The 288358-nt window shown below is 39.6% G+C and overlaps 1 protein-coding gene across 4 annotated transcripts; it reads left to right on the forward strand.

Moving 5' to 3' along the window:
• The first annotated feature begins 81538 nt into the window (after window positions 1–81538).
• LOC132336690 (uncharacterized) lies at window positions 81539–219133 on the forward strand. 4 transcript variants are annotated; one of them, XR_009488922.1, is made up of 5 exons: window positions 81539–82077; window positions 192013–192061; window positions 196140–196217; window positions 198848–198897; window positions 218291–219133. XR_009488922.1 is itself a non-coding variant. In XM_059864460.1 (4 exons), the coding sequence occupies exons 1-3, from the start codon at window positions 81539–81541 to the stop codon at window positions 196182–196184; spliced, it is 633 nt and encodes a 210-aa protein (XP_059720443.1). In that variant the 3' UTR covers window positions 196185–196217; window positions 198848–201348. The 4 variants fall into 4 exon arrangements, 2 of the variants coding, with proteins under 2 accessions (XP_059720443.1, XP_059720444.1); XR_009488923.1 differs by having other exon boundaries at window positions 196140–196198; XM_059864460.1 differs by lacking the exon at window positions 218291–219133 and having other exon boundaries at window positions 198848–201348.
• The last annotated feature ends 69225 nt before the right edge of the window (window positions 219134–288358 follow it).

The raw sequence follows: 288358 nt of genomic DNA on the forward strand, positions 1-288358 counted from the left end.
CCTTTCCTTAGGATTTTTCCCTCCTGAGAAGCTGAGAGGCCTCAGGAACAAACTGTAAACAATTCTTATCTGCTGCTGTGGAATGCAACAGGGGGAATCTGTGATTGGTCTCATCTGGTTGTTTCCAATTAAGGGCCAATCACAGTTCACCTGCCCTGACTGTCTTGGTCAGAGACAAACCTTTGTTATTGATCCCTTTTCTATTCTTAGCTTAGCCTTCTGATGAAATCCTTTCTTCTATTCTTTTAGTATAGTTTTAATGTATTATCTTTCATAAAATAATAAATCAAGCTTTCTGATACATGGAGTCAACTTTCTCATCTCTTCCCTCATCCTGGGACCCTTGTGGACAATACCACATATGTCTGTTTGCAGGAAGGGTTGTGCTTTTATAGAAAAAAGTTTTTATTTCTTGTACATTGTGTACAAAGATAATCTTCCTCACATACTATTTCCTTGTGTAACAGTTTCCTTCATCAAGCAGAAATAGAATACAATTCTTACCTCCTTCATCCCTTGGGCTCAGAAGAGCTTTTTTATATCCTTTAAGAGTCTGTCACAGACTTTCACCAGTGATGCTGAAACAAAGGCTAAATATTTAGAGCAAGTAACACTTGAATTTGTCCTTCAGTCTTTCTGGGGAAAAAAATACGTGCTCACCTTATGCCCTCATTTGCTATCCCCTGAGGAAAAAAGAGTATTTTTTTCCTCAGTTTAATGGTCCAGCCAGGGGAATGTCATTTAGCACCAAAGGATGTCAACATCACAGAGTATTTGCTAATTTTATCAAGATTAATATGATCCTTGGCACTTGGTCCTAAATCATTGCTGACAGCTCATGACAAAATGGGAAATATCACAGGGACCAATGACACTTGCTCCAGCTTTCCCTTCAGCAATAGCACTTCTGATGTATTTATCTTAATTAGCAGCAGAAGGAGGAAAAGGAAGAAATAGAGACAGAGAGAAACTCAATTGAGTTTGAGTAAGATCATAATTAAGAAAGCAGTTGCTGTACAATTCCAAATGTAGATTTCTGACAATGAGAAAGGCAGTTCACTTACAGAAAGGCAGAAATGTAATGAAGTTTAATGAAATATTTGTCATCATTTTTCCTTTTCTAAGCATCAGCTCTAAATGCCATTCCTGTGTAACTCATTCATAAAAGCTCATGTTCCTTTATAGTAAAATCTTCCTATCAATGGAAAAAAATAACAAAAGTAAGTAGCATCATTGCTGAGAGATGAAAGACGAATCATTCAAGATGTTTACGCTGAAAATGCCTTTGAAAATTATAATTAGATGGGTAGAATTAAATATAAAATCTATTTTTCTAGCTTGTTTGATTATTACCCTGTTTTCTGGGTGGTTGCATTATCTTTACCTCCAGTAAATACCAGACCAATGTGCTGAGTAACTCAGCAACACCAGTCTGGTTGTCCCTAGCTTTGTGCTTTTGAAAATGAAAGACTCAAATATTTATTTTTATTAGTAAAGTGCTCTTTATAATCTAACAGCTTATCACTAATATTTATAAACCATTATAAAATTTATAAATATCTCTATTTTTAAATTATTTAAATTAAAACCAGGAAATCTGCTGCTTCTGAGTATTTTGTTTTTCTCTTCAACAATTTTACGTGAACTTTGCTCATAAATTAGTGTTCTCTAATAGTTGATGTTTTGTGGGTTTTTGTAAACCCCGTTAAACTAATGGAACAGCACAAAAACTGTTGGAATTAGTTAAAAAGGTACTGGAGAGACTGGGGCTGCATGACCATTCATAGAGGAGGAAATTCTGTCCCAGATTACTGGAAAAATGTCTGGTTTGGGTCTTTATAAAGATGAGAGTGGAAAAACTCCAGTAGTTCAAGATACAGGATAAAATTATTGGGAAAAGCAACTGCCAAAGGACTCCACAACAATAATGGCCTTGAAATATCTTCTTTTATCTATTTTTTAATTGCTTATTCTGACAAATGCCAATACAAAATTAGTACAGTATCTTTTTAGGGGTTCTTATTAGACTAAAGGAACTTTATGCACAAAAACCACATTTTGTGATTTGGAGGGGTAGTTCCCCTGTCTCACATGATAATTATGTGGCCAAAATATGAAAAACTCTGCACTCTGTAGGAAAACTGGAGAGCTGAAGGCCAGCTGAGTGTGCAGCAGTGCTGCTCATTCCAATACCTCTGCTCCCTGCCTAACTGGATTGCTGCTGGGATGGCAGCAATATTAAAGTCATCCTTTTTCCCTGCTGTCACCTGCATCAGGTGCAGCTCCCCGGTATTGACAAGTATCTAATAAGCTCAGATCTGCTTACTGCAATTTTTTGGAGGTACTGTGCTTCCAATGAAGGCTATTTGGTCCAGCAGATAGATTTACCCTTTTGTCACTTTCTTAGGAAACAAAATGCCCTGTTCAGCTTTACCTTAGAAGGCAGATATTCATCATTACAATTTATCTGACAGAAGAGCACTTGCTGGCTGCAGAACCCGTCTCAAATTTAAATATGTATCAATAATCTTTGTGAAAACCAAACTTTCCCTGGGGGGAAAAAAAACCAACCAAAAAACCCACAAACCAGAATGTATTTGAGAATTAAATGTTTAACAGTGTAAGTTAACTATTACTAATTCATGAACTGTGATTATTTTAAAACCCCCAATAAAATCGTTCCCAAAAAAAGGAGGAAAACCCCCAAAGCTTGCAGAAATATTTGGTTGTTCTGAACTGACAACTGGTTTTCACAATCATCAGTTTGTGTGAGCAAAGGAGAAACTTCAGGCTCAAACTATCCCAAATTCTTCTTGAATTGAGCAGAATATTTAGGTATTAGATTCAAGATCTCAGTTGTTTGTAACACCCTTACTGGTGGGTTCACTTGGTGGGTGTGAGTAGACAAAATTTTGAGCAGGCAGCTCAATCTCCCTTCAAGTGATAACAAACTGAATTTAGCTACCTTGCTAAAAATGTCTGTAGGTAATCTGGACAGGCTGTGTCGTGACTCATTCTTAATCCCTCCTGAGGAAATAAAGTTGTGGAAAGCCCTGGGTGACTCCTGCAGCGCCTGAGGAACCTGAGCTGCTCTGGACAGCCCTCACCTGTTTTAAGTGAGGGTGAATATAGGGTTGGATGCCACCAACATGAGTTCAAAATGTGGGTTTCAGCCATTTCTGGAGCTCTGGTTCCTTTTAGCCAAATTGTTTCAAGAAGTGATGAGTTAAATTTCACAATGCCAATCCAGCAGAATGGATGTTCTAGTGATGAGAAGATCCTGAGCCCAGTGATGTCTTTGTTAAGGCTGAGGCAGTTTTGATGCCTTTACTAAACTCTGTGGATGGCAGTGTGTGGAGAGGAAATGTGGGCCCCTGCTGCTTTTCTTGGGTGCATTTTCCACAAATATTGGCAAATCCTGGATGTGTTACTGGGCAGGGCTGTCTCCAGCTGCAGGTGGGGTGATTTTGGTCCATCCCTGGTGTGTTGGACCCATTGTGCAGGTTGGGAGAGTTGTTCTGTACCTGCCCATCCATAAAGCAGAGGTGTCTGCGCCCTGCACCTTTGGAATACATTGGATAATGAGATACTTAGATAATTATCCCACCTCAGTGTGTAACTGGGGTTAGAAATACTGAACACATGTAAAAGGAAAGGGGAGATGTTTTTGTGTATCCTTCCTGAAATATTTTTAATTTTCCAATTTGGCACTTTTTTGGCATTTCTGCTGAGAGACAGCTTTCCTTTCTCATTAGACTCCAGATAAATGTTCTGCTTCCACTGAGCCAGGTGACTTTGTTACATCTTAGTTTGAGATTAACACACAAAAAAAGCTCTGCCATCTAGCAATTAGTCAGATGAAAAAATTGAAACCTTCAAGACTTGTGACAGGACTTAAATTTTCAGGGGCCTTATCTCAGTCTTAGACTCAAATAAGCTCACGTAACCTAATAGCAATGATTAAAATCTATTTTTTAGAGAATGTGCTCCCGTTTATCATCGTACTTCTCTTCCTGTCCTGTTTCTCACTTCGGGCTCTTTTTTCTCTCTTTGTGTGAGAGCTGAACACCTGTTCCATTCTTCATCAGTAAAATTACTTCTTTTCCTGTAAAATGGTAATAAGGTCCTTATCTGAGTTCTGCAAATGGGTAGAAGAAGACAACTGTATCTGTGTGTGTGTGTGTATGTGTGTGTTTGTGTGTGTGTTTTCAGTGATAAAATATTTGGTCTCCTTTTTGGGCATATTCTGTTTTGGTTTCCTGTATTTGGTGCAATGAGTGATGAAATTTAATTTGTCTGCAAGAGGATACTTCCACAAGCCCACACTAATCCAGAAGCAGCTACAGGACTTGATGAGTGAAAAATAACTGACATAACACAAAAAATATTTAGAAAGAGACTTTGAACTTTGCTGATTAAATTCAAGTTATTTGAAAATATTTGTAATTTTTGAGATCAGCAGAAAATCAGCAAAACTACTCTTACATTTTAAAAACTATACATTCAGGATGTTAAAAGTAATGGTTTTTCATGTCAGGGAAGGACAGGTCAAAGATGTGCTCTCTGAAAAAGAGAAGTGCTGGGAAGTTACTGCAATAGAATTGATTTGATGGCTTACACCAGATTTTGGTGTGGCTCATATGATCATCCTAAATAATTCCTTATTATATATTTTATTTTATACAGCTGAATCCCCCATATGTCAGGCACAGCCCAGCCCACTTCTTAAGTGACCATTTAAAATGGTCAGAATCGCTGCCCTCTGTGTTCCCAGCACAGTCTGGGTCTGGCTCATCAACATTTACCTTTACAAACACCAAATCTGACACAACGGGTAATGATTTGAACTATTCCCTTCTGTTATTGCATTAGGATCTCAATTTATATTATTTCATTCTCCAACAGTTTTCATATTTCTGAAACTACTGTGGCTGAGTTTAAATCTCTTTATTCTGACTTTGTTTTAATGACTAGTTTGATATTTGATTTTAATTTCTTAGTGAAACTTCAGTATTTCTAGCTTTAAGATTATTACAGTGTTTCAAGAATAACAAAAAAATTGATGTCATATTTCAGTATTATTTACTGTGACATCTAATGTGAAACTTGAGTGCTTTCACACTCACTGAGACCCTAATTTAGGAAAACACTGGAAGGAGTGTAGGCTTATATGACATAGTTCTTCATAGTTATGGGTCCAGTAATCCTGGCCCCACCTAAAATATTTGGGTTTTTGTTTTCCTTCAAGACAAGCATTTTGAGGATTTCTTCTGTGGAGCTTTTCTGGCTCTGAACTGGAGTTTCTGTGGAAGAGGAGCTGCTTTATGCAATGATAATGTTTTGAATTATCTTGCTGTGAGCACAGTAGAACTCTGTCAGGTAGGAGATCATAGAATCATGGAATGGTTTGGGTTTGGAGAGGCCTTAAAGTTCATCCACTTCCACCCCCTGCCATGGACAGGGACACCTTCCACTATCCCAGGTTGCTCCAACCTGGCCTTGGACATTTCCAGGGATGGGGAATCCATAACCTCTGTGGCTAACCTGTTCCAGGACCCCACTATCCTAACAGTAAAGAATTTCTTATTGCACATAATCTAAATGTAATCTCTTCACCACAATGCCATTCCCCCTTGTCCTATCACTGCTTGCCCATGCAAAAATTCCTTGCAAAAGGAGACATGGACAGCATATCTCAATGCATCCCATATGGTCACAAATAAATACTGACAAGTTATTTTTAATGTTGTTTGTGATCTGCTGGTGGTTCCACATTTCAGGTTTCTCTGTGCAATACAGGGTGTGGGGAATTTTGTGTGCCCCTAAGTACCGAGACATTGCTCCTGATTACAGCTGGTGGCTCTGCCTTGTGTAAATCTGTTTGTACTGCTTGGTTATTCTGTAATTTCCAAGCAAAAAAAATTATAACCTGATTTGAAGAAGAGAAGGAGGACAAGAAATTAGTCTGGCTTTTGTAAAGTGAGCTGTGATGCCTTCTCCAGAGGCAGCACCTTGGTGGTGTTGCCTCTGGAGAAGCCCCCTGAGCACCATGCTCAGAAGCCAAGGTGGATAGCCAAGGTGCCCTTGGTCCTTTGCACAGAGATGAATTTTTCTTCTGACATGGAAAGGAGCTACAATAGCTGCTACAAATGTATTTGTTATTCATCTTCTGGTATCTTCATGCCTCACAGGTACTCTGTGGGGAGCCTCCCATGCTGTCTGCTCTGAGGAGTGGAAGGTTTGGTGCATATTTTAGGTTAATTCTGAAATCTCAGATGTCACCTCCTCCGTTTCCATAATTACTTATATGGAACCAAATCAGGCAGCCATGATGGAAAAAAAAAAAAAAGTTAGGAGTTAAATAAAATAAAGCAAAATAAAGTTAAATGAAATTAAAAATTTCAGAAACTCCCTCCCCACCACCCCCCTGCCATATCTGTGCCTTCCCAAAATGTGGGCCTGATCCCTTGCCTATGGAAACCCATACAAAAATCTTAGTTCTGTGTGTTTTTAGGCTCTTTCCAGAAATAATGATTTCAACTTGTGTGTGATAAGAGTGTATGTTTTCCAGTGTACTCTTATTAGCTGTGGTCTTCACAACATTCTTATTTATCTGTAGCTCTGATCTACTGACCCTCTCACAGTGTGGTTATTGGACTTGTCTGAGGTTTTTTATTTGTAAGACATGTTTTCCTGGGCTTTAATATTTAAATAGTCATTCTCAGCTCTCTGAAATGCCCACTTCTACACTCCTTGCCCCCTTCCAGTTCGTTTATCCTTTCATAGGGGCTGAACTCTTGGATCTCTTGTGCTTTGTGACAAATTTCCCATGGGCTCTCTGACTAATCCCAGTCTTCCAAGGGTGTTTCTTGCTTTGGTGTCTGGTGGCAGCTGAAAAGCAGGCACAAGATTTTCAAAGTGAACTTAGTGGACAATACCTGCCTCAGCCCCCTCTCCTTCCTTTCATTTGAGGGTGTTTTGGGGTTTGTTTTCATTCAGCCACCATCCAGTCCTATGACTTGAAGAACCAAACTGGGTGAGGTTTTTTTGCTGATGGGCTGAGTAGTACATAGCAAATGTCTTCATTTTGGACTTTCTTTGAAGTCATTAAAGAAATTAATTCACAATTAGTTATACAAAAAATTGCCTAATCACATTGCATTTTTTCCTGAGATGACTGAGAGGATATAACTCTATTATTGTCATTGCTCTGTAAGGGAAAATGTTTGCCTTATCTCACCTAAACTTAGGAGTTTATAGTCTTGTTTTATTACATATCTTGCAAACATATTTATAGTTTCCTCCAGCTCTAGCTTCCTTCATATGAGGCACTTCTCTGCAGGGAGTGGAAAAAATACTTCTAAGGCTGTAATCTTCATCTTTCTCTGACACGCTTGGTTGTGATAAATTAATTCTTTTTAAATACCATTCATTAAAACTGTGCTCATTGTTTCAAGATTTTAGAATCGATGTCAGAGGAAATGAAAGCCCTTGTTTCAAATTCTCTTTCTGATTATTTCCCCTCTAATTGACTTTTGCTCATTTCCAGTCACGTTTTATTTCCTCATGTGGACATAGAATTCTGTCTGTTTCTATTTTTCTTTCTTTTTGCCTAGCTTTGCCTTTCTGGCATAATATTGTCTCACTTTGATTAGTTTCCATCACATACTAGGGGCTGTGCATAATGAAGACCCTAAGGACTACATATAGAAAAGTCCCACTCAAGGTGGGCTTTGCTTTTTTGAGAAATTCTCAGTATTTCCCCAAACACCAGCTGTTACAGAGAAAGCTCAAGGTTATTTTCCAGCTTTCATATTTCACAGGCACCATGTACATTGCTGGAATCTGCTGGGGACAGACAGCCTCTCATTTTTGAGCAATCTTAATTTGATGTCATTTCTCAATTATATATATATAATTCTAGATGCTTTTACTGGTTTCTGCTATAATACCAAAGTTCAGCTCCCTGGTGAGGAGGAGTGCATGTATGAAAGTATTTAGTTAACTGTGAGAATACCAAGACATAGTTTAGTTATATTAAAACTTTATCAGGTCCACACTGACAAGAATTTGATCACCCAGTGCCACTTAACAGACTCTCTCCCAAAATTTTATCCTGTTTTTTGGCTGTGTTAATAGCCTGATAGAGATTCTGAATTACTGCATGTTTTGATGACCAAACCAAAAAAACAAAACCTCCAAACAAAACCTCCAAACTAAAACCATAGCAGCTTCATTGATGCATCTGGTAAGCTCAACTATTTTAATTACCTTAGTTATCAGTATGTTTGTAGGACGGTAAGGGAAGGAAAACACAGTCTGAGGGTGGAGCTGGCAGAAACCTGAACTGGGCACTTTGATCCCTTTGCCAGGGAGACTTCTCTCATTCCTCATGAGATGCTCTACTGCATCTCCTGTTACAGTTTTTTCCTGACTGCTGATCAAATGGAATGTTTAAAAACAATCCGTACACCACCTGAAAATGTGATAGGAAGATATTTGTAAGAAAGCAGAGAATTTGCCATATTTCAAGAAAAGCACAAGTAAAGCTTGAGAAAAGGCTGTGTCAGAGAATCACTTAAGTCCCTCTTGTTGGTAAATACTGGCTTCATAAAGTACAGTGCAGGGTGCAGCATCTCCCTGGAAGATTTTTTTTAATACTTTCCTCAACATGAGAAGGAGCTTTTTTGTCCCACAATACATCAGATATATGTTTGCCAGAAGACTTTATTAACTTATTAAATCAGCAAGATGAAGTAGCCACTTTGTTCTATTTAATTTAAAACAATAAACTAAATAATAAAAATTGTAGCTTCATAATGTAGTCTTGTGTAAGATAAGAAAGTCTTTTATTCATTATTAGAATTTCTTCCAGTGGTATTTTAGTTTGCTTTCCATCCCTATGTTTAAGTAGTGACACTGCAAAAGGGTCTGTATGTTTGACAGCCTGTGTCATATAATTAAATGTGAAACACTTTTGCTGATGCAAGTAATGAGAGTATGAATTTAAATGCACACAGGTTTAGAAATGGAGATTTATTTTAAAAAGAAAGGATAAAAACACCAAAAATCCCCGACCAAAATTGCATATATCCTACATGGAGATGAGTAGGACAACCCAACTTCCCAATGATAATTTCTGTATTAGGCTGATGTTGCCCATGTTGAGGAAATGTACATTTATGAATAGGAGTTCACATATTTAATGCAATGCAGAATAGTCTTTTGAGCATGTCCCCATAAATGGGGGTATTGTTGAAAACCGAATTTTAAGAATGAAGTGATGGATTTTGAAACTGAGGATTTAAAAATCTGTCTTCTAACTAAGCAGGGCTACTCATTTTCAGGTTACTTCAGTTGTCCATTTCTTGCACCTACCTAAAAGTTCTCCTTTCTTGATCTCGTGTTAACCCCAGTTCCTCTTTAGGATAACCTTGGTCTGGGCGCCTCTTGCTAGGCCAAGAAAAGGCTCAGCCCTTCAGGTGAAACTCTGGGCTTGGATTCTTGGATTGTAAATAAAGACAATATTGTCAAATATCTAACTTTAAGGTCTGAGTGTGTTTGTAATTTTTTATTCTTCAACACATTTAGAACAGCAGTTTTTTGAACTGGCAGAGCCTTTTAAAGTCACCATCAGTAAGAAAGTTGGTTTTGAATGTGATTTCAATGTCTTCTGTCAATTTATGAAACAGCTGTTATATTTTCAATTTTTCTGGTTATTTCAATGATTAAATTTTGCATTTGACAGAAATATCTTAAAAATAACAATTTTTCCCCTTAGATTTTGTTGTTGTTATTGCTTGGTTTTATTTGTTTGCTTGTTTTTAAAAAATAAGCATTTAAACTGAAAAACAGAATGGACAGAGAAATTGAATAGCCACAGTCCAGATTGCATCTCCATTTCCTATAATCATCTGCAAAAGATTTAGCAATTCTTTGAGACATAATGCCATTATTTGAGCTTAAAGCAATTATCTGTTCTCAATAATCACAGTGGTCTACACCAAAGCCCAAAAGTTTCTGGAAAAATTTTTAGCCAGAATCTGTTGATTTTTTTGAAGGAACACTTCCTGCTTTTGTATCAGTGCTTAAATTTTACCTAATCAACTTGCTTTTCTGCCTGTGCATGTAGAGGAAGCTTCATTGGGTACAAAAATTCTCAAGTTCAAAATCCCTTGTAAGAGCATAAAAACATGGTGCATTGTATCTTTAGTTTTTGCAATAATTTTATTTTTGATCTGGTTTTTGATACTGCCCTTGGTAGGGTAGTTTTTAATAAAGGCTGCAGGAGGCAAGACTCCCTGTGTACTACAACACATGCACTCTAGTCTTCTGCAGAGTTTAAGGAAATGTGAGATCCTATGAGATCCAATTGCTTTGAAATAGCTGCTTGTTGACATTCTTGCATTATTTTTCTTTATATGGGAGCATGCAGGGCTCAGAGTCAGGGCTGCTGACAAAAGCTGTGGGAGAGATTTCTTACCAGTACATGGCTTATCAAAATATGAAACACAGAATGCTGAAAAGGTCACTATGGCAAACAGCTGGGTTATATTTCATGAATATATAAAGCATTTCTTTTCTAATGTCTCATTCCAAAGACAAAGATTTTAATGAAACTGGAAAATGGCAGGGAGCTGCTTTTTTAATCTGGCTGCTTTTTGAACTGGCAGTTTTAAAGTCAGGTTGCCATTATGCATTGAGAGTTTTCAGGGTACATAAAGTCTTGTTAAAACTGGCCACAACTTTACTGAAGTACCCAGAGATTTGATTAATTTATTGCTATTTTATACAAGTAGAATAATTAACACCTGCTGCTTACAAGAGTTCCCACTTCCTTCTTGTCTGTACTGTTCAAAATGAAATATTACCTCAGGAGCCACAGCCCATAGAAGGAGTTCACTGTGGGTCTGGCCTTCAGTGGGATGATCATGGAAGAGCTTGATGAAAAACTGGGTGCTCTTTACAGTTTCAGAACTTAGGGAGAGCTTCTCACATTTTCAGTTCAATTCACTATCTGAGTTTTATGAGTACATTTATGAATAACATGGGTTTCCATGATTGAAATTAAATGCCTTGAAGGGTATATATTTTTAATTTGTGCTGAGATTTTACTTAGTACAAAAGTTATCTATCAAAAATTTTTATTAGGATCTTACTGTGCACTGTAGCCAGCCCCAGGACAGCAGGACAATGATGGTCACTGATGGTCAGTGACTGGTCTTCAGAAAAGGAATATTAATTATGACAAATACCATGGGATAAGGGAATACTTCAAGCAGCAGCACATGAATTGTAGCTCAAAATGTGGAGTGGGGATGGAACTTTTTCCTTAATCTGCTTTCATGGCTGGGTCCTGTGCTGGGAAAAGGACAGATTTGACACACCCTGTATAGATGGAGGATCTGGATACATGCCTTGCCCTGCCCTCTGTTCTTGCTGTGCCCAAAATTAGGTTAGAATTGCTTAGGTAGGAATGATGTGGGTAAAGACTCTTGGTGTGGAGTACAGTACCAGTACTGGCTTGTCTTCATCCCTGTGAATTTGTGCAGTTTTGAGGATGAGACGCAACACTTAAAAAAAAAAAAAAGAGAAAATATGTTTTGGTTTATAGCTTTATTTGTGGCCTTAGGTTATAGACTTGTAAGTGGAAAGAAATGTGGTGAGGATGAATTTCAGGCCTATGCTAGGCCATTTAAAAATACAAATCTGAAGTTTCTTCACAAGATTCAGCAGCTGTGGAAGGGGGATACAACACTAGTCAGTGTCTGTCAGATGTTTAATTAGATAATTTCCAGGAGAATAAGGTTTATTTTGAGTAGTCATTTGACATCTTCCACTGTATGAACCACCAAGAACCACTCCCCCCTCCTTTAACTATGTAAGAGACTTGATTTTGTGTCTAATAGTTCTAATCAGGAGTTCAGTTTGTGGTGGCTATAGATTATTCATGCATCAGGCCCTTCTCTTTTGATGGAGATAAAATTGTGCCACCATCATAAATCTTACAGCAAATATTTCACATTCCCAGTCCTAGTGGGACAAATGAAAGGGGCAAATATTTATTTTTCTTGCAAGCCAGAGAGCAGCTGTGCTGTTGGGGCAGACAAGGCAGTGACATGTGCTCTGTGCCATTTGTCATGTCCCAGGCTCCAGGGATCCAAGTTCTGCTTGCTGGGTAAAGGCATCCAGCCATGGATTTGCTGGTTGCAAAGAGTGAGGGATCATTTCCAAGAAAGCTGAGCATTTCAGCACAGTTGGTGTGGGTAGGTGTGCTGGAATTACAGGTAAACAACAGCATATGGTTTAGCTTGAGTATCCCAAACCTTTCAGGATTTGGGGACCAAGGACTCCTGTTCCAAGTTACTTTCAGGAAGAGCTGCTTTTTCACTGCCTCAGGGAGATCCCAGGGGTATGGCCAAGGTAAAGTTGGCTTCTCTGAAACCCATCCAAGGTGTCCCAACAAATTCTGTGTACTCAGAATCTTTCATCCTTAAAGAGGTCCTGTTGCAGTTCTTAATGTGCACAGAAAATTTCCATCCCATTTTTTTGCCTGGCTATGGCTCTTTTGGGGACTGTAATGGTTAGTGTGAGGGTACCATTGTTTTGTTTTATTTGTCTGTTGTAAACTCTGTTGTAGTTATTTCTGCACTGACATTTGGAGCAGAGAGAAAGCAGGTGTGCTAACGTAGATAGGATTATACTCTAAATAGTGAGGAAAGGACACAAATTCTGAAATTTGTGTCTTTGTGAGATTTGATGACCGAAACAGTCCAAAGAAGCCTGATGAGCCTTTCATTACAGGAGGGCTGATCCCTTGAGAAGTTGGTTAAGGTCTAAGAGAATCTCTTCAATGTGGAGTTTTGGACTTTTATTACTTCTTCAAAATGCATTTTGTCACAGCTTTCCTGTGCAATTATAAGGTTTTTTTCCTGAAATTTAGGATTTTTGAGTGTTTTACTGAGGGGTAAAGAGTACCCCTGCTTTCAGGTTTTCCATTTCAAATCATGCTTCCTTTCTCCCTATCCTTCCCCCAAATCTTCCTGGTTGCCCCAGTCTCCACCAAAAGACCAGTCTTCAAAATGTGACCAAAGCCCAGCTGTAAATTAAAAACTGGAGCCCTGAATGGAGAAAGCCACAACAACTAAAGAAAATACAAAAAAAGCCTTCCAACCCAACAAAGCAAACAAAAAACCTCACAACAACCACAAACAACCAAATATAAAAAGAAAACAAGCAAACAAACTCAACCATCCTACCCCATGCCCCTGATCAATGAGGAATTCCTCTACAGCTGAAAATTTGTTAAAATTCTGCTTTTGCTTTAAGATGTTTACTTATTCCAAGGTTTTTTCTTCAAGTGAATGGCCTTTTAGATGAATTATGGTTCATTTTCTCTCTAGCTGAGGTTTGCTGTGTTGCTCTGCTTTACCATCCCCTGGGTCTGACCAGTTCCCTTGACATTTCCATGCAATAAGTTGATATGGTGAGAAATAAGTGTTTGTTTTTCCTGCTCAGCTGCTAAGATTTGTATATTGAGATATGCATTTGGTGTCTTTTCCTCATGCACCAACAGTTGTCTGTAGTCTGATAAAAATGTGAAATTTATCCTTCCATTAAACTTTTCTACTCTGGTTTAGATAAGTGGATTAATTATTAAATTAGGCCAAATTTAAGATCCAAACTCATATTTTCTCATTATCTGTCTTATCCATATTACTTATTTTACTATGTTTAATGCTGGAATTCAGTAACTCAAAGTGTAAAAGAGATAGATGTGAGGATGAGAGAGAAAAGATAAATTTATACTGAAATTATTAACTATTACTTTATAAGTGAATATTTGTAGGAATTTGGACTGAACAAATATATATAGGAAATAAGAAAAAGTCAGCATGAAAGAATATTTTTTATGATTTTGGCAGAAGAATTTCGTTAAGTTTCTTTAAAGTTTCAGGTGAAATTTTAAAAAACACCCTTTGAATTTAATACAAACAAGGAACCCATCACTGCAAAAACTGATAAGAATTGTGTTAAAAAGATGTGCTTCTTACATATAGTTAACTATGCTTCTTACATAGAGTTAACTATTCTTTTTCCTTATGTCAACACTAAATTCTGCAACTCCCTTTAAATTTTAAGAGATGTTTTTTGGCAAATAAGTGAAGATCTGCACTGTGAAATATTAGAACAGATGCACTATTGCCTTGATCCTGCCTGCTGCTTTGTGTGGGTTGAGTTAATGTTGTCTCTGTTCAGAGACTTTGATGTTCATTTAATATATTAATTTGTAGGTTTGAGGTATAAGATTGTTCATCTTTCATGCTATCCTGCAGGCTGTTGTTTACTTCCTTTGGTACTAAGTAACCATGCAAGTATAATGAGTGCATTGATTAATCATTTCAGTGGAAATTATTTCTATTCCAAATTAAGTAGCTTGAAAAAGAGCTGAGAACAAGGGGTTTTTTAATTCCTTTTGCCAGAGCCTGACCTGTCCATCCCACAAATGCACCCCACACCTCCTTCTCCAGCCCAGTTCCTAAGCAGGGAAGTCATAATAGAATCAGGGATAGCCTCCAGATATAAATTTACATATTAAGGAAATTTTTAAATATTAAAGAAACATTATAATGTTACTGAAGCAAAAGAGCATAGGATAATACAGGAGAAAGAAAGTTTCTTCTCTTTCTTGTCTCCCCTTTTTCTCTCGATTTTGGAAGAAACACACACATAGAGCCTGTCCCCTTGGGATGTTTGCAGCTTCCAGAAGGTCTAAAGGTTCAATAAAAGTGTTGTCCTGCAGACTGGGAGAGTATTTGGGTGTTCAGCAGTGCAGTCCAGAGCCAATTAGGCACCACTTCCTGCTGCAGATGGACTCTCCAAGCCCTTTCAGATCCTCCTGGAACACTCTGCTGCCAAAGCTGATGGTAATGAGCACTTCCCCAGTGCTTTGCAGGGGAAATCAGCGACATGATGTGCACTCCAGCTGGGGAAGCTGAGGCACAGGAGGGAAAAGGGGCTGTGAAAAGAGTTAGTAGTAAAGTCTTGACTCCTCACCCTGGGCTCTTCTGGAATTCTGCCAGGCAAATTGACTCTAAACTGCTGCTATATCCACAAAGTCTTCTCAAATCTCTTACATCAGCACTCAGTGTGAGGGATATCAGAACTGGGATGTTATATCAGCCTGTTTGTCTGGGACTCATGAGCCCAGCTGCATAATCAGGGCAGCAAAGACAGTGGCTTCCTTAGAAACCACTATTTCACCCAACTATTGCTTTACAAAAGCAAACAACAGCTTTTATTTCAGAAATCTTTACAACCAAATGGACAAAATTTATCTGTAGCCTGACAGCCAATGTGCATTATCCTCAGGTTCCCTGCTAAACTATTAAAATTAATCATGTACCAAACTTGCATTATGCCAGCTCTAATAAACAAGAAATCCAGGCTCTGAGCACTGGCAACATCAGTAAATAGAGCAGTACAATAAAGTGGATGATGAAATTATCCAAAAGATAGTCACATCAAATTAAACTGTATGTACACCAAACTATTTTCTTTTGTTTGAATTTTTCATAGAGAAGTATCACAATCAATTGTGATATTGGTACATTGTAAAGTGTGAATGCCAGCAGCTGTGGGTGAGGCTATGCTGTGTCCCTCTTTGGTAGCTCCATTAGTGTTGATGGTGCTACGGGGGAACCAGCATCTCTGGGTAAATTAGGGGGAGGTTTGGCTCAGAGAACTTGCTTTTCTTGTTAGTTAGATAAAACAAGCTGAGGCCATTTTGCCTAGGATTAGACTGTGACATGACACAAGGTCTGAGCGTTAGGAAAATGCAAGGGAAATTAGGCAGGAAGCAGTAAGAAATTCATCCAGGGCTTTGGATAAAAATAATAAGAGTTAAGGAATAGGTGGTCACGAGCTTTTCAGTTCAGACAGATATGGAAAGAGAATAGAAAAGCTGAAACTGCAGCAGCTGGGAACTGATAGGATCAAATAATTTGCAGTATTGATAGTGGGGCCCTGGAAAATGTTAAGATAGACTCTGAAATGTTAAGCTTTGCATTACGTGTTATGCATTGCACCTGCGTAAGTAGTATGACAAATGATATAATTGTTGGATGTGATGATTGTTTAGTAATTAAATAGAATTATTGTATAATCATAAGAAGAATCATGAGAAACTATGTGTTCCTAATCTAAGGAGGCTATGCTTGGTTGAAATCTATGTATACAAAAGAACAATGTAAGTTTAATAATTAACATGAAAGTTATATAACAGTAGAATATAAAAACATCCCGAACCAATGGCGGAGTCAGCTTTGGGTTTGTACCCCTGACACCCAGAGCTCTTCAATAAAAGCACCTGCATATAATCATTTTTTGTGATTATGTGCTCCTGAACGCTAACAGTATGAGCTGCCCATAACTTAGTAGCAGTGAACTGATCAGCTACTGAAGCCTTTATTTGTTAAGCACAAGTGAACGGAAGAGAATGGACCAGGGAGCATGGAGATACTGAGACACCTGAAGGTTGTGTTTATTTTAGATTCCTGAGAATTTATGGAAGTCACTTGAGAAATACAACCATGTCTCCAGAGTATGAGGAAGAATAGGCTGCAGTTTCTAAAGGAGCATGGGCAGCTGAACAGCAATTCTGGTGGTATTTGGACACAGTTTCCTCAGGCTTTTCTGAAATTTCCACAGGGAAACCTCATTAGGTTTATGGGATCCCTGAACTTAACAAGAGCAAAGAAAACAGCCTGAGGAGGAACTGTTTCAGAGTAGAAGCTTCTGGTGTGCACAGACAAACTGTGGCCATCTGTGAAGGCAGGATCCCAGAGGCTGGGTCAGGGCTATGCTGCCTGGTGCTTTCACAGGGCAGATTGGGAAGGGAGGTTTTATCTCTGTGTCTGAGCCCAGCAATCCTTTTTTCCCAAAGGTAGTAGACTGAGCAGCAATGCATTTGTTTCTGGCACAGATATGAGGAAACTCATCTCTGTATGTGCAGCAGCCAGGACAGGATGTAGGCAGCCCTGTCACCATCTCCAGATCCAGAACAGGAGCTCTGCAACAGAACTGTGAGACTTGTTCACTAAACTGGGATTAGGCTCAACAGCTGTGAAGTCTTTGTGTTTGGCACTAGGGGAATATCAATTTGCTGCAGATGAGGGCTCTCACCTTGCAAATTAATTTTCACTTTTAAACTGATCCGCCCTGCAAATAGTCTGGCCCTGGCTGAGACACAGATCCCATAGCTGTGAGCAGTGGATGCTGCTTGGCTGCTGCTTGTGCAGCCTGGTTTGGAATTTGTGTAGAAACTGCCTCACTGAGTATTTAATGACTGATGTGTTGGTAGAATACCTTTTTTTTTGTTTCTCTCAGTACATTCATATTTGGGCAATTTTGCTCCTCCCTAACCACTGTTGAGGGAGGTGGTGATCACTTATCTAGTCACCTCTTGTTTTGCATCTGCCCAGGGTCTGTGCTCTTCCCAGAAATCTGTGCAATCCCAAATGTTTACCCAGCAATGCAGAGCCTTCTCCAGAATAATCTGAGAATTTTAGTAAAATAGTATTACTGTTGTAATTAAATTGTGTTATTTTTTGCATTCTATTGGTAGCCAGGCCATGCAGAAACGTAGTTGATAAGAAATATCTCTCTGATTTTAAGGAAGTCTTCCTATTCCCCCTCCCCTTTCCTTTTTCTTTTTGTTTTCTTTAAGTAAATAGAAGTCTAAAAGTACAATCTAAGGATTAGCAGCTCAATGTAGTGCTCTGCACCTCAGCAGGCAAATAATCAAGGTCTTCTCCCTTCCTGTGGCTGCATGCTAAGTAAAGCAAATAATGGAGCTCATAAATTAAACAGAGATGGCCCTGCCAGAACTCCTTACCTGAGCCCATTACTGTCTGCTCTTTCATAACCTAAGCATGATGGAAATTTCCATGTTCATACAGTTTGTTTCAGGGGCTGATGTTGATATTCTGTCACGTTCCAAAATCCTTCTTGCTTGCTATTCACATAGGTGATGAGGGAACCTTTGAGTTTAATGTGAGGCTGCCCATAGCCTGTGTCCACCAGATCCCAAATAGGATCATTCCACAACTCAGTTATCTTCTGATGTTTCTTGAATCTGTAACATGGAAATAGAAGATGGAACATAAATGCAAAAGGAATTTTTAAGGATGAAAAAGGAAATCATAAGGATGAGCCTTATAGAACTTTTTATGGTCTACTCAGTAGCTCATGGAAGAGTTTAGTGTTCGAGTTTTTTTGTTTAGTTGGTTGTTTTTTGTTTGTTTTGGTTGGTTTCTTTGGTTGGTTGGTGGAGTTTTTTCCCCCCTAAATACAGACTAGCTCTTTTGTGTTAGTTGCAAAAGAGATTCTGACAAATGTCTTGAAGAATGGGTGAGTGAATAAAGTGACATTAGGAGATTAGAATATTTTAGTTTGGTTTGTTTTGGACATGAAACAAATCAAATGCTTCATTAAAAGGGGACTGACTGTTATTTTCAAACTGAACATGGTAAAAAAGACTGCACTTCATCTTCCACAACCTCCTAAGCATATCAGTAGCACAGGCTGACCCTCAGCTCCTGTGAGTGGTTTGGGAGGGACTTTGTGCATGTGCAGGAAAACCCATTGCTCCCTGGTCGTTTTGTACCTGAGCCCCTGCACAGACAGGTTTGGAAACTCACCTTGTGGAGCAGACAGAGGCAGAAGCACTCCTTAAAAAATTTATGAGCCCTTGAGAACATTTTCCTAATGGGTAATGAAACAGAATCCAGAGAGTTGTGAGTGGCTTCAGGAAGAGGTATGTGTTTGAGTTTCCCTTTGAACTGGAATAGAAAGACTTTAGTTGACACTGGAAAGCTTTCATCTACAACCATCAAAATCATTTCTAGATAAAGAGGGAGGTGGTTGGGCTTTTTAAATAAATACATCTTTCAGTTGCTGTAATGAAATAAAAATAGTGGAGAAATATGAAGTACATGGGATTCAGTATTAAGTTGTCCTGGCATTACAGTTTCAGACATCAGTTTTTTCAGGTGAGTCAGAAAGAATATGCAGGACTGAAATCAAATAATATATGGTTGCTAAGAAGGAAATGTAGGCAGATTGGAACCCGAAAGGTTTTTTGGAAGGTCCTTTTTTCATATGTGACTTCTTTTTTTCTGGTCCAGGAGGAGCCATAACCATTCAAAGCAGCTCTTTCCCAGATTGAACCATGTGAGCTTGGTCCCCCAGTATAAAGGAATGGTCATTTGTTTGGCTACCAGCTGGTAAGTCCTGAGTGAAGAAGACTCTGTCTCCTGTGACAGTGGCAGTTCTGCTGCTGGAACCCTGAGCAGAACTCAGGTCTGTGCAGTGCAATGACATTTTCCTGTAGAAAAAACACACAGCATCTGGGAACTGAATTCATACAGTCACACATTCAGCCTTGAGCAATGGCCTTGGCAGATCTCAGATATTAAATAACTTGAAGTCTATGTGAGAGCCTGGGAGAGGAAATTGGTGGGGAAGGAAGGCAGGCAGAAGGTTCAGCTCTGAACCAGCTGTTCTGGTTCACCAGCTGTGCCCCACTGCTAGGATGTCACATCAGGTGCTACTCTGCAGTGCAGGTCCCTGCCCTGTGTGACTGTGGCACAGCTGCACATGGGGCAGGGTTGTTTGGTGTCTGGATATTGATATTGAGTTGTGACTTGAGAGAAATGAATCTGATTGCTGGCTTTCCCATGGCTTCCTGGGTGAGTGCTGCTTACTCACTTTGGGCCTGTGAGGGGCTGCTCAGCTGGAAGAGCTGTGTTATCTTGAACTACAAGTTTACTACTGATTTCTTCCCTTTCTATGCCAATCACAATGACCAGCCCAGAAGTGTTATTTTTATTATGGTGGTATTAAAGCTGCCAACCACAAATGAGGCCCTAAAAGACTGGGAACAACACAAAGGGAGAGTGAAACTCTCTGTTTGCCATGGTATTCATTGTTTTAAGGGCTTGTCTAAAGCAGTAAGCTATTCTAGTGTCAGATGAGGTGTGAATAAATCCACATAAACCAGTACAGCTTCTTGGGTCTCTTCTGATGTCAGAATAAAAGCAACTTCTCTTTGGTTGTATTTTTTAGTTTGGTTTAAACAACTGTAATTTTATGTAGGGTTTCTAGCAAAGAAACATTTTAGAGTATTCTCTTGATCTCCTAAATTTCAGTGTGTTGAGCAGCTGCTTTCTATTTATATATAACTATATAACTATATGGATATATTTATATGCTCTGCATCCTTCCAGAGCTGGCTGTGAACAAAATGATTCCATAAAACAGAGTCTGTAAAGAACCTGGGATCCTGGGAATGATACATGTTCTGTAAATGTGTGGCCAGTTGCCACAATGGGGTTTTTTGATGTGTGAGACCAACAAGGTGAATCTCTCCCTTGTGCTGGAAGGTGGAGATGGAGTGTAGGGAATGACAGGAAGTAGGTGGTACAGAAATTGAATGAAAGGAGAAGGATGTGTCCTCCAGGGATGCAGAATCAGCTTCATTAAAGTTTCTCCAGTTAAAGATCTGGCCCAGAAGGTATCCTCGTGCCATAATTGATGTAGAAACTATTTACTGAACCTGTTGCTGTAGAAACTGCTGAACTATTTGCCAAATCTTCATCATTATGATCAGTGGTTGGAGCTCCATCTATATTTTTATGTACTTATGATATGATTAAAAACATGAACTTATGGAATAGAGAGAAATTACTTTCTTACTTTGTTAGTAAAAAGACATTATGTTTGACCTAGTTCTGCAAATATTAGGAAGGAAATAGGTAAGGAGGAGGAAAATGTGGCAGCTGATTTTTATATACTGTGAACTGCTTATAGGGTGGGAGCCATTTGTTCCAGTGATTATTTTCTCATCTCATATTCAGCTGCATCTGTTCCTAAAAACAATTCACAAACTGACTTAATTGTTTCTAAGCCTATAACTATAAGGGGTGTATTTTAAAAAGTAAATCCAACAGTACATTAAATAACAACATTTTAATTAACTCAGGAATGCTTTCCCTTATTTGCTGTGATTTTTTTTTTCCCTTCTTACCTAGCACTTAAGAGCAGAAGCCTATGGGTTCCCTATGGAATTCTGTTACTATAGTGAAGTTGTTCATTGAAATTTGAACAGACAAAGCCTTGAGGGTATCAGAAAGTTTCCTGCCAAAAATTTAGTATTCCCAAGAATTAATGGGAACAACTATTCCAGTGATCTGCTAACTGCTGTTCACTGTGGTTTTAATCCCTCAACAACTTGATTCAGATTTTCAAGAGTGTAAAGTTCTGTTCAAGATACTGTTGAGATGCTTGTTTAATTTCACAGAATAAATATATTCAAATAATCCATAAGCACAATTAGGGAGCTTTTTTACTCTCCCTGAGATACAGCTAAAGGACATAATCCTGAGAGAAGGTAAATTCTCAGCTCACACTGACTTTTGGTGCTTCTAGGTAGCAAAGGCACAGGGACATCTGACATGTAGACAGTAAAAAAGAGAATTATTAAGAAGGCAGGAATATAAATAATTTTCTCAAATTCCACCAAGTAGTCAACTCAAGTTATTTAATAAAGCACCAAGGAAGACTTGTGTTTATGGCTGTCACATGGGAAGGCAGAAGAAAATTGACGTCTGTGTGGTTCTACAGGGCAAATTCTCAGAGCTTCATTAATGGGGCATTAATGAGCAGAAGAGCAATTGTCCTGGCTGATCTGTGCCTCTGGATCCTGCATGTCAGGAGTTTATGATGGACCCAATCTTCCTCTGGAGCAATGTATCTGAACAACTTAGGTCACATTGTGCACCAGCCATACTGCTTGTAGTTCTTCTTATCAGAGCCCTCTGGAATGCATCAAGGTTACTAAGACATAAACTGCTCTAAAATAAGAAAGAAGAGGCTGAGAAACAACACCAAGACCGAAAGAACCAGGTAACAGAGAGCTGTGAACCACCTGGACTGTAACCCATCACATACTCTGAAGAGGGCATACAGAACACGTGGACATGATAGAGGCACCAGTGAAGAAATGCATGACTAGCATGTTCAGTAGTTTTTAGACTCTATAAATAAGTGCATAATGTAATAAAGGGCTTCTCTTAATCATATTGGTTGGTCATACAGGAATCCTGTTTTCCTCATTCCTCTTCCCGCAGTCCATGGCACTGCAAACATCAATTATTTGTTACATTCCTCATCTATAAAATATCTCTGTACTTTAAACAATTAAGGGCTTATGAAATATCCCAGGCTGACAGCCTTAGAGACTAGATTCTGTTTATTTGCAAAGTAGGTTGAGTTCAACCAAGAGTGCTTCTGGAACTCCATGCTGTTGCCCCTGGACCCTCTCTGTGGGTAAGAAGTTTCCTCATCAGCAATTTCCTTTCATTTATGGCACTCTAGAAATGCTCAGCCAGACATCTTCTACCCACTGAGCACTGCTGTTTTACCTGAGTGAAAAACAAGAGCAGATATAAATGACTGTCTGAATTTCATTCATGACCAAATGTGTTCTACTTATCAGCAAGAAAAGTGCCTTACTTCTGTTCATATTCCATCCTGTTTGGAGGAATTTCCTCTGTTATGTCCTCCATCTGACTGCACTAGAAGTTGAATCTTAAAGATCCAGGTTTGCAGACCACTGAAGAGCCCTCAAACGTTAATGAGTTTCAGTGGTGGTCAGCAAAGGGCACTTTGGAAGCAACAGCCTCTGGGTGAAATGTTCAATATCCTCTTACCAAACTTCTGAGGCTTCAAGTCATGTTGATGGATTTCTTTTCTTGTTGCTTAGATATTAACTCTGCATACTAGGGAATAAAAACATAAGGCATAGTCTGAGAGGGAAGAAAACTGTCTTTAAAAAGCAGGGAAATATTAACAATTTTTATTAGTATTTCTGAATAATAATAGTACTGTAAAAGAGGCCATCTGCAAAACATTAAAAATCATAGACATTTTAAATTGAGATTATATCCTTGGGGAAATCAACAGGAATTTCTTGCTATGTATTTAACTTGTTCTGTTTCATATGAGGCTATTGGTTCAAACAAAATTTGAAGCTAGATGCAGTATGCCTCAGACCAAAAAAAATCATTCGTCCTCTGCTAATTTTCCCTATGGCATAGAGCACAACGTATGAAAATTTTTAATGAGAAAAAAATGTATTTAGGAAAAAATCATCTGGGGTTTTATGGTCTGCAAAAAGTGTAGTTGAAGCTGTGACATTTTACTTGGAAGCAAGGAAATAGAACTCATTCAGGGGACAGGATTTGGTAAGCATTAATATATACCTATAATCTATATAGAAAATCTTCTTCATTAAGTCTCTGGCTGATCACAGATGATGTTTGGAAGGGATTTTTTTCTACATACTGCAATTACATCCAAAGGGTGGAGCAGTTCTGAGGCCTAATATCAGGCATTGCCAGTTCCAACATGTGCCAGCACTTACTCACAGGAGAGGCCTGATCCAAAGAAATGCATTTCTACCCCCAAAACTCAGAGAGCAGTGTCTCTCAAATGGAGCTGCTGCTCCTCTTTATTTTTATGAACACTCTGAGGCATTACATGAGCAATATGTATAAATAATCCTCCTTTTGCTACAGTTCTCCAAATGCACTGAATAAATGGCCATATCTCTTTCTAGAAGTTGAGCCTAAAATGAATAAGAAGATCTTGCTACCACTCAGGTAATGGAGTTCTTTTTTCACTGTCAGTGGAACTGGGCTGGTGTTCCTGGCATACTGACAGGCCATAATAAAGGTCATCATACTTGCTGTCTCCTAACTCCCAGCACCTTAAATAGGAGTTTCAAGTGCACAGAATGGAGCCTAAGAATTATGGCTTAAGAGAAATGTGTCTGCTAATAGTAATTTCTGATGAACACCAGGTGAAAACCAGTCCTAGCATTGCTTGGTGGGGAGGAAGAATAGGGGCAAGCTGTGTGCAATTTCCTCATTTCTGCTAATAAAATTAATACTTGTGCTGTGTGTGTTTTATCTGTGGACTTCTGATAATAAAGATGCAAGTGCACAGAAATAATTTTAGGCACAGGGAAATGAGTTGATTAATTCAAGTCCTTTGATAGAAACAGGAACCTGTTCCCCAGCTTCTGAACTCTTGTGTACCCCTGAGAAATAGCCTGGGATTTCATTGCTTCCTGTGCTAATTTCTGCAGAGTCAAAATGAAATATTTTGTGACAATCTGAACTTGGTTTAAAAAACTTTTATGCAGAGATTTTGCTCCGTATAGAAAGGAAAACTTTCATTTTATTTTTATATATTTATATTCACATATATTTACATATCAATTTAAATTTCCATTTTCAGGCTTCTTTTTAGTGAGGTGTATTTTGTTCTGAGCGGTTAAAGGCAATAAATAATTAATTATAAGTATGTTAATCCTGTGAGATGTATTTAAGGCATGATCAGGATGGCAGTGGGGCTAACATGTTGTGCAATTAAATTATATTTGACAAAAGTCCTTTGCATTCATGGGCTTTGTGGACAACAGTGACTCAAAGATCTACATGAGTTTATTCCTACACAATCCAGGATGAGTACAAAAGCTACTACATTGCTGATTTAATCATATTTAGCTTGTTTTGTACTCTACCAACATACTTTTCAAAGTTTGCTGTCAATGTTCTCTCTGATTCCAATTGTTTGTCACTGAATGTAACTTATTGCAGAAAACTGAATATTTTCTCAGAATGTTGATGGGAATGGTAACAAAGTTGGGAGTAATGCTGCTAAAACATTTCCATTTTTCAACTGGGTTTGTCACAGAGCCACTGATTCTGATTTGTCCTCCCTCCTTCCCTCTGTCAGGCCCCACATCAGACCCAAGGCCCTGGCCAGAGGGGAATCAGTAAAGTTTGGCTAAATTTGGGGATGGAAAACTAAAGAATTGAAGGAGAATAAAAATTTCTCCCAAAATGTGAGACAAACTTTGTCCCAGCTCTCTCTGAGAGCTCAGCAGCAGAGACCAGGCAGGATGGACAGGAGTAAAGGAGAACCTGTGGTTTCAAGCCAAATTTATTGACAGACCATAGGGAAAAAAATAAATGGGAATTTTATTGAGGTCATGCAGTCCCTGAGCGAGGTTCTGGGAATCTCTATTCCGAGTTTATTAAAGGCTGTGATGTGCCCCAGAATGTTTTTTTCCAACATGAATAGTTACCTACCCAAACTGCTCTTGAGTGGCTGCAGGATTGAAAGCCCTTGCATCCACACAAAGAACCAAGAGCTTAGTGCTCAGGGAGAGGGAAAATCAGCTTACAGTAATCACCAGAAGCCAGCCAGGTAAATTAGTAAGTTTGTTGCTGTCAAAATTGGTGGTAGTGGGGAACCTTTTAAAACCAACCTATTTTCTCTTGCATGCAGTGTAATAGGGACTTCTTTTCCCAGTGAACAGAATTTCTGAAAAAACCCCAGTAATTTTCTCTTTTGTGACATTATTATATTATATATTATGTGGTATATTTCATTATATTGTAGATTATCTGGCATATTTTATGATGGCTGTCTGCCTACCTGGTTCTTCCTCTGTCTTCAAGCAATTAATCTTTTTGGTCCCTGGTGGTAAATTAGTTTGTTTCTTGGGACTCATATTTTGTCAGAGGGATATTTTGGCATTCTGCTGGGCTGAGTGAGATTATCCCAATTACATTTTACTGATAATGTTTGGTGTCTGATGTCTTCCACATGAATACTTGTATGGGATGAAATGCTGCCTTTCATTTCTATGTGATCTGGCTTTACTCATTTGTAATCTGTACAGAAATTACAAATTCCAAAGCAAAAGGTTAATTATGAAAATCAGTTCACTAATGGAACTATCAACATCTTAATCCCTAATAATGGGAGTATTCAGTGATGGTGCTGGGTTCCAGAAACCTGTGCTCATGCCTCTTCCACCTTTATGGATGGCCTGTGGGAGCTCTCTCAAATTCTTTGCCCCAAAAGGCAACTTTTTATAAGGGTGAACCTTCTTTATCTATAGGAAGGTGAACTTTCTTCTTCTCTATCTTCTTATCCTCTATGCTCTCTTTATAGAGGACTTTTGAAAATAAACCCAATCCTAGTCTGTGACAGCCAAGTTGCAAGAGGTATAATGTACAAAAATTTTTTTCCTGGTTAAGTTTGGATACCCCTGAGGGTGATCCAGGTCATCTGCCAGGATTCACGATCCCTGTAGTGTGAGGTCCCAACAGGAAAATTAGCCCTTTCCAGAATGAGACAGATAATTCATAGGAATCCTATGAATACTCATTTCCCTGTCCCTCTCCTAGGGGAGAGAAGATATTGGAGACTAAATTATTGCATCTCTGTTAGCTTTTCCTGGCTGAGAGTACAATTAAAAAACGTGATATTATTTTTAGAAAGTTATTGCTAACTGTTCTTTTCAGCAATCACACTTTTCATTTCCATATTGTTGTGACATCTCCTCTCTGGGCATGGCAGTTGCATGAATTAACTTAAGTGCTGTTGTTCAGCTTGATTACAAGGAAACTGAAATATGGCCCTCATGGGCATTATCTGTCACATTGCTGAAAACAAGACCATCATAAAGCTCTGCTTGTTGCTGTAAAAGCCTCACAGTGCATCCATCTCTGTGAGGTACCAAATGTCTGCCACTCCTGCCAGAGGCCTCTTGGAGTTACTCTGCTGTCCTGTGACATGGGAATTTTGCTATGTTCCAGCCTCCTGGCATTGCTGCAATCTTTCCTCAAATTCTCTACTCCAGTCTTCTCCAAAATGAGAAATTCCTATACTTTTTATATCTATAGGCACATGTTCCTCTCATTTGTAAAGTGTGACAAATTCATAATCCAGTTGCTAGAGTAAAACAATACACCTCCTGTAATCAGTAATTCTATTTATGCCTCAATTCCTCACATTTGTGAAACACACAGAGGTAAAAACAGAGAGATGGAAATGTGATGGTTAATTCTTCAATGCACGGTGTCTTCTCAAAACTTCTGTGCCATTGTTTCCTTTCTGGCCTCCTTGTGTCATCATGAACATAGCCTGTGTGCTCCTGCCTTCTGTGCATTGTTTATTTGACACCTGTCCTTCTTTCACTTGTACAACAGAAGAGCCTATTTTAGGCTTCCTCAGAAGCTTTTCTCTAAGTGGTTTGAGCCTTGTCATTTTCATGCCCTACTTTGAAAACATGTGACTCAAAAATTACTGAGGGTCTTAAGGAGTTAGAACATGAAATAATATCATTCTCTTAGATTTAATAGGAAAATTGGCTGCTATCAGCTGTAGGAGCATGCTTTTGCTTTTCCACTTGTATAGAGTGCAAGCATCAGCTAGTCTTACACTTTATCAGAAAAATTGCACTTTCTGTGTACTTAGCTCTTTCTTTGATTAACTCCATCACTTTTATAAAAGATTTTTTTTGTTAAAGAGCACACAACACTAAAACAACAAGTAAACTATTCTTTTTATCTTATCTCTGTTTTGAATGTCCATTTTTTTTCCTCGTCCATATCTGTCATCTCCTTCCTCAATTAATAAGCCATGATTTCATCCCATTCCCAATCAGGCATTCCCAGTATCGTGGACATTATCTGGTTTTCAGGGTAGGACTGAGACCTGAACTATGAGTGGCTCTTTTAAAATATGTTGACTAAATTGGTTGACTCAGACTGCCTTGAAGAACATCTAAGCTGCTCAGAAAATATGTCACTGTATGTAATATACATAATGAAAAGAGATTTTTGTCTCCTAAATGCTAGGATTCCAGGAAATGAATATTTCAGTAAGACCTGATTAGAAACCAACTCGTTCATTTAAAGAAGTTGCAATTGAAACAAGCTTTGAATTTCTTTATTAATTTCATACTTTGACTTTTCTGTGTGAACTGCTTTCATTTTTGACTCTGTGTGGTTAATAATAGCTGGGCAGACAGCAGCTGTCCAGTCCTATTCCCTATTCCCTATTCAGGGATTAATGAGCAGTTCACAGTCTAGTTTTTAGCAAACATTGTTGCTTTGTTTGTAAGTCAGCCCCTGAAAAAGGCTGTACTGAATGAAGTCACTGTCTCCTCTCATATCTCTGCTTTCCCTCTGGAAAAGGAGGAGCAGCAGATCTTGCTTCTTCTATCTCTGTGTGTGTGTGATTGTGTATGTGTGCTGCTCGTTGGTCAGAGGCCAGAGCAGGGAAATTCAAGATGTCCCTGAGAGCATCTCAGGGCGTTTATCTCCAGGCTGTCCCCTGGATATGGGCTGATGGGTTTGTGATGGGTTGGTACCCTGTTCCACACACTGCTAAGGGTTGCCCTCAGCACCACTGGGCTCTGGAGTGGTGCTTGCTGGGGCTCTGTGAACACAGTGACTCAGCCTTGTCTGTGAGGAGCAGGGTGTGCTGACCTGCCAGGCTCCTGCAGCAGTGCTGGGGATGCTCCTCAAGGTCTCCAGTGGTCCTGTGTGTGCTGTCACTTGTCCCAAATCACACTGCCAGGCTGTACTGGTTCAGCTGCTCCCTGGCTCTCCTGTTCACTGTGATTATGCAACACTTCTGTGCAGCGTGTCTTTCTCCACCTGGAAAACAGGTCTCAGTCCCTCTGCTTCAATCAAAACCCTCTTCATGCAGTGGCAGTTCCAGATGTCCTGGATGTGGCAAAGAAACTAATATACAGAGTTACATACTTTTAGACTGTACCCTGTGCTTTAGTAGCTTTAAAAGTAACAAGTGAGGAAGAAAGACATGATGAGTAAAATGTTGAGCCAAAAATGAATCCAGAGTACTAAGGTAACTTAACATGCCTCAAGACATGGTTTTTTGCCACAGGACTAGGTAATCAAAATACTCTGCTATGCAAAATGCTTTGTTTTAAAAAGGAAAAGAACAAGAAAAAAATCAGTTTAGGGAGAACATTAAACTTGTGCTCGGCACATGAAGGTTTCAAGGCTAGTGATATGCACAATTTATGTCATTAATATTCTTGCTTTCATGCTACACTCTGTGTCCTGTGACCAAATAATTGGAGTACATTTTACACACCATTATGCAGCAACATAAGAGCAGGGTATACAGTTTTTCTGAAAGCTTGTCTACCCACTGTTTGCATTTTTTATTCCTTTTATGAACTATTCTGCAACATAAAAAACACACTCTATTCCCTTTATAGTTGTATAAATACTGAAGTTTAAATTGTACAAATGGTCTGTGTCTAAACACTTGATATCAAATCTACACAGCTTAGTGAGGAGGATGCTAAAAAGAACCAGATAAATATCTGAGAGTGTTGATAAAAATCCGGCCTGTCCTGGTGTGCTGTGCATGGACAGGACCTGCTCTGTCCAACCCCTGGGCATGATGGCTTGGGGAGGACACCAGGGTTAAAGCAGCAAAGCAGAAGTGCTCTGTGACAATTCAAATATATCCTGAGCTGATGCCATCCTTCAATAAATAGAAAAATTCTATTTTCTGTAGTAAGAAACTCATTTCACCAAATGACAGGAAATTGAGATCCATGGAAGCTTGACTTTCTCATCAATGCACTTTGTTCACAGTTTGAAAAGTTGTTTTTAGAAAACATCTTTCATTACATTGTGGGAGAGAGAGCTCATTGCAAGGAGTGTAGAGTAATAGTGAAATAAAATTCAGCAGGTGTCCATTCTATTCAAGAAAGAAAGAAAGAAATTTACTGCTATCTGAGTTACAAAGTATTCCCTGAAACTTTCCCTCTGTGGTAAATAACATGGGGAATATATTCTTTAATAGTTCTTGGTATTGATTTGGTATTGGTTTTCAATGACAGGTTCTCTTCAGGGTACAAATGTGTAATATTATTATTAGTTAATAGTTTTATGTTGCATTCCAGGTCGGTGAAGGGTTAAGGATGTGGAGACTGGAATGCCCTGGGAGGACACTCACTTCTGAGACAGAGTGACACAGTGGGACACTTTCCCACAGTTAAGAGAACTGCTAGTGATTTATACATAGCCCCGGCTGGCGATACTCTTCTCCTTAATGGCCCTGGTTACATCACCCCTGTTCTCCTCCCCAGTTCTAGAATGTTCCCTGTTCCCGCTTTCCCTATTGGTTCCCATTCCTTGCTACTCCTCCCCTGTACTCCTGTTGGTTGTTTCCCTCTGACCCCACTTTTGCATTGCCCCTAATCCCTCTACCATTGGCCCTCAGACCTGATGCTCCACCTCCTCATCCCATATAAAAAACCCTGGACCCTCCCTTGTTCTTGGTTTTTCTGTCCCTGAACCCCTTTGGTGTGCCAGTTAATAAACTGCCACTGGAACATCATACAAAGAACCCCTCCTGCCTCTTCATTACGTCAACCTGCATTTTCCACCTAGCAGCACAAGTGTCTGGTGCTCATCCTGAGCTATCTGTCTTTTCCTACGGGAGACGATCTTGGGAAGGCAGTGACCTCGGCAGCTTCTGCCGTGTCGCTGCAGTTTTTTAAGTTGTTACGTTTTTCTATGTAAAATTCTTTTGACATGCTCTCCTAGGAGTTATTTACATTATGGAAGATATAAGCTGCTTCAGCGTGGCTTTTTATCTACATTTTTTAAAAAGCAATTGCACACGCAAACATTTAAATAACTGCCTCATTTAGAGTGCGGCTGTAGCTAACAATTTTAATTTATAAGCCTTATTAATTTCAATGCTGTTAATGAATTTTGGTAAAAACATAACTGATTTCGGTTGTTTTACAGAGTAATTTGTATGCTGTAGTTAAACCAATCAACTTTTGCAAAAAGAATCTGACCATAGAATGATGTATTTTACTCTGCTAAGCCATGAGGCACAGTCCAGCAGCAGATGACAACTGTCTAATGCTATCATTTATATGCACTTCATAGAAAGTTGCTTTTTAAATTGATTGTAATCAGGAGCAAAACAGAGCCTAGAAATAAACAGCTATTGGGAACATGAAGCAGTGAGGCTCCCAGCTCCAGCAACAGCTCCCAGAAGGATTCCTTTTGATCTCATTCAGATCTAGGTTAAGGGTGTGGATGTGCAGAGTTCTTAGAAATCTTGTGACGCTCAAAATGACAATCCTGCTGCCAGTCGTTAATAAATAAATAAATTTATTTCCTCCTCAGCTAAAATATGTGGTGTCCATGCCCTACAATGCAGGACTTGACCTGACATTTGATCTTTGAAGGAGAACCAAACTGCCCTGATTGTGAGCAGTACTTTGCTACAGCAGCTGGGAACGTCAGTATCTGTTACATTTCAGTGCTGTTGATTCAATTTATATAAATGAGCCTAGGAACTGACACTGGAGGAGTACAAAAAAGCACAAAGGCATTTCAGATACATCAAACAAAAAAGAGTTTTCAAACCTTGGCTCATGAGGCGCCCTTGTAGCTCTTGAATTCAGCTTCTGACTTCTCTCCACAAGTTAGAGCAGAGCAGTTCCTGAAACGTGGTACTGCTGTTTGAAAAAGAGGGAAGAACGTGAAAAAAAAAATATTTTACACAATTTTGCATACAGGTATGGGGATAAAGGTAGATGTTAAAGCAGTTTAGTGCTCTAGGTGAAGTTTCAGGGGGAATAATGTTCTTCTTCCCTCCTTTTAACAATGCAGATCCAAACACATCATTCTGTTTCATAAATGAGTTTAGCATGGCACATAATCCAACCAAAAAACCACAACGCATCTATGATTTATTTAGCTGAGATCAAAGACATACAGCTGCAAAGAACCTAATGAAAATTTGATGATGCAGCAGGCAGGCTACATCTATTATTTAATTTGGAGGTTGTGATCTTACACAAAATTAGCTTCCAGATTTCTCTTGCACTCTTGGGCTGCAAATATACTTGTACTCTATCATTTTGATATGGAGTTGAATCACCAAGATTTCGCAGCTGATCCTTAGATGTCCTATGCTAAATTTGATATAAAGAAAGGAGATAATAAATTCTAGCTTTGGTTTAGCACAGATACAGTTCTGACATCCTGGTGCTCAGCACTTGGACAGTTCAGCTTGTTTTACTTAAAGTATCAAGACTGACATAATTTTAAAACATGATTGATTATTGAGGTGTGTCCAGGGTGGACACAGACCCAGCTCTTTGCCTACTGAAAATACCAATAAAGAAGTAATCTCTAGAAAATGTTGACAAAAATCTATGAGATTTTTGAATTATTATTTGAATTGTCTTTATTTTATGAAACAAAACAGCACAGAAGTAAGTCTAATTAAAGTTCTTTTGTTGTTTCTTGTTGAAAATAAGAGAAATCATGTCCTTTCTGTTATCTTGTTGATAGAAGGTTGGGTAAGCAATTACTAAAATAATTTCATTGGCTTTCTTTTACAAATCAACCAGCTTATCTTTGTTGCAGCAGACCTCTCATTAGGGGTAGAAATGAACCAAGACATGGACTCTCATTTAACAATGTGAAAAGGGTCCCAGTTTATTCTTTATAGCTTAGCCATCCAGACTCTGACTACAGCAAGCTCCTGCTGTTGGCTTCTCTGACAGACTCTGACTGCTGGCTATTCCTGCTGGAGTATGACTGCAAGTATTTCCTTGCTGCCTCTGACTGCAGGCTTTTACCTGGCTCGACTATGACTGCAGGCTCCAACTCCATCAGAGCCAGACTGACCTCACAGCAGATCTTTTGCAGCAGCAGCTCTCTTCCTTATCTCATTCTTTTCTGTGTCCCTCTGGATGGTTCCTTCTTCCTCAAGGCTCCTCTACCTCCTCAAGGTCTTCTCCCTCTAGGTCCTCTTAAAGGACTCTCCCACCAGCCAACCCACCCCTTTTATCACACCTATCTTGATTAGTTACAGCTTTATTAGTCGAGGCTGTTTTTCTTTGGTAATTAGTACAACTGTGGCTTATCAGGGGTGAAGTCACTTGTAATCCCTTCTTCTACACCTACATTTCTTTATTAAAATAAGAATGCTTTAGGTTGATGTTTTTGACTGGAATTTTACCTCAGTACAAGTTCTGGACATTGAACATGCTTTTGTCAATAGCTCTGATTTCTGCATGTGAGTATAATGCATTCATAGAAGCAACATTTGGCTCTAGTTTTATAGTAGCAATCCCAGCCAATTTACCTAATTTGGGTGTGTGATACTGAAGTTAAAGATGAGTAAGGTAAGTCCAAAAACCCTGACTGAAGTACAGGAAGCTCTATGGAAAGCGACTTTCCATCGTCCCATAGCCTCACACTCCAAGTCAAACGTGCTAATTGTGTCCCCACTCCCTGTTTGTTGCCCACCTTCAAAATTATTACAGTTTTCATGTTAACAGTGCAACTCTGCACCTTTCAGGGAGTGAGAATCTTGCCTGTCCTATTTCACACTGAGGCTTTCCCTTCTGCAGCCAGGAAAGTGATAGAATGACTGCAGAGAAAGGTGAGCAGGCTCAGCTTTGAGGAGGAGAATTAATGTAGGGTGAGAAATATTGGTCCCACTTTCTTTAATGCCTTTAGTCTTTGGTCTGGAGAACTGGTGTAAAATTCACACTTCCAGAATCCATAGGGTTTACTTTAGATTTGGCACTTTTGCTGAGTGCCTCAAGGGAGTCTGGAGAGAATGTCTGTCCTTGGCTGTGTTCTGAGGTACTCCTCTGTATATCTCATTTCTTTTATGCTAGTGAATATGTTGGCACTTCTCCTTTTTGAAATACCCAGGGGTCTAATTCTGGCTTTCTTCAACTGAATAAAACATCAAAATCAAACCCAGAAGCTAAGTGATAGATTTTTATTTTCTTTTTTAATAAATAAGTTAGACAGAAAGCTCTTAAGGTTGTTTCACTACTGAAAATTTACCTAGAATGTATCATGAACAGATTAAAAGATTAATTAATTGTATCACTAACAAAAAGTTTCAGATTTGAGATTCACCTGCTCTGAATTTGCATATTCTTGGAAGGTCATCAGGTTCTTGGTGTTAAATGTGTCAAACTACAGCAGAAGGCAGAAATGTCCCTAGCATGGCACTATAAAATCTGTTTTGGGTTTGAGCAGAATTTTGTTAATTGGCAGATAGATTATTTCTAAGTGAGTCTACTGCTGGTGAAATATCATGCAAATTATTGAAATGAGAGATTTTAATAATGCAGAGTGGGCATAAGATGACACATACCTTTGATTATCGCTTTGTCTCTTCGGGTTTCTTAATATAAACTTTAATCAAAGAAAAAACCAAATTTCAGGTAATGAAAGGAAGAAGAATGTGATCCAAATCTCTGGGGAGATATAACAGTTAATTGGGTTTCAAGTACTGTAGCTCCATTCTCAATAGTGTCCATTTTCTTTGCAGGATTACAGTTGTTTAGTTTCATTAGCCTAAATGTACAGGGTCAGCTTTTAAATTATACTGCATTATGCTGCTGCTCTCTTTTGCTTCATTCCTTCCCTTCTTGCTGCATGGCCTCTCTCATGGCAGTGACCCTGCCTTGGAAGAGGTCACTTGTTACTGCCACCAGAGAGCTGCCACTGGAACTGGCAGTCCCCTTCCTAATGATTCCTGCCTTCTTCCCGAGCCTTCAACTTGTCCCTGAGAAGGCAGAGCTCTGCATGTGACTCTCAAAACAAGGCATTGAAGCTCCTTTCTGCTTGTTAAAATCAGTGTTTACCAATAAACTGAGCCTTGCAAAAAAACCCCCAAAAAACAACTACCCCAAACCCTGGAAGGACTTCAGTTTGCAGCAGTGTGACTGCAGAAAAGAATTCAGCATCACATCAGAGTTTATTTTGAATTCCAGATTAACAAAAAAACTTATTATGGATGATGCTGGGATAAATTTATATTCTAAGGGAAATGTTTTCCATGTTGGGAAGGAGAGGTTATTGAGCAGGGCAAGCTGTTTTATTTGCATAGGATGAACTAGTTTCTTTCTCAGTGACTGAAATTTCAGCTTGCAAATATTGGTGCTATGTGTGTCTAGAAAAGCAAATGTTAATGAATTTAGTTTAAAATCAGTGTTGCTAAATGTAGGTGGAATTGGGTGAAAAATACAAGTACTTGTTATGGCTTCCTGCATAATGAGATTTTCTAAAAGCATTGACTTTCCTTCTTTGAAACCCATTGGTATTTGATTTTGATGAGTTCAGGTAGAAAAACACCAGGTACTTTGCCAAATTTTGATATGAGCTTCAAATCTGGTCCATTAAATTTGGTTTGAATTGTGAATGCATCCTCCTGGTGGAAATAAGCTCCTTTTGCAGTGGAGAAATGAGCAATGGATGAGCTTGGCCATCACTTTTGTATGTCTGGATTAATAGCAAAACAGTGCAATAAGATGCATACCAGATTTTTCTCTCAATTCTACCCTTAAATTTCCACATCCTTGAAAGAAGCAAAGCATTCCAGCAATATATCTGAGAGTAAACACAGGCAGTGATGGAGAGAAGTTACAGAAGTGCTGTTGAAGTGCCAACCTCTAGAGACAATATTTCATTTACCCTAAGTTTTAAAAATGTGTCAGCATTGTTTCTCTTTCAAAGAAACATACAATGCTTCAGTGAACCTGACATCTCTTGGAGCTGACCCTATTAATTATTTTTGACTTACTGTGTGCTATACATCCACAGGGATTTGCAGAGAACCAAGTACACTATTGTCAAGGGCTTTTATTTCTTCTTTCTATTTCCTGGTGTGTGTAGAGAGTATACAGGTAAGGCTAAATAGCAGGTACTGTGTGATGGATTTGGAGATAGAAATGAATCTGTCTTGAGGGGGGGAAAAACAGGCAGAGCACATTAGGGAAATGCACTCTAAATTTTTTATCTGCACAGCTCAAAAATTCAGACATCTTATATTCCACTAGGCACAATACCTAATTTTCCTGCAGATCTTAAAAGGGATGATTTCTAAGGACAGGTTCCAAGCCTGGAATACACTCTCCAACAGGGAGGACCAAATTTTTATCTTGATTACATGAAAATTACATTTGAATTCCTGCACTAAATGTGCAAGGCCTGTTCTTCATCTACATGGCATGACCACGAGAGCAGCTTCCCTCCCTGTGCATTTGCTCTTTGGGACCACTGACAACTGAAAAGGTGGGAAGGGAATGCCTTGTTAGGCTCAGGGTGAAGGGAGAGGTGTAAACATTTGATGCAAGTAATGAGTTGAGGAGAAACTAACACAGATGCTGAGGAATTTCATTATTTTCCCAATTCTTCTGCAGTCATTCATGGGAGAAAAAATGGGAACTGTAGGAAGAAAGACAAGAGGAATAAGGTAAAATAATAAAAATAAGCCTTTGTGCAATGAAAAGTCATTTCCTCTTTGCCCACACATGCACAGGTTTAAAGTACAGAATATATTGTTTCACGTAGCAAAAAAATATGAAAGAATGGAGAACAAAATACTGGGGTTTGTTGTTTGTGGTTCTTTCTTTGTTTGGGGTTTTATGCTTAGTTTGTTTTGTTTTTGTTTGTTTGAAGGGTTTTTTTGGTAGGGTTTTTTTGTTTGTTTGATTTTTTTTTTTTTCTTTTAGTGGTCTTTGTTTGTTTGTGGTTTTGGTTTTGGGGTTTTCTTAGGATAAATCCATAACTTTTCAAATTTGGTTTTATCAGAAATCCAGCTGAGCTCTTTGGCTGCATGACAGAGACAGCTGTACCCAGGATGGCTCTGATTCTAAGGGAGAACCAAATCCTGCCTGTGTGGAAAGACTTGGTATAGAAGGTAACAAAAAAATTATTGAAAATCAGACAAGAGTGATTTTCCTAATCATTAACGTAGATTTCTCTCACATGACTGAATTTAAAAGAGAGTAAGGGAACACCATTGCCCTGATTGATCAATATTTAGCACTGTAATACGTGCACTTTTTTTTTTTAATTCTTTTAATTCAATTGACAAGTCATTATACACCTGTGTGACTATTGTCAGTTGTCAGGAATGTGAAAGTATAAATGGGTGTGTCAGTATAAATGTGCTGGAACAAGACTGACTTCTAGAGCAATATATTCTTGTAATACAGGCTGCAATTTGGCACTCTGCTCTCTGTGGATAAACTCTAATAAGAGTTGGATTGAATCGGATTTCAGTGTTGGATTCCTCTTTTTAGTTGCTCTTATTTCCCTCTAAAGTACCATTTCCACCTCTAACCATGAGACAATCCAGCATTTAGAAGCAACTGACTGTTCTAAGCAGAGCTGCTACCTCTGCTCAGCATTACCTGTAAGGTAATTTGGCTGTGCCAGATTTTGACCTCCTGAAAGCAGCAGAGATCAATGAAAACTGAGTGCAGCTGGAAGGAAAACATGGATTATTACTGGGATCTTGCTAGTCAACTCGAGGAAAGATATATGGTATTGGAATCATTGCATTGTTGAATGCAGGGGTTTGATTCCTGTGTGCTGTGATGCAGGAGGGGACACCACTGTGAAGGGTGGTCCCACAGTGGATCCACTGATCCAGGCTGCTTCTGGTGACACAGGGCAGTAACTGAAGCACAGCTGAGTAAATCAGAATCTGCTTGCCGTGAGTATATTTTTACTAAGCTCCACAGAGAAGTCCAGCATTCAGCCACTTTTTTCAACATCTTTTAAGCTGTTAAACTGTTGTGGGCCAGGAATAAGCTGATGCTGAGTATGGAGCAGGGAAGAGCTGCAGACAAAAGGCCACATCTGGGTTGTAGTTCATCTCTTGCCTATCTTTTTGTTTTTACAAGATTTGAAATAAAGGAGGTTCCATCAATAACATTTCACCTAAAAAAATGATGGTAAAATAGAGAATGAGAGTTCTGAAGAGGCACATTTGAAATGTTTGAATTAGTGGAGGGATCCTCTCTGAATTCAGATAAATCTCTACAAAAGCCACTCAGAAAAATTAGCCATAAAGAGCATGGTGAAGATAGTTATCAAACAGCTTCCCACCTGAAAAGGGATCTCAGCCAGATTATAAATTCCTTTGGAACTTTATATACTTGAGACTTTTTGTCAGGCACTTGTCATAATTGCTGATTCTTTTTAATTCAAGAAGAAAATATGAGAAAAATGTTGCCAATAATACTGTGTGAATCATTGGGTGATTTTTTTTTAGGTTCGGCATATTCTTTTAAATAAAATTAGCTTGACAGAAAAACCATTCTTTGTATTTTTTTCTTTGCTTTTCCCTGTTGGAATATAACAATCCCCTCTTACTTTATATCAAATGTTTAGCTATGAAATGTGGTATTGTGCTTGGGATTTATTTAATATTTTATTTAGGTATATTTTACAATTTGAATTAAAAAGTGGAGTTTTTAAGAGTAGTGGGGGTTTCAAAAATGTTTTTTAATGATTCTTCATCTGCAGGAGTTTGAAGAAAAAAATTTCCTGAGATTGTGAAACATACATTTTTTTAGCTGAAGGCACAGACTGAGTGAACAGTGTCAGATCCTGATCCTTCAAAGGTTGTGCATGCAATTTTTCACTTTGGACACAGCCCTGCTCTCTGCTAATGGAATTTTGGTAGACTTGACATTCCTGTCTTCCAGGAGTGGCTCTATTTGCAACAAAACACATAAAACATTTAGCAGCATGTGTTGGTGGGTTAACACAAGGAGATGGTTCTGTTGCCATCCCAGAGTATTGAAGGATGGGTGTCACCCTGCACACCTCACCAGGAACAGAAAGTGGGGACAGCAAGGACTAGTAGCCTTATTCCCTGAACAAAGGGGCAAACCAGACCAACCCAAAAATTCAGCCTAATCCCAAATTTTTCTGCCTTCCTCCCTGAGAATGACTGCTTGGGCATGGGCTGTATCCCCTACAAGCAGGACCCACTGGCTTCTGGTGATTTCTGTGGCAGGGCAGACTTGTGGCTGGACATCCTTTCTTCCTTCCATGACTATGCCTTCATAATTTCTGCAATTATGAAACAAATTCTCCTCACGGCTGCTGAGTCCAGTGCCTTGAATGCAGGAGACATAAAATATACCAGCAATAGACTTTTTTGAAAGGTAGAAAAAGCTGCCTTCTTTCACTCTGTAGCAAATTTTCCACTTGAACTCAGCTAAATAGCACAAAACTAATAATCACCATAAAATAATATGATGGCTCAATTTTTAAATTTCATTTATTTTTGCCTGCCTAATTTAATTTGCCTGCTATTATTATTTGGTAAGGAAAGGCAAACTGAGCCACAGGAAACAGCAGCACTGTAGAGTTGTCCTAAAATCATCAGAGTCTATATCAGTTCTTTCCTCACTGACAGGGTAATTTTTCTTACTGCCACCAGTTGCAAAAGAGTATAATTTTATTGATTCTTTATTCATCCATTTATATTATTTGTACTCTCTAAGTGAATCTCCTGTGAGAGTTTACTTTTTACAAGGCAATACCATGTCACCAGTTTTCTCTGTGATGGATTTATTCCGCCTGATACAGAGCAAATGAACTCCACCTGCATGTTAAAAAATAATATGTAGATTTTTCTCAATAGTTTTTCCACTAGCATATTGCTGTGCATGTTTTTGGTATTGGAATGTCACCAAGCCATATAAAGTTTGATGGAAAATATACAGACACCACCCCCATCCTCTCCCAAAATCCAACCAGATGAACTCCCCTGAAGTCAGGAAGGTATAGATAAAAGTCATTGGCCTTTTATATGAAATTGAAAGGACTGGGCTGACTGGTAACTCCTGGTGCTGCAGGAACTGCTCATTTGTCTGAACCTGAACTTTCATCTGTTTTCCCTTGTTTCCTGACAAAATGGAAGCAGTTTGGGAGCCAGTGACAGTCCATTTGAGCAGCTCTTCCACAGCAGTTTTAGATCAGTTGAAGCAAAAACTGTGTTGGTAAATATAAGCTGGTCTTTCTCGGGAATTTTTAACTAAGTAGCTCATTCTTTATTTTGCATAAATAAGCTAATAGAAGAACTTAATTATTGGAATTCTAGATTTCAATATAAACACTTCAAATAAGTTGTGGACAGACAGCAGAACCTCCTGTTGAATCATCCTTCTATTTGAATCCTAACTCTAAGCTATAAATAATCTCATTTCTAGAGGAAAGGAGAATTCTTTAATACTTTATCTTAAAAAATGGGCTTAGAAACAACACTTAAATATAAAATATCAAAAATATCTAAACTTACAGGAAATGGAAGAAGAGAATGCATTGGAAAAAAGTATAGAAACATCTTGTCTGTGCCATTGTTGAGTAAATTTTCAGATTTCCTTTTGAATTCAGTAGACTTCAAACTACCCTGAAATTATGTGCCATTTTCATTATGCTTTTAATCAAAAATCTATTTAAGGTTGCTTTTTTGAAGTATTTCCTGCTTTCTTTTAAACTGGGCAAACACATGAAAGATAATCAGCTAGAACCTCAAGAAAATATTTTAGTTCAGAACATCTTTAAAAAATATTAAAAGCACTTAGATACTCAGAACTCATTTCTAGTCACCATTCCTCTTTTTCAGTTCTTATTGTCCCACAAAATTCTGCGTTGTTGTTTTAAAGGGGTTGAGGCATAAAATGGATTTTAAAAGTTGAGTGGAAATGGGGGCTTCTATTGTTGTTGTGTTTTGGATTTTTTTTTATTGTAAATTTATAAAGTGAATCCCTTCTACATGGTAATTTACCTGTCTCCATATTACAGCCTGCAAACTCTGATCAAAATCCTTGACTCCCTTGATTTTGCTTTATTTTATTACCTCCAATAGCAGCTGGTGAGATCATGCAGCTCTGTGGAGGCCATTCTTGGTATATGAAAACCAGCTATGAGACGTGTCAGCTCAGACATGAGGACCCCTGTCCTTACATACAAAACCACAGAAACCTCACAGTGTATAAAGACATTTGCAGGAGAATTCCCTCAGCACTAGGGAAAACTTGAGCATGATTACAGCTTCCAGGGGTACCTGAGACTTAAAGGCAGCCTAAAAATGCATGTTCATTACCCCAGAAAAGGAGAGTAATTTCAATGAATATGTAAAATGCAAACACCATGACATCTGCAAGCGGGAGTTGTGCGAGTTTCTCAAATTAGTTTAGACTTCACATATTCCACCCCCACCTTCTGTTTAACAAATGTATGCATAGATGAGAGAAAAAAAAAATGAAGTCTACAGGAAAAAACCCCAAACCATGGGAATGAACTAATTCTCCTGTCAGTCAAGTAGTTATAAAACAAGCCAAGCATATACTGAAGGTGAATGTTAATGACTAAGGAGGCAGACAGATGGTCCGACTTTTCTTTAGGTGGTTCATCATCCTTTATTATTCACAGAAAATTGTCTTCGATAAATGCATTCACTGTTAAAAAGATATTTAGGAAACATATGGGTCACCTTGAGATTGTGGCCAAGCAGAGTACAGTTGATAGATTTCTGCCACTTTATGATTTTATTGCAAATACATGGTGGCGGTTTGATATTTTCTTGTGGGGCATGTGTCTTTGTTTTGTTTTATCAGAGTTTGTCACCATTAAACTCCATGTTTGTTTCCTACACTTAAAAGCACAGTGTCATTCCCCAGGAGTCCTTATTTGTATTGAAGTCTCATGTTCCCTCCACAGTAATGACATTTCCTCACTAACATAATTACTGAGAGCTCCACTTCACTGCTGCAGGCACTGCCACCTTGGGGGAAGTTCAGTGTTCTGGGTCTTTCAGGAAACCCTTCAGTGTCTCTGAGGGCTCATCCAGCTCCAGACATGTTTTTGAGGAGGAGGAGGAATTTTTTCTTCTGTGTTGGCTAACAATTAGGAAAGCTTTATGCATAACTGACTGAAGGAAACTGAAAATTAGCTGGCTAGACACCGAATGCTGATCCTGATACAGCCAAGGCTTTTCTTTGCTCTGCAGGCATGAATATACTGATGTCTCAGGAAGGGAAGGAAGCTTGTCCCATGACATCTTTGCCTTCCAAACCCCTCACCATTGCTGAGTTCTGACTGAGGGTTTGGACAGGCAGTCATTCCATGACACCATTTTGTTAATACAAATTTTGGGGTACATAGGTTAACAGTGACCCACTTGGTAGAAGTTTCCCTCTCTGCAATCAGACACAAGGCCCCTCATTGCTGCAGTTGTATGGAAATCATCCTTCCAGCAGAGCAGCACTTCCAGGAGTAAGTTTTGCATGTTGTGTGAGTTCCAAACTATAGGAGCAACAATTGCACAGATTGCAAGTCAGCTTTTTAACAAGCTCCTCTCACCATATCCTCTGACTACTGCCCACTTGATTTGGAAAAAAGCCTCTATTAACCTCAATTTTGCACTGTTGCAATTCAATATGCCCTCAGCAGTTGTGTGCTATTTACCCAAAATATTAAAATATTGCTACTGCATAGTGTGTAACTTTTAGACTTCCCATTAAGGTGTAATATTGAATCAGGCAACTGTGCTTTGAATTCGTCTCTCAACTCACCTGTGTAATCCACCAGTGTCTCCTGGGTAAGGAGACAGGATTTCAGTGGAGTTGAACTCCAGCAAGGTGGACAGGGAGATAGTTCTGGCCAATGTAATTATGCAAATGGAAATTCAGTTTCTCAGGACTATATTACCAGTATTACTTCAAAGACTTGCACAGAGTTCTCGCCTATCATCTTTTTTATGAGTTCTTTTTCTTTGTTGCACAAGCAAAAATGAAATATTTAAATGCATTGTGAAAGTTTGGAGAAAATGAATGAGCCCAGATCCATTTGCAAATGCTGCCTGTTCCAGTTGGAGACTGCTTAGCCAGAAGTAAGGAGATAGAAATTGTGTTCTTTTTCTCCTCCTGTCTTGCAACTATGCTTTAGCAGAAAATTTTTTGGAATTCAAATGAAAACAGCATTATGTGTATTTTAAATAACATCAAATAATTTAATAGAATGTCTAGGTAGTACCTTTCTAATACGTATCTTAAAAAAACTGTTGTAAAAGGAAATTTTCTCATAAAACCTTTCACTTGGAAAAAATATTTTTTAGCACTTTAAAGGATTTTAAAGTGAACCTATAAGGGTAATACAGCTCAAATATTTTACGCCTTTCAAAAGTTTCTTTTGTGAAATTAGCAGGGAAATTGAAGAATGGCACTTTGCACTCTCCATGAAAACTTGGAAATTGTGCCCATGTAAATTTCAAGGCATGTAAAGTTCAAGGCACGTGAATGATTCTCTTTCCATATGAAAATAAGTCTAATTGAGGACATCATCCCATTGGAGTCTCTCTACTGTAACGAAATTAAATAAATAGAAAAGTTTAGACTTTTAAATTATTTACTTTTATTTTTTACAGCTTATATTAACATTGATTATTTCCTTTTCCCATCTTTTCAGCCAATTGGACTTTTTCTTAGGTTCACTAGGAGGAGACTTGACAGCAGCACTTGAGTGCAAGAATATTTGATATATTGGGGCTGAAGGTACTTCCCTACCCACTGACTCTTTCTCTGCATTAGTATTAGAGAGATGCCCAAATGTCTGCTCAAAGTGGACTTATCTCTGGGACCAGTTTATGATTTTTAGCCTTTTATTTAATTAGTGCATAATTTCCTTTTGAAAGTGAATCCTTTGAAGTAATTTCCAATATCTCACGGAAGTGGACGTGGATTTATAACTTTGGGTCTCATTCCCAAGGAGTGATGGCAACTATAATTGTGAGTGCAGATCAGAGCTTATAACACTTCCCAATAGGTTTATGTTTTAATAAGTCATAAAGCAGCTTCACATTTCCATTTTTATTGTGTGAGCAAATCTTTCTACAGTGTAGGACAGCTTTTGGTGATCAGCCTATCTCATGATCTCAGTCAAGAAATGGACTTTCTGAACATTTTTAAAGGGCAGGACCACAATGTTAACTCAGGGCAAAAGCAGTGTTTTGCTGTCATGAAGAATAATGGAATTGTCCTGCTAGTGAGACTGAGCTGACTGAAGCCTTTCTCTTGTGATCTGTTTGCGTAACCTATTTTTGACTAATATAGCTCTGCACTGAAGTCAACCAATAAAAGTAAAATTAATTTTCTTTACTTTTAGTGATGTAATAATAAATTATCTTTAAAAAATTCTTAAACTCCCTCTTTAGTCAAAAAAGAATTATTCACACCTCCAATGCATGAATAATCTCATCTAGAGAAACACCTATGCCATCTCTCTCCATTAATTCCATAGAGAAACTAGATGAATAATCGGGACTAGGATGCTCCCGTTAGGTGAAGGGAATCACTCCTAAATGAACAGATCTCTGCTTTGGATAATGCTACAGATAAACTACTAAAGATTAATACCCTGTCACCTCTCTTTAAGGATTGTACTCAGCCAGCCCATCCTCACCTTGATATATCAGCATTTTGTTGTGGTTTAGAACCAAACAAGATGAAGAAATGTAATGCAAGTTTCTGGTCTGAGGTTTCTGGCCTTACTCACTCTATTCTAAAATAATAGAGTGAGTAAGAAAGAAGTTATTTAACATGAAGATGAGATTAGTGAATAAGACATTGGCTTCTGGGTCCTTTTTCCTCCCTGCCATAAGTTGCCTTTTTATTCCTGCTCTTCTTTGTCTCTTTTGTCTACAAAGCATGAGATTTTCAGCACAGTGAATCATCTGGAGTACTTAGTCTCTTCTGGGCTTTTAATCAATCATCCCATTTTTATTTATTAGTCCAGGTTCCATTGATACTGCATAGCATAAGGTCTTTCCCAATGAGCTTCTAATAAAACCAGGAGGAAGAGTAGATAATCAGTTCTTGTTTGAGATGTAGTCACTGCATCCAGGAATTGCACTAAAAAAGTAATTATAGCCCAAACTGTGAAACTCTCAAAGGCTTTTATGAACACACTATTCTGGATGCACATTTCAATTTACAAGGTTCATTTGAATCAGTGGCTGAAAGAACAATGTGTAACATGGGTGACAGGCAACCAATATTTCAGATTTACACATTTAGTTAATTCTTTAAAATCACTGTTCAGTGACACCATCCCTTTCTTCATTGTCTAATTCATTGGTTTTATATTTTTGATTGAAAGACAATTTGACACCCTTGCTTTTGCCCTGCATAGGATTCTCTTTCTGTCTCATCCTCCCTGTTTCAATTTCCCACCAATACAAAGTGCAAAGCTGAGTGAGAAAAGCACAAAACTCAAGCCTCATGAATACATGACTGGAAATGCTTTCAGTGTTGAAGATCCAGTTACTGACTGCAGAAGCTTTGCTGGTGGGCTGCTTTGTAGCACTTAGAGCACAGCCTTTGCCATATACATTGTATGGAAAAATATCCCTGCATTGCCTGGAAATGCATCCTCTTAACCAGTATTTGGTTATTGGTATGTTCAAACAAGATTTAGAAGCCAAAACCTGCCTACCATTTAAAGTAAACTGCATGTACAACTTAAAGTAAACAGCATCTTAAATAGCATTGCTGCCAGCCTTTAAATTGGCAAACATCCCCAGCCAGCGCTTGTTAAATATCATTAAAAAATTATGGTCAATGGGAAGTATGCACATTAATACTTTATGATAGCACCTAGGAGTGCCAGACTTCAATCTGAATGTAATTTACCCAGCAGTCTAAACACAGACCACAGAGAAATACCTGTCTGGAAGGGCTTACAGACTGCAGGGAAAGCAAAAACCCAGACAGGGAGCAGAGGGAGATTCAAAAAAATAACATCAGTCAGCAGAGTGAGTGATGACCTGGGCACAATCATTTTCTGACCTCTGGGTTTAGTAACTTTAAGTCTTAACCTGGGAAATTTTGCTTAATTTGTTGCTAATCAGCCCACATTTTAGAGGAGGATGTGCTCCAATTTGAGCTGCCCAGTGGGATCTCCCCTAGAACTCACCCCTTGCGCGGAGGCTCTCAGTCAATCCAAAGGTGGGGTTAAGGAGGTGAATGGAGAATGGAAAGAAGAACAGGGACTATGAGGTGCCTAACAGGCAGCAGGAATTAGGAAAGATTCCAGGAGGCTGACTAAGAAAGGAGCTGCTGTTGATTGTAAATTTTGGCAAACAACTCTCCCAATGGAAAGAATAATCAGACAGTAAATATTGGACTATTTAAAGGCTTTTTCTTTTTAATTTTTTGCTTTTAAATTGTTTTTGTCAGTACTACCTCAAGTACCATTCAGTTGCATTTGCAATGTCTACCTTAAACCCCATTAAAGAAAAGAACACAGAATCCAAGATCAAGCAGTACCTGCAGTCCTGCCCTGGCCAGCTGAGATGCTGTAGCTGTTCCAGGGACAGACTGCGCACAGGAGAAAATAATCTACCTTCCAACAGTTGCCTCCTGTAACAAATATCCCACAGCACTAGGAGTTGAGGGAGAAAATAACCTGAAATTCAGTTGTAATTACTACAAAGAATTTAATACTTGAGCTTACATTTTGCATGTTGCAGAGATTTTAATGTCTTTTTTTTTCCATTGTCAATGCATCATTAGATTAATATTGAGTATTAATATTGATCAAAGGCTTGGTACTCATTTCAGTCACACCCTACTGGTGATGCATGTGATGAATACTGTAAATACCAAAAGAAGACAATTTATCTTTAATAGGATATTTCAGAGTGCCTTGGCTGAGCAAAATCACTTTTTAACCCTAAGACAGACCAGTGTGGGAGGAATGGAAATAGCAAGAGGGGAACAACAACATTGTATCAGTTTAAATTGAGGTGGTGTTTTTTATAGCATTGAAATTGGCGTTCTTGTGACGGTTATTGAAAAGGGCACAGATCAAGAGATTGTCCCCACCTTGCCAAACTTACAAATTCAAAAAGCAAAACAGACCAAGGGCCAGAGACAATGTATTGTAAGGAGACAAACTGCAATGCAGAGAGATTTAATTACTTGCCCTTTACTGTCCGGAAAAAAGAATTGGAGCTTTTCCACTGCAAATTGCAACCAGGTGCTGGGAACCTTGGCTCTCTGAGCTGTAAAACATCCAAACCACATCCACAAGCACTTCTAAGACAGAAGAAAAGCTCAACACCAGTGTGATAATTCAGAATTTATTTTAAGAGAAATGGTAAAAGATACATTGATTATACTGTTTTAGATAATAATAATAATTGTGAACCAGTAGACCATGAGACAATTACTTTTCATACTTTAAACATTTCCTGGTAATTTTTACACACATTTCAGCAGCATCCATTGGCCTCAAGTGTCATCATGACACACTGAACACAGGCACAGCATAGTAATTAATGGGTCCTGCTCTGAAGACTCTATAGAGAAGTTATAACATGAACTAGTTAGAAGGAGAAGCAGCAGAAGTTGATGAAGAACTACATGGTTGAACTACAGTTGGGAAATATTAGAGCAGAAATGGTTTTCTTCATGTGTATTAGGCTCTTTGGTATAATGTGATTCTGCTGCATGTCTGGATGGCTTTAAAAATATGTGTATAATTAATAAAATTATTTATTACACTTTTGAGCTAAATTATATATATTAACATGTGAAAACTGAATTGACTAATGTTTACATACATGTTATGGTAGTATTAAATAATACAAGCAGTTAATTTCCACTTATATTGATAAAACGTAATTATGAATAAATTTTTGTATCATCCATCCAGGCATAGACTTATAATCATTAAAGATTTCCCATATTTATTTTAAAATAAAGAAGAAGGAAATATTATGGAAAGATTTTCAATGGCCAAGAAAAAGACAAGAATATATTGTAGAGCTTTTCAAGTGTATAGTTATATTGATTTAATCAACCTTTAAAAAAAGAACCCTAAGAGCAATGATACACCAGCCTGAGTAGCAATTGTATATTTACTCCAAATTACTCATGCTTCCTTCTGAAAATTCATAACCCGAGGTAGAACTGAACAATGAAAGCGAAAAACCAAGCATGTAAAATCAATTGATGTTCTGGCAAGCTCCCAGAACATCTTTATTTTCTACAGCCACATTCAAACATGTTTTGTATCTATTTATCACAGAACTCATTGGGCAGAAAAATGAGGCCAATCTTAATGCCTCATGAATATGCACATAAAGTGTTCTTTTTTGCCTAAATATCAACATTTCTACTAATCTTTTTGTTCTTCTGTGTTCAATAGGAATGGGAGTAGGTGCTGTGTGCTAAGATTCTTCATTAACATTGTTTTCTTGGTTATTTTTGACACCTAATTTCAACAAACTCATTGTGGTAGATTGTTTTTCTGTTGTAATTTTAAGATGTTCCTTATTGTGAATTTATAGTGGTTTGTTCCATGTACCCGGTTCTGTTTTCTCAATGGTTTTGCCCTGAAGGTTACTATTTTCCCTGCCTAATCTTATGTCAGTCCCCATGTCAATCTCCCTTGCACCTCCCTGATTTCCAGACCCTTCCATGCCAATCATGGAAGTACTCCCCTCTTCCCTTGTTCATCAAATGTAACCCACCCCTTTCTCTAGAACCTTCCTTGTCTCTCACCCTTCCCTCAAAGTTCCATTGGTTACCCTCCCCTAGTACCCTCCCCTGTTCTGAGGTTGCTGTTATGCTGCTGGAGCTTTGTCACTTGTCACTTATCTGTGGACTCACTCAGAGGTTAAAGCCTCTTGAGATCTTATACAAGTGGCCCCTCTTGTCTCCTTTGTTCTCGCTTCCTCAACACGGGATCCCTATCAGCAGCCTCACAGAGCAGCTTTGCTGCCTCTGGGAGTTGGCCAGCCCTGCTTCACTGCCCCCCAGACTGGCCTGAGGGGTGGACATGGGACAGCCACTCTTGGCCTGGGCCAGGAGGTGGGGGCTAGCCAGAGGATCACCAAGCGTCTGCCCGTGTCAACTCATTAGAGGAATGTAGATCCTGTATTTTGTTTTTACACATTAAAACACTTTTGAAGCTTGGCATGTCCTCAGAAACACCACACACTTTTTGAAAGCTGACCCTCATTTCTGGGGAGAAACATCATCTGATGACAAAAATTAATCCTCAGAAAACCTGGCTGACATTCAGAGGATGAGATGGGAGCTCCAGGTGAATATTCCCACCAAACTGAGGTACCTGCTTGGGCCAAATACAGCCCATCACCATCAAATCAAGCCAGCGCACACTCGTGTCACATGCCAGCAAAACAATTTGCAGTTTGGTGTGAAAAGTCACGTGAACCTATGGAAAAGTTGTGGATTATCTTTTGGGGTACAAGGCAAAGGAGCAGATGGACAACATCAAATGATGTCACAAGTTATAATACTCCATGGTCTCAGTTCTGTGTTTGTTGACTATTATCTGTATGCCATTTATCTCATGCAATCACGTTTGTGGCTGTACCTGTAAATATTTTATGGCACATCTGGGATATTTGGTTTTTGTTGTCCTGAGTATTTTGGTCCATTCCGGTACATCTACAAAGTTTGCTACTGTCCCCTCCATGAACAGACAACTTGTAGGAATTCCGTGGACTCTGACAGGTCATAGAGCCATGTGCATTCAGTGGAAAAGTGTCATGCTTTGGTACAAGGTATTTGCAAAACCACTTCTGCAGTGAGGAAGTGCAAAGTCCAGTTCTAGATGTGATACAGAAAGCAACTCATTCTTACCTGGATTTTTCCTTAGGTTCTTCAACCTGCTTTATGCAGATGTCTTTAGGGTGGTTAGATGTGAAATACCCATTAATCTGCTTTATCTGTGTTTCACTTGATTTCTGGAGCAGTTCTTGGAGGAATAATGAACCTCGATAATTGATTGTAAAACTTTATGTGTATCCCAAGGTCTTTAATAATTTGGTTTGTCCCACAAACTCCAGTAGAATTTTTAGTGACCACATTTTAATCTTTCACATGGGGACTCCAACCATGTTTTCAAAACCAGACTGAGCATTTAGAATGAGCACTGGCTTGCTGTGTATCTGATAGCTGTGACCTAACAAGTGTTGACAAATCAAGTGTTCTCCTGAAAGAGAAGATAACTAGCATTAGAAAGTTGTCCTTACTGCAGTAAGCTTTGTTTTTATGAGTTCAGAACTAAATTTAGCAGATGGCCCTGTGATGTAAGTACTGCTACTTTCAACAGACTTTTTATTTTCCAAAATTACGAAATTTCACCATTAAAATTATTTGAATGAAAAAGATTTGGAAGACTTCATGTTCTTTCTACTTAAAATACACACATAGTTTACAGGAATTATTACTCTCCTATTTCTTAATATTTTTAATGGAAAGAAAAGACTTGATTCTGACAATGTCTTGTGCATGGGCTTGTCTTAGGTGAATGCTCTTGTGTTCTTGCATCTGTTGTACAGTCTGCTAGCTCATATGAAATGAACATACATACAAATGGCATTGTGTTTCTAACTTTTTTTGAATAATCTAGGTCTTGCTTGGTAGCAACAGTATTTATTTCTGTTGTATTTGATAAAAACAACACAAGACAAAAAAAAACCTTAGAAAAGTGTATAAAGCACTTAGAGCAAGGTTAATAAAAAATTCCTCAAGGTGATACAAAGTGTTGCCTAATTTTAACAGACAGCCATATGTCAGGATATATTCAGATACCAGCTTTCAGCAATGCTTTTATTTCCAGGCTTCTGTGTTTGCTTTCTTTTGCAAAGATCATCACATTCTCCAGAGGATTAACTATTACTGTTCTCATCCTCTTCCTGGGAAATCTGGGCTTTAGTATTTGACAGTCTAGAATCAAACTTCACCCTGGAAAAAGAGAAGGAGTATTAATTAGCTGGTAGCCCAGATGTCTGGGGTTTACCAGCAGATTCCGAGGCTCATATTTAAATGAAACCACCAACACTAGGTGCTGAAGTAATTTTTCCTAGAAAATGAAGCCAAATGGATACAGTTGCATGGGATAGAAAGAAGAGCATTTGGTCCTGGAGCTCCCCCAGGGGTCTTTGGACCACAGGCAACTGGAGGAGTTTTTAACATTGCAAGGTTCATATGGAGTAGACTAGTTTGAGGCTAACATGAGTTTGGAAGCTGGTGATGGAGCAGGCATGAGGGGATTATTTTCACAGAGAGAATTCAAATAATTTACCTCCATATTCTCTCTTTACTCCCTGTTCCACCTTCTTCAGCTTGCTTCGAGTTGATAAATAAATCTTTGTCATGGAAGCACGTGGGGAAAGGATCAGTAGGGAAACTTTTTAATTTATGGTAGAAGGCTATGAGAAAGATGAATAAGTATCAGCATAGGGAGGAAGGTACCATGACAATGATGTCCTGCAATAACCAAGTCTTGGCCTGCCTGAGGATGCAGTGCTGAGTGGGTTTTCATCTAATGAGCAATCAGAACACCATGTGTGAAAAGAAGTGCTCATTGATGATCCAGAGATAGAGGAACCAGTGAGGTCAGCAGGTTTTAAGGGAAATAAGGGGAAATTGTCCTGCAGATGCCACTGCTTCTTTATATGCTTCTTTATATGCTGGTAAGATAAAATGAAGAGTCATGTCAGTGTGTGACCAATATATTTGTGATGAGTAATGTCCTGAAAAGAAACTTCATTGCACCCCAGCAGAATTTATTCATCTTATCTGTGGCCTCCGTGTAACCAAATCCATCAGGGTGGTTGTGCCCTGTGCCCAGAGGGTCAGTGCTCTGTGGCCTCTGAACCACCTTTGCCATGGAGCAGGGTGGAGGCTCAAGAGGCAGGTGATAGTTGATCACAAAATAGAGATCAGTCTGTAATGGGGTGGGAAATCTGACCAGAGGCAGGGAACCTTGAAACAAAAGTGCTGCCACTTAAAGCCCTGATTACAGAGGGTACAGTTGCTGGGGCTGCCTAAAGGGAGCCCTGGAGGGCAACAGAGCAGGAGCTCTGTGCGGTGACAGGGACTAAAAGGGGACAAGATGTTGGTGAGAGACCAAGGGGAGCCTGGGATTTGCACCACAATCCCAGAAAAATGTGGGTGAAGCACATTCAGAAGCTTATGATTATAGGCAATAGGGTTTTGAAAATTCCTTCTGAGGAATTTCAAAGGCACCAATACCTGTTGGTTTTGTCAATAACTAGCCTAAATGAGTCTTGCTATTCCAACCAAAATTTTGGGCTTTATTTTGTTACATAATGTGCAAAACACAGTTTGGGAAAGGCAGAGCCCATAACATTGTATATGGCTGTGTTCTAGGCAAGAAAAATACTTGCAATCCCTTAGGTTTAAACAGGTAACAAACAAGTGAACTGGAGAATGTCTCGTGGGGGAAAGCAGAGAGGCATGTTTTATAGTACTTTTCTTAAATGGTTTCCTAGGAGGCCTGAGCTGTCTATTCCTAAACAACAACAGATGTTATGGCCCTGGGTCCCCTGCCTGTTCCTAGCAGCCATGGGAGATTGCCTTTGTGCCTTACGTAAGACTGTTCTGGAATGGAATACCAACATCCAGGCAAGGGGGGCTCCTCTCTGTGGGCCACGAAAACCTTGTGTGAAGATTTGTAAGAGGAAACAGGGGCCCTACAGTTTTCCTCTTTCAACTCTTTCAGCTGCTCACTAGCAGAGGATTCACAGAACGCAAGACAGAGGCAGATAAATTTTCTGGCAGAAAAAAGGGAATTAAAGTAAAACTAGGAACTGGGGGATTAAGAAGGAGTTTCAGAGGGCTCTCTGCACACTTTAACCCTTGTGCCAGAGGCTGTTCACAAGGCAAGATGTTTTTATATCAATAATTCAAGGTTATGCCTGAAGACACCTTTCAGAGTTATCTATTTATACTAGGGCTGCACACCTGAGACAACCCACAACAGTTGAAAAGATTTCAGAGAGGAAAATAACAGTCTGCATGTGGATTTCTAATAACAAAGAATAAAATACAGCTGGCTTGTTTATAAAGGCTATATGTCCCTTAAAAGCAATAGTTGCTGCTAGTCTGGATTAAAACAGATTCTCAAAAGCAATTTTAAACCAGTAATGTATTGTCACAGTTAACGTCCCCCATTCTTCAAGAAATGGTTGTTTATGCATGTTTAAGTTTGCTAGATTTCCTGATGCACCTCCTTCTAGTCCTTTTTTAATTGTACTTGTCAGTTTGGAGCTAGATTTTTGCCATCACCCTGCTACTATAAATCAGGTCCTTCTAAAGAAGCATCACAGAATTTAACATTCTGCCATCTGCTTTACACAGAGTCCCTTTCCTGGGGAAAAGTCAATCAGATCTCTTAAATGTGCTTTAACAGAACTCTGAGGATTCTTTCTTGTGCTTCTGCCACTTTCAGGAAGGTTTTTAGTTGGCACTTTGTGCTTATGCTGTACTTAGGTGATTTGGAGAAGAGGCTCTTGTGTGATAGTGCTAATTTCTCTATATGAAGCAACAAGAGATAGATCTACTCAGTGAGAAATTCTTCTTAGTACACCAATTTATAGCTGAGCCATATTACAAAATCGTCTGACTTATGTGAGAGGCCAAGGTGCATCAGCCTTCAGCTGCCACAAATCAGTTGTTGAGATGATGGGAAGCAGCAGATCAGCTGCACACTCCAAGCCTAAATTTGAAGGCAATTCTTGATTCAATTTCACCAAGGTTCCTTGGAAACTAGATTGCTAGTTAATATCACGTGTTTGTCCCAAAATAAACAGTGGTGCAAAATTAGTGAATGTTGGCTGATAGAATTGAAAAGATGATGGGCATGCAACAAAATGGTTTCCCGGACTACAAGTTGGGAGTTGTTGTTCAGAATAAAATAACTTGGTATTGATTCCTCCCCAGCTGTGGTAGCTCTATACTTTATTAGTATTTCACCTGTGCAGTGATGAGCCTTAGCCGGGGCTTTGTGCTCCTCCAGGTACAGAGGGTTTAAGGTAGGACAAGATGATAGGGAGAGAGAAGTTCCTCTTGTGAGGAGCACAGCTGGGTTTTGACCACCCAGAATATACCAGAGGCAGGTTTTACTCAAAAAGCCATCATGAACATGAGAAACTTCACAGTTTGATTCCTCAAGTGTGTGTGGTTTTTAACAGTCAATTGCTGTTGCCGAGCTGGCTCTTTTTCTACACTGTTAACTTGTGCCTCTTCAGTGATGTGAAGCTCCCAGTTCTGATGTGGCACCCTTTCCCTCCCTGAAGTTCTGGTGCTGCTTTACCCTTTGGATGGCAAGAGCTAAACAACAGGAAAAATCCCTTTGTGCTCTGTAAATATCTTTGTGCAAAGTGGTAACAGGGCTGTTTGATAGGAGGGAAGGGGTGGTAAGAAAATAACATTCTTCAACCTAAAGCAAGTTTCATATCATTGTTATTACCAAAGAACTGTGGTTCCTTTTGTTTAGGGGTGCCCAAAGCATTTCTTAGCTTTACTGCAGTTTTCATGGGGATTTTTGCTACCAGTGTCCCTGAAAACAAGGTGTATGTGTGAAAACAAATGGATATAACCAAATCAAAAAAGCTCAACAAAACAAGTGCACGAGGAAAAGAGATTCTCTTAAGTCAATACATGGACTTCAAAGGACTTCACTTCTCTGAAATGGTGCTAGCAGAAATGAAAGAAAACAAATGGAAATAATATGGTCTCTGTGCAGCCCTCTTTGCATACCAGTGGAGACACACTGATTTTCATTATTCTCACAAGAGCAGAAGACTTCAGGTTGTGATAACAGGATTATCTCATTTCACAGCTGAACCGGAATTCCTTCTTTGGCTTCTCTGAGTCCTGCCAGGACAGGGCTGCACAATTCCTACTTAGCAGAACAAAAGTTCTCTGTCTAGTTTCATCATCGTACTTCAGGAACAAAACAATATTATTGCCTTTTCCTAGGACCCCCTTCAGCCTAGCTGGGTTTGTCCCCTGCACTGTGAGAATTGCACTCAATCTGAAGTGACTTCCCTGAATTCTGATGTCTTTTAAGGTGTACTAAGAGATGAGAAATAGACCTTGTGGAGTTAGATGTCAAAAGGGAAAGCTAATAAAAAGAAATGGATTCCAAGGAAGAGTGTAAACATGCTGGATGCCTTGTGAGAAATGCTGATAGAGAGGAGTAGGAAAATGAGCGGAAAACACAGAGTTGGCTGCTGCTGAATGCAATAATGGTGGTGCAGAGCTGTGCAGGGGATTAGTGGCAAGAACAGGTTAAAACTTGGCATGGAGAGAAATAAAACAATAGTAAAGGTTTGAAGGGGTTGTATGCTGGCAAGGAGAGAAAAGGTTCTTCAGTTTCTCAGCAATGCTGGTCTTCAGGGTAACAGTGCAGCCAAAGGATGGCTCAGGAGAGGGAATGGAGGAGAAATCAGAATCCCATTGCAACTGCAGAGCATGGATGCCCCTTGAGGTGAATTTAGCCATAGAATCTAGGGATTATCCAGGGTAATGAAGTAAATGAAAGGATGATGGTATTTGCTGTTAGGTTCAAAATGACTAAATTCCTACTAGCCTTGTGCAAGTCAGATCATAGAGCTCTCACAGCCCTTGAGGCAAGGGGCTTCTCAAGGCCAGCATGCTGGGATGACTGTCAGATTTCTAAAACATTTAAATGGTGTGCAGCTTTCCAGGATCCCCATATAAATGCAAGAGCATTTCCTGAGAGCAGCTATGCTAAATCACTATTCTGGAGACTTGTGTTGGGAAGCTGAGCTTAAAACATGGAGAAAAAGAACGGAATGCTGACTGGACTATGCCCTTCCCCCAAAGAATATCACATTTTAGACTTGAGTGAGTATTCTACTCCCCAGATTAAAGCCACAAAAATTTTTGAGTTCTTTGTGCATTGAGAGTGTTTTGCACCATGGCAGATGAAATGAAATAGATTATTTTTGTAGGTTTTTAAGAAGAAGCTGCCTCACGTAGCAGGAAGACAATAAAAAACCAATAAAAGAAACCACCCCAAAAGAAAACAAGCAATTTTCATTCCTTTTTTTGCCCCTAAACAGTATTTCACAGAAAGATAACCTTACAAAACACAGTATTTCTCCCATCCTGCACAGAATGACTTAGGGAATGCCATATGGTATATGTGTGGTGGCTCACACGCCACATTCTTCCTGAGTAATTTTGAGGATGCCATGCTCCAAACAGGTGGCCTCTTGAGCTCAGCATGTGACAAATATAGATGTGTGTAAAATACTCTGCTCCAGAGAACTCAAAAGATAAAATGCTGGATTGGAAAGAGGAACTCAAGAACCGGCAGAATGAAATGACATAATTTCAGATTGTTCAGTGCAAAGAATGTTTTGGGTGGAATATTTATTCCACCCAAAACAAGTTGTATTTTACAGTTACTGTGGTGTTAAGTGCTGTTAGAAAACCCCAATTCTTTACAAAGTATATTTTTTTGCAAGTCTCTGTTCCAGATGTGAAGCAGCCCAACCTGATGGCTTTGTGCTAAAGATTCTTACTGAACCAGGTCTTCCTTTTACATGTTTTCTTTGTATATACAGTATGTTTTCCATACACAAGTTTTGTTTATTTTACTGAGTGAAGTAACTGCAGTGTCACATTAAATCCCACTTGAAATTGCTTATCTGATTGGGCTCAAGTGGGCTGCTAAAGAAAACAGGCTTTGAACAAAGATCTCCGGAAATTATTTGCATCCTCTGTAAGAAAATTACTCAGTACTAACCAAGAGGCTCAGAAAACATTACCTTACACTGTGATTGTATTTGTTGTAGAACTATTCCAAATCACCCAGTTCTGGTGTTGCTGGTACTCACTGCTGGTTTTGTCCCCGAGGTGTACATTGAATTGATAACTGCAGAACCTTTGCACCTCCACTTGGAAAGTACCACTGGACTCAGATTCACATAGGATTCACAGAAGGAAATGACTGAGCTTTTACTGAATTTTAAAACTGTTCTGTTGAAATTGCTCGCAATTACCAGATTTTTCTGGTCTTGCTTCAGCTAAGTATGTAGAGAAGAGTTTTTGCTGTTTGGGTTTAAAAAGTAAATATATCTGATTAAGGTGACTAAAAGAATCTCAGTGTCCTGAAACTGACTCTCTTGCTTGGACCAATGTTGGTCTATTGACAGAAATGAAACTGAAGAGACCTATGGGTTGAGAATGCTGAGCCCTGACTTGTGTAACAAGTTTCCTATTGTCTCCTTTCATTCTGGAGGGTTCAGTCAGAGAATTCTCAGTAAGAGCTCTGAGTAGCGTAGTGATAAAACTTGTGTTGTTCTTGTGCCTTCTCATCAAGCTCTCCTAGAACTTCTTACAAGCATAACAGTCAAGGAAAGAAGGTAAACATTGTCATAATTGTTGGGACCTCCTCCTTGGCATGAGAAATAATGTGGGGAAAAGCAGAAAAATACATTGTTTGAATTTATATTGTTTGAATTTCCATCACAGTGGGCAGTAGAGGTGGCTATGGTGAATCCATCAGAGATAAGTGTAATAGGCAGGAAAAGAGCACAATTTTAGTCCACTATTAATCTGAGAAATTAATTTACGGTAACTTGCTGAATTCAGGACTCTGGACCTCACCAGCACCAGCACCTGTGCCATGAGGTGTCCTTTACTCCCTTGCTTTCTCCCTCAATGAATCTGAGTTTTACATCTCCTCTGTCTTTATTCAAGGAATTCCCTTCAATGCTTGATAAATAACAGTACTCATCAACCTACACCAGCAGTGCTTTATGTGTTATTTATTGGTCACTGGATGTGTCCTTTGTGGTTCTCTAATTTAATTTGATTTTTTTTTCAATTTATCTTTGTTTGTCTCTGGTATATTGTAAACAGAGTTAATTGCATGTTGAATGATTTCTCCCAGAATTACTGTATTAAAAGCTGGAATATTATAGCTGTTTTCTCTGTCTACTTATCAGACAACAGTGGTTTTATGTATACTTTTTTAACAAGCAGTAGCACAGCATTCTGTAGGATGTGTAGATGTGCCATAAACACAGATTGTGTTTCTCTATTTAGATTAAAATTTCATTTTGAAGACTGCCTTTCATATTGTCATCTAATCCAAGCTCACCTCTTTGCCCCTTTTCTCTTGTGCTTTTCCAGTTGTGTGTCTGAGTTCCATTTCTTGGCCAAAAAACTTCTGGTTTGGTGACTGGTATACTTAAGATTGTCTGGGTTATGATTTCCCTGTCCCTTATAGCTGTAGTTGTTGGTATTATTTTGTCTTCAGAAGTGTGGTTTACATGACACTGCTCTCAAGGACTATTCAATTCTGCCTGTGTTATGCTCTGGTTTAGGACTTTGCACTGAACACAAATCTATTGTCACATCTCTGATGTACTTAAGGTGCAGATCCTAGACTTCCATGAGGCTTGGAATGTCCCCATGACTTGACAAATGCATAATCTGGGTCTGAAGCAGTTCTGGCTTCCCAGAAATTCCATCTGTTGTTACCATATTTGTGCCATGGATTTAAGGAGGAAGCTGTACGTCATTCTCGACTGGGATGGACACCATGAGCAGGAAAGCACTGATGCTGTAATTTTTTTGCTGATATCCATTTCTGCAGGGGAAAAATCTCAGAAGGGTCATTTTTTACTTCTCCCCAGTTTGCTGAGTGTGTCTGTTTCCCAGTCATACTTGAAGATTTCTGTCAGTTGTGGGATTAGACTGGGACTCAGAATTTTGAGAGGAAGATGTAGGTCAGGAGATTCTTGGCATGAAAATATCTCAGATGTACCTGAAGAGTTGCATACTGATATACATTAATGGAGATTTCAGCCTATCTGGTTAGATACTTGTTTGGTTGAGCAAAAATTATGGTATCTAAGGAAATTTTGGGGGGGGGGGGGGGGGGGGGGCAGAAAATATTTCTAAAAATACCCAGTGAGCTGATTCTTTATGTTGATGTATGTAGGTGTGCAGAAGAGGCAAAAAATGCAAGGCAGGTGTGGCAGTTGGTGCAGCAGGATCAGAGTAATGGAATAAATGTCCAAATGTATTCACCTTTTGCCAGAAGGTGAGGTTAAAGATAAAAATATCAGGAAACTGCAGTCAGGGTCTGGTGGGAGACTCATAACATTTGTCATTCAGCCCTCTTGGTGTTTTTAAATGACAACAGGGAAAAAAGGAGGTGGAGCAGTGCTTTCCTGAATTTGGAAAATTTGATTCTTGAGGTGTTGCAGCATTATTTACCACAAGACACCTGCAGATGCACTCTGTATGCTGAGGATTTTAGAGTTTTTTAGACTAACATTATATAAAATGAGGAAGCCACATGAATTTTTAGAAAGTTTTACTGGGTCTCAACATAGCTGGAAATAGCTGCTGACTAAATCAATCTTATGAAAATGACAAAACATTAAAAAAAAACCCTTTCCTTAAGCCCAGGCAGCCCATCAGCCCAGAGGTGATCATTCAGAATTAATTTATCTAGCAAATCCTCTTAGTAGAAATGCCTTTAATCTGACAAATGGAAGAATGTTCACTACTCCGAAGTTTTTCTACCACATATTCTATCTCTATCACAAGGGGAATTGTCTGGCTTGGAGCTTTCAGGAATTCAGGAAAATAGTTGTGAGGTCCTGTGCTTGTAAATTTGTAAACCCACATCATTTTTGTAGTGGTTATTCCAGGAGTTTTGAAGACTGGGTCAATGTGCCTTGAATAAGACATTTATAAATGATGAAAAGTTTTGGAAACTTTAGATCATCTGGTTTTTGAGGGATCAGAAATAAAACAGCCTTTGGATTTGAGCTTGCTAAGTAAGAAGGAGCTCGCTTTATCTGAAAAAGAACTCCAAATATCAAACCCTGTAACTCAAAGTTCCACTCCCTTCCTCTGCACACACCCTATTAATTGATTCCTAAGCAGAGCTTCCTGTGTCTTTTTCACCAGTTCAGTTATAAGACTGAAAATTGACTGGTTATTCATTGTTAGGATTTTTTAAATTATTTAAGAGTGTTTGCTTTAAGAAGGAATATAAAAAATAACTTTTTCTAGCTGGATTGACATAATACCCAAAAATCCAGACGATCAATCCCTGCTTTGAACTTCTGGATCTAGGGCAGACATTCTGTCTTGATAGAAGACAAGGTCAGCTCCTTTGTAAAACTGGGTTCCTCTGTAAATACAAATCTAAGTGGAGCAAACAATGATTTTTTTTCCTGATTTATGGTGTGACCCAAGTCCTGTAGTGTCCTTCAGTTCTGATTTAGTGCTGGCACAGTCTCTGGCTTTGACTTCCCAGTTATTGGCTGTTCATCAAGGAAATGGATGAATTTGATCTAATTTTCTCAGGTGGGCCACTGCTCTTCCTGTAAGTGTCACAAAAATTCAGAAGCATTGAAAGCCAGATTTTCTTTTAATTTTCTCCCCCTATTGCCTTAGATTTTTCAGTGTGGAGGGTAGAAGAAAAAGTCAGGAGAAAAAAATGTCTTCTAATGTTGAGTTATTGTCAAAAAGGATCAGGCTGAAGATATGCTGAACCACAAACACTCTGACAATTCAATACACTTCTGGAAGGAACAAGCAGGAAGTGGTGGAAAAAAAAAAGAATTACAAAAATATACAGGGATTTTAGAAATATCTTCTGGTATCTGAGTGCACAGAGATGACCTCTGAATAATGTGAAAGATATTGAAATGTCATATGCTGATTCTGGTGCTGAGGGTAAGAGCCCCAGGTATCAGGCAGTGAAGTGAAGCCATTTCACCCTGTTGTCTTCAAATGAATCATTGACACCCTGATAAATATGCACAACAATGAGGAGGCTACTTAATTTGACAATTAAACTGAAATGCTTGGGAAATAACCTGCTTGCTCTACCTGGTTTTAATTATCATTTAAATGGTTGGGAAGCTCACTTCACTTAAGAGAGGGCAAAGGAGAGTGGAATGTAACCTGCTGAAATGATGACTACTCCTCCAGCAGATGGAATTGAATACTCACCTGGGATTGTTCCAAACACAGCACAAGAGCTGAAGTGAGAAGAGTTGCTGTACTAGACCATGGTTGAAACAGACAGTAGATTTCACTGCTTGTGTGCATCTTTCTCAGGTAGGGATGTGACCTGGGGAGAGAGAGGAAAAGAGGTTGAATATGATTTCAATTTCATCCAGGAGAAATCTGCTACACCTGCTCATGCCTTGGAGTGGCTACCTCCAAGGCATGAGCAAAGGCTTGACAAGGTCAGGAGAATTAAGGTATTTCTTAAAGGCCTTCAACAGATACACCTTGGGCAATCAAAAGACTCCCAGAGGCTATACCCAGGATGGACAGTGGTCACAAGTTTTTCAGACAGAAATAAGTGTGGTCCATTTACATAGCAATGGTTAATTCTCCAATTACAGCTTCAGGTGATGAAGTCATATTCCCCCAGTTGCTCCCTATTCACTTTTGTTTAGACTTTTTGGGGCCTGAGGCTGTAGGGTGTCCTTGAGTTCCAGGCCCAAAGGAATTGTCTGACCAAAATGTGAAGACAGTAGTTAACACTTTATATGGAGTTTGGAGTTAGGCACTAATGCAGCTCAGGATTTGAAAAATATAAAGGCTGAAATCTTAAGGCATCACTACAACCAGGAGGTCCCTCCTAGCCCTTGACCAGGATGCCTGCAAGGCTCAGTGCTGATAGACTGCATTTGTTTGAGGTGCTGAATGTTTTCCCAGTGGCTCCGTGTACCTCAACAGGGAGAGCCCTGCAGCACTGAGCTCTAAATCATCATATGCATTGTCACAGCTCCCTGAATGGATGGGCAAGTCATAGCTGAGTTTTATTAACCTTGCCTAATTTTAACTTTGGGCCAAACTCTAATTCCTTTGTGTCTGTAAATGATCCCATTGGTTCCACCTCATCTAAGTTGCTGGAATTACTTGCCTTTGAAATGGTAATTTAAAAAAAATGCATTCATTGGTTATAGTTAAATATGAAGTATAAAAACTATTCAGGAAGTGAGGGAAGACTTCGTGAGAGAGACTAAATACTCTAGTTACAAATGCCATGCTGCCATGGAAGTCAATTTTGTAAATGAACTCTCATTTTTTTTATTGTTTAAAAAACTACAGTATCAGTTGTGCTGGTACAGTCATTGGAGCTGTGACAAAACAGCAGGTTTTGAGTGAGCCTGATGAATACTGAACTTTCTGAGGTAGAGGATGACAGGGGGTTCAGCTAGCCCTGCTTGGCATGGCTCTGGATGGCAGGGGTGGGGGTGAGGTGGCCAATGTCACTGGGGGTGACAGGGCAGGGAATCACACAGGGCTTTTCCTTGGGATCTGTGTCTGCTTCTGCCTGTTGAGTACTGATCATAAATTGATGTTGTGGTGTGAAGCTCTGCTTCCTTCTTGCCCCTCCCCCCCCCCTTCCTAATTGCTGTCTGTCAAGTTCCACATTCCAGCTAGAGCATTGTATGATTAGCAGAAGTTCAAAAGATGCTTTTCAGACCTGGGGTCGTTGGCCTGTCCAGGTGTCATTGTCCCCTGAGACCCTCCCCTCACCTATCCTCTCCCTCCCACCTCCCTGTGAGTTTAAAAGGTGCTGGAACCATGCAGTCGGGGTCTGTTGGAGCTGTTACTGAGATTCAGAACTGTGTCACCCTGGAATAAACTCTGGGTTTAACTCTCCAGCAGAACCCACTCTTTTTCTCTTCACCATCACCTGAACTTTTTCCACTAGAGGTAAACTGAGTTTCTGCTTCGTGTGGGTCTATTCTGAGTGCCTGCCTGCAACTGCCTGTGAGCTAAAGGTGTCTCTGAGGAGAAATATCCCCAGCAGTCATCTCTAGCACAGTGCAATCAATAAATTGAGACCTTCCTGTCTGTGGGTCAGACTGCCAAAACCAAGCTGAGGAGTGAAGTTTGTGTCCTAGCCATGCAAGTGACCTGTGGAATGGGATTTCTCATTACTTCCAGTCCTTTAGCAGCCAGTTCAGATGATTTTCAGTTCAGTTAACACTTGAGGCTCTATTTATCATCCTGCAGGATTCAGCATTAAAGAAACTTTGCAGAGATCCATGTGGTGGGCTGTGTTATTTGGGGCTAAAATGCAGAAAAGCATTAGGATAGAAATTGCACCTGAAGCAAGCAATGTCTCTGCCTGAAACTTGCTGGAAATGATACTTGAACTTTTTCTGCTGCCTTTAAAGTGGTGTTACTATATTATCTGTTGTGGCTGTTGTGTTACTCCTTCAGTAGGCTTGTAAATCTGAGATTACAGGCTTAGAAGGCCTCAGAGATTTAGGAACTGCACCATAAAAGAGTGACAGATTAAGAAGGATTTTTGCAAAAAGAAACAAAACAAAAAAGATTCTTTGACTTAACCTGAGGCTTAGATATATTGTTCTAAGGATATATGGTTCTAAGGATTTGTCTAAGAAAGCTGCATAAGGACCCCTCTCAGCTGAACCGCACTTAGTGGCAATGAAAATAATTTTACCTCCTCTCTGGAGGAGCCTAATTTACCTTTACATACTGTCCATGAAAAAATACAATTGCTCTGGATTAAGAAAAGAAAGTCATTTATCTGGCAATATTCGGGTTTTTAATGCAATTTGACCCCACTGCATATATGCAGAGAGAAAAGCATTCAGTTTCTTTGCCAGCAGTCACAAAGGTATCACCTGCTGAGTCGGAGATTTACAATTTGTAGTCAAAATTCTGTGATAAGGAACAAGCTGCACACAGATGGCAGAAATTAATAGTCTGATCCTGCCATCAGGACACATAAAAGAAATGATCATCCATAGAAGACAGAGCAGTTCTGACGGCTTGGAATAGATCTGTACTGCCCTGTACTTTGTACCCTCATTTATGTAACAGTGTTATCGTCCTGTTGCACACAGTATTATTTTTAAACTGACATAAATAATTCCACAGGACTGAGGCTAATGGGACTGCAGGACCAAGGTAAGGAGTCTGTTGCACTAAATCCTGGAAGGAAATGCTGCCAAGCCCGATTTCAGCTGCAATTAATGAAACTATTGCCATGGCCAAAGCAGTAAGTGAATCTGGTCTCAAGGATGATGCTGCTAAGCTGTAACACAACTGGTGCCCAAAAGTTTTGTAGCATATAGAAGTTTGCTCCATTTTCCATACTGCGGGATACCTGTTGTGTTTTGCAATTAAGATGTTACCCCAAAACCTTCTCAGTTTTGGAGTCTTGAGCCTTATTATAGTTGCAGAAATTTTTTGTTCTGCTTTGTGTTTCAATTAAAATACTTAACATTGTGGTATCACATTCCTATATCTCAACTATTTGGACTATTTTTTTCTTGTAAATAAATCCTCTGTAAATGTAAGAACCCAGTGGAAAACATATCCATGTCCATGCTTAACCTGTTTAGCAAGACAGCAGTTTATTGTGTAACTGCTATATAGCACGAGTAATCCACTTATACCTGAGAGAGGACAGTTGCTAATTTGTATGGCTTTCAAAAACTTATGATGTTAAATATATTATAAAAATATCATTAAAGATAGGCCTGTACCTGCACATTTTAAATGATAGGTTAAAATAATTATACAAAAGAGATCTACTTAATATCTGACAAATTTAAAATACGCAAAATTAGTTTATTTTGTGATTTATATGGGTTTGCAGCACTCTGAAGAAATAGAATGATACATATTCAAAGCAAAAATAACTGAGCTGGGAGCTGGGGCTCCTATTAAAGTACTCCAGATTTTAGAGGGTGTCAGCTAGGAGTCAAATAAGACTTTTCACTTGTAGTTGTGATGCAAGGAATAATGTAACCAACACGTCAGATACTGATCTCAGCCATTCATATGCCAACAGTTTTCAGAGCATGGAAGGAAAGGCCCTTGCCTGAGCCATTTTTTTTTCCTTTTCTGCCTGGCTTTGACCTTTGCCCAAAAGTGATGGGTTAGTTGGGCACGGCTGTGTTCTCACGGTACTGTCCTTATCATCTGCCAGGAAGTGGTACCCTTGCAGACTTGGGGCTTTTTTTCCTTTTCCTTGGAAATTTGATTGTGAGGCATCCACTGTGCATAATTCTCTTCTTACTTAAACTTGGCACTCACTGCCTCCCCAGTCAGTGTGCCTGGAATTCAAGGTGTGTCATGGTTTGACCCTGGCGCAATGCCAGTGCCCCCCATGAAAATACTTCATCCCTGGTGTCTGCTGGGAGATGTGATCAGAAATAGAGCAAAGCAGGCCCCTTAATGGTTTTTAATGATGTTCCTTTGAAATGAGTATTTAGAACAAAGGAAGTCATTGAATGGGATGGACATCCCATCTTAGATTGGGACTTAGATTGAAGGCAAGTAAGACTTTGGGTCAGAAAATCAAATGTGATTAATTTTTGGGTTCAATTGACTAAGGTCTAAGAGAAGTTGAGGGCTGTAGTAAAGCTAAAGTCCTAAGCAGTGAAACTCTGCATCAGTGACAGATTGCCAGCAGTGGGAATGTGAACTTCAATCCATATCCCAGTATAGGCTATTCCCTCTAGACTGACTCTGGTGTGATAAACCTCTTTTTAAAATTCCCATCTGACACAGAGAACAGATTCGTCCATCTTACAATTAAGGATAAACATTGTATTTCTTCCCTTAGTTTATGACAATGTGCACTTATTTTACCCAAATTTTCTAACAATGCAGTTCCAATATGGACTGCAGAAGATTAAGTCCTCCCCTTCATCCTCTGGAAACTTGAAAATATTGTAGGATGAATGTATAGGCTGCCAAAGATGAAGCTGGATGTAGAATCTAGATAAATTTTTGTCAGAAGGATCAGAAGGATCCATTGGTCCCCAGAATAATTATGTTCTATAAATGGAATTATGTAGGTATCTGGGAAGCTGGGGAAAAAAAAAAAAACAGAAAAAAGGAGGAATTAAGAGCAAGAATAGACTGAAATCTTACACGGTACCTAGCATACAAAGTTAGAAATAGTCTCTGGGATAAAATTCAGGGATCAATTGGTGAAAGAAGCCTGGCATTAGAAATATCAGTAGAAATCCAGGATTTCTAACAGTACAGATGGGGATATATTCACTCTCCTCAGAGCACATTCACTCTTTCCTCTCTGCTACCAAGCTAGGCTGTGTTCCTTTCCATAAGTATGCGTGTCAGGCCATACTAGCACAGATAGTGGGTAGCCAAACAGATGTTCCCTGATAAATTACACTCCTGGGCTTGAGCTTTTATATTGGAAACATTTACTTCCCTGATATTTGTAATGCAGCAAAACTTCTATTGCTCTTGTTTCAGTTCTTATCCCCCTCCCCTTTTCCTCCCCACTGCTTTATAGAGCAGTTTGTCTGGTAATCTTTTCCTTATTGCTGGAAAATTGTCCATTTCAAGCCCTGATTCTGCTATCAGCTATGCCAGATCAAGTCCAGAGCAGCAGCCCTGGGGACAGACAGTCCAATCTGAGTGCTGCTCTTGTCATGTCAGGGTTGTGTCCTGTCCTTTTTATCAGCGCTGCCTACCGGGAATAAGTCAATAAACATCATTCTAAAGCATTGCTTTTCTCTTACTGATTTCATTCATTATATTCAAGCAGATTTTCAGGAAAGCTTTCCTGACCACTCTCAGAGCTGTCTGCTTTATTCAATTAATAAATCTTTGGGTATGCTAGCTCAAACAATTCCCATCATGTTAACTGCAGTACAGAGTAAAAATAATTAAAGCAGTCTGATCTTTTTATTGCAGGAATTATTTCACTTTGAAAACCTATGTTACCCATGAAATGGCAAGATAATTTGTGTAGTTTCAGTGAACAAAACAAGCTAAATTTTGTTATTCTTTTAAATTAAAAGACACTGACTTTTCCCCTTTCAGGTCCCATCGAAATACTATGACCCTGTCTCTTCATTTGGCTCACCAATGCAATCTACAGGTTAGTTCAAGTAGGGACATTTGCTTAAATTAATGTAAAATTAACTCTACCTTTTGCAGACCTGCAGAAAATAATCCTCTGGGTGTTGCTAAACTTCCCAGGTGATGGAACATACAAATTTTCTTTTGAATAAGAAATATATTGCAGAAAATCATACTCCATTCAGGTGCAATTAAAAGGCAGAATGCTGTCATTTCTAAAAGAAAATATTCATTTTAAGTAATTTGTTTGGCTGTCAGCCAATTTACCAGCAACATCATCTAGTGAATGCTGTGAAAAAATTACTTTAGAACTATTTATTTTCAGTATGCTATAGAGGTATTTCTGATAATGAGTTTTTAATAATATTGTAATTGTTGTAATCATTATGCTTTTGAGTCCCATGGGATGGGATATCCTGGGAATAATCCTGGGATATTCTCACCTGTTTGGGAAGAAAAAACTCAGCCCTGTAGGGGAAACCCTTAAATGCAAATTAAATTGCTGTATTGTAGGAAATGCTTGGACATATTAATGTCCAGTTACTTCAGTGTAACCATCCTAATGCCTCTATCTTGAATTCCCAAACTGGAGAAAATATTGTTCCAGTCATGCTTCTAATGTTTTTATTTTTCTAATTTTCATTGAAAACATGCATCTGGATCAGAAATGCAAAGTTAGGGCTCATTCTTGCTGAGAAACAGAATCTTCCACTTCTCTAAGAATTATTTTAAAACCACTTTTCTCATAATCTGTATTATTTGAACTTTACTTGGCTCACTGAAATTTTAAGCCACTGCCCAAATTACTTTGTAGGTGTGTAGTTTGTAGTCCTTTTTAAAGACAGGTTACAGCAGGCATTCAGGACACATCCCAGCTGCAAAGCTCACACAAGGTACACAACACTTCCAGAAGCCTGGGACCAGGAGATGCAGGTGAAGTCTCAGGCAGACATGGAATAAATCAAGAGCAAACCAGACCAGCTTAATGAAGCAAGAGAAGCTGAATCAATGTTTATGTTCATCAGATAATGAACATTCTGATTCACAGTCACAAGGTGATGAAGCCTGGCAGAGAAATACCAAGTGAAGAGCAACAGGAATACAAAGACAAGAAACCTGAAGGGAGTAGGTTGTTAAAGTCTGGAATCTGGTAGAATACCAAATTATCCTGAAGCCAAAGATCTGTTTTAGTCATGCTGACAATTTCAAACTCTCTATTTTGGTGAATTTCTGTTTAAAACCTTAAGAAAATCAATAAAATGGAATCAAATCACCAAAATCTGCTTTGTCTGTCAAAGAGTTTTTTCCATCTTTGGTGAATTGCATAATTTAGGGTTTTGTTATGCTTTGAGATGAAGCCTCAATTGGGATTACAGAGTCTTATTAGTGTTATTTGAAAGTTATTTTAGTTTTTCTTTACAAAACTTTTATAGCTGCTCTTCAGCTTTACCTCTTTAACGAAGCTCTGATAAATTTCTTTCCTCTCTGTTGTTGTGGATGTTTTTATAACTTTAATGGTCCTGCTGATAGTGGTAAAAGAGTTCTTAGTAATACAGGAATGCAAATTGAAGGAAGCAGCTCCCTAAGATGGGCAGCTAATTAGGAGCTTTGCTGTTTTTTATTGGGGATTGGACTCTGGGAGACAGGATGTACAATAACTTGCTTTGGACAGAGAAGATGCTATTGTGAGTCTGTGTTAATTAAGGGATAGGGATTGTTACTGCCTCATGTTAATAGCGTACATATGATAGCCAGATTATTTGTCTGGAATGTACATAGAATGAATACTGAGATTTTTTTTTGGTACATCTTGATAAGAAACCTGTAAGGCTAAAATGTAATAACAGTGTAACCATGGTGATGCTGTTGAATTAGGATTGATGTAATGTTAAGAACAAAGGTTGATGTAATATTTGATTAATAAATTTTTCCCCAGCACAGTAACATTCCTGGTTACTGTTGGGGGCTCTGATGTATGATGGGGCAAATTTTCTGGTTTTATAGGTTCTGTTTACTTGTATGCAAAGGAGAATTGGCAGCACAGACCTTTTTTCCTCTGCCTTTGCATGTGTGTGGGGCAGGGGGGGTAGAATATTTGGGGATCTTTGGTCCCTCCCTGAATTTGGGTGGGAAATTCTTACTTCAGAGCCACAAAAATTGAAATAATTTACAGCAATGCATGCTGCTTGAGGAGGTGGGTAAAACCTTTTCCTAAGTACAGGTTTTGCTAAGTTGCTCCCTTCAACCCTAGATATCTGATTTTTGTAGGACATCGCTGTCTTCTCATTAGTTAATGTCAGCTCCTTTCCCTCTGCAAAAGTAAGCTGTAACAATTCAATTCAATAGTACTGTCTGAAGAAAAAAGCCTTTTAGTCTAATTTATATTAACCTACTCTGTACTAATATTTGGCACTTTATAGTACTACCTACCTTTGGAAATGTAGAGATTTCCTATTTCCTGCTGCATTATATATTTTGCCTCATATTCAGGGTACATCACCACAATTATTTACCTCTTTAATTAGGTGTGCATAATTAATCTAGGCTGCATCTTAGGGTGATCTTTGCTAAGCAGAGTAACATTTTGCATTTCTGGGAGAGTAAAAGAGTTGTGGCAGCTGGAGTTCCCTTGCCATCTCACGGCTGATATCTCATGACATGGTTAGAGCTCTGTGCAATTTACTCAAAGTAGAGTCAGCGTATTTCACCCTCAGGAGTTTAACATCTAAAATACTCTCATGAACCTAGATGATTCTGCAGTTATTTTCATGCACATACTGATGTGCTCTCTCTATGAAGTTTCATGTATTTTTCTCCATCATATTTTTGCTGATGCAAAGCTGAGCCTCCAAAACAATTGGGAAAGTGTGGAGTTATAGTCTCCATGGAGTTTAGCAGTTGTTGGATATCTCCTGCTACAAGATGTTCAGTAATGACAGGGTTTCACCCCATCCTTGGACTTTGCTGCTTGAAATTAAGACTCTGTTGAACTCTCTGCACCAACACACAGCTACTACTTCCACTCCCTGCTGTTGGTTTTAAGGGATCACTTCATGCACACTAAGCTGGGAAACTTATAACCCATCCCTCCCTCCAGCCTGACTGTGAAGTCCAGAACTGCTTCTGTGGGGTCACAGTTCCCTCCTTCCCTTTTGAGCAGGGTTGCTCTTCCCCAGCCAGCTTTATCTTCACGATTTGGGAAATTGCATGTGACAATAATGTCACAGACTTCTTGCCTGTATGAGGAACTGTGCCATCAACATTTATGCCTTCTTCTTCAGCTCAGCTTTTTTCAGTGTCTGGGTAAGAATTTTGTCTCAAGTTTTTCACTTTGTGAGCTCTGTCCTCATCTTATTCCTTGTAGAGTTGAAAATCAGGAGACAGTAGAGTGCTTGATTTTCCTTTCAAATTTTATTTTTTTCAAGACAATAACTTTTCTTTTGAGAGTCCAGGCATCCAGCTAAACTTCCACCATGCTGGGCTAACATGTAATTGCAGTTACATGAAGTAATTGGGTAAAGGAGGCTTCTGGGCACTAATTTTAGTGACTGTGACAAACTTTCCCTCTTTGAAGAAAGGGACATGCTGCTGGGAAAGAGCTTGGTTCTACCTACAGATGAAGAATGAGAAATGCAGGACATACTATCAATAGCTTCTCCCTTCTTTGGTCTTTGAAAATTATTTACATTTTGTAGAAAGAGCATTTTGATTCCATTGATTTGTTCTGACACTCTCAAAGTGCTCTCAAAAGAATGAACATGCACAGTTCCCATTAATGTAAACTGGAATTGCCAAGAGTTAGGTGCTTTAAATGCCTTGGGAAATCAAAGTTTTGTTGGTTTGGGTTTTAATTATTATTATATTATTATATTTTCTTATTATGCAACATTATTTAATGCAATTAACCCCCAGAGTAGGAGACCCTGGGCAGGTGCAATAGTGATTTGTGTAAGTGACAGGTCTTTACTTTGACAGTCCTGGCTTCTTTCATGGTTCAGGAGCTTCTTCATGGCCCAGGGTAAGAGGTAGCAGAGGCAGGGAAAGGCTGCCCTGGGAGGTCAGTCCTGCTAAGGGATTGCAAGATTTGCACTCTCAGCTCAGAGCAATTTCTTTCAGCCACTGTAGGTATCCAGTGTTGTGGACCAATTTTTATGTTTAAATCACATTTATTTAACATCAAAGATATCAATGCTGTCCATAGCCACCTTTTCAATGTCTACTGCCCATAAAACTCACCTGTGCCCACCTCTTGCCTCTTGTACTGATTCTTACCTGGGCTCTGTCTTCTTTTGCCTATTGTTTCTATTCCCCAGGAATAAAACTGCAGACACTGAAGCTGTACCTGTAGCTTCCTGTAAATGGGCAATGCTGTCATTATGCTAACAGCTCAGGACTTTAGAGACCCCAATTACATCCCCAGCTTCTTGGATAATCTTTGGGAAGTCAAGCTCTCCATACTTGGACACCCCTCACAGAAGCCAGGCTCCATATATAAATGAAAGGGAAAGTAGAAATAATGTGCAAGGCTCTGACTGAAGCTGGAGGCAAAGTCTTGTCTCAACATCTAGGGGAGTATCATAAATAGTACTGTCAGTAGTGATGATAGCCAAATTATAATTTTTTGCATTTCAAGTAGATGTCTGAATTTGAAGCATTTTTAAATTGAAAGTTCTTAACAAAGAATATATTAAAACCATAATTAACTTAGTGTTTCAGGTGTTAGATGTTTTGAAAAATGAGCAAAAGAGAATCCAAGAAATGCATTCCAGTGGAACTGCCTTTCCTCATCATTTCACTCAGTTTGCCTGATCCCAGAAGAGTAAATCGTGTACAGGGAAAATCATAATTGTTAAACCCTCCCCAGACATTAGAGAAAAATTGCCTTGGAAGATTAGGAATATTTGAGAGTGGAATTCTGTATGAGTGGTACTCCAGGTAAGTCCATGTTGACAAACCCTTTATGTCTAAATTACTGGGGGAAATGGATGGGCCCAAGCTGGGCTGAGTTAACATCAGAATACATTATTTCCATAAAAAGGCTATAGTCTAGAACAAGATTTTGCATCATGGTTATAATAGCACTACTCTGGAAATAAGCACATTAGCTCATGCAGATTTCATAGCATCAGCTGTTCCATCCTTTTAAGCCACATTTCTGATAGTACATTTCCTTCTTACAAATCGGGAATTTGTTCTATTTTTATAGAAATGAACTGATTGTAAAAGAGCATCCTATGCAGTGTTCACAGCTTTCTCTGCCACACAGGGACCACAGGGTAATTATCAGAGGCATCTATTGAAGCACTTGAGTTATCTGGCAAATGTTACTTTGTTTTCAGATAAAATAAACAGTTGTAGTACAGAAGGGCATTTTAAGTACTCCTCTTTTTGCTTCCTTCATTTAAATTGTTTTGTTTCTCTTACCCCTTTAAAAGCATTTCTCTGTTAACTGTGTTTTCCATTTTGATGTGCTCACAGCCAGTTCTAGGAATGATTGCCTTTAAAGTTTTCTATGAAGCTGAGCATATGGGCACTTACCCCAAGGTCGAGCAGTACAAGGATGTCAGTTCAAAAGAGGAGGTCAGTGAAAGACCTAATTAGCAATTTAAAAGTACCAAATCCTTTGTATGAGAAACAGAACAATGTTTTTGGCAGCTCTGGTGTTCCCCTTAAAAATAAAGCAACTTCTCATAGGCATGGGTTCACCAAAGCTTGTCTTCTATTTGTAGTGGAGTATTCCTTGTATGAATCTGCTGATGCACTGCAAAAAAGATACCTAGTCCTACATCCTGCACATCCACCTCAGAACAGGAAGACTGGAGTATGTACCTTCAGTTGCCTGTTTTTCCATAACTCCAGTAATAATGTGGGAAATGTGGATTACAGGCCTTTCAATTCTACTCTCTGCTTCTGATTTAAGTGTTCAGCTTCTCAGTGATATCTTCAATGGAATGAGCACTGGCATATGTTGCATGTGTGTTAACAGAATTTTCCAGTAAATCCAAGGCATTCCTTGAGGACTAGAGCTGATAACCCTTGAATAGAGCTGATAAGCTCTTGGTTGTTCTGCCCTGTTTTCTGCACTCAGACCACAGTAAACCCAGATAGGACCAGGGGTTCAGTGATAATTGCTGGGTGGGTGAACATCCCCTCTTGCTTTTAGAGCACACCTTGCCCAGCTCCAGCTGCTCTTTTTATTGTGCTTTAGGAATGCAATGGTAATTCTGGCTGGCCAGGTCCAGAGACCTTTGCCAAAGACTGGGATCTTAAGAGCCTTGTGTCCTTAAGGAACCCCACTAAAATTTCCTCCCTGAACTAGGAAGGAAAATAATTGGGTCATACTATTTAATGTGTCTCCAGGAACTCATGAATGACTGCCTGCTTTCATTACCTGCAGCAGTCAGTGCACTCCCTGGCCCTGTCACTGTGAGACTGCCATGGATTTCCTACACCTCCTGATTTCTGGAAAGGGCTACATATCCTGCAGTGCTGCACGGCTCAGCTTTGCCAGAAAGATCACCTTTTAAAATTCATTTTCCTCTTTTGTTTTTCTCTTGTTGGTGACCATTAATTCTGCAATAAGAGTAGATTTGTCACCATTCCCTATTGGTTTGCAGAGAAGAGCAGACAGGGAAGACAAGGGACAAGGGAAATGATGGAGAGCTTTCTGCAGCTGACTTACTCTTCCCTTTTGCTACTGTGCAGAGATTTCTCTGTGCTGGCTTCTTCACTCTGCTTTATCACCTTCAACAGCCAGCCTTGCCTAATCCCAGCCTACATCAATCAATGATCCCTCTCCTCCTGTGCTTCTTTTCCTTACTTTCAGCTTCTTGCTGTTTTCAACACCTCCTTGTGTCCCTGCTGACAAGTGCCTTTGAAGAGATCCTATGCTGCATCTTGTCAGACCTGTTCAGAAGCAGACATCTAAATGGCTTTGCTACATGCAAGAAACAGAATTGGCATCCTTGTGTAGTCTCCTCTGTGTACAGCAAATCATGGATTCAAAGTAGTTTAACTTGGAACTCAGTGTGGTGATTCTTGTGAAACTGATTCTTTGCTTGTATAGAGTGCAATGAAATTATAATCATCTGCATGTTTTTATATAATTACTTTTGGAACAAGTGTGACATGGTGGAACTGGGAAACAGTGTTCACCACTCCTGAAATGTCAAGGTATGTCTCTGTCCATACCTCTCTGTGATGACAAAAGTAACTACACCACAGCTGCTTTTTGAGTTGTAGGACTGATTGCTCTGCTGAATTCTCCCCACCTCAATGCTGTGTGTGCTCTGCAAGTTAATTACCTTTTCAGTCTTGACCAAGTCCTCTTGTCAGTCTTTCATTCTGCAGTAAAACAGTGAGATGCAGATATTTAATGGTGACTTCCGTCTGAATATCTGAACATAGAAAAATGAATGAATAAATGCATTCCTCTCCCACTTCCTTTCAATTTTCATCCTCTGCTATACCAGTGATAGCTTATGGTATAAACTTTGTTAGTTTTTACAGGTGTGTCTAAATCTTAGCGGTGTTAACATCAGATTATCTCCAGCTTAATACCACAAGTTGAGAGCAGGATGAATGAATCCTTTATCTGAAATATTTCCCATTTCACATTATTCATCTCTGGCAGTCTGCTGTCTCCCAGGATTGAGGTGGCTGGATTGCTGAATGTGGAAAATCATCAGCCCCTTTTGCAAATAGGTCATAACTGTGTGTAATGCCTTCGTGTATGTTTGTGTATGTTGAGTATAATTTTCATTGTCTTTTTTGCCACAGCTGATTTTGGTCTCAAACTTGCCTTAGCTTTCATCCCCTCTAAAGTTGTCTTATCACAGTCTTTATGGTTACAGAAGTGAATCCAGTTTTTTCTACTTATCCTCTCATTGGTAGTTTTGTATTGTGCTTTTATGGAATGGCTCATCATGGAAAAGAAAATTGTGACTGGCAAGCTGTTTTCCTAAAAACAATGCCCCAAATAAACCCAAAACCCAAGAAAAGCCCAAAAATCTACCTAACAAACCAAAAAAAACCCCCCAGGTTTATTTATTTTTTAAACAGGTAAAATGCACTAATATAACCATCAACCTAGAAAGCTCTTTAGCTTTTTTAATCTCTGAATTCCATGTGTGGAATTTAGACTTTCCAGAGGCATTTTACTGCCTTGACATTTGCTTTTAGACAAGTCTTCTGCTGAGATGGGACAAAACTACACAGCCTGGTACTGTGAATGAGGTTTGTCTTCTAAAGTCTCTTCACTTTGGACTCTTGTTTTATGTGAGGTTACTTGTCCATTACTATTGGAATAAAATCCCAATATTGCTGGGTGGAACATGCCTGGGCTCATCTGGCTCTGCTCTGGACCAAAGGCGGCAGCTGTGGTGTTTCACTTCAGAGACACCTTTGGCTGGCTGGAAGTTGTGGTTAGGCACTTGGAATGAGTCCAGGCATGGTAGAAACTCAGTTTACCTCTAGTGGAAAAAGTTCAGGTGACAGTGAAGAGGAAAGGGAGCAGATTCTGCTGGAGGGTTAAATCCAGAATTTTATTGCAGGGTCACAGAGCTCTGAATCTTGGTAACAACTCCAACAGAATATCGATCGCATGGTTCCAGTGCCTTTTAAGCTCACAGGGAGGGGGGAGGGAATGGATAGGTGAGCCACCAACCAGGTGGGAGGGGGAGGGTCTCAGGGGACACTGACACCTGGACAGGCCAATGACCCCAGGTCTGAGAAGCATCTTTTAAACTTCTGCCAATTACATGATGCCCTTGCTGGTATGTAGAGCTTGACGGACATCACTTCGGAAAGGGGGCAAGAGGGAGGGGAAGGAAGAGGTTGGCACACCTGAGAGGAACTGGGACAGGATATTGCTTCACACCGCAACACAATACCCTTCAGATAGTTGAGCCTCAGTACAATCTTAAAATCTTTCATACCATTTCATGGATTGTGTTCTGGACCTCCTGTGCTGACAGACACCTACATTTATTCCATAGATTCTACTCTGGAGCGGTGTTTTTTCTCATCACATCTTGGAGCTGTTTTTTTGTTGCAGTGTGTTTCTTGTTAATGGTATGTTGTTATTGCCCCGGTTAATGGTTTGGTCCAAATTATATCCTCCCACCCCCACTGTCAATTTACCTTGATACCTGCCCCTTGCTCCAGTGTGTTCCCTGTCAATCCTACCTTGTACCAACACCCTGCTTGGAAATCCCCTTTGGAAATCCCCTAAAGTTTAACGTCCCATTAGTCCAGGTGACTCAATCCCCACCCTGCTACTTCCCTCATTGGCCAATGATATTGTGAACCCTGCCTTTAACTCCTCCCCATGATATTCCCGATTAGTTGACAATTTGTACCCTCCCTTTGAACCTCCCCCATATTTAAGTTACTGCACCCTTGCCTTTTTGTCTTTTGCCCCCAGATTCCACAGAGTGATAAATCCTCTTTTATCCTATGCAAAAGGCCTCTCCCTTGTCCTTGCCTCCTCAGAGGCTGACTGACAGCCAAAAGGCCGTAGAGGAATTGCTCTAGCTGCACCTCAGGTAATTCTGCTCCTGGGTGTGACCCACTCTCGGCACCAGCCCTAGTGACAGAGCCAGTGCAGCTCTGGCCAATGTGTCAGCTTTTATTACTGTTTGTTTTGTGGAAGGATAGATACATTACATCTCACAGCAGATCTCAATTACCACCTTAAAATGGGCAATAAAAATTGTTGCTGTTCTTTATTAATTCTTTAATTTGGGAGATGTTTGAGAGAATGGCATTTATAAAAAGACTCCCTAGCCTAAGTTCCCTTTAGGCACAGAATTGAAAGGTGGTGCGCTTTGATTTCATAGTGTGATAGTTGAAATGTAACAAAAGTCATCTTAATCCTGAGAAGAGGCATCAAGGAGCTGTAGAGTGTGCAGTTCCCTCTCTGTATTGGTGTGCATTTGTCTTGGTTTACAAGACAGGTGTCTGCTAGGGAAGGCAGAAAAGCTCCCTCGGAATGGAGAATGGAAACCCTCTCCCTCCCTCCAGATAATTATAATTTTGAAATTAAGGGGTTCTCAGGCAAAGATATGGGAATAGGAATACCAGTTCTTTACTAGTATGTATAACAAGGCAAAACCAAACAACAATAACTAAGGCATTAACAACAAACAGAACCAGAGACCCGGTAACAGTCGCCTTGCCTATAGTCACTCCCCCTTTGGTACAGTTACCATCGCAGCCGGCAGGAATGAGCAAAAATTGGGCTGGTGGGTGAGATACATCAGCAGTTTTGTGGTAGCTGGAACTGTGGGGACGTGCCGGCCAGGCAGCAGAGTGCGGGCTGCGATGTGCAGAAGATGCAGAGCAGTACAGAACCAACAGCGCGGGCGGGCCAGAGACGGCCCGGCTCCGATCAGGGCAGGGAGAGGTGAAGTTCAGGATTCCTGGGGCACACGAGCAGAGGGTGATCGGTCCCTCAGGGCTGAGCTCCAGCGGTGCTGGTGAATTCTCCCCGCAGTAAGCGACAGCCTGGCCATCCTCCTCTGATGCCGAAGAGCGAGTGTGGCTGCTCCCAACCCGTCCCCTTTTTTACCTACCCCCTTCTCATAGCATCTCTCTCCCCCCCGCCCAGCCCCCCAGAGAAACTGGCAAAAACCAAAGGAGTTCCCCCTCCCTGCTATCTCAAGCACTCAGCCATCATGCTTATTAGTAACTCAATGGGAACAAAATTCCAAAATTCCACAGGTAACAAGGAAAGAACAGAAAAAAACCCCTAGACCCCAACAGCATTTCAGAGTGATGTATGAACATCTTTGGAGCAGTTGAGACCACACACTGGAGTTGTTCCAGTGTTCACAAGGCCATTAGGAATTTCTGATTAAATAAAACAATGCCAAATAAGTCATCCTTCACATTGTGAGGTTTGTTCATACGTCTGTGCAGAGTTGGAATGTCATGGGTAATTCCCTGAATCCCTGAAACCGGGCAGGGTATTACAGTTTGTTTCAATGGGTGACTGGAGTGGGATATAAAGTACAGGCTGCAGTAAGAAGTTTGGACTGATTGTCTGGTTTTGGATATAATGAAAAGAGAAAATTAATTAGAGGGAATTTGTCTAGAGAGCAGTGTTTTGTGGCATGTTCTGGAGGTATCAGAGTCTATACAATAGAAGCTTAGCTGACTGACCTTTTTAAGTTTAACTTAAAAGTTTTTCTTAATTCTAGAAACTGCTATAGAAAACATTTTTCCAAGAGTGTCTTTTTTCTTAAAATTACTGTTGTACCAGACACGAGGATTCTAATTTTGCTGACAGAGAGAATGGCCAAGCCTCTGTACCCATAATGGCTTGGTAGGCTGGAGCTTGAGTTCATTCAGCTGTAATATCTGATTCTTTAAAAATTTTTTATTCCTTATTTGTTATTTTTGTTAAATGCCTATTTAGAAAAACAAAAGTCCTCGAGCTTTAAATGTAAGATTTTGGATTCATCTTAGGAAACTGAGCTTGCAGCTCTTGTGTGGAGCCCAGATTAAAGTAAGAGGGGTATTTGTCTGTGTCTGTTTACATGGGACAGCATTCAGGACTGGGCATCAGTGTAGTCCATTAATCTACAAAAAAGTTACAGATAAGTTCTCAGGTAAAATGAATGGTCCTGGTCACCAGAGAAAATGTCACTCAATGACTCTAAATATTCACATTAGGGGCCTTGCTCTGGACACCAATTATTTTTCTAAAAACAAAAGGGAAAAAATGAAATTTTCTCTTGCAGCCTATGCCAGTGATGTGTTCTGTGCACTACCTTTGCAGGCAGATAGAGACAATCTGCTTTTCAGATTGAATGCTTTGCTTGCCATTTGTAAATTTGTGGCTTTCTCATTTACCTAGTTGCTAAACAAACAGCCATTGAATTCTCTTGTATATATATATGTTTTTAAAGCAGCAATGCCCAGGATTTGACCCCTATGTGGAGCTTGTCTGCTTTGTGACATATCTATCTTAAAATTGAAAACTACTCAGAAACTGAAAACAACCCTTTTTATGGGATTGATTCTGTTAGTAAGGAAAATGAACACATCTGAAGAGAACACTGTCTTGATTTTGGAGACAAATTTCACAAGAAAATGCTCTGGAACTCTAAAGAGAAAGGGCTTCAATAATGCCCTTTTCTTCTACTAGTGAGAGAAATGGCTGCTAGGGGATGAAATTGAAAAAATAGTAAAACTGTTTATTAACTGTGAGAAACAGTGCTCACCTTTAAAATTTCAAAGGTTTATTAAACCTTAACAAAATACAAAAAAAGCACTGAATAAGGAGAAAGAGCAGCACTGAGAGCGTGGAACTAAACCACCACGCGTTCACCTACAAAACCACAAAATGGCTTCTCCGCCTTTTATTCTCTTGGTGTTGCATCAGCCAACCCTGGAACCTCCTGAAGTCTGCCAGTCAACTCTTCTTTGCTGACCATTGATGCAGACTTCTTGCAACTTGACTGGAGGTCAGATGTTGCCACGCTGTGCCTCCTAGTAGCCAGCCTGCCCTCCTGCCAAATGCCCCGTGCAAGGGCCACAGGTGTGCACCCTCCCTCCACATGTTCCAGCTACCAGGGTTGTCTCTTGGCAGCCATACAAAAGGGAAAAAGGGGACTATGGGGAGAACAGAGGATGTTGAAACAACAAATCAGACATATTCATAACTATACATCAATAACATAACTATACATCAACAAAACTTCTCTCAACATACACACAATATTCATCCCTTAACTGCGAGACCCAACCATTGCATTACTGACCTGTAACATTAACAAAACAAGATAACTGCAAAGCACAGGAAAAAAAATTAACCTTACGCCTGACCTCCCAGCTTGCCATGTGGCCAAAAAGAAAATATGGTGACTGCCCTTCTTTCTCTCTGTGAGGGGAGGAGAAAAGAGTTCACAGCAGCTGGGAATCTGCTGGATTTCTGGTGTGGTTCTTCTCCTTGCTGCAGTCGAAATTGGGGGATTTTACTGGTTTTTTTCTGTGTTGGTTCAGATCTTCCAAGGTCTTGGGTTTGGGGTGGTGCTGCCAGCTCCCTGGATGGGCCAAAAGAGAAAAACAAGTCAAGCCTAAAACAGTTCAGTGGAAAAAAACCAGAATAAAGCAAAAAGCTCCTGAGGAGATTCCCGTATAGCCTCCAGGCTAGGGAAAGATAAGAGTTAAAAAAAAAAAAAATATTGCTTCAAGCTTGCAAAAAGCCCCAATCCAATAAAAGGAACAGTGCAGATGCAATGTCCTGGCTGTGTGCTGTCCAGAGCACACTGGAGATAGGGAATGAACAGAGCCTGGGCCCGGTGTTCCCGTGCTCCCACCCCACCCTCTGGTTCATCTTTGAGAGATAGCAGACATTTCTGGGCATAAAGTAGATGACTAGGGAATAAAGTATCTTCATAAAATGATCCAAAGACAAACACTCAGGTTATTAATGCACACCTGCTTTCAGAAATGTGAATTTGTAAATTAAATGTGAATCAATTGTGACTTAAACATAAGGGAAGAATAGCCTTACAGCAGGAAAGTGGTTAAGGCTCTATGGATGTATTTGCTATTTCTTTCATTGGAGCATAATGAACTGCAAACCTGCTAGTGCCAATGTTGGGACAAATGGCAGTCTGCATAATTCTGGAACAGGATATGTGTTTTCACAAATAAGAAAAGCACAGTGGATTTATCAAATATGAATTTTGTATTATGTATATCCTTAAAAGTTTGTGTTATTATTTTGCTTGTTTTCTGTTATTTTTGCAATGTGTCCCAGTTGTATTGGTTCAGTTCTGTCCCTGCCTGATCAGAATTCCTGCCCTTGCACCTTTGATGTTTTGAAGTAGAACTGGGAGGCCTCTATGTTATCCTATCATATTTCATACTTGCAAATATTTAAGACAATATAAGCTTAGTTTCCTTGTAATACCATAGCTGACACAGAAGACCAAGTGTGGCTAACGGAAATTTAACTGAAAAACTGATAGCAGAGAAAAGTACAGACTTAGGCTGTGATTTTTGTAAGGAGGTCAATCCCATTATTGTAATTTTTTCATTTTTGAAAGTATCAATACAAAAAAAAAAAAAGTCTGCTTCAAAATGACATTAACTCAAGTGTTGAGTTTGCCTTCAGAAAAAGAAGTTCACTGAGCATTTTGGGCTGAACTGTCCCTTAATATGGGCACAATAAACTCCTCTGTGACTCATCTGAAAAAGGAGATGCTGGTGTGAGACAGCAATGTGACAATATATTTAGTGCCAGCATTAAAAGGTGACTTTGAGTCTCTCTTCCTGAAGTTAGTGGTATTTGTCACTCACCATGAGAATACCTATCCTCATATCCTTCTGGGAGCACAGAGACTTCCCTCCTGTGTCCAGGGAATGCATTTCATTAACTATTCCACACTATAAAGTATGAAGGATGTTATGGCATTTTCAATAGCTTGCCCTGGGCCATAAGTGACCATCATTCCTTCACAAAAAGGCTACTCAATGCTCTTGATGTGACTAAACATAATTAAGGCATGGGGAGTTAAAAGCAGTTCTGTCAAAGAACATGTAATGGCATAGTACACTTTCCTTTAAAAGTGGGCTGCATTCTCCCTTAAACAGATATAGAAGAGATACAGAATAACATATTAATTAGTGTTTGACTGTTAATCACTTGACTCCAGAGGAAGGGTCAACATTTTTCCAATCTTGAATCTGTGGAAATCCGCTAAGGATATTGTCCCGTTCTGCTATATAAGGGGGACTCGGGGAGGATTCTTTTTGATAGATTTCTCGGACGAAAATAAAGTGCAAACAATTTTATATTATAAAGTGCAGCAATATTATATTTATCTGAGAACCGTTAATTGGTAAAAAAAGGGTAAATGTTCCTACTAGAGTGGAATAGAAAAAGAGAGCAGATAGAGTGGGAAAAAGAGAGACGGAAAGAGAAAGAGAAGACAGGGACAGCGTTACCACAAGAACCCTGTCGCTCTGTCAGCATCAGCTCGGCAGACGGGAGTGTGCATGCCAGAAGCTGCGGTGAGTCTGCGTGGCTCCCGTGGCGGGCTGGGTGCGATTCCCGAACAGCAGCAGGCTGCGTGTCCCTTCCATCGGCGGAGAACAGGCTGCCCTGGCCACAGGCGCGCTCCTGGAGCAGCTGCAGGACCCAGGGTCACCGGGGCGGCCGCCACGGCTGGGTGCGGCAGCAGCGACGGGCCGGTCCCTGCGGGCTGGTGCTACGGCTGTTGGTGGAGGCGGGCAGGGCACGAAACAGCGGCGGCGGGGTCGCGGCTCGGGACGAGCAGGCTGGGGTCGTGCTGCGGACGACGGCGGCGACGGCAGGCTCGGCTGGCTGCGGGCGGGCGGCGGTGGCGGCTGTGCCGGCAAGCACGAGGGGCGGCTGAGCCGCTCCAGCGCGGAGGCAGCAGAGCACGAGGTCATCGCGGTGGCAAGCTGGTGTGCGGGAACGATCAAGAGGGAAGCAGGACCACAGGGAGGAAAAGGCGAGGGAGAGGGGAGAAGGATAAAGCGGACCTTACAGGCGAGGCCCCGCTCGCTCCAAGGTACCCAATGAAACTGGCTCTTTTTGTATTGCAGTTGGCTGCTTTTTTGTGCTACGGTTCGTTCCACAGTTTGATTCCTGGGCACTTTTCCCAGGGGCGTCCGGGGGTCTCCCCACTGGCGAGTGGGGAGGTCGCTCACAGCCCCATCGTGGGAGCTTCTTTTGCTTGGGCTGGCTGCCCGACGAAGCCTCCCCAGGCTCAGGGCTGACAGGACATCTACAGCCTTTACAGGAATTCTTCAAATCATATCTAACATATGTTGAGGCATAAATAAAAATCAGATTGGCCCCTCTCAGACATTAAAACCAGTCTGATTTTCACCACCAAAGAATGAATTGCAGTTTTTCTCTACTTTGGATAGTATTGCATCGTTTTGATTATAAAAACTAATTTTAACATATTTGGAGCATTCCACCAGCTCCTGCCACCCATGTGCTGTCTAAGCTGTTTATCTTTTCTGTGATTCTGACTTGATCAATGCTGTCCCTGTGGGGATGTTCATCACAGACTGTACTTGGCCTCACAAGCGTGTGGACACTGTGAACTGCCTTGAACAGCCTTCCTCGGGTGCAGTGGTGCTGTTCAGGCCAGAACTTTTTACACCCAACTGCAAGAGATGTAAACCTTGGCCCTTAATATGGATTATATCTATCTAGGAACAGACTAGACTTAGTTCCATTTCTAAGGCCATGTCTGTAGAGTCACTTGCCTTATGCAAACAGTGTAATTTCAAATACATCAAAATAGTAAATTAACTTATAGCTGTATCCTTTAAAATTATTTATGCTATGGAATTCTTCATGTGTCAACAGATTTTTACAGCAGTCTTAGGAGAGAGAAGGTGTAGTAATGCCCACAGGGGTCCCAGGATGAGGGAAGAGATGAGAAAGTTGACTCCATGTATCAGAAAGCTTGATTTATTATTTTATGATAGATAATATATTAAAACTATACTAAAAGGATAGAAGAAGGGATTTCATCAGACGGCTAAGCTAAGAATAGAATAGGAATGAATAACAAAGGCTTGTCTCTCACCGAGACAGTCTGTGCAGGTGATCTGTGGTTGGCCCTTAATTCCAAACAACCAGATGAGACCAATCACAGATTCCCCCTGTTGCATTCCACAGCAGCAGATAAGAATTGTTTACAGTTTGTTCCTGAGGCCTCTCAGCTTCTCAGAAGGAAAAATCCTAAGGAAAGGATTTTTCATAAAACATGTCGGTGACAAGAAGGAGGATGAGGAAATGGTTTGGAAATGAAAAGAACTTTAAAGAAAATTATGCAATTTTACCACAAACTTTTCTTAAACTTACTATTGAGATAAATGTCAAGATGTTTCTTTCTTAAGTCTTGCCACAGACTAAGAAGATAAAGCAAAATTGAACAGCAGTAGGGCACTATGAGTTTGGGCTCCTCTTCTAGGTCTAGCAGTGATTGACCATCACAAATTGTTGCTGTCACAATGTTAAGTAATACCTGAGAATGCCTAATTGTGTCTCTTGTTCCTTAGCAATTAAAAGCTAAAGTTTTAGTTACGAGTATTACGTGTATTCTGCAGACATCATCTGTAGGTGCCACTGTTGCAGTTGGAGGTGCTGATTGTTTCAGTGAAATTCAGCTTTTGCTTGCCAGGGACTGATGAGGCTGGTGCATGTACGTTTACCTTCTGGGCTTGCCATTTAATTGAATCTAAAATCAATTTTCAATTAGTAGTGGTTTGGCACCTCATATTAGCTGTTAGAATTGTGAATAAGGGTGTAAAGAGTAAAGCATGCAAAACTATAATTACTTTTACCTTAATGAAATGAACATTAGCAGCATTAGGAAGAGATGTGCTGAGTACTTAAAGAGCTCAGAAGGAGAGTTATCACTGACATGTCCAGAAATGCCAAGCATTGCCAGGGCTGACCGTAAGTATGGTGTTCCTGCATTTATCACACTAGCACAGCAAATGGAAATTATTTTGACTACAGATGGAGAAGCAGGACATTCCTACATAACATCCCTACGATCTAGGTCATTTTCCTTGAAATGGGAGCAAAATCTCGCAGTATGTCAGTCGACACTTATATGTCAAATGATCTCTACTGTGTGAAAAAAAATTAACCGGGAACCTCAAACTGAATTGCTCTTTGATAGATTTGGTAGGTCTGAGACAAAACTAATTTTAAAATGTATCTAAGGCATGTATGTCTGTCTGAACACCCCAGAGAATACTATTTACAAATGGCGTTTCCATTACTTACTGTCTTTAGTTTCTAAGATCTGTGGTTTTCCAGTCAGTGGTTGATTTCTGTCTTCTAGAGCAAGAGCCCTTGGCCCCTTTCCTGTCAGTGCAGCTGCATCACCTCACAGTGCAGAACTGGTCAATAACTTTGCATTCTGTTCCATTCTGTGAGTCGATTCCAGAGTGACCGCTATTTTGCAACCTTTTGGGCTATTTGTTTTAAATTGTTGCAACACAAAATCGATACAACAGAGAAGGGCTCAAATGGTAAACACTGAAAATGGGAATGCAGTTTCTCCTGCTAACCTCCCCCCTCAAATCCCCACAACATGTGTTTTCATTATTTTTAGCACGGAGGATTGCCTGTTTCTTTTCCCCTAATTTATGAGAAGTTTTACTTCTGTGAAGAGCCCAGGAGATTTTCTTCTAAGTATTTCTGTAGAAAGTCTGTGGAGGTCTTCCACAGAGATGAGCTTAATTACAAACAGTGGAGAAGTAGTTGGAATGTTGTAAGGACAAACTGGATAGTCTTCATATTCTGTTATGTGGTCTGTCTTTCTGGGGGACACATGGACAGCACAAAAGAGGAAAAACAAACAATAAAAAACCCCAACCCCAAATCCATGAAATTTCTGTTAGTAAGTCACAAGTTAGAAAAGTAATTTCATAGTGTGTGTGATATCTGAAGTAGGAGTTAATAAAACCTTCTCTTCAAGCAGCTGATTCTAACACCACCTGATGTTTGCTCCTTGGAGTGTCAGAGGAGCCCCAGAGCTACTCTGATTTGGTCTGACTGCTCCAGGTCCTGGGACTGTTCTCACCTGGATATTCCCCCCATCACTTTTGCTCTTGCTTGGCTGTATTCCTTATCCTGGCTGTCCCCATATTGATCCCTGTCTGCCAGGGAGGTCCCTGGAGGATGGAGTGAGTTGCCACGCTGATGTCCTTTGGTCCTTTTACTCCCAGTCAGTAAAGGAAGTAATGGAAAGCTTGCAAGAAAGTTTGACTGCTGCTATTGATTTTCTTTGCTCCTTTAAGACTGACTAATACATAACATTTTCTACAGGTATAAAATGGCTACAGATGGCCTTGGTGTTTAGCATCCTTGGTTTTCCACTTATGTCAAAGTTCTGTTTTAAGACTGGGTCTCAGTTTTCTGACTCAGTCTAATTTCTACCATTTGCAGAATTAATTATAGTAATTCCTAGGAAAAAAAATTATCTGTTATGCTGTACCTTACACTTGTTTCCTGAAAATACTTCCAAACATGTATCGAATAGTATAATGTCTAGATTGTTTTAGAGATTCTTTTTTTTTTATTATTTTCGAAGTTCTTAGGAGAAAATAGTGTTTCTTTTTAGACTTAGTAGTTAGGGCTGCTTGAAGATGAGCATTCCTTTGGAGTCAGTGGCTTTTCACTACTACAATGCTAATTAAGCTTGCTGGAGGAGAAGAAGGAGGTGGCTCTTGATCTTCTTTATTATTTTGTGTGGTTACTGCTGTACTTTTTTTTCTTCGCTGCTCCACAGACCCAAAAGACTTTGGTTTTAAATTAACTTTTGTTAATTGCCTTGTTTGTACAACCAAAAGTGGGATGTTTGGCCCTGTTCCATTGATTTGAACAGAATCTGGGTGACATCCTTAGAGCTGGGATGAGTAACCTGTGTCATAGAGGTGGCAGTTGTCGCACATCCCAGCTAGATGGTGACAGTGGTGGGGGGTGACAGTCCCCCTGTTTCGGGGCACCACAGAATCACAGCTACCATTGGAGGTGCATGGGGAACAAAAGGGACCACAGCACAGGCCTGGGGTGGCACTGGGTTACTTTATTTGATGGTAAACTCCTGAGTCCTGGGGTCCCAGGCAAAGAACAGGGGGCAAACAACAGCTTATAAAGGGGGGCAGGTCTCCAGGGAGGATACAATGTTCAACTAATCAGGAGAGCTGGGGGTGGAACACAAGGCGGGGAATACTATCTATAAACTAGTGAAGGATTTCTAGGGAGGAAAACTGCTTGGGATAGGAGGGGTTAACAACTGGATGTGGCATGGGAAGGGGTTTGAAACTTGCCAGGGAAGTAGCTGTTACAACAGGTAGACCCGCCTGGCTCAATTGAATAACAGAGGCAGGTCTGTGTCACTCTAAAACAGGGGGAGGAAAAAACCCAAAAGGACTACCAAAGCACAAAGCAAACAATAAACCTGCCAAATAAAACCACACTGCAACAGCAGTGGTGAACATAGAGTGTCTTGGCTTGGAAGGAACCTTAAAGATCACCTGGTTCTATGCCATAGGTAGGGACACCTTTCACTAAACCATGTTGTCAGAGTTCCATCTAGCTTGGGCTTTACACTTTGTCTTATCTCCTGAGATTCTCATGTGGCTCTCTTCTGAGCTTGTCCAGGTCCCTCTGGATGACACTCCATAACAGGATGCTCTTGCTGAGCTCTTGTCTGGAGAAAAACAGCTGCTGTGGAGGTGCAGCCTTCACCATTCATAAGATTTCAGCACAATTTTAGAGGCAGAGATCTGACAAACCCCTGCTTGAAAACATTGGTCATATATGAGACACTTTCTGGTGTGTTGTCTATTATATGTCCATGACTCTGTGTTGTTCCATGGTAACTCTTCTGTGTTGATACTGTGGGTCTTCAAAGGCACAAAAAATCTATCAATAAATGCTAACAATAGTATGGATTAGGTAAAACAGAATATGCAATTGTAATAGGGAACAACGTGGGAATTCATGGGTTTGGGTCGGGAATCCTATAAACCCCCAAATCTCCTGAGTCTTTACAATAGGGAATGATATAAACCCCAAAATACTGTTGATCTTAACAAACAAAACAGCATTAGCTATGCTAAAATGAGTGCTTGGAGTTGTTCCTATAACTGTCTGGATGTTTATGGACATGTTAAATGGGCTTTTGTGTGAGAAGCCGTTGGCAACCCTAATTAAAACTTCCCCAAACATATATTATTTATGGCACACTTAGTCTCTGTAGTAAGTAAGAATTTAAAGGCTTAAGGAGCTTCAGATGAACTGCAACAACGTGTTAATAACCTTCTATATCTTATTGAGTACCTCAGCTGTCTTTAATGACTTTTACTCTTGAAGTGTTCTGGAATTTTTTTTACCAGTCTGTTTATGGTTATTAGTAGAGTTGTTTCACAGTCAAAATATTTCCAAGTACTTTAGCTCAAGATATCTTACCTTACATCATTTTATAAAGTTCCTAAATGTATTGTCTCACACCAATGTTGATTGCTGCAACTAAAACCAAAAATGTATCTAATTTGTCTCTTAGACAAACAAAATGGGCTGTTATATAGTGTTGTGAGGAAAAATCACCAAAAGGAAAACACTGCAGAGAACTCCCCGTTCAAACTTCTGGTCCCTCAGTGGTGGGGGATTAATGAAAGTTGTGGTCCCAGGGAGGAGGCTGGTGTTGGGCACATTGAATATCAGACCCTAGATTGAAGTTGTGCTTTTCCTGCTGACTCAGAAAAGTATGCTGTTCCAGGGCTCTCTCATCCATCTGCTCCTAGGTAATGCCAGAGTTTCCAAAATATTTTATAGGGGAGCAAATAATGTGACTGATGCCTCTGTTCTCTCAGAAAATGCCAAGATAAAGCAGGAAGTGTTCTGTTCTCCTGAACCCAAAATATTTCTTTACATATGCAGAAAATCTTCTCAGAGGACGTTGCCAGAGTGCTGGGAGTTGTATGTAAGTGAAATTCTTGAGTTGACTATGTCACTTAATCCATATTATGTAACTCTTCTTTTTTTTTTTTTTTTCTTCAATGCTTTCATTGAGAGCATTGTTATTCTTGGAACCTTCAGCTGTCCATGGTAACTCCACTGAAGAAGAATCAGTCTGGAAGTTTTATAACTAGGCATAACCCTTTGCAGCCCTTTTTTTTATTTTCCAGCTCTGTGTGTTGATTATTTCTTCTTAACATTTAAAGATAAACTAATGCTGTGGCAGACGAAGCTTAGCATAATAAATAGGAAGATTGCCAAGCCTTTCTTCTGGTTAAGGAAGAACCAGCCTGTGTGCAAATCCTGCAATTTGTGTAACATTGGGAAAGAGATAATAACTTGCAAATGCAGAATAGGCACCTTTATTATTATCTTCTGGCAAATTCACTAATGTAAAATTTTTATTCACCAGAGACAGAATGTCTTGGATCATTTAATTCTACGTTTGAACCTGACAAGCCTTTACAAGCAGCTCACCAGTGAATATTAAAAATATTAAAAATAAGGAAGTGTTCTTTCAAAGGGTAATGTCACGTGTTATAACCTATAAACTGTACCTCTGTAAATACTTGAAAGGCTGTCAGGATGTTTAAATAAAAACTTAATGTTTCCAACAAATAAATTTTTATAATGTGTTGACCCTCTATTTTTCTTGAGCCTGTTCAGCTCAAGAAATCACTGTTACCAGGAATGCTCCATCAAGCTGCTGTTTTTTGTGACAACAGGAGTTTGTCAAACTTCTGTTATATCTATAGCCTGAACTTCAAAATACACAGTGATGCATAAGAAGGGCGTCTGAAAGCTCTGGAATGCTGTGAGTCATCTTTGCAATTGTCTGGATGAATATCTGCCTTTTTAGTGCTTTCTAATATCACAGTTTCCAAGGAAAAGTAATGGTTCTACATAGAAAAGTACTATTGGCAAATTTCCTTTACATTGCTCTACTTTGAAACACTTCATGGGTATTTCAGGATTTACTAATTGTGAGCCAGCCAGGCAGGTTAATCTCGCCATTTGCAGCCACAGCAATCAGACAATGACAGTGAGATTATGAATCCCAGGATCAATAACAAATGAACCCCAGCTAATTGCTGACTTTATTTGATATGATAAACCCACACCTCATGGTTGGTAAATGGTCTGGACACTGTATCTAGACTACAGTTTGGGTCTTTGCTCTATGTCCAAATAAATGAATTCTCTCCATCTGCAGTCTTGTGGTGAAGGGTTCCATCATTTACCTGTATCTTTTGTGCAGGGGAAAAGTACTTCCTTTGCCTTCAACCTGCATCCCATTAGTTCATCTGATGCCTCTTCCATACCTGTGTGTCACCTTTTGTGACATTGTGACCTCATGTCATGCTGACCAACAATTTACTATTTCTCTCTGCTCACTTTTCAGCTTGCTTATATTGACCTCATGGCTGCCTAATGTGGCACAGAAGAGTCAAAGCTCTCTGGGTCAAAAATCTTTCATTTTTGCACTTGAGAAGGACTTAAATAACCAGTGCAGTGATCTGGTCTGGCTGTCTGCAATGTACTACAAGTAACTTGTAGACAAAACTGTCTCATGAAATCACATTTCATGTAAGGAGTTTATATTTTTTAGCTAAGAATTTTAAATCGACTGATTTATTTTTATATTTTTCTGTTTTGCATAGTAAAGTAATCAAATCTTGGCTTACAAAACCAAACAATGCCAATCCAGGTAAAGCAGTAAGAAGACCTAGAGTTTTTCACTCTGCTTTGTGCTTTGTCGGCTGTAGTGGAGGGGCATACAAAAGTTTCTTTAGTAAATTCCCACCATGAAAGTGGCTTGTATGGCCACACTGGCTTTTTCTATTGCTTTTTCTTTTTACCTGTTTAGTCATCACCTGTCAGGACACACTTCCTGAATGGCAAAAGAAAGAGGTTGAGAAACTGAATTTTAAAGGAATGATTTTTAGGTAGAAGTACATACAAGACATTAGTGAGGATGAAAAAATGCATCAGCCAAAGCCTTTCTGACAAATACAAATCAGGAAAACTCAGAAGAATTGAGGTATTGACATGTGGTTTGCATGTTGTGTTCTTCTCTAGGCATCTGCAGGACAGGTTTAAAAGCTGAATAGGAAACCTGAAGATGTCTGGGCAGACAGATGGAGGCAGAAGAGGTTGAGTCCTCTTTGCCTGGCTGCTGAGGGAAGCTGATTTATGTGGACACCACAGGAGGGGAAAGTGGTAGACATAGTTTGGAATTGTGAAATGTGGATATTTTTCGTGGTTTTGCAGTACAGTGGACAAGGTGCTTTAAACAGCTTCCTTCACTCCCTCTACAAGTGACTCTGAAACCTGGTGTACCAAAACTATTAAGACCTCATCACAAAAAAATGAAAGGATGTTCTTGAATGCAGAGTGTGACATGAAACCCAACGAGACCCACAGTCTGAGAGGTCTCAGTTGCTGCCCAGGACTGGTTAACTGAGTTGCACAGTGGCTCAGAAATGCAGGGTAAGAATGTGCTGAGGTGTTTGTTACAATAATGAATTCTGTGTACAGGAGCCACATGACAAGGATGAGTGATGGTTACTTATGTTACCTTACTTCTGACTTTTCCTTACCTTACAGTGCTTGGCTTTGCAGCCTTGATTGCACTATTTAAACAAGGGACATCTTTGTAATATTTTTTTCAGGAGGTTCAATGGATGATGATGAATAGAGCCTTTTTTTGCTGGATTTTGCACACAGTTAAAGAAATAAATTCCAAGAAAGCTTCCCTAAATTATTATTTTAAGTCTATTTGGCTTTGGCAAATTACTTCTTGTAAGCTTGAGAAATTAAAAATCTAGTTTCCTGGAGTGATTTGATTGGCAAATTAGAGATGATTTCTTAAACTGGAAGAGTGTATTTTATAAGTTTAAATATAAAATTGCAGAACAGCTCAAGGCTGTAATTGCTCTGCTTTCTTCTAGAAGCACTGTTGTGCTGGATATGTATACACCAAACATGTTCTTCTGACACTGATACTGAAAAAGAGACACAATTTCATAGAGCTAAAATTGGTGAGTGCACTCCATCCTTATATCTGTTCTCAGCTGCAAATCCCAAAGTTTTCTTGTCAATGAACTAACTTTAAACCACAATCTTAACATATTTGTAGACAATTGATCTCTGTTGCATCCTTTAGGTTATCTGGTGATAATGCTTTTTTGTTTCTTAACCTTCAAACTCATTTTTGTAATATGTGTAAAATTTACTTAGTAACAGGAACAAGTTGGTGGGAGGAAAAGGGGGATAAAAAATTTACTAATAAGAATTCTGAAGAGACTCTGGGAGGTTTCCTCTTTTACAGAGTGAACTCTAAAATAAGCTCTGTAAAGGAGGGAAGGGCACAAACAGATTAGAGATGTTTCGGCTGCAAGAACAGGAGCTGGACTTTGGGAATATAAAATGGAATGACAGAGAAAGGCTGCAAATCACCTTAGGCAAAATATTGATACAGGCCAGTATGTCTCTCATACTTCATGCTAGAACTAATTATTAATATGTTGCATCTCTCTTATTTGACTTGATAGAGTCATTCACAAGCTGAGGGTCTGTCAAGTGGGTTACCCCTTCAGTTCCTGGGCTGTCCAAGTGCAGCATCTCTGCTGATCTGTGATCACTTATTGCTTGGGAACTTTAAAGGACTAAAATTCTGTTTCAGCAATAGCCTAAATATTACTGTTGGTAGAGCACTGCATCTGTCCCTGTTAACTTAGCCAGTTAGAAAAATCATTGATTTCCTCTTTTCTTAAACTTTTGGCATCCTTTATGTACCCAACTCAAGAGTTGGTCATTCTTTAACCCTTCCCTGTTATACTGAGACCTTCATCAAAGCTCTGTGATTTTTTTTTTGACAGTAATGAGACCAATGCATCACTGTTCATAGCTCTGGCAAAAGCCTCAAGTATTTGATGCACTGACATTCCCTGTTGGACTCAAGTCCGAAAATCCACTACATTCCTAAAACGTGTCAAGAAAAGTGCATGATCCCTCCTGTACAGATAAATATTGAGTATTTAGTTCTATAATGGACAGCATCTTTTGGGTTCTAGACAGTTACAATGATAAAAAGGTCTGTATTTTAAATGATAGCAGAGTACTGCTGAAAAACTATCACTCATTTCTAGCATGGCTGGTGTACTGAGTGTGGGGAGATGAACTGGTGTTAGCACAACAGGCTGATTCTCTTAAGCCTTGGTGTCTTTTGATAAATCTTATATTTTGCTGTGAATTAAATTAATATGTTCTCCTTGTACTGTGCATCTGAGAACTATGGAATTTGATAAGAGAATGTAAGAAGCCATTTCAGGTTTCTCATCGTGCTCCAGCATCTCTGTGGAGCTCTACAGTGCTCAGAAAAATGAGCAGTAAACGCAGCATCTCCTATCACACATCACAGACCTTTTCTTGCAAGGGACCTGCACTGGGAACATGTTGCATCCAGGCCTGTGATGAATCAGCAGCCCAGCTGTGATAATGGTTTTTGGGAATGAAAAAAGTCTGTTTGTTGGGGTTACATTGAGCAGCAGTGGCTGTAATGCAAGAATGCTCATCTCAAAATAATCTGGTTTGCTTCATGTGGCTTTGGAAGCTGGCGAGGTAAGTGTACTTAATTCCTGCAGAGGCAGGGAAAAGTTTGCTGAGAGTGCTTTTAGTAGCTGGCTTTGCTCTGATAGCAGCAACCATTCTGGAGTGATGTAAAAGCTGTGGCAAAAAGTGCCTGGGGCAGTTTTCCTGACTTTCTACAGCTCCAGTCCCTAAGTGCATCTATTTCCTTAAACCAGGGGGAGTTAAATAGTCAAACTCTTCTGTAATTCAGCAGTTTCTCAGAAATTTGACCCCAGGGTCAAAGCAATATTTGTATGTCACCAATTGGTGTTTTTCCCTTAGCAAGTTATGTGCCTTTGTCTTTGCCAAATTATCCAGTGCTAATATATGCTATTTATGGCTTTAGGGATTTGAATACTGAAGGAAAAGATCCTGGAAAAGATGGATTTTTTGTGTGTGTGTGTGTCCCATGTCCTGACTGGATTTTAGAACTGGTATGTACTTAATTCTCCTTAGGTTACAGAAGTCAGTGTTTCAAAAGAAAACTCATGTTGGGATTCTCATGGGAGTTGGTTTTTTTTGGGTCTTTTGATAGGTTCCACTTCATCCCAGCCAAGCTCCCAATTCTAATTCCTAATGTATCCAACTGGGAATTTTTCCCTCTGTATCCAGTAAGGGAATTGCAGTTTCTTGTGCTGTTCGGGGATATTTGCTGTAGACAACTTGATGACTAATTGAATTGTTTATACCTGAAGGTTGCTCAAAGCTAATACAGTAGTGCCTATGAGACTTTGATAAGAATACATTTCTCACATAGGGGTTGTATAGATGAGTCATAATTCACCACTGAGACCCTTTTTCCATGTTGCTACAACCAGACTGTATTGGAAGAATGCAGTGTGGAATCTACCAGGCTATCTCAAATCTTTTAAAAGCCTCCTCATTCCCACTGCTGAGGTTTCTCTCTGTTGAATTGGTTTTCCTTACAGAAATGGTGAGTGCTACTAGTATTTCTGAAAAACAAAATACAAAGTTGGTGTGCAACATGGGTAGCTTAGATCAGTCCTGAAGAGAAACTCACAGCATCTGAGACAACATATTCAACATAAAGAGAGGAGGATCCTCATGGAGCTGAATATAAAGAGAGAGTAGAGAGGTGTTACAGATGGTAGGAAATAAAGCCCTGAGGGCTCAGCTGGCATGGCACTCAGGAAGAAGATAATGCCATTTTCTTGCCTCTAACACTGGATTTCTCATTGTGTATGGGATAGTTTCAGTAAGTGCTCACGAAGAGCTATAAGATCTCAGCTCTTCAAGGGTCTGGCTGTTTTATAAGGACTTCAAAAGAAATTGGAAAATGAGGTATGAACAGAAAAATTTTTGTCTTATGGGACTTCATTTTGGTCCAGAAGCTACAAATCTCATTGCAATTAGTATTGAAGTCCCAGTGGATCTGATAAATAATTGATGTAAAGGGGCTGTTGGTAGAGCAGAGGGTAATAGAACAGCAGTAAGGTCAGCAGCAGGTTTGCTCAAATACACGGGCAGTGACAACTTCAGAGCTTTATTGATCAGGACTGGTGGAAGCAGAAGATTTGTGGGGGTCAGGAACTGCATTATGAAGGGTATAAAAACCTCCTTGGCTTTAGCCCTGTGAGATATGGAAAGAAAACAAGCATTTAGATTTGATGAATCACCAGCACTTGGGGAAATGTGGGCCTTGGCACTGTACCCAGAAGAGAACACTTTTTTATGGTAAATGTTGAAGGGAAAGAAAGAAGGATCAAGAGGTTTGAAAGAATGGCTGAGGAGCCACTTAAATGAGTGGGAAAGTGTTGAACCCTAAGCCCTTGTAGAATTTTGCCTTGTGATCTAGAAATATTTGTCTGCTCTTGGCCTATATGCAATACTGTAAGAACCTACAGGACAAGCTGGGTGTTCAAAAGTCAGGAGCAAGAAATTGCACTGAAAATATGTCTTTAGATGATGATGGTAGCTCATATATCAGCACTATCCATGACATGGTGTTCTTTCTTTATTGCAAAGGTGTCTTAGGTTGCATATGCCAGATGTGGCCGAGGGTGTGTATTCTATTGCCATCTATTAGACATGGGACAGTTTCTTCTGTTAATGGACCACCTCTTAAAACCAGGTGGGGCAGTTTTCTTTATCTCTTTCACAACCCATCCTCCCTCCAGGGATACCTTCTGTTAATGGACCATTGAGTGTCACTGCATGACTGATAAAATTACATCATCCCATTGGGAGATGCTCTGCCCAGGGGGAGAAGCCAAGCATTCCTAACTGGATATAGTTGAGGATTGTAACACCACTGCAGCCTTTTCCCAGTGGATTCCCAGAGGAGCAGCTTTCTTTTCCACTGGATTCTCAGAGGAAGACCAGACCCATATACACCACCACTGGACCTTCAGAGGAAAAATTCACCCTTCTCCAGGATCCCTGCTCCAACAGAACCACAGCTGGCACTGCAGCAGGGCTGCAGCCTCCAGCAGGGTGATGCTGCCACCACCCTGACCCACAGGGTGTCAGGTTGTATTCTGACTCTGTCAGTGTTGTTTTCTATTATTGCATTTATATTTTTCCTGATAAAACTGTTATTCCTACTCCCATATTTTTCCCTGAGAGCCCCCTTAATTTCAAAATTATAATAATTCAAAGAGAAGGAATTTACATTTTCTATTTCAAAAGAGACTCTTGCCTTCCTCAGCAGACATCTGTCTTTTCAAACCAAAGGCAAAAGGCAAGCAAGTGGGCTTAGTATCTGGAAACTAAAATCTCAAGGGGTTATTCCATTAGCAAGCCAAGTATCAGCATTAAAAACTTCCTAGTGTTGCCTAGCCTCTCAGTTTTGTTCATGGAGAGGCACTGCCTAGCTGCATTGTGCTTTCATGGCATGAGAACTGAAGAATAAACTCCACTGTGCAACATTTGTTTGATTTAGGCATATAATAAGTAGTTACAGCTATTTGTTCTTTAAGGAACCTGAAAGATCCTGCAGCAGGTAGTCTTGGGTGGCCAGGAGTCATGCTTGGATGATACCCCAGATGCCTGGAACACCCCTGGGGCTTGTCAGGCAGATGGTGGAATCATACAGGGCAATTTCTTTCATGGCATCTTCATAGTTAGATTGGATTTCCCTGCTCCCAAAAGCTAAAATAAGGGACTATGAATAAAACTCAGAACAGGACAGAATTTATCAAAGCTTGCAGTTATGAAAGGTTCATTTTAAGTCTAATTTGAGGCAACTGCTCAAAGACTCTGCGGTGCTGGGTAAAAATTCAAAGTAGAAGAGAGTTTCATAATCACCTTTTTTTTTTTTTTTTTTTTTTTTGACAAAAATTATACTATTTCATCCTGTTCTGAGAGTTCTGGAAAAAACTGAAACACTGTAGCTGAAGAGACCGAGAACTGAATTGGAGAGATTAAATTTCATACTAATATAAACTAGCACAAATTGAGTGTAGCTGCACAAAAACTTACTCTAGCAGCAATGGTATACTGGCAGTCCAGGACTGCACAGAGTAAATACTCATTCACTGCAGCAGCACTGGGGTCTGTGCATCAGTTTCCTTCTCCTTGGATGACCTAGACAAGAGAATTGGAGAGAACTGGAGCTAAAAAGCAGGGACCCTGTTGGTGTTTAGAGACCTTGTGGCAGTTTGAGTTTCCTCTGTCTCTGCTTTTTACTGTCCTATCCATAATCTCCTTTTCCATTCCTGCCTTGTGTCTTACAATCAATCTCAGAACAAGAAATTACTCTCTTCCCCTTTAGGTGCTCCCTTTAACCCTTCACAGTTCTTGAGAGCAAAAACTGTACCAGATACTGTACGACAGGGGGGTATTTGTGTATTTTGACATCTCAAGCACAGGTTTGTGTGCCTGCACTGTGGTTTATAAATCCCCTGAGTTCAGGACCTCTCCCTGCTGTGTGTGTGCAGCTCCCAACACAATTTCCTATCAGCCTGGCTTGGTCTGTAGGTGCCACCTCAGAAATACAAGTAATAGAAGTAATGGCAAAGGAATCGCCTCATCAGTCTTGAAGTTATCCAGAGTATCACCTTCAATAAAGTGGCATGAGGTTTCTAGTTTATGAAATTTATCTGAACAGCAAGGGATAGATAATCCAAAAGAAAAAAAAGTATGTGCACTAACATCAGAACATTTTTGATCTTGAAACTGGGACTGTGCAATTAATCTGGTTTCCCAGAAGCTAGCAGAAACTTCCAAATATGAAATTATTCCCCTTCTGCAGAAATGAAAGGATTCAAAAGATCAGCCTCAGCAATTTCTGCTGGGACTGTGCCCAGGGTATGTCACTTATTTTCTAATTTTTTTTTCAATTAGATTATTTTTTCTCTTTCAAAAGAGAGGATGTCCGACTATTTAATCTAATCTCGTTAATTTATTGTCTTTATCCTGCTGAGTGTCTCACTGCAAATCCAATAGCGCTCTTATAGCACAGACCTTGGGAGACCTCCAGGGAACTTTTGCACTACTTTTCCAGTAGCAAAGCTTACTGGAGTCAAGAACTTTGTTTTGGTTGCAATGTACAGAATATTTCCATTACCCTGTCCCTAGGTGGGAAAGATCTGGGTGGAAGACAGGGTAAGAAATGCAGCTACAATTTTCAAAACTGAGGAGCATTTAGGAGATAATTCCTTGAAGGTGATCTTCATCTTTCTTAAGCCATTTTGTTCCACAGCCAGGTGTTTGGTGTACTTTTTCTTGTGGGAATGCCATGTTTTCAGATTTGCTGTAGGGATCTCTGCTGCTGTTTGTTCAGGGTATAGAATGTTTCGTACATTGTGTTGTACAACTGTTATACAACAAAACTGTATAATTGTCTATACAACAAAATATACCAATGAAACATACTATCAAAAGATACATCATCGCTCACTATCTGCTTTTGGATGTTTAATGAAGACCACTGAAACTACAGCATGCTGTGGTCCTTTTTTACTGTATGTTGTAGCAAACAAGTAAACTGAAGATAAATCCAGGCCATGTGGAAAAAAGCTGAAAGATTCCTATTAGCTCCTGTGAGAAGTGGATGGGTTTTTTGTAAGAAGCTGAAACAGCTCTTGAAAACAAGATTGACCCCAAGATCAGCGTCTAAGTTAAATCTTCTGTGCAACTTTATCACCATCTGCTTTGAGTTCTGTTCCACTGCAGAAGGTCACACACAGAAACTAGCAGTAGACTTGAGAAGTGTCTCTCTGTGCTTAAAAGTAAAAGGTGAGACATGGAAAAACAAAGGAGGCTTTATTGCCAACTGGTGCTGTTTTAAGGGGTGAGTTATACATCAAGGTGTGCTCCTGGATCTGCCAGGGAGATTGTTCTAAAGTCATTGTGCTTGGATATCTACATTCTTTTCTTCTTGGTTGTTAGAAGTAAATGATTCCCCATTCTGGTGAGATGGACAGTGAAACTTGCAATAAATGTTTATTGACCTTAGTGAGAAATCCTTGTACCAGTTCTAGAATTACGAGTTCAATAAGCAGTAAGGTTGTTTACTGCTCTCTAATTTTCAAATAAAAGGTGCAGTACATGTTGATCACTGTGTTTAATAATAAACTATAAGCAATAACATGTGTTTAGCCTGATGCTCTCAAACCACACACAAAAAAACGCCGACAAAGTGGAATTTTGCAATGCTCTGTAAATTAAGGAGTGTTTTGTGATACTCAATTCCCTGGTCAGGGACACACAGACTCCTCCTGACAGGGTTATTCACTGTGGGATGCAAATCATAGGCATGGGGGCACTAGTTTGATTCCTCAGCTATCTGCTGACGTGTTTGGTGTTCAGAAAAATCACAGCCATCTATGAAAGAAAATACAAATAGATACATCAGCAGTCTGAATACCTTAGCATTTTTGTGTTTTTTTCTTTCAGGAGGTAATTCTTGTGTTGTGTTTATAAAAAATGCTACTGTTGACAACTGCTGATTATATATGGCAGTGTGCTGGCAGAGTGAATCTGAAACCCAATGCCTGCTGGCAGAAATCTTTATTTTCCTGACCCCTAGGGATTTGGAACTCACTTAGGCTTTCTTGCCCAGGAGTTGCACAGTGCTACAATATGAGGACTGATTACTGCTAATTTTACACAGAAAGGCTTCATGCAACCTAGAGCACGCAACCTAGAGCCAATTAGAAAGAAAGTAGCAGGAAACATTTGCACTTTTGAGACAATACCCTTCATTTCTTCATTTTTGAATAAATTTTTCTTGTGATATTCAGGTGTAAAATTAAGGACAGAAAGGCAAGCAATTTGCACTTGTCTAAAACTGAGAGATTAATACTGAAATCTGTGATTTTTTAAAAAAATCTTTTCTTGTTGAGAACAGGCGCAAAATGTTTCTTTTGTGCAATTCTTTCCCTTTTGATTCTCTCCTCCTGTCATTTTTCTGCACAGGTTTCATATAAATAGGACATGAATGGAGTTGCCTGTTCTGATCCAGATGGAAGGATGCAGGGCTGGTATAATTTTAGTGTGGAAGATGCATTAACTTTCATTTAAATGCTGTAAATATGCATCTTCTTCACTGAACAAGTGAAGACAAACCGGGAGGCATCAGTGATAATTGTACATGGAAGGCAAGAGCCCTTGGCATTGGTACCCACACAAGCTTTTCAGTTTTGAACAGCTTAATGTGGATGAATCACTGACCTGATCTTGCAAACAATTACCCATGAATTTAGTTTAATGCACTTGTGCAGAGCTGTTGCAGGCAGCAGGTTAATTGAATTTTGGAGTAAGTGCACAATCGATAGATCAGATTGGAATAGAATTTTATGCTTGCAAACAATTTCCTTGATGCTGTATATATTTGAATTCAGGTAATTTAGGCTCTGGTTTATGAAGCTGCTCCAATTATTGCAGAAGTTTTGTCCCCCTCCAGATAATAGTGTCATCAGAGAGCAGGTAGAAAAAGCAGCCTTAAGAATAAATTTACTCCAGGAAATGAAGCAAAATTTTACTGAGGCATTGAGGCTCTGAAATTATTTCTTTCCTCTGCTTCTGACAGAGTCCAAACTGAGGTAAATGGATGGGCTTGACAATTATACGCTCACGTTGCCTGGTGTTTGCTAACCATGGAATACAGACAGGAACTTTACAGAGGGCAAAAAAAAAATTATTTTGAAGGAGTCAAATGAGTGCAGTGCTGTGCCTAGGCTGGAGTTATTATGAAGTACAATATGACCCATGAGCTGTAAAGGGACTCAGGCTCTTTCATCAGCAAGTCCATTTGTTGGGAGGGCTTGGAGAGAGCTATGCATAGGTGTGTGTATTCATGTTCCTCATTAGAGAAATAAAATGTTCTCCCTTATTCTTAGCTGGTTTATTTTTATTTTTCAGAGCAATACTCCCCAAAGAGAAATAATTCTGGTCTCCATGTCAGCAGTAGTAACAGCTCTGTATTCCTCAGCTAGCTGGGCCAGCAATAATGAACATTTGGTGTTCATTTAGGGTTCCACAGCCTAAAATAGTGAGTATCTCCAGGCAGCTTAGAAAGAAAGACTCATTAAACAATTACAGTATGGCAGAGACCACTGTAATTGTATTTACATAATTTTAAAATTTTTTTTTTGTTTAATTAGAAATTGCTTTCTGAACATGTCTGGAAACTTTTTTACCCCTGGTCACTCTGTTATTAATAGTTTTTCTAAAAGTTACAGCACATGTTTAGCAAATATCTGAAAACATTATGCATATTTTCTATGGCATACTCACTCACTTATAATTTATAACACATGTTGCTAAAAGAATTATTAAACATTGATAGTTTCATGTTACTACTGCTATATATTATAAACACAATAAAATCACTCAAATGTTCCCACAACCTTTTCATCAACACTCACTTGTTTTTAATATTTTTGGAAACTATAGTAGTGTAAAAAGGGCTGTAATGCGCATAAATGATCCATGTCCACCTTCTCATTTGTCATTTAGGCCACACATGAAATTATTGCTGAACCTCTATGTAAAATATACTCATCTGCAGGGTTGGAGAGAATCAGCTGTGCTTCAAGGAAATGCCAGGACTTTCAAAGAAAACTTGCTGGTAACCAAGTTAGTCACTGAGCTGGGATGACCTGGACTTGGGCACAGCAAACAAGTCTCTGACTCCTCTTACCCTGGCCCTGAAGGGCTTTCTGCTGAGTTGGAAACCTCACTCTGCAATCCAGCCCTCACTGCTCTTTTTTCCCTGCTTTGGTTGTGGTGCCATCACCTTGTCTCTTCCCTGACAGATTTGGGAGTAACTGGGGTGGTGGGAAGGAGGCTGGGGGGCTTTTGAGTGTGAGCTGGGCTGGGCCAAAGGCTGTGGGACAGGAATCCTTGTTCCTGTGTGAGCAGACTGCTCTGGGCAGAGCCACAGGAGAAGACTGCTGCTCTCTCCTGACCACCACTTGCTTGAAAAACCTATTTAGTATAAAATGTTCAAGCAGTTCTGGAGCACGAGGTAGAGTTTAGGGCTTCTCCTTTCCAAGGTACCTGGGACAGTGACTCTTAATTGTTGGTGTGAATCAGAACCAGCTGCACTTCTCCAGCCTGGCACGTGTAAGATTAATGATCTTCCTTACCTGGCAAATCCCTTCAAATATCTCACTTGGATACTGCACTCTGTATTAATTTGTGGCCTTTGCCCATACCTATAAATCTTGATTTTTGACTAACAGCCTTTGAGCTTTGCTTTAATTTGCCTTTGCAAGTTCAAGTTGTTTTGCTGCACTTGAGATTTTATGCCTGCACAGGAGAGAGCTCTTCTGAGGCCTGGGGAAGTAATTGGAGAATGCTGGAGGAGAGGTCTTGGTTAAGTGGCAGCAGAACTCTTCCCTTGCATCCAGTTGTTCATTATTGCCACATCCCCTGCTGTGATCTCTTTGCAATGTGAATTGGTATTTTGAAGCAAGGTCCCTGGATCACAGGATGGTCTTCCTTCCTTTTGAATATTTAAACTGTGCCTCTGAATCAGTACCAGCCATTATGTGATAAGGCTTCAAAGTATTCTGCTGGAATTCCTTGAGATGCATATGGCATATTATTATTATTTAAATTGTATTTCTATTTTTGCCTTGACTAATTGTTTTAATATACTCAACAGTTTTATATAATATACCCAATTGTTTTAATATACCCAACAGTTGTGTGCAACTTAATCTCTTCTGTTCCATGTGTTCTTAACCCAGCTAAGTTTCACTCTCTGAAGAAGACTGCTCAGCCCTTACAGTTATATTACAGCTGCAATTTCATGTATATTCTATGCATTCTGAGATACTGCTGTGCAAATACAGAAGTTACTCTATTTTTGGTGCTACAATAATAACTAGAACTAGTAAGTAACCCAAATGGTGTCGGAGATACAAAGAGGATAATTTGGTGCTGTGGATTCTCCCTAGCTAAGTGTAATATTATTGCTCCATTGTTTGTGATCTGTAATTTGCCATTCTGAGGGATTTTTTTAATAAAGGGGGAAACTTCTAAATTCTTTTAAAGATATGGTAAAAGCGGGCAAGATATGAGAATAATTTTGCAAATAGCGCTTCTTGTGTCTTCTGTTTTCCAATACAGATCTACAAAGCCATTGATCCTTAGTGTCTGGGCTGTGCTTCAAATCAACCTCCATGGTTCTCCAGTGTTATCATGGAGAGTTCTAAGGGCTGCAGCAGTGATATTTGTTTTATTGTGTGTACAGCTGCTGCTACCAGACTTCATTATTTCATTGTTACTGTGCGTATCTTGATTAGAAATAAAAGTAATGCTGTCCTTAAGCACAGGAGTCAGTGCATGTGACTGGAGTTTGTACACATAAATTATACATAAATATGTCCAAAGATTAAGGAGATTGGATTTTTTTAGAAATTTTAAAGAGAAGAATCATAAAGAGCTTTTAAAATTTGGTTCCTACCCAGTTCCTTTACAAAATCTAAAGGCCAAGGCAAGCAGTGAAAAATCCATAAAAATAAAGCTTCAGAACCAGAGTGATGTGATGCAAACATCCCGAGGCAGTGTTCTTTCTGCAGGAAGCACTTTTAAAGTATTTGGAGTTTTCCCAGTGCATTTAGACATGTAGTTTGTGCCATCTTTCCCTTCTTTGCTGGAGTTGCAGGTGCTTACACCCTACTCTTTCTAGGAAGAAATCATTGCCAATGAAGTTTTAACATTAACTTTCAAATTACTTTTCTTGTATGAGGGAAGATAAATCAAAAGATGACCTAGCAAGGTTTGCGCCGATCTGATATCTGGCTCACCCTAAAGAATACACAATTTTAAACAGTTCTTAGTAGGAGCCTTGGAGATATTCAAAGCTCTCTGAACATGGTCTGGTTGCATGCTTTAAGTGTCCCAGCTTGAGCAGGGCTGTTGGACAAGGTAACCTCTAGAGATCCCTGACAAACTCAAAAATTCTGTTATATTTTATTAATTGGGTCCCTCATTTCGCTATTAAACTCATGTGGGGGTTTTTCTAGCCTTTTCTAATGAATCATTTGCTTAGTTAGATGCACTGAAAAATATAGGTCTATTGTAGAACCAAGACTCTTTTTCCTCTTTGCATCTTTTTAAGCAAATGAAAATAGAGAATTTTGCCATGGAGGTAAATAAATAGAACATGGGTGTGTTAGGATCTGGTTATACCCTTAGGAGGTGGCTTCTTCAAATCCCAGAGGACAAAAATACTTTTGGTACCTCAGAAATGGTAATTGTGGGAATATGTGTTTCTGACCCTCTAGTAATGAACTGAAAACACATGAAATATACTGGGCATGAGGAAGGGGAACCAAGCATGTGTGTGATTGCATTTGCTCACTGATCATGTGCTGGAAAATGAGTAGATGGAACAATCAAGAAGCTTTGTGTGTTTCTTTGCAGTTGCTGTTGCTATACATGAGTAATGCAATGGTTGATTCTCACAATTAAGGGGTAAATATTATGTATATGTTTAGAGAAGCTTTGTAGATGTTCCCCTCCCTCTTGCATTGTTAACAGGGGATGGCCTTGGTAGTTGGGGGATTTGGGAGGGTCAGCTTGTTACCATGGCAGTACCTGATCTCCAATCAGGATGTAAGAAAGTGAACTCCACCACTGGACAGCAAAGAAAGAGTTGATTGACAATACTTTGGGAGGAGCTAGAGGTATAAAAGGTGGAACATCCATTTTTGTAGCTGAGCATATGGTGACTGAATCCTTTGCTCCTGGTGCTGTATTTTTTCCCTTATTCAGTCTTCTCTTGTATTTTGATAAGGTTTTAATAAACATTTTAGATTTTTTTGAAAGTGAGCATCATTTCTCACACTATTATCACCATTTTAGAACATTAAAAACTGAAGTCCAAACCAGTATCACACAGAGTGTTCAGCGGATTATAAATGAAAATGCAGAAACACTGTCTGGCAGCCTGGTATGTTGGGCTTCAACAAACTTCTTGTCCAGTTTGTACTTCAGTTTCAAAATGTTTTTATGCGTTTCCAGGGAGGTGATGGGATTCAGCTGCATTTCTTCTGGTTGGGAAGAAAGCACTGAGACTTAAAAGTGTTGGGTTTTTTGTTTTGTTTTGTTGGTTTGGTTTGGTTTTTTTTTTGTAGTTTTTTTGTTTTTGGTTTTGTTTCTTTGTTTCTTTTTGTTTGTTTGGGGGGTTTGTTTGTTTTGGTTGTTTTGCTTTGGTTGGGTTGTTTGTTTGTTTTGTTGGGGGTTTGTTGATTGGTTGGGGTTTTTTGGGTTTGTTTTGGGGGGGAGGTTTGAGAAAATCTGGGTATTACTGAACACAGTATGAGGCTCTATAAAGCAGCAGCCCTTGAGCCCCAGCTCTCTCAATAACAGTAACAGCACTGCATTTAAGCTAATGGGAACCACTGCAAATAAACAGCAGCAGTTTTGAGGCAGAGCCCTGGGCTCAGGTCTGTGCAGCAAGTTTGGAGGATGAATACTGGCAGTTTTCCAAGAGAATATCCGAGATGCATGTGTGTCCATAATTATGTAGAATTACAGCAGAATTGGGTTGACCTCCTTGCACACACACACAAACACACAACATTCCACAGTCCCTGTACAGTGTGTGTTCTCAAGCCCAGTTGTTACAATGTTGTCCTCTGTGTAAATGTTTTTCTAAAGCAAGAGTGGCTCTGGATTTAAAAGCAAGCCCAAAGCACAATAGTTCTGGGAGGGGATGCCCCGTGTTCTGTGTGTGTGGATGTTGGTAAATGAAGTACTCTTGCTCTACAGAGTATTTCCCCTCAGTGTTGAGTGTGTCTCTGACAAAGCTTAACAGCTTTTGGGAAACTTAACAGCTTTTCAGATGAAAAACTGTAAATGAATTTACTTGAGTATTGTCTCTTTCAGCAAAGCACTTGGACAGGAGATGAAGTGAGATCAGGAATTTTTTGGGTTAAGGGTAGTGCAACCATCATTGTGTTTAAAACAAAGCATCTCCTCAGCAGTGCCTGGGTTCACAGAGCTGGAGGATGGGTAATGCACCACTCAGGGCCCCCATCTTCTATTTCTAATGGAAGATCTGATTGAGAGATTTCTTATTCCATAAAAATTGATACTGCTTTTGGTCTTCTAGTACAGTGACCTTTTCTTGCACAGGTGCTGTGCTGTTGAGAGGGTTGGTTCAGATTCCAGTCTTAATAGATGTATTTGAAATCACATTATGAGATTGTTAACCAAACTGCAACTTTTTTTCTGAAGCTGAAAGAAATTATTTAAATTGCTGAATAATACCACTGATTTCAAAGTTAGAGTCTCTTTTAAATTAGGATATTTTTCTTGTTAAAATGCTAATGGTAAAACAGAAGCTTACAAGAACTTGTAGTCTTTGGTGTCATTCTCTATTGTACATTTGTTCTTCTAATTAGTTTTTAAATAATATATCTTCTTATTCTGGTGTTTGAAGTTCAGATTTCATTTTGAGAATGTATAAGGAATTCTCTGTAGGCAGTTTTATAATTACAGAGTCATTTGTTTCTTATTTGATGATACACATTTTCTGTTATGACTATTCTGTAAATTAAAGAGGTAAAAAACCTGACTTCATATCTACAAGTAATCAGAGATTTCTTTAAGTAGATGGAAGCAATAGTGAGATGTGATGGGTAATAGACAACACAGCACTTGTGCTAAAGTGGGGAATTTTCTTTATAAGGGTCAGGGAAAGTTCATCTAGCCCAGCCTTCTAATTTGCTGAACATCCCTAAGTACTTCATAATGACTGCTCATGTTGGTACAAATTTAGAATTTAAAAAACACACACAAGTCTAATTTATTGAGAATCCTCTGCACAGCAGTGCTGAGAAGCCCTTTTTTCCAAACTCCACAGGTTCTGTCTTTGTTATAGGACTGAGGACTTGAGAAACTACTGGTGATAGGTGGTGTGGGTGAAACCAAAAGAATCATTGTTGAAGAAATACAGACTGTGCATGTAAAAGGCACAAACTGTGCACTTCAAGAGTGTTCTGGCTGTTGTTGTGTAGTTTTTAATCTGAGTTAATTGATATATGTAGTATTAAACCTGGTTTAATTCAGAAGTCTCCAGTGTATGGAGAAGGAAGGAATTCTGGGTTATATGATAGAAATGGGTGTAAATTCCCTCCAACAGTCCCAGAAGTTGGTGTCAGTGATCTCTCCTCTGTGTGTGGCATCTGTTTTTCCCTGATGTGCTGTGGTAGCAAAGAAAAAGAAACCCCTCAAACCTTGCATCACCTCATGAAATCCTGTGGTGCTCCTGAACAAATTTTTGCTTTTCATGTGCTGATAGTGATACTATTGGTGACCAGGCTGACCAATGTGCTGTGAGAGGTGATGGATCCTTAGCTCAGGGGCTCCTAAATGGGGAGAGATGCAACACTCTCCTTCTCCAGGTGTGGGACTACAGGACACAGAGGAATTCTGGTGGGGGGCATGGATGCCCTGCAGCAGAATAAATTTTCTGTAATGGCTGTGGTAATGGAAAAACAAGATGCTAATTTGACTTCTTGAAATTGGGCAGAAATTCTGGAGGATGGTGTGACAAACACCAGGAGGGGCAGATGATAATGAAGATGATGTGGCAAGAGTGCAGAACTTTCAGGTGGAATGACCACAAGGCACTGCAGAGCTGGGTAGGGCTGACCACAAAAGGATTGTGACCATCACTGGGGTATCTGGACATGACTGTGACCTCACATTGTGATAAATATCTCACTGTCCTGCTGGGACAACTGAATATTGTAATTATTTTTTATTAGTCTTGGCTGTTGGAAGATTTCCAAGTGCTGAATTTCTGTGTTCAGCCACTTCTAAGTCTGTTTTTTATTAATCATATTTGGCTGGCACATCAGTTGGTCACTGTGAGAGGTTGTGGAGGGAAACAGGCTGCACTGATGTGATGTTAAATTCCTTCATCTGCTGGATATCCTGATGATTTTTGACTTTGTGTGTGTGGCCTTGAACATCTGTTCCCTCAACCTTTGAGAAGCCAAAGCTCAAAGGGAGCTGCTGGCTCCTGCACTGGGGCTGTGTGTACTGGACTAGTTCCTTACTCCTACTTTTTTTCCACAAATACAGATCCATACAAAGCAAAGTGCTTAAATTACCACTGAGTAGTAAATCTTTATTTTCTTTTGTTATTATTTGACAGGCAATAATTTTGTTAAGAAATTTGAGGAAACTTGCAAGGACAGATCCCACTTCCTCCTTTCTATACTTAGGATACACACATATAAATAATACTTAGCTTTATCCACATTTGCAAGAACCACTGCTGTGGCTTTGTAGGAGGATTAGCTTTAACTGCTGCTTGACAGGAGAGTGTGTTTATGTAATGGGTAGTATCCATGACTATAAATATATTTAAACACCAGGGCTGAGTTGCTGAGGATGCAGAGCTGCTGTTGGGATTGAGCTTCTCTGAGGTTATGTGTGTTGGAGCCATCTGGACATGGCATCTTTGAGGATCTTGTGCATGGGTATTGGTGCCTTTCCTCTGCAGGATATGGGTCCCTGCTGTGTTCTTCCAGGGTTTTCACTAGGAAAGAAATTTTCATTTGGCAACAGCTGGAGGGGTGAAGGACTTAGAGCCACCAGGACCCACCACCTCCTCTCTTTTTCCCCCAGTACTGGCAGAAAAGTGGAGCCAGCAAGAAAAGCATGTACAATTAGCCTACTGCCTCTTCATCTGGAGGGAGCTCCGAGTTAACAGCAACAAGAAAAAGTGCAATTGTAAGCTTATTTACTACATTTATTAACCAGCTGGCATTTAAAGCTTCTAAAGTAAAGGAGCTTCTATATTTCATTCTACTTAACCCTGTGAAAGCAAAAGAGTAGATTTTAATTTCTTTCATCAGGCATTCAGTGCAGTACCAACCTTGTACAAAGAGTAGTGCTAATGGGACTGAGGTTTTTATTCTCTCAGTGTGTCCACACTCTCACAGGAGCTGGTGGCTGACAGAGGTCACCAGTAGTGAGCTGGGTCTGTGAAGGGGCCAGGGAAGGATGTCAGCAAAGGATGAGAAACTCTTCCTTGACTGGAGTGGTCAGGTTCTGTAAGAGGTGATGGATCCATTGCTTGGAGGCTGCTAAGCTGGCAGAAATGCAACACTGTCCTTCTCCAGCTCCAGGCCTACAGCAGGCAAATTAGGTCTGGTGGGGGACCTGGATGCTCTGCAGCAGAATAAATTTGTTTTAATAGCTGTGGTAGATGGAAAGTGAAGTGCTAATTTGGCCTTTTAAAGTGGGGAAAAGTGATGTCTGAGAATTCAGACATTATGACCAAGAGGAGCCAGGTGATAATGAAGGTGCTGTAGCCTGCCCTTCAGAAGGATGGGAGCACTCCTGGAGTTTGCACAGAAAGAGAACAGCCCAGGATAATTTTCAGAGTTTGCTGAATAAGAATGCAATAAAAAATACAATGCAAAGAAGGATCAGCACATATTGTGGCAGTTGAAGGTACTAGAAGTGTAACAATGAATAATGTAACAGGGATGGTAAGATTTACTATACAGTACTGAAAAAACTTGCTTTGCTCTTCATTTGTGACTGTGGAAACTCAGCTATGGTGTTCTTTGACAATTTTAGTTTTTATTATTTAACAGCTTAGAGCTCTGCTAGCAAGGTGGAGAATTGGTGCTACTCCCTTCCCTGAAGAGTAGTGAGCCAAAAGTAAAGAAATTAAAGAAGAGAAATTACTTGAAGAGAGGGAAAAACAAATCTCACAGCAGGGAGTCAAATTTTTCAGTGGAGCAAATTTCACAGTTTAGAGGAGAAAAGTATTAATCCATAGATGTTGAGAGTAGGAGGGAGAAAAATACTCCAGGCCTGATCAGAGGTGGGGGGAAAGCAGTATCAAGGGAGGGACAGAGAAGGTGTGATCACATAAAGTAGCTGTAGGAATTTCCTGCAAGACAGGCCCATTAATTTGGTTGGAATCTCTTTTGTAATGCACATAGTCTTGGAATCTGGTCCTGGCATACCCTGCTAGGTGCTGATTTACATCTCAGGAGCAGTGTATGAGCTAGAAAGAGGTGTGGCATTTCCTCCAGAAAAAATGAACTGGGGAACTGTAGCCCTTTGAAATGTGGGAGTTAAGTGTCTTGCACTACTGATAATCAGGTTGCTTTGGTGCCAAAATACAGATTTAGTTGCTTAAAATTAAGTCGGCCTGTGTCCCAGTTTCCCCATCTGTAAAATATATTACAGCAATTTTAGCTAATCCTATTAAATTGTAGTACTAGTGTTTAACTATTAATATAACCTTCAGGACATGCATCATGGTAACTTTACCCCATGGTGACTAAAATTTTTGCAGGAGCACAGGATGAAATAATCAGAGCCTTAGGGACTCTAGAGCTCTCCCCTTTTAATTGGTTGGCTGGAAAGAAATTATGCCAATTTTCTCCAAGTAAAGGTCTGGTCTACTCTCACCATGAGGGAGGGAAAGCAACCCATTTTTCAGACTAGGATTTCTCCTACTTCCTCTCAACCTTGCTTTTTTTAGATAACAAACATGCAGGATTGGGCGACAAAGCTTTGCCCTTCCTACTGAATTGTGAGAAATAACTACTCACTTTGAAAATTTAAAAAGGTTTATTAAACCTTAACAAAAATACAACAAAAGACTACATAAGGAAAAAGGAAAAAGCTGCAGTACTAGGACCTGCCCCTCGTGGATACCACGTGGCCAGCTCATCTTTAGGATGGATGCTCAGTCTGTTATACCCCTGGGGAGTTGCATCAGCCAGCCCTGGCCCTCCCAAAGTCTGTCAGTCAGCTCTTCTGTGCCATTTATCAGTGGAAACTGCTTTCTTGTTGCTGGATTGGAGGTCAGTTGTTGCCATGCCTCACCCCCTAAGAACTGAGCTTGTCCATTGCCAGCTGCCCCAGGTAAGGGACACATGTGCAGCTTTCTTTTACCTGTCCTAGACAGCCCAGGCTGTCTGATGGCAACAATACCATGGTGGTGGGGAGGGAACTATGGGGAGAATAGAGGGCATCTAAACTACAACAACATAACTATGCATCACTAAAGATTTTCTTAATATTCACACAATAGTTATCTCTTAATTGTGAGAGCCAATCATCTCATTATCCATCTATAACTCAGGTGCTTTCAAAATGTGAAAACTGTATAATGAAAAGGTTTCCTGCTAAGCAAGGAAAAATCCTCAGATGTAATTATAGCTTCATTTCTTTGGCATTTTGTTCCTTTAGTGTTTTATTAAACCTCTCACCTGATCTTTGGTGTGTGTATGATAAAAGGAAGTTTGTAGTGCAGGCACCTCTGATAGATGATCTAATCCTTTTAGGAGGCAGGATCTAAAACAGGTCCCATAACACATCAGGATTTCCTTGGAAATCTCTGGTAAGGCTAATTATTTTTTTCCTTGCCCCTGAGTAATCACTAACTTTCCTGCAGTTTCTAGTGCTTCTGACCTTCAATATTTCTTCTACACTTGTGCAGAGATTACATTTACAGTCCTCGAGGACATGCACCTGGGTTACAGTCTCAAAGCAGGGCTTGGGAAGGACACAGTTTTTGAGTGATGCAGTGTCTGCTCACTCAGTGTATCCTCCAAAGGCTGCAGCATAACCTGTCACATTGCTATAAGAAAAAACCAAATGCCTGTGGGCAAGGTTGTAGAGGAAGGTTATGGCACCTGGTGCTGGCAGTTTTCTGCTGGAATAAATCACAGGGCAAAAGCAGGGCAAGGTCCCAAAGGGAAAGAGAAACTGGGTCCCAAATCCCAGGAGCCGTTCTAGGCTGGTCCTGGAGCATCATGCAGCTGTTTCCTTCATAACCTTCTTAACCTGAACTTGTGAATGTGATGATCTGCCAGTCGTCCTTATCTCAGAAAGGCTGGAAAATCTGATTCAGGGGTTTAGAACTGAGAGCAAGAGCCATCTCAGCCCTCTTTCCCTCTTCTGCACAGCTACTCCCATTTCTCTCTGATTAGGAGCAAAGAGTCATGAGAGTAAGGCATTTAATGAGAGTAAGGCATTTAAGTGTTCACTAGCGTGTGGTAATATTTTGGATGTCCCAATTTTTCCAAGATGTCCTGAATGTACTTTCAGACCTTCTGGCTGCTCATGGATAGCTGGTAATGCTGAAGATTAGCCTTAAGGTCTCCAGCAATCAGAATTAATTTCAGAAATATGAGGCTTAACCTTCTTGAAGTATTCATTGTTTGATAAAATCAATATGCATTCAAATATCTTCACTGTAATTATAATAAATTATGTACAAGGGCTGAAATCTAAATTTGATGGTCAGGTGCTGAGAGCTTAACTTTCAGGTCATTCGTAATTTAGAAATGAATGTTCTACCTCTTGTGTTAATAAGTAAAATGTTACCTCTTGTAGTGCTTTATTTGAAACCATTTTCACCAGAAGTGAGTTCCTAACCATTCTCTCTCTGTCCTCTGAACAAGGAGCTTCTGCCACTTGAAGTTTGCTCTCTCTGTATAATGTTCTACTTTAAACACTGATTCCTGCCATCTCCATCTCTCTTTCTTAGCATACTCAGAAGATAGGGATGTCCTAGAGCAAAACAGTTGGGGTTTACAGCCCCCAGCACGTAGGTCTGTGAACCCTGGGGCTTCTCAGTGGGAAGTTAAGACCTGGAAAAAAACCTTACTCTTTTAGGCACATCCTACACTCTCTTTGAGGGGTCAGTTTTTCGTGCACTCCCTTGGAGGGAGCTTTACCTCACACAGGAACTCTCAGTGTTGTTACAGCTGTAACTGAAACCAGAATGATGCAATTAAATATTATGTCATCAATCAGATGCTCCCTGTTGCTGTTTCATTAGATCAAGAATAGCCAGCCTGAAAGGAAAAAAGAGCAAAAGCCACAGTCCCTGCAGGTTTTCTAGAAGGGGAAGAGATCTTGGGTGACTTTACAATCGTGACTATGAGGAGACACCTCTAAGGAACTGTAGGGAGAATTCCAAATCATCTGCAACCTGCAGTGCTGCAATTGAAGATTGAAAGAAGCCTTCCCCTTCCACAAGAGAAGACTAGAAGTGCTCCCACAAATACCTGCTTCTATAAACCCTGTTTACCTTGCAGGATAAACCATCCTCACAGATGGGAAGCTGCAGAACAGACATTGAATGAATTTCTGAGAACTTGAACACAACTGGAATTCAACCCCAAGTCTTGGAGCTTGTAGAGATTTTCTAGTAACTTATGGATTGTCTTCCTGTTGAGGTGATTATAATATTTTATATCACACATGCAAAAGTCTGACTCTCCTGAAAACTATTCCAAAGGTGTGTTTGGGATCCCTGCTAAAATCATGGTGCAACATTGGTACAATGAATGCTGCAAATGTATTTCCTGTGTAGCTGTGGAATTGGCTGGTTCATGTAATGAAGATATTTTATGTATTCTGAAATACCTCTAGATATAACTGGGGGCAGGGGGGTTGCCCTAACTGGGGCAGAGCAAAACTGGACAAGATTCTTCAAAGTATGACAAGCTTCCTCACTGCATTTTTAAAAGGCCTTGATATTGCTCGAATAGCCCAGTAAAGCTCCTGCCTAATGAAAACCTTAATCACTCAACCTACAATATTACTTCTATCAAAGGTAATTTTTCAAAGTGCAGGTATACTCAACAGGGCACGATCCTTGTAGCTAATGAGATCTTTCCTTTTCTTTTCGTTTTCCTGGAGTTATACATTTCAAACACCTCTACAGGTTGTCAACAGTGACCTGCTTTACAACATTTTAAACTAGAGCTGGTCTGTGGTCTGCCTCTTTATCTCTGACAAATATTTTCTTTCATTATTATTTGTTGTGCATTTTCTTCAAAGTAGTTCTTGGACTGAAAGTCCATGCTCTGTGCTTCTTTGTTTGGTTGGGGTTTTTTTTGGTAACAGTTTAACTGTTGTGTCCTGGAAAATTCTGCTCATTTTATTTTCCTGTGTGCCTGAGCTCACATTGCATTAGAAATGAGGAAGGTTGAATGAATGAAGTGTTACTTCTCCCATCTCTTCTCTCATATAATTTGTATGGAGCAACTGCTTGCAGCTGGATACTCCAGCTGGAAAGGTTGCTGCCTTTCAGAGGTTCTTAGGCTCTCCATTTCTATCTGAAAAGCCAGTGTTTAGCTGTGACCTTGGCAGAATGTGTATATTGCAATATCATAATTGTATTTGCTGGAAAGTACATTTATCTTGTCTGTTCTTTCTCCACAATGGAACTTATTTCTCTTTACTTCTGTCATATTGTCATATTCTATTTTTTTCTGAAATCTAATAATTTTCTTGCTGTAGTGAGTAGGTAGGTGTGACCCATACCTTCCTTCAGGGCTTTTGAAGGCTGGACTAAACTATTGAGATCTACCATAGCATGGATTTGTTGAAGTCAGAAAAGCAGTGACAAATTAAACAAAAAATGATAATTTGGCTAAAAAAAGTGATCCCACCTCTCAGAGGGTTCTGGCTGATAAGCAGGAATGATGTGTGTGTTTTCCAGCTTTGTAGAGTCAGAACAAAGCAGGCTCTGCAGGGATGCTGAAATTGCTTGCAGCAATATTTTCTGTAATATGAATGCAAATAAGTGAACAGACAAAGATTTCCATGAGGATGACTGACTCATGGAAAAGAATCCCTTTCTCAGACACCTTAGAAATGTTTTTTATAGCTGGAGAATTTCTGGGCATGAGAAAAGCAGCTGGGTGGTGCATTCTCTAGTGCTGTCAGGGTGTTGTTCAGAGCCCCCAGATGGTTTGTCCACAGCCAAATCCTAACAGTCCAGTGACAGCAGTTACAGACAAGTACCTGGCAGAAGGAAGATGGGGCTGACCCAAGTGCCAGTGATGTTGTAAAAGCTGTTCTTGTATTTCCTAGTCACAGTCTATAGGGTTTTCTATTTCTTTTGTAGTGTGACTCTGAATCCTAGCAGAAGGTTTCAAAAGCTTATATTTGTGTCTTATTAGCATTTGATTATAGCTTGTATTATTAGCATTTGACTATAGCTTACATATACTTTAGTATATGTAACTTCAAATTCTTGAGAATATTAAGAATACCGTAATGGGTCAAATCAATGTAAATTAATACTGCCTATTATTCAAAATCCATCTTTTTTTTTTTTTTTAGTGACAACCTTTTTTTGTACCAGTGCAATATGTAACTCTATACCTAAGGTGGATCTGGGCTCTGTTTTGGAAGTAACTGAGAACTAGTGGTAAATAGAACTTACCATAAATTAAAACAGCTTCCCATAGATATACTCACAAACTGCTCTGAGTCTGAAGCACCAGGTTCTAAGAATGAACTGCAGGAGTTAAGGCAATTGGAAGCTTTTAAGGAGGAGGAAAAGTCTCTCCATGCTGGTATCAAACTCCAATTCTTCAGATCATCTTTTAGAGAAAGGGCCAAGTCCCCCTCCTGAGTGTTAATTTGGGCCTTCTTCAGCTAAAACCAAGGTGTCAGCAGAAAAAGTACTTCCTCAGTGGTGTGCCAGGTGTTGTATCCTTCTTTAGTCTTTATTCTTGCATCTGGTAAAATTGGATAATTATTTAATTTGCTGCTTATCTCACTGGATAACCTAGGACTGATGTCCTGAAGCAAGTGCCATTGAGCAGATAACGCGCAGCATTTCTCCAACATGTCTTTATCTTCAAAATGCTTTCAAGCAATAATTAGAAATTACAAGGGAATAGAGAAAAACATCAGTGCAGTGGTTTGTGTCTGTGACTGACTGTGGAACTGTGTCAACAGGTGTCAGCCGAGTGCCACCAAAGGACTGTCCAGAGCAAAACTGCAGCTGCGCATTTGTCCCCTCCCTGGGAAGTCAGGGGAGGATTATTTTGGATGGAGAAAATGTCAGCCTTCTGGGTACTAATTGAACCTGATAACAGGGCTTCAGTGACATAAAGTTGAGAGAAATGTAGAAAATCTGAGTGCTGCTGTGCAAATTGCTGCAAATGGTGCTCAGGCAGGCTGCTGAAATGTGTTAGACTCAGCCAGGCTGCCTCTCCACCTTCTCTAAAGCTCTCTGTACTTCTTCACTGATGACTGACATGCTGAGGATGGATTTGTCTCAGGTGACCAGCAATGAATTCATGTGCAGATGACTGACCCACTCCTCAGAGCTTTATGTGTAACCCCAACACCTGTGTCTGAGAGATGTCTTAGAGTTTGTGCTTCCATGAGTGATAATTCAGCTGGTTTAGTTATCAGTGTGTTGTTTTGAGCATGGCAGGCACTTCTTGGGCTTCCCCATGTATGGATAGGCTGGACAGATGGGCCAAATCCAAAACTATGAGGTTTAACAGGACCTAGGGCTGGGTCCTTGTTTTTGGTCGTGATTCCCTGCAGAGCTGCAGGCTGGGGACAGAGTGGCTGGACAGTGGCCAGGCAGGAAGGGACATCGAGGTGCTGATTGTTGGCAGGCTCAACATGAGCCAGCAGTGTGCCCAGGTGGCCAAGAAGACCAATGGCCCCTGGCCTGGATCAGGAACAGTGTGGCCAGCAGGAGCAGGAAGGTCATCCTTCCCCTGTACTTGGCACTGGTGAGGCCACACCTTGAGTGCTGTGTCCAGCTCTGGCCCCTCAGTTTAGGAAGGATCTTGAGCTGCTGGATTGTTTCCAGAGGAGGGCAACAAGGGTGGTGAAGGGTCTGGATCACAAGTGTCGTGAGGAGCAGCTGAGGGCTGTTTATTCTGAAGAAAAGGAGGCTCAGGGGAGACTTCATCACTCTCTACAACTCTCTGATGGGAGGATGCAGCCAGGTGTGGGTTGGGCTCTGCTCCCAGGGAGCAGCAACAGAACAAGAGGACACAGCCTCAAGCTGTGCCAGGGCAGGTTCTGGTAGGACATTAGGAAGAAGTTCTTCACAGAAATGGGGACTGGGCACTGGAATGGGCTGCCCAGGGAGGTGTCACCATCCCTGGAGATGTTTAAGGACAGACTGGATGTGGCACTCAGCACCATGGGCTGGGTGACAGGATGGTGTTGAGTGACAGGTTGGACTGGATGATCTCAAAAGTCTTTTCCAACCTCATTCATTCTGTGATTCTGTGAAGGTAGAGGCATCAGCCTGGACTGTAATGGATACGAGGGATACAAACCTGTGCACTCAGGTAGGGGGTGTGATGGCACTGAACTCTGATATGCATTAGAGATTAAATGTCATCAAGTTTGAGTCGAGCAGCTTGAAAACCCTGTGCATGTCTGGGCATAATTTTGATATGCACTAAACCTCTGGGGAGGAGGGAGTGCATCTGTTTGCTGCTGCTTTCATGCTGACCCCATCATAATGGATAAGAATAGTTCATTGCATAGAAATAATTTGTGCAAAGGACTAGGATGTCTATTTCTTGTAAAATACCCCCCAAGCACTAAAATAATTTCCTTTTTTATTATGTTCAATCGCTACATATCCATGTGCATAAAGAATACCCAAAGTTATCTGAAATTCTACCTGAATACATAATTATGAATCTGATATAAATTTAGGTTTAGACTGAATTTCCTGCTAAAAAAATAAACAATAAAAAAAATCTCACAAAATATAGTAGCCAAGCAAACAGTAAAAAAACTCCAGACAACCCCAACACCCCAAAAACCCAAACACACCAAACCACACAAACAAATCCAAACCAAAAAACTCCAACCACCATCAAAGAAAAGAAACCCTGAATAGTTTTTATCTAGGTTTTGTGAGGATAGAGCATTTTGATTGTTTTGGGTTGTTTTATAGTTTAATTCTGTAATAAAATATTTTAAATCTCTTCATAAACAGTTTTTAGAACATAAATGCAAATTGTCAGCCAAATAATACATTTACACATTAAGAGGAAGATTAGAAGGTAATGAAAGTAGAACTGAGACTTCTGAGTGAGCTTATAAAAATATTCTGTAGAAATGTGTAATTCTGAGCTGCAATAGAACGTCTTTCACTTGTTAAGATATTCACATCTCTAGTTAGGATTTTTTTTTCTCTCTAATCTTCATTTTATATACCAAAAATCTGAAAAAAGGCATTTTCTTCTCTGTATTTCCATCTGCAGAATAAATGTGCACACACACACTTCCCCTCACCCATCCCTAACCCATCCATTCCATGCCTGCTCCATCTCACAGGGCCACTCCCTTTCTGGAGTCCATCCTGCATAATTCTCCCAATGCATCTCTGTAATGGACCATTATTCTGAGACCTTCAGCACTGGGAAAGAAATACATCCTCGTGCAGCGGGCTGGCTCAAGATTGAAGTGCCTCTTAAATTCTGGAAATAGGTCTGAACTGTGCTGTTCTTCTGTCGAGCAGGGAATTACAATTCCCAAAGCACAGACTCCTCCTCTTTGACACAGGAGTGTTACTGGAGAGCACAACTTCAGCCTAGTGTAGCTCTCCTGTTGCATGTACCCCTCTGTGACATATGACAGCTTGTCCAAGCCCCTATTTAATGTACCAACTTCAATGTGGTTTGACATCCACCTGTGATCATATGCCTTCAGGTTCCATAGGTGTCAGAGTGCAGATGGATCACAGAGGCCCAAAGTACCTCCTGAAATAGTTTGTGTAAGATGATTTGGTATTCCCCACTGACTGTGATAAGTCCATGGGGAATCACTTGCGGCAAAAGAAAAAAGGAAGAAGGAAAAAAACCTTACAAAATTTAAACAAAACAAAAAGACTCCAAACAAGAAAAAAACTCCCAGCCCAAACAAACAGAAAAAACCCCAACAAAACCCACAACAACAACAAAAACAAACAAACAAACCACAAAACAAACCAAAAAAACCAAACCAAAAAAAAAAAAAAAGCCAAGCAGAAAAAAATGCCAGACCTCAAAAATCTGACATGGCATTCTCTGGTACTCTCTCGAGGGAGAGCCTGTCATCTGCATTCAAATTTCTTTATGAACAGAATGCTGTAGAGTGTTCAAGGCTGTAGCACAGCACATGTTTACGTGCAAGTGGGCAACTGGCGGACCTGAGTGCTGCAGTGAAGTGGAGAGAGCAGCTGGGTGGACATGCTGAGAGGTTCCTACAGCTGGGACTGTATTAAATATTAAGTTCTGTTTACAGCTAACAACTGCAGCACATTAGGACCACCCACACTTCTTCTATGCATGCAATGCAGTTTTTACTGCAGTCTAAATCCAGCAATCAAGAAAATTCAAGCAGATTATGTCATGTTCATTAATGTGGCAAACCAACCACATGTATTTAAACTAGATTAAGATTTGGTGTCATGGGGTTTATCTGCCTCTCCCTAAACTCTACTATAGTTAAAAACCTCTTCAAAGCACTTTGGGGCTCTTTGGTAGTGGTTTGACTCATATAGCTATAGAACTCCATTCTTGGAAAGCATTACTTTTCAAATTGCCCTATGTGAAAAATATGTATTATATGATTGGCTTTTCACAATATTAAAATGAATATTATATGTGTTATGTTAGAAAGTTTTACTGTATTAATCCTTTTCAGTAGTGTGTTAAATATTTATAGTTTTAGGCTATAACATAATATTAAAATAGAAACTATGCGATGTAAGATACTTTTTCTAACTAGCTCAAGAAATTCTTCACACAGAAATAGCAGCAACAAGACACCAAAAGCTCCAAGAGAAGAATTATTGCCTTCTTATTGGGAAGAACCAGACTTCGTGGGGTCTGAGATGACTGATTTACAAGATGAGGGGGGGAAGTTTGCAATAACCAGAAAACACCCTTTGTTTGAAAAGAATGTTTGAATCATGTATGAGATATATGAATATGCAACAGGCTATTGCTTTTAAGAGTTAATCCTTTGTTAGCGAGGCATGCTTTCAAGAGGAAAGCATCCAAATGTTCGTAATTCTTTGCTTTTTTATTGTCCTTTATTGTTCTAACTCGAATTGTCCAAATTCTTATTGCTCTAATTTGTATTACTATTTTTATAACCATTTTATTACTATTAAACTTATAAAATTTTAAAGCAAGTCACTGGCATTTTTCACACCCTATAATCATCTCCTGTTGAGGTAATAACATATTTGGGCGTCACAATATTGAATTGTAGCATAACATTTCTTAAATATTACAAGAGGAATATTAGCATGGGCTGAGGCCACCAGTTTCTCTCACGGTTGAGCAGCTTGAGAAGTTGCTGCTGAATCAGGATTCCCAGGACATATGAGGGCTGGTCTTGCCTCTGTTGTTGTAGAGTCTCCTAAAAGTCTGTAGTTAATTTCCATTGGTGCCTTTTTGCTGCAAGTATCTCCTGAGCTAAAGTATTTGCACCAAATTCTATGGCCTTTCTTCAGAAGCTGTTCTGCCTTTTGCATTTGTCAGGTTTTGTTGGACGTTTCTGTGTTTATAGGAATAATTTCAATGTAAAATTCCTCCTGAAGCTGTACAAACATAATATTTACAAAGCAATCCCTTTGAATGTAAATGGATAATTCCTGTTTCCTACCATGGACTGAATCTGCACCTTTTTCTGGCACAGGAGTATTAACACTGGAGCTGAAAAAATGGATGCAACTCCCCAGGATGTCTCTTCTTATCCCTCCACCCCTTTTCCTTTCCAGTCAAAAGAGCTAAATTGAGTTATTGAATTAAACTGGGAGAACTGGTGGTGGTTTAAGTTGTCGTTGTGTTCAGTTTCTTTTTACTTTCCCACTTCTTGAGAGGTAAAACCTCACTACTGAGCTGGAAAGCTTTTCCTGGCCAAACTTTTCCATCTTAGGGCTCATGAGGCCATCAGAGTCTTTCTTTTGCAAGTCTCTGGCAGGGACATCATTCCTGCCAGGGGACTCTTCAGTCTGTGTCCATGGTAAAAACAAGCAGCATTATCCCTGGTTTAAGCAGTGTCCCCAGTGGCACAGACCATTTCTCAGTGGCTCATTGGCAAATGAACAGCATATTTTGATCAGTTCTCCCTGATTGTCATCACGTGGGGTTTGCAGTGGGTGTGGGAGCCAGGTTATCTGCTGCAATGCCAGACTGCAATTATCCTAACCAGGCCTGCTAACCAGTGCTAACGTTCTGTCTTCTGCAGCTCTCTGGGCTCTATGAAAGCCAAAATATATCAATATTATAGTTCTGTGCCATGTTCTGGAACAGGGCTGTGTGACACAGATCAAAGTGCCTAAAAATAAGAGGGTTAGAGGAATGGAAGCTTGTCACAGTTTTAGAACTCAGCAAATAGAGTTCAATGATTTGGTGATTCAAAGCTTTTCAATGATTTGGTGATTTACTTTATGCTGCTCTTCCCTTAATTTGTTTCAGTTGATATGGTATTTGTGTTTTAGGAAGAAGTTTAGTCTATACTCTGCTACTCAAAGTTTTAAACTTAGGCTGTGTGGCTCACATTCAGCAATATAATGCTCTTTCTGTCTCAAAAAAACATGACCCCTGTAACTCATTTACAGGAGGAGAAGCTTATGGAAAATGTATTTTAAAATATACTTTTATAAAACTGTGGAATATCTAAATGTTACAGACTTTTTGTAACAAGGTGCAAAATAAAAAAAAAGAAAATAGCAAATGATCCCCCAGCATGGTGGAAAGGTTGGAGGTAAATAATCATAAGCAGCAGAAATTTGTTTTAAGACCTAAATGATTTTTAATGAAAAGTCCTTTGTAGTAATTTGGTTGTACAAAGTGTAGGGGCGGGAGCCTTGTCATGCTGTTCTGACAATATGCAATAAAGAACTTGGATTATTTTTTGCATTCACTGTGGGAATAATTATATTAAAACTCTAGCAAGAATTTTGCAATTATTAATTTAGAAATTATCAAAACACTCCAGTCAGGCAGGAAAGTATTACTGACTCAAGAAATTTCCAGGCTAGATAACTTGTTAAAAGCAATAAAAAAAACCAAGGGTCAGACCAGATTTATTACAGCAAAAATGAGAAAGCAAATAACATTTGAAGCTGCAGTGGAGCTCCTGACACTGAACTTCTGTGCTGTCTGGAAGCTGTGGGCTGGATAGTAACTTTGCTCCCAAGACACATAAAGACAATGTCACCTTAGTTGTCAGGGGAATGGAGCTGCTGGTGCACAGCAGGATTTTCTCAAGTGTTTTTTGAGGGCAAGACAACCAACAGAACAGCAAAAACTCCTCACAGAGACACAGCACTGGTATGGACTTCACCATGCCAAGGCTGCATGGACTGGACCCCATTTCTGCAATCCCACATTGTGGTGCAGTTGCAGACCTGCTTCTCCGTTAGGACCTACCTTGTAAGATCTGGTGAGATTTATCCACAAGGATTTGGCTTTTTTGCAGCAAAGAGACGTGGAGGCTTTTGGGCCTCTTGGGGAGGCTCAGTGGCAGCAGTGGGTGTCAATGAGCAGGGTATCAGAGTCTCTTGCAAAGCTGTTAATCTTGCTGGATGTATCTGTATTTAGAATTAGAACTATGTTTGTGTATCTACTCATTTGCATGTTAATGGGGCTCTCCAGGGCTTTTCCTTGATCTTTAACAAGAAGAAAGCCTGGCTAATTGAAATTTATTTGAAAAGGGTTTGTTTGCCTCTTGGGCTGAGGACAATAGACTACAACAGCTGAGGATGGCTGCAGTGGTCATGTTAGCAGAGTTAGATTTTAATGCCTGAGCATTCGTAGGCTGTCAGGATAAGCTGATAGAGGCAATGAAGGGTGCACACTGATCCTGTTCCTGCTAACCACCCTAAATTGGTTTGGGTCCAGCCTGTTGTAGTGGCTGCTTCCCAGCTGCTGAGCTGGGAGTTCTCATTTAGAGGAACAAAAGACCTGCATGTAAAGCTTTTCATGTCCTGTTGTACACTTCTAACTGTTGAATCTGGCTCCAGAATGTGGCAGTGACAGCCTGCAAAAAGCTGTCCCAGTCACCAACACTAACCCCTGACCATCTGGACTATCCTTAAATGTCACATATCACTCCATTTATTACATGGCTTTGTTTTTTCCAGCAGCTTTGGTTTTCCAAACCCCTTAGTCCACTGTCAGTGGAGCAAAACTCTTCTGCCTCAGGTCTTATGGGGTCTTGCAAGCAGCCCCTTGCTTTGTGTGTGCCCCTTGTCCAGTGGAGCAGCTGAGGTGTGGCTGTTGCTGTACAGATCCAGGTACTCTGGGAATTACCTCCAGGCTGGAAACATTGTGATGGCTCAGTTCATCAGCTGACCCTTGGCCAGCACCATCAGTCACACTAGAGCTGGAGGTCAGGATTTCAGCATGGAGATAACATTTTGGGTGAATGATGATGATTATTTGCTAGGAGGGAAGGGTTGTATGTTTTACTGCTCATCCTCTGTGGCCTGTGTTTCCAGCTGATTGCACGAGAGCTGTCCTGGTGTGCATCTTTTGGGGTGCTTTGGTTTTAACCCAAATGCTGGAGTTTCTTTCTGTCTAGTTAGTCACCACAAAACACTGCAGGGAATGATTAACACTTCTCTAATCTCTGTGTTTTAGAACATGCCTATGATTTGGTGGTCTCAGTCCATTTCTTTCCAAATATTTAATTGCTGGGCCTTAACTTGAGGTTTTTGATTATGAAGAGTTCATTAGAAGGCAGACAGCACATTTCCTAGTACAAAGGGTGTAATCACAGCTGAAGCACAGCTGTCAAAATAAAATGAACACAAAGTGAAGCTATTGCTTTAGCTGTGCTTATGGACTCATTAACTCTGAAAACTTCACACTCCAGAGTGGTTCTTGCTTGCATGTGTAGGAAGGATGGGCTACCATGCTGCTGTGACCAAAGTCCAACAGCATTTTGTCTTGCTGTCCTGAGGCAGAGCTGATGAATGTTTTGAAGACACTGAGTTACCTGTGACCTCGCAGGGCAGGGAACTACAGATGTAACAAAGAGAGTATAAGATGCCAAAGGAGACCAGAGTTTGGAGGGATGACTGGATGCCCTGTGTCCTAGGGGTGTAGAGGTGTCCTGGTGATAGTTTTCTGTGGGGCAGAGGAGGAGCAGGTGAGGTTTGTTCTCAAGGAGTCGTTGTGTTCAGGCCTAATAAACCATTTAGCAGCAAAGTGCAAGCACATTGTGAATCCAGAGCTGTTTGTACCATCCAAGCACCTTTCCTGAGGAATAATTTAGCATCTTGTTTTTGAAGACCCTGAGAGTTCAGGGTAGGATTGAATGATACCAGCCTTCCATCCTTTGTATTCCTCCCTATCTCCTGAGACTGCGAGTCACTGATTTTATTTCTGCAGTAGAAAGGTGCAAAGGCTTTACCAGAGTGCACAGGCATGGAATTTTCTGGAGCTTTTTGTAAAAGCAATGGAAAGCTGTAAAGGACTGGGAGTTACTTGGTTGGCCACATATCTCTGGAAAGGGGAAAGTAGACCCACAATATGTGGGGTTTTTCCCTTACATGGATGTAATTGGTGTATTCAGCAAATTGCTCTGTCATTTGTTGGTGATTTTATGGCTATTTATAATCTACCCTTTTGATTGTCCTTGAACAAATGAGCTTTTATATCTAATTAATTAACCTCTAAGATGCTTACAGCAAATGATGAAACAGTTCACCTTTCTGCTGTTATTTATGAATTCTTCCTATCTACAAATAAGAAATTATTTAAGTGCATGCAAATTACCATGTATATAAAGGGGTTTTTCCTTGTCCCTTTCTTTTTTGCCTTAGATTTCAGAAATTTTCTTCTGAACAAAGTTCCTTATAAGTAACTATATATTTTTCTAGCATTGAATGCCACAAGTACTGCTTAAGGAAAACTGGAAATTCCTTAATAAGTGTTTCTATTTGTAATCTGGACATTTGGACATTTTTGATGCAGATCTCCTGTGTCTATTCAAGGACTATTCTTTGTTATGAATGGAGAAAGGAGAGCATAGACAAATCCTGCCTTTAACTCAGATTTCTGGCAGTAGCTCTGTTTGGGGTGGTCTGTACCCCGGATCGCTCTTGCTTGCAAGTTCTTAATAATGACTGATCAGGCCTATTACAACATGAATTATTTATTGGACAGGCCATAAGACTCTAAACAGATTACTTAGTACACAGGATAAACAAAAACCCACTACTAGTAGTTAATGTACAATGCACGATTAAGGTACCTATATTACAGCTAGCAAAGAAACCGTGTAGCTTAGGATTCAACTTAACTTGCCAATGGGTTAATGCTGGGGTACACATCCAATTCTTCATCTCAATTCCCTGGGAGAGTATCCACAGAATTTGTATCCAAACTCACAGAAGTCCCTGCACATTTCCAGGATGTGTGTAAGGGGCTTCTACCTCCATGGAATTTTGTGTTGTTTTTACAGTTGCAAAAGTAGTATTGTCAGTCAGAAATCACTGGCTTCTCTCCCCACGCGTGTCCTCACGCCCTGTTGTTTATTGGGAGTTCTATTCCTGGTGACAGAGGAAGAAATAACTATGTGGCTTGTGACAACAGGTTGGCCTGGGTTAACTCATCACTTCACATGGAGGGAGAGAATGTCCAGGGCTGTCACATCAGATGCAGGTACACTCTTCCATGGTACGGGGAAAAGTTCTACCACATTATTTCACAGGCAATGGTATATGTGGGAAGAAAGATTAAAAAAAAAAAAAAGATAAACTTTAGAGATGATGGTATGAAATTTAAAAGTAAAGAAATTCTATGTCAACTTCTTGGTTTGACCTTGTAAATACAGAATTACTGCTCACAAATAATGATAATTTAGGGTCATCAGGCTGAGGGAGTCTGAACTGTTACTTGAGAAAATTAATTAGATGCAAGTTTGTTTGGATTTTTTCCAAACATTCATGGTAAAAAGAGCAAAAGAGGAATTTGCATCTGGAATGGCACCATCTGTGTCTCATACTGAGCTAATTAGGGAGTAACTTGATTGCTCTCTCTAATAGGTGAGCCTGGGTTTCCAGGACATCATGCATGAAGTGGTGGGAGAATAACATGGCTGAGAAGAACTCACAGCTTTGGTCATATTAATTTGAAATACCAGGTACCAAGAATTTCCAAAATGTGTAGGTCCTCTGGTAGGAAGTATCTGACTAGATCATCAGCTGTTGTAGTTCCTTGCGTAAGATATGCTGAATTGACACAAAAAAGCAAATTCCAAACTGATCCCCAGGCTCTTATGCATCACAGAAAAAACCATCCTGTGCACAGAGGACCAAGTGTTGTCCTTGAGGCAGGATGGGTTGTAGTCACCAAAAAATGATGCTCTGCTCTCCTCTTTCTTCTCCATATGTGATGTATAGAACAGAATGAGAACTGAGCAAATGAGAAAATAAATTCCTCCTGGTGAGCAACAGAGACCAGATGTATTTGACTTCAATGACATCTACCTCTGAGGACAGATCTCTTTAGCCAAACACAGAGTGGTCTGCAAAGAAGAGGGGGAGGGGGGGAAAAGGTAATTTTCTGAGATTGTCCAGAAAACTGCACACTTCAGGTTCAGGCTGGTTACAGGGCTTAATTCTCAACAGCCATTTCTTTTGTTTTGGCAATGCATCACTGCTAATGTCATGTCAATCTTTGCAAAAATGTTTAATAGAGGAAGCTCAGGCTTGCTGCACCTGAGAGTAGCAGTAAAAAGTAAGGTGTGGGAGAGTCCTAAATGCTCTCCAGGTGTAAACACACTGCACATTAGCAAAGCTGAGTCTCCAGTATGGAAACATTAATGAATGTTCTGAGTTGTTTTGTTTTTTTTTTTTGCTTGTCTCTACATCTGTTTGATGAGTGTTTTTGCTGTTGACTGAAAATGATGTTAAAGTAAGAACCAGATGTACCTCCCAAGGTATACTGAGATACTCTGAAATCAATCTTTGTGCGGAAAGTCCTTGGGAAAGCTAAGAGAGAAAAATAGAATATTAATAGCCAAATTTGCTGGTAAACTCTGCAAGCATTTGAGAAGCATCCTTCAAAGAAAAGATGTGTTAAATTTTATGTTGGTCCTGAGGAAGCTACACAGGACCACCACCAAATAGAACATTTAAAGTGTGTCAGGAGTATATATTTTTATCCCACCAGCTGGCAAGCCTCTTCAGCATTTAGTTAATCATATCCTTATGATGTTTATTCCTACTCAAATGGAAGAATAAAGCAAGATTAATATTACAGAGAAAATATTTCCCTTTACAAAAAAATTTTAACTAACTACTGAGAAAAAAAAAACCTATGGGCTAAAATAATTCTGCTTGCCTGGAATAATCTGGAAGCTGAAATGAATTTATTATTTCTTGTCTCAGTATTTTAGGATTAAATGGAGTTCTTCATACAAGCATTTCAAAAGCCTCAAAAGGGAGTTTCAGAGGCATATCCTGCTGCATATTTTACCTTAAGCGTGTTTACATCTATTTCAACAGGTGAGTTTTAATGTATGTTAGAGTTCATTTATTAAGCAATGGTTATGAATATTTGCACATGGCAGACAGCGAAATACAGTGTTTGACAGGTTTGCTGTGACTGATTAAATTCTTTCTCCACTTCCATTAGAATTTTAAGTCTCATCTTGAAAATCTCATCCACACCCTTGATGTGATTTTTAAATGACATTTATGGTGTGTGTGTGTGTGAAACACAGTAACTTCTGTGAGCTCTGTATTTAATAATGAGCCTGAGAAAGTACTTGCTGGTAGTCCCTGGGAAATGATAATGAATTTTTCAGCAGAAGCATCTAGTGCTGACAGGCACTCCTGGTGGGTCTACTCACTTTTTTGTATTCCTGTGAGCAGCAAGCCCTGTTTCAGCAGGATTGTAAAATAGAAAAGACACCTATTCTCAAAGCCATTTCATGGTCACACATGACTGGGTCAGCCCTTCTGGCTGAGCTCCCCGAGGAAGCAAAAATAACAAAACAAAGAAATATATGTATTTACCTGCAAATCTATTCAAAATCAAAGTGAAATCAAAAGGAGAGACAAGGGACAGGAGCACAGCACAGAGAATCTCTGGGGAAACAGTGGGGAGGAATCTTACACAGACAATGGTGACAAAGCCTTATCCTTTGTCAGCTGGTGAAGCTCTGCTAGTTTCTGTACGGAATTTGGCCAGATATTTGCTTGTGGAAGGGAGACTGTGTCTGAGTGGCTCTAGCAGGACATATGCACATCAAAAGTCAGTGTTTTCAGCCTTCCAGAATGTCTCTCCCTAAAGGCAGCCTCTCAAATTTTTGTTTTAATTAGGTCATATTCTGGTTGCATGAGAGCCACTGTATTTTCAGCTGCTAGATGCTCCTGGATGTAGGAGATTGAGGCTTATCTCTCTCTCAGCTGGGTGTGCTGAGTCAAAGGCAATGGTTATTTGTGTTTTTTAATACAAAATGCTCTCTAATGTCTTCAAATCACCTACAGAAGTAATTGCAGTGTGCTTATCATCACAGGATCTTGGTGGTGAGTGATGTCTCTTGGTACCAGAAAAAAAACTGTAGAATCCAGGGACAAGAACAGGAAGTAGAGTTATCTTTTAATCTATCTTTAATTTACCTTTCCCACCCTCTGCTTTTCAGAGATTTTGTAACCAAAACAGTGTGTTTGATTGGTTCAGGCTTAGCTTTTTTATATTTAGCTGGTTTTGAAAAAATTTTGTTACTGACTCACAGGTCAGTTGCTCCTCCCCTGTCCCATGACCACATATTTTAATAAAAGGTATACCTCTGCTGGCTGTAAGATCTGAAGTGGGAGAAGATGCTGATGTTGTGTTTATTTCCAGTACTTTTGAACTCCTGTTCAGGAAGACAGGCACTGTGCAAAATGTGCCTAAAGCTACAGTTCTTTCATTTCCCTGCGCGGTGCCCATAAGAAGTATTATTAAACATGGTTTTCACAAGGCAGGCATTTGTTTTTGATATCAGGATTGGAAGATAGACTGGGGCTTAAGAGATTTATATTTCTTGCATCTTCTAATTGTTTCTGTAAATGGATGTGAGAGTTGAATCACTTAGCATCATTTTCTTGGCTGGAAAAAAACAAGGTGCTTAAATTTAGCTTATTTTTGTAGCCAGGCAGATGATCTGTTTTTCCTGAGAAACCTTGATGTTACAGTTTATTACTGCATGTTTATTGCTGCCTTTTCCATGGGAAATAGGAAAAAAAATATACAAAGTGCAGCTCATGCTGTCAAAACTCTGGGATATCTTTGAAAATACACATTCTCCATATGTGAACAAGATTTATTTTCACAGAGGCTGTTCATATCCTCAAATTTTCATGATTTTGCCAGCTCAGTAGATTTTACTGGTTCCAATTTACCTGGCACCAGCTGTGAAAATCAGGATCCTGTATGTCTGTTCTCCAAAGACAAGATTTTCTTGTTGAATATTCTGTAAACAAAACTGGATGTGTATATGTTCATACTATGAAAGTTTGCAATTCCTAGTTTAGCCATTTTATTGTCTTGCAACAATTTTTCCATATACATGGTATACTATTACAAATTAGAGATGTGATTTTACTTCCAACACTGAGTTAAATTTTATTTTAAGGACACTTAGTTCAGTCAATGTCAGGGTTTTTGTGAGTGTTTTACTTTTATGAGTAAAGATAAATAAAAATTTTAAATAATTAGTATTTGGATTTATTCATATTTTTCCCTGTAAAGGGAATTACTTTGACATACTGAGAAAAATACATTATTCATAATTTTATGTTAGAAATGAGAAAATTGATAGGAGGATTTTGGCATGGACCATAAAATCTCATTAGCAGCAGTGTATTAAAACAACCTAAGAGGAGAAATATATTTAGTCAGACCAGATTATTACATCGTAGTGCTACAGAGTAATCTATGCCTTCCTGATTATTTTGTAGGACTTCAGGACATTAGTTTATTTTACTCATTAAATTTCCCTCTTGAAATTAATATTTAGTGAGAAAAGTTCCAGAATAAGTCCCTCTGCCAAGAGAGGTTTGTAAATTGAAGCTATTGAGTAAGCAGGAGTTTTTCTATATTAGTTTTTGCTCTGCTGTTGTTGTGGACTGAAGGAGAATACTCTGTCCTAGTGCAGCTGAGAAGTCTTCACAGATTTTTTTCCTCAATAAAGGAGGAAAATTTTTTGAAGAAATTTTCCATCCTTGTTCCCAGAGAAAGTGCCTTTTTGTAAGCAGGTCTGCAATGTTTGAAATTTCCCAGTTGCTCTCCTTGGGGCCTGCAGGTACTTCTCTGGCAAGGAGATAATAAAGATACTAAGATGCAGCAATACAGTACTCTTGTAATCTCACAGTAGAATAATTAAATCTGGTAGCTGGATACAGGGCAAAATGTCTGTTTGAAGAACAGGGTGTCACTAATTACTTTTTGTGATTTAATGTCTTGATAGTCCAATGCAGAATCAAAAGGCAGTAGACTGTCAGTGAGCTGTGCTTCTGGCAGCAAAACTCCCCTTTATTTCCATGAGCCCAGAGTTAATGCACTTGGGCAGATACATGCTCTCCTCTGGTAGGAATCTCTTGCTCTAGAGCTGATGGCTGAATAAGCCACCAAGACTCTAAACTAATAAAATGCACTGGTAATCCCAGGTGAAAACCAGGAGAAAAGAAGTTGATATTGAAGTGTGACTTCACTGAACAACACTGGTTATTCTCAACTGAGGTGATCGTAACTCTTGGCCCTTCACCTCCCTGGCTTTTCCCAGCAATATAAAACAGTACATAGTCAATGCTCTCATCATTGGTTTAACAGCTGTGTTTTCACTAATGCTCATGCTCCTAAAATTCCCCTGCAAACTCTGCAGTGATGGTGTCATCCAGGACAGCAGGATTTCAGCAGAAATTGCTCAATTGCTGTCTGAACTTGGTCTGACCTCTCAAAGTACAGTATTGCAAAAGAGAGACAACTTCAACTACGTAATGAGGTACTAAGAAAAAGATTTATTTTTAGCTGCATCTTGCTCCAGAGGTTTGCTTTCCAAAGTCAAGCAGCCTTTTGGTTTGGCAAAACACTGGGAGCATAGCCATGAGTTCAACCTGTGCCACGAAAAGCATTAAAAAGGCTTCATTTATATAAAAATACCTTCAGAAGTTGCTTATGTCTTAATGCTTATTTAAAATATTAATTTTGGACTGCATCACATAATTTCCTTTTCTTTTTTTTTTGCAATAGACTATTTAAGGGCATTCTATAGCATGGGGTTCAGAGCAGCAGGGGTGTTTCTGGTAAATTCTTGGAGATTCCGTTCTAAAATAAATCCAACACTCAGCAAAGTCTAATGAAACTACTTTGAACACTAGTTTTGCCTCATGTTGCAATTTTGACCTATTTTCCTGTTATTTTGTGTTTTCTTTGCTTCTTTCTTGTCTACATCTTGAAGCTTCTCATAAAAGTTTTCATGTTATGGCCATTGAGATCAGCAAGAGGCATTGCAGGTAAACATGATAATGTTCATTCATTCTTAAAAATCTGGGTTATTTTTAAAAGAAAAAATTCACCAACCTCATTAGGCTAAAGACTGGGACATTTCACCTGGGGAGATGTGGTTTCACTCCAGTGATGTATGGGGAGTAATTAGATGTGCTGTCTATAGCACAGCAAGCATATTATCTATTTTATTATACTTGTAATATCCAGCTTAAATATTTTGGAGAACCAGCTTGAAGACCCAGAAGTATCTAAGAGAAAGTTTTTCAGATGATAGGAGGAGATGCCTCAGAGATGCAATTCAAGTTTGATGTACTCTTGCTTTTAAGCTCTTCTCTAGGGCTGCAGAAATAGTTTTGACTGAAATGTTCTGTGCAGGTCAGGTTGTGTGGGAGCTGTAAATGAGACATGAAGGATTTTCAGGTAGGTTTAAAGGATTTTATTAAAATGTAGTTGTCTAAAGACCAACAGCAGCATCACAGAAGGGGAAAAACTAAAGGTTTTTAAAATAATCTGTTCTTAGTCTCCAGAAAAGGTCCCAAGAAAGCATCAGGTGCTGTTTTGTGCATGGAAATGTCAACAATGTAGGGAATTACAATTTGAGGAAAACAGGCTACTGCATTTATTCCTTAACCCAGGTGAATAAAGAACATCTGATTTCCTAACATTTTAGCCTAGCAACTTTAGTAAAAAGAAAAAAGAGATCATAATAAATCTATATGTAGACACACACATATAGATCCAGCTAGAAAATCAGCTGAAATTTGTACATTACACTCAGAGAAAAGCACATACTGTCTCTCTTGCAGGACAGTCTGGGGATGTGAAATATTTTGTACTTATAAATTTTGACAGGTTCCTTTTCTCTCTGAGAAAAACAGAAATATCAGAAACAAAAATACTATATGCACTAAAAAAGAAAATAGAAAAAAGAAAATGAAAAGGTTGGGAGGGTCAAAAAATTTTTCTCCATCTGGAGAAATCTGTAACTCAGGGGGAATCCACAGGTAGCTGGTTCAGGCTGCTCTGTGCTTCTGGGCAGTCCTGGGAGTATGATCCATTATTACTACCATAATAAATCTGAGACTTAAAGCCTTGCTTCTGGAATATGTAGGCATCAGTCTCATTATTCAATCATTCTTATTTTCAGACAAAGGGAACTATTTCAGGGGTTGGTGCTTTGTTGATTTTTTTCCCCTTGCTTCACTGATCTGGTGTTTGTAGCCTGTTAACATTGTTTAACTGGCAGTGAAAGGTAAGGCTGTCTAAACCAAAATAATTATTTAGATAAGCTGTGTCCTCAAAACACTTTTTTCCTTCTACTGAGAAAGTGGTTAGTTGAATAGTGCTGTGTTTCTGCCTGCCACATCTCTTTCAGCAAATTGTTCATAGGCATTGCAGATACAGCACAGTAAAACCAGAGCAGCTCTTTGGCCATTTTTCATCATTGACAGTGCAGCTAAACCTTCATGAAAGCTCTGTCTGCAGTAGAGCAGGTACCTGACAGAGGAGCTGCTCCCAACTGCAAGGAAGAGAATTGCTTTTTCAGAGCTGGGGACTTCTCTTAGGTTGAAAATTTAATTTCCAGATGTTTGCTGAGGGATCCTTTGTAGCCCTTCCACTGCTCAGTGGCCATAAAGAAGTCTGTAGTGAAATGGCAAAAGCGATGCCTGTGATTGACAACCACCATCACCCTTCCTTTTAATTTAGGATGCTGGAATAGGATTCCTGTATGTGCTGTTGCTTAAGAATTGTTCTTTCACAGTGAAGGCCTTGTAGGACCATAAAGTGGAAGAATTTCTTTTGTGCCAGTATCATCCCATGTACAATTTATGAGCCAAGGGAGTTAAAAAGCAGAAAGGAACGTAAGTCATATTCTGCTCTTTGAATGTTAAAAAGCTTCCCCAACCTTTCAGGAACACAGATGTTGGGTCTGGAAGTGGAGTCAAACAGAAAAGGGAATCTGTGGGCTTACACAGCAAGGATCCAGTGAGGACCTGGTGCACATTGGCTACCAGTGCTTTCAGAAGTTTTGACATATCTTCAAGGATCATAAATCTATTTTATCCCAAAATTCAGGGTCACAAATCCTTGTTTAATTCTGTAGGATCACTGAAAGAAGTTACTTTCATGGTACACTTGGGCTTGTAATTTTAATATATGAGCTGTGACCGAGGAAGGGACAAGGCTGGACCAGCACAAATCTGGTGGCAGAAGTACCAACACTGCTGTCTATGATTGTGAGGCCAGTGTCTCCTCAGCAGTAAGCACACTCAGCATTTCTCATGAGCAAATCCTTTTAGTGTCACTGGAGTTTATAGGATTTGCCCCATTGAATTATATAAATACCTACAAGCTACAGCCCTGTAAAATGCTAAATGTCTTTCTCAGGTTGCTGAAGGCACTCAGTTCCCATTGTCCAGATGAACTAAATAAAAGCTGATGTCAAAGGGAGTTAAACATACTCAAAATATTTCCTTCTCTTTGGCAAAGTGGTGGCATTAAGAAAAGCTATTATATCAGATATCTAGTCTGGATTTTCTTCTTCTACTTGTCTCTATTTGTATGTGAATATATGTATATTATGTATATTCATGGATCTTCCAGGTATGTGTAAAACATAGGAGAAATAATGCTTACCATAAAAATGAATAAATTTGGAAAAATCATAGTTGATGTAAAGTGGCTGTTTTAAAGGGGAATTGCTCCTTGTAAACTACATACTCTGCTCCTAAAAGTTTTAAATTGGGTTATGTGTAGATACTGATTTTTCTCATGAGTCACAGATCTATAACCTAGATAAAAATCTTTTTGTGTTCAGCAGCATTGCTGTTAGTAACTGAACTTGCAGACTTCCATAAAGGCATCCTGTTGCTGCAGACAGGCAGCATCCTGTTCTGCCTCTGACCCCTTGGGGTGACTGATGTCCAGCCTGAATGCAGATGTTGTCCTTGAGTTTGTGTGTGCACTTGTGAGGATGTTTTGGTGTGCTTTTGCTGGGGAATGATTGTGCTGGATTGTGCTTTGCTGTAATGGATAATGTGCCCAAACCCACAGAGATTAGCCCTGACAAGATATGTGCTTGTCAGGGTTTATAAGATTAAGTTCTCCAGAGGTGACCTCAAGCTGTGGCTACCACCCAAAAGTTGAAAGCAAGCAGACTTTGATTAATGACTCTCACTGGGCACTTGTTTCTCTGTCATTGGAGTTCTAACCCCCAGAGACACTCATCTTCTGAGCCCAGGAAGCCTGAGATGCAGTGATATGCAGTGATACAGGTGCTGAGGAATTTCCTCTGTATGGCCTCAGGTTGAAAACTGCTGTGGGAGCCCCTTGAGAACAGTCTCATGACATTTTCACTTTTATGCCTCCCATTGCCACCCATTACTCAGTTTGATAACACTGGCTCTCTGCAGGAAAGTCTTTCCCAAGGAGGGGTTTAGGGCTTTTGGTTGACTCATGAGGGTCTTGAATCATGTACAAAATGCCCCTCTCTGCTGATGGTGTCTGGGCACCAGTGAGACTGCTGGGCCAGGAGATACATGCAGAGCAGGCACCCAAGGAAATTGTGCAGCATCAATTCTTGCCCATGGGAAGTTTTCCGTAGAGTGCTGGTCTGACTAATTTCATACAGCCCAGAGGCTTCTTTCATGTCTAATTCCAAATTCATTTCTTTGAATGTTGGGTTTTCCGTTCATATTTCTGCCCCTGTGTCAGTCATTGCTTTTTAGTTTGATTGTTTACACCATCTCAAAGGCCATGTTGCTCATAGTAATACTGATTTCCTAAATTCACTTAGAATTTCCAGTTGCTGGTCCTTAAGCCCTGGTTGTTTAATTTGCTCACTGATTTATTCTCCTCTTCTTACAGCTTGTGATGTTATTTAAAAAACTTTTTTTGTTTCAATCTCAAGTAATTATCATCCCCCAACACATTACAAAGAGTGCATTTTGGACTTCATGACTCCAGGATACACCACCCCCAGAATCTGTGAAAAAGTAAGATTGAAAGGTGTTTTTATTTGGAAAAAAATACTCTGCTTTCTACTAAATAGACCACAATCCATTACAGCTGGGACAGTGCTGAGGTAGAGTGATGGTTCCAGGAGTTTCTTCAGGGGCTGCCACTACAAATGCAAAACAGAAGGCACAAAAATAACCACACTTGATGGGCACAAAGGACAAAACCCTTCCCTGCAGTAGCACAGGTTAGCAGAATTCACAATTTGTGCTAAATGTCTTAAATGGTTTTTTCTTAGATGGAAATGCATTGCTGAAGTCAAGAAACCCTTAAGGGGCAGGAAAAAAGTAACCATACCAGGGCAAAAATTTGTGAACCTATACCAATTAGTGTGTTAAAAGGACTTTATTTTCTTCAATTGTTCTACAGTGTGTCTTTTACTGATAATCCAGTTCACCCTCTGAAAATACACAGGTTTTAGATCTTTTTCAAGGGTTGTTTCAGATAATTCTTTATCAGCAGAAATTGCTCGAGGAGGTACATTGTAAAGTCTTCCTTAATTCACTGATAACTTCAGACATTTAAGAAAGTTAGAAACAAGATTAGTTGATAAAATCACTACTCTTTCTCCACTTGAAGATTTTAAAGGAAATTATTAATTTTAAGGGAAAATAAAAATCTTCAAGATGTCATTTTTCCAGAATAACCCACAAGAATGACTGAAATAGATTTGCCTTGGGATCTGAGGAAATTGTCATTTTTTAGCATGTTTTTAGTTAGGAAAACCAGTTCATGGGAACACACTTTTCATCCTTGAAGGATGTTGAAAACAATAATTTTTCATTATGAGCTATAGTGAATATATGGTACTTGCATGTGTAGTAAAGTGAATTTTTATATGCCATTAATTATCAGTTTCTGAAAGTTGATGAAGAATGGTTAAGATGCTCAGATGATCTGTCTGGGATGCTTTGGTCTGCAGTGCTGGGTATGATTTATCTCCTATCAGCAAGAGAACAAATCTCTCTTACAGATTAGAAGTTAAATTTTCCTGTGAATCCTGTCAAGAAACTTGCTACATTCCCCATTCCTGCTGTGTCCCTTTGCATTCTGCAGTGCCCTCTTAAGATGTGACAGAAATATTGCTCAGGATGGCTCTTTCCAGCCACAATTCTTTCAAAATGTTTCACTTTGAGCGCACAAAAAACCAAACAAGCATCAAAGGAAAGTGATTAAAAATTAAGGTGTACTTTACATAATGAAGAAACCTTCTTCTGTCACCATATGTATGGGACAGCAGTGAGTTAGCACCTTTTCTTCTGTTCAAAATCCCATTTCAATTCCAGCCATGCAAAATTAATAATCCCAGTTTAAGGCTTTACTCCACAGTACATGTTCTCCCTAAAATACATGGGGTTGTTGCCTTCCAGAGCTGATGGAGCCAAGGCTTGGGGATGAGATCAGCAATATTAATGCAGGTCCAACAAATCAATGCAGCCACGGGCCCTGAGCACCAGCAGAGTAAACAGTTGGCTCTCATCTGACATGCAGCAGTGTCAGCTCCTACTTGGGCACAGCTCCTGCAATTTGTTTTCATTTGTGTTGAACCACCAGAGTCTTTTGTGCTGCCATTAGCACTTTGGAAGCATTAGAGAGGAAAGTGAGATGGATTCCAATCCATAGATGTTCAAAATCAAACTAATCTTTTGTAGCTGAAAGTGAAACACTGAGAAGCTTGGAATTTCTCAGTCATTTCTCCAAATTCATTGTAGAAATCATCAAAGCACTGTTTTTCTGCTTTGTCTTAGTTTGAAAAGGAGAAGTTACTTCTCCTCAGTAGATGGTGTATTTTATATTCCAAATACAACCCAGTACCTGCTCAAATTGAACCCTCATTAATTCTTCAGAACACATTGTCTACAAAATTACTACAGAAAATAGCTGTGGGAGAGCAGAATGTAGCCAGCAAAACTATCATTTGAAGCTCATCAAACAAACATAATTATATATAATTTCTTTTAAATAAACAGTTTTTCTTTGGGGTTAGCAGGGAAGCCCACCCATTCTCTGTCCTGTTTTGCTTTCTGTGCATGTTGTCACGCTTGGTAAATTTTTTAGCAGCTGTCAAATTAAATGTATTACCAAAGAGGTCCATGCTCTGGTGCAATCCAGAAGGGAAAAGCCCTGCTGACTTAGTTTTGCTTCAGCTTTTGTCTTTGTTACACTAAAAGCCTCATTTGGTTAAGATTCATGAACAGCGCTAGTTAAACAAAATTTTTCATCTGCTAAGAATGCAAGTGTTAAACTAAGAATGCAAGTGTTAAACTAAGAATGCAAGTGTTAAACTAATGGAATGGAATTTGAGAGCGGGAGTGGGCACAGCAAATTTGGAGGTGTTCTGAAAGAAGCAGATTTCTGATGATGTTTGGCTGAAGGAACCTGTATTGTGTGAGGGAGGAAAGCTGCCAGATCCCTGACTGAGGGTCTGAGGATGTGTCCCCAGTGCTGTGCAGTGAGATGTCACTGTAAATGTCAGCACTGCAAACAAACCTCTTAAAGAACCATTGAGAATATGGCAAAAAAGGAATAAGATCAAGGCGGGGTGTGTGTGTGTGTGTAAATAAGTATGTTATAATGTGTTTAAATTTATTAAATATTTTTTAAAATCCTGATTTTTTTTTTTCATAGAAAACATGCACTACACTTCATTCATGGAGCTGGTTGCTCAGCAGCAGTCTGGACTGTTCCTTACCTCCTGCTCTCCCTTCTACTCTAAAGCTGTGCTACCTTGTTCTGACATGCAACCATCTGGTCCAAGTCTGTGAAGTGAATTCTTTACTGCTTTGCAAGTCTGGGTCACTGGCAAAGCACTTCTGTGTTGTCACTCCTGACAAATTAAAGTTCAGCAAGTCCTTCTCCACACTTGTGAGGAGCAGTCAGGGCTCTGAGTTATAGCGATGAACAACAAGAGGTAGGAGGAAATTAGAGAGATTTATTTTCAATTAATTTCTGCAGAAATGTGCACAATTCTGCTCCCAACAGCCTTCATTTAGATGAGGGGTTCTGTGCCACGAACAATTTCCACTCAAACAAAAAGCTTGGAGCTCACCTAAATGAAAGAAGTTCACCTAAAAGTTTAGGAGTTCGCCTAAATGTTGTTCTGAAAAACAACAATAAAACAAGCAAACAATCTACTGACACCCCCTCCCCCCATCAAACCCCCAAAGAACCACACATGGAAATTGAGCAATTTTAACTCCCAAGAGTGATATCTCTTTGATTTTTGGTGAGTGTAAAGAGATGCTGATCAGGTCCTGAGCAGAAGGGATGAGGAGGGGTATGCAGTCAAACACCTCAGTTTCAGGACTGTCCTGGACCTGTGCTGACCTTGACTGAAATCTTTTATCATTATGTGATCCCTCTCAAACACCTGAATTCCCTTTCTTACCATTATTTACATTTTATTGATCAACTTTAGCTTTTTTTACATGAGAGTGAGTGACACCCCCTGAGTCAGTGTCCATCTGATGATCATACCAGGATGACTTGAGCTTTGCCACTTTAGCTTTACAGCAAGTTTAATTTAACTCAAAGTCAATAGGATCAATCTGCCTCAAACAGATTTTAGTTTTTCCTCAGCAGGAGGAATAAATGAATTAATTCAACATGAAAAGTTTTATCATTTGCTACCCAAGTCTGCTAATGAGGGTATCATTGTTAGCAGTTTTCTTCTATTTATTACATCAGTTCTTTATGAGGACTGGATTAATATGGCTTCAGGTTAACTTTTATAGTTGTTACATTTTGGGAGAAATTATTATTAGCCTAATATCCATATTATCTTCTATTTTTTGCCTATGTTTTTCAAATTTGCCTTGTCTTGCATAACTGATATTACTGATATGAGTGATTGACCTAAATTTTCTGAAAATGTCACCTTGGTACACTCTTTAATATATTTTCTGTGTTTGCAAAATGGTTAATTTTGTTGGGGAATGTAAGAACAGAAAATTGCCCTTTTTTTTTTTGCAGTCTCTAAAAGAATTCCAGAGTCCTTAAGAAAAATATTGTACTACAGTTTTACAAAGGTCTCAATAGATTTACACTGAATATTTTAATTTTTTAAAATTTTTATGCAGTAAGGTTGCAATTTTTAAAGGCTTCAGCAGTGACCCAACTCCTTTCCTCCTGAAGTCGGTGGAAATCAGTGATTGATTTCAGCAGGAGCAGAATAAGCCAAGAGCAGGTAATTATGAAAATCATACCCAAGTGGGAGTAGACCTAGGTTAAGTATTGAAAGTGCCTTGCTGACTGAGGACTGTGAGTGCTATTGATTTTTATTATGGGTGAATTTCTCACCTGTAACTCCACATGCCTCCAGGAGCAAGTGTGAAACTGAATTTTGGTGGTTCTTGGGCTGGGGTTGCCTTTCAGGTTAGGAGCTGTCCCCCTGCTCAGTGCTCAGTGGTCACACACTGGCCTGTCCCTAAGTGAGGTCATGGCTGCAGAGGTCCCAGTGATTCAGAGTGGTTTCCCACACTCAGGCAGTTGCACTTGCCATGGAAGTGCTACTCCAGAGGAGTGAGGATGTCAAGGTAATTAGTGTGGCTGCTTTTCACAATGCAGCCAACTGGAAGCACAAGGCAAAGTACCACATAAAAGCTGATAAAAATACATTTCTGCATCAACTTGGAGCTACAGCCTCAAATCTTCTAATCTGCCAGGCTGAAACCTGCAATTTGTTCTCATTCAAAATTCCCAGGGAAGTCATGGGCTTTTCCAGTTCTTGATCAACTCCTCCAATGTTGTCATTCTGGTTGCTCATTTTCAAGCAGAAATCTGAGCTGATGGTTCTAATTGTCATGAAGCCTCTGTACTGTTTTAAGGGCTTGGAATCAGGGTCTATAACATTCACCAGAGTCTTTTTACATAGGAAGAAGAATGGGAAGGACAAGACATGAATAAGAATCAGCACCGTTCTGATTTCAGTTTGGGGATTTTTTTCATGTAGCTCCTACTGTACATTTTATCCTCTGTTCCAATTTTGTGGCATTTGACTTGGTTTCTGTAGTGCTCTTTGTGTTGTTATCTCTAGGCTCTCTATATGAAACTTGCAGAACCACTGCTAGTGAGTTTCTCTAAATGTTACTGATTTCAGCTGTGTTCTGACTTTGGCCCTTCCCTTCCCTGCCTTTGATTCCATCTTTCCACCATCAGTGAATTTCATTTCTCTACTTTTTATAATCTGGTTTTGAGTAAATTGTATAAGAACTGTGCCTGTTTTGGGGGCCTTGATTACCCCTCTGGTATCAAGCTGGCAGCTCTGGGAATCTTGAATTGCTTCTATTCCAGGTACCTTTTTCATGTCAAACTATAAGAATTGGGAGTGGAAAATGTCTGATTTTTTTTTTTTTCCTTTTAAAAAACTCAGTTCCTCCTTAAGTTAGATGTGTATTTGTGAAATACTCCTTTTACCTTAGGTCGAGTTCTTGTGGGTATTAGTTCAATTACATAATAGTCTTGTAAAGTAAATAAAATATTATCTTCACAAATGAAAAGCTGAGGACAAGGAGGTAAGACTTTCTAGGATAGTGCTGGAAATCTGTGTACATCTACGATTTGAACTTTTCATTCAGGTCACATTACTTCCTTCATTAGAACACCATGTGGTCATAGATATCCATTATATCAACCCAGCAGGACTCAATTAAAGAGAGAATGGTGAATTATTATAAGCTTTCCATTACTATCTGGTTTTAATACATTACATTCCTGCAAAACTTTTAAGATGTGTTTGTTTTCACTCAAGTTGTATTTTTAGGAGCTGTATAATGTTACCTTATGGTAATAAGCATCAATAATAATTACTGTATATTTGTTGATTAAATAATGCAAATATACTTGATGTACACAGCTATGGCACCTCTTTTGGGATGCCAGGTAAAACATCCCCTAATGCTGCTTGCAAAGAGCTCACAGGTAGGATAAGGTGTTGCTCAGGACTAGCTAGGTACAGCCTGTTATGGCTTGAGTTATAATTTTTTCCTTGTGTAGAGTGATGTAAACTGGGATAATTGTGTGACGTGAAATTACAGGGGCATTAAACCATTCTAAAAAGAGTCAGATTCATTTCATGTTTGAAGTTTGGTTGTGAGATTTCCTGAGTGAATTCCTAGCTCCTTGAAGCCAACAGCAAAACTTCCTCTGCCTTCAAATGCAACATCATTTTACCTAGTATTTATTTGCCTGAGAACTTCCAGAATGTTTTCAGACATCATCATCATAATCACTAAAACATTCTCATAGTGCCAATGGGACCAATTTACTGACTACCTTCAGTGAATAGTATTTTGTCAGTCTGTCATATTATTTAATGTCGTAAAACAACCCTCATTATAGATTCTCTTCTATCTCACAAAATATTACTGTTTTTTCTTTCAGCACACTTAATCCTCTGTATCCTGTTAAGACTTTGATCACTTCAATACCAAAATGCCTTTTTGACAGAATTTTTCATTCAAGGCTGTATTTTCTTCTCTGTGTATGCTACCACATATATTTGGAAAAACTTCTGTTGCCCGTTGAGTAGAAAGGGGATTCTCTATTCTTTAAAACCTTAAATATACCTTTATTTACTTTATATTCTGCTATTCAGTATCCAGGATTTATTGTTTAGCTTTCTGTTTGTTTTATATAGAATAGAGAGTAGGTGTTATCTTTGATAAACCAGGGGTTCTCAGGAGGAGAATAGATGAGGATGTTAAGGGAAGGATCTTCCACTTTTCCAGACAGCTTAACAAACTTGTTTTTAACATGACCAGAAACTTAATATCAAATACTGAAAGGGAACAATGCATAGGATAGAAATTAAGTAGTAAAACCTCAACAGAAATGCAGAGAGATTCAGCAAAATGCAGCAATGTGAGATGCAGACTGGGGAGTCTGAAAAATGCAGGCTGGGGAGGGAGATGCTCAGCCAATTCATCGGTGCCCATACAATTCTTAGCTGGATTAGAGAAAATTGCTCTGTGGCTCTTGCTTAATTTTTAATTTAGATTTTGATTATTTTTATGCCTAAGTGTTGTCAATATTCTTTTAAAACTTGTAACTTGCAAAAGTGGAAAAGCCCATAAAAAAGTGGGGGTCAAATCCATAGCTTAACACTTCCCAACCTAATGAAAGTTTGGGGTCCAGTATATGATGTGTGAAGCACCATGACACATGGAGAAAAAACACATTGGTTTTTCCTTGGTTGAATCATCACTGTGGTTTCACTTGAGTTTGTGGTGACCTGTATCAGCTCAAGATCTGTGATGCTGTGATGTTAAATGAAGAGGAAAGAAATCTGCAGTTTTAAATCAAAATGCATTTTTTTTCCCACTTTTTTTACCCCCTAGAAAAGAAGTCTTTATTACCTTCATCCACTGAAGAGATATGTACAGAAATCATGTTCCAGCTACAGAAGTCTACAGAGCTGATGTAATGAATTAACTGAAATTATTTTAATCTGTGATATTTTAGCAATTTCTCCTTATTCCCACTGCAGCAGGGTTTGATTTTCCTATGGCTGTACCATCTGTACAAACAATTTGTAAACAGGGAAATAGCAAAATTAATCAAATAAATTATTCCCAAAGGAATTATTGGCTCAGTTCAAGTATTTCCTTGAAACAAACCAGGAAGTTTTCAACTCATATGCCTTGCTATGAGAATCAAAACTGATTTATTTTAAAGACCTCTTTATAACAAAAGAGACAAAAAGGAAAACAATCTGACAGAAGTGCAGACTATGGTGGCTTTCAGCTAGTTTGGGTATCAGCTTTTAAAAAACAGAACACACAAATCAGGGGATCCAAATTCTATTGTCTCTCTCATCTCTCTTGAGAATATACAGTCATAAAATTTTCAGAAGTGGCTAAATGAGTTAAAAATGTTTGTTTCTTCGGGAGGAGAGCTTCTTAAGTAGCTTCAGTGCATTTAAGCATAGTGAGCTCACAGGGTGCTACATGGTGGTTTTATTTGAGATATAAGGGTAAAAACTTATTCGTTATATAAAAAAGTTTAATGAAAATTTGAAAAACAAGCACCTAGAAAATGTAAGCAGTGAGATGTTTTAATAAATATTCCATAATAAAAGGTAAATAGACCTTTAATTTTTTATTTTATTGGCTTTTAAGATTGAATGATAATAAAGTGAGATTGTTTTTATGATCATTTTGTTCTTCAGAAGTGTTGCACTTCTGATTTTGGAATTATGTCTGACTCCTTAATTATGGAATTTTGATTAGTCTAATAGCTTGAAAATAATGAGCTGAGCTATCATAACATGAGGCACAGTCCTCAAAATGAAAAATCTCTGTTCCTAGCTTTCCTTGAGAATATTGAGCATGACACCTGCTACCCTGACACACATTTTTCTCACTTTCTCTCACACTGATGGGTAGGGTTCTCATGTTGAAACTTGTTTGCTCACAGTATATAGTGAGATGATGCCTTTCAGTGGAGGGGAGATGTTAGATTTATTAATCCTGAGGAGTTCCAACATGTCAGATGCTGAAGGTGAATCAAAACCAAGACTGAGCAGCAAAGAGTAGGAACAGCCAATGGCATGAGGACAGCATTTCATTTTGGAGGCTGATTTGAGCCCCACTGCTCCAGAATGTTTTGGCTTTGGTTCCCCCCCCCCCCCCCCCAATTTTCATATTCTTAATAGCTAATAGTTAACAGTGTTTCTGCCACTATTTGCATTCCCTTGTGTCTTTATTAAGTTCCCTGGCTTAGTATGATAAAAGAGGGATGGGTTGTGTCCTGGCCCCAAAACTATCGTTGTATCAAATACTCCAGACATTTCAGTTGCAGGATTGTCATGGAATCACAGGTTTGGTTGGAAGGACCTTGAACCTCACCTCATTTTACTCCTTGCCATGGCAGGGTCACCTTCCACTACCCAACTTTTACCCAAGTTGCTCCAAGCCCTGTCCAACCTGGCCTTGGACACTTCCAGGAATGGGGAATCCACAATTTATCTGGGCAACCAGGTCCTCACCACCATCACCAAGAAGGATTTCTCCCAATATCTAATCTGTACCTGCCCTCTTTCAGGGCATTAGGACCTCAATGCCTCCATAGTGGCTGAACAATTTTGACAATCCTTAAGAAGTTAAAGATGAGATATTTTAAAGTAAAATAATTGAAGGAAGATTAAAAATTGCTTGTTCTGGGAATGAGTTTATTTGCAGATGAATTTGGTCAAATAGCTGATCTCGGAGGAGGACAAGATGTGTGTGTGACAGTTTGGTGCTCCTGTATGGAAAGAAGCTGAGTGTAAGAAAGAGGCTGATTTCAGAGGAAGGAGGCAGTTCAGGGGTCTGGCCTGAACTCTTGCCCTGGATCAATACCATAAAAAAACAGAGCTTAAAAACATGAAGAATTGGCTGCTGGGGTGGAATGGCCCTAAATCAGAGGTGGAGAGCAGAGTTAATAGCAGGTCACACAGGGTGCTGGCAGAGGCAGTAACTGTGAGCAGACACCAAATGAGCCCCTCACGATCTATTGCCCAGGACCCTCATTTGTTTTTCCAGAGGAGGATTTTTGCAGCCTGTGGAAAGCTGCATCTGCTGTCAGGATGAGGCATAGGACAGACTTTGCTCTGCAATTTTTACTGATAGAACAGCGTTTAAACACCACAGGCTGGTTTTATATGTGAAAGCCTGAGCTGGATAGAGCTTCAAAGGGGATGGATTCTGTAGGTGTGGGGAGAAGGATATGCATAATGGGAAGCAATGAGTCCCAGCAGGCATCCCTCTGCTTGCAGGAGCTGGAGCAAGGCTGGCACTGATGTAGCCACTTGTCAAAATGAGCTGTGGGGATTTCATGAATGAGGAAGTGTCTCCCCCTCCAATGTACTGTCACTCTAAAACAGGCCAAATTAAGAAGCATGATCTCTTTTGTTTGCTGTACTCTGTTGCTTTGCAATTCCTCAGTAGTTCTTCCTTCAATTCATCTAAAACATAAACCTTGGTTTGGCACAGCAAAGTAATTTAAGAATCAGAGCCTCTATATGCAGTTTATGTCTACAAATTAGCATTAATTTGTGAATTCTCTTTAAGAATTCTGGGGGGTTTTGCTTATCAGCTTTGGATCTATCTTTTCCGAAAGAGGTTCTTTGGAGTTTTGCAGTTTAACATATCTGTGCCTCCAGGAACACTAGAGAACTGATAAAAGTGTGGCTGAAAGAAAAGTAACTACTCTTTTTTTACAAAAGATGTCTGTAACTACTCTTTTTTTAAAAGGAAGGATGGAAGGAAGGGAATGTTTAAAAAGACAGAGATTCTGTTTTGACAAAACCCTAAATAGTTTCATGAGAACAAAGGTGTTTCTGCAATGAAATTGTTAACTAAAAAGAAAAAATTCTTCAAAAAAAGTAGCTTTGACAATTAGATTTGTCCCATTCCTTGTTACTTTTCTTCAATGTCAGAAAATGAGATGGTATTTCATTATGTTGTCTCTCTTACTTCCAGGTGTTTTTGTTTGGTTTTCCATCTTGCTTTCTTCCCTGCTGTTTTCCCCCAGCTCAGACCCTCAGGTAGTATTTTTTCAATCACAAAAATTGTTTCCTAATAGCAGAAGCTGACATCCATATTGCTCTACCATAGCATTTGTGTTTTACACAACTCCTGGCATTTATTTTTCTTCACAAGTGTTTGACTTGTGCATGGCTAGGAATAACTACGTTTGAAATTTTGTAAATACCAGGTGTTAATTTCCTCATCCTCTGGAAGAGACTGGTATTTTCATCAGTTTATCTTTTGTACTTTGGGCACAAGGCATGGAGCCCCTGCAAAGATGATTGCTAGGCAGAAAATATGAATTTCTGTCTGTATCCAGTTGGATCATTTACATTAAAGCCTGAACATATATTCTTGAAACAGAAAAATGTGTACCTGCCATCCTAAACTCACTGGTTATCCTAAGAAACAATCCTGAGCAGTGTTAATTAACCAGGAAAGTAAAATGTTCTTTGTTTCATGCTGTGGGCACACTGGTGTCATATGTTTGGAAAGGATGCTGCTGAAGGAGATCATAATTTTCCAAATTAATTTCTGAAACTGCCCATTCAAACACATTGCTAGAAATTCAGTACAAACAACTAGATATATTAGTTTGAGTGTTTTCCTTTTAATTGTTTTACTTATTTGACTTGTCTCAATGCATCATCCCTGATTAAAGGGGCTTAAAGCTTTTTAAGGTTGCACACAAAAATATATAGAAACATCATTAGTGAAATGCTCAATTTTTATGGACTTCTCTGTGGGGTGTGTTCCCTCAGCTGATCACAGAAGCAGTCACAGATGCAGGATGTAACTGTTATATCTAAATCCCCTGCTAATAGATGTTAAATTTTTCTACAGCACCCATTCACCATTCCATGTGAGGTCTGAATGCAGGCTTCCCAAAAACACCATATTGTATTTGATGGCTGCAAAGTTCCTGATGGGAGACACTTAATGGCTTCTGTGCCATACCTACTCTACCACATAAAAATGTTTAATTATATGGAAATATTGCTGTTGGTTCTTCCAGTCTTAATGATGCACATCTGTGGAAGCAGATGATAACTGGGAAAATAAAGATGCACACAAAGGGGCCAACTTGCTTTAGGAAGAAAAGAGCATCTCTGAGACTGCAGAACAGGTTCAGCACTTGCTGCTTCTGTTGGGAGGAACCTTCAGCTTATCTGAAAGCCCAGGGTTGTAAGAAATATTCTTTTCAAAGGTTTGGCTTTGTTTTTCCTGCAAGTAGAAATACTACTGAGCTTTAGACCAGCTCATCTTTCAGAGAGAAGTGGCATTAAAGGAAAACTGAATAAAATGTGTCATCCATAAAGGCAAAAGAAACCCTAATTGAAGTTTGTAGGGGGTGTTGCAAGTAGGATATGGTGGAAAAGGAAGCATGTGGATGTAAAGTTGTCTTTTCATGTGTCTTTAGCACGGAGTTTTGTTCTTGGTGTGTTTGGTGGATTGTTCTTTGGTTTTGTTTTTTGTTTGTTTGTTTTGGTTTGGTTTGGTGGTTTTTTTGTTGGGTTTTTGGTTTTTTTTTCTTTAATAGGATCTATACAGTTTTTCTGAGTGGTTTGGAGGTTTTTTTGCATGGTAGTTAACTCAGGCACTTTTCATCACTGCATCATTAGAAAATACAGCCATCTCAAGAAATTATTTGTGGCTGCATATTTTATTATTCACTGTCTTTAGAGGTTTTAGGTATTTTCCAAAACTACAGAGGATTCACAAGACTAAGCTACATCAGTATTGATGCTGGCAATGCTCCCTTCTCCAAGCACAGTCAATCCAGCTTAGAGGTGGGCTCTTAATGCTTTGAAAATTTTATGAGACTCTTCATTTTCTTTACATTCAAAATGTATTTTTAGTCTATTAAAGGAGTTTGAGAACTTGTTAAGAGTCAAGATCTGTTCTTCTTATTGAGGTATTTAAACATGTATGTCTAAGTCTATAGGCAACACATCCTAATTCCTGCTTCACATTTCTATGTGTTTTTCTTTGCCTTCTGTGGCATCTTACTGAATATCTGCTACATGGGGAGTTTGTGTGGGGAGTTAATTTGAAATCAATATCAATTCAAGACTTTTTGAGGAATTGCTCTTCCCTGATTGTATTTTCTCCTGTTTCAAGATGTTTATACCCATATGATCTTTTTGCTTATTAGAGATCTCAAGAGGAAAATATAGTTGAAACAAAGAGAAAATTCTTCAGTCAGTTCTCTCTTAGTTTTCCATTTCTCATATTGTTGGGAGTTTTTCTTTTCATCACCCACCTGACAATTCCTGCTCCTATTGGCTTTTCAGGGCCCTGTCCTTGCTAAGGGTCAGCTAAATAATCCAGGAGGATCAGTCAGCAGACAGCTGCTGTTGGTTTTCAATTGTTAATATTTTTGCCTTGCAGTATTAGTTTACAGGCAACGTTTACAGTTTTTGTTTGTTCTTTTTAACAACGACACTGTTCTGTGTTGCATTGTGATTTCTGCATGGAATTGTAGCTCAAAGGAAAAGTTCTGGCTCTTAATGGAAGTTTTCCTAACCCCTCTTTTCCTTTTGCAGCTGGGTAAGCTCATGCTTGAGCAACATCCTGCTTGTTTGAGCAAGGGAAGAATTTTCACTCTCACTTTAGAAACTGCACAGAGAAAATGGCTGAAATAGCTATAAAGCAAATGAAAATCAGTGTTCCAACCTTTGCTCTGATCTAAATTTTTTATTGTTTATACCTTTTAAATCTGATTTTGAGATAGAAGGAAATGAGATTCAAAAACATACAGAATTATTCTGGCACAATCATTCGTTTTTGAAATAAAGGTGCAGGTATCCATGTTGCTGGTGAGCCTTGCTTTAAATAGCTTAAAAGGAGCTTCTTAGGTGGCAAAACTACCTATAGCTTTAGCATTGTCTTGAATGAGAAAATGGGCATGTTGTTTTCTAATATTAGGCCTTCCACTAGCAGTGAAAATGTAAGCAGGGAAAATGTAAGAAATACGCAATTTATAAAGATGACATTCCAGTGTTGTGAAATCACTTTTTTTTTTTTTTTTCTCTGAATATAAATAGTACTTCACTAAAACTTCTGTCAAGGATTATCCCTGTTTATCATCCAGTTCTTCGTGGAGTTACCAACTGGAACTCGAGTCCTAGGTATCATAAGCCTTGAACATGGTTTGTGCTTCTTGATATTGTCCTTAAAGAAACCCAGGCTGTCTCTGGCTTGATGAAGATGGTTTGGAAAGCATGTGGATCCTGAGGTATCCACACATCTACAATGCTGCTACCATTGCCAGAGCTGTTTTCCACATCCATGTTCCTGATCAGCAGCACAAACCCAACCTCAGGTTTTCCCAGGATGGCTGAACAACATCCCAAATCTCTCCTGTCTCATGTACTATGACAGTTTCCCACCAGGTCCAGACTCCAGCTGGTAAAAGGCACAGCTCTGCTCATGGACACTTACAGATCCCCAGTGAAGCTGTTAAAGAGAATGAGCTCATTTCTTCTCTCAAAATTTCTGATGAACTGATGCAGAAGAGACTTGAAATACCTAAAAGCAGTACTCCAAATGTGACCAATTAATACAATTTCTTGAAATTAAACTTATGAAAACTACAGGATAAAAGAAAAAGGGCTTTTGGTTTTTTTCTTTCCCTGTTCTCTCCACAACAGCAATTCTCTGAATTTAGGAAGTGACGCTCAAACTTATTTTATATGTGGAATGGGCTGACAGCTGGTCTGTGAGCTAAAAGACTGAGTTAGCAGATGAAGAAGTTGATAAAATTCGTGTTTACCCATGAAAGGAAGAAGACAAGGTCGTTTGCCTGGGAACTGAGAGAACAGAGATAAGCAAGGGATATTTCCAGTCAGAGAAACAGAATGAATACGTGCCTTAAAGATTTTTGTAAATGGTTGTCAAATATGTTGATACAAATTGCTTTGTACCAAGGAACACAATGAGCAGTTTATTGTGACCAATGATTTAATTGCACGTTTTGTCAAGACACACATTTTGTTAAGAAATGTGTATAAGGAGAACATACAGCAATAAAGGAAGAAGCTTTGATACATTGCTTGGTATATGTTGTGTCCTTCTCTACAATGACATTATACATTGCTTTCATCATCTGTGTAGCAGCAGTCATTTTAAATATGCCAGATTTACATCTCATGTAAATGCATGAAAATAGGAGACTAAATTCAGAGTGAGACATAGAAATTATATTTCTTAGAATTCAATGTAGATAATTTTTTTTCAAAAAGGGTTAGACACAAAGTGATAATGACATTCTTATCACAGTAATTTACCAAGTTATCTTTTCCTTGCCCTCGCTGTTGCAGTAGCCTTCTAACTGATTCTCAGGATGTGATTACCTGTGGATCAGAGCTCTGGAATTGGGACTGTGCAAACACCACTACTCCAGAGAGAGGAATGTCACTTGGAATGTCCAAAGCTATCGTCTGCTGCAAAGCAGTGGGTAAAGGAGAATGCACCACTAAAATGTCTTTGCCCTTAAGGCCCAGTCTAAGCCCCAAATGGTTATGGGAGACTCTGCTTCCAAAAAGCATCCACTCCCTTTGGTGTTGTTTTTAGTGGCCATTGGATTAGGCCTGAAATCCCACAGCAAAGAAATTACAATATTGTTGTTGATATCAAAAGGATAATCCCACCTCTACAACCTTATTTACACACCAGCCCTCAGCACCTCAGGCATGGGAGCAGTGCTCTCAAGCAGGTGAAGTTGGGATTGTGGCAGCAGGGCTTTGGCAGGGGAGCACAGCACATGGGATGGTGTTCCCTGGTGTTATTTGGAATACAGCAGCAATGTCAGGTGCCTGTCCTTATTATTCTCATGGGAACATCATAGCCAGCTAATGGTTTTTGAGAGGTGTGCAAAGACAGTGAGGAAGTGGTTAAAACCTATGTAGTGCATGCTGTATTCAAGGAAATCGTGACAAGATTATAATTTGAATTGGTGCAAGTTTTGGGAAAAGAAAGGAACATTGATGGAAGTTCAAATTTGGGTCAAATACTAACATCCCCATTCCCAGCTGTAACCAATACCCAGCCCCTCAAAGTTGTTTCTCTGCCTAAAGATTTGCATATATCCAACAACACTGTTTAGCCTGAAACAGATATTTTTGATTTAGTCCTAAGCTGAGAAAGACAGCATATTTTCTTCCATTAGGTCTCCTCAATATTCAAAACCAATGCATTAAATTCTGGGAAGATTCCTGTTGGTTTATGGAGCTCTGGGATGTGTTTAGTTTTCACACCAGGTGTTAAACACCGACTATATAAAACTGCTTAATAACTTAATGCAGACAGCCTTATTTTTGACACAGTACTGGAGGTGTACCTGAAAAACCAGTACAGAACTCTCACATAATATGTGAATGTAGAGAAAAAAATTCAGATACGTACAACTGTCTTTGCTTGCTATATGAAGTTGTGGGGGGAGATAGGATGGAGGTGCAGACAGGCACAGAGAGGCACACAGCACTACAGAGAGGCACAGAGAGGCACATGGTGGTGCAGGGAGGCACATGGTGGTGCAGGGAGGCACAAGGTGGTGCAGGGAGGCACATGGTGGTGCAGGGAGGCACAAGGTGGTGCAGGGAGGCACATGGTGGTGCAGGGAGGCACGCAGAGGCACATGACATCTCAGAGCAGCTTGTCTCTGCCTGGCCTTGGGGGCAGGAGGTGCCACGTGGCAGAGCCCTACAGAGAGGAGCCTGCCAGAAGCTGATAGGCACCTGAATGTTGTGGTGTTGGGTCCCCAGGATGAGGTCAGATATGAGAATTTAACGCCACTTTCTTAGAAGGCTGATTTATTATTATATTACATTACATTACATTACATTACATTTTATATATTATATTATATTATATTATATTATATTATATTATATTATATTATATTATATTATATTATATTATATTATATTATATTATATTATATTATATTATATTATATTATATTATATTATATTATATTTATTATATTTATTATATTATATTATATTATATTATATTATATTATATTATATTATATTATATTATATTTATTATATTATATTATATTATATTTATTATATTATATTATATGAAAATGATATACTACAACTATACTAAAGAAAGAGCAAGGAGACATCAGAAGCCTAGACAAGAAGGATAATAAAAACCCATGACTGACTCAGAGAGTCTGACACAGCTGGACTGGGATTGGTCATTAATTTAAAGCAATTCACATGGAACCAATCAAAGATGCACCTGTTGGTAAGCAAACTCCAGACCACATTCCAAGCAATCAGATAATTATTATTTACATTTCTTTTCTGAGGCTTCTCAGCTTCTCAGGAGAAAAATCCCGGCTAAGGGATTTTTCAGAAAATATCATGGTGACACCTGAACAGTGCATGATCACCCCACAGAAGGACATTAAGACAGCATGTTGCTGGTACAGTAATGTGTGATATGTTGCTTAGTGAGAATTACCATATATACGTGAGAATCACCATATACTCCAAGTGAAGGAGTGTATAAAAGCAGCTCGATTATTGGAATAAACAAGTCAGGTTCCCTGCTGGTCTGTGCCTGTGCGTCCGTCATTACAAACGGCACCCGAATCGGGACTTGCTGGGCAAGGAGTGGTTGCATCAGTGACAATGCTCAGCTGAACTTTAGAGGGGGCTGAAACAAAGCTCAGGAGCTGCAATGAAGCTTGTGGTGCCAACTGACCTTTCTGCAGGATGGAGGGTAGCAGCCAAGAACTATGGGGAATGGTGTATCCCAGGAACAAAAGAAGGTCACAGAGACTTTGGAACGGATTTTGAAAAAACAGGGCAGGAAAGCACAATCTACAGATTTGAACAGACTCTTGTTCTGGGCAAAAGACTGATTCAACTTTAAATACTAGCAATGTACTGATTCAACTTTAAATAGTACCAACATGTTTTTGACCTTCGGACATGGGATGCCTTAGAGGATGTGTTGTTGGACTGAGTCATGCATGGCGACACAGCGCTGACAAAGGTTTTGTGTCTGTGGAGGACTGTGTGTGGGGTGCTCATGGATGTGCAGCACCCACAGACCGAACAAAGAAGGGTGCTTGTGCCACTGTGGCAGCTGTGCCGACCCCTTTTGTGCCGCCATCGAGTGAAACACAGGGCCCTGTGTTTCTAAGTCTTTCTGGGCTGTGGGAAAAGAATCAGAACATGGCCCCTGGTCTCCCAATCCATTTGATCTGGGGGGGAAGCCTGATGGTATCACAGAAGAGCTTGTGCTGCCCCAGGCCTTGTGGGATCGACGGGAGCAGTGCCGGGGAGAGTGGCTCGAGCCAGGGGCATGTTCCCTCTCTAGCTGCTCTTTGCGAGAGTGTGGTGCTGGTGGCAGAGCTGCCAGGAGGGGAGCATGTGGGGCTGCAGGGCCGAGCACATGGCAGCGAGCACATGGCACAGCCGGGCACAGTGCCAAACACTGTGCCCGCCACACAGCGAGTGTGGCTCTCTGCATGTGGGCAGTGAGGAGATGACACAGGGAGCCTGGTGGCACTGGCAGGGGCAGCACCACGACTCTGCTCCCCTCACGTGGCCAGATGTGCCTGGGGAGGCACAGCTGCCATCTTGTGTGCTGGCAGAGCCCTGCAAGCCACTGCAGCGCAGCCCCCGACCTGCGCCACCCCCACTGCAGCCAGAGCCGCCCTCTGCTGCGGACCCTCGTGAGCTAACAGTGTGCTGGAGAAAGAACCTGGATGGGCAGGACCTCAGGGGGACTGCAGCATTTGCAGTGGCTTGTGTCACTGGGGGGGTGGCTGTGGACTGGGCATGTCACTCCTGCAGCTGGTCCGTGGAGCTCTCTTGGTTTTGTTACTCAGATGGCGATTGCTGCACCGTCTTGGTAATGGGGTTGGTAATGCTACTGAGCCTATGGGGCCCTACAGCCAGGGCTGCCATCTCCTACAATGCTGCCACTGTCCTGGACCCTCAGGTTTTTTTTACCATACCACCTTGTGATCCCCTGCATTGCTCTGATTGCTTTTTGTTATGGATGCTCCTGTAACAATTCTAATTTGTAAGATATCCTTTCAAGCTGAAAGGATAGAACCAGTAACTCTTATATATTCCATATTTTCAGTTCTTGTCTGTAGGCAGAATCGTTCCTTCATGTAGTCTTCTCAGTATCCCATTTTTTATTCTGTGATCAAGGTGGCCCTCATGGGTGAAGTAACAGTCTTCCCTCTAAACCAAATACATTGTCCGTAAAATGAAGAAGAAAGTTGTTTTGCTGGCTTAAGTCTTTGAATGCAGAGAAAACTGTTCTAATTTAGAAGATGCTGGAGTGCTGGTGTGGAACTTGTTTCTCTAGAAATCAAAATAAAAGCTTATTGGGAGGAGGAACTTGTTCTTGCTGAGAGATAATCAGTTCTGAGTTTTGGGCTAATATATTGACAGGTGAGAGCAAGGCAGAATAACAGCATGAAGCAGTAAACATGTATGGTATTCCTGGGATGTATTGCAGACAACAAGACCTTGGAAGATTTACTTCTCACTTTTAGAGACTGTCTATTTTGGCCCTATCTAGAGTTAATATATCAATTGACATTATGGATATGTAAAAAGATCAGTGAAGCAGTTTAATTTTTTGGTGTCTTGGTTAAGATTCAAAAGCATCACTTTGTAATGGAGTATTGAAGGAACACAAGATCAGCAGGTGTTTGTGCAACTTATTTCAGTAAAAAGAACAGAGAATATAAACTGCCCATAGACAACATCCTACTGGGATTAAAACAGAATTCACAGAGACAAAATACATAAAGTGGGCAGAATCCCAGCAGCTGATAATATGGGAGCTATTTGGGGATGGGGGTAATCAAGTCATTAATGTTCACCTACTCTTTCACAGATGATGCAATCACCTTGGGGATTTTATAATGTAATATTTGTAATAACTTCTGTCAGCTAGAACAACCTTTTAACAGCAACAAATTCTGTTTGTCCTTCACAAACAACGGTCCCATTAGGTTATTGTGGAATATGGATTTCTGTCTTCTATGATATTGTTAAGAATTGCTGCCTTTTACAGAAACTCTGCCTCCAGCTTGGCAAGGTCTGAGTGTAGAGGCCAAAATGCAAATGATTGTGTTGTGTCCCCTGGAGAAATCTGGAAAGGGGGAGAATTTCTCAGGCTTATGATACTACAAGAATAATTAATGTAATTTAGAGTAACAATGCAACATATCTTAATAATTGCTGAGGGACCCATCTAAAACTCCACATGAAACATTGCATGCTAACTGCACGACACTGTTGAACAGATTAAATTTTCACAGAGAAACTCGAAGTAAGAAAAAGAGTTTCCTCTGAATGCTTGTAGGTAAAGATGCCTCTATCCAGATTTTAATTCCTGGAAATGTCTGTACACCTGGGAAAGGTCACTTATGATGTGAAGCCTATCTGTGCTCTGTGTCTGACACTCTTCACGTTGTGGAAGGTTTCTGCTGCTTGGGACTTTTGTCTAAAATTGGCCACCTTCCTGGGGAGGAAGAAGCAAATATCTTTCTCTTGTGAAGAACCTGTCCTTTTTGTATGAGTTCTGTCCTGCACTGAGAACTTAAGACTTGCTTTAGACTGGCAGTGTAGCAAGGAGTAGAAGCCACCCAAAAAGAGACAGACTGTTCTGATTTAAGTAAAATACACTGTCTGAAAAGTAATTCTGTTATAAAGAGCTCAATGTGTTTTATTGCAACTTTCATTTGATTATTGTTTAAACCTCAGCATGTAGGTTTATATATATTTTCTGTCCTGGTTTTCACAGAAGCAGATGGTATATGTCTGCCAATCGATCTGTCCTGAGGTGGCAGAGAAAACATTTTTATTATAGCAAAAATAATTTAGAAAATTCCTGAGCTCACTCCTTTGTGTACAAAATTGACTTCTGGTGCAAAGCAAGTTTTATCACTGCTCAAAGTGGTATTGATCAAGCTATCAAAAATTGTGTTATGGTTTCAGCAGTCCTTCTGGAAACACCTACAAGAAGAAGGTTTTCTGTTTAAATTCTAAAATCAATCTTGATCCCGTGAAATATGATTTTTAAACAAATGTTAAATATGATTACTGTTCTTGATCTTCTATAAGAGAAAATGATAACTTGAAGTAATGCTGTCTCTCTTTTTCCCATTTCCTCTCTGGAAAGAATTGATTTATATGTTAGTAATTTTTTTAATACATCCAGGTCAGTTTTAATTTTGGGATTAAAGGTACTGCTTAAAACTCCAGTTACGAAGGAAATTTTGAAGAGTAAATTAATGGTATATTTAACTTAGTGCTTTTAGTAAAATGCTCTACAAAAAAATCTAGATACAGACAAATGTCAGGATACTGCCTATTTTAGAAATGTAATATAACAACTAAAAGAATAATAAAACCATCCCAAAAATGTCATAGCTTCAGAAAATGGAATTATTTTAATCTACCTTCAGGTCACAGAAGGAAAACACTATATTAACATTCTGAGAAATAATGTTAAAGATAATTTTTTTCCCCCACTACTTTTAATGACTTTCTATCTGCACATGTAGATAACTCCCCCAGGACTTGAATTGCCATTATCCAAATAAATTCATTATCTAGGAGTACTGAACTCCATAGAAAGTTTGGGCTCTGAATGTGTTCATTGATTTTGAAAACGGCACCTTGACCTTTTGCCTTCTTAAGCCAGGAAGAGGAACCTCTTTCAGACTGAATTGTCCCTGCAAAAAAGAACTTTTGCACTCAGCTGCTTTATCTTCTCCACCTTTATGGTTTTCGAGGCTTTTCAGTCCATCAAATGCATAAATATAGTGGTAGAAACATGTTGACATAAAAAAAAAAAAAAAAAAAAAAAAAGCCCAAACAGAAACCTGGAACTGGAGCAATTTTGCCCTTAAAAACAGATGTTCCCTCTTCATCCTGCTTGAGCATCAGGAGCTGGTTTGCAGAATAACCCTTGGGTGGAAGCTTTTATTCCCAAAACAGATCGAGACTCTGAACACATGGCCCATATCAGGAAATGTTTTTTTCAAGAAGTTGTATTGATTTTAGGAGGACTGTCCTTCTCTGTTTATCATCAGTTAGTCTCACAATCAAGTATGAAATAAAGGAAATAAGGAAAAAGTAATGTGCAGATGTATAACTTGCCTGGAACTCCCTGCAGCAGCTGGCATGTTTTCTACTATAACGTGAATGATAAAATCACTGCATGTTAAAAAGTAAAGCTCTGGCCTTTTGGAGTAAGAAATCTCAATGCTGAAAAGTATCTTGTGGTTTTAGTAGAGATTTGGAGAGGTTTTAGGCTTGAATCTCTGAGGTAAGCTCCAGCAAGACTGGTCTCCAACAGGAAAAGTGGGTCTACGAAAAAGAGAGGTATTTATTACACCTAAAGTTTCTGGAGAGCTATTCTCTAAATCTAGATATAGCAATGTAAGAAAATAAGTGAGCTGAACATGCCCTGGTTTACAATTCATCAAGTTTTAAGGTAGATTTTCATTAAATTTATGTCATCAGACAACTTGAAAAAGTAGTGATATAAACACATTTGGAGCATTGTGATTAGGATTTGTTTTTAATGGCAAAGGGATATTGACAATGTCATCTTGAAGCAATAAGTTCACAGTGCTGCTGTTGGTACAGTCTAACCTGTGCATCCTCTATGGTGACCCTTCAGGTACTGGAAAATAATAATTTTTTTTCACGTAATTTTGAAATATTTAGGTCTATTCACCATTAAAGTACATTTTTTTGTGATATTTATTGGGTCTCTGTAAATAAGTCTCTGTAAGTAAAAAGTACCTGGATGAATGATCAGGTATTTTGTGAATTTTCCAAACAGTTTCTCTGATTTTCTGCAATTGCTGCTACTCTGTCTTACTTACAAGGCAGGTGGGACAGAGATTAGCAGGGACATGTTGTGTCTTAATTGTGGAGTTGAAATGTAAATCTGTACATCACCAAAGCTGAGGGAAGCTGAAAGTACAGTCTGGTTTCCAAAGGCCCACTGGTGTGTATGGGGCAACACTTGTCCTGCTTCAAGTGGCCACGTGGCAGCACTGATTGCATCAAATTTGCTTCAGAAAATGGAGACCCTCTGTGGTGGACCTGTGCTGTGCTTTCCATCAGAAAAGGCTGAGTCACAGTGGTAAACCCTGAGTGCCTGAATATATTAACAAAACAAAAAAAAAGACACTTCTTTGGTTTGGAAAAATTTTATGATGGAAGAGCTGTAGATAATTACTGTGTAAATATTGCCATAAATTAACCAGTGCAATTTCAGCACTTGATTAATGGAGTGAGTAATGCTCACAGATACTGGGATGTGTTAATGTTCACAGATGCAGTAGACCTTAAAACAGGAAATTAAATATATATTATTCAGAAGAATTTAGAGGGGGAAATTCACGTAAGAGAATTGTGTATAAGCAGTGGGGAGCTTGTGTAGCCTGCATGAGAATTCCCTTTTATCCCTCACAGGTAATGTAGACACCCAGCTTCTCACATGTAAAGGGATAAGTAGGGAATTACACAAGAGAGTGCCAGATGGAGATCTGCCCCAGAATTGAATAAATTCAAATATGTTTATTGTCCAGGGGGAAGTATCTGTGGTTAATGTAGCAGGGACAACCTCTACCCTCATGTTAAATTGATGCAAAAGTCGTGAGCAAAGAGCCCGGGGTGGATCACTGGGTGTGTCTTTGGGGGATTGTTCCCCTGAATTTACATCCCAGTGACCTGGAAAACAAATCTCTTGTCCACCTCTGTCTCTTTTTCCAGACAGGTCTGTAGTTTTAGTTTCCAAGTTTAGTAAGGGAAAAGAGTAAATATCTGTCAAGGGGAAAAAATGTGTTCTCTGTTTATTTTCCATATTAAATTTATATTACTGAAGATTTAATAGAGCAAATCATCACCTGGCAGTTTAATATTATATTAATATCAGTCATGCAGAGTGGGGGCCCTGCTTAATGACAAGGTTGCTGTTTGCCTGTGCTTGAAAATTGAGATGAGATAATTTTACTCTGTACTTTACTACCTAAGCTCTGTGCTTTGGTAATCACCTCCTCATTTGGATTAAAATAAGGTATTATAATAAGATGTTTGATGTAGTGTGTGAGTGATGAGTGGAAGAAGAAAGCTAGGCTGGTACTGCATTTGTTCCTAAGCTCTGAGTTATGCAAAATGATTTTATAGTGTTTTGCTGCGAATTTTCTTTAGCTCTATTTCTGAGAAGAGACATATTTTCCCAAGTTAAATCATCCCTAGTTATAACTGCCATAGTGCATGGACTTTTTTTTCCTTTGATTCAATAGTGAAAGTATAATTATGATCCTGATCTCAATTATAACCTCAGATTACATGGTGCAAGTAATACATGAAAATAAAAAGACTAATAAATTACCTATCAGAAAAGGAATTTACATGCAAGTTCTTTGGTCGAATGGTATTACAAAGACAGACCAGAAAACTGTGCTAAATATTGGAATTGAAATAAAATGGGAAATCCTGTAATTTCTATTTGCATTTGGTTTCAGATGCAAAATGTATCATAAATTACAGCTGGATCACAGTGTTGCTGGAAGTCAGGAACAATGCTAAAAGCAGAGGGACACTGTGATTGTGCTGTCTGTAGAGATTATGCAGTGAGACAGTTGGTAAGTGCTGCAGAGGAAGGTTAAAAAAAAAAGAACAAATGGAATCTTCAGGTTGACAAATGGCTCCTTCCTGCTGAGGAGAAAGCTTGTCAGAGAGCTCCAAAAGTGAGCAGGAACCTCACGTTTCTCGCATTCTGAGAAGCAAATTCAAGATGATGCAGCTCTTATGAAATGTGCAGGTGTTGTCACTGCCTTATTAGATTGAAAATGATTTTATTTCTTTTTCTGAGATGGAAAATGATTTTACTTCTTTTTCTGAGTCTTCTTACATTCCTTCTCACTTGGTCCCACTTCACTTTCTTCTGTTATGAAACTCCATGCAGAAGTTTTCTGAGAATTGTTTCCTTCAAATGAGAATCCATTACATCACATGGTATTTTCATAAAGTTGAATCATCTGCCGTGTCATGGATGATCTTTTTCAGCACTGTGGACTGAAGGAGAAGGCATTTGGTACTGTGGGACTTATTACTACTTCCAGGTACCCCAAATCTGTGTTTGGAATAGCATCTATTTAAGATGTAATGATTGTCTTGTTACATTCCTGAGGCTTGTCAGTTGTTTTTGTGATGCAAAGTCTCAGTGCTAGGGCATGTCACAGAACAAGAATAAGGCCTGATTACAGGGAAGCTGTTGAATATTAGGAATTTAAATGAATACTTTGAAAGATTGTACTCTATTAGGACTTTATTTTATCTATTTATTGCCCTCTATAGCAATAAAGTTACTTACTGTCCCAGAGAATATGGTCATCCAAGTAAGCAGAAGGATGTTCCAGGATCATGAAATATTAATTCATTTTTAAGAACTGTGGTTCTATGGTCAGGTAGCTTCCTTGTTCATCAAAAGGCTCGAATGCAATGAGACCTGTAACTTTTCTTCCTACAGTGCTTTAAGGATATAATTTACTCTTTTGAACTCATCACTCTCTGTTGGGAAAGATGAAACAGGAAAGCCTTACAAATATGATTGCCTGGCAAAAGATTTTGAGAATATAGAAACTATAAGCTAGATTGAAATGAAAGCAGGCTTTGACATCCCTTAGTTACTGAACAACAGGAAAACAATGGTGTGGCTGGCTGAAGGTAATCCCTTTTTGATGATACAAGACCCTCTGCAAGCAGGCAGGTCCAAGGGTCCGAGCAGACCCTGCCAGCTTGGCAGAAGGGGCCCAAAGAGGAGTTTTTTGAGTTTAAAATGCAGCACAGTATGGTAATGTAGTGATTCTTATAGGCTGTATGTAAATGCTATAGGATTTGTATGTTGTACTAGATTGGTTAGTGAGAATCAGAATATTCAACACAGAAGATGATTTATTGTATTGTAATAGGAACTTTGCTCTCTTACTTACTTTTCTATGCTCTTAGCTCTTACTTCTTGTCTCTTAGCTCTTGCCTTTTACACTCTAACCCTCTCATCCTCTCTACCCCTCTCTTCTCTCAAGCCTGCTCTGAGCTGCAGCTGGCAGCTCCCAGCAGAGCCCTGCACCCAGGCCCTTTGCAATGAACCCCAAGTTCCATGACCTGGCTGCAGAGATCTCTGGTCTCCGTCCGTCCCGACCGTGCTACCCCCGTCCTGCCTACAACCCTTGGCCAGTGTTAGAAATATTAAGTTATATTTTGTACAGAGATTAGCCCCATCTGAAATGCTGAAGTCCTTGTTTAACCCAATTGGGCAACACTGTAGCAAATCTCAGGGGTTTTTTCCAGTTTGCAAATAGCCTAACTTTTGTGTTATAGATACCTATAGAACACGCAGGTTTGAGTAAAATACTGATTTTTGTTTAGCATTCCTTGCCAAAATAGTTTGTCTTCAGGCCAACTTGGTCAAATTGTGCTCCATGCTGTAATTTCAGCTACAAGTATGTGGTTAACAGTACAGCTGAAATGTGGTAAACAGCTTGGTATTCAGTCATCACCACTGGCTTGTTGAACCTCTAAAGGCTTTTTTTACTGTCAGACCTCATTAATACAATAAAATCCCTTTTTTTGGGATGTCCCTGAAATCAGTGTAAAGTATTTTAAATGGAAGCTTGAGATTTCTTCACACCTGGAAAATCAGACCATTGGTGAAGGAAACCCAAAATGCTACTTCTTTGCCTTCTGTTGGTAACTCCATTCATTGAGCTGTGTGTGTTTGGTCAAAAAATTACATTAGTGGTCAAATGCCTGAAAGAGAGCCCTGAAAGTGGTACCTTTCTGGATAACACTGAAAAATGGTATTAGAGGATTTTCTTTGTGGTTTTTTTCTGTGAATTTCACTAGAGAAGAAATGGTTTTATGGTAGAAATACTTATCTTGGAATGCTTGGCTTTGATTTCTCTTTCATTCATTGAATTCTTATAAATAGACATTTAGAAATGGATACAAATAATTATATTTTTACACATATTTAGTGCCTGTATGTGAATATTATTTATTTGTTATATTTTTAAAAGTTCCTATGCACTAAACTTTACTTCCATGTAGATTGCAGCCTTAAATAATCTTGAGATGCCCACTAATTTTATAGAGTCCTGAGTTCTTAAAGGTTTTAAAAGTGTTATCTCGAGTCCTAAAGTAGTTTTAGAAATCAATAATAAGTAGTTTGTCAACAAAACTCCTGAAGGAGCTTTCCCCTTTAGTCTTTATTAAAATAGAAGTCTTAGGTGCTTTGGAGCTCCTGTTTAATTAGGCTCAACTTCAGGTCTGTACATTTACAAGCAAACTATCTAACAGCAGTTTCTGCTTGTGCCCTGGGGAAGGGAAGTGTCAGATTCCATCCTGCTAAGTTGCAACCACTGAGGCCTCAAACAGTGTGAAGCTGAGATACTCACTACACTTGAAGTGTGGTATTACTGGATTATTCCTGCACTTAATTCAACCAAATTCTTCAGTGCACAATTCCCTTAGTATTTTTTCAAGATCAGACCTTTAGCATATTAGAGTATTAATCATCTGTAGCAGAAGGATTATCAGGAAATAAGTTTTTAGCTGAAATTCTTCTGTTTACATTTCAGTCCTCTAAAAGCTTTCTAAGCAAATCCAACAAAAACAAATAAGCCATCAAAACCAGAGGAAATCAGGCTCCATTTAGCCAGTTTCTCTGTGCTTGTGTCAGATTACCAGAAAGTGGTGATCTTTAATAGGTTCATTTACTTCTGCTCCATTGGAAAGTCCTGAGAAGTAAAAGAAATTCTTCAGTCTTGGAATGCAGCCCCTGGGCAGAGCTGGTACCTGCAGCTGAGCTCCTCCCTTGGGGCTGGAGACTTTCCCAGCCTTGTTGGAGTCACACATGAAAAACAAACTTGGTGATTGAAATACAGGAAAGCAAAAAACAAACCCCAAAGCTTCAAGAGGACCTAAAGTAAAATTACCAACATGTTAACGAAGGCAATGAAGTAACAAAGAATTGTTTCCAAGTCTGATTTAAAGTACTAAACTTGAATTTCTGAAACGACAGTTACAAGAAGTGAACGCCTTGACCTTTAAAAAGTGCACATACAAGTCTATTAATATTTTATTCCTGGGTTTTGTATTCTAACCCAAACTCCACAGAAATTAGATTCCAGATGTGCCACAGGGATGTTGTATAATCCATATCTGAGAGGAGGAGGGGGGAAGGAGGAAGAACAATCCAAACTATTTATTTACAGATAATGAGTATAATTTTTATTTTTTATAGACTGTTTAAACTCCTGTTAAACTTTAGTCTTTGCTCTGAGGTCTGGATTACTGTGCATTTACAGGCAGCTCTGCCACAAGGGAGGGAATCTCATTTCTATGGAAATTAAAACCAGTTCATCTATCCAGGATTAAAGCAGAAATACGATTTTGTTTCAAAGATTGTTACAAGAAATTGTCCCTATTTAAACCTGTATTCCCGACCTTTTATGTTAATTGCATTTTTGGGTGACAACACTATGAAAAGGAATTGTATGTGGAAAAAGATAGCTAGAATATATTTGATCCACTATCAGTATTTACACTCTGGTAATAAAAATTAATCCCTGCATTTCATTTCCCCCTTTGATTTCTACTTGGTATTTTTTGTCGATGTTTCTGAGTTTCTTTTTATGTTCTCTCAGTAAAATAATGTGAAGGAATGAAAGTATGATACTTGTACTCATTGTGAAATTATTCCATGAAAAGTTTATTTTCAACCTGACATGAATCTGGGGGGCATTTGGGAGATGAAAGAGCCAATTAACTAATATGTTTCCACTAAAATTTAGGTTTGATTGAGAAAAAGAATGAAAGTTCAAACTTCCAAAAATATAAAGTGTCCCTTTTATTGCTGCTCTTAGAGTACTTGGACAAAGAGGAGTTGTTGGAGTTTTGTTTTTTTATTCTAGACCTTTATTTTGAAAACATTACCTCCTTAAAAAAAAAACCTTGCTTTTTCCCAAGCCTCTACCTCACTCTAAAGATCACTGGTGAATTCCAAAGCTCCTGTGTGTGATTTCAGTTGGAACCACTGCTGCTGGAACACCCAGTCACAGGCAATCGTTCTCCTGCAGAGGCTGTTTATTACAAGAATATTTCTGGTGTCCACATTAGTGGACCTGAGGCAAAGCTGAAGCATGGCAGGAGTTGGGAAATCTTCTCCTGTTACAAGAGATTGAGGCTGAAGAAATTGCATTTACTGTTCTGGTGCTTCAAGAGATTATAAATTAATAAAAAAGGAAGGAAAAAACAGATCCCTGATTATCAGTATGATGTCTTGCTCAAAATAAACTTTTCTTCTAAAAGCTGCAGTCTATTCTGAAAAAACAATTAATACAGACTTCAGACATGTATGGAGCAATCCTGTTTCTCAAAATGTGCTGTTTCAGGAGGAGTAGAGTTAAAATGACATGATAGACACTTCAATTAAACACATGGAAGGTTTGTGGACAGGTGAACAGGTAGAGCCTTGCTCCTGGGACCTGCATCTGGAATAGAGTCTGAGGTTGACAATAAAGTTAGTGATGTTGAATAGCTGAGCCTTCTTGCTCAACTTCTTGGTGCTCCAGAGTGAGCAGCTGGCAGTGATGGTCAGAGCTAGGTTCCCTTTTTGACAAGGTTTAGGTAAAAAACTGGTTTCTCCCTTATGTTTTGTTTGTAACACCTTTCCAAGACTAAATTTTTATGAATATTTATTGTTGCTATCTCGATAGAAGCAGTTCTTTGGTTTCAAAATCTCACTCTTATCTTTAGACAGCTGCTGAGGATTCAATAAATACATGTGGTAGGTCATGCTCATGTTTAGTGGGAGTGTTCCTAGAAGAGTTTGAAAACAAGTTTTGTGTTCCTCTTGCTGGTGAAATATATTTACAAAAATGTCCTTGAGCTGAGCTGGTTTTAAATGTTCACCTTATAAAACAGTTTTCCATTTCAAATTACTTTTCTAAAATAATCAAAATGGAGGGTTTTATTTGAAATATTTTTGCTATGGAATGATTCCTGATCAGTTTTAGCCCTGAGTACGGCATTTTTAATTAAAAAAAAAAAATTGCCATATTTAATTGGTCTTGTTGAATCAATTATGTGAAATTTAAAAACAATGCTGATTGGGTGGAAAAATGCAGTAAGGAAATTGGCTTACTCTTTTGTTAGGGATAAAAAGAAATAGTATAAATTGTACCCAAAATGGTGAGAACTTCAGGAATATTTCAGTTTGGATCCCTGGTTTTTCCTTGTCAAAACAAACAGGTGTGAAACCTCTCCACTGATGCTGCTTGAACATCATGGACTTAAATTTGGATCAGTACTGGTTTGCAAATAGAGAGGTCTCTTATTTAACTGTCTGTTAGTGAGTGACTTACCTTCTTTCTCATTTCTGCTCTCAGTAAAAATACATATTGTATTTTTAAACAAATATTTATAAATATTGTACGTATAAGCCTTGTCTATCTACATTTTAACACATAAACTGTAGGCTGTGATAAAATAACTGTGTTTTTTACCAGGAGTATCAACTATTTCTTAACTCCTGCAAATGTAATGTAGGTGCTGAGTTTTCTTTTGAACCCAGGTTGTGCCAGAGGTGTTGCTTCCTGTGTTTCTGAACAGGGCAAATCAAACTGTCTACAATTAAAGAGTGATCAAGAGAAGGCATTGTGGCATCCTTCAGGTGCTTGATCACCAATAATATTAATCTTCAGAGAAACTGTCTTTCAAAACTAAAATCGGAATGTGGACTGAGTCTTTCTCTTCTTACACCATTCCTCTGGTTTTTGGTTTAGACCCAGAGTAAACAATTTTTTTTCTCTGTGAGACTTTTTCTTCATCTGGAATTTTGAGATGAAACTCTGCTGTTTGCTTGTACAAGAAGAATTCTGGGGTTTGCCTTTCATCCCAGCAGTATGTTGGCCAAATGTGCTGAAGGTTTGAGTTCCTTAAGCTTGGCTACAACTTCTGTTGTCATTCCATGTCTCTGAGAAAAGACTTTGCCTAACTTCTCAATTTTCATCTTGATTCACCTTGTCCCTGAACATTAGGCAGGTTTAATTGTAAAACAAGACAAAGATTTAACAAGACCAGAGGTCAAGGCTTTGTTGGCAAGGCTGGAAGCAGAAGATCAGAAGTAAGCCCAACAAAAAACACAGCCCTGGCTTATATTGACAGTATTTCTTCCAGCCTGTTCTTGTCTCTCTCATCTGGAATTCTCTGCCACAGCCTCTTCATGAGCACTGAGCTTCCAGGTTCACAGAGTCATTTGCCTTCCCAGAGGGCTGAACACCTGCTCTCCTCAACTCTACTCCCTTGCACTGCAGAGGAGTTTGGGATGAATACAAATGCAAAGCCCTTGATGGCTCAGGGACCAAAGGTGTCTGGGGCACCCCATGGTGATTTCCCCATCCCTGCTTTTCCCCACATCTCCCATCTCTGCTCTTCATACCAGAAGGAACCATAAAAGCTTCTGGTTCTGTTCTTAAACCTTCCCTTTCTGTATCTCTCTTTCCTCAACAGCTTTGTCCTTGGTGCCTCTTGAAGAAGTTTATCATCTCCCCAGGCCTGTTGAGAGTAGTGTTACATTAAAATTAAATATTAATATTGTTTAATTCATAGTTATATGTATAGTCTGTGAGGCTCTTAATATTTTGTAGGTTACCACTTTCAAATGAACCCACATATATTTGTTTTTATGGTCAGTATATGAAGCACATATTTAAGGTCACATTGAAAAAAAAAAACCTGCTGGATATTTTAAATTCTATCCAAAAAAGTTCAGAAGAGATTAGAGATACGTGCTACAGATTTTCTGAGTTATTGATTTTGAAACTTTAGTTTGCTAGTAAAGTAGCAGAGAGTAAGATCACTATTTGCATAAGAAGGAAGCCTCTAAATTTCATTTTTCTCTTGATGGTACTTAAAAGAACTTTGAAAAAACTAATTTCTGAGCCAAAGTACTGATGACATCAGTGACATCCGCAGCCTTGGGTTGCACCCGAGCCCAGCAGAAATATTTGATGAATTTTCACTGTCTACAAGTTTTCCTTTGAATTCAGCTGGAATCTTCCTGACAGTAATCTATGGGTGAAGTTTTCAGGCAGCTTAAACTCATCTGAATTACAGCTGCTCTGTTCATGCCTCAAGTCACAATCTCAGCATGCTCAGTTCTGCCCCTGCTGCCTTCTGGCACTGTTGAGCATGTGGTGAGCTGGTTCAGGGGGCTGATTGAGACAAAAAATATAACCCTACAAAGGGGAGAGAACAGAGTTTAACTCAATCAGGCCTTGACCATCCCATTATCCACATTGCACTGGTGGGAATGTATGACCCAGAGAGAAGGTGGAAGCAGTCTTGCATGGACTTCAGCTGATTTGGAACACTATCCTAAAATGGGAGATGTGGAAGTGGAAGAATATGGATTCACTTACTGATTAAGGATGTCTCAGAGAATCCCAGCTTGCACTTGTGTTCTAGGTTACAATATAAAAATGCATTCTATTCCCATCCTCAAGAGCTGCTGAAACCAGGAGAGGCATCTTTTTCCTTCTGTCCTGTTAATGGGCCCATCAATGTCTTGCCACACGACTCAGAGATAACTCCCTCCAGGAGCCATTTCTGTCTAAAGGGTAATCAAGGACCCACCCCATGACTCAGAACACTATCAGCCCATTGGGAGATGCTCCGCCTGGGGGGAGGAGCTAAGCATCCCCACCTGGATATAATCTGGGTTTTGGGATACAACAAGTAGTCTGTCCACTGGATTCCCAGAGAAATGGCTATCTTTTCCACTGGATCTTCAGAAGAAGACTACAACCTTTCTACAGGATCACTGCTCCAACAGAACCTTATGTGCCACTCCAGGAGGACTGCTGCCACCAATCCAACTGGACTGCTACCAACACCCTGACCAATAGGGTGTCAGAATGTATTCTGACTGTGTTAGTGGTTTTTTTTTCCTTTTGTATTATTGCATGTATTTTGGTTTTCTTTTCCTTTTTCCTAATAAATTGTATTTCTGACTTGGAGTCTCTCACTGGTTTTGCTTTCAAACCAGAAACACTGGCCTTTCCTGCCACATCATTTTGCAACCAGTTGCCAACAATAGTGTAGCTGTAGCCATCATAAGGCAGCTCCACATAAGATCCTCCAGCTGCTTTCAAAGCTTAACTCTGTGATGCTACAGGCAAAAGCTTTGCCTATTGCAGGGGAAAGAAAAGCTGATTTTACTGCTATTTCCCTGTGCTCCACTGAACCACAGCCTGGGACAGTAGGAAGAGCCTTTCTGGCAGAGCAAAGCTCAGTTTATGGTAATTTACCCTGCTTATGGGTGCTCTGACCTCCCTACCCACTTATCCCATTTACTTCTGAAATGACCAATTTAATCAGGCACACGTGCAACACAGGGATGGGTGTGTGAAAATCTAAATATATGAGAGAGGGAACTTCAGATGTTTTATCTTTCATTAGCTAATAACAGCAGTAATGACCTCAGCAGTACAGGATGTCTTCTGCAAAATTAATAACCACATGAGGGTTAATGGCCCAAGGCAATGAACTCCATCAGACAATCATTAATCTACCTTGATAATTATTGCTTCATTACTGAACACTGCAACCTCCTTCATGTGCCAGTAAATGCTCGATTTCAGCCCTCCTCACTGATGTGCACAATCTTTTCTTTCTTCCAGGCAGGAAGGAGAATAGGAGAAAACTCTGAGGTGCAAATAAATGTAACGATTGTGAGAGGTACAAAACTCATTTAAATATGAGTTTGGAGAACGTTTCCCCAGTGATTGTCTGTTTTCTACCTACATATTAAATAGAGCTTTAAGGGTATTTTCTGTTTATATTTTAAGTAGCTGTAGCCTGGAAAACAATACCATTGCTTATGAGGCAAAGACTCTCTGAGGTGGTTATGTATATAGACTGTTTAATTGCTTGGGCTGTGTATTTAGATAGTGCCCATTAGTGCAGAGTCCTTGTTTTCCTTCCCAGGAATAATAATGTCCTGCAGCTGAAAATATTTCCCATTCATAGCCACTATTGATCTGAATTTAGACCTGCAGATTCAGTGTGGAGAAAAGGGAACTGAGACATCCAGAACAAAACTGCATCAGGATATTTACCACAACCAGCCCCTGCAACAGGCTGAATTTTTTATGGCTTCTTATTTCTGTCTGTATGGAATAGTCTGGTTTTTTGGAACAAGGCCAGTATCTCCAGTTTTCTTCCTTGTCAGCCTATGACAGCTGTGCACATTAACCTTCAGAACTTTTTTCTTTTTTCTTTTTTTTTTTTTTTTTTCCTGCTTCATCATCTCTGCTCCCAGGGCTAGTATTAGTTGGACAGTGATTAATATAGAGAATATAGAGAGGGTGCTGCATAACCACTTCAAATTTGGATAGGTAATTAGGACCTATATCCACCAACTCCAAGTTAGGAACAGCTGCCATTCATATGGATTATGCAGCAGCACATAGACCTGGAATATAATTTTGCAGTTTCTCTGCCTTACTGACTTACAAAACATAAACTGTTTACTCTTTGCTTGCTTGCTTTCTTTGTGTTCTAGTTTTGTTTGTGGAATGTGGGAGGTATAGCTGAGAATTACTGATGTAAAGGAAGTGCAGTCATCAACCATGATGATTGGACGTGGCTTAGTAGGGATGGGAGAGCTCTGTAAGACTCTCCAAGACCAGTCTGAATCTGTACAAGGGCAACCTGCCAGTATTAGGGGAGCTGAACAAAACACTGACATGCCTGAATCTCAGAAGTAAACTGGTGATTGGGAAGTGACAAGTGGGAACATTCATAACCTCAGCTTGTAGAGCATCTTTCCTGTACTCTCTGATAGATGGAGTTAATGGAAAACTTCTGAGCAAGTCTTCATCCCCACGGTACTCAAACCGTATAGGGGAATTCCAAATAATAACCAGGAAAAGTAAAGTGTACCAGGAAGTATAGTGATGACCCCAGTAATTCTTCCATTCAGCACATGGCTTTGTAGTTTTGGCAGGCCTTGTGGTCCTTGTTTTTAATGGAGACTGATCCATGCTGGTAGCCTGGACCTCCCATCTCACTCCTGTCTCCCATACCATCTATGGGTGCTCAGCAGCAGATCTGATGGGAGTTTTTCCATGTACTCTCCAGTGAGCACTCACTATGTGTTAGGCAGTTCTAGAACCTCGTTCCATTGTACAACTAATTTACAGCCAGGGAGATGAGAAACAAAGTGATGACTGAATATAATTCATGGCCCATGTAATGATGGCTGTCAAACAATGGCTGCAGCTCAGATAGTTTCTGGTTTTGGTGAATTTTTGTTCTTATCATTTTTTAACAGACCCAGTCTGGGTTTTTTTTTTTTTTCCTGGTCCACTGAGTTTGTTAATTGTTCACAGCTGAAAATTTATTTTTCAAGTACAAGGTCACCAACCTTCAGTCTGAGAACCTGCTTTTAGCCAGTTGCAATTAACAAGAGAACAGATAGGAAATTTTGCCTATTGATTCTGAAGCAACCTCAGGTAAATGAAAAAAGAGGGTTTTTCTACTGACCAATGAAAAAGAGAACTTTGATTCTCTGACAAACAGCCAGGATGCTACAGTACTTAATACATTTAGAAAAATACTTGTCAAAACTGCTGCTTTTATAAAGATATCCTGTCCACAGCTGGTTGGAAATATGGCCATATACACAATATAAAGAGTTAATCAGAATGAAAGTACTGAACAGCTGCTTTTGATAGGATTATTGATTGCATATGCATAATTTTATGATGGATTAAGTAACAAATTTGTAGAGACCTGCTTGGAATTTGGTTTCCACAAGCACACAACTAGTGGGGAAAGGTCAGAGTAGAACTGCATCTCTTCTGTTTGAAAACTCCCAAGTACACTTTTGAAGTGGTGGTAAATGAATCATATTAACCAGCACAATCCACAAGTAAACAATGGAACAACACAGCACACAACTTTGCTTAACAACCAATTAAATAAACAGACTTTTGTTTAAAATCAGTAGGGTATTGTCAAATTATTATTTTTATTCTTTATCTATTCAGGTTGCCAGGCTGTGGGAACAAGGAGGCCTGGTAGGTAGGTCCTGTGTCTCTCTGACCTTTGATTTTCTCCACTGTCAAGGGGAAAAACACACCAACCAGTCCCCAAAAATTGCAACTGCCATGTGCCTGAAAGGTTGCTGCTGACTGTGCAGGAGCAGCTGGAAAACACAACTTCCAAACCTGAACTGCTTTGTCTTTAATGCCAATGTAAGAGAGGAAAACAATACTCTTGCTTTTATATCTATATTGGCTCTTGCCAATGTCTGTTTTATTTACTGAGGTAGTTTTGACTTGTGTTTCTAAGTTTAGGGTCAAACAGTTGTAAAAGGATTTGAATGCAAACTTCTGATTGAATTAAAAATAGGAAAAAACAAGTCTAACTCTGACAATATAGACAGATATAATTTCAATCTACTGACCAGAGTCCTATGACTTTATTTCAGAAGGCTGAGGAGAAACAGAATTTTAAGACACTTTATTCTAAAACTTGTAAAGCCCCTGTTATGTAGAAATGTCAGTAGGGGAGAATGTATACCTTTCCTAAAGAAAAAATTACCAACACTTCTCGGTTAATTGCATTGACTGCAGAGGGAAATGCAGAAAAAGTTTTTCTTGTGCAGTTGTGGTCCCAGAGATAGAAATTGTGTGTTCAATAAGTGAGTGAATTACTGAATTACTCTGATTAAACTGATCCCTACAACTGGTCTCTGTCTGTCCTCTGTCAGCATAAAAAAAGAAGAGAAACTTAAGTGAAGAGATAAAAGGAAAAATACTAGACTTGAGAGGAAACTGAGGCTCTAATAATGTGGAAAATCTTCTCTTCCTCTGGTGATTTACCCCTCTGATCTTTCCCATGCAAGGCTGGGCATCAGTGCCTTGTATGAGTATAGGGCAGTGCATTAATTATTAACTTTCTGCTATAGTACTGCTTACAGCAAATCTGTGATCATTTTTATGCACTCTGGATGTATGTCAAGTTCTGAAGGCTGTCTTTGATCTTGGAAACAACTTCTGTGTTGCAGTGAATGCAAGCTGCAGAGCATGTCCCAAAGCTGGAATTGATGAGAGTTCCACCAATTACCTGGATCACAATGTGAATGAACAAGGATCTCTGTCTCAATAGCAATAAAACATTGGAAAATTAATGTGTTATGGCAAGGTTACCTTTGTTTTGATCTTCATCAAAAAGTTTAAATTTCTGAAAGGAATTTTAAAGGGCAAAACCATGTTTGCTAATGGAATCCCTGCCCTAGTGGTAAGGTTTTGCATTTGCTTTCCTTCTAAGACAGAAAAAAAATCTGATTTGATGATTGCTTCTGGATGCAGAATGCTTTAGTGCTTTCAGCCTAATGTAGGCTGCTGGTGCAGACTGGGATTTCTCACCACATTGCCTCTCAGCACATTGGCACCTGTTGTCCATCCATGCAAGGGTAACTCTTTCTTGGAGGGCAAAAAGTTCATCTTGTTTCTATCAGCAGTTAGTTTCTATCAGAAGTTACTCTTGCGTGTCAATACTGTGAGGCTGCTTTAACTTCAGGCTAATTGTCAGGGATAGTTCCATATGTCACATGTCAGGAGAGGAAACAAGAACATTTGTCACCTGTTCACCAGAAGCTTGTGGCAGTGCCCCACACATTATTTCTTCGGTTTACCTGATACTTAACTCATTAATACTGTGTTGAATCAATTTGGGCTACCATGCCTGCAAGAGTATCACAAACTAAATGAAGATTTCAACAAAAATATTGATCACCACCTTATTGTAATACATATTTTTATGTTAACATCTGAGTAAAACCCTCTTTAATCAAACCCTTGTAGGCTTCCATCCCTATCAGTTGTACCCCAGATGCATTTAACCATCTTGAGACTATTTTTTTGTTGTGCTGGACTCTGATTTATTCATTTGGCTTGAGCTGTTCTCTGCTCCAAGAAGTCAGAAGCACCAGTACACAGGAGAGCAGGGACAGAATGTGTCTGTAAATCCCATTATCATTGCAGAATCAACAGGGTGAATTCTTTGCTGTTTTCTTTTCTACTTTTTTTTTTGGTGGATTGTTTTGGGGTTTTTTTTTGTGTTTTTTGTGTGTGTGTGTGTGTGTTGTGTGTGTATTTTAAGAAAAGTATGTAGGTGTTTACAGCTCAGTTCAGTGTTTAGGCTTAATGACCTTGATTCTACTCCCAAAACTGACTTGCCATGTTTTCTTATTAACATCCCATCTCTGACCTAATCTCTCCTCCCTTCCAGCCTACCTGCTCAGAGGACATTAAATACTGACTTCAAGTCCTTAAGTGGGGAGTTTTAAAATTAGATTGTGAAACAATCAACATTTTAAATAAACACCTGTTAGTGTGCTTGGCTTCTCTGGTTTCCTCCTAGGGTAGAAGGATCACACTCTGATTTCTCATCTCTTAATCCCCCTTCTCCCCCCTTTTCCTAACATTAATACTGGCTACCAGGGATTGAAGTTTTATTGAGAAAGGCCTTTTGATGTGTTGCTTTAGCTGATAAGACAGATGGCAGAAGGTCAAGCTAAAAAGATTTGTCTGCTGACATGTCCTGCCAGACAGTCACAGCACAAAGGAGCGATGTGTTAGGGGTTTTGTGTATGGAGTGATATTTGCAACATCTTTTGAACACCAGTGTCCAAATCTCAGGCCATCAGCAGTGCTTGTCACCTCACAGCAGGCCCCAGTTTCCATCAATAAAATCTGGGAGCCATCAGTCACAGTGAAGACCTGAACCTGTATTTGAGTGCTCTGGGCATAGAAATGTGTGAAGTGGAGTTGGATGATGTTACCATAAAATCAGTTTATTAAACAGCTGGTATGAACCATGAGGACTGCATTGCTCCTTTTTAATGCAATTCCTTTGACAGCAGCCTGATATCTTTGACTGTAGAGTGGCTGCATGTCTCACCCAGCAGTCTGTTACACAGGATCTCTTATTTTTTCTTTATTTCAATATGACTGTCCACTTTTCAAAGTATTTTGGATTCAAATTTGTTGATATGTGAGTAATCGCCTTGGCTAGATGAATGAAGACCATTTACTTGAATAAGAAGGAACAATAATGGCTGTGAAAGCTTTTCCTCCATCTACACATTGTAATAGAATCTTCTGGAACAGTCATTTAGCAGAACACAAATGATGGAGTTTCATCTCAGGAGAAGCTGTCTGAGCTTCTGGTTTTCTGTGAAAGGAATAAGCTTGAAATTATTTCTTAATGCTTTTTGAAACTTATTTTACAAGTTTGGTGGGACTGCTTGGAGTCACAGAACGGGTCTGGCAGGTCAGAGTGAATCTCAACCTTATTTGCATTCTTGAGAGTGTAAATATTCTGCAGGAGTTCCTGCAGAAGGGAAGTCAGCACTTGATTCCAGTGCAAACAGTTGCTGCCACTTCTTCCTTCTCACTGTAGAAAAATGAGCTGCTGCTGACTTTGCCTTTGCCAACACTGAATATCCTTCATTACGATACAAAAGCATTCAATAACTGCAAGGGAAAAAAATGCTCTAAATACCCACTTGCTTTAAAATCTGTGAATGGTTGAAGCACAATTTCATTTCCTAAACACATGGAATCAATGATCATTGTTTGAGACCTTGCAGCAAGCTTTTTCTGTTCTAAATAAACAGACTTGGACAGCCTCGTGTTTTCATAGTATAAGAAAGATGTAGTTAATAAATTGATGTGGGCTGAATGGGTACAGAAGCATAATTTATTCTAAAAAATGATTATTTGGAAGTTAATAATGTGAGGTTATGTAGTATAGTATGAGTCAAGGCTAAAATCTGTGGGCAACTGTAACTAAAGGCATTTGGGTTTTCCTGATTCATCTTAAAAATGGAAGATGATACCTGTTCATAATTCCCAGTTTGCAGAAATGTCTTACAAGGGCTCAAGTTCTGTTTAGTTTTTCTATTGTGGTTGTACAATGTGCATAAACTTTCTTTCCATTTCCTGCAGAGGCTTTGGCAATCATAAATTTTTCTGGTTGGCAAGTAGAAAAATTGCTTTCAGTTTTCAACTGAACAGAGCATTTTCAGGGAATTATGAAACAGTCAATTAATAAATGCACTATTTTATCAAATGATACATAATTTTGAAATTGTGAACCACTCTTCAATAAAATGGCAACTCTGAGACAAAAAAAATGATATTTCAGTGAAGGACTCATTCTTTCTCTTTCTGAAGTATATCAGTTTATAATTTTTTTTTATCCTGTAAGTATCTTTTTATGAGGCAAACTTGCTACTCATTAGAAAACATTTTTTTTTTTTTACTTTGTGCAGTTGAGCATTTTACTGTTTGGTGGTGGGATTTATTAGGGAAAGACCTCTTCTCTATTCTCAGTTCAGTGCAACTTGAAACTCTTATCCTTTCCGTGATTGCAATTTGCAGGGAGAAATTAAAATAAGCTAGAAATAATTGGAGGTTTTATTTAATAGAACTTCAGTGAAAACAAGGGTTGTTAAAAGAGGAACAGGCAGCTGTGAAGTGATAGGAGCTATATGAGGTTTTAAGACTAGGTCCCAGCACTCAGCTCAGTAAATTTTGGGCATTCTGGAAGTTTTTATGGCTTTTCTCCTCACAGAGTCCCAGCTTTCCTCCAAAATTATATTAGGTGCAATTTTCAAACATGGAGAGTTTCCTTTTTTCTTTGTTGCCTGAGAAGGTGTTATTTTCTGGATATTTAAGGAAAAAAAGCAAAGAGATTTTATCCTTACTGCAGAAGTTGATAAAAACATGTTTCAAATTATCCTGAGTTTAGATCAGAAAAAGCAGGTGACATGACAGTGTAATAACATAGAGCATCATTGTGCACCAGCAATCTGATGCAATTATCCCATTATGTCATGATGGATTTTGTATTAGTGAAGCTTCAGTGCCACAGTGGCACAGCACTGGGAAAGAGTCTGGAGGAAAAAAAAAAATCCATGGAAATAATCAAAAAGTTGCCTGTGGTACTATGCACACATAAAAATAAAGAGAAAGGAAAGAGAATATGATACAAGTCTGCTCAAGTGGTTGGAATAGCCCTTGGAGACTGGAATATGAAATGTTCCAGTTTGATCTGTACAGATCTCAGCATGTGAGCAGCCACAAAATAGCAGTCTGTCCTTCTCATGAGCTGTGTAATTCCTGGCACACCTTCATGCACACAGGGTTTTGGTTTTTGTTTGGTTGGGTTTTTTGGAGTGGGTTTGGGGTTTTTTTTTCAGGAAGTATTGATTAGTCTAAAAAAAATCAGATATTGCCTGGTGCAGCAGCGAAATTGTGTACATGATGTTCTCCAGTGAACAAAAATTTGATGCTATCATAGACTGGAAAAATCAATCATGTATGCCTATTTTCCTTCACTGAAACTCAAGTTATTGATGTGAAAAATGGGTGAGAATTGTCTGGGTGTTGGAGGAGTTCAGACTGGGAGCTTTGGCTTAAAAATGTGTCACTTATTTTTTTCCCTGGCAGAGAATTTTTTTTAAAATAAGTGGTTTTAGGTAGTTTGTAGCTACAGAGAAGGACTGAAGTTATTGTTTGTGTATGTCACACCCACAGAAACACTGACAGGAGACTTTTCTGGCCTGTGGGTTTTGTGGGGGATTTTTTTTCTTGTTTGGTTATTGATTCAAGGCTATTATTTTGGATTATGATATCTGGAGTTTCACTGCTTTGAATATCTAAAAGGCACATTTAAGTTACTTGGGGAAAATTACTGAGACAATTATGGGGTTGTAATATAAAGTACCATAATTACACTTTAATTCTTCTTATCAATTGGTGAGCTTCACACTTTGCCAGAATAAAACACTGGATGTGCTTCTTGGCCCATCCAGAAACTTAATGCTTTAATATCCATTTTACAGGGACAGTTTTTTAAATTTAGCAAGCAGGAAATTCTGAGATGAAAAATATATGCAATATTTATATGGTTTTTAAACAGAGAGTTGGCTTAGATGGGATATTAGGAAGGAGTTGTTCCCTGTGAGGTGGTGAGGCCCTGTTACAGGTTGCCTGGAGCAGCTGTGGCTGCTTCATCCCTGAAAGTGCCCAAGGCCAGATTGGATGGGGCTTGGAGCAGCCTGAGATAGTGGAAGGTGTTGCTGCCTGTGACAGAGGGTGAAATGAGATGGGCTTTAAGATCCTTCCATTCCATGACTCTATGATGATTCTATGAATACACACGTGTGTATGTATAAATTTATCATGATTTGAAAGTCACATGTCAGTATATCATCAGACAAAGGCAGATTCTGAACACCTCCTATGAATCAACACAAGGAATCTCAAAGAAGCGTTTTTACTATTTCCAGGTAATTTGCAAAATGTACTGTACAATGAATGCAGGCAAAAAGGTTTTGGCTTTTTGACTTCATTATTCTCCATCTGTATCTCCTGCATCTATTTCAAATACTTGCTGAATAAGCTTCTCACTGTAATAATTAATAAGAAGAGAAATGTTCAAAAATTCCTTATCACCCCTGTATTTTCATTAGATACTCATGTTGTTCACCTGTCTCTCCTCCAGCTGTCACATTTGAGTGTGCTATTCTTGGACAGTAAATGCTTCTGGGGCAGATAAAAGGAGGTACAGCTATACACCCAGTCCCACAGGCAGGAAATTTTATTCCCTCTTGTTCCCAGTAGCAGGGAGTGCTCAGTTACCTCATTATGCTCCTTCAGCTCTCTGCCTGACTGTTCTCTCTGCTTTGGTACCTCCAAGTACTTGGTAATGCCTAGTACCAGCTGACAGATGGCCTTGTCACTGCTGTCCTTCCCACTGCCAGCTTCTGTGGTTTGATAGTGAATGTGACCAATGTCATGTTATTTGTTTTACAGCAATTTGGATCGTGAAAGTTATTACACATGAATGTGCCTCAGGTTTGGTTTTAGTTCATGATAATTTTTATCTATGAAATTATGAGCAACATGAGAAACATTCTCTCAGCCCCCTCATGAGAGGCACAAACACAGTCTGAAGGTTTGCATTCACTGTCCCTTCCCCTCACAAACTTGGTAGTTTCCCACCAGCTGCCTTGGGGCCTCAGGAGCCTCCCGTGACATTTGAATTAGGCTCTGCAATAATAGTATTGACTCAAGTGTCTTCCTGGTCAAAGCAGCAAGGCTGTCCTGTTCTCTAAATAATTTATCATCATGTTGTTATTATCTTACATTTTAGACCCTTCCGATGTCAAGTGGATTTGTTTTTCACTTGCATATGAGACACACCAGGCCTCTTCTTTATCTGTCAGATGCTTTTTCCTCTGTGCCATGTTCACCTTCCTGTGGAGGTAGCTGGGATCATGCTGCCATCTCATGGCAGGCCACAGTTTAATTAGAAATGACAAACAGCACAGGACAAATTAGTTTGGATATGTAAGAAGATAAGTAAAACCAGTAGCAATTCATCCTGTGTTTTAAAGCTAAGAACATTCCCTGCTTTCCATGTAAGAGTTAATGAGGCTATAAGGTGCAGAACTGTGGCTGAACCTACTGTATATCCTTCCATATGTACAATTTTTTGTGCTTTTTAAAAAATAAAGGACCTTGCCTACCCAGTATTAATATTAAAGACATCTGGAATACTGCAGCAAATCCCACTGAACATTGCTATCAGTACAGCTTACTCCCCAGGAAAATATCTTTCTCTGCTTCCAGCACCAGATATAAGTATACATGGTGGAGGAAACCATAAATATATTAGGGTGACTGGACATTTTTTTCTTTCTCTTCTCAGGGTAGATAACCCTGTGTCTTTCAATTCTTATTTAAGAATTCTCAGTCTGTAAGTCTGTTCAACCATCTGACATTTTAGTGTTCAGCTGGGATTTCATCCTGAGCCCAGCTCTGTGATATCCACCTGCCATTGTGATAGATTACTCCTAAAAATCGCGACGCGTCTGAGTCTTCAGTCATCATCAAGGGTATTTTGGCACAGGACCTGAGGGGGGAAAAGCTGTTTTTATAGTTTGTGTTTTGTTTTTGAGATGTTTATTTCAAGGTGGTGATTTGGCCAGGTGTTCCTAATGGCACTGCTCAGCAAATCTAGAATTTGGGGCATCAGGGTCCTTTCAGCAGCAGCCACAGCTGGTATGGATGGGTTGGTAGCAGCCCTGGAAAATGTCTACCCAGCTCCCTTCTGCTTTGGGGATGTGGTGAGAGCCATAGGGGAGCTCCTTCTGCTTTTTCAATCTTACCTTTGTGGGACTTTGATCACCCAAAATCTTGACCACTTATTGGGCTCCCAGATAGCAAGTGACAGGACGAGAGGAAATGGCCTCAAGTTGTGCCATGGCAGGTTTAGACTGGATGTTAGGAAAACACTTTTATGGGAAAGGTTTGTAAAGCATTGTAACAGGCTGGACAGGGAAGTGGGGGAGTTCACCACCCCTGGAAATGTTCAAAAACCATGTGGATATGGCACTTTGAGGACATGGTTTGGTGGGGAATATGGTCATGGTGCTGGATTGATGGTTGGACTTGATCTTAAAGGACTCTTCCAACCTCTGTGATTGTATAATCTGTAGTGTGCATCTACTGATCCCAGAAAGGGGAAATAATAACTTGTGTTTCACTGTAGTAATTTTTATGTATTTGTTAGGTACAGTGCACATTCTTCTTAAGGAGTTAATGGATGGAGTTTGAAATATTAAAATGACAAATTAGCAACTTAAAAACCTTCTTAACCTTCTTGCAGTTTAAAGACTGAATGTATTGGCCAGCTGTGTTTCTGATGTGGAAAAAAACCTTGGTGTACTCTTTCAGTAAATATTTTACCCTTCTTCGGAATAAAAATTTAGCCTCTGATATGTTTGCAGGCAAGAGCATATTATCTGAAAAGGGGGTTTACTTTGTTAACTCCAGCTTATAAAATGGCCTTACTACGGCCATGGCCATTCAGTGAACAAATGTGAAGAACTTCTAGTCTCCCAATTCACACATCTGTGCAGTTTTTTGTGTGCTGTTTTAGTGTAATGAGCAGGAGAAAAGTTAATTTCACATAATTCTTTTCTTCTCCTATCTTCATGCTTTGAAAATTTGTTTGGGCTGATTCAGGTCCTTTACACGCAGCAAAGAGACCTGGATGTCACTCCCCGAGGAGCTTTCTGAGCTGGATGCCTCTGTGGAGATCAATGCTTGGCAGGCTGACATCACATTACTGAGTCAAATCCATGAAATAATTTTTAAACCCACTTTAAGTCTAAAAGGCACAGTTTTTTCTTTTACCTAAACACCAACTCTTTCAAAATCCAAGACTCTACCACCTGTTCATAAATGACTGGTGGGAATTGATTTTTATTTTCCATATTTAACATCCCACCACCCAGTCAACTGGACTACAACCACTGGCATTACAAAAGCAAAACACAACCCAAATGCTGACTAAGCATTTGGTGCTCTTGATTTCTTACAAAACACTCACAGTAAAGCCTTGGGTGCTCTTGACTTCTTCCAAAACACTCACAGTAAAAATACCAACCCCTTTTCTACCTCCCTCAAAATGAAAAACAAAAGTTACAGCTCTGAAAGCTTGCAGATGAACTTGTATGTGTTTGGTATCTGTAGTTGTTCTCATTACTGCTTTATTTGCTTTGCTTTTGTCAGAAGTTTGTGTCTTTTTAGTTGTCCAGTAACTCTTCTGTTTCCAGAAAAACTCAGAGAAAACAACAATGTTATTAAAAATAAGAATGAAATTTTTGGTGATCAAAGTGAGTGAGCAGTTGCAAACTACAACAATAAGCAAAACAATGAATCCTGGTTTTGGATGTTCTTGACTTAGGAGCCTGGTGACATTAACGCTCTGGAGTGGCTACCTAGAACAGAGGCTAGATAGAGTTAAGAGAATAAAGTAGGTCTTTATTAAAGGCCTTCAATAGGTGCACCTTGGGCAGTGGAGGAGCCTTGCAGAGGCCACACTCAAGATGGATGAGGGTCATGAGTTCTTCAGACAATTATAAGTTTGGTTTATCTGCACATCAGGGGTGAATCCTCCAATTACTGCTTCGGGTAAAGAAGTCATATTCCCCCAGTTTGCTCTGCTCCCCACCCCCCATGCCTATTCACTTTTGTTTTTACTTTTCGGGGGCTGAGGCAGAGGGTGTCCTTGGATCTCAGGCCTGGAAGGATTGTTTTATTTGACCAAAATGTGAAGAGAGCTTACTAACACTCTAAATGGAGTTCAGAGTTATACACTAATGCAGTACAGGATCTGAAAAATATAAAAGCTAAAAACTTAGAGCATCAACATGATATCTGTCAATCTAGGATTGACCAATACAGTCTTTTTCCTCACATTTCTGTTGTCCTTTTGTTCAATACGATATTCTTCCTTCCCTCCATGTTCATATTTTTACTCCCAGTCTGGCACTATGTAACTCAAAAGTGATAAATGAGCTTTACACTCCCCTTTCTTGTGCAGAACATCATAAATGGCATTTTCTGATTGCACATGCATGATTTTTATCATCTTTCAATGACTGCTTAGAGGTCACAATGACATAATTTCATGCAGAGTGGACTTGGTGTAAACAGTGATTGTTCTAAATAGCTTTTCCTTACCACAAGCCTCTTTTTATCAATTTTAGGGGATCACACTCTCACAGTCATTCAAATAGACTGTTTCTGCAACTTCACTTGCTCTTTTTATACTTCCTACAACAAAAATTGTAAGAGGGTTTTCATTCTAGCTGAAGAGAGGAGAATGGATTGTGGATGGTTGTTCCCCCAGGATGCTGCCTTATGAATAAAAGATTGAGGTGCATTTCCATATGATACTTTGTCTTTTTGTTAGATACTTAAAAAGAAAATCCATTCAAACTCTGATAGACTGAATGAGAATGAAGATGTTGGCATTTCCAGTCCAGCTGGAGGGCTGAGGAGCAGCAGTTGTTAATGGCTTTGCTGTCAGGGTTGCTGGCTCTGCTGTATCTTCACCCTGGCCTGGTGCTGTAATTGTGGGTTAGACGTGGGAGATCAGAGATTGCAGCAGACTCATGGCCTTTATTGCTGCACGATTATCCACAGCGATTCAGCAGGTTCTGGGAAGACCTGTACATCAATCCTTTTAATAGACACCAGCTCTTTCTCCAAATCTCTGCTTGGCCTCACTGAAAAAAATAAAAAAGAGAATAAATTAGTACTAGGAAGCTTTTTTTCTGCTGAGCCATTTTGGAACTAGATTGCCCTGCACGTGGATCACAGTGTTGTTAGGATAACTCCAAGATTTCTTTCAATGACTGACATCAGTGAAATATTCCAGATAGCAGGAATGGTGCCATGGCAGTGGGACAGTGCACACTGGCACTGCTCTTCACTCCAGTTCCTTCATAATTATGTTGTTACACCCTCATGTTGTTGACCCAAACATAAACTGGCTCAGAACCCTTTACTCATCCAATGTATAAACTTTCTAATCTGTTTTTATTAAATGAGATTTCAAGAATTTAGTGAGGTAGAGGCTCTCAGGGCCTCTGGGATCTGGAAGCTAAAGCTCCATGGAAAAGTGTTACAACAAATTTTAAAAAAGGAAGACAGATGTAATTTCCTTGTGTAACACTTTTATAAGGAATATAATCCATCCTATTAGAACACAAAGCTTTTAAGAGTTCTGAAGCAGAACATAACATTTGAAAAAATTGCATAAATGCTGTCATTATTATATCCCTGACACTTTCAGTTTCTTTGTGTGGGAAGGACTATACAGAAATAAATGGAGTACAATTCAGTTTACTTTTTTCCACTCTTTGGGGACTGTTTTGTTCTGCTTAGAAAATGGATGTGTAACAGAATTACAGAAATGAATACAGGCCAAGGTGTGGGGTATTGTAAAAATGTGGGGAAAATGGGAGCTTGTTTTAAATACTGTTTTTATTCACAGGACTGATTATTTCCTCTTTCTAAAACAGTGTATTTTGCTTTGTGAGCAATTCTGATCACTGATGTTATGTCTGGGGAAGACTTTTCTTTCATAGAGGTAAGGAACATGCTGTGAACAAAGCTGTCACGAGAGGTTTTTTCATGTGTAATAATAATTCTGAAAAACAGGGATGTGCAGATCTCTCCACCCCTCTTCTTTATTAAAAAAAAAAAAAAAAAAAATTAGTTGGAGTCCTGGATGTAGGGTTAGGGTTACACATGGTAAACAAGAGAGATTGACCTGATGGCAGTCACTGACCAAACTCTTACTGATTCCATCATGGTAATAATTACAACTGAGATGTTACTTTCCTGCTGAACTTGGTTGGATTTCTTTTGATGTTTTGAGAACTGATTTGTGTGTTCTCGAGCATGTACCAGAGCACAAGAAACTGAAGTGTGCTGTAGCTGAAAATCACCTTCCCTAAACAGAGGATGGAAAGATATTAGTGAATGAGACAAATTTTAAAATTCTCTGAAGTATTAAATAAAAGAGTTGGGAAGTTGACCAAAAAAAAAAAAAAAAGGCTGAGATGGTAGGGGTCTTCTCCTTCACCTTCCCTCAGTGAAGCCAACTGGTTTTGTAGAGTCAGCCCCTTGCTGTGGGCCAGGATGGAGCAAGATAGGATTGCAGAACAGCTTTTAGGTGCACTGACATCAAGGCAAATAATGCTTTGACAATTTTTCAAGACTCTGACTATCACACAAAGTATCATTTTTCCTGGAGCTGTGTAGTGGGATGAGCTCAGTGTAGCTGCTCTCAGAAACCTGAGCCTTTCCAGTGCCTGACCTCACTTCTGTTAACACTTCTCTGTGTCAGAGTTTGTCCTTGCAATTATCACATTTTCAAGCTTACATCCCTAATGTCTTTTTTGTTAAATTTATTGAAAGAAATAATCAATCCGTTAATCTTGTTCTCCTTTTTCAGTTGTTTAGCTAATTTATATTTTAAAGAGTGAAAAATAATTCTTTACTTGTAGTGGACCAGTGATCCCAGTGTGGGTTGGTAATGAAATTATCTGTGTGGCTGTGGCTAGGGCAAGAGAGCCAAATGGGTAAATTTGCAAAATTTCACTGAATTCTTAACTCAGTACCCAATTTACCACAAATAAAGCATTTGCCCTGTGTAAGTATTTACTTGGCAGTGTTTAGTCATCCCCAGTGGGGTTTTCTCAGTTTCATGCAGCCCTCTCTGGGAAAATCTAGCAAGGTACTGCCATACATTTTAAGGCTGTGAAGTCTTCAACTCTTCCCTTTTAATCCGCTTTTCCCTGTAAGAACAAAAGCTTGCAGTATTTCTTCTCTTTACCTTTAAAGGAAAAAATGCTGATACATATGTATTGGGAATCAGTTATCCACCAACTTTTGCTGATGGTGCAATTTACCAATTGGCAAAAATTAGTCCTAAATTTTCTGTTTCCCCTGACACTGCTCTCCTATAAATTTTGGTCATAAATTCTGAATAAACACTACTTAAATCCCCCTGATAATAAGAGGGATTAATAGCAGCAAACCCCAAATTACTGTTATGTGCCTTATAAATTAACACAAAGGTGATAGATAGCTGAAAACTGCTTATTTGTGCACTGGGGCTGGTTCTCCACTGTTTAACAACTTACCCTGCCATATATATTAGTAAAGTACTGTAATGTAAACCTGAATTGTCTATTCTCCAGCAGTACAATTTCTTAATTAATATCAGGACCCCACTGTGTGGATGCTTCACGGGGAGCAGCCCAAATGATGAAGAACTTCAGCTGAATTTAAAAAGAGTTATAAGCAGAGACTTGAAGAATTATTTCATCAAAACCACATGTCAGATCAGTAACAGAGTTGTGGGAAAAGTCTGTTCACTGCCCCCTGTAATGGAGGCTCAAGGCATAAAATTTTGTAATATTTGGGCTTTTGGAAAGAGCTGCTTATGGTCATATATCGAAAGTATTAAAATTTCTCCAGGAATGAGCTTCTACATATCTGTCTGTTTTAGAGGAGTCTCTCAGAACTGGGTACAGTTGAGTAATGCTTGGTCAATCTTCACTCTCAATCTCTGTCAGACATTCATTTCACTGAGGAGCTAATTCAGGCATTCTTTAGTCAGATCATCAAGTGCCCTCATTCCATCCAGAAAATAATTTAGGAAGGTGGGTTGTTTTAAGTGATATGTGATAGTCAAAGACTTTCTCCAAAATACTTTTTTTTAATGAATGCAGCATTCTCTAAATGCCAAGCTTTTTTTTTTTCTTATTTGACCAAGTAGTCAGAAACTTTGCAACTTTACTTCTGAAGACAACAGTGCATTATTCAAATATTGCCTTTATTAGTAAACCAACAAAGACCTAAAAATGTTTCTCTGAATTAAATACTTTGAGGAATGATTCTCCACTACAAACATCTTCTATGATATGCTGGGTTGAAGAAAGATAATGTAGAGGAAAATAATTTTCCAATGTAGTTGCCTATGTGGGTTCCTCTCCTGCCAATTTAATGATATCCTTGGTCATATTTTCAGCTGATAAAAATTTTGCATTGCTAATGGAATGTGGACTTGCTGCCTTAAGAAGTAGCAAGCCCAAATTTCTAGCTTCTAAAGCCTTGTGGCCACCTTAATGAAAATGTGCTAGCAGCTGCCATCCCCAGAGTGTCCATGAGAAAGATTCCTCTCTGTTTGCCTCTTGGGAACAAAATTCATGTGCACTTCTCTGAGCTGAGTTAGTAAAGCTCAACAGGTCTACTCTTACAAAGAACTCTGGAGTCTCTGACACACTGTTCTCTTCTGCTATTCTCTCTTCCTGTTTATAAATAACTGTCTTTAATAATACTCTGAATTCATTATATGTACATTCATGAGTACATGATATGTACTCCCTGGGGGTCAGTTTTTCCATCTGAGCCTCGCATGTCTGAAAAAGTTACCCTAGTTACTGGTGTAGAGTAATTTTGTTTGGGCTGGTGAAGAGAATTTGGTCTGCTCTAGTTTGTGGTTCGATTTCTGGAAGTGATGAACATTTTATTGAGTCTAAATGGAAACATCACTATTGATTTTGGAGGGAGCATGTCAGATGAGGGTGAGCATTTGGGAATATTCCTCTGTCTCCTCCCAGACAATCTGGTATTTCATTTTCCTTGCCTGAGAGAGGTCGTGTGACATGACATTTCTGCACCATGTCAGAGCACCCTGCAATCACTCATTTGCCTCAACAAGCTTCTGTTTGAAACCCCCTTTCTTTCTTTACTTTCTTAGGCATAACAAAGGCACAGGATGATGATTTCTTTGTCAATCTGTTACTTGTAGCAGCATTTCATTGAAAGCAGGTTTTCCAGATGCAGGCTGAAATCATTGCAGCATGCTTCTTCCCTAAAGACTGGCTCCAAAAGTGACATTAGTCCAGGATATTTTTTTCCTATGATACCTTCCCACTTCTAAAAAGGAAAGCTTGCAGATCACTGCAGAAAATTGCATTCCTTTAAAATATCTGGAGTGGATGTCACATTTGAAATAACATCTGCATTATATTTAGTATCTCTTTAAGCACTTCTTTTTTTCTCTAAATTGAAGTCTTGGTGCTAGATCATTTCCTATAGTTGAAAGGAAGCATTGGATTCTCTGGTTTCTGTGGTGATTACATAAAAAATATTTGCATGAAGGACTTTCTGTTCTGTATTAGAGCATGAAGTTACACGAGATGTCATGCACCAACAATTGTTTTTTCTACTAAAACATGACTCTAAAGGCTTGATAACACTGGATATGGGTCTTGGCTTGATATTTTGAAACAAGTGTGAAGTCTTCAGTTGCTGTATGAAAACTGATTCTCCATGGAGTGTTTTTCTTTCAGTCAGGAATGCAAATTCATTCCTGAAACCCTTCCTCTGCAAGAGGTTTACAATCAATGAGCTCATGGGCTCTTTGAATGAGGCAGAGCTGCACACAAGGAAATTGTTGAGTTGGGCCCAGACTAATTGTGAGCATTCACTGCACAGAAGCCTGCTGTCTGCAAAGAGCACCCCAGACTCTTGGATTTCTCTCTCTGTAATCTGCTGCATTCTGTTGAAACAGCTTCCATCCTCCTCTTCCTAACACTCTGGGATAGGGACAGTTTTTGGGTGTTTTTTGGGTTTTTTTGCTCAGCTACCATGGTGTTCCTGTTCTCCTCTTTTGGGACACGGCGTGGCACACCAGAACACTGTCATGGTAAAAGAACTGGAAGTTTTGAACAGGCAGACAAAGAGCTTTGCTTTTTTTCCTTTTGGCTCTGTCCGTGTTACATCACAAAATGTGTGTCCAGTGGCAAGGACTCAGGAATGGCTCTTCTGTGAGTTCAGAGTCTCTTGTGTTGCCTTGGGCTGAGCTGAAATAATCAAACACCAAAACAGCCTCAGCTGCATCAGGCAGTGTAGTAGTTCCAACGTATAGGATGACAGATTCCAGCTTCCCCCTTGCTGTGGAGAAGGACACACAGTTATTCGGTGTCTTCCATAAGAGACTCTCTCGCATTCTGGTTAATTGCCATAAAGACAGAAGGTAGAAGAATATGTTCTATTACTTCACAGTTTGGGTCATTGTTTTGTCTGGAGTGTGTGTGCTGCTTCTCTACTTCTGATCTAAGTGGCTCTGATACAGCTTTTTTAATGTATTTTTTTGTTTTGGTGCTGTAGAAATAGCAGGACTCTTCTGGTTATGGGAGATCCCAGGAATATAGAGACTGTTTTGCTATACAAGAAGTACTCTCAGATATAATTTTACACCCTTTAATGCATGTCTGTCTGTGAATTTATTCTGAGGGATCACTTCTCCACTCTTACGTGACACACTCTGGGTGAATGGCTTTGGTTTCAGCTGGAGTTGAGTAGGGTTTTTTCTGTTCTTCTATATTGAATACTTACAGTCATGTAAAGTTGGTTTGGTTTACATACAGGAATATTTTAAAATATTTAAATCTTCAAACTTTGGAAAAATTTTTTTTCTGTAAATTCATATACAATGACCTGAAATATTTTTCTACTGCATAGAAAGAAGGTAACAAGATGTAATTATGTATAGCTGAGCTGAGAATAGTTTTCTCATTGTCTGTTGTGCTAAAAATGTGAATTCCTTTTCCCCTTGTCTCCCTTCTCATTTTTTTATTTCTTGAATAAACTATTTTTATTATCTTTTTAAGCTTTTTATCTAATCCTATTCAGTGGCATTACTGAGCCCATTGCCTACTCCCTTCTAGGATTTTTTTTCCCTGAAGTCTTTTATTAATGCAGAACATACATATATTCTTTCATGCCTTCCCTTGGGTTGCATTTTTTTCTTGCTGTCCCCTTTTCCTCATCTCGCACTACTTGTGATAAATACCAATTTTTTTTGCATTCTGTTTGTGGATCCTGGCCTTCACAAAAGGCAAAGATACCCATTTGACATCATAAAGAGGATGTCTGTGTTTAAGCATTGAGGGTTTCATTTAGCAAATACTGAGAGTGCTTGCGGTCTCCAGCAATTCCACACTGGAATATAGGTGTTCACTTCTGCAAATTTGGTCTCATTTTCTGTGTTTCTATCTGATTATAAACTGATAGTGAATGCAGGACTTTGCTGGATGAATATATTAATCATTTAATCATTGCACAAGTCTCCAAACTTGAAAATACCAAATAAAACAAACAGATGAAAACTTGCATCCTTCTGCGCATTTTGTTTCCATGGGTCAGGAATGAGTCCTATGAAAATAAATGCCACCATTTATTTTTAAGTGAATGGATGTGGGCTGTGGATACCATGATCACAGTCAGTCTTTCTATAATTAACAATGTTACTTTCTTCTCACAAAGAAATGAGGCAACTTTTTGTATTAGGGAAATCCAGCATTTGTTTTCTGGGACTGCTGTTGGTGTCAAGTAGGTAGAATTTATCTGGCTATAAACACAGGGCTGCTATGCCCTTGGAGTGGAAGTTGATTAAATCTCAGTCATGTAATTTGTTGACAGGAATCATAATCACCCAGCCCTGGACTTCAGTAACACAGCTGCAATTCCTTTGTAAGATTTTTTAAAATTAATATTTCACTTTTAGCTGCGTTTGTCCTCTATTTATTTTTTTTTTATCCTGAAGTCACAGATTTCTGACCTTGCTCCAGCAATAGAGTCCAGCATAGACTGGGCTTTGAGCATATCAATGGAATTTGATGAGATACCAGTGTGTACTCACCAGCCCTCAGAGCAAGAGAAGATTTTTTCTTGCAATAGAGTAATTTCCACTGTTACATTCTTGGCCATAAAAAGGCCAAGACTCTGATAAATGTAAATACCATAATAGATATCAGCAGATGTCTGGGAGTTAGAAGGCACAGAGAACTGGGATATCACCATTCAATCTTCAGTTTTATTCCTGCTGAAATGTTCTTTGTCTGCACTGAGCATTTACTGTGGCAATCTCTGCAGTTGAGCACTGCCAAAACCCTTTGTTCTCCTCTGCTGTGGCAGACGGAGCAGAGGTAAGGAGCCTTCCTGAAGAAGTGTCCTGAGAAGGACAGCTCAGAGGCACAGGCACTTCCTGCGCTCAGCCCAGCCGTGATCCTGGCTCGTCCTTCATTAGGGGCAGGGCGCTCTGTGAAGGGCGCCAGGGACAAGCCCTGCAGGGAGGCTGGGGAAGCAGGGGTTAATAGAGGGGTAGTGATGGGCAGGTCAGGATACAGGAACCAATGGGAAGAGGTTATGGGGGTGGAGCAGAGGGGATAGGCCAATGGGATGCAAGGGATTAATGTAAAACAACAAAAGATGCTGGGGGTGATCGACTCGCTATAAGCGCAATGGTCATGGCTTAGGCATCAGCCCTACAGGGGAGTCCAACAAGCTCTTAGGCTCGTTCTCTGGCCCCCACACTCCTCCTTCTCAGTGCTCATGTTCTCCTCCCAGACCTGTGCATTTCCTGAGCAAAGTGATTAATTATGTCAGTAATAACACATCTGAGGCATTTTCTTCCTCAGCCTCGTAGGTGGCTCTCAGGTGATGCTCCCAATCTGCATATGGGTTTTGCTCAATCAAATGAAAGCACTTTATTTGTTTCTGAAATGACAGGTAGTAACTGTAAATCTGTCAAAACACCTTTTTTCTTTTTTTCCCACTATTAATGATACCTGGATTGATGAAATACTTGTTTTGTGTATTTCTAACTTTGTAAATGCATTAGCAATTGAGGTTTTTACATCAGATTCCCCCCCTGTCATACACTTCATTAATTCCCCACATCACGTTCTTTCCAGCTTTATTCTAAATTGCTGTATCATTTACTCAGATAGGTTCAGTTGTCACAGAAGCTCTGTGAGGTATCTGGTCTTTTCTCACCCTTTGGCAGCACAGTTTTGATTTTTAAATAACAGCTTCTTTTTTCTCCTCTATTCTCTGTCTCCTCGTCTGATAGATCAGCTTGAACAAGTTGTCATGAAGTGAACAGGTATATATTCCTACTGAGACATGTGGAGATGTAGAGCAGGCTCCAGTCTGAGACTATCTAGTAGTGGCTTCTGGGGTCAAGTAGTGAGGGGGAAAAAGAATTTGCAAGCACATGGAATTTACAAAATTAATTTTCCCTGGTCCATTCCTTTATCTGTTTAACCTGTTCTCTACAGTTATTAAAACAACGATATTTTTATCTGTTACAGAAAAGGAATCTTGTAAATATTTGAGCAAATAGGATTACATGAAGATTTAAATAGCCATCTTTCTGGGCTTTCTGATTTTCAGTCTTCATGTTTCAAAAGGTTTTCCATCTGTTAAGCTCTGCTTCAGAAAAGCACTTAAGCACATACTTAAATCCATCAGTACAAGGTAGACCTATAAATCTGGATTTAACTAGATGCATATTTCTAAATCAAGGCATTAAGCTCTTTGCTCAACATGCAGAAAATTCCATTTTTTAATCACAGTGCCAGTATGTTTCCCTGCTAAAATGCGCCACCATATATGAATATTTATTGTTGAAGGAGCTGTAGTGCAGATGGGAAGGTATGTTTTCTTCATGGAAGACATCAATTTGGAATGTATAACCCAAGTTGATTGGAGGGATGGAGAACCTCTCCTATGAGGAAAGGCTGAGACAATTGGGATTGTTCACCTTGGAAAAGAGATGGCTTTGAGGTGACCTAATTTTGGCCCTTCAGTACTTGCAGGAGCTACAAGATAGGGAGAGACTCTTTACAAGGGCTTGGAGTGTTAGGATGAACACAAATGGCTTCCCACTGGCAGAGGGCAGGGTTAGATGGGACATTGGGGAAGAATTGCTCCATGTGAGGGTGGTGAGGCCCTGGCACAGGGTCCCCAGAGAAGCTGTGGCTGCCCCTGGATCCCTGGAGTGTCCAAGGCCACGGTGGATGGGGCTTGGAGCAGCCTGGGATAGTGGAAGGTGTCCCTGCCCACGGGATGGAGTGGAATGAGCTGGACCTTGAGGTCCCTTCCAACCTAAACCATATCCCTCTATGATATTTGGTGGCTGCAAGAGAAAGACTTGAGGCCTAACCTTACTGTCCTGGAGTTGTGCTTGCTTATATAGGATGAAATGCCCATCATGGCCCAGTTGCTACTGGAATTGAAAGGCGTGGATTGCAGCAGATGCATTGGGAGCCACAAGCAGTCTGGGGGCCACTTTGTGTGTGGTTTTGATCTTGTAACAGGATTAGAGGGAACTGGGAGCTGCTGGACCTAGACCTGAGATTCAACAACCTCATCAATTTTAGGTGGCAATTCTGCCCAGCCCTCCTGTGAGTTACCTGTGTCACACATCATTCTGGGACTACTTCAGACATTCAGCATCTGGCATGAATCAGGTCCTTGCCCCTTTACTCGTGGAATTAGGTACTGTCTGTATGGGGAAGATTTACTGGCTCAGCTGATAGGATCAGGAATTTTGTCTGTTCAAGTCTAATACAAAATAGGGTTGATGTAAGTGCCTTCCCACTGCTCTAACCCAAATAAAACCAAATACATTAAATAGTATTTCCAGATTCATTTTACCACATTTCATAGATAAAAATATTAGAAAAAAAAGGGAGGAGAAATAGAAGCCCTTTATTCCAGAATCATATAATGGTTTTGGTTGGAAGAGACCTTAAGACCTTTTTGTTCCAACTTCTGCCATGGGCTGGGACGCCTTCCACTAGACCAGACTGCTCAGTGACCCATCCAACCCTAAAAAGGGCTTTTAGTTTTTTCTCTTTTTAAATAATGAGTAATTAGCCCAAGAAATTCCTGTGAGCCATGTGTTCCTGTGGACAGATTATTGATATTTTAAAGTAATTTCTGAAATTATTTAATAACTTAATTCCAAAATTTACTCACTAAACTCTGGTATCTACTAAATACTTCTCTGTAAAACATATTTTACTGTGGAACCTTATAAATATTAGAACAAAAGTCTTTGCAGAACAAACAGATCTGAAAGCACAGAAACGCACAACGATTCCTTTCTTGTATCACTCATTCAATACATTATTAACTTGAGCAGAGAGAGCAGCACCATGTCTGTGCCCAAGGAGCAAAAGTCAAAATATTCCCAGAGCAGCACAGAGGAATGTATTTTCCAGGTATTGGTATTGCCTCTATTTGCAATGTGCCTAAATGGAGAAAGCAAATGCATCTATATTCAAATCTGGAATTACACCCAAAAATACACCCTATTTGGTTTTCCTGTGAGGTTGCTGAAAGCTCATGTTATGGCTTAGCAGCTTTATTGGGTGTTTGCAATGTGAGCCTAAGAGGAGTAATCACAAAGCCCCACTGGCCTGGAATGGCAGGGTAGCATGATACTTATTTTTTCATTATGAAAAGGAGAAATTGTTTCTAATAATCCACTGTATGCTCAACTCATTTAGTTGGGTTTTTTTAATTGAGCATGGAGCTCAAAAAAACCAACTGTGTAGCAATTGAATGACACAATTCACTCCTCCAGGTACTTTTATAGGATCAATTAGCACCTAAACAATTTTTTTTTCTTGTTGCATCCTTAACTCAGCTTTTATTGAGCCAATTATGTCTCTACATTTCAGGCTTTTGGAAGCTCTTGCCACAGCAGTGTTCCCAGGGAGGTCAGCAATGGTAAGAAGCTGTTCTTAAGGACTTTTTCCAGTATTTGCATTTTGATGGTTGTTGTGCATGGTATTTATGCTGACTGGGCCTGTCAGCATCCATAGATATTAAACCACCTGTGTCCTTATTTCATTTGTTCTTCACTGGCATTCCTGGAGACCTGTGTAACTAAAAGCACAGGTATTTGCATTAGTACAAAATAAGAGTAGGATTCATTTAAATCAGGTAATGTAATTCTTATTTTGCCTCAGCAGAACCACAATGCAAAACACAAGTCCAGGATCAGCTGAGGCAAGACTCTACTGCTCTAAAGGAAGCTCCTTTTTGCAATGTGGAGGTAGTATTTGATATTAGATTGGTTGGTGTTAATGTGTGAGTAAAACCAACCAAAGCTGGGCTACGAATGACACTCTGATTTTAAAATTCTGACACAGTAACACATATAACCTCTATGTTCTTGATCTCTGAAAGCATCCACTGTATGAATTAGGCTGGAGGGTAAGGCTTGGTGCTACCTTCTGACCTATGTTTCTCTAAAATGTAGTGTTGGTTCTGTTTCTTGGAAACTCTAGTGCATCACTAAGAGATTTAGAAGTTCCCTTAGAGATTACAAGAAATACCAATTTTAGTGGTGACTTAAAGGATCTGCAGGCATGGTTGAGATGGATATTTGGTAAGGCAGTCATTGAGTGGCTGGGGAACTTCAAGGATGTTCTGTAGAGCAATGGTCTGAGTGAAGAAATTATTTAGGGTGAGGAAGTTCAAAACCTGGGATGATCCATGTCCTTGCTGTATATGCTAATAATAAATTCCACTTGAGGTGATCATCAATAATTATGCTAAATGTGAATTTTCCCACTCTTTAGTTGTGTCACACTTCTTTGCCAGATGCCATGTTTAATTATGGATGAGTTAATTATTCCCCAGTCATGACTTACTGTGGCTACTGGTCACTATTTCCACTTGATTGCTGTCAATTCTCAGGATGAAAATGAAAAATTATGCTTCAAATTGGATGGAAAAGAGAAATTCAGTTTAAAATCCAAATCTGGAAGAGCAGCATTCCTTGGTAAACTCCAGAATGGAAAGGCTGGAGAAAAGTTTCACTATCTGTACAACCACCACCTCCCACCATTCTGGTGTGCAGCTGAAACTGCACTAATTATCAAACCCATGAATCCATATTTGTCCACTCTCCGACCTGTTTATCTGGTATCAAACTACTGCATTTTGTCATAAATTATGAATTCCCTGAAACAGAGTCTATGTTTGAGTCAATCCTTACAATGCAGCATCACTGCACTCAAGTGCAGAGACAGTTAGCCAGGATCTGTTCTTCGGCCTCTTTCACCATAACCAGAGTCCCAGTTTTAGACTTCCCTACCTTTGGGAACAGATAAAAATGCTTTTGGAAAGCTGTGTGTAGTAGTTCATGCTAAAATTTTGGTTATGCTCCATTTATTATGCCAATTCCTTCAGCTTTTTTACATATTTATGTCAGCCTTCAGATTGTGGGTTATTCTGGTCTTTCCCTTTTTGCGTCCTGCAGACTTGAGCTGTTTCTTTTGATTTTCCTTTGTGAGGGATCATCGTCAGAATTTGGAAAATGTGGGCAGACATTTGTTGTGTCATCAAAATTTTGCAAGTACAAGACATTTGTCCAGTGAGACTGTTTGAATACCAGTCTGTTTGACTTACTCTCTCCTCACTAGTTTCTTGAGAATTATCTTGAAAAGTTACTAATAAGAATGTCAGCTCCAGCCATCACTGATGGTAACAAGGACAAAAATATGTCATAAAAAAAGCGAAGACTCACTTCACCTTGAAATTCATAAGGACATTTATGCACATGTTCTCTCTTCCAAAACAGACTATGAATTTCATCTCCCAAATCTGCTGTCACTGCACACAGGCATTCATGGAGAAGATGTTCATATGATGCTCAGAACAACTTGGGCACATTTCATATCAAGAAGAGAAGTTGGATCTCATTAATCACTCCAACAATGAAGCCAATTAGAGAAGTGCATCTCGTTAGGTATCTGCTAGGATTCTAGTCAATGGCTCATTACTTGTAGGCAAGCAATGTGACAGCATTTATGGTGCCATGTGAAATAGTGAGATGGAAAAGCATATGGGAGAGCAAACTGTGCTGTCATTAATTTTCATTTTGTTTGCTTTTCATGCTATTGGTCAAATAAGTCCCTTCTAATATGAAACTGTATTTAATCTGTCCTATATCACTATTTGTGCCCAACAGACTACATGAATACTCTCTTCACTATGTTTGGCTAAGGATGTAGGATGTCAGGTTTCAAGAGCTTTGTCTGATTGCCTAACAATGATCACTCCCTCAATTCATTCCTTGTTCCTTCAGTCATTTCATACTCATTAAACAGAGAGAGGGGCATCTATGAATAAAGACTGCATCACTGAATAAAGACTGTGAATAAATCCATTGCCCTGAGGATTCCTGTCTGACTCCCTTCCTTGGGGAAGGAGCATAAGTCATGGAGTTGATTGGATGTTCATGTGGTGAAGAGTGGGTTTTCATTCCTCTGCAAGCACAACACTGGGATTCAGTTTTTATAGTGTCCCACTTTGGGTGATTGCTGCCTTGTGTCCTCAGGCAGGGCTGAGCAGGAAAAGGACAGTGCCTTGTTTGGTAGTTATTGCTGGCTATTGACTCTGCAGGGATCCCACAGTTATTAAACCCCTTTGTTTCCGTTTATTGCTGCCTCTGTCCCCTCCTGCCCAGCTGCTGCAGGACTTTGGCTCCTTTAGGTTATTTTGGGATTTGCAAAGAGCTGAGTGGTGAGTATGCAGACCCTGAACTGCAGCAAGCCCTGCCCTAAGGAAAAAGGCATGGGAATCCCAGTTAAGGTGTCTCTGGACAGATACAATGGACACTGCAGAGACAGAAGTGGACCCCTGTTAACAGCTGGAATTTCAAAATCTTCTTGAGTTCCCCTCAACACCTTTGAATTTCAGGTATTAAGAGGTGGAGCTTGGTCAACTCTGCTGGGATTTGGGCTGTGATCATCCCAAGGAGCTCTGTGATTAGGATGCAGTGCTCACGGCTATTCCTGTAAAATAACTCAGTGCTCTAAGAAGAATATGATGCTCTAAAATGAATGGCTGCTTACAAGAGTAATCCTATATCAGGATAATGTTTTATACACAAGACCATTTTTGTACAACACCTCTATAGTAAATGAACCTATTCTGATAACATTGAACAATTTTCCAGGTGGGCAACTTTGATTAGACATTGGTCTTTCTCTTTGGGAACAGAAAGTTCTGCTAAACAGCACACTGTGCTAAATTATTTAGCACATTGAATTTAAAATAAGATAATTCTTCTTTATAAATACTTGTCTTTCCTCTGTAAGTCCAAAAAGGTGATTTAAAAAAAAAAATTCTCCTTTGGAGCAGGGTTATAAATACCTAAATACCTAAGTACTTTGTCAAAATGCTGTCTTCTCCAGCACTGTAAAATTCAGAACATTGCAAGTTTTTGAGATTCATCTTGGGTATAAACATATATGATTAGTGTCACTTTTTTCACCTTTTTTTATTGAATTTGAGCCATTGGGGGTTCTTTCAGTTTTAGAGCAAAACCTGCACAGAGGTGTGATATTTTGATCTGAAAGCCATGAGATCTGTGGGTTCTAGTGCTGTTTTCCCTGACTCTGCCCATGGTGAAAAAGCTGTGTTGCTGAATATGAGAACTTACATCTGGAACGGATAATTTCCATCCTTTGGGATAAGCCAGTTGTGTTTTGAGATGCAGGTACAGCTACTCCAGTGTGTCCATAAACTCAACAAAACTCATGCAGGGACTTAAATTCAAGATCAGTCACTTGATTTTGGCTCAAATCTGTCTGGGGAGCCATGGTGTTTAAAAATAATGTGGAATATTTGCAGTCAGGGGATGCTAAAATGAAGAGGGTGGCTGCTCAGGGAAATCAAAGGATGAAGCATAAAAAAATGTATTTTTCAGTTAATGTTTGAAAATATCTTGCCATTTTCTTCAGCAGTCATAATCATGTTATTTGATAAAACTATTTTCAATGGCAAATTCTAGGGACGAGGGATGAGCAGGATCATGGCCACAGAGGAGCAGCAGTGACAGATGAACATGTGGTAGGTGGATCTGCCAGAGGTGAGCATCACCTGCAAGAACCTGCTTAATATGTCCACTCTCATTTTAATTACAGATACTCTCAAGCTCAGATTTATCATCTTAGTTTCCTTAGTTTTGCTGCTCTTTCCTTGTGCATTATAATTTTCGTGGTTCAATCTGTAAGATTTTTCCTTTCTGAATTAGCATCTGAATTTGACATTTTTCTTTATAATAAATAGCTTGTGCTATGATGGAAGTACCCAGGAAGACTGCACTACATTCTCTGGCAATTTGTTTTAAAGATATGTAAATTGTGTCCTTCTTCCCAGGGAGCGCTGATGCTACTCTATATAGCACATCTCAGGGCTTTTAAATCCTTAGGGAAATTATCTTTTAAATTACTTAAGGGGAGAAAAATAAAAAGGCAGCAGGGCTTGACACCAAGGATTAACTGCTCCTACATAAGTTAATTTGGTTTAAAGATGTGATACCTTCTGGATATTGATTTGGATATTTTAGTTGTATAACTCCTAAATTGTAGGCAAACTTAGCACATTATGAAGATACTTCACTGGATTTAAAAATTTTAGAAGCATTTATGAAATACTTGCCGAAGTCATAAAGGCTCTGATATTCTGTATTTCTAAAAAATTCAAAACCAGAGTAGTACAAGAGAAATGGGAAATAAATCAATTTCTAGAAACATCAGCATCATCTGTGAAAGCAAACAAACCAATCCCACAGTTGGGGGACACCATCTGTGACTTTGTCTCTCTCTTTGTACATGTCACACTCAGTTTCCTACCACTGATTCCAAAGAGACATGGGGATATTTGGCATGTAGGAAGTTGAACTCCGTGGGATTTTCAGCTGTAGGGATGAAAAATAAAAGGCTTTAATCTCTTGTAGAAACATTGTTAGTAACCCTTGATACATTTTTTTCATTAAAGACTTTTTTTTTAACTTGCTGTTCTATGGAAAGAGCGTGCATTTTCGACAGATAAATATGGATTGGGAATGACCAGTACATTGGCAAAGTGTAATGGCACACAATTAACACTAATGGGGTCCACACAGTGAGAGATGCTGCAAATAAGTGGAAATTTATAGAACAGGTTGTAAGACAAATAGTAATGATTTTCACCTGCAACAGAACCCAGTAATCCGAGGTTTTCTATAGATATTACTCTGTGTGGTTATTCACACTTCCTCTTGCCTCATGCTTTTGCCACTTATGTTACAGTTCAATTCTGAACAGTTGCAGATGATTTTATTTAGAAAAAATCCTTTGATCACTTTTCCTTTGTCCTCCAAGAAGGTAAAGCTAATGGTGTGCTTGTGTAGAGGTTTCACATTGCAGACTACTCTTCTGCTTTTCCTTTAATTCTCATGTGCATAAATTACTACTGATCTACTTTCCTTTGCAGCTCCTTGCCCTGGAATGATATGATATAGTCTCCCTAGTAAGAATTTTTTTGTTGCTTAGTTTTGAAACACCTGTCACTTTCACAGGAATTATTTCAGTGGTTCTCAGTTGTAGGGTTTTTTCCCCTACTTCTCTATGAAATGAATGCAGCTTTCTGTATATTGTTGTAATGAGAGTAATTACTTTTCTGTCTCAGTGTCACAACAGTTCTGCTGAAATGATTATGTCATTAGAATTCCCTTCCAGTAAGTCATAAGGCTTGGCTTGTATTCTGGGTGATGTACAGTGATGTACAGATCGTGAATTCATAGGACAGTAGTAATAAATTTCTTCGTTCTCATTTTCTCCTTTAACTCCACAGTATTATGTGAATAATCATCAAAGATTCAGGGTATTTTCTAGTTGCAGTGACTTTATTTCTGTCCCTTTAAAATATTGTAAGAGGATGGTATAAGTGGATCACGGTCAATTTTCTGGATTTTTGTCAGTAAACATGTTTCCAAAAGGAAATTTAAAACAATGCTCAAATCCATAATATAGAAAATCATTATTTGTTCTCAGCAATTACAAAAACTGACAAGTTTTTACTGCTTGTCTTTTGAAGTCCAGTTGTCTATGTAGTCAAACATGTAACAAAGAAATGTAAAAGTTTGTAAAATATAAAATAAGCTTTTTAAGTGGCTGTCATCTCTCCAGCACAGTGCCTACCTGGCACTGTAGGACTTTTAAGTACTACCCTAAATTGTACTGAGAAAATGAAACCTTTTTGCAGAAGTGGATTTAGTGGAGAGAAGGGTAACCGTGAGGCACTTACACATTTCAGCTCTGACCTGTGCTCAGATTGGCAGATTTTGGAGCCTTTGGAGTGATGATTTGGGCTCTTTTCTCCCGTGAAGGAGATGGGAAGATAAAATAATAGGTGATATCAGCCAGGTTAGTCAATTCACAGTTCAACAATACACATTAAGCTGATGAACATGAGGCGTTTTTCTCTGTAGAATCAAATCTATTATTAGTCCAATATTTTAATTAAGTAAAATTGGATTCCCTTGTGAATTAATGATTAAGGCTGCATCAAACGACATTGACCGGAGGCTAGAAATGACATCTTTCACCTTCATTTTATGCTTACATTTCTTCCAGCCATATTTCATTATTCTTACCAGAAAAATTACTTTATTGTACAGAAAATCTTTTGCTTCAATATTTATTTATCTTCTTATTTTATTTCTTCTCCTTTAAGGTCTTATTTGCAAAGCTGTTGATGTAACTGCTGACACATCTAAATGTCAGGTGAGTTTTCTGGATTCCCACACATTCAGGACCTTGGTGATCCTTCCCACATACCCAGAAGAGGCACACATCTATCAACATTTCATCTTCTGTTGTCTGTGCTCTCAAATATTTTGAAACAGGCATTTTCTTTTTAATAATTCTATTGTTGTATTCTATTATCTTCTTGCAAAAATGATGAACTTCTATTTTAATTCATATTATTCCCACTTAGGCTGGTTTAAGTAGGTGCCCAGCACTCTACTTCCAAAGGTCCCTTTGTAGCCTCACTAAAGAAATATTAGAGTGTTCCCTGAAATAGCTCAATGATTTGGATTCTTTCTTCTTTTCTTCCCTGCAGTCCTATTCATGCACTTTCAAGTTTGCAGTTTCTTGCACTCTCTTCAATAATTAGACCTTCATCTCCCAAACCTTCCTCTTTTCATTAAATAAGCTCAGACCAATGTAATGCTGCCATGGAATTCAGCTGGTTCCCATATTTGTGTCTATTCCCATTTTTGTGTATTCTATATGAACTTCCTTTCAAGGTAGCTGGTGTGATAGAGCTTTTCTCAGTGCTTTACGGTTGCCATTTTTCCCCCTCAAATGTGAGGGCCTTGACATTTTTATTCCCTTTGAGAAGGAAAATTACATTGTTCAGAACACCAAACTCCATGCTAGAAAACCCAATAGCCTGATTTGGACCATTCTTCTTAAAAACAGAATTTTCAAATCAACCTTCATGTTGGCAACTTTGTCCTCTAATAATTTAATGATGTCATTTTTGACTGCCGGTTTGAGAAGGATCTGTCATCAGATCTATAGAAAAGACAAAACCTCCAGACTGCCTTCATCCTGTTGTATCTTAGAAAGAGAAATGCCTTTCCTCTCACAATTGGCTTGAATATCCATGGTACCTGAGAAACTTCAGGTAGTTTTGCAGGCTTGTGTGATTACACACTGAAACGTCCCCTTGACCTAGGCGAATCTCCTGCATTGTCAGTAGCATTCTGAGAAAAGCAAAATTAATTCTGAAGGACTTCTTTAGGTCTTGGTTGACTGGTGGATACAAGAGGTTATAATTGCTGAGATGTACTCCTGCTTTTAGTAGTTATTACTTTACATATTTTTTAATAGCTATACTTTGGATTTGCCCATCAGCATCAGTAAAAAATAATATAAAACTAATAACCCAACAGCTATATATAATTACCTGTGTTCCAGTTCTTAATATTTCTTAAAGAATTGTTCTATGATTTCTGCTTCCCAGGGAGAGGGACAATTCAAGGGAAGTGTATGCAAATTCTCTGATATTAAATTTGAGGACCCAATTATTAACATTATTTATTGGGATCACTGAACTACCCCAGTAGGGAACTGTGGGAAGGAGGAGCTGGATATGGTAACTCCCACCCTCTGAGAAGGTGGAACACTTTCCAGTGTCTTCTGATGAAGAATCCACCTAGAATCCACCCTGCCTTGCATAGGAGAATACAAAATACAGATGCAATAGAAAAGCAATATAAATGTGTACAGTGACACCATTGATAACACTGCCTGTCAAATTTAAATATACTGAGAATGGCTTTAAATTAATAGCTCTTGGAACTGGACCTTGTAAAATTCACTCATACATGACAATTTTATTAACATTCCTGTTGCACATAAAGCACTGGAACTATACACATGAAGAACATCCATCATGACAAAAGGAATTTTTGTGTGTTTAACGGGTAAGATTATAGTGGTTAAACACTCAAATTATGATAATCATGGTGAATAGGAAGCTGTGAATCCATTGCTGCCACTGCTTTGGATTTTGTTGGAATGCTTTTCTATGAAAGCCATCAGCAGCAGAGAGGGAGGGGCAGGGAAAGGGGAAGGGGATGAACTGGCATTGATGAGGTGCATTTCTCATTAATTCAAGTACACTAACATGGAGACATTGCACATTCTCAAGCTACAAATTGAACAGCCACGGCAGGTAAACAAATACATAACCCAACAAGGAGCAGGGCTACTCCTTTAGCAAGGTCAGGAGTCCTTGTAATGAACAGTTATCTTAGGACAAGCTCTTAAACCTCATTTAATTAGGGTATGTATGACCTGCCGTATTTTCTTTGAGAAAACATTTGGCTTCTGCTTCCTGAAAAAGATTGTTTGATATCAAAGTATTCTTAATTGATTAACAATAGTAATTCTGACCCTGAAGGTCTGTCCGAGACCCACGGTGTTTAGTTTTGAATATCACTTTATTTAATTTGAAGGCTTTTTGATTTCACTTCACGCACCAAAAATTTTGCAAGATTTACTGACTGCAGCTTTTGCTCTGCAGAAGCAGCTGGAAAACTCTTACCTGTAAGGAAACACTTGATAAAAACTCACATACAACCTCAATAGACTAAAATTCCAAAACCTAGTGAATCTTGTTCTCTCTAGGATTGATTTGGGTGGAAAAGAATAATAATTTTCTCTGGATTTGGTTTTTGGTTGTTAGGGGGCTGGGGGGGGGTGGGGGGGGGGGAGAGGTGTAAAATGCCATACAGCAGAAACACAGAATTTTAAAATTTTTTCCTACTCACACAGTGTCAGATGCCAGTCTCTGCCAGGCCCCTTGGCAATGCAGTTCCTGACCGAGTGGTCAGTCAGGGATGCAAGAATACGTGGCTGGGTGGCTCTGCTGGCCACAGCATCTCCAAGGACCTCATTACCTCTTTGGAAGGAGAAAACTTTCCATCCTGTCTCTGCTCTCTGTTGGTTGCTCTAATTTCTCTCTCTCTCTCTCTTGCACTCTCTCTCTCTCATTTTACTTCCAAAATGGCTAAATTGGGTATTGTGGAGATTGTTCCCACCATCACATTATCAACATCTATAGTACATGGATGTCAAAAAGTGAAGCACTGATTATCTCTTTGGAAAATCCAAAGAACTTTACAGGGGCCATCCTCTGAGAGTGTAGGAGATATTTTTCCCTTTTCTCTTTTCCTGTGGCGCAGTTTTTGCAAAATAGCCCTAATCTTTATTGCTTTGTGGTATATAGCTCTTGCCATTAATGGCCATCAGGATTGATTAAATGCCTGAGCCTCAATGTGCCTCCCATGAATGGTTATCAGGATTGATTAAATGCCTCAGCTTCAATATTTAATCAAACTCACCAGCTGTTGATTGCTGTACACTATTAAATCATCAGATTATTCCTTAAATGCGATGCAAGAAGGATTTTCCTACTGCCCCCAGAATCTCACTGCCTCCAGGGAGATTGTGGGAAGAGTTTTTCATTATGTTTGTGTTCTTGACATATAGATAACAACAATGGAACCAGCTGAAAGGAAAAACTACACTCAGCATTTATATTCACTAATAAAAATAAGGACAAAGAATATCACACAAAACAATTTAGATGAGGTAATACAAGTTGTTTGCATTAAAAATAATTTTTTAAAAGTTATTTGTAAATGTACTCTGTATATTTGGGTTTGGTTTTTAATCCCCATGTCAATACCAGGAAATATGACTGCATTGATTTTTACAGGAATTACTCTATGTCGTTGATGTTACCACATTAATAAATTACTAGGTATTCATTCTTTATTTAGATTCCACTGTATTACAAATGAATTCTTATCTCATAATTTGCACTTTCTGCAAGCACCTTTTGGTTGACTGTCATAATATATTCAGCAAATCTTCCAGACTAATTGGTAAATGGGAAAAACTAATTGTAGTTTATAGGAACATAATTAGGCTGGAAGGAGAGCCATGATCCCTGAGATAGGGGGAAAATAAATGCCTGCATGGCTCTCCAGCCAAGTTGTCTCTGTGATAACCAGGAGCCTGGGGGACCAGGTGATGCCTAAATGAGTGGGAAACAACAATATCTATTTATATGTCCTGCTTGCCTGATTTGCTGAGGCTCCTTCCAAGGTTAATTCAGCATATGGGTGTTATTTGTGATGCAATAAAGACAATATAGGTAGTAATTCATATCTGAAAATAATAATGGGATAATGAAAAAATTAAGACAAAGAAAAAAGTCAGTGAACAAAAAAAAAAAAAAACAGTATTAATTGCTTAATTCTAAACTAGCAGATCTCTGGAATAAATCCTAGAATAATGGGAGTACTTGGTGAGATTGGAAGAATGTGTACATAAATTGCAGGAGTGGAATTCAGTATGATCTGTACTTTCAAGCAGAAATTGGAATATCCTAGCAAGACAGCAGGGACTGAAGCTGTGAAGGACAGAACAGTTCAAATGCCTTGATACTTGTGTAGATCTAATCTCAGGTAATAACTGTACCCCATTTTGGGAATTGGCCAGCTTCCAGTCATTTAGGACCTTCCTACTGAGCCAGGACTTTGGTAAATGATGGAGAGTGGCTTCGCAAGCTCATCTGCCAGCTCCCTCATCAGCCTGGGGTGAATCCTATCTGGTCCCATAGATTTGTGAGAGTCTCAGTGGTTCAAGCAGGACTGCCTCCTCCTGGATAACATCTAAGAGAGAATGCAGATTGTCCTTCCTTGCCCTTCCTTTTGCCATTAATGTATTTATAAAAATATTTTTATTGTCCTTCACAGAAGTGGCCAGATTGAGTTCTAACTGGGTTTTTGCCTCTCTAGTTTTTTTTCCTACATGACTTAGCAACTACCTTAAACATTTCCTGAGATACCTGACCCTGCTTCCAAATATGATACACTCTTTTTTTTTCCTCAGTTCCTTCAAAAGCTCCTTTCCTATTCAGACTGGGTACTTTCCCTGTTGACTCATCTTTTGGCCCAAAGGGACAGTCTGTTTCTGTGCCTTCAAGATTTCTGTTTTGAAGCACGCCCATCCTTCCTGTGCTTGTTTTTAAGGGCTGCTTCCCAAGGAACTCCCTGAATAAGTCTCTTGAAGAGGTGGAAGTCTGCCCTCCAGAAGTCCAGTGTGGATGTTTTATTGATGCCGCTGCTTGTTTCACTAAATATTGAAAACTCTATGATTTCATGATCACTGTACTCCAGTGGCCTCCAGCCACCGTATCTCCCGACAGTCCTCCTCTGTTTGCAAACAGCAGGTCAAGTGTAGTCCCTCCCCTGGTAGGCTCACTCACCAACTGTGACACAAAGGTCTCCTCCATACATTCTAAGAACCTCCTGGACTGCCACTTCTCTGCTGTGTTAAGTTCCCAGAAGGCATCTTGCAGGTTAAAGTCTCCCACAAGAACCAAGGGCTGGTGATCCTGAAACACCCTCCAGCTGCTTATAGAATAATACATCCACCTCTTCCTCCTGTTTGGGTGATCTGTAACAGACTCCCACCAGGCTGTTGGCCTTCCCCCTGATTCCTACCCATAGGTCCTTCACCTTATCATAAATAATTAATCTTAATTTCCATGGTGCCGAGAGCCTCCTTAATACACAGAGCCACCCTTCCACCTCTTCATCGCCTGTCTCTTTTGAAGAGCTTGTAGCCATCTATCACAATACTCCAGTCATGAGAGTCATCCCATCACATTTCCATGATGGAGACTACATCATAGCTTTCCTGCTGTACAGTGGCTTCAGTTCCTCTTGTTTTTTATCCATGCTGCATGCACTAGTGTACATGCACTTCAGCTGGGCTGCAGATTTCACTCAACTCTGCCTTAACCACCCTTGGGCTTCTTTCTGGAGAGCCTGGTTTCATCCCCTCACCCCTCTGAATCTAGTTTAAAGCTCCCTCAATCAGCCCCACCAATTCATGGGCTAGAATTCTTTTGTCCTTGAGATGAGATAAAGAGTAGCGAAAAATGAAGATTATACCAGGTTTAAGGTAAAAAAAGGAGCTGAAAAATACCCTGAGAGATTTTTCTTTCAGAGAGAAATGCAATTCCTTCTACTTCTTCCAAGGGAAATGAGCAGACAGGGTGCCATACAGAGGGCGACAAGGAAGTGCTTCCCCAGGGTGAGCATGAGAAGCCTACAAACAAAAAAGGTGGAGTACAAAATGTCTTAACTTAATCCATGTGCCAAGTCAGTGTTGGACCCAGGATTAATGTTCTGGATTTAAAACAAATGCTCCCACAGTTCATGTATGTAGCAGATAAGAAAAATCTTATAGAATAAGGTCCTTACAGGCCTCTCCTTACTTCTGTTCACTTCTGATCACCAGGAAGCACTCTGGGGAAGCTTCAGCTAACAAGATAGCAAAAACCAATTTATATAACCAGAAAACAAGTTATGTGATTGCATGTGGATGCTCTGTGATCAAAAAGGTGACTGGTTAGAAGTACGCATGAACAGCAACACAGGTAGTAGCAGGCAACCAATGAATGTTTGTTTTAGTTTTCAAAAATGATAACAAATATAATTTTAGCCAAAGTTTTCTAAACAAAGTATAAAAGCCTGGTATTGTAGTACAATATATAAGGTCTTGCATTAGGGCAATAAAGTTGATTCTCTTTAGAACAAGAACCAAGAGCGCTGTGTCTCATTGCTTGTTCATGAACAAATCCCAAAGATTCAGTATTTGTTTGTAAGGTAATTCCTTTCTCTGGATCATCCCATGATACCTTGCATTTGTTAAAGTCCTGGAAGGCACTGAGCCCTTAAGTTCTCAAGGAGCAGCAGGTAAAAAAACAATTTGAAGGTCATATTTTTCTGTTACAAATAACCATGGTGCATTCTTGGGTACCTGGATCCTAAAGACAAGTGAGTGCCTAAACATATCTACAGAAATACACCTTCATGGTTGTGTGACTGCATTTAGTTTCCAGTTACCATCTACAGCATCATCTGACTCTGTTTCAAAGGCCTCTCTCTTATTTTTTCTGTAATGTGCCACGATGAGTGTCTGATAAATATTATAAAAACAGAATTTAAAGTTAGATAAGATTGCTATTTACTGTGTTTTGTGATGATCTTTCCTCCTTGAAATATTTTGTGTCACAAACTGATATTTGTTTGATGCAGAGAGATAACAGAGGACTTTTGTTTTAACACAATTACTACAGAAACAATTCTCAATTGAGGTGGCACAATAAATGCTTTTAGAGTTATTTTTCTTCTTTTAAACTTACGGGCTAAATTAAGTAATGCAGACACTGTTTATTTGAGTATTAATTATGTGTTCTTTGGGTAGGGCTTTATTTTACTCTTTTTGTGTGATAAACAGTAGGTTGCTGGTATTGCAATCTAGAAAAAAAGGAGAACTTAAATAAAGTTTAGTAATGTGCCTTTCTACACCAGGTTCTTCACAGGTAAAAGGCTAGTGAAGATCAAACCTGTTGTTTTTCTGAAAATTTGAAGGAATATGAAAGCATCATTTGATTGAATATTTATCACCAGAGTGTAACTGGTTTTCAAGCGCTCATCTTCTTAAGAAATAAAGTCTTTCTCTGTTTATTTTCCCCCCTGTGGAAATTAAGGTTTAAAGGAAAGTTTGAAGTACAGGTGGCATTTAAGATTTTGTATTAATTTAACTGCTTTAAGCCATTGTTGAGTTTTCCCTAGACCTGTTGACAGCTGGGTGAGTCTTTGAGGTAAACACATAAATTATCTCCACTCTGCAGTGAATTTTAAGCAAGAAAAATACACAAACATTATATAGAGGATATATTACATTTATCAGTATATGGTTAGATGCAATCTGGGGAGCAGGAGGAGAATGGAGTTTAACAGCCTATTTTTATTCATCTGTAGTTCAACAATATATTTTTATTCATCTAAAGTCAGTGAGTGGTGTTTGAAGGCAGAGCTATAAATCCTGAACTTTCCCTGGGTAAAACTATGTCTGGTATCCTGGTCCTTATCAAAGGCCTAAAACCCACTCAACCCTAAATAGCTGTGGCATTCCATCACCTTCTAGATTATGATTTTTTAAAAAAATATTGCAAAAAGAGATCTACGTCACTAAAAAAGTCTGACTAAAGAAAATACCTGGATAGTTGTCCAGCCATAAAAGGGGTTTATTATTGTTTAGCTGAAGACAGATTTTACTTGATTTCATTATTTTGTTGCTATCCAAATCCAAAAGCTCATTAGGTGTAGCCCACTGCTGCTTCCAAAGGAAACAATGCAAATAAAAGGAATTAGTAGCAATTGCTGACTGGTTTTGCTGAGCAAACAGAATTATTCTCTCCATGTTTATCAGTAAAAAACCAAACAAAATAAACAAACAAAAAGCAAAAACAAAAGAAAATAAATACATTTAATTCAAAAATGTGTAGAATCAGTCAGCTACTCTTTTTCAAAATTCCATGGATGAACTATATATCTGAAGGTACTAACAAGTGGAGAAAGTATCTTTCCACATCATGTGATCATAGAGAGACAATAATTTGCTTTACTACTACATTTCCCCACTATAATTTCATTACATTTAGGGCTTTTTAAATAACAGTTATCTGTCTGATGTTAAACTGGGCATGACACAGCTCATGCTGCTGGAATGCAGTCTGCCATCAGTGATTGGGAAACTCCAAACAGGAGCAACAGATCCCCCTTTCCTGTGAATTCACTGAGCATCAGAACTGCTTTTTCTAAAAATACCAAGGCAAAGAAAAAGGGACTGTCTAACACTTGTCATCTATAAAAAGATGGGAGAATCCTTACATACTAGAGAATAGTTCCTCTTAGCTCTTTTTAGCTAATAGGGTGAATGTTAATGTAGTCCTTGTGCCAGTGTTGTGAAGTGTATTCTCCATTACAGTTGGGAAACTCTAAAGGAGAAAACTGATTATTTATTAAAAATCAAATAATTTACCCAGCTTAGGAAATAGCTGAACAAAGAACCATTCTTGAGTTCCTAAATTTTATGTCAAAAAAGCACTTGATTTTAGCAATAACATCACTAACACTACAAATATTTAAAGCAATTGGATTGGATTTTGAGCCAGCATTAATTAATATCACTTCATAGGTCACACTGGATTTGTAGATTTTGGCAACATCCACTTCACTGTGAAAGTTTGGGTGCTGCCAGAGCCTGCTGCAATATTAAAGGTCTTTAGGAGCACAGATCCACACACCACAGGGCAGATTCCTGCTAAAACTAATAAGTTATTTCCACTTAAAAAAGCATAAAATAAGTCACACACGAATGTTTTGAGGCTGATGTGCTCTGGATGTGTCGGACTTGCTGTGTAGAACATCCTTGCTGTTCTCTGTAAAGGCCAAAACCAAATTGTATGTGCAGAAAAAAATCAGATCTGTGGTGCCCGAATTTGAATCCATCCAATTGTAATTGCAGGTATGTTTAAAAATCTGGGGACCAGGGTATAATTTTTGTGAAAAAATATTTTTACAAAGATATTAAGGCCTTAACTCTGTATTAGACTGCAAATTGGTGAAGCCTGGGATGGTTTGGCTCACAGGATTTCACCCATCCCACTCACTTAATGGATCCAGAGGGGTTTTTTAATAATGTGAAATGAATACAGGTTTAGTGTTCTTAAACACGGCACATCTTGAAATTTGTCTTTAAAACGTTTATTCTAGATATTTCATGTTGATCACCTGTTTGTTTATGAATATATTACCTTACTAATTATGGTGGTACCAGATCAATTAAATTGGATGAATTGTTGAAGTACACCTGTTGTGTTTTGCACAGTTAACCTCAAGGAGTGACCAGTTCTACAGCTTTACTGAGAACTATTGGGGCTGGGATATGCACCCACCTAAAGAAAGATAAATGGACTTTTTTAAAGTTCTGAAAACCCAAAGGGTTGAGTTTGCCAAAGGATACACAGAATCCCTTATCTCCAGTATGGTTCCCCTCACTCCAGCTGTTTACCTAAGTGCACTTGTTGAAACATGAAAGTTAAACTTTATTAGGGTGTTTTTCTTGATAAGGTGTTTTGGAGTATTATTAATTTAGGACTCAGTTTCTCCTCTGAACCTACAACTTAGGGGACATTGCAGCATTGTTACAACCTGGTCTGTTTGCATGTGATAGTTGGATCCTTGAAATTCCCAGTCTAGAGTGGTTCCTCACTGTTCTCTTCTCCCAGTTTAATGTGGAATTGCATTTGTCTCCCATTCCTTACTTCATCAAGCTTTTCTTCTCCTTCCTCCTTCCCTCTTGGAAAATGCTCCCTTTAATGAGGGCAGGAAGGCAGCTGCTCCCTGCTTTTAGTGAGCTGCCCCTGTGGGTCTCCTTAAGCACAGTCACGGGTAGAATTTAAGGGCTGAAAGTAAAAAGAATAATTTATATTTCCAATGCTGGAAAATCCCTGGTGAAACTCCTTCCCTTCTCCCTTCAATCTTATTTTACAGTCCTGTGGCAAAGGAGATCTGAATGCCTGGGGACAAAGTGATGCCTCAGCAGCTCCAGAGAAAAGGTGTTGTCACATGTAGAACCCCATCCCCACCTGTCCTGTGGGCAGGTGTCAGGATAGAGGGATACAAGAGGACTCTGCCTAGAAATGACACATTTTTCCACTTAAAGTACTTTGTTTAATAATGTTTCTACAGCCTCGTTTAAAATTAGGAACAATGGAGGCATTCCCCAAGCTCTGTAAATAATGTCATTTCTCTGAGGGGTGCAAGACATGACTGATACATGTGTATTTTCTTATAATTGAATCTTGGCTGTATGGAGAAATAAGCAGATAAATAATTTAAGTTTCTTTTGTTTTCCTCCTTTTCTTCTCACTAATGAGAATAGCTGTAAAGAAGGGAAGAGTTCCCTCAGTTAATTGGTAATTTTCTAGCTGACAGTCACACCAAAGTCCCTGGTGTGAAACGCAGGGAGAAAAGAATCCCAAGTGAAAAGTAGAGAAATTACAATACTAGAAATTAACTACATTTTGCTGGAAAACTTGGCAGTAGGATTTAGGGTCTCCAGTTTGTGTCTTAAAAAAAAAAAAAAAAAAAAAAAAAAACAACAAGTTATTATGGAGCACCTTGAGTAAAAAACTACAAAGAAAAAAGGGTGTCACAAGATTACTTCTGCCAGAGTTTTCCCAGGGAAAGGGAAAGGAAAATAAACCTGAACCTTTTAGACAAGTCCAGAACCAAATCATCAGATCACACTGCTTTAAGTAATCAGTTTAACCTCCAGGCATCTGTAGTGGGGTAAATATTTTGCTTTTTTGCTCTGTGAGCTGTTGATTTATTTTTACCTGAAATATCATCAGTTTGGAATTCACCCAGCAAACCAAGAAACATCTTTCTGAGTGAGTGTGGAGGAGTTCCCAGTTCACACTTAAATTATGGCAAATGGTGTAAAAAAAAAAAAAAAAAAAAAGATTAGACACAGCAAGTTTCATGAGCACTGTATGGCTGTGGAGATATTTTTATTCTCACTGCTAAAAATCCCTCTTTTATTCTGAGATCTATTAAGAATTTTTCTCTCACTATTTGCAGCTAACTTCAGTATGTTAATATGACTTTGGATGATAGTGTTTAAAGACAATATAATGTAGCTTGTACTTGTAGGACTGCTGTTTTTATTGAGGTATAAAATGCCCTGACCCCCCCAGTCTTGAAACTGGGGCTTTAAACTTAATAACCAGGGGCTGAATTTTCTTTCTTTAGCTGAAATGTAACCTCTAGACCCTCACACAATGGCTTACTGCTATCCTTAAAATTCTAAAATCTAATATTACCCTTACTTTCCCACCATCTTCCCTTTAAATTCACACATGTGGATTGAAGTGTTTGAAATTCAGTGCTAATTTTCCCCCCTGGGATTGCACCAAGTGGTGATATTCAGTTACTGTACCTTGATGTCAGCCTGACTTTGGGGGAATCTGCTCCCTCTCCATGCTCTGAATGCCCAACTCAGCTGTTTCCATGAGGATCTGAGGAGGAAATTTCACCTTCCATGCCTGGCTGCCACTGGGATTTCTCAGGAGATCTATAATAATGCAAGTTGCTGCAGTTATTCCCCCCTCCTTTCAGTCAATAGCTTTAGTCCTTCTGGCCAGACTTCTGCACCACAAATACCCAAAACCTCTCTGTGTATCAGCACTTTGTAATTGCTAAACAATGAGCTAGTTTTAATTTTGTGGTAGAGGGGCTATGATGAAAACACAGTTTACATTCCTGAATATAAATTACCAGTTATAATGGGATTTTGACCATTGGACAAATGTAGTCACAGAGATTCAGCCTGCTGTGAGCAGCTAATAAGAGTCCAGAAACCATAATAAAGTATTTATTGAGTATTCTTTTAGCAAATCAAAGCACTTAAACAGCAGTTCACACTTGGAAAGGACACTGTGTAATTTCATTAATTTAATTAATAAAATCCAGATTAGGCCTTGGAAAAGATAGCTCAAGGTTTTCTGAACAGAAATCAACTATTGTACACCTCAAGAGAGCAAAATTAAGTATCTTTCAACTAAAGATTAACTGCCAACTTTATGCAGTCACAGACCTGATGGATGTCATACTTCAGGTATGAGATTTTCAGAACTGTACTTCTATTCTGCTGCATGGCTGGAAAGGCTTAAGTCCAGCAGAGTTCATTTGAGAAATTTTTTGTTAATGTCAAAGAAAAGGTTCCAGAAAATAAACTGGCTGTATGTTCTACACTGTCTCTGTAGCATTGGAGAGCTTGTTCTGGTATTTCTCTGGAAGTCTGCATTGGAGTTCCTTGCTCCTGGATGGAGAGGTGAAAGGATAGAAGATGGTTTTTAACTTGTTTCTGTCCTGACTTGGAGCAGAAACTGGTAATCATTTCAAAAATCCCAAAAAACTGGCATTAAATATGACAAAATTGAGTCCAATTTTTGTAAAACCCAAAGTCTGAACATATTTTAGGATAAGATGCTACTTAATGAAGAATTGTCTCGAAAGTAACATCAAGGTTTCCAGTCTATAAATGTGACACCTGTAGGAAATAACTTGATTCCTATCTAGAAAGAAGAAAAGAAGGCCCTTAGGCTTTTTTGAGTACATCTTACTCAATAAAATAAATAAGACTATTTAATACCCAACTGCCTTAACTTCGGTCCATTTTCTATGCTGAAATCTATCCCATTTCAGGTGTTGGGACTGCCCCTGGTGCATTTTCAAGCACATGTGTCTGCAAAGGCAGGACATGAGTGAGGGAACTGCTCTGCCTGCTCAAATGCTGCTGAGCTGGGCATCTAACTTGACAAAGCTTTAACTTATTTAAAATTTATTTTGAAAAATTATTCCCTGGTGAAATTAAGTTTTTTTTCAGAATTTCAGGTTGGACTTGAGTCCAAAGATGCAAGATTTAAGCATGAGATTAAGTATTCCCAGCACAGCTTAAATAATGTAGGCCGCCTGGGAATTCTATTGAGAATTGAAGCTGAAAGACACTCATTTTAGTCTGAAAGATTTTTTTGGTTGTTGATATGCGTTGGGAGTTGTGGTGTTCTGATTAGGTTTGTATTGTGAACTGTGGCAGTGGGGTTTTGAAGTTTATTTGTTTAAGGAATTGTTTAAAATGTTGTAATGGTTTGTTCCTATTCACCTTTGTTCAGTTTTCCTAATAGTCTCTCCCTGAAGTTTTTTACCACCTGTTTTCCCACCTTTCCCCATGTCAGTCCTGATACTTCCAGATCCTTCCCTGTCCATCCTCCAAACTCTGCCCCTGCAGCTCGTCTGTCATTTTTTGCTACAAGAAGCTTCCTTGTCAGTTATGATATTTCCCTTCACTCACTAGTATGCACTCTTCCCTTCTCCTTCCCTACTGGTTTTACGTTTACGTATATCTCCCCATATTCCTCCTATCTAACCCTTGATTTGTTGTTAGGCTGTCTCCTCCCGGGGAACAGCCCATCTTTAAAAGTTGCTGGTTTTCTCTGTTTCGCTCCCTTTTACCTCTGCCTCCCCCTTAACCTGCTGCACCTGTACCGCTCCCTTCACGGGGAGGAATAAAGACAGTTTGGAGACGCAAGCAAGGGGTCCTTCCTTCTTTCCTTTGCCTCAGTCCGTCACCATGGGTCCACACTTATCGGCCGCTTCTGTCGGTACGGGACCTCAGCTTGTAGCCAAGCCGCTGCCCTCTGCCTGCTGGTGGCTGGGGCGGGGAGCAGCCACGCCTGCGGTACGCCGAGGGGACAGGGCGTCGGAGCTCGCCGGTGACCAGCATCACCCCCTCCTGCCACGACCAAAGTGTGGCAGCAGTGAACACCAGGGACCTATGCAGTTTCTGAGGTTTTATTTAAATGCTAGTAAATATAACAGAGGTTTGCCAAACTTGCTGTAAGGTACCTGAATGAACAGCAAGTTACCCAGCTTTTACTTCAGCAAAGTCTGGTATCTGCAGACCACGATTTCCCCTGTGGAGTCTGATTTTGAAGATCTGCTTGGTGTAGAGAAGGAGGTGTGGAGGTAACAGGCAGGATTTTGATAAACTGAAAGACATCAGGATGATCTTTAAGATCTCTTTTATCCCAAATAATTCTTTGTAGAGTTTGGGATTTTTTTCTTTTACTCCAGAATCAAATGTGCTGGAAAAGCAACAAGCTGTAAATCATGAGCTATGTGAGATAGCCAGATATACTAATGCTTTAGGGATATTAATTTTGACTTACGAATCCTGCTCAACAATCAGCAGTATCATTCTTATAATTAAGAATTTTAGACAGGAGATATCCCAGGAAAAGGCTCGCAGAGGTTGTTCTGAGCTTCTTGGGAAAAAGAGGAAAGCTGAAGAGAGTGAGTAGTGAATTTGCCTTGACACTTTTTGTAGAACTCAGAAGAGGTTTGAGTAAATTTTTGATAAAACATTTATTTTTAAAGGATATTTAAATATTTGCATGCTGACAGCTGCTAATTTTTGCACTTCAAATTTCTCAAAGAAGCCCAAAATGAGGAACTGTTTTTTAAAGCACTGACTAATGTTTTCCTTACATAAAATTTGAAGAGCTAAATGTTATTATTAAGTGCCTACAAGCTGACAACTTCAGCAGCTGAAACCAGGGGGTTGTAAAATAAAACAGACATTAAATACTGAGAAGGAGGAGGAGAGGCTTATTTAGAAAATGCCAAGTCATGTTGCTTCACATTCTGGCCAAATAAACAAATGTTGTCAAAATTGGGTGTGAGCACTCAGCAAGTGTCTGATGGAGTGGCTGCAATGCCTTTTCTGGGCTTACCTAAAAACAGAGGCCAGACAAAAATAAGAGAATAAAAAGCAGTTATATTTATTGAAGAGCCTTCAGGTACATTTAGGGCAGGCAAAGGACCCCCAGGGGCTACACCCAAAAATGGATGACGGGTCATGGGTTCCCATACTTTTATAGGTTTGGTCCATTTGCATATTGGGAGTTAATCTTTCAATTACAGCTTCAGGTAATGAAGTCATTTACCCCAAGTTTGCTCTCCACCAACTTAATTTTGTTTACATTTCTCAGGGCCTGAGGCAGTGAGGTGTCCTTGACTCCCAGGCCTAGAGAGGAATTGTTCTGTCTGACTAAAATGTGAAGCTAGCACTATATATGGAGTTCAGAGTTACACATGAAAGAATTGCAGGATTACAAATATATGAAAAATATAAAAACTAAAATCCTAAGGCATCAGTTGCTTTCAATAGAGATTTATCTGGACTGACAGGGAGGGGCGTTCCTTGGCTGCTGCTTCTGGTCACAGGAGCGTGACAGCCACAGACTCTCAGAAAGGGTCACACTGGGAAGTTTCCTGATCAAAACTACAAATACAGTTCAACTGCTGTGAATCCAGGCGAGCCAGCTCTGGTCTGGGGTGATGAATTATTATTTCTCCTCACAGATTTCAGAAATTTGCTTGGGTAGTAGGGGTGTGGAAGTGAAGAATCCCTGGCCTGTGGGCCTGGCCCACAGAAAACGTGTTCTGCACTCTCTGGATGTCTCCTTAGGAGCTCAAGTAGCTGAAAATTTTTAAGCTCCTCATGTATTTCATTCAACCCCAAGTGCTGGTCAGCTTTGTGCACAGGGGGAGTTCTTGGGTTTAGGCTGAACTAATTCTGATAGAGAAAATAGCAAGAGTTCTGGTACCTATGTGTCTTTCTTATTCTTCTCATGCCCTCTTGAGAGAGAGAGAGGCTCCTGAAAGCCAAAGCAAATGTGGTGAATGACTCTGGCTGAAACCTTCAGACTGGGATTAGATGCATGAAACCAGCTCACAAGTGAATATTTTTGTCTGTGATGGAAGAGGCAACCAAGCGTTGCACTTGTTCTTTCACACCTACAGCTCCTGCTTCTGCCAAGATCTGTTTCCTTCATTTGTGCCCTTATTTAGCATGCTGTCCACCTACTATCTGCATTTCCATTATGTATTTTAAATTAGCAATAAAATAACCATTTACATAATGAATACACTTATATTGATATTATGTTATATAACTTAGAGATGATGCTTAATTATGACTTGTTTATAATTAGATCTCTTGCTATGCCAGCTAGCTTTTATGTTATTTTTGCAAAACTTCAGGAACATAGAAAAACATGAGTATTTGAGTGTGAAAATAATCTTTATATTGTTTAACCTTTCCATGCCCATTTCCATTTATTTTGGGCCTCCTCCTCTTTTACTGGTGAGAGAATTCATGGCAAACAGATTTTTTTTTTTTTTTTGTGAGCATATAATGGTGAGAAACTGCTGTTGTTATCAATTTTATTTTGGATTTAATTATTTAGTTATTTCAGAGCAGGAGGTTGGAATGATAGGAGAAGGGCAGTGATGCTGAGGAAGAGTCTGGAGAATGAGTCCTGTGAGGAGTGGCTGGGGGAGCTGGGGGTGCTCAGCCTGGAGAAAAGGAGGCTTGTGCAATAATGAAGCCACAGGGGCTAGCTTCTTAGCCGGACAGCTGATTCCCCATAGGGTCAGAGTGCCTCAGGCTAGCAGTCTCAAGGCTGGATACCTCAGCCCTTCGGGGGCTGAGTGCCCTAGGCCAGACCGCGGCACAGCCGTGGCCCCTTAGCAAGCTCAGCGATTGCCAGCTCTGAGTGATATCAGCTCTTTTATGGTTTCAGCTCTTAGCTTGCTCTAGGGGCTTTGGCTGGCTGTGGCTTCTAGGAAAGCAGACGAGAGAGATGAGAAGGCTGGCTTTAGAGTGTTCCACGATGGTTTAATCTGAGGGTTTCGCAAAGGGTCCGAATGCAGCTCTTCTCCCAAAATGGGCCAAGACAGCCTCTTTTATAGGGTTAGGGGGGCTTGGAAACTGACCCATTGTAAGGGTTAGGGAAACTAGCCTATGGGGTCACAGAGAGATAAGCAGGCCTGGAGGACCAGAGTGAGGACTCCTGGTTCAATTCCTATGACTCAGCAAATACCTATCTCTAAACATCCCTCCACGGAGCCGTAGCCAGCCCTGTGTCTGCTACAGAGGCTCACAGGGGACCTTCTGGCTCTGGAGAACTCCCTGACAGGAGGAGGGGGGTCAGGCTCTGGTCCCAGGGAACAGGGACAGGAGGCTGTGCCATGGAGGCTTAGGGTGGACACCAGGATGAATTTCCCCATGGAAAAGGTGGTCAGACGTCTGGAGTGCCCATCCCTGTAGGTGTTCAAGGAAGGCCTGGATGTAGCACTTACTGCTCTGCACTGCTGACAAGGTGGGGATGGGTCACAGGTGGGACTTGTTGATTCTGGAGGTCTTTTCTAACCTGTAGTGGTTTTGGTTCTCCAATTTGATATTTCCCAGACAACACACTTATTAATGTGGTGGGTTCAGTGTTGGCCAAATGCTTATGTACCTTTTAGAATAATTTACTCATTTCCTGCTGTGAGATAGGATTAGGAGGAAGGAAAAGCAAGCCCAAAACTTCAAAAGGGTACAAAGGAAAGTTTATTAACAGTAACTAAAATAAAGAATAATAAGAATTAGAATAAAACCTTTAGAACATTTCTCCTCCCCCCTACAACTTTGTCTTTCCCTACTTACAATGTACAAAAACAATTTGGTCAGTTTATTACCTCTAGAATAGTCCTTTTTAAGTTCACATAGGGAGAGGAGTCTCTCTTCTCATTTTATGGAGACTTCTCCACAAGAAAACAGTTCTCTTGTGGCTTTTAATTTCTGCTATGTGCTGGGTTGATGAATGAGTTTTTTGGGAAGTTGTGATCAAACCAACAGGTGCTCAGATTTGAATACTGGCACCTGGTGTGGCCACTGAAGACATGGATACGTCTCTGAGAACACAGGGGGTTAAAAAGCAGAGAACTCCCAGGGGAACGCTCATGACACACTAATAGCAGCTGCCTGGGAATCTGCAATCATGAAGTCCCTCCCAACTTTTTGCAGCCTTCCCACAGCTGTGTTTATGGGGTACTATTGTAAGGATGAGCTGTTTAAGATCAAAAGTTCTTTTTATCTATCTTTGAGTTCATCTTCATCTATGGAAACAGAGGTCTTCTTTCCCTGGGGCAAAGGGTCTTCATCACTCTTATCTCTCTTCAAACTTCTCATGGGATCACAGCTACTTCAACACCTGCTTACTTTAGTATAGATGCTCTTGCTCATATCTACAATTTGAGCACTTCATCTCCCTTTACTTTCAATGAGTTACAGGGAGAATACAGTCTGATGTATCAATTATATCTTCTCTATACCCTTAGAAGAGGATTTCAGCCTAAACTTAAGACATCTCCTCAATCCCTCCCATCTGGGACTTGACTTCTTACTGACCTTCATGTCTCATGTGGTTCTCTCTATCCTCTTCTCTCACTTGAGGAAGGACTGAAGGTTTTTAAATCTTATCTGTGCTCTGAAAGAGTTAATATTCTGCCCGGGGCCTGCAGATGGTCACATGATCCCTGCTGGGTGAGGGTGCTGGATTTTCTGGCCGCACTAGGGGCTGTGTTAGGATCTGTCTGGTCCTGACTGGGGGCTGTGTGAGGACCTGCCACATGGCTGCTCTCCAGCCCCCCGCTGTATTTCGTTCCAGCCGCAGGGCCGCTCTCTGCGCGGGCTGTAGGGCCGCTTCTGGCCTCGGGGGGGGACCTGGCTGCAGGATTCTAACTGCTGGAGCCTGACTCTGCCTCAGCCAGGCTCCCGCAGCCTCCTCTCCCGCTGCTTGCAGCCGCTGCGGCCCAGCCCGGGGCCCCGTGGCTCCCCGGAAAGGGGCCTGGTCCTGTGGCACAGCCCGCCTGGCCCAGAGACGGGGGGAGCTGGGCTGGCCTCGTTACACTTGTTCCCAGGCTGGAAGAAAAAGAGAGCATTCCCCGGGTTTGTTTGTTTTAAAACGTGACTCTCACAGAGGCAGATCTAGTTTTTGATTGGCTTATTAACATGCTTATTCTGAAAGCTAGTCAGCAGTTGGTTTTGCAAGGTACAGAGAAAGTTCTCAGCAGCTCTTCTCAGAAAAAAATCACTTTTGTTGCTGGCTCCAATGCAAAACTGTTATGAGTAAAAAAAGAGTTACCCGTTTTTTTTAAAAAAAAAGGGTTGCAGAGTTTAAAGTTAAGCTGGGAACTGATCGCTGGCAAAGAGTTCTTTTGATGGTTAAATGTTGTAATCACCTGTTGAGTATTGTCATTAACCCTCTGTTGTGGAGAATTCTTTTTTTCAGTACCACCCTTGCCTGCTGCCAAGAGAATGACAACCCCCACCCCAGATGGTGGGAAGGGAGGGGGAATTTGCATCTCAGGAGACATGCGAATTTATCAGAAAACCCAGACTGCAAGAGGACGGGACCCCCACCAATCCCGGAAAATACCCCAAAAGAGACGAGCCAAAGCAGAATTGAGAGGTCAGGGCAGTGTTTGGATAGCAGGGGCGAGGTCCAAAGCTGGCAGAGACGCTGAAAACCTCGGTCACCACTCACCCTGTCTAAAAAGAAGTCAGTCGGGTCCAGGACTCCTGGACCAGCAAGCCAAACTGAACCTGGAATATACCCCTAATGCCCTCACGAGGACGAGACTCCCGGCTCTGCCCCTAGGAGACCGAGCTGCACATTCCTCCTCTTCTGAGTCACTGCTGGGAACGGCTGCAGGGACCCGCGGACCTGTCAACCCTCCCATCCTGAGCTGATCATTTTTAATAAAGGCATTAAAAAGGAGAAAGATCTCCTGCCCTGTTTATTTCAAAAACCAGCACACAACCTTAGAGATGCTATGAGTGTTTTGGGTACTTTGTTTTTGCTTTGTTTTATTTGGTATGAATAAAAACTAATGCAGTTTTTTCAGCACTTTATTACTTAAAAAAACTTTAGACTGAAGTCCTAAGACTTGGAATGTGTTCCAAAGAGATTTGGGCATCCAAGTATCTTCAAGTTATTTTGACAATTCAGTTCATTTATTTTATGACACCACTGATTATAATATTAAAAAGTCTTAATCAATTTGATGCATCAAAATAGGTAGGGACCAAACTGTCATGGATGAATCGGGATGCTCTTCAAAGGGAGATTTTGGCTCTAGAGAAAACTGATACATTTGCGTATCTTACTGTTTTAAAGACTCAGTCAAGACCTTTGAAGGAATGGCTTGGTTCAGTGCCTTACTTGGTTCAGTGCCTTACAAGATCAAATCTTTGTAAAATTCTAAAATTAGGCTTGTCAAATTAGTATAAACTAATGGTATGTTCAGTCTACGCTTTCTCTGTGTGTGCTACTTCTTAACCAATTATCACCGAGGGCAAACATCACTCTTGTTTAGAGGGGAAAGCAATTTGAGGCTTCACACTTTATCTATTACTGGTTTGTCTCTGGTTGGAGAAGTGATCTGTTGTGTCTCAATGAGTGTGGTCTCCATAGGAGGCAACTGGCTTGTAGCATGTGTGTGTCCTGGCAGCAGCCTAGAGTGGTCTTCAACCACAAACTGTGGCGGGATAGGCAGTGGTTCTGCTAAATATCAGAAAAGATGTTGGTAGTCCCACATTGGGAGTCTGATGCCACTGTCTGCAGGAGCCCTGGCTAGCTTGATGGAGTTCCGGAGCACTAGCAAGTGTGGGAAACTGACCTGGCTAGGGTGTTGCCAAAGCCAGAACCTCAGAGTTCACTGCTCTGCAAAGGAGCTCTACAGCAAGGCAGTGAGGATTGGACAAAGAAGGCAGGGGAGGCTCTTCTGTGGGGAGGTTCCAACTTGTTTATTGGTGAGGAAAGGCAGAGGAAAATCAGGAGAAGAGCCCACAAGCACAGGGCTCAGACAACAAGAGCTCTTCAGTATTTCTGTGCATGGGTTTTTAAACTATCAAAAAATAGGGGGTGGGGGGGTGGGGGGAAATACGACAGCATAACCAACAGAGTAGCTTTTAGGGCGTGGTTCCAGGATAATGGCTAATCAGGGTTAGGGGAGGAGAGAGGGTCTGAAAGGGGATTGGTCCAGGGGATAATTGGCAAAGAACCTTCTAGAACAAAGGGCAAGGTTTACTATGACAGACAAGGCAGAAGGGGCAGGGCTGCCTTGACAGGCAGTGAAGGGCCTGGAATAAAGGGAGGAGATAGCTTAAGGGACAGTTAAATGAGAGGGCACTCTCAAGAAGAAACCATCTGTGTCAGCATGGGAGGTGACTGCACACACCACTAAACAGCTGAACAACTAACAGGCACCGCAACAGCCTGAGGTGTGCTGAGCTGCCCTGCTCTCCCTGTGGCTGGTGGTGAAGATGGTCCCTGTGAGGGACCATTTACAGAAAGTTGAGTTTGGGCTTGCATGGGGAAGACCGTTATTGAAAAGCTCATAAACACAATGAACAATTAGAAATAAAGCACACCTTCAGGAGCTGTTTTCAATGGAAAATGACACTTCTTTAAAACTGGGAGGCAGCTACTTTGCACTGAAAAGGTGAATTCATTTTGCTTTGTCATGTGAGATCTCCTCCCTTAGGGAAAATAGCAATTCAGAAAACATATTTTGGAATTAATTGCGATCTTGCTCTGTGACTCCTCCAAAGTTTAATAAAGCAGTCTGGTCCCTCCAGGGTTCCTTTGGCAGAACTAATACACTAAAATATGTAGTGTAATGTCTGTGACTTCTCTTACAAAGCTCTGTTCCTGCAAAGAGACTGGGGGAAACACAGCTTGGAGACCACACATCCATCTGGAGAGCATGTTTCAGAATGGAGATAGAAACTTTTGGAAAGGTCTGCTCTCTGCAGTAATTTTAGGTTTACAATAATTAATGCTGGATAATCATGGAAGAATTCTTAGATCATCTTATGGAATGGTAAATAAATAAATAGGCCTCCTCTTTTAACAATTTCAAAAAATAGCAGATACGTATTTATGAATCAGGGCAGGATGAAACAACTGAAGAAGCACATTCCTCTAATTCCTAAAGAATTTTTCTTTACTTTTAATTCCAAGTAATTAATTGGCTTTTGGATTATCCCAGTTAGTTTTCTGCTCCAATGCAGAGCTGTATTTCAGAAGAGTCTGGGCTGCTCATGTGGTACCAGACTATCCTTTTCCTTCCATTATGTAATGTTTTGCTTATCTGTTACAGCAACATAAATGCTTTTCTAATTTTGGGGGTTTTTTCTTTTTTTTTTTTTTTTTTTAATTAGAACATGTTTCACATTATTTATTTTTTAATTATTGTTAATTTTCTACTAGGATGACTTCAGACTGTCTTTTATATTTTTTTCTTTCTTGTTTGTTTTTTTAAAACCGTATTAATGAAATAAAATAAGAAAACAGAATAATGAAAGGAAAATGGGTTTTTTGGTTTTTTATTCTACTTTGAAGCCCAGAATCAGAGAAGTGGTGGTTTTAAGGGATTTCTGGAGATCTCTATCAAACCTTCTACTCCAAGCAGGACTTCCAGGTCAGCCAGGGTATTATCTAACAAGTCTTGTAGTCCTGGAAAGGGTGGAAGACATTCATAGCTGACATCTTAAGGCTCTGAACATATCATATTCTCTATATGTAGAGGTCTAGTTTAGTTCTTTTTGAACTATATAAATCCTAGTTGTTGCTTCTCTGCTGTTTCTACATAGAACTTATTCAAACTCATTCACAGGAAAAATGAAACACTGAAAAGAAATGTTGTCCATAAGCTCCTATAGAAGGTTAGATTCCTGAATGCTGCTGCAGAAAGGCATTTTTATTTGTTTCTTGAAGTGGAAATAAAGGATTCCTTCAGTGTTAACTGAAGATCTCTATTTTGTTTTTAAAGCTTAAATTTGAATTTAAATTCAATAGAAATCAACTTCTTTCTCTGCATAAACATGCTCTAGGGAATTATGACCAAAAAACAGCTACGATATGCCTAATTTGGCAGCTTATTTATTGCTTTATTGATTAACACTCAGGCAACAGCAGCAGTAGTGAAACACTCCCTTCAGTTTTTCCATCTCTTTACTCCTGATTTTCTCTCTCTGGGTTACCCTGTGTGTAATCAGTAGAAAATGTCAATCATTCTAAAACCTGGTGTCTCAAGAAACAGAATCAGGATTTTAGGCTACTTAACTGTATTTCCGACTTACCTTTTCTATAACAACAACAACAACAAAAAACAACAGAGAAAAAAAATCTTACTGTTTTGGTTTATTTAAAAGATTTTTTTATTGTTATTATTCAAACAAAATGTCAAGTGGATGGCACTCCAAAGAATAAAAGCATGAAAACAAACTGCTAGATAAAAGTGCTGTTTTGAACAGACTGTAAAGTTCTGAGTTGGTGCAGTGACATTGCGGATATTGGTTGGAGTCAGTATCTGTAAGAATTTGTGTAGGATACATTTTCCATAGGAAAGAATTTGCAAGAACAAAAGAGGGCATTTGATTAAAGCTCATCACATTCTCTGCCGTGCATCCAGCAGTCCAGAAAGAGTTTTTTAGGTAAGTGAAAGGGAGAAAGACAAACACAGCTCTTTTGAGAAGTTTGTAAAAACAGTGGGAACAGAACAGATTGGACATGTGAGGTGGAATTGTCATTTTTGATCTTTTCTCTGTAGGCCCATAATGCAAAAAATTAAATCTGGATATCACATTATCACATATATGTGTGTGTGTGTGTGTGTGTGTATATATATATATATATATATAAAAAAATAAAATATATATTCATATATACACACATGTGTGTATATATATATATATATATATATATAAATATATAAATAAATGTGAAATTTATATGTACTAAAGAATCAAGTTTCTGCTGCCCTTATGGCTCTTGCCCTTCCTGAGACATCTGAACTCCAGATGTATTTTTTGCAATAAGTCAAGGAATTTCTGCAGTAGCAGAATCTCTCCCCTTGGGAGAGATGTAGATGCCAAGATAACCATCTTAAATACAAGAAGAATAATTTAGTACAACTCCTAAAGGCACAAACAGCACTTGTAGCCTTTGTGAAACTTGAGCAGGATCCACCCCCAGGTGAATTCCGTGAGTTGCCAGATGCCAGAAGCTCTGCAGGAGATGTTCATGCTCACCCCACAACCTATTTTCTTCTGTTGATCACAATATGTTTAGTACTAATGGGAACACAGAGTCTTTGCTTTTATGCCACATTTCATGCCAGGCCCTACAAAGCAATTCCCGGCCTTTCAAGAGTCTCTTCAAAGAGAGGTTTTTGCAGAGCCAATTCTCATGCTCCAGTTCCTGTGTCCATTTTGGAAAGAGAGTATTGGAATAAATCACAGGAGACTCCATTTTCTTCATGGTGGAGAAGGCCCATTCTTGCTTCACATAACTCGTTTTTATGCAGTTTTAGAGACCTCATGTGTGACTCCAATTGGTTAGTAGCTTTCTTAGGTAAGTGAAAGGAAGAAAGACAAACAAAGGAAGAAAGACAAATAAAGTCAATTACTTTATTGGTTAATTAATAGTATTTTACTTGTCTATCAACTCTGTCTACTCTTGAATTGTTTACATATTTTCTTCACTGGTTCTTGTGGGGTAGATTTAATTTTTATGCAGGTGTTAGTTGTTTTTCACCCAGGAATAGATTGTTATGAACAAACTGTTCACACCAGGATTGCTTTCACCTGGGAACTTGCAAAGTGTTAGCTTGACAAGGCTTGCCACTGATATAACAGAGCAGGCCTGGTTTTATGAAGCCTTTCATTTATAATTTTTCTACCTTACTGCAACAAGGGAGGTTCTGTAAACCTGTGCACTTTCAGCTGGATCGCCATGCTGGCTTTTTATTGGTGTTAGCAACTAATGGCAGCACTGGAAAAGGTCTGGAATGTAGTAATAAATGTGTGAATAAGCACTCCAAATCCTTTTCGTGGGGATGCCCGAATGGCGCAGAACACAACTCACTTGAACAGCACAGGCATGTCACAGAGCAAGTGTTACATGGGACAAATCATACCTGTACTTGGAAAGTGAGATGTTCTGTCAACCCCAGAGAGACGGGGGAAGATATAACCTGGCTATTGCTTAACATGTCCCAAAAGTATTTAAACAGGAACACCAGAGGAAGCTTTCCTCATCATCTATGTCTGGTGTGGAAGGAGAAAGATCAAAGTGTCTCACTGGCTTGTTTTAACGGCTGTGAATTAGCTCTGTGCAAGGTGTTAATTAAAAAACAATCTGGAAGAAAGTTTCAGGATTTGCATTTTGCAACAGAACTTGGCTCAAGTCAATGGAGAAGTTTTTCTAAGGTTAAGAGCATTTTCCCATAAGCCTGGCTTGGTGTGTATTTCAAATGATGCAAAATAGCTCTCAGCAAAGATCAATGCATTTGTCACATCAAAACGGCACCATATGATTTACATTACCTGGGACTGGCAGTAGCCTGATTTATCAGAGTAGCCCAGACGTAAAAGCCTCGTTCTGCAGTTCCATTTACAATTTCTCTAAACCATCTGTGGAGAATATTTTGCGTGTCTTTCTCCCTGTCATACTGTCTTTTAAAAATATACAAAGCACAAGACTAATAGACTGAATTGTCAGGAAAGCTTTAGGATCTGATGGGTCTTAATTTGATGGTCTGTGTTCTGTCTCTGCTTTGTTGTTGGACTATTGAGTATGTGGAGTTCTCACCTGTGTTGGCATGAACGGAGACATGCTTCAAGAAATCCTGTAAACTTTATTTGAAATCCTTTGCCATTTAATTTAAAATGTTTTAATTTTAATCTGATTCAGCTATAGAAAATATTGATAGTGTTCTGTGATGGCAGGAGGGGTATCTGGTTTTCACTGTGTTCCCCACAATTTTCCAGTGAGGTGTTGAAGAATTCTCTGGGTTCCTCCAAGATATGGCTCTCTCTAAGGACAAGATCCCTTTTTTCTGTTATTTCTATATCTTATTTCTAGAGCCACAAGGAAATAGTTGACAAGAGAAACAGGGAGGCACTGTGAGCTGGGTTTTTGAGAAATTAATAATGAAGCACTTAAAAATGCTCAGAGTGTGGTGCAATAAATATATTAGAAAAGACAACCTAGTAAGGATTGCAGGTAATTAATGGAGTTGTGCTTTTTAACTGTAGTTTCTGCAGTGTATCCATGCTGAAAATCACAGGAGGGACCTCTTCTCTATTAGCTGGATTTTTGACTAGCCCAGCTTCCCAACACCCTCAGATTTATGATCTCATGTCTCTTCCAGGGTGTCTATAATTAAGCAAAGCTGAGGGTAAGATTTAGTCAAATGATGCTGAAATTAAAGTCATTTCACATCTTCTTAAAGGCTCCAAAGTTTATTGATGCCTGGATATTGAATGTAAATGTGCTGTATTTTGGTCTGGTTTATTTTTCTTTAAGGCTGATAGAAGGGATTATTTTTAGCTTTTCTGATATGTAACAGATCCACAGTAGAAACCAGCTCCCCCCATATGAATCACCTATGTTTTATTTAGGATCCAGAGATGCTGTTACATCTTTCCACCTATTGCTGTGCTTATCTGAATGATATGAATGCATTCTGCTATAAAACACAACAGTGTAAAGCACTAGGTAAAATTCAGAGCTGGTAATCTCCTGGCATGCTTTATTGTTTGGGTTTGAAGGGGCTCTAGAGCTTCTCTGCATTAGAAACCTGTTATTTTGCAGCTTTTTTGGAGTACAGGTTGGAGTCCTTTTCCCTGCTGCTTTGACATGTGAAATGCTTGCTGCTACTGCTGGGTTTATTGCCATCTTTAGCATTGTTAGGATAACAATGGTAGGTGATGAAAGAGAGCATATCACACCATTATGATGGGCTAAAATTTGGGCATTTTAGCAAATGAGTAAATGGGATTGCTCATTCTTTCTCTTTTTGAAGCAAATGGGGAAAATGTCCTTTGCAAAGTGCTTTGAGAGCTGCAAATACAACATGAATTTTGTGTGCATTTTATAGCAAATTGCTATTTATAAATATAAAAAAATGCAGGTAGCTGGGAGTTGAGTACAGGATTGGTGTAGATAATAGAATAAAGCCCACATTTCATCAGATGATTCAGAAAATGAAAGTTCTGGAGGAGACTAATCAGTCCACCAATGCTAGCAAAGTGTGTGAGTCACCACACACTGAAAAAGGATGTTTTAAAGTGCTGATGAGTGACATCATGTTTAGGCAGCAATGGAGGGTAACAGCAAAATTGTGGCTGGTCTTCTTGAGTGGCCATTGTGGAACGCACATTCCCACTGCAATTAGGTGATAGAATGTAATTCCTCTGATTGCCTTTGAAAATCTTGGTTTCTTAGTAAATATATTCCCCTTTTCAAGCATAGTTTTATCAATGCTGCCTATATTTTTCCTTTTTATATTCTTCCTTAGCAGTTGCTCTGAGTGGCTTTGAAATATTAGCCAGGCTTAGCAGTTCTAGGGAGGTGCAGTTCCTGCATGATGCTGAGGCCAGAATGTTACCAGTAGCTCACCAGCAAAAACTTAGAGCCTTTTGGCAATCTTGGCTGTGGTAGAAAATATTAAAAATAAGTGCTGAAGTAAACTGATTATCTTGGTTATTTCAGTACTAATGTACTGAGGGTGACTTTTATTGCCACAGAAAACAGCAAAGTTTGTTTCTCTTCTTATGAAAAAACAGTGACCCTAAGTCTGAAACCAAATGGAGATGCTAATATGATTTTTCTTGGCTCAAGGAAGTTTCTGTGGCTAAAATCTAGGGATTTCAGTCAAAGAACCCAAAAATACCACAAACCTGGGATGAATAATGCCTGGAAATAGCAGACAGACTTGAGTCAGTGCACAAGACCTGACAGCTTTGAATAAATGCTGGATTCAGAGTTCCTTGTGTCTTTCCATTCAATCTGGTGGAGGTCTCAAAGGGAGAGGGAGCAGAGCAGTTCCCACCATCTGCAAAGCTCAACTGCAGTGGATGCAAAGTGCCCACAGTTAACTGGGTACTTCAGCATCAGATTTAAGTTCTGTGAGGACTCAGTTCTGTGTGTTTCAATCATCGTCTGCAACAAAAAAAAATATCTATGATCTATCCAGTCTATGTGCTTCAAGGGAAAATAGAAAGGGTGAGACACCATCAGCATGTTTCAGTTACTGTAGTACTGCACAGAATACCCTGACAGTTCTACCCTGGATGGGAGTTAGTTGATAAAATATAAAGACAGGGAAAAAAAAAAAAAAAAGGAAAAAGAAAAGATAGATACTAAGAGCCATGGATGCAAGTTAACCTAAGATTATCATCTGTATATTAAAACTGTGCAAGAGTTTTGAGACCAGACAATATGAGCCTGGAAACTTTCAGCTCCACAGTTTAGTGGATTATGGAGCTGGTGACTAAAGGAAGCAGCAGCATTAAAGAATTCCAGTGCTGGGATGTGTCAATATTTCTGGATATGCCCAGATTTCTCTATTAACATTAGATGGGTGGGTCTAAGCATGGGACATTGCTCCCAGAGTTGAGAAGACTCTTGCATCATTTTTCTTATTCTCCAGGATGATTCTGCAGCATAAGGTTTAAGAGGGACACACTACCAAAACTTCACTGCAGATTTTACAAGAGCAAAATCTTCAGTAAGAGGTTGTAGCTTCCTCCAGTTGGGCATTTTACCTTTCTATACCCACACAATGTATCACGGAAAAAAAAGGGTGGTTGATTTTTTGTGTTATAACAGAAAGCAATCCTAGGAAGGCTTGGTGGGGCAGCAAGTTTTTCTCACCTTCCCAACACTCCTCTTTTACTTTTGAGGGGGACTGGGAGCTTACAGAGCTCCTACAGAGAAGGGTGGGCTGTGTGTGAAGGAGTGGAGGGGAGCAGGAACGTCCCACGTCCTGTCCCTGCCCCCACTACAGCTTCCCATCCCCCTCAGAGTGGTTTCTGTGCTCTACATTTGCAGCACCATGAGGATGACTTTGTTAAAGTGATTATTGTTGTGAACACTGTAATTGGAAAACCAATTATCAGTTAACAGATGCAGACTCTCACAGCACTGAACTGAATGGAAATGAAATTAATGTAAACATGATGTTTCCAGAATCATATAAAAATTACTTTATAACTTTCTGCATAATCTTCCTTTCATTATTGTCCAAGCAGCTGCCTCGTTCTGTAGCACTGTATCAGGATCTCTCTGTCCTGAGGTGATGCTTCCTCAGGCTGATGGGCTGGAAATCTCTCCCTCAGAAGCGGGCAGGGTGGCAAAAACCAGCAGGGCAACAGCTGAACTTGAGGTAAAAGCACCCCAGCATCTGCCTGTGTGAGGGTAAGGATAGAAAATTGCCTCTCTTTTGACCTGCTGCTGCTGTCTGGAAGACATTGAAAAACTGGAATGGACACCCTGATCATATAGGTAAGGAAAGCAATTTTTGATGCAAGGGAAACACCATAAATGATTCATAGTCCCTGTATTTCTCACAGTTATTTCCTGAGGGTGTAGAGAAGCAGGGATTAGAAATGAATGGCAGTGCTTACTGTTCATAAGGGGCTTGCCTGGAGGTGATTTTACTTTTTTTAAGCTTTAAAATTAACTCCAAAGATGCCAGTCCCCAGAGCTAAAATCTGAAAACCCTCTGCAAGCTTCAGATATGTGAGATAGAAAGAAGCACAGCAGGAGGCAATTGAACATGATGGGAAAGTGTTTTGTTTGTCTTCCTTACTTCCATCTGCAGGATCAGGGCCATACACAAATGATATTTATACCACTTGTGCAGGATCAGAAATTTTAAATTATTTTCCCTACAATGTTCTGTGCAGTCTTACATAACACCAAATCCCAAGTCTCCTGAGACCCACTCATGCTCTTCAGACACAGGATGAGTCCTATTTCTCTGCAGTGCAAGTACAGTTTAGATGGAAAACAATACACATGGGGATGGGTGGAAATTCAGTCCTTAATTTTAATGGAGATTTATGTGGAGTCATGTACACTATCTCCTGAAGGAGAGGAAATACTGCCAAGAATAAAAATGTGCAATAAAAAGATCATATATTCTATCAGTGGGCAATTAGGAGCCTTGCAGCCTCCGTATGTCTTGCTTCTATATCTGAATGGGAAGTATATCAATTATATCTGCCCAACTTCCATAATCTCTGGGGAGATGGGTGCTGCAAGCCACTGTTCATTTAAAAATATTTTGATGTCAACTTCCACTGTTTAAAAAAAAAAAAATTGTCCCTCAAATAATGAGAAAGTACTGGAAAATATTGGAAAATGGGCTTGTTTTGATAATTTGATGCATCAATGATTTTGAAATTTGTAATCAAAACGTCTTCCGAAGGTTCCTTCATCCCTCTCCTCTCCTGTATACTGTGACAGTACCAGAAACTGCTCAGTTCCTGTGGTATCATGTCTCCAAAGATTTCCCTCTCCTCAGGAACATTTCAGCATTTTGTGCAGAATGTACATTCAGAAATCACTATCTGTCACTTGCTCTTTAGAGAAGCTTTGGTAACATCTTAGAACTGTCCAACAAGCTGACATAAAGTAAATTTTATTGTGCTGAAGAGATTTAATTGCAGTAATTATCAGTAAAACCAGTATTAGACAAAGATTACATTCTGATGCACCTTGTTGTGATGGGTATGCTCATACACCATGAAGTCCCAAAGAAACTTCAGCTCTAATTTCTCTCAGGCCTGCATTTGCAAAAAGGATTTTTCTGACTCTGGATAACTCTCTCCCATTCAGGAACAGCTCGAGTTCAGGCAGGCCCAAGATATGTTTAAAGTCTGGTTAATCATAAAGCAGATTAGGTTGCCTTTAATGTCTAATTCAAATTTCTGATGCTGAGCAGCTGCTGAGCTTCTCCACAATGGTTGCACATCACTAACTATCAATGTGCTGCAAAATGAGGGATTATATGTGTTTATAAGATGTCCTGGTTCTATCTGCTGCACAGGCACTGTAGCACTGGAAAACACATCTCAAAGCTTAAAGCTGAAATCCTTCTCAGTAGAAAAAGAAATAAATTATTCCTTTTGATATCTTCTTATGCTGTTATAATTCTTGTCAGAATTGCCTTCTTTAGCAAATTGATTTCTAACAGGATGAACTTTACTGCTTTTCTTCTAATTGTAGGAAATATGTTTTAAGTATGACTTAACATTTCAGAGCACTTGCCCATGTGAAATTCTTTTTTTTTTTTTTTTTTAAGATTCTGGTAGGCCATGCTATTTTCTCCTGGAGAGTAGGGACAAGAAATTAGACAAATTCAAATATTTGGGTTTATTATCAAATGTTCAGCTGTTGGTGAATAAAATGTTATTTAATAGTTTGTACAATATGCTCATTTCAAGAATTCTGAGAGCACTGCCTAAATAATTAGAGCCAGTGCTGGAGTGTCTTTTGTAGGTGGATATTATCCCTCATTTGTATTTTCTAGAACCTGCAGGCAGCTCTAAATGGCACCACTGTGTGTTGCTCCTGTATGGAAATAAATATGGGCTTGCTTGAGACACCTCTGTGGCCATACAGTTAATGAAGGGTATCTGGGTGAAATTCCTGCTATCTCATTTCCTTTAGGAAATATGTCTTCTCTCTTTTTTTTTTTTTTTTTTTTTTTTTTTTTTTGGTAAGATTGGGTGCATAAAAGATTGTTTTATAACTGTAATACCACAGATAATGACTATTGTTCCACATGATATTTGAACAGCTGGATTTAAATAAACAGATATCAACTTATTTTTGAATAAGTTGCCCCAGCTGGGAGAATCCCTGTGTAAAAGTCATACCTTGGAGTGATTTGATCCAATGCAGAAACTCTGAATGAAACCACACATTCCCCTGAGTCCATTTTCATCTTTGAAGACCTTGATCTTGAAAAGGCTTAACTTCACATGCTGTGCTGGTATCAAATATAAATAATCCTGTGATTTACTGTGCTTATGCATGTGCTTAGAGTCTGGGAAATTAGGGCGTTAATGGTAACATATGCTTAAGAAAGGATTTAATCAAAGAGATGGAGTTATGTACCAGAAGATAATTTTTCCTAAATCACAGCAGTTGCAGGCAGATGAAACCGTGTATATTTCCTTTTCTTTGCAGTTCTTGCCAGGCAGGAACATCATCTGGAAAACTTTGCTTTTGTTTAGTGGTACACTTTTCCTTCCATTCTGATTTATATTTTTACATATATATATATATACACACACACACACACACACACATATATATATATATACACATATAAATACACACATATATATACACACACATATATACATACATACATATATATATATATACATACATACATACATATATATATATATATATATATATATGTATGTATGTATGTATGTATGATAGTGGCGCCCTGGAAAATGCTAAGATAAACTCTGAAATGTTAAGCCTTGTGTTTTACCTGTTTAAGTAGTATAATTGCTAGCTGAAATGATTGTTTAGTGATTAAAATAATTATTGTATAATCATAAGAAGAACAATGAGAAACTGTATGTTCCTAGTCTAAGGTGGCCATGCTTGGCTGAAATCTATGTATACTATAGAACAATGTAAGTTTAATAATTAACATGAAAGTTATATAATGATAGAATATAAAAGCATATCCATCCCGAACCTATGTCAGAGTCAGATTTGGGTCTTTACCCCTGACACCCAGAGCTCTTCAATAAAAGCACCTGCATATAATCATTTCTCGTGATTATGTGTTCCTGAATGCTAACATGTATGTATGTATATGTATGTATGTTGTTGTTTATTTTAATGTCTTTACCTTGCAGTTGAGAAAGAGACTGTTTCAGGTGTAGAGCCCCAAGGGCTGGAGTGCTGAGTCACCCACAGTGAAGTCGTGAAATCTGAGATTATTTTGTTGTATATAAATATATGAAACTACTTTGGCCTTCCTGTAATAGCTGAGCTTTTCTGTCTTCTAACACAGATTATCTGTGGTCATTCAGAAACCACAGGAGACATTTTTGAATATCTGAGAATGACAACAGAAATGACTGCAAAGAAGTCCACAGGATCATGAACTGCATCTTGCTGGGACTGCCACTTTCAAGCTAATAGACATATCAGTCATGGGAGCTGGCAGGATGGGTTTTATTTAGGGAAATTAGGATTTCTGAGGTCTGTTGCCTTTTCCATTCCTGCTGTACACAAATTTTGCAAAAAAAAAAAAAACAAAAAAAAAAAAAAAAACCACAAAAAAACCCCCACACCAAACCCCAAAAAAACCCAAACCTGTACTAAAAAGAAACCAATTAATTTTTCCTTTAGGACAATGGTCATGTACACTTGTGTAACATGGATAATGCTGCTCCAATATCAGAGATCTCCCTTTTCTCTTTCCTGTTTCCTATCTCTGTGTCAGAGCACAGCTTCTGTTCACAAGGGACTGGCAAATTTGTGATGGTTGGTTGTTCCTGGTTTGGGGATCTGGCTCATCCTCAGACTGGAAAAAGACCTTGCTTTGTGATCTGATTTTGTCTTTGATTTAGCCCAGGAGAGCAGATCTTTTCAGGCCAATTGAGATTTTCCCTTATACTAAAACATCACTTTCTTGAATTGTGAGATTTAAATAGTGTCTAAAATGAAAGTAATGAACGATTTACCAGTTTCAAACCTTTCTAAACCCTTGCTGAATTACTCTGACTCTGGATTGCAGTACTGCATTTACAGTCTTTCTCTAATTATATTTTAAGGGCATAAACAGCTCAAGGGGAAATACACAGCTACAAAAGGAGATACCTATGCAATATCCTCCTCAGTAATGAAATTCAATGGATTATTGCTGGAAATTAGTTTTATTTTTAAATGCCTTTGCCATGTTTAACTGCATTTATTTAGCTTTCAATATCTTATCCTAGCCAGCATTAGCTTTTTTTTTTTTTTTTAAGATTTTTTTTGTCTTTGGGTTTTGGTTTTTTTGGGGGAGGGTGGGGGTTGTTTTTTGTGTTTTGGTTTTTTTGGTTTTGTTTTTGTTTTTTCAATGGTGTCGTTGTTCTGTGGAAACAGAATAGAACTCTGAAAGTCCTTGGAAGTGTTTACCAGATATCCCTGTTTACCAGAAAAATGACAAATTGTCCATTCTTCAGCTGAATAATCCACTGAAATTGCAAAAGCTTTTCAAATGATCTAGATGAATCTCCAGATGTTCCTCTGATTGCATCCAGAAAAGCTATATTCAGCTACATCTAAATCTCAAAGTTCATTTGAGAATCTTAGGTAATTTATTAATTTATCTGAATTGTTTCTTCCACCTCTGAATTTAATCTGATGGAAGCTCATCTATTTTTAATCTGCCTTTATTTTCGTCCTCTAGGACAACAAATATTTGTCTCTACAGAAAAGCTGCACTTAGCTGTGGTAAGTGGCTTCTTTGATTAATGGACAGAAGCTTTATGGGACTCCTTGTGATTCCACAGGAGTCTTATTTTCATTTACTGCCCTACATATCATAAAAAGTTGGCAGTCACTGTGAAGCAAAGTGACGAATGTCATCTTAGTGTTCTTCACACCAGGGCAAGAAGCACATTCCTTTGATCCAAAATGCCATTAGAATCACTATTCAGTTAATAACAGTGGGAGATTTAGCTGAGATGCTCAGAGGGAGCTCCATTTCTGTGGATACATGAGGACTTGCACAAATAATGCAGAGAGCCTGCTGTGTCCCTTACTCTAGAGTTTTTATAAAGAGGTTGGATAAATATTGGAGCAGAGGCTGGGGCTGGCCTGGTATTGTGGTAGCAATATAGCCAGGGTAAGTTCTGGGAGCCCTGTGCAGGTCTGTGTTTGCATGCTTCACTGCTGAGTGAGACATGGATCCAGGAAATGAGGACACAGCACTTGTGGCACCGCAGTGATCAAACCTGAACAGTTTTATGTCATGGACTGCCCTGGCTCATTCCTGCCATCAGTGCCACTGCAGCTATAGCTTCCTCAGTTGCTGATACTGCAATAGGATGACATTTATGTACAACACACATGTCACAGTGCTCATAATGAGCAAATCAAATCACCTCAAGACTCAGACATGACGACTCAAAACACACATCCCTTCTGCTGAGACTGGGCTGTGGTACAAGGTGTTTATAGAGTGGTACAAACCTTCTTAGTCACATGAACTTGGATTTAACACATTCAGGAACAATTGAGACTATTTACATCCTTGTTGCTTGGGTTTACAACAGAACAATATTTGCCTTGCCTGTTTTATGGTGCCTACATGTACAGTACCAGCACACTCAGTTTAATTCACCAGCCCTCAAGAGGAGCATAAACATTTGTATACTGAGAAACTGAATTTGAAGTGGTCTCCATCCAAAAATCCTTGGTCTCCATCCTTGATCCTTTATGCTTAAGTATCACACTGATATGCATACAGCAACAGTATTGCAATTTCAGTTGCATCTAAATGGAATAAACCCCTGGAAACCCTTACAGATGTAACAATTACTTTTCCCTATTTTCTGACTTATAATTAGCAGTGGTTATTGAGAATTGAAGCTGTGGGTAGTGGTGCTTTCAGTAACAATAACTTCTGCTTTAGGTAATGCATTATCTGATCATTTATCTTTAGAAAAAACCCAAACAGCAGAACTTCAGAGCATTATTTTGAGAGGCAAAACCAAAACTAAATCTATTGATTCCCAATCTGAAATTACTAACTCTAATTGCGATGTAGAGGATATTAGCCATGAAACTGTGTTCTAAAAAGGAGCTTTTCAGCCCATGGAAACACAAAATGTTTAGACAGGGTTTTTAGATAGAATTCCTGGAGCCAACGGAAGCAGACAGGTGTGTAATTACAGCTAAAAATACTTCAAGCATCTTTGGAAAGTGATAAAGTTGCTGAGATCCCAATAAAAAATGTAAATCTGTGTTTCAAAATAACCTCTCCCAGTTCCACCTGCCCAGCAAAGTGTCCAGATTGGAGCCTTGTTGCTCCTGAGAAAGCTACCTCTGTAAATAAGGGAAATGCATGAAGTTTTCTTATGAAATTGAAAGGAATTATGAGATGCACACTTGATCATAATTTTTATGTCATTGCTATTCTTATTTTTAAAGAGAGCTTATCTAAATATCACTCTTACTTCTGAAATGGCCTTATCAGAAGATAGTACAGCTGATGGTGTGTGTGAAATCTATTTTTATTGCACCCAATGTATATTCTTTAGTCAGTAATTTGTAGCAATTGTAGGTAGGACTTTAAGGTACCTTCAATATAATATATTCTTTGGCATATTCCTGCTAGTCCATTTGTCTCATTATAAAAGGTTTGTTAAAAAAGAAAGTCAAGATAATGAAATACCAGCTAAAAGGACTGCATTTAAATCAGTCTATATTTAGGATTGCTACATTTCAGAATGGCATCAGAGAATCAAGGACAGTTACCTGCTGACATTTTGCTTGACATAAAAATGAAAAAAAAAAAAAAGACAAAAGTAGAAAGTGGTCTGTGCTGTTCAGAGCTGATATGGGAGTCACTGGGGGCTTTGAATGTGAGTGAGAAGGATAACAGAACACAAACAGGATGAATTTGGGGTTCTCAGGGCAGCCATGAGAACATGGACATGACGGGGAAAGAGGTGACAAACACAAGTGATGTCACAAGAAGTTGCCTTTTTGTCATATTCAGCATCACCCTGGACTGAGTTATGAGGGTGAAATGAGTCACAACACCACAGAATCCACACGAGAGGGAGATGAGGAGGGGAATCAGCTTTTTGGTGAGTGTAGACCAGGCAATGGGCAGCTTAGGCTGGGTGCAGAACTGCTGAGCCTCAGGGCTCAAGGTTGTCATGGGAGGGGGTGCTTGTGGCCCATGAGCTGTCTCTGGCCATGGAGAGGGTCCCAAATAGTTGTGAAGTATGTAGTGCCATTAGCACCTTGTTTTTACTTGAAAATCCGTATTATGTTAAGGCAGGTAAATTTGTATTGGTGTTATCACAGCAGAGGAAACCACAGTGGAAAAGCTTGAAGAGAAATTAGCAGAAAGTGGTGGTTGTGCTCTGAGGGAACATGGGTTAAACAGTGCTGGATCTGCTGGGATTGCACTTGGACCTGGGGCTGCAGCCAGGCTGGAGTGTCTTCTCTGCCCATCTGAACAGTCACCTGTAATCAGCCATCCTGCAGAGCTGAATGATGTGGCACGTGGACTTTTAGAAATCTCCTGTAGATGTGTGCATGGTTTGTATTGTGTAGAAGGTATTCCTCAGTTAGAGGATTCTCTCTACCAGCTTTCCTGTGCTTAGATCGTACTAGATTTCAGTGAAATAGGTGCACAGGACCAGGAGGAATGGCTTCAAACTGAAAGAGAACAGGGCTAGATGGGATATTGATTAGGAAGGAATTGTTCCCTGGGAGGGTGGGGAGGCCCTGGCACAGAGTGCCCAGAGAAGCTGTGGCTGCCCCATCCCTGGAAGTGTCCAAGGCCAGGTTGGATGGGGTTTGGAGCAACCTGGGATAGTGGAAGCTGTTCCCAGAAAGGAGGTTGGAACTGCATGAGCTTTAAGATCCCTTCCAGCCCAAATCCTTTTGTGACTGATTCTAGCTCTCAGCAGAACTGGGTGTAGCCCTAGTACTGCTCCAGTGCTGCCAGGTCTGATTCTCTGCCCTGGCTGTGGTGTGGATGTTCCTGCCCAAAGCAGTAACACCACATGTTCCCTCATGTTTTGCATTCTCACATTGTTGCAAGTCTTCTCCCTATTTTGGTTCTATTTTCACATCTTTTGCTCTTAGCCTGAAGACTTTCATCATAGTTTGAGTAAGTATAATCTTAGGAGTTTAGGGAGTATGAACTAACCTGGGAAATAAGGGCTAATTCATCTTGCTGTCAGAAATGAGCTAAATGTGCCCTTGCAGTCAGTTTGATCTCTCTGGCTAATGCACAGGTTTCACTGCTCCCCAGACACAAGGCAGGACAGATGGCAGGCAGGAAAAGCACCATGGAACATCCCAACACCACCACCCCTGCAGGGTCTTGCACAGCCACATCCCTGGGTGTTTGCCTCTAGAACACTGGGGCACCAAAAGCCATCGTGCATTCAGGGCTCTGCCTGTGCAGGGGATGACAGATCTGTTATGAATGAACGAGGCCAGATTTCAAAAAGGAATGAAAAAGGCTCTCGTTTATTTAAAAAAAATAAACCAAAAAGAATGGAGGGTCCAAGATAAGCTTGGACCCCCTCACAACAGCTGAAAATGACAACGTGTACAGAACACGCTGGGTTCTCTCCCTCACGAGCAGCTCTCTCCACTCGCTGAACAGAAAAGATCCCTGCCCAACTGAAAACCCCTCCCTTTATAACACACCTTGGCCCAGGATTGGTGGGATTTGGATCCTTGCCCTGATTGGTGGAATTCTGGGGCCCCGATTGGCCCTTAACGGGGTTCATTCTGGGCCAATCGTTTCCTCAGGGCGTCCAATGATTGGTTGGTGTCTTTGTCCAATCACCCTTCGCCCTGGTTTGCCCATTTGTCCCCACCAAATCCTGGACCATCCACATCAAACCCATCCACAACAAGCACCCTCTTTTCCCAAAACTAACAGAACCAAGTCCATAACAGATCTGATTTGTCTCTTTATTTTTACTGCAGTTTTGGTTATTTTATTCTCCATAACACCAATCATTTTAAGTAATTAATTTTCTCTATAGGTCCCCCAAAGATTTGTGTCCTTTCCAAGTTGTGTTCTAGTTATATTTCAATGAATATAATTGATTTCATAGGTTAAAGGTTTTCAGAAACATGTTACTGAAGTCCATAGTATGTTATCAGTTGTGAAAAGATACTTTTCAAAAGACAATACCTCTCAGTGTACAATTACCAATTTGAAATTAAAAACTTCAATAGTCTATAAATTTCACACCAGAAACATGCTGACATATTTTCTCCATACTCATAATTGCTTGGCAAGTTTCAGGGTCTCGGCTCTATACTAATAATAATGATAATGATAATGATAATAATAATAATAATAATGTATTTCAGTATTACTTGGCATGTGCCATAAATTATTAAGAAATTAGATATTGGCTTCAATAGGGAATAGATTAATAGATTATTTATATCATGAGAGTTCACACCTACTGATGAGTGAACTGTTTCAGAGTGAAAAAAAAGTCTGCTGTTTAAATAAGGTAAATAAACACATTGTTCATAGATTGACTGGAGAACAAAATCAGGATGAACTATATTCTGTTGTATTTTTGTATGAATACAATATGACATATTCTTCCATGCCTTACTGCATTGAAAAAGGGACTGTTCAGCATTGTATGAATCAGCTTTTTTAGAAAAAGCTGTGTTTGATGATTCTTTGTCCTGAATTTTTGTTCCTTTCTCTCTTTTTGTGTTCTATCCTATTTTTCACTGCTAACAGAAATGTAGGGAAATGAGTCAAGAACGGTGTTGTTCAAGAACACTTTGGTTATTTAAGAAACTCAAAATTATTGTTTCCAAACACAACATGAAATGGAGAAAACAAGGCAATGAACCCCATTTCCAGGGATTTGCAGGGTTAAGCTGTACAGCTTATTTGCATTGGAGTTCATAATATATATTTTGAATACTTTTTTTTTTTTAAGCATATGATACTTAAAAGCAATTTAAAGTCCTTTAAAGACAGTAATTTCACCTTAGAGCCTGGGTCTGGCAGCATATATCCCATACAATGCTTGCCCTGAATTTGGGGATTTATATTTTATTTTCTTTAATAGCTTGCACAGTGCAACCACTGCAGATATGCACTGTGCAAAAGGAAGAAGTCAGACAAATTCTTTTGATGTCTCCCTATATGGTTATAAGTCTTGACAGAATAACTATTTGTCAGCAAATTAATTCCTAAAGGAGAAGGAGCATATTGGATTTCTCTGCATTTTATCTTTCATGGAATATAGCAGAATCATCAGTATACATATCAGTGGTAAACAGGGAGAGCCTCAGTGAACCGATGCTTGGACTTTCACTCCAAAAGCCCATATACTTGTAATTAAAAGGTCTAAAAGTTCTTAAAAACCATTCTAGTTGTTTTTCCTAAAGAAGCTGATATATTCTGTTACATGTGGAAGATGCCTGTCTGAAGAAATTTACTGGAAGTAAATGTGCCAAAATAAAGCTGAGACCTGTGTTAGTAATGAGACTTTAAGGACATGTTACTTCCAAAAAATCTTCCTATTACATATAAAGAAATTTTTGGGGGGAGTATAATACTTATTTCAGGCTTTCTATATGGACACAGGCTTATTCACTAAGTATTTCTCTTATTTCTTTCATGGACAAACCAATTCAACTCTGTGCTGGGCTTGTACCCTTTAGTCTGGGAACACCCAGGTGAATGACTTGAATCTGCAGCTGCCTTGTGGTTTGAGCACATTCAGAGGCCTGAAAGTCCTGGTACCTGGAAGTATTTCCAAGTACTTATTACCTAGGGCATAGGGGGAGCATGCTAGAAGCTTACTGCCCTGTGCCAATTGGATTTGTCCTTAGAAGAACAGAACCTTCTCCCTTGTGTGGTGGGACTTGTTCGGGGAATGCTGACAAGGAACTGTCTGTGCTGAAGCTGAATGAAATGCTGGATGTCTTCAACTGAAATATCACTAACAAAACATTTTCAACACACTTGAAAATGCTGACTTTTTTCTGGGAAGGAAGGCTACCAGGAATTTAGGATAAAACAGGTTTCTGGAGTTTGAAAACTCATTTGTGTGTCTTGTACTGTCAAGCCTCTGAAAAAAGAAAAATCCTTGTATGCCTGTGTTGGGCTGCTGTGATTCTGTGCATAGTCAGAAGTGGAATCAGAGCAATTAAAGTTCAAATGTTCCACAAAAATGCCATTTTGAAATACTGTTAAGGAAAATTGAAGGACAAAGAACTTTTGCAACATTTTATGATACTGGCAAATTTAAGTAGTTGGTTTAGAAGCTCTACTGTCCTGCAGTATAAAATAGTAATTTCAGTGGTGCTCAGACTCTACACCAACAGAAATCTGACCATTGGACTGTTTTGTTTCCTTAACTTCTGTCTATGATCAAACCCAAAGTTATTAGGAGCTCAAATCTGAAAACTCAACCCACCCCAAAAAATTCCCAACCAAACAAAACCAAACCACAAACACTAGGAAACCCAGAATCTGTAGGAGGCAAGGGTGGGCTACGTAGAACCATGGAAAGAAAAACAAATTGGAAGAATGGAGTTCATGCTGAGTCAAAATAAGACAGTGAAGAAAGCGGCTGGAGAGAAAAAAGCCATTACTTTCTTTGGTCATCTGTCAGGAAGATAAATCTTTCCCTTTGGGGCAGCACTGGAGCCTTGTGCACCCCTCTCTGTCCTCATTAGAGGCACAAAGCCTCCACTCATTGCTCAGTACATCCCCTCCCCATCCTCAGGGACTGTTGGCTCCCGGTTAGAGCCACAACAGCACTTGGATATAAACAGGAAAGTCTGGAAGTCTCAGCACAGGTTTCCAGTTCAGTTTCATCCGAAGCCTGAGCCTGTCCAGAGCCAGAGGGACTTCGAAAGGCAGGCAAGCATTCCCTGCCTGCATCCAAAGCTCATTTTCCCTGCTTGTGGCCCCTTCTCACATGCTTCCCTGATTTATATCAACCTGCTGCTTGCATACATTTATTTCGTTCTTTCTCACATGTATTTTATAGGAGAGAATGCTTTCAGTTTTCCCAAACAGGAACAGTTGCTCTGGCAATAAGTGCAGGGAACCAGCATCAAAGCACCTTTTACTGAGTCAGCTTGATTTTTATTCCCTGCAAAACGGCAAATGTGGATTTCAGGCTTAGTTGTTGGATAGCTTTCCTAATGTGCACTGCAGGTGCAAAATATATTTGCAGTGGCTCTTGCACATGCTGATACACACCTACATCTGTGATGGAAATGAATAAATGTGTCTGTGGCCCACGCAATTAAAACTGAATGGCCATGTAGAAAAGAGAGTGGGGTTGTTCCCATATAATGATGACATCCATAAAAATAGGTCATTGCACAGTAAATTATCATTTTATAGATGCAGAGAGGGAGGGGTTCAACTTAAAAATACCAGTTTGCTGGAGTACATTCCCACCTCTACCAGCTGCTTGTGTTACTATCGTGGTGTTTTTTGTTAATACTGAACTAACATTGAAATATAAATTTATTCTTTATTCTTTGAAATTCTGGCACTTGCAGGCTGTGGTTACGGGTCTGTGTGGGTGTCTGTAGGTGGACATTCCTGTGCAGCTGCTGAATTCAGTCATTAAAATAGTAAGAGGCAAGTCCTGGCTGCACTAAAGAAAAGGCGAAATTGCCATTACCTCAAAATTCATCCCACAGCCAGTGGAATGAGTAGCTGAAGCAGCTTTTTCTCACCTCACTGTCTTTTTCTTTTTTTTTTTTTTTGTAATTGATAGCAATTGTCTGCCATAATAATGCACAGGTAGTGCTTTCATAGGTGGTTAATCATGTTTTTATCAGGAAGCAAGGACTATCTTGCAAGGCACAGCAGCTGGCTGTGCCTACATAGACTGGATGCACTCAGATTTTTGTCCAAGGGCTATATCAGCCATGAAACTTCAAATTTGCAAAATATTCCTGTAGAAACAGACCTGAAGTATTGGGTGTACTGGGACCCCCTTAAGCTTTTTAGGAATGTTTTAGGATGCCAGGAAGATCCAGTTACCAATTTCATGATTTTTTTACAAAATGACAGACTACATTGGTATTCAAATTTAGTCTGATTTATTCTCTGCCCAGAAGGAGTTTCTAGTTGAATAAGCACCTCAGGAAGGTTGTGGAAGAAAAGCACAGGATAGATATTCCCAGAATTTGTCTCATTCACTGATGTTTACTTACTATTTTATAACAAACTCAACAGCAGCATTAGCTAGGGAAAAGTACCTATATGGTGATGTTGAGCTGGCTGACATTAATAACCATTAACAGTGCTCACAGGGTGGGATATTGGTAATTCCCAGGAATGTTGCTGCAAAAGGGGCTGGGCTTCTCCTTCTGCTCCTCTGTGAGCAGAGAGAATTCTGCTCCTCAGTGTGAGAAGAGTGGTGTAAGCAGCATTTTAAGCCTCAGTTCCATGAGACAGCTGTTTCTCTCCCAGTCTGTGCTAGTTTTATGTGTGTGTGCTCATGTGTATAAATAATCAGTGAATATCTTAGGAAAAAACAAACAAAAACTATGTTTTTCCTGTCTGTGCTCTGATGCTTTCTCTCTTATTTGGCAGTGCCAGTGTTTGTTTTGTCACATTTAATTGCTCAAAAGACAGGGCTACTAATGGAAGGCAACACAATAGGTTGCAGTATTATTGTTTTATACTCCTCAGTTACTAATGCCATTTCCAACAGGAAAATGTTTTGAGCTCTGTGAAACAGCAAATCATTTAATTTCATGGGTGGATATGAGCAGTTTCACCTGTTTGAAAATGTCACACACAGTGCATAGAGAGAGTCTTTAAGAATGTCACTGTTCTTTTAAGCAAAGAGCTATGGAACCCCCGTGATGCTGGAGTGACACATAGATGTTCATGCCTTTAAAACATCCCATTAGTGAAATGTTGTATAATTATAAATGTTACAAAAGAGAAAGTTCAGCATTGCAAGTGAGGATAAAATATCAGAGCAACACACTTATCACCAAGAAGATAAATCAAGTCAGCAATTCCAACAAGTCTGCTCCCCCCATAACCAAAGTCTATCCACTGATAGCGTGGATTTCCAATAACATAAAATAAGAATATTCTATGTCTAAATTCTTTTTATCCATGCATTAATATTTTATTATTTTCACTCAACTTGCATTCAAGGGTTATCAGTGAGTAGAAAATTATCCATTATTCAAGTGTGTGAATGTGTGTTCACACAGTTGCCTAATTATTTACAGTTTTTGCTACCCTTCTGGCACTGGATTCACTGCAGGCAAAATTCCAGTAGTGAGTGGATTCCTGTTAGGAAGAGAGCATTGTGTGTTTGGAGGGTGAGTGGGTGAAGTTTGGATCTGTTTGTGCTCAGTTACATTGGTGTGAAGAAAGGGTTGTTCTTCCTGCCTTTGTTTGTAGCTCCTGATTTCCTCCTCTAACAGTGACAGGCACAGACTCCAGGAGGATTTTATCCTTCATTTGCATTCCATAGAAATCTAAATCTGCAACACCCACCTTCCTGTGCATCAGCTCAGAGGTGGAAATGATACTAAATCCTTTTACTGATATTTGAGTAAGTCCTTTGGATTTCTTTCTGCTAAGATCTTAAAATTAACTCTTCATTAAGGTGATTAGAACATTTTGATTCGAAACAATCAAATTATCACAAGGTTCTGTTTAAGAAAAGCTGTTTCATTTTAAAAATGTGTTTTCTCCTCCTGTCATTTGCACCTTACTTTGATCCTTATCCACTCGAGCAAATCAAAGGTCTGGTTTTAACAAAGAGTTCATGTTTTCTTTCTTTTTTTTCTCTTTTTCTTTTTTTTTTTTTTTCTCCTTGAAGCCTTTAGCAAGCCATGCTAGATGTAACCTTCTCTTGTTTTTGACTTCATTTATATTTTTCTTTTCTAGGAAGTCAAATATTGCCAAGTAGTCCCTATTGCCTGAGAACGTGACACTCTTGGGTCACCTGATCTTTGGGTGGTCTCAGTCACTCAAGTTCTCAGGCATGTATTGAGGGGCTCTGAAAGTCTGGATTTATACACTGTATTTGTTGCAGTCCACGGTGCTGGTGGATGCAACCTTCCTGATCGTGTGCTGTGCCAGCGGGCAGGAGCCACGAGGGCACCAGCACACACACTCACACACAGACACACAGACACACAGACACACAGCAGCTCGGCAGGGAAGGCATGGGAGGATCCAGGAATGGAGTTCCAACAAGCCTTATTTCAGGAAATGCTAAAGGAAGGAGTCCAGGGGACAAAGGAAGGCGCAGGGTGTAAATCGAGGGAAGGAGGGGGCCGAGAAGAGCATCAGGGATCCAGCGGTCTGAGGGCTCAGGGGCAGGACACAAGGCAGGAACCAGGGAGTGCCAGGGTGCCTGGGTGAGGTTACACAAACCAATGGGGTAACAGGGAAGGAACAACTTACTAGAACTTGAACATATAAGGGTGAAAGGGGTAGGGAAAGCCAATGGGGAGGACAAAACTGGGACAAATTAACATAGCGCTGCAGAGGACCACGGGGGAAGCCTCTTTTCTCACCCTGAGCTTTAGGAGTGCCTGGAGCCTGTGGTGTATCTCTCCAGGGAATTGCAGTGGTCTTTTCCATGATAGGCTCACGGGGCTCTACATGTATTCATGGTTTTTCTTAATCTATTATTATTGACAGGAAACTCTGATTTGTCAGCATTTAGAAGAGCCTTTTGCTGTTAGAAATGTGAACAATCTAATCCTACCTCTTGTGGGATATTGTCATGAGCTCTGCAAACATTGATGTGGGCACTGGAGAGCTGCAGAGGAAAACCATGGCCTTCTGTCATCTTCATTAGTTCATCTGGTAACAAAACAAATGATCCTTTAATCACAAAATTTATGTTTAGAATGTACTTCTGGAGGGCTGTGCTCCAGCTTCCTGCTTTAAATGGTTCTGCCTGTGCTGCATCAGGCCAGTTTAGCCATTTCTGAATCTTCAAAATCCCTGATGGTGTAGTTGCTGCAGCTTCTCCCCCTAACCTTCTTCAAGGCTATGCTACCCCAGTGGTGAAATCTTCTGTCGCTCATTTTTCCTTTTCAGAGAGATAAGGGTGCTAAAAACTGAGCTTTGATTGTGGAGGATCTCTCTCCATTCAGCCTCACAGGCACCTCCCAAACAAAGGGGTTTCCAAATCCCCTGTGGTTTTTGACAGTTGTTGGAACAGGTACATGAGGCAGAAGAGCTTAACATGAGCAGGGATGGCTAATACAGGGGGCCTCTTTGCTGAAAAAGCAGCTTAGAGTCATTGCTTCTCAACAGCTGATAAATTCTGTAGTGCTCCTTAGGAAAGCTCGCCACAGAAAATCACAAGGTTTTTGTAGCCCATTACAGCACTGCTATAGCAATATATTATTTAGCAAACAGACTTTCATGCACAGTTTATTTCATATTATCATCATATGCTTTAGTTCAGCTTTGAAGGGTCCTTTTTTCTTGGTTTTTGTTTTTTTTTTCCCTTCCTTATTTAAACCTTGGTGAACCAGTGAAGTCTGCAGCTATTTGTAAACAGATTTGCAAGCATAGTTAAAGGGTGGCTTTTTTACACAGAAGCACAGCACGAGTTTTTGCCAGAAGTTTCAGCCTGCAGTGGGGAGCATTGATTTCCCACTGTGGCAGATTCAGACATGCAGAGAATACCCCCTTCCTGGATCAGGGATTCAAAAACTCTGATACAGAGGAGACTGGCTCGACTTGCCCAATTTTCAGAGAGCGTGTTTGAAATGTCTGCAGCAAATGGAGTAAGGCACAGCTTTGGTATTGCAGGATCTGTTTATTCATTGTGTTAGTGATGCCAGGGAGGTCAAAACACAAATATGTGTGGGTGATTGATGCTTGCTACAGAATGCAGAGAGACTGAATTGTTGCAATAAGACAACAGAGATGGGCAAAGAGCAAATGTAGGGGTTTTTATTGCCTAGATTCCTGCTGGGCCAGTGGTTTGAACAGAAGTTGTTCCTCTGGATGCAGCAGTTCTCTGACAGTATATCCTGAATGAAAATAGAATTTATTATTGGAAGAGCTCAGAAGAAACAGTGAGGACCTGAGTTTTAGATACAGATACACTTAAGAAGGGGTCTAGAAGAAGCCCTTAGGCTTACTTGTAACTTGTTTTTAAAGGAGGCAGTGATTAAGCCAGATCAGCTTTCTGTGTGGTGTGCTGATCTCCTCGAGCCAGATAAGTTAAAAAAAAAAGAAAAAAGAAAAAAGGAAAAAGAAAAAAGAACCCCCCCCCCCCCCAAACACTAAACACAACCAAGCAAAAAAACCCCACAAATATTTCAGTGTAACAACATCATGTGTTTGCAGACACAGCATCAGAGCTGCTGGGCATGACCAGCACTGTCACACCTGGTTTATCTGACCAGGACAGTGTTAATGCTGTTCCTGATAAGGAAAACTGGTTTCCATGGCCACAGAAAATAAACCTTTCAGAAATTAGGGACAAAGTGAAGTATTTAGGACAAAAAAAAAAATCTCATAATTTGAAAGCAATTAATCAAGGCTCATTTGACAGTATGGCTTCATCCATTGGTTGCCTTGCAGGTTTATTTGACTGCTTTGCAAGGATTGATCATAACCTGCTTCTGCACCAGGCAGGATCCTTTGTGCAGTGTTTTATTGGGAAGGTGTTTCTGTGGCAGAGGTGACAGGCAGTGTCTGCTGAAAAGGATTACAGTAATTGTTATCTGTAATGTCAAAGCCACTTAGTACAGCCTTGTTGGGTGAGGAAATTTCCATTCTGCTCTTTATGGCAGCAAGATAATCACTGTTGTGTTTCAGAGCATGACAGGATTTTCTCCTGTCATGTTAGTAAGTATCAGTTACCTGTGCAGAAATCTTCTCTAGGGTGCCACTTGAATGAGCTTACTTTGTATTTAAATTGTATTACCAGTGCGCTTAGTTTGGGGGAATAAATTAAACAATGCAGCATATTGCTCTATTTTGTTCAATTTTAATTTTGACTTGAGTGTTCTGTGTATCTGTGGCCACAAACAAACTGGAAGCAGTATATTGTGATTAAGTTAACCATAGTAACTCAGCCGTCTCAAAGCAACATCGGCTTGACAGATATGACAAGCCTGGGATTTTGACTTCTCCAGATATATTCTGGAGGGAGCTGAAAAATGAGAATCATAAGGCTTCATTTCTGAAGACAAATCACAGTGGGAACTGGTGTGTTCTTGTTAGAACTGGTAAATGTGGGCTGAAGTATGGACATGAAAAAGAAACCCAGACTCACATTTCAGATTAGATTCTCTTTAGCTCTGAATACCTCACTCTGGGAAATTTTCTTGAAAGGAATAATGTTTCTTGAAATTGAGATTAGTTTGATATTTATCTGGGCTTGGGAGTGTTCACCCTAAATATTAAAGGAGATTTTTTGTGAGGAAAATTATACAAAAAACAGAAAAATCTGTTTCTAATCCTGGTTTGTGCAGGCTGCTTAGGATCCATTTTCTCCGTATCTCTGACTTGCTAGAGTTTAGGGCTGGCAAATACTGGGGTGCTAAAGTAACAGATCATATTGTTTTCAAAATAACTATCCTGTATTTGATATCTAAATAATAATAATTGCAAGCACAATCTGTCATCTTGTCACTTGGCCTCTTCTAGAAACTCCAAGATTAGCACTAGGCACCAGCTCTGGCTCTGTCACAAGTGACAGTTCCCTGTTTTGCTTCATTTACTTCTGTTGTATTTGATTTACTTCTCAAGCTTCTAAAGCATTAACTATAAATCTATTTGTTGACTGATTTTTGCTCCCCTGAATCCCAACCCTCCCCCCACAAGGACAATTATTGAATTTTAACCTAGATAAAGTCATTTTATTATGTTTATTTTCCTTTTCCAACCTGTTAAATTTAAGCTTCCATGAAAACTCTAAAGTTTGTAGATGTATATTGAAGGAATATTTTCTAGCTAGGAGAAATATTTTCTTTGTAGTGCCAGGGCAACAGGAAATAGTGGTATTAATGAACATCTGTTTCTCTTTTTTTTTTTTTTGCCATTGAGAGAAAAACATCTGTAGAAGTGCTGTAATCTCTTGTGGCGTTCTATACAAATGTTTCTAATCTTAATCTCTTTGCTTTGAGCATGTGTTACCATTTGCCACTGTCTGCAGCTTCAGTGAGAGGTCTGATGGTTTTCTGTTCACCTCATGCTGCATGGAGCAATTGCCTCGACAGATTAATATGTGCTTGTCATTTTTCTCTCTGTTTTCCTTCTTTAAATATGAAAGCAAACACTTTTCAGAAAGAAATCTTTCTTTGTCAGAAGCTGTTGTAATTAACACAAATAAACTGAGTGAGGCTCTCCTTGTTTGATACGAGTGAGTTTATAGGCAGAGTGTTTGCTCCCTCAGGAAAATCTTCCCAGCTCTCTGTGGAGTTCCTGTGGTGGCAAAGTGAGGCAGAGGGGAGGTAACTCCTTTAGCTGGGAGATTGGCTGGTTTTTCCTGCACTTAACATAGGCTGCCCATGGAGTGGGGAGTGCTGCTCAACTCACCCTCCAGAGGGAACAGAGATGAAAAAGGGAGAACAATACAGTGGAGGAGAGGAAAAAGGAGTTTTGCCTTTGCTGTGCTGGTCAGAAATTACCGAGGATCAGGCAAGTTGTGCCCTTCTGCCATTCAGTACCTCTTTGGGCATCTAAAGTTTCATGTGATCTTTTTTAGCTTCCAGGTATACATAAGTTGTTCCTCCACCCTCCCTCCACCCATTATTTTATTTTATGTTTATTCTCTTTGAGTTTTTAATGGGTTATGTCCTCACTGGATTTGCTATGTGACTGACACCAGCCTGGCTTTGTGACCTTCCCTCCTAGGCTGGGCTTTTTGAGAAGGCAGGACAGAAAATTGTAGGCTGGTTGACTGGCCCATGCCTGTGGGTAGCCCTGGTTTTTCCCTTTTTCTCCTTTAAAAAGCTGCCCTTGTGTGAGTGGGAAAAAGCTACACCTTGTGCAATTCACTACCAGTGCAGCTGTTGAATTTTAAAAAATGTATTTAATTATATGACTGAAAGGGAGGAAAAATCTAAATGTTTCCTGAATGATCAGTAGGGGATGAACCTGAGGAAGAAGAGAGCTGAGCCAGGCTGCACTTAGGAATAGGAGGAGATTTAAGGTAGGAGTCCAGACCTTATCACAAGACTGTTCAAAAAATGCTTTGTCCTGTATTGTGTTATCAAATGTCATACCTGCCCTGAAAGCTATGGAGGGTTTTTTGAAACTCAGGTGCTGTTCTCAAACAGGATGCCCTCATTTTCAGCCTAGGAAGGAGCAAGTTATTTCCTTGGGCAGGAACAAATTTCTGCCTCTCTGATTTCCTAAACACACTTCCCAAGTGCTCAGGAGCTCCTGAAAATTCTCCTGCAAAGTCAACTTTATTTCATCTCAGCAGTAAGTGTTTTGCGAATTTTACATTGCTTTTTAAATTTTTTTATCATTATTTCTGCATTTTACTGTCTGCACATTTTATAACTTAAGTTCTAATAAACACATCTAATTTAACAACTATTAATCTGAGCATTTTGAAAGCACTGGATATTTTCCTTTGCTATTGAACACTTCAGGAATCATCAATGTGACATGATGTAAATGTATAAATGAAATATTACCTTTTACATAAAATCTGCATAGATTTTTTTGTCTTGGTTATTTTATAGTCTCTCTGGTCATTTTTGAATCATCAATGTTTTTACCCTTGCCTCTTGAATATAAAAAATTCTACTAATTACTGAACAGTCTTTGTAAGTTAAGCCAAATGAGGACTTAATGACTTCTCAGATTCAACACTTCATCCATCTAATATTTCATATGCATATTTTAAGTGCTGTTCATTTAGCTGAAATATCCTGAGAATGGCCATAAATTTATGTTATTTTTTCTTCCCATCTGTAATCTGGAAACAGAAAAAAATAAATTACCCTGGTTTTTCTGTTTCATTAGAACAGTAAAGCATAGGTATTTCTCCCCCTCTCCTCTCAAGAGCAAACATCCTTTAGCACCAGAGGTGTTTTAAAGTTGTGATAACCTTAATTCACCTCTGATTATTATGCTGAGTAAACGTCAAGAAGTTTAAAACTTGAGATGAGCACAGACTGCTGCAGGTGTTTCGTGTAAAATATTTGAGTCTGGGGAAGATTTCTTAGGTTTTTTTTCTTAGCCACAAATTTCATAACAGTCATTTTCTATGTGGGAAAATTAATTCTACAAATTAGATGAATAGAGCCATTTACAAACTTCTTGAGAGGGGTGGAAAAATTTTTTTAAAATAATTTTGCACTTTTTTTCTTCATTGTATCTACTTTTGAAGTTCTTGGAGGAGGATGAGGATAACATATATCACCCAAAAATGTGGAAATGTCTGGGACAGAGGCCATGATTCGGTTTACCTCAGGCATCTCACAAAAATGATGGTTGATGGACTGAGCACAGAGATGTTTCTTCACATAAAATTGTGAAGTGCAAATATCTGTCTTGGCAGGGACTCTGCCAAGGCTCTAGAATTGGTGCTAACAGAATCATGGGACTTCTGGAGTGAATGGGCCCATGATAAATTTACACCAGTGCAAATGAAAATATAGCTTGACTGTGTATTTCAGAAAGACAAAAACAATGATTTCCTGTTTGTGTTTCCCACAAGTCTCCCAGTCTTTTTAGTGTTGAAGCAAATTATCGAAAGAATTTGCACAATGAAAGTGCCTGTCATCTGATTATTTGATGATATGATGGATCAAAGTAAATGGTGTGAGTGTCTCTCACAGTGTCTTTTAAAAAAGGTCAGAAAGTCTTTAATATCCTAAATAATCTAAAAATTATTTTGGCTTTATTGGATAACAGGATACAAGTGGACCATTTCTAGATGATCTTTATGCCTCATGTGAGATCTGCACATAATGCATTGCATTAATCACAGAATCACTAGGTTGGAAGAGACCTTCAAAATCATTGAGTCGAACTCATGCCCTAACACCTCAACTAAACCATGGCACCCAGTGCCACATCCAATCTCTTTTAAAACACATCCAGGAATGGTGACTCTACCATCTCCCTGGGTAGACCATTTCAGTACTTTATCACCCTTTCTGTAAAAAACTTTTTCCTAATATCCAACCTGTATTTCCCTTGGCACAGCTTGAGGCTTTGTCCTCTGGTTCTATCAGCGCTGCCTGGAGAAAGAGACCAACCCCACCTGGCTACAGCCACCTTTCAGGAGCTGTGAGAGTGATGAGGGCACCCCTGAGTCTCCTTTTCTCCAGGCTGAGCTCCCCCAGCTCCCTCAGTGGTTCCTCACAGGGTTTGTGTTCCAAGCCCATCACCAGCCTCACTGCCCCCTCTGGACACCCTCTCAACGTCCTCCCCAACCTGAGGGCCCACAGCACTCCAGGTGTGCCCTCACCAGAGCCAAGTACAGGGGAATGATGACTGCCCTGCTCCTGCTGGCAGCACCATTCCTGATCCAGGCCAGGAGTCACTGGCCTGCCTCGGTTGCCTTGCAGCTACCCTAGGAAATAATTCTATGGTTAGGACACAGCAGATGTTGAGGAACATATGCCTCACCAAAACTTTTTGAAACCGCAAACCACCTCGCCCCTCACTGGAGACAGGGAAAATAGGAAATTGTGGCAGGCAACAAAATCCTGTCACCCCAAAACATTTGAGATGACAGAAAAAAATAAAGTAAAAAGTAAAAGAACTGGTCAGTAAAGAAATCAAGCATATTAAGAATCATGTAATACTTTAAACAGTAAAAAGACGAGTTGGCATTTTTGATTGTTTGTACCATTACTCACTAACAGATGTATATCTTTTAAGTCCTTATTTTGACAACCCATTATAACAGTATTTTATAATAATCTTTAGATTGGTGACAATTCAATAGTATCACTATCAAAATTTAAAAGTTAATTAAGACAACTCTGAGTCTCACATATGGAGTCTTATGAGGAATAAGAACATATGGAGGAAATGAGGGTCTATTCAAATTCACAGAAGCACACAATCATTGAGGTTGGAAAAGACCTCTATGATCAAGTCCAAACTTTGTCTGATTTGCCATCCTAGGACTAGAGCACTGAGTGCCACATCCAGGTATTTCTTCAATACTTCCAAAATAGTTTAGCAAGGTTTTTATAATCTTCACTAACAATAATCAAAGCAGCCTGACCCTCAGTACTTGTTCCCTTTTAAAACTGGAATGTTTGTTGTATTACAGAATGAGTGATTTATGATTTTTTTAACCCTATTGCATTTTTCCTATTATATTTTAGGACAGCCAAAAAAAGAGCAAGACTGTAAGTGGCAAAACTTAATGCAGTAAATGAGCAGGATCTGACCATTTCACAGCACTGAGACTGCATCCAAACTCCTTTGCAAGCAACCAGACCCCAAGACTTTCTTTCCATCCCTTCCTGGTGGGTCCTCAGAAAGGAATGGATTTCATGTTGTGTTGTTCTGGCTGATGAAAGAATGCAGTGTCCACCTGAGTGACCCGTCACACAGAAATGATGGGTACATGGGTATGATCAGCTTCTGCAGAGCTTTAATTGGAGCAAATGTTGACTATTTCCTACTCTCTAAACAATGTTTTGCTTTTCTCTAGGTTTGCTGTCCTGTTATGACTAGGGATTTGGTTACTCAGGGCTGGAATGACCAAAATTTAAAAATATCATTTTGGACACTGAAAATATGTTCTATTTGAAAAGGTAAAATGTATGTGAGCTCTCTTGGAAAATCTTGCTCTGGTGCTAGTCGAACAAACTTGATGTGTGTACAGAACTTCTGTCTTGCTGCTTTTGTGTGCTCTGAAGGGTTTTTTCTCTCTGTACTTCATCTCAGAACTGTGCTCCCTGAGTGCTCCTGAGCTTACTGCTCTGTAGGTAAAAAGAGAGGCACAATAAGGGGCCATTTTCAGCTCAGAACAGGCTGATTTTGTGCTGAGTCCAAATATACGTTTAACAGAGTGATTTTTTTAAAGTATGTTTTTATTTGTGCTGCCTTTGAATAAATTTCTTCCAATGCCACTTAAAAAAAAAATAAATATGCATTAGCATGATTGGAGCTGAATATTTGTTATTATCTGCCTTCCTGGGATATCAAAGGCATGAGAGGAAAGTGTTTGGCACAGAGAAAGCCAGGAAAAGGAAGAAGGGATGGCAAGACATCAAACTAACTCCAACTTTCTGAAATTAAATCCTGCAGGTCAAATTAGAAACATATCTGTCAAAGTATTCTTATCACATATCTTACAGCTAATTTAAATACCATTATAAAAAGTTAATTAAGCATAATCTGCAAAAACCTGCAGTATGAATCTAAAGGACTAAAATTAATAGTGCAAGAATGAGATTCATTCAGTTTTAAACTAATTGTTTTTACATTGTATCTTCTGTTAAAGCATAAGCACATTGGGGGATAGCAGGATAGTAAATTTTTATCAGGATTTAATTTTGTTTAATTTAGACCAGAGCTCCAGAATAAGATTTACCACAGAATACTCAAATTAGGTTAATTATGCATGTCAATTTTTGTTCATAAATCATTCTTAAAAATAGACTTGGGACTGAAGGTGGGTAACACACTACGTTAGTGCTAATGTGGTTTAGAGTGCTGGTTTTATTTGGATGCAGCAGAAACTGATGGTGCTGCTCATTATATATTTGTGAAGACCATAAAGTCATGAGTGGAAACAACCTGAGATTTGATGAGATGTACAAGGATTCAGCAGGGCAGGCTGTCCTGGATGACTGCAGACCAAACCCATAATGCAGTAATTAAAGTATCCCATGGAAATGATGTCTGGAATATGACCTGACTGTTCTTCACAGTGATGGCATAGAACTTTTGTAGGAAAACCATCAGTCAATTGGTTTCACCTTTGCAAACAATTTCCAAGAGTGTGGGCACTGCAGGCAATGTCCTGCAACAGAAGGATGACAAGCTTTTGAGCTGCAGGTGTCGCCCAGAGGGACACAGCTGTCCCATTAGGGGTCCACAGTGCCTTTGGAAAATTAACTGATCTGCCCAAACACTATTTCACTGGAGGGTTTTCCTTTTCCTTACTGACACAGAATGTACTTCATTCTCCACTGGAGGGGTGTGCAGACATCCTCCTCCTCTCTTTTAAAAGCAGATAACCTTGTTTTAAAACTCCGTGCAGATTCTGAGTGATTGCAGTGCACTTATCTGCCACATTATTTACAAATCTCAAGAACTTAACAGCTAGAAAATGATTAGTTAAAGGACATCATAAATCTTCACACAGCCCACACAGTGAGTGTGCTGGCTGTAATCCAATCCTTGCATCTGGGCAGTACATTTTTAATGTGACCCAGAAAAGGAAAATTTAAATGGCTTTTACATTCAGTGGGGAAAGGTCACCAGTTCTACTCGTGGAGTCACCTGGGGTGTATTCAGAGCACCCCACATTGCAGCTTGTGGCCTCAGGGGCTGCTCCAGAAGAAAATTAAGCTGCTGATACCCTGGTCAAACAGCAGCTTTGGCAGATTCTGGGAGCTGGGGGGAGAGCTGGGGCATGACCAAGTAGGCAGTGTTTCACAAGAGAATAAACTCATCCTGATAAACAAGTCAGGATGATTTAGAGAAAGGGGTAATAAAGCCAATTTAATGACCTGGAGCAAGAGATTGATATATATTTCTGAATCAATATAAAGGAATGTTTATTTCCTCACAGAACCTTCTGTGGCCTGCAGTTCCAGAGGTGAGGTGTGGTGTTTGTCAGCATGATTTCTGTAGTGGAGCATATTCTCTCCAATGGTAGCATTAAAGTAGGTGTCTCTGGATTGGGATCCAGATGTGCTGGTAAGTAATTTTTGGGGTAATTTTGTCAGATATGGCAGCTTCTGAGAAATCTCCAAGGCACATTCAAATTCTAACAGACAGAGCTCAGTGGATCCCCAGACAGTAAATCTGGTGTCTGACTTTTTATCTCCCTATTGATTTATCTGTCTTGTTTATCTAATCAGCTTTATCACCTGAATCTTTTAAAATTTAATTTTATTTAATCCACCTTTTTTTTCCCCTAACAATCCTACTGCTGTGTTATTTTAGTGGGGAAGCTGGAATCAATAAATGAAATGGCAAAAAGGAAGAAAGATTGATTTTTTAATATTATTTTATTTATTCTTAATTTCATGTGTTTTCTTTTTATTCTTTGTTATCTACATTTCTTTACTCTTAGAAAAGTAGAGGTAGCTTGTTGATTTTTAATGTTTTTTTCCTTCTACATAAATCTCCAGTTGATAAATGCTTGTACTTAATGAGCATTTGCCAACACCCAGCAGAGGCCTGATTTGTCTGTGCTTTGTGGTAACTCCATTAACTGCAGCTATTTTGCAACACCCCATTACAAATTATGGCTCTAAATGAAACATGTTTTTGGGGATGCGCAGAGAATAAAGATTTGCCTGTGATGGACAACAAGCAGAGCAGATGTGGAAAAAAACATGCCCATGCACAGTACAATAGAGAGGGAAAAACAGGATGGGTGCTCCTGTGCTGGTGGGTGAGCCCATGGGAATACAGGGAACCCACCAGTTTGGGAGGGGAAGCCACAGTAGTGGGAACTTGTGTCCCATTCACAGAATCACAGAATGAATGAGGTTGGAAAAGACTTTTGAGATCATCCAGTCCAACCTGTCACTCAACACCATCCTGTCACCCAGCCCATGGTGCTGAGTGCCACATCCAGTCTGTCCTTAAACATCTCCAGGGATGGTGACACCTCCCTGGGCAGCCCATTCCAGTGCCCAGTCCCCATTTCTGTGAAGAACTTCTTCCTAATGTCCTACCAGAACCTGCCCTGGCACAGCTTGAGGCTGTGTCCTCTTGTTCTGTTGCTGCTCCCTGGGAGCAGAGCCCAACCCACACCTGGCTGCATTCCCCCATCAGAGAGTTGTAGAGAGTGATGAAGTCTCCTAAGACTCCTTTTCTCCAGAATAAACAACGCCAGCTGCCTCAGGTTTTTCACAGGCTGGCCCTGCCAGCTCAAATCTGTCAGAGCCATGCTGGGCTGGGCTGAGGAGCAAAGGGGCTTCCCTTGCTGGCAGAGCCTTTGCACAGACACAGAGGAGTTGTTCTGCAATCAGCAAAAGAGACCCTGCTCCCTCTCTGAGGACACTGCCCAGGGCTTTTCATTTCCCTGCCTCCGAGGCAGGACATCTGTACATCTCTGAAACACCATGCGACCACCTGGGGCCAGGTTGTGCTATGGCACAAACGTGGCCACTCCTGGTTAATACTGAATAGGGTGATTTTCTGTACTGCTCTGGTTCTCAAATGACCTGAGAGTCAGTGAAGTGCAGGTGGGTAGCTCTGTTGGGGTAAGGCTGCGCTGAAATCTGGAGATGGGATTGTCAGGGATAGTGTTTACATACACTTTACTCTGGCTAAGAGCAGGAGAGATTGACTTTTACCTGCAATCCGAATTCCTAGAGAGCTCGATCAGTTCCTGCCCAACTCCTTTTTCCTGTTATTTCCTGAACTAGTTCACCTGGAATATGTGCCTACATGAAGCAGCAAGCTGTCGGGGGGAGGCTTGTCCTCCCCCTTTCGCCCGGCAAGCAACCAGCACACTGCTCACAGCAGCAGAGGCACTCCCGGGTCTCACCCGAGCCAGCGCCCAGGGATCCAGCCCCACGCTATGGTGAAGGCAGCTCCCTGCATCGGACGGGGCTCGCAGCAACAGCCAACAGAGAGAAAGAGAGCTGACTCCAGCCGAGGGTATAACCAGACTTTTATGGCTCTAATAAATTTTCCCGGTTGGAACTCCGACCCCAGGCATGCAGCAGCTTTTAAGGGGGCAGGGGAAACAGGGGAGGAAATTACCTCTGGGCGAATGGGAAACCAGAGGGGAGTGGGATGCAGGGATTGACATTAGGGACAGACCAACGGGAATACATCGAGGGAGGGGTCCTGGTCCCTGATCCAATCACTCGACGCTCCAGCTAGAAGTTTCTAGAGGGAAGGGAGGGAGTGCCAAGTGACAGACAGGGCACCAGGGAGGGATGAAAGGAAAGGTTCATAAGGCTGGGGGGGGAGCAGGGATGACAGGCAGTGGGGAGGAGGGCAGAATGAACCAGGCTTGAACCATTGCAACTAAGAGGGGAAAGAGAACAATCCAACATACAAACTGAGAGGGGAACAGAACAACCCAACCCAACCCAACACAACACCTACAGACCCTGCACATGCTGCCAGGCTCCAAGGAAGAGCTGCTCCGTGATGTTTACTCCTCTCAAAGACTCTTCAGTTTCTCCAGCAATAGCATAACATGATCCAGTCTCTGAAAATGAGAGCTAAAAGCATTAAAATTGCAGATAAAAGGCGAGCTTTTCAAAAGTGGGGGTAATTAATCATTGGCATAGTTCATCCAAATAGTGATTTCTGTTTTCATGGAGCTGTTGGAGAAAGATGAGTAATTCTCGCTGAAAAGATGGGAATATCTCAGTAGTAAAACTTGTGTAGTAAAGGAGCTCTTCCAGCTACTGAAGGAACATCAAGCCTGCTCCACTTGAGCAGTAATCCTCAGGGCTTTGTACAGGGTGCACACAGAGTTGTAAGAGCCCTGTTTCAGGCCAGAAGATGGGCCAGATTCTGCTGTTTGTCCCATTTTGGTTTTTCACAAACAAGTGGTAGGTCTTTTGCAGGTGCTGGCAAGAAGTGCAGTTGCATTTTCATCCTTCAAAGCCCCGCTCTCAGGACTTTTGTGGAGAATCCCTGAAACCCTGCTCTTTCTTAAAGCTTTTATTGTGGGGGACAAGGAGGTGTGTGCTCCTCTTGGCTTTTGCCATCAGAGATTTACGTTTGTGTTTATTGAAAAACTCCACAGTAATATGGATTACAAGATGTAGTATGAAAGAAGAATCCAGCACCAAAAAGTTTTCTCCTTTCCTAATGCCACTTAAGAACTGATGCATTATTGTATTTACTTAAGAAACAGATCACTATTTATGTTTTTTCTCACCTTTCATTACCCAAATCTCTATATCTTCCATTTATTCTCTCCCCTGTAGCACAATGCTGGCTGTTTGTCAGATACAAGGCTTCACTGCTGAAATAATACACTATTCATTGCTGGAAGCCTGATAACGGGTAAAAGATCAGCTCTGGCTGAAAGTGGGTTTAGCCTTGGAGGGTTGAGATGTTCTCTAATGAATATGTTTTATGTTATTTTTGTGAAAGGGGGGGAAATTAATTTGAAGAAAAATATTCCTTGGCTATTGCTTATGTGTTTTCTGGAGGACATAAACTCTAGAACAATGCTGTCAACCAAAGCAGAATCTTCAAAGATTCTGTGAAGCTGTTCTCTTCCTCCTCACTACCCTTTGTTGTCACTCACATTGGAAATCCTCATTCAGCCTTCTGCCCATGTTTCACACGGGTTTTTTGCTCTTACTTTTTCAGTAACTTGCTCACCATTCTTCTTATTTTTTTATTTTTGAGCTGGTTTCCAAACTGTTCCTAACTTTTGGAGAGTAAACATAATTACACCTGGATTTGGTTCCTTTCTCCCTCACAATACTTTCCATTTATTTTCGTCACAATAGTTCACTTTCATGTTTTGTGCCTACCAAGAGAAACTGGATTTTGTCTTCTTAGGATCAGTCTTTGGGTGGTTCATATGTGCATGCAAAACAGTCTTTGGGAGGTTCATGTGTGCATGTTTATTGCATGCAAAATTCTCGTGTTCTGTAGAAAGTAGTGAATAATATTTATTGAGTGGGTTACCTGGTGCAACTCATTTCACTTCCAAATCTCAGGAGAGGCAGCTTCAGTGAAGCCAAAATTCTGCTGCCCTCAGGAGTAGGAGAATCAAATCCCAGTCTATTTGAACCCAGGCCGAGACTCTGCCTTTTTTTATCAGTTTACTATGCTTTTAACTGGTGGCCAAATGATCTTTTTGAACATACCTGTGTGTGAACAGGGAAAGAGTTTTCCATTTAGAAGTAGATGGAAGTAATGCAAGAGTAACGAGATCAGTTCGTTCTGGTCTTTCACTGACTTTCTGATTACTTTTAACTCTGGCCAAAATCCAGCATGGATTATTAAATTCTTCCTACCTGATTCCCCCAGTAATAGTTTCAGTTGCATATGGTATTCTTTGCCTTCTGTTGTTTTTTTCGTTTGTAGAACTAAACTGTTCTATATTTTACTCCAGAATTGGGTGCATTTCAAAAGCTCATGAAGTGTTTCATATTTTCTATTGTTTATAAGGCACCTTGAGACTAGAGTGGATTAAGGTCCCACCTGAATTAAAGAATATATTACTCAATTCCCTGACATAATTCATAACACATAGATTTTAGAATCTTACTAAATATCTCTCCATAGGATTAGTGGGGTTGGAAGGGAACTCTGGAGACAAAATAGTTCTTGCTTGGGGCAGGGTGAGCTGTGCTAGGATGCTCAGGATCATGCTGGGTTTTGCATATTTACGAGAATGGAGGCTTCATACTATCCCTCAGCCTCCTGTTGCAGGGTTTGACCCCTTTTGAGTGCTTGTTAGATCTCTGGCAGAACACAGAAAGAGTTTTGAATCTGCAGGAAGTTTTTGTTTTGAATCTTGTTGTATCCTCTGTTCCACAGCTGTTCCTGTGGTCCCACTCCGAGGCCCCAGGTCATCAATGGTATTCCCTTTTCCAAGAAAGCTATTTTTGTATACCAGTGGTGATTGTTAAAACAGTGCTGTCATTGACAGCCACAACTTTCATAATTTAGTTTCGTTCACTAGGCTGCTGATCTGGAAGGAAATTTCCAATGGACAGATTCTGTAATTATTTTGGAAAGACCCAGTCATTGGGCTCTGTCTGGGCAAGTCCTAGAACCTTCACCTGGGGTCACTTTATGAAGTGGATCAAGTGTGTGTGAGTTACAGTCATGAGTCTGATTGTACTAAGGTCCAGCCAAGCTCAGGTCCTCACTTTGGGGGCATCGTAACAAAGGTGCAGCAGAGTCTGAAGGATGAGGGATGAAGGAAGAGGAGTCTTCACCAAACATTTGCAACGGGAACTGAGTTGTAGTGGAATCTTACTTCAAACATTGCACAGGGTTCTAAGACAAAGTGTCATTTAACTGAGTTCACAAACTAAAAATTTCTAATTTTTTTCAATTTTTAGCTGAATGTTTGGACATTCACTGGGAGTGGCAAAACTCACTAACGTTCCACAAGAGAAGAAACACAAAATTTAGCATTGCAATGTAATACTTGGATACCATCATAGAATGGTAAGGTCCCTTACAACCATCTGGTTCCAACCTCCTGCCATGGACAGGGACATCTTCCACTCAACCAAGTTGCTCAGGGCCCTATCCAGCCTGTCCCTGTCAAAACAGAACACTCTAACTGACCATATAAAAGTGTTGAGACCTTGCAAAAAGTAAATTCTTCCTTGTTTTGAAATCTCAGATGGTCTCAGAATTGGGAAAAAAACCCTCTTTTACTCTAGCAGTGTTTTGAGTGATAATTTTAAACTATTTTATTAATGAGATCTCAGCATGAGGTGTCAATTTTTCTTTCCAGAGGTTCAAAGTCCTTAAAGCCCCAGATGCACCACATTTTTTACCCTCCAGAAAAAAGCTTCCTGGCTGTTTGGCTAAGACAGGTGGTAACTAAAGCACTTCACCTGCCTTGCCAAGGTAATGGCACTGTGTGAGTAGCAGCCTCAGTCCTCATGAGTAGTAATGGCTGGAGAAAGCAGTTGCTGCCTTTGGATACTCCCATTTGCCAGGGAATGTTACCCATTGCCACACTGCCCTTATCTCCTGCCTAGAGCCTGGAGATTTAGGCTGGTTTCTTAATAGCTTTGCTGTAATCCACACTTGTCATTGTGATGTGTATCTGTGAGGCAGGTATTAAGTATTAATAAACCTGCTATTTAGGTTGGGTTTGCAAGGTAGGGAAGATTGAGACCCTTACTTGTCAAGGTATTTAAAAGCATGTTAAAAGTCCTGTTAAAATCATTTCAACTACTCACATGCATAGAGATAAGGCTTTATCTAGACTGAGACCAGTACTCAGTGCTCGACAGAATATAACCCTAAATATATTGTCTTTGTATTTTCAAATACTCTAGATTTGCACATCAAATAAATCAATCATCCTTACAAGATCTCAGATTGGAATATAGTATTTAGTATCAAAAATTTTAAACTTTTTTATCTTGCATAAGCATCCTGAAAACTTAAAGTTATTAGATAATTAAAAAATTATGTTGCTTACATATTGCATAGAGTGCTTGTGGTCTGTGGGTTTGAATTTCTACATCTCTTACTGACAAAATACAACATGTATTTGGATCCAGAGAATGTTATGTCGTCCCCCTTTCCATCCAAGAAAAAAAAAAAACTGTGCTCAAAAAATAACAATACAATTCAACAAGACAATTCAAAGAAAAAGTAGATATTGCTGCAGAAGTGCTCAGCTATTTTGTAAAGTGACATTGTACTTTTCCCATGGCCCAGTTGATTCATCAGTCATTAAGTATTACATGAGTACCTGTTCATTCTTTCCTTAAAAAAAAAATGCCTGGCAGCCAACAGAAATAAATGTGAGCTGAGATTTGATGGAACACTCCCCCACCAGCTCATGTGAAAGATTTACAGAATTCTGCTCACTTATTCAGGTGGAGGTCTCCCTGATTCTCTTCCAAGGCTGGAATCATCAACAAGGCAGGCACTTGGACATGAGGCAAACACAGCTCACAGGTCTGCAGCTGGGCTGGAAAATTCAGAAAGATGCCCCAGAACAGCTGCCTAAGCAGATATTTCAAATCCCATAAGCTGGGCAGCAGGAACAAGGGAAGAAGATGAACTATTGCTGATGGGGTTTAAGTTGCTGATTCATTTCCTTGTGCATAGCACTGCTTTGGTTTTGGATTTCTATTGATTTTATTTGCTTATGCATTTTGAATGCAATCCCTCCAGATAATTTTATTATGAAACAGCAGTGCAGTGAATCAACTTAAATCCCACACAGCCCATGATTTCTGGGCTGAATTTTACCAGGATTGTGATCTTAGGGTCCCAGTTCAGGGAGATTATTAATTTAAACATTAGATTTGTCTTTGAACACTGATGTTAAATTAGGATTTCCTGGAAAGTGCTGCAAAAAATCTGAAGACTGAAAATAAGGTAAATTAATTGAAAGGAAAACTGCTTTCTGTTAAAACAGAAAAATTTCTTTGCTTCATTCATACCTGGTGCTTGTAATTTTCATTTCTTGCTTTCCAAACAAACTGTGCTATCCAAGTTTTGAGTCTACTGTGCTTGGTTGTTTGTGGGGAAGATAACACTTCCTGACCATACACTTGACTGCAACAAAATAACTAAAGCCAATATATTTGAATAAGGAGAAGATTAATGATGCTATTTGCTTATTCTCATTAAGGGCATTAAAACAGATGTGCATCAAGGAAAAAAAGATTAATTAATAGAGGCCAACAAGTGCAACATTTAAAATTAAAGCAATTTTAAAAAGGCTTAGTTGCAAATTGCTTATAATGAAATATTTAATTTTTAAAAAGCAACCAATTAAAAAAGCATGGAAAAAATTAAATTAAATTGCAATCAACGTGACGACTTCCAGCAATCAAAAGCCTAAATTGTAGGTCCCATCTGCTTAATAAATATTCTGTCAGAACAGTATGGGGCAATAATTTAAATTATGTGGGTTTAAGAATTCAGCCATCAGCTTCCTGGCTCTTTCTCAATGCTCCTCACAGAAGGTCTGAGCCTTTGAAAAAAAAAAAACACCATTGCATAGAGTGCTTGTGGTCTAGATTTGTTTTGAACAAGAAAGGTTTCCACTCTCTGGTAGATTTTAGGGTGGTTTTAGGGAAGATATCAAGCTCTACCTTTTTCATAACATTCCTGAGGGAAGTAAAATGAAGTTAAATCATGGACTAGTTAAATCATGGAATCTGCAGTGACCTTTTGGTAGGTAGTAACTCATAACATGAACAAGTTGGTAGTTTGCTGGCAGTTGGTGCAATAGAATTGGGCTGGGGGGGGTGTGGTTTACAGCCCATATTTGAGAAGTAAAAAGAACAGCAACTCTGCCATGAGGCCTGCATTAGTAGTGGAAATTCATTTCTTCCTGCGGGTAAGCCTGCAATACAATCACAAGGTCAGAAGGTTTCATGCTATTTTACTCAAAGTTTTCTGTTTATGTTTTTTTCCCCTCTTCCCTGAGAGGAGGTTGGAATCAATTAAGTGTATTCCTCTTTTTCACAGTGAATCTTTCAGTGTTGAGAAAATTTGGTTTTGTTGATGTTTTTTAAAACTTTTTAGTTGACTTTTTCAACTTTTCATTCCATGTGTGTTTTCTAATTTGACCTGGAAGAATTATGACATTAAAATTTTCCCAATGAAAGAATTTTTGATGTGGCAAATATAAATCTTTGTTAGTAAGGGCTTATACTTTAGAAATTGGTATTGGAAAATGCTTCTCCAGTAAAAGATTATCCCTACTTTTCTTTTGTTATCTCTGTAATAATTAAATATTAGCTAACTGTTTGACAGTGGCATTGGGAGCGCTGCCTGTGACCCATCAATGCCAGTGGACAGCCCATCATTTACTGTGTGAGCTTTAAACAAATCCCTGGTTTGGCAGAGCATCCTTGTCCATGCAGGCATCAAGAGTGGGTTTGCATTTAACCACAGAAAAATCCATTCATTTGCCACGTCTGAGACTTCCCTCTGCATCAAACTCTCACCATTTATTATTTGGCTTAATTTTGGGTCTAGTGAAAGACAGAACTGCTGGAGGTTTCTGTGGTGCACAGCCAGGTAACAGCTGCTGAAGGCAACAGCTGAATGGTGATGTGCTGCTTGAGACTGTCTCAGTGAATTCCTGCTGCTGTCAAAACCACCACCACATCTTCCTTTTGCAGTCTCAGCCAGAATGAAACAGACCTCCAAGGCCTGGAGTGTATCTGTAGCTTATTTCTTCTTATTGGGGTAGAAAAAAACACTTTGAAGGGGTAGTTTTGACTGGTAAGGTTACACCAATGAATGATGGTATAAGGGAGTGGATGGTCAGAGTTTGTTTTCATTTTCTTCCTTGGGAAGAATAGGGAGAGAGGTTAGGAGAAACAAGGGAGCTTTTAAAAATAAATAACATCTAATATGTGATTCAGTATCCAGCTTCAAATCCTTACACTGTGTGTGTATATATATATATATATATATATATATATATATATATAGCAAAGTAAACAAATCTGACATGATTCACAGTGTTCAATAACTGCAGAGCAAGGTCAATTAGCCTCAGTACAAATTGCAAACACTTATAACATATAACAGAACCCCTAAAAACAGCAGCTTGTGGGCAGATCGAGCAACATGACTTACATACACGTTAACCAGCACGCTTTCTGAGTTAATTCCAAGACTTTCTGAAAAGTTTGGCACCTAGAAGCAGCAACGGCAGAAAAATAAGTCACTTGGTTTGAGATTTCCATTGCTTTTCTCACTCCAGCACCTTGATAATGTTTAACCTCTTGGGATCAGACAAAGATCAGCTTTTGCCAGACATTGGAAGTTAGTTAAGGGGGCTTTTTCATCCTATTTTCATGGATTTTCTTCACTTGCATTGCAATTCCCAGAGTGTATTCACATTTCAGTTTGGATACCACATGAGGTGTGAGGTGTTGATTGCCAATACAATGGCAGTTGCAGAAATTATTATGGTCCTGCTCCTGGGCTGAAATCTAAGGAATCCAAGAGTGACAGCAGAAAATACATGATTTTTGCTGGTTTGCTGGTTTTATTGACCCGTGACTAGGCAACACAGTGCTTGGAAGGATGGGAGATTACTCTTTCAGTCTTAATTTTGGTCAGAACCCAGTCGTAGCACAGGAGCACTTATGAATGGATGAGCAGCATCAAGCATCAATCTTTGTTAACAGTTTATCAGTGGTAAAAAGTAACCTCCTAGTCACAGATTTGAGCTGGAATAATATTGGGATTGAAACTTGCCACAATGGAAACACAAAAGTAAAAGAATTGCTATTAGTATTTAGAGGGACTGAAGAGCATGCATGTAGGCATGACGTGGATCCATCAGCCATTGCAGCAGGCATTAATTTAACTTTCTGCAACTCTTGAATAACTTGGATATAAGCCTGGTGTGGAAAATCACATGCACATCAGTTTAACCCTGCCTGCTAAAATGGAATGGCAATTCTTTCCAGCACGTCAATCAGCTCTATCAGGTTATTAAATGCAGGCTGGTGGTGCCAGGAACTGCTCTGTTGCACAAACTGATACATTTTAAAAATGAACACAATTCATGTCAACATCTATTGGAAATACCCAGAATGGTTTTTCCAGCTATCACTTCTCTCTGTGTTTATGAATAAGTTTATGAGTGTTTGTTCTTTTTTTGGCAGAAGGGAGTGCACTTTTGAATATCCACATTTCCATGAAAACAGGATTTCAGTCTTACCTGGGGAATAGAACACATCTATTTCTCTATCCAATATGAGCAAAGCTGGGGGTGTTGTTTATGGCAGAGGGAGTATGTGTGAAGTGCTTTGATTTAGGGGCATGAAAGGAGGGGTTGGGGGGGTCTGAGGGCATATTTTGTTTTGCAGAATTACTTCAGGGTACAGAGAAAGAGAGGAGCTATTCCAAACTGAGACTAACTGTAGCACTAACTTCCAGTTCTAATTTACTGCACAGTTCAACTGAATATTTCATTGTGAGGATACCAACGAGCTGAATCTTCATCTTCTTGAAGGCAGTAGAAGCACGTGTCCACAAAGACCAGTGTCCATAGGAGCTGATTTATTTGATGAGAGGAGGGAAGAAGGTGGAAAAGGGAAGTAAAGAAAATATGAATAATGTTGCCAGATTTTGACCTCTAGGTCAAGTAATTACATGAAAGTCTTGACTATCCATTTTTCTACCTGTATCTGTAATTATCTTTTACTCATTTAATAAGTCTTTGTTTATAACCATGAAAGCCTTAATCTGGAATATTATTATATCATGATCATAAATTCATGGCACTGCTCAGAAATCAAATTAATGCATATCAGCATTACAGTCACTGTATATATACACAAATATACATCCTGTGGATAGAAACCTGACTTAGGGGGTTCTGAATTCTCAGTTTGATAAGTGCCTAAGTTGTTAAGCTTAGGATGAGAGAGCCTTTTTGGAGCTGTACCCCATTTAACCAGTGCCTGCTGAAAGATTCTCTGTGGACCTACCTGTGAGAGGTTCCCAGAACCTTTTTCTACTTCAGTCCCAGAAGAAAGTATGCAAAGAAATGCTAAGTACCTCCAAAAATTGATCTCTGAGACTGACTTCAAAAAGCCATCACTGAAAGGGCCCTCTGAAAAGCACTGGAAATTCAAAGGGCTGGGGCTGGGGTGTGGGGGAATGAGGTGGAGCAGAAGGAGGGTGTGCAATGCAAACAGAAATGGGAGCAGAAATACAGACAGGAGGGGAAATTGTGAAAGTCAGAAGAAATAAGTGCTTGATCTTGCTGTGTCAAAGAATAGAGGAGTCAATGAGGAGATCTGAGAATTTCTAGAGACTTCTTAATCTTCAAAGACTTAAAGATATATTAAGGGTTGTGAATTTTTTTTAGCATTTATAACATTATATGAGACAGAGCAGACACAAAAAGTGTTTAGGCATGTATAAAATAAAGATATTTTAAATGAAATCAAAACAGCACGCAAGGTCTTTCTGAAAAGCAGCCTGCCACCCCTAGGTAAAAAGACAAGGCTGAGTTTTATCATCTTACCCAAGATAAATAAAATTTCAGAGTTTAAGCACAGCCCAATGTCAATTTAGAGCAGAAGAACAGTTATTTCCACAGTGAGAGTGACAACTGTCAGGTGACAGTGACCTGCTCTACCCTGGGAGAGAAGCCAAGCACAGAACCAGAATCTTCTAACAGAATATCCCCTTGGCACATGAAACAAAGCTGAATCCCTCATTAACATGCCTTTGCTTCCCTTTTGCCATTGACATTTCTGATCCCAAGGGGGTTATAATGAAACAACACACTGCAAATTGCCCCAGTTTTGTTACTGTTTTTATTGCTAATCCTGTTTGGAAGGAATTTGTGCTTGACCTTTAACTGGGTAGGTTTACAGTCAGGTCTCAAGGAGCTGACAATTAGCAGCTAATCAATGAAGAACATAATTGTTTCAGTAGTGCCTTTTCCTGTAAGGTTTAGATTTTTCCTGGTCCCCAAATATCTGTAGTTTTGGTTGTATCAATGCCTTGAAGGTGGGCAGAACGTAGAGCATAAAGCAGCACTGATTTTGCTTGGCTGCCCAGCTTCACCAGTCAGATGAAGGTAGTAAATGCTACTTTCAGATCTGTTGACTTATTTTCACTTGCCTTAGAGGAAAACAGGCTTTTCAGACTGTCTTGATGCACTTCATCCTTTGAAATCCAGCCCTGTTTTAGGAAGAGTGAATGTGAACACTGAATACATACCATATCACATTTTAAAATTAAAATCTTATTGTGGTAAACGATAAAATACTACTTCTGTCCTATGCAAGCTGTCATCCTGAAATCATTGTGTTCTAAAAAGTGCTATGAACACCACTGGGGGATTCAAAACAAACATCTAGAGCTTGAGCTCATGTAAAATTAAGAGAAGTCTATCATCTGCCAGGGGCTATGTACAAACCACGAACAGGATGGGACTGCTGTGGAACGTGCCTTGAGCTGTTTTATATTTCAGCATCAGTCTCATTACATGGTTATGACAATGGGAAGATGCCAGCAGCTCACATCCCAGGCAGCAGACAAAGAACTCAATGTTACAACTTACTTTATAACTTTTTTGACCAATCACACAAAGCATATTGACAGTGATTCCATCCAACCACTATAAGCACACATACCTTTGGTTAAAACAATGCTTGCTTATTTTGAATACAATGCCTACTTGTAAGCCTTCAAACACAATGCACAGAACTCCATTATTAAACTTCAAACTTCCTAATATCTCACTAGATATACTTTTCTGCAGCTTAGGAAGTTATTCTAGACAAGTGTTAATACACAGACCATTGTTCTACCCGTCCTTGCTTTTCTACTTTTTAAATAATTTTTCTTCTGACCTATCTCATGGCTACTGCTTAGCTCTAATCACAGTTCTGCTGTCTCTGAGGCCTGCCTTTTGCAGCTTTCCCAAAGCCATCTGATTTTGTGGATTCCAACAGTCTAGTGCAGTTTTTGTTTGGCAGGTCCCAAACTCTCAGGGGCTATGGTCTAGATTTCTCTAAGTTGATATTTTGGTGGTAATTGTCCCTAGAAAAACATCATACTTCAGAGGGTTTTTCTGAGTGTAGATCTCCCAAAAGGGAAGGAATACTTAAGAACTTGCAATAAATTCACAGAGAGCTACTGGTGAGGATAAGTAGCTTTATCTGTAAATTACTTGGTTCAAACCAAACAGTAATTTACTACCAAAATCCTTCCTGCTCTATGGAAATTGCCTTCTCTCCCACACAGTCTCACATGGGAAGCACAGGATTGATAGACTGCCTTTTACTGGTTTTAAGCCAACCCATAATTGAACATGGTGTGTTTCAGTTTAAGATGAGAGGTCAATCTGTTTGCCAAGTAATTGTCTGAAAATTACAGGAACAATAAAACATAAAGTTGTACAGTTTGTAACATACACGTTCAGGCTGGCCAGAAATGTTTTTGCATTTAATTGACATTTAACAAAATAATTACAAGTCCTTCAGGATAATTAGAATACACACTGTATTGCAAAGTGCTTAAAATACTAGTTGACTTTTATTAAGTGTGTTAATCAATAACAAACATATAACTTGCTATTATGTCAGTTAAATGCCTGTGTATTTCATTCAGATGCTTAAAGGTGAAGGTTAAGTCATGTAAATCATTGCCCTGTCAGGATGGGCATTTGGCTCTGAAGTGCTGCTTCCAGAGGACACAAGCAAAATATCCTCTGAAATGTCCCAGGGGTCTGCCTCTTCCAGTTTTTAATTTGCAGCAGGGATTTTAGAGCCTTGTACTCCTGTGAGTTGCAGTCATAGAACTCATTCCCAAGATGCAGAGTTCTGAAGAGGTGATCCCTCTTTTGTCTCTCCAAAAATGTTAATGAATTGAAGGGTGTCTGTGCTGAATGGTACTTCTCCTGCCGTGTCTTCCAACATCCAGAAAAAATTATGACCTTGGATATAAGGCATCTTTCACCAGAAAGATTAATATCTTCTTCCAAGATAGAAATATCATCATGTTTTATATGTACTAATGAGTTCATCCAATAAAGGTCAGCAAAGAGACAAAAAATATTTGTGTTGCTTTCTGCTTTTCTGTAATAGTTGTTGCCAGTTGGAGTCAAAAGTTGTAGATTTTCTGGTAAACCTAATCAGGTAGCTAAAAAGAAGAAAAGGAAGGCAAATGCTATTTTTTGTTCTGCTCTTGTGGGAATTTTTCCAAGTTGTTATCTTTGCAAAAAAAAATCTATTCCCAACACAAGTGATCTAAGAACAGAACAGCAACTCATATGATGTAAATCAGCATTGCTCCACTAAGCTATAGCTGTTCTATTTTGTTCAAGAGCTGATCAAATGTATTTGAGAAAGGTGCAGTAAATTAATATGGCAATTCTCTCTTTTTGAAGAGTAATATACCTCTGACTTTGCATAAAGGTCAATGAAGTGTTAAATTGAGGGTGATTAAATACATAGTGTGAAGGAAATGATTCTGAGGGAGAAGCTATTAATGAGAATGCAATAAAAATAAGGTAATCATTGAATGACAAAAACACCTTCTGATGTACAGAGCCCAAAGCTGTAGAGACACGTGTGCAGGGAAAATATCAAACAAAACTCTTTCCCTTCCATGTAACTGAGGTTTCTATATAGTCCTATAAAAAGTTTTTTTAATTTTCAGTATTGGCTCTCTACCTGGAACTCACTCACATAGTTCGAAATTTAAAAAACAGAACTAATTTTTAATAATGTTATCCCGTGGCCCAGATCTTCCAGGAGAATTGTTTGTCATAACTATATGCTTATCTAAAGGTTTCTGTTCTTGGTCCTGCCTTTATGTTGCTATCACAATGCAACGAGGCAAGATGTTTCTCTTCAATTTGCTGAGAACATGCAAATCAGATGGGGTATTTTCCAAGTGATATGTAAATTAAAACCATTATAAAGCAATTTTTTTTTCAGTTTCAGTATGGGCTAGATTTTACTGAGAAAGTAAGGAGCTCTGTGTTGCCTTAAGATTCCAAGCTGTTCCAAATTAACGTTGAAGCCATGCTGGTCTACCAGTTCCCATGATGCTTCTATATGAGGTTAGGACAAGGTACAATTCTTCACATTTACTTGTTATATCCATCCTTTACATTCTAAAACATGGCACAGGCAAGAAATCAGACCATCAATATCTACATTACTCATGTGAAATAAAGCCTGATTTTGCAGATATTGTCTTCTGAATAAAGCATTGTTCCCAAGTTGTAATCTAATTCCCCAACAGGTTAACAGGGAATCCTGCAACAGAGCTGATGAAACTAAAGTGAGACTCACATCAATAAAAACTGTCCGTAAAATATTCTTGGGTTTAGAAGACACAGAAGTAGAGATTTATAGTCACTGAGAAGTCAATGATTAAAAAGTTGAGAAGTTTTATGAGTCCTGAGACAACAAAATGCCAATATATCAGTCAGGCCATTTGCAAAAGAAAGCTCAAAAATCACTCTCAAAGAGGGCTGTTGATTTTCCATGTTAGTAACTGAGTAATTGATAAAATAGTGTACAGACATCTTAGCTCTAGATGTAGCTGCCAGAAGCTATGAAGCTGCATTAATATATCCTGCATTGCTTTGATGTGGGGATTTAAAATGTTACACACACACCCCCCTGGAAAGTTTATGCAGAGATAAGCTACTAATGATCCATTCATGAAGAGGTCCCAGTGACTTGATCTTTACGAATCACTGGTGTGTAAGGTGGAGCACAGTCCTAAGGGTGACATTTCTCAGTAGATTGACTTTGCAGTTTTTCTTCTTGCTTCTGAGTTGGATCATCTTGCATTTGCTTTTTCTGATCTTATGGGAGTCCCATCTTTCCTGTTTCCTAATACAGTTTTGATATATCTGGAAGAATGGGTGGAGGGCTGTTATCTGCTGGCTGGAAATTGTTATCTGCTGGCTGGAAAACTTGCCTAAGGAACTTGGAAATTAATTTTCCGTAGCCTGTAAGTTTCCTGTGTGTGGAGGAATCTGTGGGAGCAAACAGAGCTCACACTGGTTTCAGCAACAGTTACAGATCACAACCACTGGAAGGATTTGCTGGGCATCTCTGTGCCCCTAAAGCTCAGACCTTGTGCCCTTTGTCACACAGGTGTCACTGGCTGAAATAGCTCCACTGTTTTCCAGAGTGTTACCCCTGTAGAAAGAGACCCAGCTCTTTTACAGCACTCTGTGACAAGCAAGTGGTACCTCCCCCTGTGGTGTGGCTGATGCTGGAGATTTCAGCTTTGCAAACTTTTTGCAAAGGGCAGGACAGAGAACAACAGTGCATGACTGCAGCCTTCCTTAGCTAGAAAAACTTTGCTTTTCATACACTCAACACCATGGCCACCAGTCTGGAAATAGAACAATGGAAGCAATGTCAAAATGTACACATTTACTTTAGATAAAATAAATAAGGAAAGCAGAAAATGTTTTGTCTTCTCTGTGCATGGTAGCACAGGCAGTGCTTTGACATTTGAGGGATCTGTTTGCTTACAGCCTGGCAGAGTTTGGGGCCTTTGCAGGTTTTGGAGACTTCAACTTGTGAAATATTGATGAGATTAAAACACACATGTGGGGTTTTTTTCTAAGTCTAATCTATTTACTCCCCAAAATTTAATAGAGTTGGTGTGTGCAAACATGGTACTTTGCAGAGTATTTTAGGGAATTTACTGCAATAAATGCACTCACTTTTTAAGTTGTGACATTGGCTCAATAGGCTGTGGGATTTTTGTGTGTAAGTTTTTTTATTGTTTTTATTTGGGTAGCACAAGCTGAGTAGATATTTCAGTACAGAGTGAACAGAAATAAGCCATTTCTAAGTCCATATTACCCTTATTTTTAGTGTTTACATTGTCCCAAGCTTCAGGACAAATCCATTTTACAATATAAAAGAGAGTGAAAGCTTCAAATGAAAAGTTTGTTCTCTGCTTTGCATATTAAACTCTTGGTTTAAATTCTGTGTTTTCCACATGGCATATATTAAAATAAATGAAACTATATTAGGTCTGATTCTCCTCTCAGCAAGACAGATTTCCCGATTGTGCAATTCCAATGCTTGCAATAATGGCTTTTCTAGCTCAAATTGCATAGAAGAAAAGAAAAATCAAATCACAAAATATTTATGTTTAAAACTGTACAAGAGCCTAATGGCTCACAAGGATGACTGAAACAATGTAATAGCCCATGAAGTGTTCTTTGGCATGACTTTTTACTTGGCTTTTTTAGTGATTCTGTCAAAATAGAAATATTGGTGGACCTTATAAGCTTTTGGGCTATTCAGAAATGTACATCAAGTGTCTTTTCAGATCTTCCATGTGGAAAGCATTTATTACAATTATTTTGGTGGGATCCTATGGAACTGTAGTTACATAAAGGCATGCTCAAATAAAATTATGGAAAATAAGATATAAAATGAAAGGCTCAGCCTTTCTGTCTGTAACTCTGTAGTCTGCTGTGAGAGTTCCTTTATGGCCAGCAGATGTCAATGTGGTGATAAACTGAAGTTCACTGGGAATCCAAACCAAGCCTGGCCACGTTCAGAATGAAGGCAGAGCAACCACTCACATCCCCAGTGCAGTCCCTGCTGTACTGTCCCAGTCAAGTAGAGCAGACATTTAATTTCCTTGGACAGCTCCTCTAAAAACAGTTTTGTTTGTCCATGCAGTCAACATTGGTTTAACTGCAGTTAAAAATGCTTCATGACTCCTGTGATGCAGAACATTACTTGGCTTTTCTCTTTCCATTTGTCCTCATCCTCAGCTCCTGCATATATGATGGGCTTTCTTTTCACCCACATGCAGAATAATTAATGTAGTCTTTTGTATCTAGTGCTGGTCAGATTTTCTCTCCAGACTGATCCAGGGAATTCCCTGTTGTGCTGTTTGTTGTGTTACGTGTCATTTCAAAGAGTGGATGGTCCACTGATGTAAATGATGTAGGAAACAGCAGCCATGAATGGTGGTTAACACTTTGTAGGTGGATAACTTCTCCTCTAAATGGTTCTTCTGTTTATTCTTTTACTGTCATGTTTGAACACTCTATTGATTTTCTTTAAGCTCATAATATTATTTACCTGTTTCTTTACTGTGCATGATGCTTGAGTATTGCTATATTGATTTCCCAACAAGACATTTTTGTTTCAAAATATTAATGACTCTAAATACTGCTACACATGTTTTTTGTTTCATAAAATCAGTCAACAAAAGCCAAGGAACAGAAAACTTTCCTACCCTTCTTGCCTTTTGTTTGGAGTCATTAATCTGGAGCATTGGTAAACAGCAGATTTCTTCCAGTTAAGAAGATCAAAGAATCAAGAAATTATTTAGGAAGTTGCTGTCTGTGTAAGATGTCTGGAGTTGGGGATATGGACATCTGTCACCTCAGTGAGGAGTCACTGTACATGAAAGCTCAGAGCTATTCTGCCACAGACATCCAAGAATTGTGCTGAGAATTGTCATAGAGGCACAGGTTGGAGTGGCTGTAGCAGTTATCCCATGTGCTTCCCTCCAGCTAAATAGCTTCTTGGCACTGCTTCCAATATTAATGGAAAGCCTACATTTGTCTCAAACTCTGAAAAAAGAAATTACATTTTGATTTTATCACTCCACATCTGTGCCTCTGTCCTTAGCAGAGCTTCTGCTTGACTTAGGCAATTTGTCACCTCCTGGAACTGTGGATGGCCAGTGGACTTTCTCCAGCATTATTCTTTCCCATTGCTGTTAGCCCTGTGCTAGGGCTCTCCAGGGAATAACTGCCAATAAAGAGCCATTACAGCAGTAGTAGACCCCCATCTCAATTCTCTTTCTGCTACTGCTGATCTCTGCTTCCTCAAGTAAGAAAGTGGTCATATGCACAAAAAGATACTGTTCCCTGCTGTTCAATATTTCATACAAGTTTCCTGTTGAAAGATTGACTTTTGCCACAGCTCTCTGACTATTTGTTGTCAAGATGCACATGCACATTGTGTTTTCAAAATGTAAATATCAGTATTTGCTCTTTTGTCTGTGTTACAGAGCTCTGACTGTGCCATGTCATGAGCCCTGTTTTCTACATGAAACTGAAACTTGCAAGCAAAGAAATGTTCAGGTTGAGCAGGCTATTCCATTCAATCTTCTGGAGGAGTTCTCACACCTCTCTATGTAAGTTTTGCATAAATTCTTAGTCTTAGACCAACATTTGGCAATTCACACAGGGCAAAAAGCACCATAAGTGCTTATGTGTAAGCATAAAGCATAAATACATATAAGATAAAATATACTATAGAAGATACCCAAAAATAAGATTTTTATACTGGATTATCTATACCAGTAATTGTGAATCCTGAGATTTTTTTTGAACCTGTACAGTATAGTTGTGGTTTAGCATAACATATTTTCATTTCAATACAGAATTTTTCACACAATATTTTGTCTGACACCAGCTGTCACAAGGGACTAAACCAGGGGAATATCTATTGCTTCATTTTATGAACACCATACTGCATTTTTATTACAGTATAATAAGTGCACTAAGACTGCAGCCTTGGCAAGTTTGGGGAATATATTTGACTTCAATCACCCCCTGTATCAGTTTTATTTAATCATTGAAAGCATAACTCATGGGGATGTGTTTGTTGTACCCACTGTTAATGCAAGTGCTGTTCCTTACAGTTCAGACATGGAAGGTCTGGTAAGGTTAAGGTACCAGAAGGAAAATCTCTCAGAGATTGGTGTGTGACTTTCTGACATAACAATTCAGATACACTGTTTTGACCCAGGATTGCCCATCGTGCTGCTGGTGTCCTTCTGTCCCTGTCCAATAACTCCAAAGTGTTCTAAATTTTCCAATGTCCTTCTGCAGGCTTCTAGGTTTTCAAAGTATTTTCAAAATACCCTTCTAGGTTTTGTCCTGGCATTTGGCATTAGCAGAAAGTGTTTGTTGTGAAGCCAGGGATAGAAGCCCCCTGGAGCAGTGAGCTGAGCTCTCGGAGGGCTAAACCAAGTAATTCTGGAGTGCTGCTCTTGCTGAAGGAACATCTCCAACTTACAGTGCTCCAATTAAGTGCAAAGTCATTGGTGCTCATGAATTCTCCAATTCTATTTTCAAGGGTATAATGTGCACTCCAGCAGACTCTTCATCTGACACTCACCTTCATGGCATCCAGCTCAGGGTCAGGAGAGGGGGGTGTCTCTGGGTCGGAGCACAGGACCTGCAAAAGTCATTAAGCTCATTCAGATAAGCCTGCTGTAAACTTGCAGATTAGTTTGTAGCTCACAGTGCTGCTGATTTGGAGGACGTTTTCTTTTTAAACGACTTGTGTGATTGCAAGTACCATAAATAATCTTTCTTTTCAAAATTAAAAATTGCTCTTTCTTTTTCTTGCTTTTTTTCTCTCTGTTTTGGTGTTGCTGAATGTTCCTCCTTTACTGCCAGCCCAGCAAAGCTCTTTTTTGACCTGCCAGGGGATGGGGCATCCACCAACACTTCAGCTCAGCCTATGCAGCAATGCTGCCTTCAACCAGATGTGTACAGCAAAGTGGTACCTCATCACCCCACCCTGCAGAAAAGTTATTTACTTGTTTGTCCTCATTTAGTCCTCAGCTGTTAACCATAGATTATTTTTTTCCCTAATAGCTCTGTGGAACCTGGGGGGCAACACCCACTGGGATCTGTGTGCTGACTTAGATAAAATCTTAGTTCCTAATGTATTTTCTGTCACTTCTTTTTTATGGGAGTTGTAAATCTTTTCATGTGGAAACAGTGTGGAACTAAAGGTCTAAACTCTCCCTTTGATGCCAGTAAGAACTTCCTGCTTGTTTGTATTGCTCTGTAATATTATACATCCACTGGAAATAAAAAAGCCTTGATAATGTGTTGTTAGAAACTTATAGGAATTTTTAAATTAAACTTGAAGTGAGCCTAAACTGGAAGAGAAGCTGGTATGATAAACTGTGCTGTAGGCTTGTGAAAACTTGCATAAATATGCATAAATAATGAAATCAAAAGTAAAAGTTATCTAGATATCCCCATTGGTGTGCAACAGGTTTTGTCATTCAGCTAAATATGTGATTTAAATCTTAAATTAGCTGAGGATGCCATATGGTTTCAGTATATATCCAAAACATTGCAGAACTTGCTAAGGAAATAGTATTAAGGAAATTTTATTCTTGGCTTTTTGCAATATTTCTTCTGAATGGTGAATACATTTGGAGCTGCCCTGGAATGTTGTGCTGTCAGGAAAAGAAATAGGCAAGTTGGTCTGTTCCTTATATATGAGACTCCCCAGGGAAAATGTCGCAGTGAGGGAGGCTTGGTGACAGCTCAACATGAGAATCAGCAAGCTTCGTTTATTGATTAAAGCACAACACATAATAAGTTCATGCATATTCTATAAGCTAAGCAATCTATTGGTTATTCTTACTTCTTCATTCTTTACAACTTACATCTCTCTTTCCTTATGCTCTGCTCTCGGCTCCAGCATCTTTGTTATCCTGATACAGCTATACTCAAGGCTACAGCGTCTTCACAAGTGTGGGGCCTCAAATTAGCTGGGTCTGGTACTTTTCCACTTCTCAGCTGTCTAGAGCATGTCTGTGTGACTTTTGTCTTGTAACCAGTTCCCAACAGGAAAACCCCACAAACCAAAACAACCCATCGTTGTGGGGGTGGTAACTATTCTGTGTTGTACTGATGGCTCTCTCCTGACTCTCATCAAGTCTGGGATTTCAAAGATAATCACTGAGAAGTGTACAGAGTATTCATTATTTTCTGATAAGCATATGTGATAATTATCTTGCTCGGTCAGATCCTTTTGTCTCAACATTTTTAATGTAATTTCCAGAATCTTTCCATATTTCAAGGTATGCAGATTTTTATGTAACATCCTAATATTTTCACATACAAAATTTCATTAATGCTTTCATATATTGATCTTCATGATTTTGTGAATATAATGAGTAAATCCTTGTCTTCCTACCTTACTGGAATTCTTGGATAGCATCAAGAAAATAATCTGGTATCAATTTCCTTGTTCCAAAGACACGATGGTCTTGTGCAGTGCCATAGAGCTTAATGCAATTCCTAAATTAATGTAGGCTCACTGCAAAAATGCATCAACCTAAGATTTTCCAAAATGCTGATTTCATGGTAATATGAATTGATTATCACTGAAGTGAAGGAAATGATAATTCTGTGCATTGGGGCTCTGATGTTTACACTGCATCATATGCTGTATGGTTTATGCCACCTCTAACCACTCTCTATATCTTCTGTTCCTCAGTTTTTTCTGCACTCCCAAAGAGATGAATATGCTCTTTCTTATTAAGAGTCAGTATTTCAGCTGTCAGCTTTTCATTGGGCAACAGCAAAGTGGAAGAGAGAGAAAAATAAGAGCAATAATAACTTCTTGTATGGCATCTTTCATCTCAGTCTCCAAAGCCAAATATCATTAATGAGACAGTTTATTTCTGACCCACATCTAGGCTGCCTTTTCTTCTGATCCTACTCAAGGTAATTAGGGAAAGAAGAATAGATGGGTGGCCAGGAAGAAGGTAACTCAGATGTTTGCAGGAGCACTGATGAGTACTTATTTTTTTCAATTTCCCCTCTCCTGTGAGGTAACAGTGTCCTCTCCTAGAAATGTCCTTCTGAGTGGGGCATAAAACTCAGAATCTAAGGCCTGTTTAGTCATTAAATGTATGGAGATTATTTTCTAAGAGCCAAGTTCCATCCATTTCCTTCCATTTCAGCTTCTGATGTACTTGCCCAGTTTAAATGAATTCAACATGCTCCCTTCTAAGCCCTAATTAATGTGTAGTTGTTTATTTTTGTTGTGAGATGTTGAACAGTCTCTGGAGGATCCTGTCTGGAGGATCAGCTGTGATTTCTGTCTCTGTGATGCAGCAGAGCTTACACAGGTAGCAGAATATTTTGAAATCTTTTGCTCAGTACTATGGTTCTTTCCAGCTCTGAGTCTGCTCATGTACCAATATAAATCAGGATGTGCGCAGTCACAGTGATTATGGCTTTTTCCCTCACAGCAGTGGATCTACCCCTGTGCTTTCAGTGTGGTAATATAAATTTTTGCACAGATAAACTGAAGCAAAGCATCTTAACTGAATTGACCCTGGCAGATATTCCAATATAATGTTGGTCTTTGGGTACAGCACCGACATCTTCACCTCCTTCCCTCTGCTGTTAGCAGGAAACACAACTCGTGCTGATCAAGCCTTTCTTCTGATGGGACTCTAGCTATTGATACTGTCATTATCAATAGTAATTATTGATCCACTTTGTCAGGTTCCCACCCTCTTTTGATTTTACCCAATGAAATGAGACACTGAGGATGTCTCCAGGCGATGCAAGTTTGTCTGCCAGCCCTGTGCTTTACAAGTGGCTTGAGTTGTTCTTCCAGTGCAGTCCATGCAGAATTCCAGTTCTGCAGTCTCTAAATCAGATACTTCTTTCATTTTGTGCTGCATAAGCCTGCACAGTCAAAGCCACCTCCTCCTTGGCTGCCAGGGCTTTGTATTCACAAAGGACCAGAACTCTGGTTTCTAGTCTCACTGCCGATCCCACGACTGTTGTGATGGCAGCAGCAGTGTTTAAAGTTGACATGACTTGTATTTTTATTAAGAAACCAAGACAAAAATAATAGGCATGCAATTTTTTTATCCCTTTTCAGCCTGATTATATTGGGTTTTTATTCTGCCTGCAGTGAAACAGCAGCCTCAGGCTCTGCTGCAGTGTCTTACCCAGGAAGATAAAGTCAAGTATATTAGGAAACCTCAGTAATCTCTAATCACAGAACTTCTTCAGACAACTGTTTTAGAATGGCATTGTTCATGTAAACAGTGTCACTTCAGCTTATTACAAGTTTGTATGCTCTCTTCAGAGATGCCGATCTTATCTTGCAGCTATCAGGGTGCTGAATCTTACCTTGCTTGTGGTTTTGATTTCCTTCTCTCTTCTCCTCTTGTGCAAAGTGTGTAAAATCTATATGGTAAGGATATTTTCTGTATGGCTTGTGTGTACTACTCCTGCCATCAGGAGATCCCAATCCAGTAGTTGGAGACTGTGAATTTACTGTGGTGTAGGCTCAAAATACAAATTTTTGTTTACATCATTTGAGTGAAATCTGGTGCAAAAACCCCCTCAAATGGTCTTTGCACACAAGGAGAAGTTTAAGGATAGATTTACCAAAAAAATTACTATGAAAATTCTGTTCCTCCTTATAATACAATAACAATAATAGGGAAAAGAGAGGGAAGAATACAACCCAAAAAGGAAAAATGATGTCCCACACAATCAGTCAGAGATGCCCAGCCCATCCCCAGCAGTGACCAATACCAACTGTCTCCAGCTCCTGTATTGGACAGGATGCTCCAGAGTTTGGGATATCCCTGTGGCCAATTTGGGTCAGTTGTCCTGGCTGTGCTCCCTTGTGGCTTCCTGAGCACCTGCTCCCTGGCAGAGCCTGAGAGCCTGAAAAGTCCTTGACTCAGAGAAGGGGATTCTTAGAAATTACTACATCAGTGTGCTATCAACATTGTTCTCATTCTAAACCTAAAACTCAGCCAGGGAAGATAATAAATTCCATCCCAGCTGCAAGTAGGACACAAAGTATCAGTGTAACTCTGGTGTGGTTCCTGCTGTGGGTAGAATACAAATACAGAGAATCCAAAAGAGATATGGGGCTGCTTTGAGATTCTGGAATGTGATCATCTGTTTCTGCTGTTGCACAGGAAAAATAAAATAAATCAGTACCATGTGAACTGGAAAGAGAGTGGGACATTCTTCAGTTAAAGGAAAAGGTGAAAAAAAAAAGTGTGAAATCTTTTTGCTATCCAAAAAATGACAGAGAGGAACATTATGAGCAGGGTCTCATATTTCCCCAGTAACTAAATATTGCTTTAGCTTTATTGCTCAGTTGACTTACAGAGAATGGATTTGTGGTTAGAGGAAAGAGTTTTAAAATTGCAATTAGATTACTTTTTTTTCTTTTTTGACCACAGAACTTTTGATTTACAAAATGGATTGAAGCTTAATTCCATTTTTTAAAAAGAGTTCTTTCTTCAGTCAGAATTTTACAGACCTATTTAAACAAAAATTAGAAATTATAATAAGTTATACACTATGGTTACTTTTGCTCCTTTTTAGCCCCCTATTTTTAAATGGAGCTTGAAGGCAAAACTAATTAGTGAGAAGACATGTATATAAAATTATTTCAGAAGTACAGAAATACTGGTGTTGCCTCAAGCAAAGAGCTCTCAACACAATGAGTCAAATATAGACTGGTTTACTGGAAAAATTTGAGTCTTAAATTCAGACCTTCTCCTTCACCATCCTTCCTTTCAAGTTACCTTGTTTAAGATGAATCAATTGACCAAGACAGAGTTTTCTTGAGTGCTTTGCAGTTTGAAGCAACAAAGTACTTTCAGACTCTCTTTCTTCATTTCTTTAAAAAGTCTGAGCTTTAAAGGGAATCCTTCTGTCTTAGAGCAGAGGAAGAATAAACTCTTCTGACTTGAGAGTCAGGAAAATGGGCTGAGTGAATTGTCAGGAGCTGTTGAAGGCATTGCTATTACAAGAACCTTGCCCTGTTCAGACCAAATGAAATTGAGAGGACAAAAAGAAAGAGAAAATAGAGAAATCACAAATAATGTGATGCAAACTATAAAAACTGATAAGGCATAAAGACTGAAAAGAGCTGATAGATCATACTTTTTCCTTCATTAAATGCTTGTGCTCCCTGGGCTATCGGTGTTCTTCTGGAGGTCTGCATGTTGTCTGCAAATTACTGAGTGACAGTGCCAACAGCTGGAAGCCTTCAAAGAAACTTTGAAATTTTGGTGGGTTTTGTTTTCATTGAATATAAATCCAGTCATCACTGCATATTTCACCCCATTGGTCAGACAATACAAAGGGTGCTTTTTTGCAAACTGGGTTACGTCGCTCTAATTTGGAATAATGGGAATTGAAAATAAACAGGAGTATTTCTCTGGGTTATGAATATATTGCCTCTTGAATATGTGAATACAAATTCACATCTTCATCCCAGATTCTTGTTCCTATGCCAGTGAAACATTTGATATCAAAATAGAAAGGAGCATTTTACTTATTTTAGAGCACAATTGGAATAATTATTTTCTGTTACAACCAGCACAACCTTAACTTAAACTGACAGTGCTAAATATCGTGGTAAACCTGAAAACAATTCCTTTGTTGCTTGATAAATTAAACTGACCTAAAATAAGAGTAGCATTCCAAAAATGTGTCCAAGTTATTAACATAAATTTGTTCAGAATCCAGCAATGTGTGCACAGTAGACTGAGTACTGTTTTCATCCACCTCTGACTTCAGTGACATGTTTCTCCAATAGGTTTCATAAACATAATAATGAAATTAGGTTAACAAATCTTTCCTTTCCTTTATGTCTGACTGGATATTGGGAAAGATGGGATGTGCTTTCTGTAGCTCCTGGTGGCTACAAGCCTGTGCAGTGCAGAGCTCCTGCACCTCTCTTGGCAGCATTTGAGCCTGACTGGAGGCAGCAAGCCTGTCCAGGTTGTGCCACTGGAGTCTCCAAGTCTGGGTAAATATTTCATGGCAGCATGTAATAGGATTTTTCAGCTAGACTGGAATTACACAGGTGTGGCCAAGTTCTTCCCTAAACAAACTTCCTGAAGTGTTGGTTGTGACATTTCAGATTTTCTGTAAAAATTCCTAAATTCTTTCGCCCAGGATTTTCTGCTGGGAAGCTGAGAGGCCTCAGAGAAAAGGAAAACAATTCTTATCTCATTTTCTTCTCCTGTGTTGTGCTCATGTGGAATGTGTTTGGAGATTGTTTACCCACAGGTGATTGTTTCATTGGATTCTGCTGTGAGTTGTTTTGACTCATTGGCCAATTGGGGCCAAGCTGTGTCAAGACTCTGGAAAGAGTCACGAGTTTTCATTACTATCTTTTTAGCTTTCAGTAGGTATCTTTTCTGTATTCTTTAGTATAGTATAGTGTAGTGTTCTTTAATATAATATAGCATAATAAAGTAATAAATTAGCCTTCTGATAAGATGGAGTCAGATGCATCATTCCTTCCTTCCTTCGTTGGGGGTGCCCTGCAAATACAATAGTTGGTTTAAAAAAAAATAGCAGTGTAGAGATGCTGAGGTCCCCCTGCAGTGGGAGTGCTCCTTGCTGGCTCTGGTTCCTTTTATCAGCCCAGCCTGTCTCTGGCACTGAGTTAACTCCTAGAGCAGGCTGGGATCTCTCTGTGCCCTGCAGACACATATCCCTGTGTAACACAAAAGGGAAGGGTGAAAAGGAGAGTGGCAGAGCTGCAGCATCCTACAGCTGTGGGAAACAGGGCTTGGAAAAGCTGGAACAGGGCATGATGTGAGCAGGAGCAGAGACAGCACTTGAGCAATGAGCCCTGAGCCCCCAGACAGCCTAATGTGTGGTGTTTCTGCAGGGAGAGAATCAGATAGGAAAACAAGACTGCTTAGAGTGTGCTTTTGTCATCCAGAAGCACTTAAGCTGCATGAAATAAATTGCATTTGGTATGCCAAGGGCATGAATAACTCCACAGAGTGAAAGGGAAGTGCATCAGCTTGGATGATTACCAGTGTCTAGGCAGCAGGCTCCCCTGTTTTCACCGGAGTTTTATAGAATAGGGAAGGAAAAAATGTCCATAATGAGAAAGTGGGTCAGATACCAGTGAGAAAGAACAAAAGGAACAAGAATCAGAGAGCCCACGAGCTGCATCCCATCAGCTCTGAATCTGGGGACAGAATCTGTGTAAGCATGAATATCACTTTTCTTGCCCTTAACAAAACCTGACAGACCTACGTTGTTGTAAAGGATGCTGGGCTCCTCTGGCAGCTTTGTTAAGAACAGAGCCATAAATGCTGCAGACCAAGCCTCAGATTCTTAAAGCTTGATTTCTGACAGCACGAAAGTGCTTTTTTCTGTTAAGCAGGGCAGGTCTCTAACCTGGGAAAATCCTTAATCCTGCTGGTGACAGTTCCTTTTAACTGCCTAGGTCTGGCTTAAAATACTCTTTCTGTGAGGAGAGTTTGAGGGATGAAAACAAGGCTGCTCCTCACTCCATTGTGCATTATGAGCTTTCACATTGTTTTGTTTAAAACACAGGAACAGACTCCGAGCCTGGAGCTACCCATCTGTCCTGCATGGAGCAGTGAAAAGATGGCCCACTGCAGTAAAAATAAATAAGGTGCATGTATTTTGTGCTCCAGGTAATGTGGTATTTTGTATGCAGACCTAGGCCACTCAGGAATTTCAGCATTATCCCATAGCCCAGCAAGAGAAAAAGCCTAATAAAACAAACGAAAAATAGAAATGGCCCAGTAGAAAATACAGGTGGAGAGCTCTTCATCCATCTGCCACAACCCAGAAACCATGGCTGGGCATAATTTAAGGTGTTTTCTCCACTTGCTCCCCACCACATCTCCCTGAGCCTTTCCCCCCTTGGCAGACCTGATCCTGCTTCTCCAAAACATCAAAAGGAGGTTTAATGTTTGTAGAATATTCTTGGGAGACTTGCTTGTGCCACAGGCTCCCTGAGCAGACTCTGGGCACTCAGGGCTGGGGCTCTTCACCCTGACAGTCTCCACCCCAGAATGCCATAGTGGGAAGGGACACCTGAGCAGGTGATCCTTGGCTGCCTGTTCCCTGTCACTGGCAGATCCCGTCCTGTGCACAACACTAGCCACAGAATGGCCTGAGGGATAAGTGCTTCACTTTCCACCTCCTCTTCTAGAAGGATGTTAAACTTGCAGTGGCTCAGTCCTGACCCTGAGCTATAGATCCTTATCTTACCACAGGACAATTACACAGAGACTTTTAAGTGACAGCTCAGTATTTCCCATGTTCCCTCATTTTCATTTTGCAACTGCAGACAACTTGTGATCCCATTAGCAAGTTGCTTGTTTGTGGTTTTTTGTCTAGAAGTTGCAGCCTTTTGATGGATGTGTTACATGCATGCTGACTGATTAGTTTTGACAGTAAATTAAAATATATTCAATAATCCAGGCTTGGGATGGCAGCAGGATTTGCAGTTCAAAGAGTGGCAAGTTCAAAGAATCATCTGCATGGAGGGGCTTAGTGCAGTCACATCTACTGGGGTTGGCTTACTTGGTACTACAGCTCCAGTGAAAACTCCCTCCTGGGTCCTTCTCAACAAGAGCCTGAATTCTGCCTGGTTTTTGTTTGGTTGGGTTTTTTTCCTTGAACAAATGAGCATATGGAAACTAAGGCATGAAATGCAGGTGAGTCCCAGGACCAGGTGTGGTGCTCCCCAGCCTCTGTCCTGGGGTAGCCATTCCCACTGGTTGCCATTCCCCCCAAGCTTTCTGTGGTATTGAAGAACTGTTTGTCTCACAATAAAAAAAGCAACTTGTCTAATTAAATCCTTGTTTACCTGGATTGAAGTCATTGTGGAGCTGTTGCAGAAGCCTGTTTATTAACCTTGAATTGATACAAAATGTGCAGATCCTGCCAGATCCTCCTCTGTGTTCTATCACAGAGACTGAGAAAGAAACATTAACACTTTCCCTGTCAGACTTCATGTGGTTTCAATCTATTTTTCTTTCATACAAGAACGGAGAAATACAAACGCAGAGAAATTGTGATGTCAAACTGTAATTCAAGGTAAAGATCAGTAAGTTTTTGTTGGCTTGTGGTACCATAGCACCTGCACCCTTGCTCCATCTCCATAATCAGCAGTTGCAGAAGGCTGTAAACCTTTTCTAAGCAGTTTAAATCTTCCCACAACATTCTTTTACATTTTATTTCCACAGGTCCTAATTTTGCAAAGCTGTTAAATGTGCACATTGAGGGGGATCCCAAAGTTCTCTGCGAGGGATTTATATGCAGGAGTAGCATCTTTTCCTGTTGAAAAGCAGTCACCAGCTGAAGAAAAACACACATTATACTCTTGGTATTTCAGTGTTGTAGTTTGGAATAAGCAGAGGGTTTGGGTTCAATTAAAAAAAAAATCATTCAAGGAAAGCTAAAAGAAACTTTAGTCCTTAAGTTAGAATGGCAAACATAGACTCCTTCCATCCAGTTTCAGTGGGACACAGCACTTTCCCTGGCAGTGATGTGGATTTTTTTGACAGACAGATATGCATGTATTTTCAGATGTGCTTCCCTGGCCAGCCCTGAACCATCTTCCCCTCGTTCTGCCCACGCAGACCCTGGCTGACACAGCTCTTCCCCCTCCCATCCCTGTGCAATCCAAATTACCTCAGACCTGGGCCTGTGAGGAGCAAAGCTCTGTCAGGGCTCAAACGTAGCAGAAAGAGGAGAAAAGTCATAAAGGAGAATTTAATGGCCCGGCAAACCCTGTTGGGATCTCTGCTGAAATGAGCTCAGTTATTTCAGCCCTATCAATTACAGCTTTAATGTTTTTTTTGTTGCTGCTCTTCCTGGGGAAACATCCAGGTGAGGAGTCCCTGGCTGCCTGGCAGGGGGCTTGTTAGCCAGGGCCAGCCTGTGGCATTTATCCCTGTGTCACCTCGTGGTTCTTCCCTTTGCTTGCTCAACAAAGTTTCTCCATTAACATCAATGTCTCCTGAAGTGTTCATTCATTTTGAACTTATCAACACCTGAGTGCTGACAATTTGTTTTGGGTACAGGAAGCTGGCAAAAATGCTGCTATGGAATAAAAGGTTGCTGACAGGAGTTACATAATAATATTTTAAAATCCACCAGATGTGGCTGATGTTCTTTCTAGAGGTTTAGTTTTGGGCTTAGCTTTCCTTTGCAGTAGGTTCTAAATCAGTTGCAAAGATCACTTTATATAAATTTATTGGACCTATATGTGCTTGAACAGGCTAGTCTGGATCTATGGATGCTCACATACTTATTATGTAGCTCTTGAATATAAACATGTGGCTTTGTCAATGATATGGACATTTTAAATAAAATCTGAAAAAAACCTTCATTTTCCTGCAAAATATTGTGTAGTACAAGCTGTAAACTTTATGTCAGAGATTAATTTTTTGTGTTTGTTGACATATGGTGAAAGGATGCCTGAATAATTTTGCAAAGAGTGATAGGTCTTTAATATATCCAGTTATTTGTCCTTATTTTGAGTTATGCAGTTAGATAAAGAGCATACAGAATTGTTTTCTGTTGTATCTTGCTTGACATGAGCTAGCTGAGAAAAATCAAGCCCTAAGTACCTGAGTGTGCATAGAATTCTACCCGCTTGGAATAAAACAAAGTCCTTTCCTGGACCACCTCTATCACTTGCATTAATTAGAACATTCTGGTTTTGATGTTTCTGTGCTCATAGAGCTTTATGAGACCCACATTACCAGGGTTTTTCTTGACTTTCACTCTAAAGCCCTAATATTTGCAGAGATAAGCATATGCAAATATTTAACTACAAGTATCACTTTCAGGGATTGCAGTTTGGTTTCAGCTCAGAAAATGCCTTTCTCAGTTTCATTTTCCAGCAAGGATGTGAAATCTTCTGTTAAGTCATCAGACAGCTCTGGAATATGAGGGCTGCACACTTCCTTCTTGTGCTTGTTGGGTAATGATTGATGCAAATACAAAGTAAAATGTTCTGAACTGGTAATCTTAAACTCCTTCCATTGACTGCACAGCAAGAAGAGGAAGAAGGGGGAATAGTTTTCTAAGGTATCAGAGTGAACATTTGACTGGTGTGAGACCAGAGGAGAGCAAAAGGGGAAGGTTATTGGTAATTGTTCTTCTGCTCAAATTTGGGGCTTGAAAGACACTTTGATGAACATATTCCTTGCCATCTCCTTGTGCTGGGAATGCCCTGTGTGTGCTGCCCTGTGAGCTCCTGTAGCAGTCTAACATTGTGCAGCAACAGCAGAAGTGACACTGGCAATGTACAGATTTGATGTGTCCCAATGACTTCCAGGTCCAATTTTCTCAAATTCCAAAATGGATCCTATTTTCCTATCTATTTTTCTAAGCATACACAGCTTACAGAAGAGTCAGTGTCCCACCAGCTGCCTCTCCAGCATCTCTCTGTAGTTCCCTTCTTTTATTGCTGCCACTTCTAAACTACTTTATGTTACCAAGTGAGGATGAACCGTGGTCAGGTTGCAGAATAATTTTTAATATGAATTGGGGACAATATTTGGAGCCCAGGTGCACAGAAGGACACAAAAGAAAATTAAGAGTAGATTGCCTGTTGCCACTGTGATGGTAGCAAGTGTTGTTCAAAAGATTGAGAAGATGGATTTAATATAAACTGCAGAAATACAATGTTTAGAGTAGCAAGCCATCATGAAAATTAGAAAATATATTTAGCCCTTACAAGGGTGCTGCATTTAGAGTATTATATTTTTAGACTTTCAGTAAGCCAGGCACACACTGTCTTACATCCTTTGACTTGAGGCTGGCAGTGGACATAAATATCATTGCAGAATAACAAAGCAAAACCCAGTGAAACCAACTCATTTTGCCTTTGAGTTTTAATGATTAATATTTATGCATATATGAGGGGAATAATGACACTGTTTTACTGTAATTGAGCCAGAACTTCCTGAGAAGCTAACCCACAAGACCTTTGGCTGGAGACAGCATTTTAGCAGCAGTGAAAGCCACCCCAGGGACCACCAAGGGAAACCCTGAAATGCTTGAGAGCATCCCAAGGGCAAGGAATGGGATCAGGTATCAAAGCTTATGAATGGGCACAGCCCAGAGGCTTGGTTAATGGATTTTAATGAGTTTTTGCATCTCACAGTGACTTTTTTCCCTGTTACCCATTACTGAAGTAAGCATTCCCTTTGAAGCACTTGAACAGATCTGGTGTGGGTGGGCTCTCACCCAGCTGTGCCACCAGCAGCAGTTGCAGGAGGAGAGACTGGGAGCACTGGGAGGCAGGGTTGGCCACAGCAAGGTCTCCATTTAAGAGACATTTAAGATCCAAATCCAGCAGATGTTGTTGGGAGACTGTTGGATTTCTTCTCCTTCTCATCTGACTGCATCATCAGTGGTGTCTGGCTACAGGAGCAAAATATATGCAGAATAAAATCCATCTTGCCATTAACTTCTTTAAAGTTTAATGCAAGAAGAAGTGCACCAACAGGAGCAAATTATAAAAATCACCCATCCCTGACTTTGATGGATGTTCTCCTCACAAACTCACCACACACTGTTTTATGAACTAGATTATTTGCCTAAGTCATCATCTTATGATTGATTAGAAAAGCAAAATGAGGACATGATCACTTCTACATATCTTGCTATACTACAAATAAGAAAGTTTTGTACAACAGTTTATTAAAAGCTGATTAGATTAAAACAAATGGTATAGTTGGAGCCCTGACAAATGGTTCTTTTGTGTTGAAATACACAGTGATTGAGTGGCGTTGGTAGAGCAGCCAGTGGGGACTGGCTCCATTTCTGCATCCAAGTGCCACAGCAGGAATTATTCATT

Source organism: Haemorhous mexicanus, chromosome 20, assembly GCF_027477595.1.
Source record: "Haemorhous mexicanus isolate bHaeMex1 chromosome 20, bHaeMex1.pri, whole genome shotgun sequence".
Lineage (NCBI taxonomy): Eukaryota > Metazoa > Chordata > Aves > Passeriformes > Fringillidae > Haemorhous > Haemorhous mexicanus.

Bases quoted from the DNA above. Each gene is read 5' to 3' on its own strand.
- LOC132336690 (XM_059864460.1), top strand. From the start codon at position 81,539: ATGCCAGAAGCTGCGGTGAGTCTGCGTGGCTCCCGTGGCGGGCTGGGT. The intron at 82,078-192,012 runs GTACCCAATGAA...TCTACATTTCAG, and splicing joins GAGGCCCCGCTCGCTCCAAG to GCTTTTGGAAGCTCTTGCCA. The intron at 192,062-196,139 runs GTAAGAAGCTGT...GGCAAATTCTAG, and splicing joins TCCCAGGGAGGTCAGCAATG to GGACGAGGGATGAGCAGGAT.